This window comes from Phascolarctos cinereus, unplaced genomic scaffold (assembly GCF_003287225.1).
Source record: "Phascolarctos cinereus isolate Bilbo 61053 unplaced genomic scaffold, phaCin_HiC Scaffold_4;HRSCAF=312, whole genome shotgun sequence".
Lineage (NCBI taxonomy): Eukaryota > Metazoa > Chordata > Mammalia > Diprotodontia > Phascolarctidae > Phascolarctos > Phascolarctos cinereus.
In genome coordinates this window covers 81,626,284-81,868,499 of record NW_027555847.1, presented here as the reverse complement: position 1 = coordinate 81,868,499, position 242,216 = coordinate 81,626,284, and the positions used below count along the sequence as shown (strand labels likewise).

General features: G+C 41.2%; 8 protein-coding genes and 3 non-coding genes across 16 annotated transcripts in view; 4 read left to right on the top strand and 7 right to left on the bottom strand.

Annotated features, from left to right (window-relative positions):
* Window positions 1–16,351: 16,351 nt before the first annotated feature.
* Window positions 16,352–141,927, top strand: CCM2 (CCM2 scaffold protein). 4 transcript variants are annotated; one of them, XM_020971530.1, is made up of 10 exons: window positions 16,352–16,372; window positions 99,061–99,234; window positions 113,457–113,540; window positions 115,020–115,203; window positions 121,377–121,513; window positions 123,350–123,485; window positions 128,928–128,985; window positions 131,204–131,333; window positions 133,153–133,291; window positions 137,146–141,927. In XM_020971530.1, exons 1-10 carry the CDS (start codon window positions 16,367–16,369, stop codon window positions 137,424–137,426), a joined length of 1,329 nt encoding a protein of 442 aa, XP_020827189.1. In that variant the 5' UTR covers window positions 16,352–16,366; the 3' UTR covers window positions 137,427–141,927. The 4 variants fall into 4 exon arrangements, with proteins under 4 accessions (XP_020827189.1, XP_020827187.1, XP_020827192.1 ...); XM_020971528.2 differs by lacking the exon at window positions 16,352–16,372 and adding an exon at window positions 16,761–16,868; XM_020971533.2 differs by lacking the exon at window positions 16,352–16,372 and adding an exon at window positions 53,952–53,972.
* LOC110197526 (ATP synthase F(0) complex subunit j, mitochondrial-like) lies at window positions 27,652–28,040 on the top strand. The gene has a single exon (XM_020971534.2). The coding sequence runs from the start codon at window positions 27,694–27,696 to the stop codon at window positions 27,877–27,879; it is 186 nt and encodes a 61-aa protein (XP_020827193.1). The 5' UTR covers window positions 27,652–27,693; the 3' UTR covers window positions 27,880–28,040.
* A 5,506-nt stretch (window positions 141,928–147,433) lies between the features above and the next one.
* NACAD (NAC alpha domain containing) lies at window positions 147,434–165,107 on the bottom strand. Its single transcript, XM_078152288.1, is given in 10 exon segments — window positions 147,434–147,538; window positions 147,974–148,096; window positions 148,290–148,418; window positions 148,621–148,767; window positions 149,231–149,314; window positions 150,284–150,372; window positions 150,966–151,121; window positions 151,311–154,778; window positions 154,781–156,724; window positions 164,879–165,107. Coding segments are annotated over 10 exon segments (6,222 nt in total). The 5' UTR covers window positions 164,946–165,107; the 3' UTR covers window positions 147,434–147,523.
* Window positions 165,108–171,003: 5,896 nt separating this feature from the next.
* On the bottom strand, window positions 171,004–185,771 carry TBRG4 (transforming growth factor beta regulator 4). Of its 3 annotated transcripts, XR_002321501.2 has the most exons (12): window positions 185,665–185,771; window positions 181,797–182,273; window positions 178,926–179,249; window positions 177,468–177,639; window positions 176,927–177,084; window positions 176,264–176,374; window positions 175,575–175,719; window positions 175,010–175,252; window positions 174,376–174,487; window positions 174,033–174,147; window positions 171,736–171,913; window positions 171,313–171,397 (listed from the first exon to the last, which is right to left on the bottom strand). XR_002321501.2 is itself a non-coding variant. In XM_020971495.1 (11 exons), exons 2-11 carry the CDS (start codon window positions 182,190–182,192, stop codon window positions 171,296–171,298), a joined length of 1,878 nt encoding a protein of 625 aa, XP_020827154.1. In that variant the 5' UTR covers window positions 182,193–182,273; window positions 185,665–185,771; the 3' UTR covers window positions 171,004–171,295. The 3 variants fall into 3 exon arrangements, 2 of the variants coding, with proteins under 2 accessions (XP_020827154.1, XP_020827155.1); XM_020971495.1 differs by lacking the exon at window positions 171,736–171,913 and having other exon boundaries at window positions 171,004–171,397; XM_020971496.2 differs by lacking the exon at window positions 171,736–171,913 and having other exon boundaries at window positions 171,004–171,397; window positions 185,620–185,760.
* LOC144457322 (small nucleolar RNA SNORA5) lies at window positions 173,739–173,876 on the bottom strand. Its single transcript, XR_013486634.1, has one exon. It is a non-coding gene; the product is annotated as a small nucleolar RNA SNORA5 (small nucleolar RNA).
* Window positions 174,759–174,896, bottom strand: LOC144457321 (small nucleolar RNA SNORA5). The gene has a single exon (XR_013486633.1). It is a non-coding gene; the product is annotated as a small nucleolar RNA SNORA5 (small nucleolar RNA).
* LOC144457320 (small nucleolar RNA SNORA5) lies at window positions 177,978–178,114 on the bottom strand. Its single transcript, XR_013486632.1, has one exon. It is a non-coding gene; the product is annotated as a small nucleolar RNA SNORA5 (small nucleolar RNA).
* An 11,634-nt stretch (window positions 185,772–197,405) lies between the features above and the next one.
* LOC144456765 (uncharacterized) lies at window positions 197,406–210,360 on the top strand. The gene is made up of 4 exons (XM_078152287.1): window positions 197,406–197,564; window positions 206,285–206,383; window positions 206,663–207,001; window positions 209,791–210,360. The coding sequence occupies exons 1-4, from the start codon at window positions 197,540–197,542 to the stop codon at window positions 209,916–209,918; spliced, it is 591 nt and encodes a 196-aa protein (XP_078008413.1). The 5' UTR covers window positions 197,406–197,539; the 3' UTR covers window positions 209,919–210,360.
* Window positions 210,361–221,521: 11,161 nt separating this feature from the next.
* On the top strand, window positions 221,522–222,149 carry LOC110197514 (histone H2A-like). Its single transcript, XM_020971500.2, has one exon. The coding sequence runs from the start codon at window positions 221,595–221,597 to the stop codon at window positions 222,024–222,026; it is 432 nt and encodes a 143-aa protein (XP_020827159.1). The 5' UTR covers window positions 221,522–221,594; the 3' UTR covers window positions 222,027–222,149.
* Window positions 222,150–239,964: 17,815 nt separating this feature from the next.
* On the bottom strand, window positions 239,965–240,514 carry LOC110197513 (histone H2A-like). Its single transcript, XM_078152286.1, is given in 2 exon segments — window positions 239,965–240,100; window positions 240,103–240,514. Coding segments are annotated over 2 exon segments (444 nt in total). The 3' UTR covers window positions 239,965–240,068.
* Window positions 240,515–241,343: 829 nt separating this feature from the next.
* LOC110197512 (whey acidic protein-like) overlaps window positions 241,344–242,216 on the bottom strand; it is a 6,450-nt gene continuing 5,577 nt past the window's right edge. The window contains 1 exon segment of the mRNA XM_020971499.2: window positions 241,344–241,518. Within this exon segment, the coding sequence (XP_020827158.1) occupies window positions 241,457–241,518 (62 nt within the window). The 3' untranslated portion in view covers window positions 241,344–241,456.

Below are 242,216 nucleotides of genomic sequence, written 5' to 3'. Positions count from 1 at the left end.
TAAATCTATGACTCTAGAATGATTTTGGGGGAAGAAGGGCAGGGATTACTATCTCAACTTTTTTGACTGGGGAAAACAGGCTGAGTCAGAAGAAGTGAATTGCTCAAGGTCACACAACTCTCAAGGGAGAAAAGAGTTGGAGCTGGAAGGAACTTTACTCCCTCTCCCTCATGTTATGAACAATAAGACCCTGCCCCAAGATAAGCCAGATTTACGCCCCAACCTCCATTAACTTTTTTCTTTCCTCCATAGTTCAGGGAAATTAGAGTAACCAGGATAGTGCAGGTAGTGTGATGGCACTGAGTACAGCCCAGAGTAGGGGGTATAGATCCTGGGTGTGTTGGGTACAGAGAGGCCGGTAGCAGCCAGGAGAAACAGCTGCATACAGGAATTGCCAAACCATCACCCCAGGCATTCTGACAAATCACCCACAACTGCCACCAGCCAATTTGGTCTAACCCAACCTCCTCCCCAAGCCACTAAGACCAGAGCTACGCCTGCCACTGCACTGACTTCAGGAAATTCTTCTCATAGCTGGGCTCTAGGCCATGCTTTAATTTGGGGGAATGTAGACATGGAGTGAGCATCCCCAGGAAAGAATGTTATAAAAACAAAATGGGTAAATCAACTTCCATGTCTGTGTTCATGTCTGTTTCCTGGGGGTGGCATAAAAGGCAGACTCCAGGAGGACCTCAGATACTTTCTACCTCAAGGAATTGTCCAGTGATTTCATTAAACGACTCTCCTGTTTACTGAAAAACAGAACTGAAACCTATCCAACTTCCTACAGTCACAGTGTCAGAGGACTCCCAGAAACCATCTAGTTCAACTATATCATTTTACAGAAGGGAAAACAGGCTCAGGAGCAAGGGACTTGCAAAGATGAAGTGCCCTGCCCATGACTATACAATTTATAGATTATAGTTTATAGTTATGTTATTATATTATATTATATTATATTATATTATATTATATTATATTATATTATATTATATTATATTATATTATATTATATTATATTATATTATATTAATTATGTTATGTTATGTTATATTATATTATATTATATTATATTATATTTATATTATTATATATATAGTATATATATATATTATATTATAGTATAGTATAGTATAGTATATTATATATTATATATTATATATTATATATTATATATTATATATTATATATTATAGTTTAGTGCCGAGACTAGAACCTAGGCCTTCTGGCTTTCTGCCTGTGTGGCCAAGGTAACTCATTTTCGATGGCCAGATTGACTTCAGTGTGTGTGTAGCCCAACAATGAGGTCTCTCCCCGTCTCAGAAAGCCACCTAGCTGCTGTTCTGCACCCAAGAGCCATCGCTAAGTGATCAGATGGAACCTCTCTGTGTGCCCAGAATCCTCTGGGGAAGACACCGACATGTTTTTACCAAGCGTCCCTGGCACCTTGTTGCTTCGTTCAGAACCTGACGTTTCCTGAAGGGTTTGTGCTGTTGGACCTTTCTCATTCCCACAAGACTGAAAAGTCACCTACAGACTATCAGTCACAAGCTAGTCTCCTTTGCTATTCTAATACAGCATCTTTCATATCTCTGGCGGGATGTGTTCCGGAAACGCTGACTGGAAAGGGAATTTCTGTAAACCACAACCTACTTCCCCACGGATTTCCATAATGAAATGGAGATGCATTTTCATGAGGAAAAATGACTGCCCATAAAAACACCCACTAAAATAGCATCAATCAAAATAAATTTTAAAAGAGAATCAATAAAACATTTTGAAAATGCTCAGAAAAAGTTTTTTTTTTAATGAAATGGAGTGTGGTATAATTATAATTACCAAGTTTGGCCTTGGAAAAGACTTGAAAAAATGTATTTCCCTCCCTTTTCTGCAGAGGTGGGGAACTGTGGGTTTGTAGTATTGCATATATTGGCAGACATAGTCAATGTATTGGTTTTGGGTTTTTCCTCTTTATTTGTAAATCTCTGTTACAACAATTGTCTTGCTGAATAATGGAAGGGGAAGAGAAATCCTCGGAAGAAACAAGAGACAATAAATATAAGATGAAAATAAAGCAAACCAAATACAAGTTCAAAATAGTTTTCAGCCTCACAGCCCTTTAGAGAAAAAGAGAGGTGTTATGATCCAATAGTAATCATAATATACTTTAATATTTCATCCATGATCTTACTGACAAAGACTGTGAGCTCCTTCAGAGCAGGGACTATCTTTTGCCATCCTTTGTATCCCTAGCACCTAGCACAGTGCCTGACACATAGTAGGTACTTCATAAATGTTTGTTGACTGACTGATATTGACCCTCTCTTCCATAGTGCAGAACTCAAGCCATCCATACCTTTTCATCATGTATAGCCTCGTCCACATTCTTCTTTAGATTCTCTCTAAGCTACTGACCAATGTGCTGAGTGAGGGTCTTCGTTGTCGTCTCTTGACTTGATAGCATGAAGGATGGCTAACGATTATCCCTCACTAGCACTACCTAAATAGCCACCTCTTCTACCTAGTTATTTACAGGGGATCTTCCTCATTAGAATATACATTCCTTGAGGGTAGTGATTGTTTGTCTTTTGGCTTTCTTTGTATCCCTGGAGCTTAACATGCATTAGTCATGTAGTAAGCATTAAATAAATGATAGTTGACCGACTGAAACCCCTGTTTCATCTACTCATATGGTACACCTGCTAATATACTTCTACCTTGTAGCACAACTGAGGCAGGGCCAAAACAGGGAAAAACAACAGTTCCCAAGATGTCTGGGATCAGTGAATGAACATACTTCAGAAGAATTCCAATTGCGCGAGTTTTGGCCACTAGGGCAGATTGTGCCAATGGGATTGAGGAAGATGGAAGATTGATGGAACTCATTGTGAGATTGAGGCCACTTGAAGAGCCAAGCTGAGAGCAGCAAAGAGACCAGGAAGGGCCAGGTGAGGGAGCAGATGCTAACTGGTGAAGTTTTCAAGCAGGAGGGCCACTGCTGTCTACAAACTAAAGGTCCCAATTTCCTCCTTCTGGTTGCAGACCAGAGTAAGGAGGAAACAGTATGGAGGGGTTCGTTTCCCAAATTACCCTGGAGAGAAGGAGGAGGGGGAGATTGGACTTATTAGGGAATGTGGGCTGATATTGGTTCCTATTACTTTACTTTTCATTTCTGTCTCAATGAAATGTTCTGCTATTTCAGAGCCATTCTTTAGCCGAGTCTGTTAGCAGGTTGAGTAATTGAAGACATAGACCTAAATTGCATCACAAGTTTTCAAAGATTTTTTTTCAACTCAGTGAAGGCAAAAGTGAGCCAGAGAGATAGGGTCTCTTGAAGCTAAGTTTATGTCAGTCCACAGATGGTTGAAATACAGAACCCATGAAGGATATGTATGCCTTCCTCTTTCCTGGCACACATGGTAACCCTCTAAAGCATACTTGTAAGTTATAACTCTAAGGTTGTACCCTTGGAAATGACGGTGCAGACCTACCTCCTTCATGGGGTTGGGAAGCATTTTGTCAATTGCAAAGCTCAGCTGTCCCATGGACAGAATGTTGACTGCACTTCCTGCCTGTGTCACCTTCAAGTTACTTCACTTCTCTCACCTAAAAAATGAGGGATTTGGACTGGATGGCCTCTAAGGTTCCTTCTAGCTGAATCTTAGGATCCTAACCCCACTCCTTCACTCTCACTAGACTGTAATCTCCCTGAGGGCAGGGATTGTGGCTCAACAATAGGGCCCTGTGTGTAACAGGCATTCAAAAAATGTTTGATGAATAAGTAACCGAATTTGGCTCTAAACAAGGGGTGAATAAACTATGGCCTTCAACAATATTCACCACGGTGCCTAGTGTAGATTGTTTGGAAGGTAACACATTGACGGAGGAGTGACTATGTTCATTCCTGCCATCAGTCATTTGTAAAACAGAAAGGTAACACAGATATTCTGACTTTTAATCTTTATGATTGGATGATGCTGTGCTACTGAGAAGAATTAGCGGTCACGCTTATTCTCCCCTCTCCTTTCTGGGGAGCTTGGTTACTCTTCCTTATCCACTCTTCCTCAGTTCTTCCCCTCTAGGAGGGAGAGTGGGGGATCACAAGGGCAGAAGTCCAGGTTCCCTACTAGCCCACCAAGTCAGCGTCCCCCCAAACACTGCGGACTTATTCATTGCCTTAATAGATACCAAAATAAGCATTCTCTCTGCCCTAAGTTGTAAAAATGAATAAATCTCTCTTTCAACATCAAACTCTTAATCAGTGAATTGTGGGCATAATATGACTGCTGTTTCAAAATCTCTCTCTCTCCCCCCTCCTAGGCGCTCCCCAAATGTCCCTCTCTTCTCCATTTTTAGCAAAACCACACATAGATTAGCAATGCAGTGGCTAACAGCCTTTATATAATAATTGTCCTCTTTTTTTGTTTGTTTTTTGTTTTTGCTAGGCAATGGGGCTAAGTGACTTGACCAGGGTCACACAGCTAGTAAGTGTTATATGTCTGAGGCCAGATTTGAACTCAGGTCCTCCTGAATCCAGGGCCAGTACTCTATCCACTGTGCCACCTAGCTGCCCCATAATTGTCCTTTTAAGAGACAAAGTAAACTGAAAGGTAAACAGACTTTTAGCAAAAGATAGCAAAAACAAGCAAAAAGAAAAATAAGAAGAGATGGATTGCTGACTGGCCTCAAGAATCCTGACTGGTTCTAGCAACAAAGCTCTTGCCTCATATGCCTGGAATGAATTAATTACATGATACTGGTCTCGGGAGTCTGGTTGCTGTTCCTATATACCACCCTTTCCACCCCTTTTCTTTCTCCCACTCCAAGTAGATTCTCCTCAATTCCTGTCCTCTATCTTCTCTGCTTCTACTCTTTACAATCCCTTATTATGACAGAAGCTAGCTTGTCAAAGTCCACAGCTAATTTCTGGCTCAGGGTAAATTTTCTTGGGATTAAGAAGGGAGGAACCCAGGAGACATTCCCCACTCCCACCCCAGATCAGCAGGTATCCTTCTCTGATGTCCTGATTGCCTTAGCAATACCAATATTAAACTACATTAAACAATCTTTTTGTAAACCTTAGAATGCTATTTAGATGTCAATGATATGGAGACTTTTGGGGGTACAAGGACAGGAGACCTTCTGGTGGGGGCAAAGGAAAGTGGCTGGGGATCCTTCAGGCATGGGCAGGGTAGAGGGCTAAGGGATGGGCCAGCTCCAAGCCTTGTTGTTGTTCAGTCCTGTCTGACTCTTTGTGACCTCATTTGGGGTTTTCTTGGCAAAGACACTGCAGTAGTTTTCCATTTCCTTCTCCAGCTCATTTTACAGATGAGGAAACTGAGGAAAACAGGGTTAAGTGACTTACTCAGGGTCACATAGCTAACAAGTGCCTGAGGCTGGATTGGAACTCAGATATTTCTGACTCCAGGCCCAGAGCTACTAAGACACCAGGCCTTAGCACCTTCCAAAAGTATGTGTATTTAAAAAGAGGCATCCAAAGAGAGTTACAGAAATCACTCTCTAATGGTGGAATTTTAGGTACTGTGGCATCTGGGTGAGAGACAGACTTTTCAGCCAGAGCAGTCTGCCCACAGCTACAGAATCCTGGGCTCTCACCTCTTCTGCCTCCAAAGCTAGCTCTGGTAAAAGGCTTGTTAGGGGGGCAGCTAGGTGGCACAGTGGATAGAGCATTGGCCCTGAAGTCAGGAGGACCTGAGTTCAAATCCAACCTCAGACCAAACACTTGACACTAGCTGTGTGACCCTGGGCAAGTCACCTAACCCCAATTATTTAAAAATTTAAAAAAAAAGTAAAATTAAAAAAAATTATTAAAAAAAAAGGCTTATTAGGGGAAGAGGCAAGGGCTGGGAGAAAAAACTGTTGCTGAAAAGTCCACTCCTCAGAGTCACCTATGACAGTGAGTAATAAATTCCTAAGACCAGACAAAAGGTGCTGGACTCTCCTGGTCTTCTTTGCCCAGATGCTGATGCATGAACAGGAAGAATGGGAGTGGGGCACAGGAAGCCTGAGCTGATTCTAGATTGAAAGGTAGGTAGACAGGGAAGCTGTGTCCCAAAGCTTGGGAGCGGAGGGGAATAAGGACTAGAGCTGTGTTTTTGGTGGGGTGGGAAAGGGACAGATTGGGTCCAAAATCCATTTAGTGGAGAGAACACTATATTTCCTGATATCATACAACCGAGGAAGGCTGTCTAGCACTGGGTTTTACTGATTCTTGAATAAGAGGCAAATTTGTGAATGAAAGTTAATGGGACAGAGGAGACTAGAAAATATAAAAACAAACAACAAAAAAGTTCCCGTGAGATAGACCTTATCTTCCATCCTCAGGATCTGAGAGAGACAGGAGTGGTTTGAAATCTTGATCATTATTCTAGGGCATGGGAGGTTTCCCTGGGACCTTTTCCCTAGCTGTCTGGATTGAATAAAGCCCAAATCATTTCCTGGATTTGTATAGCTTATTATACTTTTCAAAATCCTTTTATGAGCATTGTCTCATCTCAGTCAGCAAGTATTCCCTGTACACCTATTGTGTGCAAGGCTCTGTGTTAAAATTCTGTAAGTGGAAACAGAAAAGTGGATGAAACCCTCAACGAGTTTATAATCTACGTAACAGTGTGAGGTAGGCAAGAAAAGGCTTTATTCTGGTCATTTGAAGATGAAGAACCTGAGACTCAGAGAATTAAAGAATCGTAGAATGCTTAGGGACAAAAAGAGTTCAAAGTTCCCATTTTATGGATGAAGAATCTGAGCACCAAAATGATGAAGTCAGTTATCCAGCTAGTAAGTACCTGAGCTGGGGTTCAGCCCAACTCCTCCAACCCCTAAATCCAGTGTTTTGTTCTGTTTTTGTCCCCCCATTACATCACTGACCTTGGAGAGATTCTAATCCTAGAAATGTAGCCGATTATGCTTAGATCAGATTCAATGCTGTCACTGAAATACTCATTCTTATCTGTCATGCACACAATTCAATACCAAAGGGCACTCTGAGGTAACCACCACCTCCCTCTGATTGTCAGACAACTCATTGCTCCTTTCCCTTTAGCTCCAACCTTTATCGGTTAACCAATCAAATCATGGCTCTAGCCCCGATCCTGCTGGTTCCGCCCTTTTGTTACATCGCTGGCTATGGGCTTTTTTGATTAATTTATAAAACACAGAAAATTTAAAAAGAACATTAAAAATGAAGTAAAAAAACCAAATGCACCCCATCTCATGAAATATGTTTCAAACCAGGCTGCAAACCTTCTGCAGGCAGGCCTAAAATATAGAAGCTAAGTGTCCCCTAGATCCTCGCATGGGGAACCAGCAAAGAATCCACCTGGGGCCTTTTTTTTTTTAAACTCATGGTAAAAACCTAGTAGAAGTGTGCCCAGCCCTTTGATGGGTAACCTCCTCTTGGTCAGGAATGTATTTGTTTTCCTCTTCAATTTCCTCTTATGTCTAGGCATCAAGTATGGAGGTAAAACACTGAGGACATTTCATATAAAAGCAGTTGCCTATGTTTGTTTGTTCTAATATTATGCTACAAGGGGAAACATCTGAAATGTTTTCACTGTGCTATAAGACAAAAAGGATGCAACAGAGACAGAGAAGGCTAGCGAGATCAGGGAGACAGGAAACAGCAGTGTGCCCAGCAGATCCTCCCAGAGGATGTGTGGCAGCAGTCCCTCAGAGATGTTAGAGGAAGATCCTTGAGGAACACTCCAGAGACCTGGAAAAGGAGAAGGCCAGGGCACAAGCCCCTTCGCAGCCTCTTATGAAGTACCCAGCAGAGCTTCATTTGCTTGTTGACTGACTGTATCCATTATCATTAATCAATCAATCAATCAATCAATCAACATTTATGAAGCCAAGGACCGTGCTAAGGGCTGGAGATACAAAAAGAGGCAAAAAAACAGTCGTTGCCCTCAAGGAGCTCACAATATAATAGGGGGAGAGATTTACTGTTATTAACTATATATTAACTGTAGCTATATATCTATTACTATACTATATATTACAATTATTAATTACAATTATCATTACTATTTCCAATAGTAATAATACTTCACATTTAAGTAGCTTTTTACAGTTTGAAACTTTTTTTTTTACAAACACCTATATAAGGCACGTAGGTCAGGTATTATCATACCTCTTTTAAAGAAGAAACTGAGGGTCAGAAAGGTGATGTGTTTTACCTGAAGTTACACAACTACTAGGTGTTGAAGCCCAGGGCTCCTGATTTTGAGTATATTGCGCTTTCCAGGCCGGATGTTGTTTTCACTAACATGATAAATTAGGCTGTCACCTTTGTCTGGGACAGATCAGGAAGTCTGTGCTTCAGTTCTGGCTAAGACTCAAGGTGCATAGGGTCCAGCAAGGCTTGGTCTGCCCTAGTTATGAATTGATAGTAGAGAGGAGAAGGTGAGCAGAGGTATGTAGGCAGTACCAAGATGCTGAGGTGGGAATCCCTAGAGGGAGATTTAAATTGAACCAACCATTCCAGGGACTTCAAAGTCACCCACAAAAGGCCAATAGAGTCAAGCCCTACCGATTTTGAACTTTGGACATACAGTCAAATCACATTTAGGATCACAGACTTCTTAGAACGTCAAATTTAGCTTATTTTGTACATGAGGAGACTGGTATAGATTTGTTCAAGGTCACACAGCAAGTGGTAGAACCAGAGTCAGACCTTGGGCCTCCTGATTCTCATTCATTCTCCCCCTTCACTAAACATGGCCTCAGATACTAGCGACTCTTGCATATCCTGGCCTGTTGAAACTATTCATCCTTCAAATCCCAAATGAAATTCACCCCCTTCATGAAACTTTCTGTGATCCTTCTGGCATAATATTTCTCCAGTCTGATTTTAACTCCCAGATGTAACCTATGTTTGAAATACTGTGGGTTGTTTTTCCCTGCCAGACGACAGAAAATGCAAGGGCTAGGAGCTGAATTGTCTAGGATTTTTAAAGTAAAAGGAATTGCTTAAGGTTGTTTAATGTCATGCAATATAGACCATTTGAATAAGAAAGACTTTACAGAAAACATGCCAAACATACCAGAAATGCAACAGAAACAATGAGCTGGCAATATGCGAGTTGCTATTGTGGCCTCAGGCCCAGAGGTGACAGTGGATGATGCTAGAAATGAAATGCCAGAAAGACCCTTGCGTGACCATCTTGCTAAAGCATCAGGTTCTGGGAGCTAACAAGCTGACTGGGCATGTAATGAATTGGGACAAAGGCTAGTGCATGCCCTTTGAACTTTGTGATCAAATGTTAAGGAGTAGTCCCCATCTAATACAGTCTCTGAGTACCAGGTACAGAAAAGTGGATGAAGGTGAGATTTCTGAAGCCCCCAGGAGGGAGTGGTGCTTTAAAGCTAATATTGTTAAGTTTTCTTCAGCTTTAGAAAATGTATATTTAATACATATGTGGGTGAATAATTTAGGTCTTGTAAAGTATGTAAGGAGATAGTGAGATGTCTCCTATGGGCACAAACCTAAATAGTTTAATAACTTCTGAATTTTATTGGGAATCTAGTCATACCTCCGACAAAATCTGGGCAAGGCTTAGAGCTTGGAGTGCCATCTGGTGTCGTATGCAAAAGTCGCACCCGAGTAGCTATTCCATCTCCTTTCCCACCCTCTAGGAAGCACAGATGCTTTCCCTTGACCTTTCCTTAATTCAATTCAACAAACATTTATTTAGCCGTTACTAGTCTACTGATAGGGAATGCATTGGATGGGGAACTGAGTTGTATTTTCAAAATTATTGTTACCTCCCAAACCCAGATTTCAACATTCGAGTGTACCCTATAGAACTTTGTGTGTATATGTAGGTATACACACATACATGTATACATATAAACACTTATACATGCATGTATATATGGATCATGATAATGATAATGAGGATAATGAGCTTGGTACAGAATTGAAAAGGAGTAAAGGCAGAATTGCTTTTGAGAAATTACAAAGCCTTTTTACTGACGCCAAGTTTCCCATAAAAAGACAGGCCCATCTTTTCAACACTAACATTTTACCACCATTTTCCCATGGTAATGAGATCTGAATGCCTCTGAAGCATTAAAGGTTAGTATCACACAACGGGCAATGGAAAGGCACACAATTGTGAGCAGGCTGCAACAACAAACTGAAGAAATGGAGAGATTGCATGACAAGAAGAGAAGATGGGTCATGTGACAAGAGCAAGGGATCGCAGGTAGTCAGAAATGGTGCTCTACCAGTGCCCCTTCAATATCCAGAAATATTTAGGAAGGGCCCTTTCCTTCAAGACAATGCCAAAGATGAAGACTGAAGTAACTGTTCTCTCCCCACCCCCAACCACATAACAGAAGCCAAGCTGAAGGCTTTGGAGGCCAAGAACGCAGTGTTGAGGGGTGTACATGGCCACAAAAAGGAGAAAATCCTCCCACATTCTGGTGACCCAAAACACTTTGGATTTGAAGACAGCCCAAGTACTTTTCAATAAGTACCACTAAAAGGTAGCTTGATGACTATTCTACCATCAAGTTTCCCTTGACTACTGAGTCAGCTATGAAGAAGAGTAAGGACACTGCCACTCTTGTAGTCCTTGTGAATGTCCAGGCCAACAAACACCAAGAAATTATGATGCTTTGGATATTGCCAACTAAATTGGAATCATCTGCACTATGTTTCAATAGGCTTGTTCTGTATACACAAAAATATCTATTGGATGCGTTGAAAAAATCAAGAAAGTCTCCCAGCACGCTGGCTGAATCTTGCAAATCAAATATTGTGAAGAACGTGTCTCAGAGGATGGGCAGGCATGGATGAGCTCCGATGTGCATTGTTGGAGGAAACTCTTGAATTGATATGGGAGATCTTTGAGTATTTGAGTATGACTTCCCCAAACATCTGACCTTGAACCTGAGGTAGCAAGAGGTTCTAAAAACTTTGGGGAGTTTGCTTGTGAGCTTTAGGATGTTTATGGATTTATTGATCATTAGATCAAGGCTACTTACATCTGCACTGTAGGGATCCAGTGAGGCTTTTTTTAAAAAATTGCTTATATGGTAATATAGAGGATTTCCCCTGCCTTTTTATTTTTCAAAGTTTTAGTGGTTTTCTTTTCTGTTAAGGTGTCATTAGAGATCCAGTTACTTTGATTCATGGAACCAGTGCACAACTCTGTTAAAAATGTTTTTGTATATCTTATTGAAATATCATTGCATGCCTTGTTAAAGTTCCATTTTATACTTTGTTCACGTAACATTATCCAACCTGTGGCTACCCATATATTGGGTAAATGGTGTTCAGTAGTGAGACTAGAACCTCATAAAAAATTATCTGGAACATACACAAAGGCTGTTATGATGAGGATTTTGAAGGGATTTTTTTTTTTAACATGCTGTAGACTGTTTGGGAAGAATGGTACAAACTAAGGTGAAGAAAGAAGACAGCTCAGTCTTTATTTTGTGAGCTTCCTGGAACTATGGGACATTCTCAGAACCTGAAAGACATCAATGACAAAAGCAGAAATTGGAAATTCGTTATTAAGCATAGTGCCTGGCACATAGCAGGTACATATTGCCTATTAAACTTCCCACTGTTGATCAAAAGTCGGTGAGCAAGCTTAGAGCCCTGATGGTGACAGCTGGATAGACTTTAATAAGCCTTCTGAGAACCAATAACTAGCACCCTCCTTTTTGGGCAGCTATCCATTGATGATGGAGGCATTAGTTCAGCACGTGGTTCAGGCTGTCATTCATGCAGTGTAGCCAAAGACAATTAAGGATATTCTCATGGAGAGATGGCGATTATCTGGAGAGGAAGTCTTTGATACCTGATCTGACACCACAAAGCTGTTAGACAAGGTGGCATGGGACTGATGCAGAGTACAGGTGATTATACTAGAGATCCAATGCTCTTGACTTTATATGCACAATGAATTCTTAACAAATAAGGACTCATATCAGACCCCACAGAAAATAAAAATACCAGTAAGGAACTTTAACCCCAAAGTGCCACCTGTGTTACATAAAGATGCATCTTTGCATGACATTTCAGGGGCCACACAGCAAATGGAATGTGACCAGCTGTTGCAGAGATATGTCAGAGTTTTCAGTCATCACTCTTCACGGGTTCCCTGGCCACACATGTTCCCTATTTATCATATGACTTCATATGTGTTAGCCACGTTTCCCTATGAGTGTGTTCTTCAAGGATGATCCCTATACATGTCCATTCTGATGGTGTATTTGTGAGATTTTACACCAGGTTTATCAGGTGAATATTCTATTGCTATTTTTTCCACTGTTATTTTATTAAATGCCTTTGTTTTTAACTAATTAGGTCCTTTGGCTAATAAAAGTAAACACATTGATGGGAGATCATTAGCAATGATTATGAGTGGATGTAGAACCCACCTTCAGAGTACCCTGAAATTTTGACAGCTATTCTGGGGTTCACATGTTGGGGATGGGGATGGACCAGGTAGTGCATTCAAGAAAGGCGTCATATAATCCCACTGGCATTACCTTTAGCAAAAGAGGAAAAGATTTTTGGTCCACTCTACAATGGATAATTTTGAACTGTTGTTTAAAGGGGGTAATGCATCAGTCATTAAGACAAATTGGCTATACCAAATAACTCCTCAAAGGTTCTCCAAGGCCAAGGTTTCACAATACTTTGTTTATATAAGGAGTATAAAGCCCACAGTCTCTTGCCTGAGGGCTACTATAACAATTGGGAGAGATTTATCAACATTGCAGAGTGATTAATTTTTTTTCTTTTGGCTGCAATAATTCTCTAAGACCATCTACTAATTTACCAAAGGTTGTCATTTGCATTGAGTTGAGTACACATACTGAATAAAATAAAGTACTGAAGATATAAAAATAGCCACTAGGTGGAAGTGCTGTACAACGTGGTGATATTCTGGGGCTTATCAGTCTGGGGTCACCCTTCTAAGAGGGCTAGCCTACAATTCTAATCTTAGGATCATACTTTTAGAGCTGGAAGGATATTAGAGGTCCAACCCCTTCGTGATGAAACTGAGGCCCAGAGAAGTGTTCTTTGGCAATAACTTAGAATGGCCAATTACCTGTTCCCAAAACCCCATTAATTTAAATCTTTAGTCACACATGGGTTCTTAACCTTAACCCCTTTGGCAGGCTGTTGAAGCCTATGGACCCTTCTCAGAATGTTTGTAAGTGCATAAAATACAGAAGCTTATAGAGGAAACAAATTATATTAAAATAGCTATCATACTACTTAAAAAACAAATTCACTTAATTAAGGTTAAGAGCCCTTGTCTAGTGGAAAGGCGACTGGAGTTGGAATCAGAAGACCTGGTCTGAGTCCCGCTCTTCCTTTGCCTAGTTGTAACCCTAAGGTCAGGCACTTTTCTGGGCTTCAGGTTCTTCTTCTGGAACATCCCCAGAGGTCAATGAGAGCACAGGACCCAAAAGCTACAAAGGAGCCTCAACTTCCTCTAGTTGTTAGTAACCATTGGTCATAGTCTTATGGGGGTGGGAGAAGAGGGGAGAACACTGCTTCCTTTTTGCTGACCACTGGGAGCCAAAAAGCTGAGGTGGACCACAGTGTGGACCACAATGTGGCTGACCACATTGAATCAGAGACTGTAGCCAAGAACAAAAGGATGGAGCAATAAGGTATGTTGGGGGCAGGGGGAAGCTCTCTTTGTCTTTATTGGGAACTTTACTGACAACTACCACCACTGTTCCCCATTGCTCATCTGACTAGTTCCTTCCCAGTTTTCCCTGTGAGAGCATGAAGAAAGAAAAGAGTGATAGGGTGAAGGCAGGAAGGAAATTGAGACTCCTATCACCCTCCTGGTTATGGTCACTGTATCCTGGAATTGGGAGCCAATGTTTACTTATTAAATGCTTATTTGTGTGTCTATGCTAATTTATTCTACAAGGAAATCATGGCTGTTTGCTAGGCTTTGTGTCCAGTTTATGAATGTGGGGATTGGGAAATGAGATTATTTTTCCCTCTTAACAACCTGAGAGTGGGGGTCAGAGCCAAGAAAGAGGCTGATACCTAATCTTTCAGAGTATCATTATCGTACAATTGACCTATTAGGATAATGGTTCTAGGGGAAGGTTTGGTGCAGCCACTTTGGCCTGAGTGCATCTAGGCTGCCTGGCTTTGACATTTCTTTGGCTGGCCACTAAGCCCAGGTTCTATGAAGTTAAGGTACCTTTAGCTGGGCCTCTGACACAGGACTTTTGGCACCAAACACAGACTTTTAGCACCTCACACATTCACAGGAGCCTGCACATAAAATGAAGGAATTTGTTTGGATGATTTTAAAAGTTTGCTTCCTGCTCTGAAGTTTTATAATTTTTTAATCATTATCTGAGGTTTAGAATAATAATATTATTATAAGTTAATGGACCCCTCAAGGGTACCTAGGTCCTTTCCTACCAGCAGGAACTAATAACACTCACAAAATTAACAAATTAATTAACAAAGTTAGAAGGGATCTCAGATCTCACCTAGAACATATAGTACTCAACAGGAATCCCCTCTACAATACCCCCAATAAATGATCATCCAATAACCCTTCTGAGGCAGCCCATTTCACTAAAACACAGGCCTGACCATTTCACTTACCTGCCCTATCACTTTCAGGACCCTTTAAAATCCTTCACAATCAAGCTTATCATACATTACTCCTCTTCCTGTAGCCAAACTGACCTGTTTTTCACACATGACATTTCATCTCCCAGGACTGGAATGCACTACCTCATCTCCACCTCTAATAATCCCTAACTGCTATCAAAGTTCAACTTAAAAGTTTACTTGAAACCTTTCCTGATTCCTTCCCCACCTCCCCTCTACAGTAATGCCCCATTATCTTGTACTTTTCATATACTGAAAGGTGTATATGTTGTCTGCCTAATAGAAAGTAAAATCATTGAGGGCAGGGTCCCTTTATAGATTGAGGCTTGGAAAGGTTAGTGACTTGCCTGAGGTCACAGCTGTTAGGTGGCTACACAACTCAGGTCCTCAGACAGGATACCCAACCCTCTTTTCACTGCATCAAGCTCCCTCTGGGCCTCAGTTTCCTCACTGCAAATAAGGGGGTTATACCAGATGACCTCTAAGGTCCCTTCTAACTTGAAATATACATTTTGTAAAACTTGATTTAAATTTTTTTTTATGTAGCAAAAATCTATTCTCTCCTTCCCTCATTGGAAAAGAAAAACAAAATCTTTGTATCAAATATACAATAACGAAGTCTCTTCCAATCTTTTTAGTCTTCTTATACCTTACACCCCTCCCCCCTCAAAGGTATTCTATGATCCAGTGAGTTGGTCTCTTTTGTTCCAAGTACAAGGCACTCCATCTCCCTACTTGGCATTTTCTCTGGCTGTCCCTCATACCAGGAATGCCCTCCCTATTCATCACCACCTTCTGGCTTCCTTGAGGTCCCAGCTAAAATCCCACCTTCTTCAGGAAGCCTTTCCAGATCACTTAATGCTAGTGCCTTCCTTCTGTGATTATTTCCAATTTATCCTGTGTGTGCATGAGTATACACACACATACATAGGTTGTTTGTACAGCTGTTTGCATGTTATCTCTCCCACTAGATGAGCACCTTGGGAGCAGGGGCAGCGCCTGGAAGTAGCAGGAGCTTAATAAATACTGACTACGGGCCAAGCATTGGAAAAACAAATAGAAAAGGCAGTCTATACTCTCAAGGAGCTTACATTCTAATATGAGACAACACATTAATAACATGTAGTTTGCAAAGAACTTATCTTGTATACTACGAAGCAATCATAAATACGCACAGTCAAGCAAAATAAATTCTCTGCATTGGCCAATTCCCCCCAAAAAATCATGCACGTAGAGCCTATCGCTCCTGGACTCGAGCCCCCCAGCCGTGAATGAAGGGCCCCACTTGCAGTGGGAGGCCGCGGAGCCAGCCGCAGCCAGTAGGGGGCACCCCCGAGACCGCCCACCCCGCGGCCACCCACACACCCGGTCAACCGACAGCTTCTCCCGAGGAAGGGCGGGGGCCGGACCGGAGTGGGCTTTGCCTCCTCAAACAACCTTGAAGGGAAAGGGAGGGCAGAGGCTGCTTGTGGAGGCCAAGACTAGGAGGGTTTAAATGGGCCGCCAACGTTCCAAGCGTCTCCCTGGGAGTGACAGAGGTGAAAGAGAGCCTGGCGCCCCTCCCGCCCACCCCGGTCTCCTCTCTATTCTGCGCCTGCGTTCTTCTCGTTCTCTCCTCCCCCCCTCTCCCCATTGTACGGCGCCGCCGCAGGCCCCGGCTGCAGGAGGACTGAGGTCAGTCCTCCTGGGCGCGCAGGGCCGGCTGGGAACTTCTACGCCCAAAAGATGGCGGTAGGCTTGAAAAGTTGGTCCTGAGTTCGCCGCCGCCGTCGCCCCTGAGGCACCCTGCGCTCGCGCTGAAGGAAGGACCGCGCGCGCCCGGTTCGGGGCGGGGCGGGGGCACGGGCTGGCGCGCGCCTGGGGGGCGGGGATCGCGGGCCACGAGGAGCCCGATAGGACGGGGCCGTCGGACCCGGAAGTCGGGGGTGGGGTGGAGGGGGCGCGGTTTATCCCATTGCGGACCGGGGCGGGGACTGTCCCCGCTGAGCCCCGGGGGCCGGGCCGGAGAGGGCGGGGCTGGGGGGGTGGGCGGTGACGGGCCGCGAGGACGGCGGCGGCGGCGGCGGGAGCGGAGGCTGTGGCGGGGTCCGTGGGGGCGGGAGGGGGCATGTAGCCGCCGTGGCGGGGGCGGGGGCGCCGAGCCGCGGCCGGGGTGCCCGGGGGTGCCGCGCCGTTGCCAGAGCCACACACATGAGACATGGAGGAGGAGGGCAAGAAAGGGAAGAAGGTAAGAACCTCGAGAGGGTCCTGAGGGGACCCGGAGGCCAGGAGCCTGGAGGGCTAGGGGACCCCCAGGGGACTCTGAGGGAAGGAGGAAAGGGCCGGGGCGGGGGCCAGGGCACTCGGGAGGGGTCCTGGGGCACTAAGGGCAGAGTTCGTTAGGGTCTGAAGGACCTGGGAGACTAATGGTGAGGAATGGGGGGGGCCAAGGAAAGAGATCCTGGGGTCTAAAGGAAGGATCCTGGAGAAGGAAGAAGCGGAGGGGTCCTGGGAGACTAAAGGGAGAGGTCCTGCGAGGCCAAAGGAAGGAAGGGTCTTGGGGGACTAAAGAGAGAGGTCCTGAGGGTCTAAGGGAAGGAAGGGTCCTGGACAAGCTGGGGGGGGCAGGAGGACTTGGATAGTCTCGTTCGTTTTTGGTGGGGTTGGAGGGGGAAATTTGGGGTGGTGGGAGACCTGCAGGGGTGGGTTGCCGTGGGAAGTGTGTCTGTGTGTACACGTTGCGGGGTGGGGGATAAGCGTGGGATCTGTAGAAACCGAGAGTGTTGAGGGATGGGGAGGGGAAGCTGGGACGGACCGCGCACCGGGCATCCAGGACAGTGCAAAGCGCTTAGCCTGTGGGTGGTGTCAGGCTGTTTACTGAGGATGTTCGCTCTTTGAGTACAGAGGAGATGAGTGAATCCCAGTCGCCCAGGAGTGAGCAGAAGTGGGCGCTTTGAAGTGGGGACTGATGGAGAAAAGAATATGTGGGTAGGGACGGTGGGTCTGGCAGAGGAATTTAGGATGGCCCCCAAAAGGAAAGGGGGTGGGAAAAGTGAGACTTGGCACAACTTGCCTGAGGGGAAGGGAAATTCGCCGGGTAGGAGTCTGTAGGCCCCCAAGTTCTGTGACTTAGTTAAAAAGCATTTCCTCGAAACACAGTAAATTCCTTTCTCCGGGGCCCATTGCTCTCTTTTAAAATGCCTTGAAATTAACCCCAAATGTTAGTTGGCTCTTTCCCAGTGTGTGAGTTAGCAATGTGTGCTCATGACCAGGGGAGGCAGAGGAAGTGGTGGTCCTAGGGGTAGCTGATTGTGAGGGGAAAGGGAAAGAGTAGGTGGGATTTATTAAGTTCATGTGAATTATGTGGTTCAGCCAAATGGGTAAAAGGTTAGCAGTGTTTTGCACATTATTCGCTTGACCTTAGTTTGGGATTCAAGCCAAAGCAAAGGATTTGTACTTTATTCTCTGTGATCTAATAACTTGTTAAATGTAACATATCAGGGCAACCAGTTTGATTGAACTTTGTAAGATACTTTGGCAGTTGATTTGGGAATATAACTGATGATCCTAATCGGTTCACCAAGGTACTAGTTTTTGCAGTATTAAAAAATGGCTTTAATTGCAGGCTTGAAACAACAGATAAAATAGCTCACTTTGTCCCTAAAAATAAAGGAGCACCAACTACAGTAGTTTTTGGCTGTAAATGGAAGGTGGGTGTTAATAAAATGCATGCATATTTTAATAAACTATGATACGATCCAAATGTCTGCCTGCAGTTTTCATATGTGTCTTTATACATAGGTGAAGCCACACAGGTTTAAAACAAAAATCATAATCTCACATCCTTGGTTTTAGTGTTTGGTACACATCTTACTGTGGAGTTTATCCTTTTAATTAGTTTTTGCCTCTAGTAGAGGGTGGCCCACATAAGATAGGTCTCACTTGAAGCCATGTGCAATAATGAGTGCTAGGTATAATATAAAATCTGACCTTTTCTTCTGTCTTTTAAATGCCTTTCTCTTTGTAACTAAGAAAATATGTTGCAAATTACAATTGGATTTTTACAAAAAATTATGATTTGGCAGACACCAGCCCCAAAAGACACTTTCAAATCACAGGTTTTCAACTATAGAACTAATTGAAAAACCACAAAAGAGAGATCACTTAGAGGCTGCTATCTAATAATGGAAGATGAACATGAAATGAAGAAGAGAACCAGGTCTGTTTTTTGTCGATTGTTGGAGTAACACCTGTCACATACTGGTTGTTAAAATTGACTTACAAGGGCAGTGTTTTACCTACAGTAGCCGTCATGTAGAAAGGTGGCAGCAAAGAGTGCTAGAAACACTACTGAGAGAGGTTTGGAATTTTTTAAAATATATTTGGTCTGCTGGCCTGCAAATAGGTCAAGGTTAGAACTTGGGGAAAATCTAAATAACAGCTAATGGTAATAGCTGGCATTTAGATATTGTTGTAAGGTTTGCAAAGTACTTTACAAACACTTTACAAATAAATACAAGGGTTGGGGATGCTATTATCTCCATTTTGCAGGTAAGGAAACAGGTTGAAAGGTTAAGTGACTTGCCCAAGATCATCCTGATATCAAGGCTATCATTCTATCCATTTGACCACTTACTTGCCTCAAAATTGGCTGAGACCTCTGAGTATTTACATCCACATAGTAAAGCATTTCTCTTTAGGAAACAAAGACTAGAAGTGTGTAATAGAAGAGTGGAAAGCTGGGCATATACTCCAGACTTTAGTAGAGCAGACTTCAGATGTTATGATCTCATGGACATGGGAATGTCATCTCAGGAGGAATAGGATATTCAAGAAAGGAAAGTGGACACAAAGGGAAATAATTTTCATCAGGAAGAAAAATGGGAGATGTCTGAAGAGACCAATATGGATGTACAGAACTCAGCAGCTCTTTTAGATTTTCAGAAGGTAATGTGCAGAATATGCAAGCAAGGGCAGATACCAGGGTGCTTTTAAAGGTCAGAAGGACCTGAGGCTAGCAAAGTGCTGAAGACAACTAGGGTCTATTAAGGTGTATTGGGGAAAAGAAGGACAAATAAGGAATTGGACCACTGCTCAAGGTGCCTAAGATGAGGATAACTGACTACAGAAAGGTGGCATTAGGGCCCTATTCTCTTTGCTACAGAAAATGACCTTTAGGAGGGAAAGGACAGAATGTTGGGTTGAATTTTAGAAGTTGAAATTTAATAGGGACAAATGTAAAGTCCTGTCCTTCAGTTCAAGAAATAAACTTCACAGAATTTGTGGGGAGGTGTGATTCAACAACAGCTAGAAAAATATCTGAAGATTTTATTAGACTACAAGTTCAACGTGAGTCGCCACTGTGAGATGGCCAATCAAAAAGCTAAGATAATATCTGGCCTCAGGGAGAGAGGCTTCTAGGAATGAGGAGGAAATAGTCCTGTTGTTCCCTACCCTGACCAGACCACATCTACAGTAGTACTGTGTTCAGTTCTGGGTACCACAGTTAGGAAATATATTGGTAGGTTGAAAACTTTCAGAGGAGAGTAACTAACCAGAATGGTGAAGGGCCTCAAGTCCACCCTAGATGAGGATTGGTTGAATCAGATGTTTATTAAGCACATGCTGTATGCCAGGCATTGTGCTAAGTGCTGTAAATAAAAACACTTTTAGCGAAACAGTCTCATAAAGAGTACATTCTAATGAGAAATAACAAGGATATATTAGTATGAACAGAATAAATATGAATAATAAATGTAAATAAATATGAAGGAGTTAAATACCAGGTAATTTTGAGAGGGAGGGCACTAGTAATTGAGGGGATTTGGAAAGGCTTCATGTAGAAGGTAGTGCTTGAGCTAAGTCTTAGTGGTGCCTTTGACAGAAATAGAGAAGCTTGGGAGAGGGCTGGCTGGAGCTAGGGGAAGATAATGAGATATGTTCTGGACATGTTGAGTTAGAGTTCTCTCTCCGTCACCCAGTTTGAAATGTCCAACAAGCAACTGATGATAAAGGATTAAAGCTTGAGGGATCTGAGAGTCATTAGTGTAGAGACAATAATTAAATCCATAGGAATTGATGAAGTCGCTGAGTGTATATAGAGAAAAGAGGACTGAAGTAGGTAGAGGGAGATTGGTTTTATAGCTGTCATCAAGCACTTTAAATGCTGTCATGTGGAAGAGAGATAATAGTAGCATTTTATATAGTGCTTTGAAGCATTTTACATATATTTGATTAAATGAGAAATGAGAGATTAGACTTGTTCTCTTGGGGAGGGCACAAGGGGCAGAACTAGGGTCAATGGGTAGAAGTTTTGAGGAAAGAATTTAAGCTTTATATAAGGAAATGAATGCTTCTTAACCATTAGAATAGCTATCTACAAGTGGAATGGACTACTTTTAGAAATAGTTGGTTACTTATTCTTCCCTGGAAATTGTCAAGCGAAATAATAATAGCTAACATTTACGTAGCACTTACTAAGTGCCAGGTATTATGCTAAGTGCTTTACAATCATTATTTCATTTGATACAACAACCTTGGGAGGCAGGTGTTATTATCCCCATTTTACAGGTGAAGAAACTGAGGCAAACAGGTTAGGTGACTTTCCCAGGGTCACACAGCTTGTGTCTGAGGCCAAATTTGAACTCGGGTCTTCCTAACTCCGATACAGTACTCTATCTACTGTGCAACTTTGTTGCCCCGTGTAAAAAGATTATATAAGCATTGAGGTGCATTTCAACCTTGAAATTTTGTGATTTGAGATTGAGAAATATGGGGACATATATAAATAAGATGTTCTGGAGATTTGAGACTAAATAGTAAAACTTTCAGTAATTTTGAAATGAAGGCAGTGACAAGACATAGTTGAAATACTGATACTATGACTGTTTTTATGTTATATATAGTTAGAAGAAATTCAGTGATCTATCCTGAATTGCACTAAAATTTATTTTCACATACTAGCAAGTTGCCTTGGCTTATTTTTATATATGCCAGATCATTTTGGGGCAGTGATGCATATCTGAACCATGACACAGTGCGCTATACATATTAGCACAGTACAGCATACTAAGGTTATGGTAGCACAGGTTTTGCTCTACAAGTGTCAACTTGAGATTGTCCCAAACTCATGAAATTTGAGACTTAGCCTTTTCTCACAACTTGTCCAACTATAGAGGTATTTAAAGTCTACATATGGAATCACACTTAAGCAAGTGTGTTTAAAAAAATGTAAAAAAAAATTCTTTGTTAAATAGGATATCTCTTTGGGAGAGGGACGGAGAACGTACAGGAGGAAATTTAGCAAATATGAAAACAAGACAATTTATTTTTTCAAAGTAAATGTGATGGTGTCTAGCTTCTGATCTCTGGTACCATGTCTATTTGAAAGTTCTTCAATAGGGGTTCCTAATCTTTTTATGTTGTGGATTCTTTTGGCAGTCTGGTGAATGAACCCCTTCTCCAAATAACGTTTTTAAATGCATAGAATAGGCAGTACTAACTGGTTTTGAATAGAATGGAGCAGGGTCCCACTTGTCAGTACTTTGCTGCCTGTTTTCAGCTACAGCTAGAAACTCAAGTACAAATTTGAGGTTAAATGACTGTGTTTTGGGTTTCTTTTCGTGCCCAGTGAGATGTCTCTTGAGTAAAATGGTTGACTTTAGTTCACTTGTTTAGAAGATAATGTCATCATATGGCCACCTTTTCCAGTATAAGCTCTCCCATGTCTTAAATGATTTTCCTTTTTTTCTTTTAGAGGAAATTCAATGATGTATCCTGAATGGTACAAAAAATTTTTAGTTTTTTTAGTTTAGTTTTAGTATTTTATTTTATTTTAATTTTTAAGGACCTACTTACTTTCTTTGTGGAATTATAGCCATATAAGGTCAGGCATATTCCTTGGGTTATCTGGTTTACCCCTCCGCTAAAGCATTAAAATTAAACTTACATCACTTCAAATGATTGGGAGAGCATGTGTTAGCCTAAGTATAATTTGGAACCCTTGAAATTGTCAGAATTATAGGCTGTTAGCCATGGGTAGAACCAAAGAGTTCACCTACTGAGAGTGGTTGTGATCTGCCCAAAATAATAAAATTAGTGTGACCGTGTTTGGGTTTTTCAAATAGATGCCATGCTGAGACTTAGGTGGTAACAAGGATAGACCAGGAAGGACCAGGACTAGGTGTGCAGCTAGGCTAGAGGTGGGTTAGCAGGTATGGTAAGTAGTTAAATCTTGAGAAATCAGCAAGGTCAAGGAGGAACAGACAGATGATGAAGGTCTAGACACATAAGGGGCCAAGTCTAGAACTATCATTTCATGAGAGCAGATAATGTGTAGCTCAGGCAGTAGGAATTAAACCAAGCTGGAGGAGAAAAAGATACTAAGACTCGGAGCAGAGAGGCTGGATGAGAAGAGGCTAGAATCTAGGCTTAAGCATTCAACAAGCATTTATTCAGCACCTGCTCTGCACCAGGCACTGTTCAAAGCGCTAGGTGTGCAAAGAAAAGGGGGAAAAAAAGACTCAGCCCCTGACTTCAAGGAATTCGAATTCTTGTGAAGGAGACAGCATGCAAACAACCAAGTAAATGAGAGGTAATATATCAGAGGGAAGGGAGTGAGGGAGGAGGCTTGGAAAGGCTTCCTGCAGAAGGTGGAATTTGAGCTGAGTCTTGAAAGCCAGGGGAGCCACGAAGCAGAGGTGAGGACTAAGAGCGTTCCAGGCATAGATAGAAGACAGCCAGTGAAAAAGCTCAGAGTTAGGGGAACAGTGTCCTATTTGAGGAATAGTAAGAGGCCAGTGTGTTAAGGTGGAGAGAAATAAATATATGAGAAAACTGGAAAAGTAGGAAAGGGCCAGGTTATGAAGAATTTTAGAAGCCAAACAGTATTTTATATCTGGGAGGTTTGTAATAGGAAGCCACTGGAATTTATTGAATAAGGGGATGATTTGGTCGGAACTGTGTTTTAAGATCACTGTGGGGAGAAACTTGAGGCAGGGAGACTATCAGAAGACTGTAGGCTTCAGTGTAGGTGTGAGGTGATTAAGGACCTGACCCTGGGCCTCACAGATGGCTCTGTGATTTGAGATAAAGGGAAGTATTCGAGATATCTCCTAAAGATAAAAATGACAAGATTTAGCAAAAGTGGAGTGAGTGAGAATGACAGTTGAAGGCAACAGTGAGGTGGTAATGGTGGTGCTCTTTATAGTAGTCAGGAAATTGAAAACCAGAGGAGGGTTTTAGGGGGAAAGAAAATGAGTTCTGGATTTTGGATAACCAGTCCTGTTTGTTGAGTTTGAGCAAACAGTGTTAGGCACATGGTCATAGCAAGACTAGAACCTAATAGGCAGATGTCTCCATCAGCGGTTTACTTATGTATTTTCTTTCAGTAGGTAGACCCTTTTTTATAGAATAGGTCAAAGACATGGAGATAGGGGAAATTATTTCAGTGTGTGAGAAACAGCAGGTAAGCCAGTATGGTTGTACTGTAGCATACATGGACTGGAACCCTGGAAAGATAAGAAGGAGCCAGGTTGTCAAGAATAAATGCCAATTAGAGGAATTTGTATTTGATCCTAGAAATAAGTAAACTGGAGTTTATTGAGTAGGGAGTAACCTGAAGTTTTAAAAAATCATTTTGGCAGTTGTGTGGAGAATTTGTAGCTAGGAGATTAATTTTGTCACTAACTAGCAAAGTGACATTGGCAGATTACCTTACCTCTTTGGTCCTCTGTTTTCTCATATTTAAACTGAGGGCTTTAAGATCCTTTTCAGCTCTGAAAATTGAGAATTCTATGAGTTGAGGAGTGCTCTAAAGCCTGATACGGGTCATTTAATGTTGGCCCAAGATTTAGGATCAAGACCAAAAGTGATAAGATGTTATTGAACTTACATTCTCATCATCCATCTAAGCATTAAAAATTAGAGAATTGTGAATTGTAGTAATATATTTTTTAAAAAATTGGAATTCAGTGTTTTGGGTAGTGGGCTCACAAGGCAGTATACTGTGTGAGGAGTGAGGAGTGGGTCATTCCTCTTTTGCGTGTTAATGTCTCTGCCTGTTATTTGAAAAGGTCTGTGCCAGCCCTTGGCATATTGCTTTTTTTTGTTGTTGATTTTGCTGGTTTTATTCTTACCTTGGTCACTTTCTGAAATAGCTGACACAGAGACTGTGAGCAACAGCTGTTCTTCAGATAGCAAGGTTGGATTTGTCAGCTTTGTCTTGGATGCTTTTTCTCAGCCCAGGAGGCATTTAAGTAGGGAATAAAAGGGAAGATTCTTTGAGTAACTATATGGACCAATGTCAAAATTGAGGGTTTTCTTCGAAAGTAAACTGGCTTTTAACATTTTTAGTTCATAGTTGTGTTAAGAATTAAGTCATGTATTTGATAGTGAGTATTAAATGTGTGAAATTAAGATAATGTCTTTTAATATGGATTACAGTAAGAATTTGGAGTTAAGGATGGGAGGGTGGGGTGGGGAGTCAATGTGAACTTTGTAACCAAGGGAGGCAAAAGAGATCTATCTGGAAGGATCAGAAAAGAACCTAAGTCTTTCCATATCACCACTGCCATAAAAAATGCAGCAAAATGTTTCACCATTTGTTGGAGGTCACTTTTTACTAATGAATAAAATATCTGCTGTAATTTTTGGAGGGATAATTGAATAACTTTTATTCAATTCACTGTTGATCATCCATGACACTGTTTTGTATCCTGTATCAGCATCTTCTCATTGCTTATCATGCTTCTTGTGTGTTCTATCTAGTATGTTCAGAGATGAGTTGTCATTTTAATTCGCTTTAAACAAAACATAAATATGAAGGTAAATTTGCTGCCAAATATTCATAACGTATTCCCCTATCAAAAAGACTGGAGAGTGTATTGAGAGACCTGCATTCCAGTTCTGGTTTTGCCACAATGTATTTATGTAACCCAGGGCGAATCACTTTACTTTGCTTGGCCTCCATTTGCTCATCTGCTAAATGAGGGACTGGATTAAGTAATTAGTAGGATGTATCCCAGTTTTTAAATGATGTATTCCAGAAAAAAAGTCTTGAGACTCTAGAAATGCTATTTTCTTTTAGATTTTAAAAATCTGTTTAATTATTTTGTGCAGTACAAACTCTTAAAAAATATTATTTCTCTCTAATAAAATAGAAATAAACTTAAAAGCCAGACCAAAAAATGGATACACAATATAACTACCATTTAATTTTAGGTTTCCTTATGGAGATTGAATACAAAGGTGCCGTAGGTGACTACAATAGACTTTAAAAAAAAAATTTAAGTAAAGAAGTTAGCTTAGACAAGTATAGGTAGATTGCTTTGTACTTAGGGAATGATATTCATTTCACTTAAATCAACACTAAAGTTGCACAGCCATAGGTGTTAAGATTCAAAGGCAAAACAAAAGTCTCTGCCTTCAAGGAGCTTCCATTCTACTGGAAGAGCTTATCAAGAAAAGTTTTGAAGAGATTCTTTGTTAAAAATGAATTGCTTATATAAGAATTTCACCTTCAGAGCTCCTAACTAGATCTTTTAAAATTATTTTTTATAATATGAAAATAGTTCATTTTTTTGTCTATATATTCCCAGCACCTACTGCAGTCCCTGGCACATAGTAATAAATGCTTATCAATTTATTAACCAAGGAAAACACTTAACCCAAGATAAAGTACTCAAAAAAGTATTGCCATAGTGTTGCAGTAGGCCTTGGTATTTGGAGTTGATTAGATTTCAAGATCTGAGAAAGAAAAATCATGGTATTGAGATCCCCAAAGGAAAATTCCTAGAAATATTGTAGCCAAATTCCAGAGTTCCCTGGTCAAGGAGAAAATATTACAAGCTGCCAGAAAGAAACAATTCAAGTACTGTGGAAACACAATCAGGATAACACAAGATTTAGCAGCTTCTACATTAAAGGACTGCAGGGCATGGAATATAATATTCCAGAGGCCAAAGGAGATAGGATTACAACCAAGAATCACCTACCCAGCAAAATCCCCTTGGGGAAAAAATGGTCATTCAGTGAAATAGAGGACTTTCAAGCATTCCTGATGAAAAGACCAGAGCTGAATAGAAAATTTGACTTTCAAATACAGGACTCAAGTGGAACATGAAGAGGTAAACAGGAAAGAGAAATCATAAAAGACTTATTAAGATTGAACTGTTTACATTCCTGCATGGAAAGATGATATTTATAACTCATGAGACCTTTGTCAGTATTAGGGTAGTTGGAAGAAAAAAATTATATGTATGTATAGATAGATAGATAGATAGATAGATAGATAGATAGATAGATAGATAGATAGATAGGGGGCACAGGGTGAGCTGAAGATTAAGGGGTCTTATCTGGAGAATAAAATTAAGGGATGAGGGAGGATTATATTCAGAGAAGAAGAAAGGGAGAGGTAGAATGGGGTAAATTATCTAAAAAAAAACAAAGCAGAAAAGAAAAGGCTCTTACAGTGGAGGGGAAATGGGGGCAAGTAAGAGGGAATGAGTGAATCTTATTCTCATAGGATTTGGCTTAAGGAGGGAATAATATACACATTCAGTTGGGTATGGAAATCTGTCTTACCTACAGGGAAATAGGAGAAGGGAACAAGAGAGCAGGGGGATGATAGAGAGGAGGGCAGATTGGGAAAGGGTGTAATCAGAAGTAAATACTTCTGAGGAGGGACAGAGTCAAAAGAAAGAATAGAATAAATGGGAGGGCAGGATAGGATTAAGGGAAATAGAGTTAGTTTTTCACAACATGTCTGCTATGGAAGTGTTTTGCATAACTGTGCATGTACAACCTATATTGAGTTGCTTGCCTTTTCAATGAGGGTGGGTGGGGAGGGAGGAAGAAAGAAAATCTGAAACCTAAAGTTTTAAAAACATATGTTTAAAAAAATGTTTTCACATGCTACTGGGAAGTAAGAAATACAGGAAATGGGGTACAGAAGTCTATCCTAGTCCCCGCAAGGCCCCGGCTTTCGGGGTCACCTTTCCGAGCCTTTGGCCTTCGCTGTTCCCTGCTGCGGGCCCAGGTTCACGCGACGCGGCCCTTTGCGAAAGCCAGCCACTATGTTACAGTACTTTATGAAAAATGTTTGGACTCCACTGAAGCCCTACTATACCAAGGTTTACCAGGAGATCTGGATAGGAATGGGTGTGATGGGGTACATTGTTTACAAAATCAGAAGTGCAGATAAAAAAAGCAAAGCTTTGAAAGGTTCAGATTCAGCTGCTTCTGCTCGTGGACATCATTAACTGTATTTACCTTAGGATTATGCATAATGTGAAACATCAGGCTGGCTGTAAATTTGGGCTTTTGACCATAGAAGAAAGAATGCAAGGATTCCCCATGTTAACTCTTAGGCTTTTGTTCATACAGTGAAATAAAGTCATATATATACAAGGAAAAAAAAAAAGTCTATCCTGCCCTACAGGAAAATAGAAGGGAAAGGGGATAAGAGAAGGGGGGGGGGATGAGATAGAAGAGAAGACAGACTAGGGGAAGGGATATTCAGAATGCATGCCATCTTGGGGTGGGGGGAGGGATGAGATGGGGTGAAAATTTGGAACTCAAAAACTTGTGGAAGTGAATGTTGAATACTAAAAATAAATAAATTTATATTAAAAAAAAAGAAAAATCATGGTGTCAAAGGAAAAAAAATGCGATTTGGAACTAGAAAGAATCCTAGAGATTATCTGGTCCAAGCCCACATTTTTTTAACAGATGAGGAAACTGAGGCCTAGAGAGGTTAAATGACTTGTCCGTAGTTACATAGGTAGCAAGTAGCAGAGCTAGAAGGTAATCCAGTGTCTTTTGACTCCAAATTTATTATACCACTCTGGCTCTTTTGGCTCAATAATAACAGCTGTCCTTAGAGGTAGTGAGCACCCTGTCACTGGAAGTATTCATGACCCCTATCAGAGAGGCTGGGGTAAGGGATCAGATGAGATAATTCCTACTTCTATTACACATGAATGTTTGCTAAGTGTTTTCCTTCCAACAAAACTGTAGTAAGTTGGACAGGTCTTTATTTCATAGAGGAGAAAACTAATGATTTGGAAGTGAAGTGAAGTGGCTTGCCCATAGTCAGAATATAAGAGCGAGAACTCAGACCCTGGTCTCTTGACTCCAAGATACAGACTCTTCTTATCCTGTTTTGATTCTTGTCCGGATTCTTCGATTATCTCCTCCCCCTTTCCACCTTTCCCTTTGCCCTGAGTATCCAGCCATTTTGAGAGCCCCAGTGGAGTGCTGAGGCCATCTTTCTTATCTGTCCTCAGTCATTCTACACAAGCAGCTTTCTTAATGCCATTTCTTGAGCATAGGGGAAAGAGTCTGTAACTTACTTATGCCCACCATGCATCTCTCTCTGTGCCTTTTTGGTCACCCAGTTTTAATTATCTGGAGATGATGGTGTTCCAGTATTCACATCAGGCAAGTATTCCGAGGAGAATATTTCTGTGGCTGCATTTATCAAAGAATATTGTATGACCTTAACATATGTATGAGAGACCGCTTGTTGGAGGAGTGTTCTGAAAAGTGCTCTATCAAGTCAGATGCTATTTTGCAACCAATAGACACACATGCCTGGAACTTTTAGTCAGTTGTGTGACTCTAAAGATGTAGTCTGCAGAAGAGAATTATTTGTGAAAGTCTACCTGTTCCCTTTTTATTTTCATCAAGTATGCCCTTGACATGTTTGTGCATTCTCAAAGATGAAAAAGTAGGGATATGAGTCTGTAGTTATTGATGTTTTCAGTTGCCTTTTGATTATTTTCGTAGTGTGTTTTTCCATTATTTTTATTATCTTCACCCTAAGATCATGTAAAGATTCCTTGGTATAGTATTTTAAAGATTGTCACCTCTATATACTTCCTTAGTATGTATGTATAAGAATGAATTTTGTTGAGCTTCTTTTTTTACTTTTTATTTATTTATTTTTAGTTTTCAACATCCACTTCCGCAAGATTTTGAGTTCCGAATTTTCTCTCCATCTCATCCTTCCCCCCACCCCAAAATGGCATGCATTCTGAATACCCCTTTCCCTAATCTGCCCTCTCTTCTATCTCTGCCCCTACTCCCCCATCTTCTTCCCCTTCAATTTTCTTGAATGGCAGGATAGATTTCTATACTCCATTGCCTGTATACCTTATTTCCCAGTTGCGTGTGAAAACAATTTTTTTTAAACATTTGTTTTTAAAACTTTGGGTTCCAAATTCTCCCTTTTTCCTTCCCCACCTACCCTCATTGAGAAGGCAAGCAATTAGATGCAAGTTATACATGTGTAGTCATGCAAAACACTTTCATAGTAGTCATACTGTGGAAAACTAACTATATTTCCCTTCATCCTATCCCACCCCCTATTAATTCTATTTTCTCTTTTGACCCTACCCTTCCTTAGAAGTGTTTGCTTCTGATTACCCCCTCCCCCAATCTGCCCTCCCCTCTATCATCCCCTTGCTCTCTTGTCCTCTTCCCCCAAGCCCCCATTGTCTTGTAGGGTAAGATAGATTTCCATAGATTCCATGTGTATGTTATTCCCTCCTTAAACCAAATCCGATGAGAATAAGATTCACTCATTCCCTTTCACCTTCCCCCCCTTCCCCTCCACTGTAAAGGCCTTTTCTTGTCTGTTTTATGTGAGATAATTTACCCCATTCTACCTCTCCCTTTCTCTTCCCAGTATAATCCTTTCTACCTCTTAATTTTATTCTTCAAATATCACCCATTTATCTTTAGCTCACCCTGTGCCCTCTATCTATCTGTCTCTATATATACACATACATATAATTTTTTTCCCTCCAACTACCCTAATACTGACAAAGGTCTCATGAGTTACAAATATCATCTTGCCATGCAGGAATGTAAGCAGTTCATCCTTAATAAGTCCCTTATGATTTCTTTTTCCTGTTTACCCCTTCATGTTTCTCTTGAGTCTTGTATTTGAAAGTCATATTTTCTGTTCAGCTCTGGTCTTTTCATCAAGAATGCTTGAAAGTCTTCTATTTCACTGAATGTCTGTTTTTTCCCTTGAAGGATTATACTCAGTTTTGCTGGGTAGGCAATTGTTGGCTGTAATACTGTCTCTTTTGCCCTTTGGAATATCATATTCCATGCCAAGCACTTTGCAAACTTTACAGAACTGTATAAAAGCTATTATTATTATTATTACCACCAGTCATATCATTTACTAAAGAATACTTCATATTATTTACTTTTCTTCATATGTGTCCTACTTCCTCAACTAGATTGTGAGCTTCCTGAGGACAATGATCATGTCAAGTACCTCCTGCTATCTCCACAGGCTTGCAATATCCAAAACACAGTAGGCCCTGGAAAAATTTCAATGTGTTTATACAAATTAGAAAGCTGTGTCAAAATATACTCCTCTTACAGAGCTGCATACATCCTCACTAGACATCTTTTTTAAAAAAGCTCAACAAGATGGTGGAGTAAAAGCAGTGACTTGCTTCAGCTCTCCCCCACGCCCCTCCAAAAACCTGTAAAAAAAAATGGTTCTAAACAAATCTAGAGTAGCAAAACCCACAAAAAGAGTTAAACAAATTTCCAGCCCAAGACAACCTGGATGGGTGATTAGAAAGGTCTATTGTGCCTGGCTGGGAGAAGAATGCAGTCTGGCATAGGCGCGCAGACAGGCCTCAGCAAACCTGGAGCAGGCCTCAGAGACAGAATCACTGGCAGCTGTGGCAGTTTCCAGACTTCTCAAACCACAAACACCAAAGACAACTTAGAAGGTCAGTAGGAAAAGAGCTCGGTCAGACCCCAGTCCTGGTGCAATGGGGCGATGGCTACTTCCGGAGCTTCTGGCCCATAGACTAATGGGGAATCGAGCGGCTGATCAGAGGGGGGATTGCAGGGATCTTTTGCTAGTGCTGAGGTAGGATTCTCTTGCTTTGCCTGTGCTTGGATCTAGGTCATAGTTCTGGATTGGCGATCCTAGGGTGAGGAGGAATACTGGCATGGAGGAGCTTGTAATGGCAGTGAAGAGGGAATCCTCCTCCCAATTCCATGGCAGAAAAGAGTGCTTGTGGTCACTCATAAACCAGAGCAAAGGCCAGGAAAGGAGCAGATGGCTCACCCTTGATCATACCACCTTGGGAGAACTGGTCCCCAGAAGTATCTCTGAAAACAGCTGTACAAAATCCCCGAAGCTTGGGACATTACATTCTCCACATTGGAAGCAGACTCCTACCTTGACAAAGAGTTTAAAACTCAAATAACTGGCTGGGATCGTGAGCAAACAAAGGCACAAAAACAGTCAGACCACAGAATCTTTCTTTGGTAACAAAGAAGATCAAAACATATAACCAGAAGAAGACAACAAAGTCAAAGCTCCTATACCCAAAGCCTCCAAGAAAAATATGAATGAGTCCCAGGCCATGGAAGAGCTCAAAAAGGATTTTGAGAAGCAAGTAGGAGAAGCAGAGGAAAAACTGGGAAAAAAATTAGAGTGATGCAAGAAAATCATGAAAAACTAGTAAACAGCTTGCTAACGGAGACCTTATGAGGAAGGTGTTTTTATTGTCCCTATTTTACAGATGAGGAAAACTGAGGCTCAGAAAAATTGACTTGTCCAGAGTCACATAACTAAATAAGTGTCTAAGATGGGGTACAGACAGAGCTATCAGATTCCAAGCCCTCTAAACACTGTACCACAGGGAATGGTACAGGACTTTAGAAGAAAGAGTGACCAATGATAGTTGAGGCAGTTTAAATACCCAAAAAGATAATCTTAAATTGGGGAAAGGGAGATCAAAGAAAGAATTGGATTGGATGGGAAGACAATAGATGATGGGACTATTCAACATTTATCTTCCTTGCCAAAGGGAATAATCTTTGGAATGGAAAGGACAGAATAAACATGACATACAGGCATTTGGAGAAACAGCCTGGCATACTGGATAAAAAGCTGGCTATTGGAGTTAGGAAGTCCTGAATTCAAGACCCAACCCTGACATTCTGGCTATATGACTCCTGGTAAGTCACCTGACTTCTCAGTTCCCCAAACAATTAAATTGGTAAGCAGTTGCTGATGTCATGGTTCTCTGTATAGGTTCCCAAAGTGGATGATACCACACCCGGGGGGTGCTGGAACTATCCTGGTGGGGCAGTAGTAGACTCAGGGTGTAATTGAGGGGTGTTGAATAAAAATAAGAGGGTGGTGGAAGCATAAGAAGAGAAGAAAATTTTGAAAAATCATTTGTCCATATTTCATCTGTTCTGTAACAGAGCTAAAGTCGTAGTGATTATATTATTTTCCAAATAAACATACAGAATGCAAGTTATAACTTATCAGTAGTCAAGTCCGCTGACAGGTCTTAACAAGCAGGTGTTAGGCACATTGTGAGTGTAATGACTTGTTTATAATACGATACTATAGGATTACACGATGCAAAATTGTGTCATCAAAATTTCAATGCAGGGAAAACCTCACAAATTTATAATAAATTAATAAATTTAAGATGCATCATTTTAAAAATTGTATTTTTAAAAAATCTTACAAATTAAGAAAAACTTAAAGAAAGAAGATTTCTAGGGGGGCACTGAGTAATTTTTTTTCAAGGGGGTGGTAGGCCAGATAAGTTTGAGAACCTCTGCCCTATACCAATGAAATTACAGATCCAAACCAAAAGGAAAAAAAAGGGATTAGAATTTGAGATAAAGGAATAACAAGAGAACACTTAGTTGCCTTTCAGTTTGAGTCCCCAGGCTCAGGGTCCTGATTGAATTGATAAGCAGTGATTGATAAGCCACCCTGTCATCTTCGATGCTTCAATAGGGGAGAGCTATGGCAGTCCTAGAGAAGAATAAATGTTTTGGTTTTCAAAAAAAGAAAGAACGGATTCCGTAAACTCTATCCAAGCCAGTAATTTTGATGTTGATTCCTGGCATAGTCTGAGAACATATGAAAAGAATGGTTGTGAACATCTGGAAAAGGAAAAAAGAATCATAAAGAGTCAATATGACTTCCATTAAAAACAGGTCAAACCAATCTAGAAGCAGGGAGACCTAGTTAGAAAGCTGCTATCATAGTGCAGGTGAAAGGTGATAAGGACCTGAGCTAGGGTGGTGGCTTTGTGAGTAGAGAGAAGGGGACAACATGAGAGACGTTGTGGAAGTCAAACCAACAAGACTCGGCAGCTGATTCAATTTGGGAAGTGAGAGAGAGGTAAAAATAGAAGATAATGGGAAGAATAGTTATGCCCTGGATTGTAAGAGCATTAGATTTAGGGTGAAAGATATTGAGTTCAGTTTTGAACATGTTGGTTTGATATCTCTTCGAGACATTTAGGTGGAGGTATACCACAAACAGTTGGAGATACAGAACTGATTCTCTAAGGTCCCTTTCAGACTCCATTGGGGGAAAATAAAATGTTTCTTATAATAAATATGTATAGTCAAGCAAAGCAAATTTCTTCAGTAACTCTATACAGAAAATATATTATGTCTCATTCTTCACCCTAAATCCATTACCTCTCATGATTAACAGCTTTTATCATTGGTTCTCTGGAATCATAAATGGTTATTGTAGTGATCATAGTTCTTACAGCTTTCAAAGTTGTTTGTTTTTACAGTGTTGTTATTGTATAAATTGTTCTCAGTTCTGCTCATTTCGTTCTTCAGTTTTCAAAAGTTCTCAAAATTGTTCATTTTGATTATATGGATTTTATAGTATAAATTGTTTACCTCACTCTGCATCAGTTCATATGTCTTTGAATGTCTTTTTGAAGTCATCTATTTCTTCATTTCTTAGAGCACAGAAGTATTCCATCACATTCTTGTACCACAGCCTATTCAGACATTTCTCAATTGATGCTTACAGAGGATCCAGAATATTGTATCCACCTTTCCCTCCCACAATAGGTTGTAAATCCTTAGAGGGCAGAGGCTGTCTTAGTTTTGTGTTTGTATTCCCAATGCATAGCACAGTTAGGCACCTACTAAATGCTTTATTGATTTATTTTCTTCTCTTTTTGTTTTTCTTTTAAAATGAAAATATCCTTTCCAGTATACCACAGAAGTACCTTTATGGATTTATCTTACTTTTACATTTGTAATTCCTTCAGGTTTTATAGACTTCAAAGATGTTAGCAAAGCTTTGGTATGAATACCTCCGGCCTGTACATCTTGGTCTGATCACATATGAATAATTTCTTTTCCCGTAAGCTGTGTAGTATAATAGAATAAGCATTGTACTCTTAGAGTCAGACGCGACTTAGTTGTGTGATCTTGAGTAAGTTACATCCCTCCTTGAGCCTGTTTCCTCACTTATAAAATGATAATACTAGGACTTATCCTACATACTTTATAGAATTCTAGTGAAGGAAATGATTTATACACGAGTTATTTATTATCAATTAGCAAGCACTTATTAAGCATATGCTATGTTCCAGGTACTGTTCTAGGCTCTGAGGATACAAATGCAAACAAAATGAATTTGTATTCTCGAGGATCTTACTGGAGAACCTGTGTGTGTGTCTGTGTGTGTGTGTGTCTGTGTAAAATAAATATGAAGGAGGGAGGACACTAGTAGTTTGGGGAGATTAGGAAGTACTTCATGTTGAAGCTAGATCATGAGCTGCATTTATTAAAAAAAACTGGACTCAGTGAGGCAGAGGTAATGAGGGAATGCATTCAGGGTATGGAGGACAGCCAGTGCAAAGGCACAGAGATGAGAGATCCAGAAAGTTGTGTGTGAGGACCAGAGTCAGTTTGACCAGATTGCTGAGTACTGCAGGGGAGTAATGTACATACAATGAGAATGGAAAGACAGTTGGGGTAAGTTTGTGAAAGACTTAAAAAAATCTAAATAGAGCTCATATTTTATCCTAAAGCAGTAGGGAGCTGTTGGAGTTTATTGAGTAGTAAGTACCTTGGTCAGACTTGTGCTTTAGGAAAATCACTTTGTCTCCAGTGTGGAGGATGAATTAGAGTGGAGAAACTTGAGGCAGGCAGATCAATTAGGAGTCTGTTGGAACAATCAATCAAGAGAGAGAGAAGGGCCTAAACTGAAGTAGCATATGCAGCTGTATGTCAGTAGTCCGTACAGCTGTGATTAGTAATCCTACCCTCATTTCTGAAAAGATTGCAAATGATTAATAAATCAGTTTTTTTAATTTAAAAAAACTGCATCTTCCCGCTTGTTAATTTCTGGAATCACTGGCTTACCAGTAATTTGGGAACTCATTCCCAAAGCAAAAACCGGTAAAACTAGATTATTGATTTCTCTCCCTTTTTAAAAAATAAGTTTTTATTAATGCCTTTTGTTTCGTACATCATCATAATTATTCACAGTACCCCTCTACCTCGCAGAGACCCATTCCATATAACAAAACATTATTTTTTAAGGAGAAAAAAAAATCAGCCCAGCTGATAAATACTTTGAAAGAGTATCAAAACATGTGCAATATTTAATACCTGTGGACTTCCCACCTCCATGAAGGGGTAGGTATCTCTTCATTTGAGTCATGTTTGATCTTTATAATTTCGTTATGTTTACTTTTGATTTTTTGTGTATGGCTGTTCCATTTACTTTGTTGTGGTTATTGTGTGTATTGTATATTGTGTATATTGTTTTGTTGGCTCTACTTCATTCTGCATGAATTCATGTAGATCTTTGCATGTTTTTATATATTCATTACATACATAATTTCTTACAGCACAGTAATATTCCATTACATTCTTGTACTACAGTTTGTTTAGCCATTCCTCAGCTAATGGGTAGCCATTGTTTCTAATTCTTTGCTATCATAGAAATTGTTGCTATAAATATTTTGGTGTATATGGGGATTTTCTCATGGATATCTTTCTCAGGGCCTAAGCCTAGTAATGGGGTCTCTATTTCAGAGCGTATGGATATTTTTGTTTCTTTGTTTGCATAATTCCAATTTGCTTTCCAAAAAGGTTGTGCCATTTCACAGCTCCACCAGCAGTCTGTTAGCATACCTATCGTTCTACAACTCTGTCCACATTGACCATTTCTATTTTTTTCTCATCTTTGCCGATTTCCAGGGTGTAAAGTTTTGATTTGCATCAAGGTTGTTTTGATTTGCATTTCTCTTCTTATTAGAGATTCTTATTAGAGATTTGAAGCTTTCTTTCACATGGTTCTAAATATTTTGCAATTCTTTGAAAACTGTTGGTTCATGTCCTTTGGCCACTCTTTTTTTGTAGAATGGCTATTAGTCTTAAATTTATTAATACCAAATCTTTATCAGAGAAATTTGATTTAAAGATTTTTTTCCTCATTCAGCCACTTCCTGTCTTATGCTAGGTTCGTTAATATTGTTAATATTGTCTATGCAGAAGTTTCCTGTAATCAAAGTTATCTATTTTATCTTTTGTAATTGGTTTTATCTGGTTTGGTTAAGAATACGTCTCCTGCCCATAACTGTGAGAGGTATATAATCCACTTCTCTTCTAATTTTTTAATGTATGTTTTTTAGTAAGGTCACGTATCTGTTAAGAATGTGTTGTTGAATATAGTGTAAGGTGTTAGTCTAAGCCTAATTTCTGCCAGACTGCTTTCCAGTTTTCCCAATATTTAATCAAATAGATTTAATCAAACACCCAACATTTAATCAAATGAAGAGTTTAATCCTAGGTAATTTGTTTTCCATTTTATTGAACACTAAGTTACTGAGTTCTATTGTTTCTGATTCTCCCTTATCTAGTGTGTTTCATTAATCTACCTCTGTTTTTTAACCAGTACCAGATAGTTTTGATGACTGCTGCTTTATAATATAGTTTGAAGCTTGGAAGTACCATTCTCCCTTAATCTTTATTTCTTTTCATCATTTCCTTTGATGTTTTAGATCTTTCGTTTTTCCAAATAAATTTTGTTATTTTACCAAGTTCTATAAAGTATCCCCTGGATAATTTGTTATAGCATTAAAAGGGTAAATTAACTTTGGTAGTATTGTCATTTTTATTATATTGGCACAGCCTAGCCATGAGCACTGAATATTCCTCCAGCTATTTAAGTTGCTCTTGGAGCATGTTGTAATTTTATCAATATAAGTCTTTTATGTGCTTTTATAGATGAATCCCAGACAATTTAAACACTTTGTAGTTATTTGGAATGGGATTTCCCTTTCTATTTTTACTTCTTGGATTTTGCTCTTACCATGTAGAAACACAGTTGCTTTTTGATATTTATAAATATCTTGTAGCCTGCAACTTTGCTGAAGCTTTTAATTGTCTCAATTAGTGTCTTTACTGATTCCATAGGATTTTTCCAAATATATCATGATATCATCAGCAAGTGTTATAGCTTTATTTCCTCTTTATCTCTATTCTTTTAATTTCTTTCTCTTATATTGCTGATACATTTGGAAATGAAGATGCAGTAAAAGCTTACTAAAATCATTAAAAATAAGGTTTTTAAAAAGAAATATCTTTTCTTAGCACAGTGCCTCCCACATGCTAGGTGTTACATAAATACTAGTTATTATTATTGATTTTAAAACAACAGAGACAGCATTTTCAAAAACAAGATTCTTTAAATGTTGGCATCCATAGGGCCTTTCCTCAACAGATGGAACCTTTAATCTTTCAATCCCTGACATATGTAAAGTTACACTATTAGACCCTGGGGTTTGATGATTGTGGTTGGATTTGCTTAAAATGTAACTTTAAGCCGTTTTAAGAGCAGCAGGCAGGTAAACATCGAAGGTGGCCTTTTGGGTTTTTTAATTTTATAATAAGTTTTACTGATGCTTTTTGTTTTTATATCATAGTCATTTCTAAATATGCCCCACTTCCAAATGAGCCCTTCTTGAACCAAAGAAAAACAGTTAAATAAAACTAACTGATGAGCCTGATGGGATGTGTAAAATTCCATCCCATAGTTCCTCTCTTTCTCCTTTCTTCTGTACCAGAGGAAGGGAGGTGCATTTCATCATCTATTTTCTAGGACCAAAATTGATCTTTATAATTAGTAGGTTGGATTCCTTATAGTATTCTTGTTTACAATATTGTATTCATCACATATACTGTTCTTCTGGTGCTGCTTACTTCACTCCATATCAGTTTATGTGAATTCTCCCATGTTTCTATGAGTCCCTCATTCGTTATTTCCTACAGCACAGTAACATTTAGTGTGCCAGTTTGTTTTGGCATTCCGCAGTTGATGATTGTCAACTTTGTTTTCATCTTTTGCTATGCAAATAATGCTTCTATGACTATTTTGCTTCATGTGGTTCCTTTTTTTTTTTTAATCTTTGACTTCCTTGGTGTGTTTGCCCAATGTTATTGGTCATTGGGATTAGTGGGTCTAAGGACATGAATAGTTTAGTGACTTTTATCCATGGCTACTCCATTTATCATCATTTATCATCTTTGAGGTAGCTTGTTTTTAATCCTAGTACCTTTCACAAAGCTTTCTAAAATCCTTACACTCAGAGAAGAAGACAGCCAGCTAATTTATGAAAAGATAGTGTGCTGCACCTGTCTCTGGGCTTTTGGAACATGATGTTCTTTGGCCAGAGTTGTGTTCTTTTGTTCTACTCTCTGTTGGTCATCAGTCAGGAATTTCTTGTTTTGCTTTTTCTTCCTTTTTCTTTTCTCCTTTTTCCTAAGAAGCAGTTCAGGATCCTTGCCTGTGAGTGAGTAGAGAGATGTATTTTGACTTTGACAGGCTCCCCAGGCAAAAGAAAACAATTCAAAAGGTATAGTGTTAGTTGTGCCACTCTCAGGAGGCTTAACAGGAGTGCTGTGGCAGAGTTTCACAGGCCAACCATAGCTGTCAAGACAGGGTATAATGCCATTTCTTTCATGATGATTTTCAGCTGGCCTACTGAGAAACCTCAAGATTTATACATGCTTGGTTTCAGAATATTATGGAAAGCATAGAATTAACAGAAGTGTAACTTGCACTTAAAGTTTTCCTAAGTCCTGCTTCATGCTGACATAACCTGACTCTTCAAAAAATCCTTGTTTATTTAGAAATGGTCAGGTCACTCAGAGGAAATCTTCATGAATAACCAGAACCAGGGGAAATCTGAGGACCTCAATTGAGTTCTAGGGAAGTGCTGGCTGGGAGCCTTTTGCGTTGAGGGTTGGGGAGTACTTTTATTTTTTTCTTTTAATGTTTTATTGTATTTTTAGCTTCTGATCCCTTATCACATCCAATATAGCTCCCTGACTCCCGACTCCATAATACCCTCCCATTTAAAAATAAAAACAACACAGTTTAAGTAATGATTTGATGTAACACTAGTGACTGACAAAAGTATGTCATATTTTACGCTTAATGGTTAGGGTTACATTTAGAACAAGTACTTGGTTTTTAATTTGACTCCAAGTTACCTTAAATAGTTGTTTCCAACTGGTTGTTTGCAGCTTACCAGTGAATTGAGAACATTACATGGTTGTTTTCCAAGTTGCATTGTTCTCATAATCATCTTTGTTCACTGATTTTTTTTTAGTCATGCCTAACTCTTTGTGATCCCATTTGATGATTTCCTGGCAAAGATACTGCAGTAGTTTACCATTTCCTTCTATGGCTCATTTTACTGATGAGGAAACTGAGGAGACAGGGTTAAGTGACTTGTCCAGGGTCACAAAACTACTGAGTACCTGAGGCCAGAACTCAGAAAGATGAGTCTTCCTGACTTTAGGCCCAGTGCTCTTATTCACTGTGCCACCTACCTTAATCATCTGGAGGTATCTAAGTCACGTAAGGATTATATTTTGTAAACTAAGATGAATCCCTGAATCAGAATTTTAAATTGGACATATTTTCATTTAATTTCATATATTTCATTTTCATTTAAATTTCAATTTGTCAAAATATTTTTAATGTGTTTCCTGCTTTTAATCTGTTAGTATATTAGGTTTTAATGTCCTTAGCACCATTATTTGTGAAAAGGCAAGAATACATTGCTCATTGTATGTGGCAATATCCATAGATCATGTGGGAAATGAAAAATTCTTAATTCATGTGGGAAAAATTTCCTTTACAAACAAGGAAAAAAATGTCTCCTTAGTATATTCATGCTAAGTCAAAATCAGGTTTTTCAATTTATGCTATGAATGGAACGCTGTCCTTGCACTTGGAGAGATACAAAAAAAGGTATCAAACATACTCCTTGACCTTAACTGGTTTATACTCTGATTGGAAGGACAAGACTAACAACTACGAAAAAATGAGGTAATAATACAAGGCATTTTTTTAGTGGTGAATGGTGTGGTGGAAAATGTAGTAGGAATCCAAATAAGGTACAGGTGTGCCAGTTGGAGAGTACTTGGGAAACATTTCGTGGAGGAGCTGAGACCTAAAATAAAAAGATATAAGAGTTGACATGTACATTAAAGGTCTAACCTTCTACCTCATCCTAACCCAATATAATTTGTCAGTGCCTCTCATGAAGTGTGCATTTCAAACCCAAAACGGTCCTGTTTTGATGAGTAAAGAACACATTCTACTAACATAGCTTGAATACATTAACTTTTTGGCAATCATAGCACACTTTCCACTTATACTGAGCTTTTAGTCCAGCAGGTGAACTGCTAAATCAGTCTTCACCTTCCTTGATTTTTTTTTCTTGATATATGAGTACAGGACTTTACATTTATTGCTGTTAAATCCTATTAGACCTTAATTTCAGTCTTTCTAGATCTTTATGAATCTTGAGTTTGTTAATCAGAATATTAGCTATTTCTTCCAACTTAGTGTCATCTACAGATTTAATAAGCTTGCCTTATGTGTCTTGTATGTTGTGTCATAAAAGTCACTGAAATTTTTTTTTAACAGGTTGGGATTTAGAGGTTTTCTTAATTAACATTCTTGAGTATAATTGTTCAGTCAGCAGTGAAGCTTACTAATGGCACTACCATTTAATTTATACTTCTTCATCTTGTCAGTGAGGATCTTATAAGAAAATTTTATCAGATGCTTTAGTAAAATTCATATAGATTATGTTTGTAGAAGCTCCTTAATCTACCAATTTAATAATAGGAAGAAAACACATATATTTTAGGTTTACAAAGCATTCTCTTCACAATAATGTTATAGGTTAATACAGGTATTATTCTCAGTTTATGATAAAAACAAAGAACCTTAGAAACTTTAAATTACTTGCTTAAGGTCCCACAACTAATAGAACTAGCATCTGAACGCAGATCTTCTGATTCAAACTATTGTTTTCATTACATTGTGCTACCTCTTCCAGAAACTGAAATGAGATTATATTTTCATGACTTGTGTTCAGTGAACCCATATTGTCTCTTTGTTATTGCTGCCTCCTTTTCTGAGTTCTTATAATAATCTGTTTAATCTGTTCTAGAATTTTCCTAGGTGTTAGGCTTCAATTCTTTTATAACCTTGTTCTATTCTTTCTACTTTGAAAATAATTCTTTTCCCTAAAGAAACAAAAATAAAGAGTTGTTTGCTACTTTCTGTATTTTAACATTGTACTGTCTGCCATAAGCAGTTGGGTGTATCTCTTCCATGTGTTCCTGTGGCTCCAGATTTTGGGGAATGTGTCCTTTCCACCTTCTCTACATATCCTTTTAAAATTTGAATTCATCAGAGCACTCTCTTTATGGCTACGTTGGTTTCATTAGATTCTTCTTCCTCATTTCAATGACGATTTCTTTCTCAGTATTTGTTCAGGATTGTATTGTTAAAATTGAATTTTCAGAATCTCTGGTTATGGGATCATACCATTTTTCTGAACTTCTTGATATCACTTTCCCAGATAGTACATGTCCAACTCTGTCCAGGGTTTGTATTTTTGGCTATTAACAATTCTATAATGATACAATCACTTTCTCCTAACTTTGCTCTCACGTTTACTAATTTCTAACTTTATTGTTACCAATTTTTTTTCATGGTTAGAATTAATTCTAGATTTGTCATCCGTTCTGTTTCCACAGTGTTCTGAGGGATGAAATTGTTAACTGAGGCAAATAAAAAATTGTATCAGATTCTCTGCCAAAATTGAGCAGAATGAGATTTTCATTAGTTGTCTGGATACTTGAAATTCACGATTAATGTCATATAATGCCTGGTGTTAGTGTTGTCTATATCAGAAAAGTATATCTATATCCTTCCCCTAGCTAGGATAGTCTGTAATATACTCCCATAATAACCCTTGGATAGTAATTTCATGGAAACCAAGGGAGGAGAGCATTTCAAAGAGGGAGGTTATAAGTAGCATCAAGTGCTGCTGAGAGCTAATGAATAATGGCTATGTAGAAATATTGGTTCTCAGGTAGGTGATGGGCTAAAAGTCAGATTGCAGTGATTTAAGCAGGTAGCAAGAGTGAGAAGGGAGAAAATAGAGGCAGTAGATATGAATTAGCTGGAGGAGTTTAATGGTGAAAGGACAGATGGTAGGTAGAGGGGAGAGCAGGGTCAAGTGAAGATTTTTTTTTTAAATTTTTTTTAGGCAATTGGGGTTAAGTGACTTGCCCAGGGTCACACAGCAAGTGTCAAGTGTTTGGTCTGAGGCCGGATTTGAACTCAGGTCCTCCTGACTTCCGGGCCAGTGCTCTATTCACTGTGCCACCCAGCTGCCCTGACAAGTGAAGATATTTTCAAGCTTGGGGGAGATACCTGTATATATTTAAAAAGAACTAATATAGAATGAAAGACTGAAGAAGCTGGAGATGGATGGAGGTGTGACTGTGGTTACAGGAGTCAGGAAGGGGTGACATCTAAGGGGTAGGAAGAAGAGTTAGTTTTAAGGAAAAGGAGGAATTTTTTCCCCCCTTTAAGATTTGGAAATCAGGACGGGGGATAGATATGAAGACAGAAATGTGTCTAAAGAATAAGGAATTAAGAACAGGAAATTAATTTTCTTATCTGTCCAGTAATTTCAGAAGATCTTTGCTTAGCATGGCAGCGTTGTTTTACAGCTAGGTAAACGAAGTGAAGAAAGGATAGGACTTGTTCAAGGTTACCTAGTATGTGAATGGTAAAACTGAAAATAACAGGCATCTCTTATCCATTGCCTCTCTGGCATAAACAGTATTGCACAGTTTGGTCCGTGTGTATCCTTTTGGCTCAGTGGACAGACCAGCTGCTTCCAGATTTTTTTTTTTAATACAGAATACAGAGGGAGCTGTACAGTCTTTTGATATAAGCCTCTGTATTTTTGGCAGGAATGTAGGTCAGGAAGTGAAGAAAATTAACATGAGTATAGATGCCAAATTTATCTCAGCAGCCTGAACATGTGAGTTACGAAGGTAAAAACCTAGTCATTTTGCCTTTTATAAAGCAAGCTACAGATGGTACATCAAGGGAGATTAGTTCTCTCTCTACTCCTCCTCCCTCAAGTGATGACTGTATCCCAATAGAGCAAAACTGGGAAGTGACACAGGTAATGGTGAGGGGTTTTATTTGTTGGTTTGCTTATTTATATTACAAGCCCAAAACATTTCAGTATTTCAGGGGTTCATAATTTGATCAATGTGGGTGATGCTTTCACCAATGCTTATCGCAAGAAAGGTTTATGGCAGAAATATTCATGGTCTCGTAGCCAGCCTGTTGATGAGTCTTTCCAAAACGTTGTCGTCAGAAAAGAGACAGTCCATCCCTCAAGTTCCTGCTTGGTTGTTTGAACTTGTGCTTCCCTACCAGAGTCTACAGGAACATGAGGTCATCTCTAGTCCATGATGAAGTCTCAGACTAAGACTTTAGTGGAGGCCAGCCCAAGTAATTGCAGTAATCTATAGGTAATCTACCAAAAGTTACAGTCAGGGGTTGTTCCTTTATTCATCCAAAGAGTATTCTGTTAAATGTGAGGAGTTAAAAAAAAAAAAGAGCATAAAACATTGGTCCTGACTTCTTATAATTTCTTACCTAGTGGAAGAAATAGACATATACACAACAAACTATAGCATAAAGCAGTATAGTGACATGCTCAGCCTAATATCATTAATTGGCTGGAATTGTTTTACTCACATATGTTGCATGATGATTACAGAATAAGTTAAAGAATAGAGAGGCTATTATTGGTTGGATGATGAGGGAATAGGCAAGAAGAATAACCGACTTCAGGACTAGTCTTTCTCCATGTCATACCACCAGCAAGATGACTTTGATTATGATGTTGCTACTTCTTTTTAGCATTGAAATGGACCTCTTGTTATTCTATAAGAGACCGTGGTAACTCCAACATTTTGTTTCCTGTAGGAAATTTGGGAGCAGATGTAGCAAATGGTCTAAGATGTGCTACATACAACTGCAGCCTAAAGGTCAAAGGGGTGTTCTTGTACTGTGTTAATCATTGTTACACATGTTGAAATCTGTTTGGGATTTTTTTCCCCCTTAGGATCACAAAACCTTGTTGATATCTAGTTTGGGGTTGTAACAAGAAAAGTTTAGGAGCCATTGCACTAATCCTTTTTATAGGGCTTGAACACTAAAGGAAATGGTTACTCCCTCACAGCTGGTTCCACATGGAAATAGATCCCTGCTTTGTGCCCATGGGATTAAGTGAAAAATCATACCAACCTGACTCAGGCGAAATTGAACTCTTCCAACATGAATCACTCTGGGTTTATGAGTAAGGATTATGTTTCATGCTAACCAGGGATTGTAGCACAGACAAGAGGCCAATCTGTTTCAGTTTCCAACTCTGCCAGAAGGGTAGCATTTTGTTTGGACCCTGCCAAGTAATGTACAAAGCAGGAGAGGAAGTTTTAGAGCATAGTTTCAGGAGACACTTTGTATTTTAATTTGTGGATTAGAAATCTGTGGCTAACTTTAGAACTAGCAGAACACTATATGATTAAGATTAGCCAAAGGTGAAAACTGGAAAGTGTCTCTTGCAGTAAACTGTCTGGTAGTAATTGTATGTGGAAACATTGCTGGATATACTTATTATATGCTCTTCTAGATTGGCAAGTGAGCTTGTGCATTTGCCAGAGAGCTTGTGCTTTTAAATCTGCTCCTAGTACTGTGTAGCCACAAATGACTTCATGGTGTTGAGTCAGGTGTAGAGGTTGGAAAAGACTGAGAAACCCAGGAAGAATAGAAATGAACCACCGGCTGGAGAGAATATGGTTAGAAAAATTGAGATAGGGGAAGCAGGCAGGAGAATGTAAGCTCCTTGAGAGCAAGAATAGCTCATTTTTATATTTGCATCTCATCAGTGCCTGGCACATAGGCATTTAATAAATACTTGTTGATTGAGAACCCTGAAACGAGCCAAGGGAAAGAGGGCAGAAAGGGAAGAGTTCATTTTGCCTCTAATCCTTTTCTGTTGACATTTGACACTATTTTTAAGCTTCCTACACTCAAAGAGCTTATAGTCTAGTAGGAAAAACTAGACAAACACAAGGAAAATTAAATTAACTATTTGAGTTAAATAGTTGTACAGCAATATAAGCTTCCAATATCAACTGAAACTGCTTTCTCCAGTGTTACCAATGATTTCTTAATTGCCACATTTAATGACCTTTCCTCAGTTCTTGTCCTTCTTGACTATTTGCAGACATTGACATTGTCAATCACTGTCTTCTGCTGGACACTCTCTCCTCCATAGGTTTTCATGACACTGTTTCTCCTTCTTCACCTCCTACCTGTGTCATCCATTCCGTCTCAGTCTCCTTTGCTGGATCTTCCAGGTCATACCCACTAACCATGGATTAGACCCTCAAAGATTTGCCCGTGGCTCTCTTTTCTTTTCTGTCAATACTAGTTCACTCGGTGATCTCATCAGTTCCCATGTATTCAATTATCATCTCTATGTAGATGATTCTCAAATATATTTATCCAGCTCTAATGTCTCCTCTCTCATTCTAGTCCATTTTCCACTCATCTCTCAGATTCAATAAACATTTATTAAGCACCTGGTGTGTTTGAGGCACTGTGTTAAGTGCTAGAGATTTTTTAAAAATGGGGGGGTATAGGACAGTTCCTGCCCTAATGGGGGAGGCAACATATAAAAAGAAGCTAAAACCAGGGAGCAGGGCAGGAGGTGAGGTGTGGAGTGGGGGAGATTACCTGGTCTGGGTTTTGGACTTGTCTCATCTTACAGAAAGATGAGTATCTGGAGAAGATGAAGTCCAGGAAAGCAGCTGCGTGAGAAATGATCAGGAGAATTCCCTGGATGTTCCCCTTAAATGCCAAATGATCAGAAAGGAGCTCTCAATCTACCCCACCAAGAAGCAGTGAGTTCTGAAGATGGTGAAGTTCAGGAAAGAAACAATGTGTGAGATGATTACTGTCAAAGTGATCTTCCTGAGGTGCAGGTCTGACCTTGTCACTATCTCTACTCAATAAATTTCAGTGGCTTCCTTTTACTGTCAAGATCCAAATATTCTATTTTATCTTCTAAATCTTTTTACCACCTGGCTCCTTTCTAACCTTTCCAGTCTTCTGACACTTTACTCTCTCCTCCATGTACTCTGTGATTCAGCAACACCCACCTTCTTGCTGTTCCTCACTTACCCAACTTCGTGCCTTTCTGCTGGTTATCCCTCATGCCTGGAATGCTTTTTCTCCTTACTTCTGTCTCTTGGATTCCATAGATACTGTCAATACTTAGCTGAAATTCTACCTTCTGCAAGAGGCCTTTACTAGTTTTTGTCTTACCCTCTACCAAGTGAGTGCCTTCCTTCTGTGATTACCACCTCATGTATATATCTCGAATATACTTGGTTTGTATGTTGTCTCTGCTATTGGAATGTGATCTCCTTGAGAATATTTTTGTCTTTCTTTGTATCCTCAGCTATTAGTACAGTACCTGGTAGAGAAAGGCTAGTGGGGGTATGCTGCAGTTTAAAAGAAGGGTGAAACCAAATCGTGAAGGGCTGTAAGTGCAAAACAGGAGTTTGTATTTAGTTCTAGAGGCTAAAGGGGTCACTGAAACTTCTCGAACAGATAAGCAGATGTACCTTAGGCATGTCAATTAGACAGCTCTTTGGGGGGTTAATCAGAGAAGGGGAAAGAAGGCAGGGAGACCATTTGTGAAGCTATTGGGATAATATGAGTGAGAAGTCGTAGGGGCTGAACTAGGGTAGCTGTGATATGACTAGAGAGGACAGGTGGGTGGAATGTCTTGGAGGTAGAGTCAGCAGGACACGGTAACTAATTGGATATGAGAGGGGAAGGTAAGGGAAGCGTTAAGGATGATCTCTGCGAACTTGAGTGACTAGAAAAATGGTGATGCCCTCAACCAAAATACAGAAGTTAGAAGGAAGCTTAGGTTTCTGGGGGAACATAAGTTCTGCTTTAGACATGATGAGTTTGAGAGGCTTTTGGAATGTCTAGGTGGAAATGTCCAGCAAGCATTTGGAGATATAGGATTCAGAAGAGAAATGAAGTTTGGATATGTAGATTTAAAAATCATACATAGAAATGATAGTTGAATCTGTGGTCACCATCAGAGAGGGTAGAGAGGAGAAAAAAGAGAAGATCTAGAATAGAGCCTTAGGGTGCACCCAGAGTTGGAGGGAGTGGGACCTGGATGAAGATTTTGCAAAAGAATACTGAGAAAGAATGGTCACTACCAGACCAATTCTCAAAACATACAATAAGAAACTATTGTAAGAAACTTCATTCACCACAGAGCTTACAAAAAATCAGCAAGAAGCTCACTGGCAATAGCAAAAGGGGTCTGTTAGAAAAGCCAGTACATGTTCAGCCAAACAAGCCATAGGTCTCCCATTGTGACCAGAAACACTTGTAACTGCAAGGCTTTCAATCCAGAGGCAGCAAGAGTGGAGGGTTCCCTAAAGAAAGCTTTAGGGTTGTGGGAAAATACACATTGTGGACCTTAGAAACCACCAGGAATGACATTGACCAATGGGATGGTAGCAACGTTCAGACTGAAATACCTTAGGCCCAGGAGTTAAAATTTCTTACTAACTGTATCCTAAGATGCCATAAAGTGCCCTGAAGATCCAGTTCTGAACCTCAGAGCCATAGGAGAGCCTAACCTCAGGAAATAGAGGCTAGCTCAGGGATCCAGATAAAACCCCGGTAGGACCAAAAACCCTACCCAATAGCTTAGCAGAGAGAAAAGCACAAAACCCTAATTCAGAGAAATGAAGCAAAAGATAAAGTAAAATAAAAGGACTGGAATAAAGAATTAGAGAAGAAATAACCTAAAATAGAAAGTGGCCAACTTTACCCAAGCCACAGACTCCCTGAAAATTAGAATAGACCAAACAAATTAAATGACTTCCTTAGACAGCAAGAAATATTAGAAAAAAATTAAAATGGAAAAAAAAATAGAAAAAAAAATCATGTGTTATCAGAAACAACTGACCTGGAAAACAGGACAAGGAGAGATATTTTAAGAATTATCAGACCGGGAGCAGCTAGGTGGCTCAGTGGATAGAGTCCCAGCCCTGGAATTGGGGACCTGAGTTCAAATGTGTCCTCAGGCATTTAACACTTACTAGCTATGTGACCCTGAGCAGGTCACTTAACCCCAATTGCCTCACCCCCCCAAAAAAAAAGAATTATCAGACCATCTGAGGAGCATGATTTAAAAGAAAAAAGCCTGAATATTATATATCCAAAAATCATAAATAAAAACTGCTCAGATTTGTTAGAACTGGAGAATAAAGTGTAAATAGAAAGAATCCACCAATCACCCCCTGAAAAAATTCTCAAAAAGAACAGTCCAAAGAATGTCATGGGCAAAATTCTGAAGTTCTAGGTCACAGAAAAAATACTACAAATATTAGTAATAGTGATGCCAAAACAAAAAAATGAGGGCTATTGAAATATTTTTAAAAGTGTGCAAAGGAAGCACAGATAAGCAATATAATTTTGAAAGTAACTGGTTGAATGTATTAAATAATTTTTATTAAAGTAAGCAACACAAAATGTATGTGTGTATACACTTCTATTTTATATATTGAAATGTTTGGGGGTTTTGGTGTTAAAATTTTTTTTAAAAAATCTTACTAAAGTACAAGTAGGTTGGAGAGGAGAAAGAATGGAAGTACGGAGACCAATTAGGAGTCTGGTATAATATAGTCCAGTTGAGACTTGTTGTGGGCTTGAAATAAGATGATGGCTGTGTGAATCAAGGTAAAGGAACATAGGAAAGATATGAATCAGCAAGTCTCAGTGAAGAGCAGCCCTAAGGAAGGGGAATGGAGAACTAATCCATTGTAACTACTACTGACTGTAGGCCTAGCCAGTCCGTTCCATCTAAGACATAGAGTATCACAAAGATCATCCAGACCAGATATTGTATTGAGCAAGTTGGCGTAAAGCCAAAGAGGTTGAGTAGGACAAGTGGGGAAATCTTAGCAAGAGGCAAGCCACAGGGTCATTTATCCCACTGTAGTGGGTGGCTTGGTGCAAGCTGCCTTTGATAAACTAGAATTATTGGGATTAACTTATAGCCTGGAAACTTAATTTGCTGGTAGTGCACATGTGCCTGAATGAAGGTGTTTATGTCAGATATATAGGTGTTGATTCTGCAGATTGAGCAAATAAATGTTTGTGCCAAAGGTTCAGACTGTGGTACGGGTGTGATTGTTGGGAGATCTCAGGAAGTAACCATTTCTGGTGGATTGAACAGGTTGACAAATGTGTGTCAACAAACTGGATGATTTATCTCTTGGGGTCAGGGCTGGTAGCTATAAATTGGCCTAGGGTTCTTAACTCTGTGTGTGTGTGTGTGTGTGTGTGTGTGTGTGTGTGTGTGTGTGTTAGCAGTCTGGTGAAGGCTGTGAATCCCTTTTCAGAATAAGATTTTAAATGCATAAAATAAAATGCACAGTATTACAAAGAAAACAAATTATATTAAGATAGTTGATCAAATCATTTTAAAAAGCAGGTCCACAAATCTAAGGTTAAGAACCTCTGTCTAAGGCTTTGACACTATCTGAACTACTATATTAAACTATTTGCTTTCATTTAGGAGATCTAGAGTGCCTTACATTTGTTAAACCATTTTAGTAGTCACTCCTTGTTTATTAATAAAGAATTGTCATATTCTTTATTATTCTTTTCTTTTTCCTTAGGAAGGGAACAGGTATAATAATTAATCTGCTGGGCTGCTGAGCAGCTAAACCACTTTGCCAAGGAGTTGTGGGATAATAGCTCTGTGGTTTGAAGGGGCTTCAGAGCTCATTTAATCCAAGTGTTTCACCTTTGAGATGAGGAAACTTGAAACTAAGGATCTCACAGGGAGTATCATCAAGAGGGAGAATTTGAACCCCAGGTTCTGTAATTCCTGAGCCAGTGCTCTTTCTACTGAATATGTTGCTTAATCAGAGTATTTAGCAAGTGAGAAGTCTAGGATCAAGGGTGGATCAGTAGACATTTATTGAGAACCTATTATGTGCACGGGAAAGAAGGCTGGATTTGGAGTCAGAGGTCCAGGGATTGGTATCTTGTGTGATCTGGAACAAATCACATTCTCTCAGATTCTTAGTTTCCTCATCTGTAAAATGAAGGGATCAGAGTAGATGACCTCTTTGATTCCTTTCAGCCCATAACCTATGATTCTGTGATTGCAGTAGACACCATGGGGGGAGGAAAGGGGCCCAGCTCTCAAGATGTATATGGAGGAGATGGGCCTTGAAACATGTGTAAGTCTTAGATAAGTAGAGGAATAAGAGTATTTCGTGGAGGTAGAACTGGAGTAATCAAAGGTAGAGAAGTAGTAATGCCTGCTGTGTTTTGGAGGAGAGTGTAGTGGTATCCTATTTCATTCAACCCCACTTTTTTTCCCCTGTCAATATATTGTCTCTTCATACAAGAATATTAACAATACAACCATTTACACAGTAAGGCAATGGTAAAATCAAGAATAGAGTGTACAACACTTAAGTTTCTGCTTTGGACTCTAACCACAGGCTTACATTCCTACCCTGTTTTTCTTAACAGAAAAAGTTTATTTGTTTTGGCATTCTTTAGTTCTGTTTAGTTGTATGTGCAAACTTGGGCCCAAAAAGCCTTTAGACAGCTCCTTTCAATCTCACTCGATATTGTTGGCCAACTGAGTTAAGTTGTGAGTGTTAAAATAAAATCTGACCACCACTGTAGGTGCAGAATACTTTTTATTCCATTGAATAAAACAAATTTCTTTAATGAAGAGGAAAATATATGACAGATTTTAAAAATTATTACAAGTAAAATTATTCTCCTGTAATAATGCAGGTTGAATTATATGATAAAAATCTAAAACTTGGCTTCATCCACTGAGATAGGGAGCATGGTGGTACTGAACAGAGTACCAGACTTAGAGTCAAGAAGACAGCCTGGGTTTGAATTTTGCCTCAGATACTTTTATGTCTGTGTGACTTTAAACAAGCCGCTAAACTTGACTGGTCTTACTTTGCTCTTCTATAAAATGAGGAAATTGGGGACAGCTAGGTGACACAGTGGATAGATAGAGCTCTGGCCCTGGAGTCAGGAGGACCTGAGTTCAAATGCAGCCTTGGACACATAACACTCACTAGCTGTGTGACCTTGGGCAAGACACTTAACCCTAATCGCCTCACCAAAAAAATAAATAAATAAAATGAGGAAATTGACTTGATGTCCTCTGAGGTCCCTTCCATCCTTAGCTCTATGATGTTATAATACTTGCTATTCATAATGAATAGCAGCCCTAATCTGATGATTTTAACCAGATTGCTCTTGACCTCTTTCTCTATGAAGAAAAACTCCCAAGTGTAAAAAACAAGAGATTTGTCTTGATGAAAAATGTTGTAAGATTAAAAATGTTAACTCCAGTGCTGAACTGTATACTTACATAAACAAAGTCAGGCTCAGTATTTGGTGATCCATTTAGGGAAAGAATAGTAAACTACTTTTAGTCAGTCTTCAGACATCAAAAGACCCTCTGGGGTGCCCCCAAATTGTATCATTGAGAATGGGGGTGGAAAAGGTGAGAGTTTGAGAATTCAGAGGAGCTGTCAGATGGTGATGAGTACCACTCATTAATGAAAAATGTTCTAAAAGTTACAATACCTTCATTGAGTATGGCCATTCCTCCATCAAGGTGATGTCCCCAATGCAGTCTTCACCAGGCATTATGATGAATGTCATGGTTTATCCACTCCTTGTTCAGAGCCAGATTCAGTTATTCATTCAACAAGAATGTATTGAGTTCCTCTTATATACAAGGCCTGGTACTGGGGCTAGAATCTCTGCCTTCAGGGAGCTGACAGTCTGGTAAGGGTGAATGGAGTGTTAGATAAGAAGGGCAGCGATTTGTAGTTGTGAAGAACCTCAGAGATCATCTAATCTAACTAGCTCATTTTACAGTTTCAGAAATTGAAGCCCCAGGAGGCCGTTACTTGCCCAAGATCTGTACAGCTAGGAAGTGGCAGATCCAGAATTCTAACCTAGTCTAAATCCAGGGCTCTTTCCACTGTCACATGACCTTCATGAAAGCTAACATGAGACAGCATTTTATAAATGCCATTTGAGGGGCACCAAGTGCTGTTATGCCTCATTGCCAGAGAGGTTTTTTGTTCCTAGTGAGGGAGAGGAAGGAAGCTAGATTGACTTGTCTCTTGAGAGGGCTAGCATAATTTTAAGTCACAAGCATGTGTCAGATTTTTGTGGTCCACATATCATCTTAGATAGAGGTAGGTTGGTCAGAAGCCTCCCCAGGACAAGCTTTTCCTAAGTGGTGACTCCTGAGTGGATCTGCCGGCTTCTGTTAGGGTTAAGTCCAGGCAGACAAGTTGTTGCAGTTAATCATTGTTTTGTCACTCCCCAGTAGCTTCTACCAGGGAGCCTGCTCCGTCTGACCTTCCAAAGAGGCAGATTAGATTCAAACTGTGGAAGTGTCTCCATCTGTTGGCTGAGCCACATGCTCCTTAGGTTGAATGGAGGAAATTATTAGGTGAGAGCAAAAGACTTTTAAAAGCGGATGTGAAGAGAACGTGTTTTATCAGTTTTAGAGCTTGTTAACAGGTTACAGGATGACTGAAAAGGTACTATCTTCTAAAAATGTTTCCTTTTTGCAAGTCTGATGTATTTTTTAAAGGAAAAGTCTGAAATGAGAATCCAGATTGGTTTTGAAGATGAGAATCATGCAGTGCTTTATGTCCCCTACTTGTTGATTTCCTTTCTTAGTTTGTCAGGGTGGAGTTGGAAAGTAGCCTTTTTTTCCTTCTCCTCCAAATCCTGTCAGAGATACATAGGGAGTTTGGAAACCAAGAATAGAGTGGATAGTTCCTGGGAGCGGCTTTTTCCTTTTTCCCTTTTTTTTTTTTAAAAAAATTCCTTTGCAGACAAGTTGTGGGAAGGCTCTAGGCTTTTGGTTGCCTGTGATAGGCTAAGGTATCTCAGATTAATCATAAATGATTAGCGGCAGAGTCTTCCGTTCTTTCCTAACAGTTCTAGCCTGGCAAAGAATTAGCTGCTTTTGGGATTCTTGTCATGGTATGTAGGATTATGGTTTCATTTTTTTGGATTGTGTTCAGCCAGTGGCCTGGGGTTGGAAGTGTACTTTGTGAAATACATATTTATTGTATCTGGGATGTCCACCCCTAAGAATCCCAGATAACTTAAGTAAAATGTGATATTTCAGAAAAGAAGGGCTCCATTGTTTAGCTTGTGGGTTTTAGAGCCCTTCTTTGGGTCAGTTATGTAAGGAAGAACCACAGTACTGGACTAGAAGGCTTGACTATACTAGCTTTATGGCCTTGGGGAAATCACTTAACTCCTGGGCCTAATAAGGTGATCCTGTGTGCTGTTTTTCAGTATTTAAAAATTGCTTTTTTTTTTAAAGATAAGCCAAACTAGTGGCATATAGGACTGTTATAGTAATTTAAAATGAAAAAACAAATTCCAACATAGAATAACATGAAGGTCTAATTTAAGCATGTGATCTAGGATGCTGTCTTGTAGACTCTTTCCAAACTTACTGATTTATGGAGGATCCTGGGAGTCATATAAGGAAGAACTTAACAAAAGCAAGTATTTAGGGAGGTGACTTTGGGCAAGTTACCTAATTTCTCTGGCCTTTAATTTTCTCACTTGGAAAAAGAAGGTATTGATCTAGAACCTCTAAGGTTTCTTCTGCTCTAAACCTATCATCCTATTTTTTTTTTGGCTAGACTTGTGTATATATATGGAAATGAGGGGAAAGGGATAATAGCTGTAATATTTTAATGGTGATTTTGCCAAAATGATAGTGAGTAAATTAAATAACTAGGGTCAAATTCTGTGCCATTTGATTCTAATCTTAGCCTTATCACCTTTTACTTGGTTGAAAAATGTAAATTAAAATAAATTTGGTGTTAAGGAGATGATATAGCTTTTGGATTGTTCTATTCTCTACTGATTAACTCACCACTTATATACAAAACAGAATGTTTATAGCTTATATGTCTTGTTAGCATTTTAAATAATTGGGAAGCCATATGCCTTTCATTGAAATGAAAATTTTAACTAGTGGGGTCCTTTTCTTTTCCATTGTTTCTAGGAAAATTATTCCAGTTTAAGATCTAAATCTCGAAATTTTACTGATACCAGCCAAAGGCATGGACAATTTGTCATTCTGATCTTGCATGGATGAAATATTAGGAAGAACAGAATGTTAGCATGTGTTGTAGCATCCAGCTTATTTTGGGTTTTTCAGTCACATATTCTGAGATTTTAAAATGAAGTAGTCACAGAGGTTGTTTTCATGAACCTTTGCAGTTGGAATTATGTGTTATGTTTGGAAAGCCACAAGGAAATTGCCACACCTCTTCTTCCTGTTCAGTCTTTCCTTATTTCCCTCCCTTTTTCCCTGGTCCTCAAGACACTAGAATATATGTTGCTTTGGCGTTTTTAGTTGATGTCATAATTAGGCTTATATATCTTTAAGCATGTTGGAGTTTTCTATGCAGCTGATATGTTTTGTCAATGAAAGCATCATTTTGGCATCTGTAAACTAATTTTTAAAAAATTTATATAAGTAGATGTTATGAATGTTTTTTGGAATTATAATCTGGAGGTGGTCTGGGGGAACTAGCTTTAATTTATTTGGATCAAAAATAAGTAATTTTTTTAGAAAATATACATTGACTTTTTTTTTCTAGTAAAGCCTAAGACATGCTGAAAAAGTTTTAGTAGACATATTTAGCATCCTTAGATTTTTTAAAATATGCTGTGATAATTATTGACATGCTTATAGAGCTTACTCTCATAATCATGTTCTCTTATCTCTTGTTTTCCTTTCATTTTATACAAATATACTCCACTCTTGATTCCAAAAAACCATGATGGTAGGTGAAACAATGTTACATAGGGTTAGAGCCTAGTGGTGCAATGTGGGACTAGTGGGAGCAGACAACATGGAGTGAATAGGGTGAATTTGGGCAGAGTGGGAGCTGGCAGCTTGGCTCAGCTGATCTGAGGCTGGGTGAACTGCTTAACAACGGAAGTGAGTAATGTTTGCCTATAGTTTGGTTATAATGTCTTAACAAAATTATTATACAACCCCACTGGTTGAAGCAGCTGAGGTGGTATATGCCTTTTAGTTCCTTTCTAGTCCAGTTCAAAGGTGACTAGTCCAAGTTCTTTCACAAACTATGTGGAGTTCACCATAGCTATAGTAATCTCTCTGATTGAGACCTTGATTTCTGCAAGCATTTATAGTCATGAAGTATAAAATGACCTAATATCCCACAAAATATTTCTTATTACCTTTGGGTGCATGAGAAAAATTCACCACCTTCTTTATCTGCCTCTTTAAGAAAAATTTGTGAGTAATCCTTCCATTTAGCTGCACCTTCTGTTTTCTAGTTTCATTCATATTGAGAATGTCAAGGTTGACACAATTCAATTACTCCAGGAAGACACTCAATCATTTGTCAATGGCCAAGGATTTTACAACTTCACAAGAATACTAACAGTTAAGTTACTATCTTGTTGTTTGCCCTTCATTCTTGAAGAGGACCATGATGTTAGGGAGGTGATGCCATGACATACAAAGTGAATTCGATTTAAGTGAGGGAGAGCTTTGCAAAGTCACCAGCCTTAGGATCATGAGCAAACCTTGCAAAAAGAGTCAAACTATATTATCTTACTTTAGTGACAAAGAAGATCAAAACATACAACCAGAAGAAGACAGCAAAGTCAAAGCTCCCACATCCAAAGCCTCCAAGAAAAATATGAATCAGGCCCAGCCTTTGGAAGAGCTCAAAAGGGATTTTGAGAAGCAAGTAAGAGAAGTAGAGGAAAAACTGGGAAGAGAAATGAAAGTGATGCAAGAAAATCATGAAAAACAAGTCAACAGCTTGCTAAAGGAGACCCAAAAAATACTGAAGAAAATAACACTTTAAAAAATAGCCTAACCCAAATGGCAAAAGAGGTCCAAAAAGCCAATGAGGAGAAGAATGCCCTAAAAAGCAAAATTGGCCAAATAGAAAAGGAAGTCCAAAAGATTACTGAAGAAAATACTTCCTTAAAAATTAGGATAGAGCAATTGGAAGATAGTGACTTTATGAGAAATCACGACGCAGTAGAACAAATCCAAAAGAATGAAAAATTAGAAAACTATGTGAAATATCTCATTGGAAAAACAACTGACCTGGAAAATAGATCCAGGAGAGAGAATTTAAAAATTATTGGACTGTCTGAAAGCCATGATCAAAAAAGAGCCTAGACATCATCTTTCAAGAAATTATCAAGGAAAACTGCCCTGATATTTTAGAACCAGAGGGCAAAATAGAAATTGAAAGAATCCACTGATCTCCCCCTGAAAGAGATCCCCAAAGGAAAACTCCTAGGAATATTGTAGCCAAATTCCAGAGTTCCCAGGTCAAGGAGAAAATATTGCAAGCAGCCAGAAAGAAACAATTCAAGTACTGTGGAAACACAATCAGGATAACACAAGATTTAGCAGCTTCTACATTAAGGGACCGCAGGGCATGGAATATAATATTCCAGAGGGCAAAGGAGATAGGATTACAACCAAGAATCACCTACCCAGCAAAACTGAGTATAATCCTTCAGGGGAAAAAATGGTCATTCAGTGAAATAGAGGACTTTCAAGCATTCTTGATGAAAAGACCAGAGCTGAATAGAAAATTTGACTTTCAATTATAAGACTCAAGTGGAACATGAAGAGGTAAACAGGAAAGAGAAATCATAAGAGACTTATTAAGGCTGAACTGTTTACATTCCTGCATGGAAAGATGATATTTATAACTCATGAGACCTTTGTCAGTATTCGGGTAGTGGGAGGGGAAAAATTATATGTATGTATAGATAGATAGGAAGATAGATAGATAGATAGATAGATAGATAGATAGATAGATAGATAGATAGATAGATAGATAGATAGATAGAGGGCACAGGGTGAGTTGAAGATGAAGGGGTGATATTGGAGAATAAAATTAAGGGGTGAGAGAGGATTATACTAGGAGAAGGAGAAAGGGAGCGGTAGAATGGGGTACATTATCTTGCACAGAACAGACAAGAAAAGGTTCTTACAGTGGAGGGGAAACAAGGGAAGGTGAGAGGAAATGAGGGAATCTTATTCTCATAGGATTTGGCTTAAGGAGGGAATAACATACATACTCAATTGGGTGTGGAAATCTGTCTTACCCTACAGGAAAATAGGGGAGGAAGGGGACAAGAGAGCAGGGGGATGATAGAAGGGCAGATTGGGAAAGGGGTAATCAGAAGGAAGTACTTCTGAGGAGGGACAGGGTCAAAAGAAAGAATAGAATAAATGGGGGGGCAAGGTAGGATTAAGGGAAATAGAGTTAATTTTTCATAACATGTCTACTATGGAAGTGTTTTGCATAACTGCACAAGTATGGCCTGTATTGACTTGCTTGCCTTTTCAATGAGGGTGGGTGGGGTGGGAGGAAGGGAGAAAATTTGCAACCCAAAGTTTTAGAAACACATGTTTTAAAAAAATATTTCCACATGCAACTGGGAAATATGAAATACAGGAAATGAGGTACAGAAATCTATCCTGCCCTACAAGAAAATAGAAGGGGAAGGGAATAAGAGAAGGAGGGGGGAGAGATAGAAGGGAGGGCAGACTAGGGGAAGGGGTATTCGGAATGCATGCCATCTTGGGGTGGGGGAGGAGCAAGATGGGGTGAAAATATGGAATTCAAAATCTTGTGGAAGTAAATGTTGAAAACTAAAAATAAATAAATTTATATTTAAAAATAGAAAAACAAAAAACAAAGTCACTAGCCTCACTTTCCCCTTCAGAGTCATCTGGGTCCAGTGGTGAGAGGTCCAGAGGTCAGGAAGACTGAAGATGGCCCTGGATATAGTGGGAGACCTTGGCCTTTTTTAAGCTAAGGTCTTTAATAGGTCTCAGTTTGACCTAGGCAACACCTATTCAGTGATTAAGGCTAGGTAAGAAATGAGGCAGAGAATGACCTCTTTAGCTAGTCCAAAAAAAAAAAATCAGTCTGGGAAGGGAAGACTCTCAGGGTTTCTGGCCAAAACAGAAATAATTGTTGTTTACATTCACTGTGTAAACCAGTGCCCAAATTAAAACCAAGTGGGGCTTGGCCTGGGACCTGTTGTTGGCCAGTCAGTGAGAGCTGGAGTGAATTGGGTTTGAGATATGGACCTTAAGATAAAAAAGGTTTCAGATAAAAATTTTGCACAGCCCTCCCTCACTTAAATCCGATTCACTTGCATGTCATGGCATCACCTGCCTGATGTCATGGTCCTCTTCTAGAAGGAAAAACAAACAGTAACCTCTGAGTAGAAGTAAGTTGGGCAGCACAGTCCTTCCTTCATTCTATCCTTCCTTCCTTCCATCTGTCCACATAAGGTATCATACCCTTACCTGCTGGTGCTCTGCCCAAAAGCTGCTGTCTACACACATCTAAAAGCTGTGTAATTCTTAGCATCCTGTGCTCCCTTTTCTGCTACTCTGCTGCCATCTCTGAAGAAGCAGAAGGGGGCCTCAGAGTACTGAGGACTACTTTGTATTTGCCTTTGCATCATGGATTGCTGTGGCCAGCTGGTGATGAGCCTCTTCATACTTAGCTGAGCTGGTTCTTGGGAAGCAAACACTGTGTTGTCTTGCTGGGGCTGTACGTGAAGCCTCTCTTGCATGGTGGAACCTGCCAGAGCTTGTTCTTTCCTGGCAGAGTTTCTGAGAATCCAGGGTGATCTCCATGCCTCCGTGAGGCACTAGAGTAAGGCCTTGTGGAAGACTACTTTTAAACCTATATATAAATGTATTATTATACTTCTTTTCACACCCTACAGTGCCAAAAATGTCTTATACATGATAGGGGATCAGTACTAGCAGTTGAGGCTGGGAATGGCATTGCATACCTGTAATCCCTGCTACTAGGGAGGCTGAGGTCTATAGATTGCTAGAGCTTTAGAATTTTGAACTAAAGTAGGACTAAAGTTGATTAGGTTCCAAATGAGGTCCAACACTAATACGGTGAATCCCTGGGAGTGGAGGACCACTGAAGTGAACTGGCTTAAGTCAGGAAATAGTAAGTTCAAACATTGACTAGCTGTGTGACCCTGGGCAAGTCATTTAACCCTGTTTGATTCAGTTTCCTCATCTGTACAGTGAGCCAGAAAAGGAAATAGCAAATCACTTCAGTATCTTTGCCAAGAAAACTCCAAATGGGATCATGAAGGGTCGGACATGACTAAAATGACTGAACAACAAAAGTCAGGAAATGGAGCAGGTTCAAGCTTCTGTGTCAGTCATTAGTGGGATCAGGTTGTGAATGGCTTCCAGTCTCGGGCAAAATAAGGAGACTCACAATGGATTTGAACAGGCAGTTTTCAGAGGAAGAAATTAAAGCCATCTGTAGTCATATGAAAAAATGCTCTAAATTACTAGAGAAATGCAAATTAAAACAATTCGGAGGTACTGTATCATACCTATCAGATTGACTAACATGACAAAACAGGAAAATTATAAATGTTGGAGAAGATGTGGGGAAATTAGAACATTGATGCATTGTTGGTGGAGTTATGAATTGATCCAACCATTCTGGAGAAAAATCTGGAACTATGCCAAAAAGGATGTAAAACTGCATACCCTTTGACCCAGCAATACCACTTTTAGGTCAGTATCCCAAAGAGATCATAAAAATGGGAAAAGGACCCACATGTACGAAAATATTTATAGTAGGTCTTTTTGTGGTGGCCAAGAATTGGAAATTGAAGGGATGTCCATCAATTGGGGAATGGCTGAACAAATTGCAGTATATGAATGTAATGGAATACTGTTGTTCCATAAGAAATGATGAGTAGGCGGACTTCAGAAAAACCTAGAAAGACTTATATGAACTGATGCTGAGGAAAATGAGCAGAACCAGGATAACATTGTACACAGTGACAGCAACATTTTGTGATGACCAACTTTAATAGGCTTAGCTCTTCTCAGCAATGCAGTGATCTAGGATAAATTCCAAAAGACTCATGATAGAAAAGGCTGTCCACATCTGGAGAAAGACCTAGGGAGTCAGAATGCGGGTTGAAGCATACTATTTTCTCTCTTTTTTTTTCTTTCTTGCTGTTTTTCCTTTTGGTTCTAATTCTTTTTTACAACATGACTGATGTGAAAATATGTTTAATATGATTGTACATATGAATCCTGTATCAGATTGTCTGCTGTCTTGGGGGGATGGGAAGGAGGGGGAGAAAATTTAAAACTCAAAGTCTTATGGAAGTGAATGTCAAACTAAAAATAAATAAATGGTGAAAAACAGGGAGACAGTCTCAGAAAAAATACTACTAGTGTTTTAATAAATTAATACATAATTATGAATTAATACATAAATTGCTTCTCAGAAGGCTCAGGCTTATATATAATGAAGAACATAGAAAGCACTGGACATAGCAAGCATTGAACAAAAAAAATTGAAACTGTTAATGGATGTAGGATCAATTTCAAAGTCAGCTCTCTATGTTTTAGACTCTGCAGCAGACTGTTTCTTCACCATAACAGAATTGATTGAGAGGTGTAAAGGAGACTACAACAACCAGCTGTGTTTATTGTTTACTGATTACAAAGAGGCATTTGAATCCCTAGAATAAAACTTAGTTGTTAAATGATCTCTTCCAACTAGGTGTTTCCATTTCATATTTTAAGATCATGGTTCCTTGATACTTGCAACCACAAAGATAACTTTGTATAAGGATCCTGTACAATTACCAGTATCAAGAGAAACGTAACAAATGTTCCTTGGCAGGGTAAAAATGGAAGACGGATTCTTTGTAAATGATGAGGTCCTCTCAGTATTTCTGGTTTACCTATGATATTTTGCCGATTTCATCAAGATGCAGAAAACTGTAGGTCAATCATTCTCTTCAGTGATTGCCTACATTCTGTGATGGTATGCAGTACATAAACAGATAGATGTATTTATGATCATTTGAAGAGGAAGGAGAGAACACTAACAGCTGGGGATCGGGGTTAGACAGTATAGATGGACTATGATTTAATCCCAAAATTGAACAAGAGGAAAAATGAGGGCTGTTTTGCATATGGGAAGCCGTGTAACCCTTCCAACCATCACAAACTTCTTCCTGTCAGAAAATTCCAGCTTTTCAGCATTAATATATGTGATAATATATGGTTGTGAATCTCTCATCAAAATCTCTGAAGAACCCAAATTATGAGTTGCATAGGAAGACAGTGAAGAGATACACAATGAATATAAGATGCTGTAGTCTTTTACTGTGACTTGAAGAGATTCTCAAAAAAGAGTTGAGCCTGTAATGTAAAGTAATAGGACTTTATTTGGTGAATTTTAGGGAAAGTTGTATAGTTTAGTGATACCCATAGTTGGTAGCAAATAGGGAAAGACTGAGGTAACAAAGTAAAGGTAAAAGGACACACCCATCTCCCATACTGGGCCAGCAGTGGAAAGGAACCGCATTGGACCGAGGGCCATTTTTGTATTATTATGTATTTCATTGGTTGCTGTGGTCAAACAGTTCTTCATATTGTGGCCAATCTTCAGGTGATGAGCAGTTCCATACTTAAATAAAGACCAGTCTTTAGGCAGCAAATACAGTCCATCATTGGTCTTATACTTGGACTTTTTCCCAGTGTGGTACAATCTGCAGCAGGTTGTGCTTCCCTTTTCATAGCTACATAGAACCTAGGATCATCTCCAGTGAAACACTGAGCTAGGACTTTGGGTGAGGAGGGAGATTATAAAATAGCAATAATGGCTGACATTTTAGTAGCACTTTAAGTCAATTAAATATTTTTCTCACAACTCTTTGAGGTAGGTACAAGTATTATTATCCCCTTTTTAGGGATGAGAAAACTCAGTCTCCAACAGCTTCAGTGACTTGCTGGTCTGTGGTCTTACAGCTTAGTGTTAGAGCCAGATTTTGAACAGAGCTTTCATAATTCCAAGTTAGTTCCCTGAACAGACTTCCGTTGTAGCTGTCTAAAGAATGACCTAGTCTAGGTCATTCCTATTTACAAAAAAAAAAAGTTGTTTTGTTTCTAAAAGTATTCTTGACATTCTTTCCACATCTTTGTATGCCTACAAATATCATAAATGCAAAAGAAAAGGCAGTGAATAAAGTAGATAGGTTACATGAATCTTTTGTTTGTATTAAGAAAGGCCAGAACTATTCTAAAAATAGCTACCAGGGAAAATTCCTTTCCCACTGTTCTTGAGGAAAGCCTGACCTAGTTGAAGGCCAGACCAAATGGTTAAACATTTTTTAGCCCAAATCTTTCATTTTAACAAGCCATTTATTATTTTAAATTTTTATTATCTTTTGTTTTTACATTACCAACATTTTCCAGTATAGTCCTCTGCTACCCCTCCCAGACAGCTATTTTTTTTAAATAATAAAGGATTAAAAAAGGAAGGGAAAATATGTCAACAAAACTAACCAACATATTGAAAGTCTAACATTATCTGCCATAGGCTATACCTATAGTCCCTCACCTCTGTAAAGAAGGAAAGGAGTTGCTTCTCATATCTCTTTGGAGCCAAGCTTGGTTATTATAATTTTGGCCTAATTTAGTGTCACTAGTTTTGTTGTTATTCTTTCTGTTTATATTGTTATGTTGTATATTCCTTACCTGTTTTTTTTTCTGTTCCATTCATCTCTATTTTGTCCTTCTGTATCTTCTCATCTTTTGATATCTTTGGCATTTGTTGAGTGTGAGGTAGAACATCAGAATTGTTTTGATTTGCATTTTATTATTAGTGATTTGGAGCATTTGATTAAATAGAAAATCCTCTGTTAGGCTTTTAAAGCCTAACACAAGCTGGCCTCTTCTACTTTTCCAGTCTTCTTATACTCTACTCCCTCTCCACATACTTTATGATCCTGTCCAGTTTGCCTTTTACCATTTGATTCCCATTCTAAGCTCAGAAACATTCAGTGATTTCCCATGGCCTATCACATAAAATATGAACTCTCAGTCCTGGCATTCAAGGCCCATCACAATCTGCTCGCCCCTTCCTCCCCAGCACAGATTCTCATTCCCCTCCCTCATCTTTTTTTTTTAAGTGAATAAACTTGTGATTTTACTAGTATAAGGAACTTCCAATGAAGAAATTCCCTCTGACATTGTATATTGGAAGCTGCTCAGCCTCTTCTAGAATTGCCTGGAGCCACAGGCACAACTAAGTGACTTGTCCTGAGATTAAACTCTTCTTTCTTGTGGTCTGCCCTATTGTGATACTACGGAGATGTCAAAAACAGTGGTAATAAATTCTACTGAGGCTACTAATTTATGCTTAAGGATCCCTGCAGGGCTGCATATTGACTAGTTTTAAAATGTAATATCACCTATGTTTTATTGCATTTTATTTATTTTCTTAAATATTTACCAGTTATATTTTAATCTGGTTCAAATCACACTTGTGGCCCAAGTATTATGGGCTATGAATTTGATGCCTCTGGTTAAGAAGGATAACTGAGACCACTACATCCATCTAGACCATCTTGGTAACAGGATTTGTAAACGTTTACCTTTGTTCTTTCTTTTTCTTTTTTTTTTTGTCTGTTTTCTTTCACAAGATGCTTAACATGGAAGTATGTTTTGCATGAGTACACATGTAGAACCTATATCAAATTGCTTGCCTTTTCAATTGAGGGGGTGAAAGAAGGAAGGAGAGACTTTGAAACTTAGTTTTTAAAAACAGTTGTTTAAAATTGCTTTTACATATAATTGGGGGAAAATAAAATATTAAATTTAAAATGATCTAGGGAGCTAGGGTCATGGAGGAGATGAGAAGGGATAGCATCAAATGGAACAAGTAGTTAGCTGGTGTTGGCAAGAAGAACCATTTTATTCTAAGGTTGTGGCCAAAAAAAAAAGTCATTTGAAGTATTAAATTGGGGAAGAGAGGGAGTTAATGATGGTGAGTCCAGTTGAGGTTGGATACATGTAAATTTAGCATTCTGTAATACAAATAAAATCCAGATTCCTTATCTAAGACTCTGCATTTTGACTCCAGCCTCATTTCACAGTAGTCTGTCTCGGGTACGCTATACTTAAGTCAAATTGTACTACTACTCATCCTTTGAACATATCTGGCCCTTCTTGCTCTCCTGCTCCCTCACATCTGCTTATGCTATTTTTTGAACTTGAAATACCCTTCTCCTTATTTACCTGTTGATATACTATCTATTCTTCAGAATTCATTTTAAATGGTACCTCCTTTGTCAAACTTCTCATTCCTCAAGATGGGAGTAATCCCTCAGTCATCTGCCTCAACGTTTTTTATTTATGCACTTTACTATATTTTGATTTAGGTTTAATTTATCTTTGCACACGTCATTTCAAGCTTCCTTAGTGTAGGAATATTCATATTTGTCTTCTCCCTACCCCCATCCAGTGCCTTGTAGAGTGTAGAGTTTATTACATGTAGTAGGTGCTTAAAAAATGAATGGTTGAACTGAGGGGTAAGTGAAATTGTTCTAATTGCCATCTCTTGAGTCCTCTCCTAAAGAGTTCTTTTTAAACAGTAGATATTCAGTGATAGTAAAATAAACAGTATTGGTAATATGAGTAAGTAATATTGGTCGATTAGGTGACTTTAATAGGGGTATCTTATAGGTTTAGATCCCTCAAGGACCAGAGTATAGGACGGAGTCATCGGGAATGAATTCACAGACTTGAGCATTCTTTGAGTCAGGGTGGCAAAGATTTATTGTTAATGCTATACAGTGGGCAGAGTTCCTTTAGGAATTCTACCATGGTGGGCAGAGCTCCTTAGGGAACTTGCAACCTAACAGAAATGATGCTAAAGCTTATATAGGAAAAGTAGTGGATTATGTGGCAAGTATGCCAATTAGGTGATAACATACAACTAAGTCATTCACTACTGGAAACTAAGTGGGGGGAGGGTTCCTAAAGGGTATATTTTGGTCTATTATGTCTATAACAAGATAGTTTTGGGAGTTGATGTCTATGACTTGACCTCTGGATCGTATACATAACTGTGGGCATCAGTACTTGATAGTTTTGTTGATACAAGATAGTACAAGGGAAATTCTACAGAGGTCAGCTTGTTTTTGTAACAGGGAGAGATAGTTTGCCCCACTGGGCCCACTCACAGAGCTAGGGTCCTTGGGCCAGAGGGAAGTGTTCAGGGATGGTGCCTTGGGGCATCATCATCACAACAAACCTTTGAGGTGGATAGTGTAAGTATTATCTCTCTCCATTTTATAAAAGAGGAAATTGATGTTTATTTGATCAAATCACTTGACTTAATGTCCCACTGCTAATAGGTGTTGAAGAGAGAATTTAAGTGCAGCTCTCCTGATTCCAAATCCTTTCTATTTCTATTTCATCACTTTTCTTTTCTGTTAAGAAATCTTGTTCCATTGTTATTTCATCATGGATGATCTTTGCCGAGATTTCTGGGATCTTTGTTTGGAAAGCCCTAAACCATTCAAAGCGAACGTGCTTTGTACCATCTTGATTGGATGATCCAGATCTTTCTAAGAGGGGTTGCTGTGTCTACTTTGTTACAGTGAAAAACTAAGAGAAGAAATTCCCAACCTTTCTCCCTTCCCCACTCCATAATTACAGTCTGGGGATTTTGAAGTATCAAAGATCATCATTCACCACACTGATAGATATGATATATTATGTATGTGTCCATTTTTATAGGGATTTTTCTTTAAGGCAGCTTCATTTATGCCGTGAGACTGCAGAGAAATTTTGTTATATCAAACTCTGAAGGGTTGTCCAGATTCTTAGGTTATAACTGGAATTTGGTGGTAGCAAATATGTCTTGAAAAAAGTAGGCTATTGGCTTGCTTAAACTTTATTTTTTTAAATAGTATTCTATTTTTCCACAATTATATGTCAAGACAATTTTTAGTATTCATTTTTACAAGATTTTGAGTTCCAAATTTTTCTCCTTCCCTCTCTCCCCTCCACTCTTCCTAAGATGGTAGGCAATTTGATATAGGCTATATATGTATAGTTATGTAAAATATATTTCCATATTAGTCACAGTTGTGAAAGAAGAAACAGATCAAAAGGAAAAAAAAACCATGAAAAAATAAAGGGAAAAAAGAATGCTACGACCTGCATTCAGAGTCTTTTGGTTCTTTATCTGACTGTGGATAGCATTTCCATCATGAGTCCTTTGTACTGGTCTTGGATCATTGTGTAGCTGAGAAGAGCTAAGTGATTCATAGTTGATCATCACAGTGTTACTGATATTGTGTACAAGGTTTTTCTGGTTCAGCTCATTTCACTTTGCTTCAGTTTGTACAAGTCCTTTCAGGTTTTTCTGAAATCTGCCTGCTCATCATTTCTTACTGCACAATAATATTCCATTACGTTCATATACCACAGCTTATTCAGCCCTTCTTCAATTGATGGGCATCCCCTCAATTTCCAGTATTTTGTCATCACGAAAAGGGCTGCTATAAATATTTTAACATGTAGTTCCTTTCCCCTTTTTTATGATCTCTTTGGAATACAGACCTAGTAGTGGTATGCTAGATCAATGGGCATGTGTAGTTTGGTTGCTCTTTGGGCATTTGCTTGAATTTTAGAAATTTAAAGTAGAAATTTTAAAAAGACCTCAAAAACCGTTTAGTCCAACCCTCTTATTTTACAAATGGAGAAACCAGGGCCTGGAGAGAGGAAAGAATGACTTGCCCAAAGTTAGACTGTTAGGAAGAGATTTTTGTGGTAGGGATTTTTCTTTCTCAGGCTTAAAAGAGAGAGGGGGAGGAGAGAAAATGTTGGGGAAGGGGAGAAAGTGACAGAGAGAGCACACATGCCCTAGCCAGACCATATATCCTGTGTTATATATAGTGTGTCCTTGAAAGTGCTAGTCCTTTCCTCTCTATGCATGTGTCTCTGCTGATTTCTTGTTTCTCTCCCCATCTGCACCATCATTGGGGGCCCTCCCCTCTGGAAGTATTTCCTCTGGAACTTTGTGTTTGAGAAGTAGATGTCATTCTCTTGGATTTGGTCTTTGAGACTGGCAGTCAGCCCTCTCTTTATGAAGCCAATAGATCAACCAGTTCCAGGAAAAAGGGCAGTTCAGTCTAAGGCCATCAAGCTGTTTTCAGCACTTGGTCTGTAACATTTTCAAAATTAGAAAAAGTAATTTGACTTCCATGTTACTTCCTCAGGCTGTTTCTCATCAAGTACTTGCTAAGGGCTGCATGAATGGCTGTATTACTTTATGTAGAAAGAGTATTCCTATAATTTTTATCCCATAGTATTTAAGTAGCAGTTCTTGAAATAAAAACCTCTTTGCACTATTGGTTTATTTCCCCATAAACTTTTTTAAGAAAAGCCTGAATAGGGGCAGCTAGGTGGTGCAGTGTATAGAGCACCAGCCCTGTATTCAGGAGGACCTGAGTTCAAATCCAGCCTCAGACACATAACACTTACTAGCTGTGTGACCCTGGGCAAGTCACTTAACCCCATTGCCTAGTAAAAACAAACCAAAAAAAAGACAAAAAAAAGAAAAGCCTGGATAAATCATCTATTAAGGATGTTCAAAGGGGATTCCTGTATCGGGCAGGAGGTTGGACTACATGACCTCTAAGGTCCCTTTCCAGCCCTTAAGATTTTATGATTTTCTTTTTGCTAATAATGGTATTTATGTCTCATTTTCCTTATCTATAAGATAAGTGGGTTAAATCATTCAGGCATCTCCAAACTTTTCTTAAGTTCTGTAGAACTCCTTTTGATTTTCTTAAAGTCATTGGTGTATATAGAGCAGAGGAGGGAAGGAAGAACACTTAGGGAAAAGAATTGGGGCAGTGACCTTTAAAATCTACCAGTAGATTTCAGTCTTTTGAAGAGCCCTGAATTGGTTTATCTACTAAATTTTTGTAATTTATGATCTACTATATTTGCTTGGTCTCTCCTATCAAGAGGGTAGTTATTAGTATAGTTTCATAGAAGTACATTTTAATTGGCAGTACATTCCAAGAAGAAAGGTGAGCTTTATATATGTCAATTAATAAACATTTGTTAAGAACCTACTGTTTGTCAGGCGTTGTGCTAAGTGCTAGGTATACAGAGAGACAAAAGATGGCCCTTGCCCTCAAGGAGCTTGTGTGTGTGTGTGTGTGTGTGTGTGTGTGTGTGTGTGTGTGTGCGCCGCGCACGGGTGCACACACGTATATGTATGTACGTATATATATACATATGTGTGTACATACATATGCTATATACAGGATTAATAGGAAATAATTAATAGAGGGAAGGTACTAGAATTAAGAAGGGTTGGGAAGGCTTTCTGTAGAAGGTATAATTTTAGTTGGGACTTTAAGGAAGCCAAAAAAGTCAGCCTTGGGGAGGACTAGAGAGAATGCCTGGAGCCAAGAGATAGAGTGTCTTGTTTGTGTAACAACCAGAGTATTTGTGGGGAGTAAGGTATAAGAAGATTGGGAATATGGGAGAGGGCTAGGTTATGAAGAGCTTTGAATGCAAAACACCATTTTGTATTTGATCCTGGAGTTTATTGGGGGGGGGATCACATGATGGGACCTTCTGCTTAGGAAAATCACTCTAGTGGCTGAATGGAGGATGGGCTGGAGTGGGGAGAGACTTGAGTCAGGCAGGCCCACCAGCAGCTATTACAGTAATCGAGGCACGAGGTGATGTGGGCCTGCACTAGAAGGGTGACAGTGTCAGAGGAGAGAAAGGGTATATCTAAGAAATGTTGCAGAGGTGAAATGGACAGTTCTCAGCAGCGGTGAAGGCAGGAGTTCAAGATGACTCCTAAGTTGTGAGCCTGAGGGACTGGAAGGATGATGTTACTGTCTGCAATAACAGAGGGTTATTGGGTTGGGAAAGGTTTAGGGAGAAAGATAACTAGTTCCATTTTGAACATTGGGTTTAAGGTGTCCACTGGACATTTAGTTCAAGATGTCTGAAAGGCAGTTAGAAATGTGAGATTAGAGGGGGGCAGGACAGGTAGATTTGAGAATCATGAGATCACCAAGTAATACAAAAGGAAAAGAGAGGAAGAGGGCCCAGGATGGAACTGTAAGGGACACCTAAGATTAGGGGGTATAATGTGGAGGAAGATCCAGCAAAGAAGACAGAAAAGGAGCAGTTAGGTAGAAAGTGCTGTCCCCAAAAACCTGCGTGTATGTATTTTAAATGAGAGGCATGTAGACAGATTGTTTACAGGCAAAGAACATGCAGATGTAATGGAATACATTACAGTGCTAAACTCTGAAAAACAGCAAATATGAAAAATGTAGAGAAGCTTGAATAGACATATATGAACATGATGCAAAGTGAAGACAACCTACATAAAACTATGATGATATAAATGAAAAGAACAAAGAAAGAAATAAAAACTGGACACTGAATAATTATAATGAGAGTGCTTCTTCCTGAAGAAGAGATATGAAAATTTACATTACCTCCTTCCTTTGTTTGCTGATTTGGGGAATTGTGGTTTTAGAACAGGTGATCTGCTTATAATGCTTGGGATCTCCTAGGTTTTCATAAAGAAAAGCTAGATTTTACCTTACTGGCAATTTCTGCATGTTGAGTGAAGCTGTAGGAGGTAGCTTGGGAAGTTTCAGAGATTTCTAAACTGCTAAAGGATAGAGAACAGACCCCAATGACCCTTTGGTTTTACAAACTACCACAAGAGACAAGTTCCCAACATTGGGACCAGGTACTGTCAGGAGAAATGAATCCTGCCAACAGATTCTGAACAGGTATACATGATAGAGATCAGCACTTTTATTCACAGTCTCCTTCTGCTATTCTACTATGTAGATAGAAATACTTCTTTTTAAATTTTAAGTTCAGAATAAAAATAAATTTTTAAAAAATAAAGAAAAGGCCTCCCAGAGTTTCCTGGTTTATATGGCCCTCCACTGCTACTGAGGAAATGGAGGAATCAAGTGATGATGTCCTGTAAATATTCCTTTCCACATCTTTAGGGTCTGTTTACAAGTTCTACTCTCTCTATAATTGAGGCTTAAATTAAGTCAGGTGTTATAGGCCCTTACATGAAGAGATATGCAGATCAGTGATTTTGTTGTATAGTTGGTATACTAGATTCAGAATGGTTATTGCTGTTCATATTGTAAAGATTTGGGAACAGTCCGCTCAGATTGGCAAGATTAATTGAAGAGATAATGGTGTAATCTAATAAGTGCACAGGTAATCTTAAAATACTAGCTTCTGTTTTTGGTATGTTTATGCAGCTGTATAGCAACCAGCAGGGGATGGGACTGTAATAAATATGAACAGGAAAGAAAAACCAAAGTTTGTTCCTGTCTCCTTTTCTCTTTGCCTGTTCTCTTATCCCCATCTGCCCCAGCCCTAGAATCTTGTAGGATTCCAGAGTGCCCAGAGTAAGAAAGGCTAAAAAACTTAGTACACTACTGTGTCCTCATGAATTTGGCAGAGAACTAGCTTAGTGAGCTAAGTATGAGATTGGATTCCTTGGAGTCACAGGCTCCTTTCCTGCTAGTTCACAAATTCATCTGAATACAGTGCCATTCTGTTACTGGGGTGGGTGTCTCTTAGCTTGACCTTTTAAAAATGTCTCCCTTGCTCTTTGTTGACTTTGAATGCAGACCTCTTAAGGCACTATCCTTGGGAAAAGGTTTTCTTTTCATATAGAATTGCCTTAAGTAACATCTTTCCCTCCCCCCTTAGAGTGTTGTTCTTGACTCCAAATAAAGCTAGATGGAAGGGGTCACACATACTGTTCAGAATCTGGATAGAGAAAAGGATGGCAATATTTGTTCTGTAGTTGGTTACACTGAATGAAATTTGATTTTGTAATCTAAGCTTTGTTTCTTCTGGCCTTTTCTAATAGGTTGGACAATGAAGTTTTCATGTAGTTGGAGGACATTCTATATATTAATTTGTTCAGCTACTAGTACTGATCCCCTACCATATGTAAGATATTGTTTGGCATTGTAGGGTGTGAAATGTGATGATAGGTGTGAGGCAGTACCTCAGAGTTGTTTTGATTTTTATTTCTCTAATCAGTAATGATTTAGAGCATTTTTCCTATAACTATACATAGCTTTAATTTCTTCATCTGAAAAACTTCTTGTTCATATCCTTTGACCATCTATCAATTGGGGAATGACTTGTATTCTTATAAATTTGACTCAGTTTTCTGTATATTTGAGAAATGAGGTCTTTATCAGAAACACTTGCTGTAAAAATTGTTTCCCAGCTTTCTGCTTTCCTTCTAATCTTGGTTGCATTTGTGTGGGACAGCGACCCCAACCCAAATTAAACTCAGAGACTTCTCAAGGTGGAAAGCAAAGGTTAGCTTTATTACAATCTCGCGAGATGGCTGTCTGCTCCTTCGATACATGTGGGGAGAGAGAGAGACCGAGTAACAGGGGCTGCCTTATGAAAGCAAATCTCTGCCCACCACGCAAACAAGCCTCCACCCACCACTATCCCTTACCCCCTTAACTGGGAGGTGAGGCTTACATTCCAGGCACGAAATTCAAAGACAAGGAAAGAGGCTGGAAGCCAAGGGCAAACGGCTCAGGTTGGTGGTGGGGCAGGGCTTATTCTTTCTGTTAAGTGCTTAAAAACAGGGTCTGAGTGGGGGAGGATTTTGAAAGTAATAATCAAGAATTATTTGACCCTTTGAGGAGCCTTCACTTCTGAGAGTTCATTTTTCACACTACCTTCTGAACTCATTACCTTAATTACACTGAGAAGTCTTCACTGGGACATCCCATTCACATTGGTTTTGTTTGTGCAAAATTTTTTTGATTTAATGTAATCAAAATTATCATTTTTGGTAAGTGAAAGCTCTGAAATTATCCATTTTGGTCAGAGAGGGGTGTTCCTGAGGGTGGCAATCAATTCTGATTGGATACTAATTAATGAAAAGAAGGAATGTTACAATGAGAGGTGGAACCCTTCTAAATGAAGGGCTGGGGATGTAACTTTTTGTCATTTACTTCTAAATTGCTCAGCCTTGGGGCAATCTAATTCAAGAATTTATCCCTACTCAAACCTGTAGAACATAATGAGCAGGAATTCACCTAGAGAAGATGGTCTAGGTGGGGTAAATTTTTGGCAGAGATTAGTTATGTCCTTCAAAGGTGGAGCTTTGAACAAGGAAATAGGACAGGGAAAAAGCCTGGATGCCCTCCAGAATTGGTTATTAATAACCATTTCTCTCAGAAAAGATGTATAATAACACAAGCAGTCCTCCAAAAGGCCTTACTCTAGTGCTTCATGGAGGCATGGAGATCACCCTGGATTCTCAGAAACTGCCAGGAAAGAACAAGCTCTGGCAGGTTTTACCATGCAAGAGAGGCTTCAAGTACAGCCCCAGCAAGACAGCACAGTGTTTGCTTTCCAAGCACTAGCTTAGCTAACTGTGAAGAGGCTCATTACCAGCTGGCCACAGCAATCCGTGATGCAAAGGCTAATACAAAGTAGTCCTCAGTACTCTGAGGCCCCCTTCTGCTTCTTCATATGGGGCAGCTAGGTGGGCACAGTGGATAGAGCACTAGCCCTAAAGTCAGGAGGACCTGAGTCCAAATCTGGCCCTCAGATACTACAAGCTGTGTGACCATGGGCAAGTCACTTAACCCCAATTGCCTTAACAACAACAACAAAAAAGATGGCAGCAGAGTAGCAGAAAAAGGAGCACAGGGTACTAAGAATCACACAGCTTTTAAACTGCCTCTAGATAGTACCTTAGCTGCTGGTATTCTCGTAAAGTTGTGAAATCCTTGGTCATTGACAAATGAATGAACATAATTGAAGCTTATATCATATTCGTTGCAGAGGATTACCATGTAGAGAAATTTGATGAAGAACTCAAGATTTCAACTTAAAGTGACGTATACTTTGATAACTGTGGAAGTAGGAGGAAATTACGGTCAGCGAAAAAATGTGTTGGAGACTATGGTTCAAAAGTAACGCATGAGAGAAGCCAAGGACTTGTGTAGCCTACACAGAATTCTTATAACTATGCATCCTTAATGTTTTCTTTGAAAAAAGAATTTGAAGGCATTAACTTTGGGGAACACCTAAATAATATCAGAAAAAATGAAATTAATTACAATTTAACAAATAGGAAATGATTCATTACTGGTCGTGAGACTCATGCTCATATCAGCTGTTCTAACAAGTTGTGGCTTGTCTGTATACAAAGAAAAAAAATTGATACAAAGCTTGAAAAAAGACTAAAAATGAAAGCTAAGGCTTGTAATTAAAATTCCATCCTGACCTCTTTAAACAGATTATTGACTCAAAAAATCAGGAATGGAGAAAAGAACATCTGTAATAATGATCTCCCATTATAGTAATTGACTTAACAAGAGCTTGAAATCAACTTAGCAAACTCTTAACTTACTTGTTAAGCAGACAGATATGTTGGCATTTAGGATACAGAATCATTTATAAATCCTACTGAGAAGGATGTTGGAAGATTGAGTGGCATTACTTAGCGTAACCAACAAGAAGCAGTGGAAGGGGAAAAAGACAGTTTAAAGAAAGCTTTGCAGGAGACTCAATTAAGTAAAGTTCATTCAAGGGCATGTAAGGATGAAATTAGAAGGAAGACAACAAATGGACAAAAGATGGAAAAGATTTTCAAAGATTTGTATAGCAAACTCTTTTGACAGTTGAAGGCAGTGGAGCCACCACTTTTGGCCTTTAACAACACAGTTGCTGATGTGCTCATAGCGGAAGTAGAAATGGTACTGAAGGAAACAAAGATGGGAAAAGCAGCTGGATTAGATTAAGTGTACACAGAGGAGGACGCTGGAGGCATCAGTTTTGAGGGTATTGAAGAATAGATTCTCAAGAATGTCTGAAGAAGGGGAAGATACCAAAAAGAAAGAAAAACCTTGGACCTTAATTTATTACCAAAAAAAGGCAACAGAAAAAAAACCCAAACAAATCTATAACTACAGACTCGTAATTCCTGCATTCCCATCTGCATAAAAATTTTATGAATATAATGCACACATACCTTGAGGGCATTGTAACCATTGTTAATAAGGGTATTAGAAGAGACTAGGCAGGCTTTTACTAAAGATATTGCCTAATAGACAACCTCTCTTATATTCACATAATCAACTAAAAGATGTGGAAACTGTAGGGTCCCGTTGAGCTTATTACTTTTTTAGGTTTTTTTACAAATTAATTTGACAAAGCAGAATAACCACCTTAAATGTTTTGTTTGTTTGTTTTGTAATGACAAGTTATCTCCCATGAATGTGTCCAGATTATTCCAGATTTCTTGAAAGATAAAGATAGAAACAGAGAACATTGTTCTGGGCTCTGATCAATATCAAGAAAGGCATAAAATGGGGATATATATATATGTGTATATATATATATATCTTCCAATGATGTTTCCACTGTCACGGAAGAAGTCTAACATAGAGTCCAAATTGAAGAGAAATTCCCTATAAATTGGAAGAGTTCCTTTGAATGTACCTGTTTGTATACAACAATTGTTCCAGTCAACAGAATTACTTGTTAACATTAGAGCATCTGAATTGTTTCTCAGTGCATTGTGAACTTTTAAGTGTTATGTAAAGGTCAGCTATTATTGGTGCATTTTTTAGTCCTTTCTCTGTTAAGATGTTACTAAAGTATGGCTTTACAGAAGGATGTAAAACTGTGGTCCATTTTTATTAGCTTGTTTTAATTCATTATCTGGTACTGCTCTGGTGATTGTGATGATCTACTTTAATTTGCAATTTATGTCATTAGATTTTTATAAAATGATTGTTTATTATACTACTCATAACAAAATTGTTAGAGCCTATTTTTAAATACATTGTTGGCAGTTTCAGCAGACTAAACCAGTATTGGTTTAATTGCACTGATACATGAGTCAGTTTTAATTAAGATTCTCTTGATGTTGGATGAAATAGGCAACGGAAAGCCTACATTGTGATTCCTGAAGTGCCCTGATGTGAAATATTAATAATTGTTAATGACACATGATTATAATAAATATATATATTTTAAAAAACATTGTTCCAATCATTGCAAAGCCTCCTAAATGAGATTTTTAAAAAAACCTAGACTTATGATTTCATTGATTTAGGGAATACCTGATGAAGAAATTGTAATTTCCTTGTACTGATGCAGATCAGTAATAACTCTTTAAAAGTTTTTTAACTATACCAAACGAAGAATGCCAGACTATGGTATTTAGTTGAATAGATAACCTATGTAGCTTGACTGTGAGTCTATATACCTTGAACAGATGTAGAAAATAGTCAACAATTTGGGACCACAATTGAATAGGATAGTCTTTCAAGCTGAAAGGAACCTTTGTCATTCAGACGATGGAGAAGTAAAGTGACTTTCTTGAGGTCACAGAGCTACTGGCAAAGCAATTAGAACCCTGTTCTCTAGATTGAAGAGTGTAAAACACCTTTTTCTTCCAGTAGTTGCGGATTTTTCCTAGGCTAAACACATTTATTTAAGAAATTAATTTGAAGGAATAAATGTGATATATCTTAATATCAGAAGAACATAGCACAATACAAAGTTTTAGTAGGATGAGAGAAGCTACTTTGATAGGCTAGGTAAAATAGGTTATCACAAACAACCTTTGCTCTTTTTAATAAACTTCAGTTAATAATTTTACTCTATACCAGGTGGCAAAGCCTGTGGTATGTAGCTGAACTCTTCAAGTGATACGATTTCCAGAGGAAGGCAAACAAACCACATTTGGGTTGGGTTGTTGGTGTTTTTTTTTTGGCAGAAATTTTGCCTAGTTGCATGTGCACCCTCTAAATGTTGTCTGTATGTGCTAAGTGGTGATGAAAATAACCTGTTTCCTAAATCTAAATGATACTCTTCTTTTGGGAAACATTTATCATGGGAAACAAAATGCAGATTGCCACAGGTCTCAGCCCTATGCACATGCAAAGGAATGACTCTTCAAGTTTGAAAATTAGGAGACTACACATACAAACTTTTGAGTGAGTTTCTTAAGGACAAGAGTTGCATCTCTTGCTATTATAAGACACTGTCTTGTGCTCATAGCTACTTAAGTATTTGCTGAATGAATGAAATAGAAGTGTAGATAGTTTCCTTTGTTTCCTTTGGTACTTTGGCTTCATACCTAAATAAGAAGAAACTCCAAACTTGTCAGCAATACATAATGGAAAAGAACTATGCCTGTATTTTCCCTTCTGTCTTTCTGTTATCCTGCTATCATCTCTGTTTCATTTAGACAGTGCTGTTTTTCAATCTGTCCCTAAAAATGACCCTTTAAGTAAATCAGACAGTTAAAATAATCCTTGCTGATTTCTGAAGTGATGAATATTCTTTGTGATGTCATTTAACCTCTGAGGCCTCAAATAAGGATAATGGCTTTGGAGGCATGTTAAGCTCTCTACTGACTGTGAGATCCCACGTTCTGTGAGAAGCGGCATGAAGTACTAGATAGATGCCTGCACTTAGAATCAAGTAGTCTCAGATTCAAATCTTGCCTACAATTACAATTACAATTGCTATGTAATTGTAGGCAGAACTTCTCTGAGCCACATCTGTAAAATGGGGAAGAATAATGGTGTGTTGTTATTCAGTCATTTTTCATTTGTGTCCAACTCTTTGTGACCCCATTTGGGGTTTTCCTGGCAAAGATACTGGATATAGATAGATAGATAGGTAGATAGATAGATAGATAGATAGCTATATATATATATATATATATATATATATATATATATATATATATATATATATATATATATATATATTATGGCAAAGATAAACTGCGGTTTTCTTCTCCAGCTCATTTTACAGATGAGAAAATTGAGACAGATAGGGCTAAATGACTTGCCCAGGGTCACACAGCTAGTGAGTGTCTCAGGTCAGATTTGAACTCAGGAAGATGAGACTTACTGACTCCAGGCTCAGTGCTGTATTGACTGTGCCATCTAGCTGCTCCTGGTAGGCAGTAGGGAGCCACACAATCCAATCTATGCATTAAGAATGATTATTCCAGCATCCATATAAAGAACACACTGAAGGGGAGAAGAATGTGGAGGTAGAAAGACCTATCAAGAAGTTATTTCCAGCAAGATCCAATCTCTAATGAGAGTTTAAAGGCTAGAAACAGAAATTGCAAGCCACAAACAACCACATTAAAACATGCTCCAAATCACTAATAATAAGAGAAATGCAAATTACCTCCCACATGCAAACTGACAAAGATGACAAAAATTGAGAATACTGGAGGAACTCTAGGCAGACAAGAACAAGAAGATACTGTTGATGAAGTTGTGAAATGATTTGACTGTTCTAGATTTTAATTTAGAATTACGTAAGGAAAATCACCAAACTGTCTTTATCCTAGCAATTCTACTTCTGAGTATATACGCCAAAGAAATCTTCAAAGATAGAAGCAAAAGACTAATATATACCAATATTCATAGCTGGAACCATCATTTCATGATAGGCCCAGGCCATCCATGCTCACTTCTCTCCTGGCTCTCCAGGCTTTCTCTCTCTTCATCAGCATCCTGCTCATCCTGTAGATGCTTCCACTCCTGAACTCTCACCTCTAGTTGGTGAGCCCATAGATAGAATCACTCTTTCATGAAGTGTCTAGTAGGCCATCCATGCTCATTTTTTCCTGGATCCACTCCTGACTGGACAAATTTAAGTCTCTCACTGCTGCAAGACAATCCTTATACCTCCTTCCAGTTTCCTTTTATGCTTTGTCTTCCTCTGTTAGAATATAAGTCCTTTGAGGGTAGGGACTGTATTTTTGTCTGTATTTGTATTCCCAGAACTTAAGTGACTGGAACATACTAAGTACTTAATAAACATTCTATTATCAACTTATAATAGCACTTTCTAGCAAATAACTGGGGGTGTGGTGTATGAGGGGAGAAAAGTGAGTGCCCTGGACAGAGGGCCAGATTGAAAGAATAGTTAATGGTTCAGTGTCAGTGTGAAAAGAGGTTTTGCTTTGCCTTGTGCTGTTGGACATTTTTATCAATAATCTGGATAACGGAATAGATGGCATTCTTATCATATATGCAGATGACAAATCTAGAGGGACCTCTAACATTGAAAGACAAGAATCAGGATTCACGAGGATCTTGATAGGCTAGAGTTACTAGGCTGAATGTACTAAGATAAAATGGAATAGGGATGCTTAAGTACAAAAAGATCAGCTTGACGAGTACAGGGTGGGGAAGGTGTGGTTAGACAGCAGCCGGGACAACAACCTTAATGAGCCAGCAGTTTGATGTGGCAGACCAAAAACCCTCAAAAACAGACTGTAATACCTACCTGAAAGGATCATAAATATTGAGCTAGAGGGATTGGCTAGTTAAACCCCTTCAAATGAGGAAATTGAGGCCACAAAAGGTCAAATGAGACTTGAACCTAGGTCCTCTGTCACCAGATTCCACATTTCTAAACTGTGGGACCAAGCATAACAAATCCAAGGCCTCTTTCCTTTGCCCTCTGGAAGTTTTAGTTACTGACATAGTCTCCTCATCTGTTTCTCATGTCTAGTCTCCTGTCTCCTGTCTCCAGCGCGTCCTCCACAGAGCTATCAAACTGAAATTCCTAAAGCCTAAGTCCAACCATGTATCACAAATGTCCCTTGCCTGCCTCTTCTCTGTAACAAAATATAAACTACTGTTTGACCTTTAAGGCTTTTTACTGTCATCTCATCCTACTCTTCCAGGCTTAGTGTCCATCTCCAGGTGACCAGTGTTTAGCCAAACTGACCTACTCACCCTTCCCTCTGCACTGTATTTCTGTTTCCCATCTCCATGCCTGCGCATAGGCTCTGTCATGTCTGGGGGCGCTCCCTTCTCACCTTTGTCCCTTAGAGTTCCTAGCTTACTTTGAAGCATTTAGCTCAAGTGCCACCTACTCTACGGGGCCTGTTGGCATTCCCCTCATTATTAGAACCTCTTCTCTTACCCCCAAGTGACTTAGTACTTTCTGTGAATATATTGTATTTACATATCTTTGTTCACAATCTCCCTCCAATAAAAGGCAGCCCAGGTACTGTTTCAGTTTGTCTTTATTTCTCTAGCACTTAACACATTGTCTCAATGCTTGTTGAATTAATATGCCTTTTCAGACATATCTATGATCCCTAGTACTGAGATGTTATCTATTATTATATCTAATTCCCTCAGCTAATAAAGCTTGGAATTATAGTCATAAAAACTTCAGAATTGGAAGGGATCTCAGAGACAATTTGATTTAACCCCCACAACCCCAACTCAAAGCAGCTGCCATCAAAAACATCTTGGATTAAAGATAAACTTATGATCATTATTGTCAAACCACTTCTCCTATGTACCAGATGTTGGAAACATCTGCTGTCATACCATAAGCCCACACCTGTTCTAGCCAAGTTGACATTCCAGTACACTAAAACTTTCACATTTTTTTGACTACACAATTTATTAATTCAGTAATATCTGCGTGTTTCCATACTTATGAAATGTACACATCTTTGCATGCAAATTATCCCATGTAATAAAATATAAAAGATGCAAATATGTCATATTTACATTATCTAAGAAAAATGATAGTTCAAGTTTCTGGGCTTTTTTTTTTTTGCTTATTTAGCATTTTATTTTTCCCCAGTTACATGTAAAAACAATTTTTACCATTCATTTTTAAAACTTTGAGTTCCAAATTCTCTCCCTTCCTCCCTCCATATACCCCCTCATTGAAAAGACAAGCAATTTGATATAGATTATACATGTGTAGTCATGCAAAACTATCCATAATAGTCATGTGTGAAAGAAAACATAGATAAAAAAACTCAAAAAATGAAGAAAGTAAAAAAAATATGCTTTAATCTGTATTCAGATACCATCAGTTCTTTCTCTGGGGATACTGTTTCACATTTGTAAGCCTAGCTAAACCTAGTTTTCTGCTTTAAAAAAAATGCATATCATGTATATAGTTTCCTTGATTCTTCTTTGTTTTGTATCAAACTCCCTTGTACTCTTGTTCTCACTTTTCCCCCAAACTAAGTTCAAAGGAACCTAATCACTGGTTACAGATGAACAAGGGCCTCCACATTGTTGGGTCAAGGGAAGACTCTTGTAGGACAATAAATTAGTAAACAAATATTTATTAAGCATAACATATGCCATGGACTGTGCTAGGAAGTGCTTAATAAATAAGAAATAAAAACAAAACTAATCAGTTGTGAAGCTCAGAAAAGTTCAAGCGTGCAAAATCTATATAGCAAATCTGTGTAAATGTCAGCAAGGAATGATATGACTCATAGACTTATCATCAGATGTGAACCTATTGGCTATCAAAATGTTGACTGATTACTTCCTAGTGTTACTACTGATTAATAATATTAGTAACAAGTATCTGTAATAATAGCTCACATTTGTATGATTCTTTAAGGTTTGCAAAGGACTTATTAACATATAGTACTTCATTTGATCTTATAACAATCCTGTGAAGTAGGTGCTATTATCTCCATTTTATAAATGAGGAAACTGAGACTGAGATTAAATGACTTCTTGAGAGTCACACAGCTAGTAAGTATTAGAGGCAAGAGTTTGACCCCCATAGCCCTGTTTACAATGAGCCAGGCTTATTGGTTACAGATCACCCCTAGATATGTACCTCAAAATAGAGGAGGCCTTTTTAGGGGGGAGGGATGGTACTTCCAAGCATAGTAAGGAATAGTTAGCTTATGATTTCATTTCTCTTGTAAATCTGGTACTGATAAATCTCTTAGAATTGTGGGAGTTGGGAGAAACTTGATAAAAGCTCTTTTTCAAGGATTGTATTTAACATTGGGTCTCTATAATTTTATTAGAGATTATTTTGGGGGGATATTAATACCAGACCTTTTGGTGCCCTTATAGTGATCTTGAAGTAGAAATAAGGCTACTAGATTAGGTCACCAATGTCTTATCTTGGCCTTATTTCTTTCTCTTGTCTACCGCAGTTGGTCCTTCTTTCATTACTCTCCTTTTTGTTCTCTCTAGGGTAAACAGTAGCACTTGATGGATCTGCATCTTGGTAAGGGTTGCTGATTAAATGTAGTTGTAGTCATTAACTTCTTAATTATAAGTGCTCTTTAACAAGTATCACATTTTTCATTCATTGGGAATGACTTAATATTAAAGGAAAGTTTTCCTAACATGCCTTTAAGCTTCCTTCTATAATGTAACTATAATTCAGTCAAGTCACTTAATCTCTCTAAGCCTCAGTTACTTCTGTGAAATGGGATAATAATGCTTGTAATACCCACCTTAGAGGATTTTTATGAGTATCAAATAAGGAATATATTAAGTACTCTACTGATCTTAAAAGTTCTATTTAAATGTCAGCTATTATCATCAAAAAATTATTTCTCCTGTGAGCACTGTTCCAGACATTCCCATCAGTGAACAACAATTATTGAATGCCTGCTTCGTGAAGAACCTTGTGGGCAGGGAACGTCAAACATTCGTGGCACTTCCTAAGACTTATAGTGATAGGGTAGTACTGGGTATTCAAGAAAGACTTGTTTATTATTCCAAGTATAATCTAATTTCCTATCAACATCCCCCAGACTTCTGTCCAGAGAAACCAAATTTTTATGAACATTGGGACTTAATTGTTTCGAAGCTGAGTGAGTAAAAGAACATATATTTAGTGATCTTTAAATATAAAACTAAAATTAGAATTTGATCTCCTAATTTCTCTTCCTTTTTTTCCGCCAAAGGGTTGGGGTTTTTTTACTTTCATTCCGCCAAGTTGAGGAATAAAGGATACCTTTCTACTCCTTAAGGTAGCTCAAAACCCTTTTATATTTGGAGGAATCTATTCATGATGCTTCCAGAAGCAAGACATTAATTTCTTGCCTTCCTTCCAATTAAATGAGAGAAGAAAGGAGGCTGAAAAAGGTGACCAAAGGAGAGGCAGTTGGGAAAATTCCTTCAGAAGCAGGCTGCAAAAGGTGACCTCACGGAAAAGACTTACTGAGCTGATTATCCACAGCCAAACAGAAGAAAAACCAGAGAAGATGTTTTAAGACTAAGTAGCTAAACACAACTATCAGGAGGCTTCTGAGTCCAAGTCAAGATTCAGGATGAGTTACTTAGGTCAGCTTTCTAGTCAAATTCTTTTTTTTTTTTAATAAGATCAAGATTTGCTAGAGCTCAGAAACAGAATAGTGTAGCAGATAATATGCTAGACTAGGAATCGGGAAGACCTGAATTCAAATCCCTCTGCTGTGTTCATAGAGAAGCAAGGCACATAATCTCCCTAAGTTTTCTGTTCTAGGCTGGGTCTGACTCAAGCCATTCATTTCCTTGGTGTTTATATTTGATATTGGACACTTGCAGGTCATTCAACAGTTAACAAAAGATTTACTTAGTCATGGCAGGTGAAAATTAAATTCAGTTAAATAATGATAGGCTTTACTGTTAGCAAGCATGATGTGGAGGAAGGGTCAGGAAAAGAGAATAGAGTAGAGTAGTTCAGGCAGGTGTTGTTTGTCCTTCATTCTGGAAGAGGACTATGGCATCAGGAACGAAATGCCGTGACTTGGAAGTAAATTGGATTTAAGTCAGGGAGGGCTGTGCAAAGTCACCAACTTCACTTTCTCCTCCAGAGCCATCTGGGTTCAGTGGCGAGATAAATCAGGAGGACTGGAGGCTGCCCCCCAGTTCAGACAGGTAGGAGAATCAAGAAACTAATGTCACAGAAGCCTAGAGAGAAGAGAGTATCAGAGAGGAGCACGTAATCAACAGTGTCAGAGGCTATAGAGAGATCAAGAAAGATTAATAAGCTGCCACTTTGCTTAAAACTTTGCAGTACCTCTTTGTTGCCTTCCAAATAAAATTTCCCAACTCTGGCATTCAAGGTCTTCCACCATCTAGAATAATACAACCTTACCACTCTTTTACCACCTAGTGGTGATACAGCATTACCACCCTCTTCGAGTCCTGCTTTGCCCTACTTTTGTGTCTCTGTGCCCTACCTGTCCGAATGTCTGACCCTTCTCCACCCACATCCGTTCTCTCCCTGTGGGGAAGTCCTTCCTATCCTCTAAGGACAAACAAAAACCCTTTTCTGATTCCCCTCACACCTATAGCCACTATTGGGGGAGGTTTGAGTTAAGATGAACTTTTATTGAATTCTATCTGCTAGCATTTATTTTTTTTTAAGGCAGTTGGGGTTAAGTGACTTGCCCAGGGTCACACAGCTAGTAAGTGTCAAGTGTTGGGTCTGAGGCTGGATTTGAACTCAGGTCCTCCTGACTTCAGGGCTGGTGCTCTATCCACTGCGCCACCTAGCTGCCCCATCTGCTAGCATTTATTAAGCACCTGTTGTGTGCCAGGCATTGCCAAATTGTGGAGATACAAAGACAAAAGTAAGGAAATGTCTACCCTCAAGGAGTTTACAATCTACTAAGGGTATGATAATGATCTTATTCCCCAACTGTAACTGTCTTCATAAGTAAAGTAGGCTAGGAAAGAAAATGGAACAATCTCTATACTTGTCGCAGTGAATATTGTAAAATCCAGCATACAGTATTAACCAGCCAATAGTGCACAATGTTAACTTGTTAAAACCTAGTTAAAGAATGCAGTTTAGTATGAATGAGGTTTTTGACAGCACATTTTTAGTGTTGATCTATAGAAGTTCCTGCATGTAAGTACGTGAAAAATACAAGCCTACAAAATAAGTCAGTAATAGTACTAGTGATAGATGAGGGAAGGCTATTTACAAAGCTACATGTATTGGAGGCGATGATGAAAATATGCCTACATTTATACACTTTGGTGTACACTTAGGCCTCTTTGGTTCCTGGCAGTATGGGATTGCCCGACTATGCTTTTCTATTTTGTATGTGGACAAACGTCAGGGGGTTTTGTAGGAGGAAACTGTGGTTATTCTTCTTCCTGTTCGTTTACATGTTTTTGTCTGAGGGAAGGTTAAAATCTAGCCATATTTTTTTCAACGAGATCAGGCATGAGAATAGAGGAAAACACGTAACTGTTGGTAGAGTGTGAAGAACAGGAATTTTTCCAAAGAAGTTACTTTCTCTCTGATCAGACTTTTTGAGACCCAATGGGGAGTGAGGTAGGTGCAAACAAGGAACATTAAATGGCCTTTTGAAGTGTTTGGTTTTATGGGATTGCTTTTATATTCTCTAACCGAAAGCCAGCATTTAAATTGCAGTGATCTGGGTTGTCACAGCTTATGTTGGCAAAGTTGGGCTAATTTCAAAGTCTCCATTGCTTTGAAAAGATTTGATGAGAGTATTAAGTGAATCTGCTAAGTTCTCTGCACTAAACAGTTTAAGTAGAACCTCATCACTTCTCACTTGGCTGCTTACCTGGTCTTCATTGTTGCCTCCAAAAATTCATCTTCCTGCAAGATGAAATCAGTTTTGAAATTCATACTTCTCAGTACTTCTGCCCAGCAGGCCCCTCTCTCCTGCTTTTTGGAGAAAGGGTTCCAGAGCAGACACTTTATAATTTCCCACATGGTTGCTGGGCTTCGTAATGTCCCTGAGCCAGGTACCCTCCTTCCCTTCCTTTACCCCCGACCCTTTTCATCTCCTTTTTTGTGTTGTCTTCCTCCATTAGACTGTGGATTCCTTGAGGTTGAAGACAGTCTTGCCTTTCTTTGTATCCACAGTGCTTAACATGGCACAGAGTAGGTACTTAACGAATGTTTATTGACATTGACCTGCCACACAAGACTCTTGCAGTGACCAGTAGAGATAATATTTGCAAAGCTCTTTGTAAACTTTACTTAAAGCATAAGATGAATGGCTGCTGCTGTTGTTTTCTTTTTAGCAACCTAATTATTATTTCTGGAAATTTTAGCTAACTTCTTATTAATTTTTTATCCTGGAAAATCTAACAGATGTTTCTTCCTTTCTTGAGTTGTAGGCTCCCCCTATACCCTGCCCCCTTTTTATTCTGTTTCCTTGAACCCAGGCTATAAAGATTTGATTAAAATGGCGTTGTGTTAGAAGTGCATGCTTTTGCACCTTGATTCATTGGTTCTCTGAGATTGCTCAGGATTTCTCTTTCCCCAGGGCCTTTTGTAGTATAGTCCTAATTGGTGCTCCCTGCCTCTACAGTCTTTTCACTTTCCAATTCACCTTCCATTAAGTTGCCAAAATAAACTTTCTAAGGGACAGATTTCAACCAAGTCACTTTTCTGCTCAGAAACTCTCATTAGTTCCACAGATACAGACTCTTCAGCCTGGCATTGAGAGACCTTTATAATCTGTCACCCCATTTGAACTAACTGCATTAGGAATAGTTTTAAAAGAAAAAATAAGTGATCTCTGATGAAGTTTCTAGCCCAGAATCACAGATGGAGGAAATGCAAGTTTGACAGGCTCCTTTTTCTGTGTTGTGGATGTTTATGAATGGATCCTTGGACAGTTTTGTCACTGTACTGTAGTCCTCCCCCATTGGGAGCTGTCTCATACCAAGCACCACATCTAGGCCTGGATCTAGTCATGCTACATGGAATAGTATTGTGCTAAAAGAAACAGTGATTAGCAATTCAGACAAACATTAAAAAATTAAATGTACTCTTGTCATTGCTTCTTCTGGAAAGAGAGTGTCAGCCTCTTCCTATATGACCCCACTCCCCAATTTATAACTTTCCAAACCAAAATATTCCTCCGAGAACATCACTTCCCTGGATTTGTTGTCTCCCCCTATTAGACAGGCAGTCAGTTAAAAAGCATTTATTAAGCACTTTCTGTGTGTCAGGCATATGTGCTAAGTACTGGAGATAAAGGCAAAAGACAGACCCTGGCCTAGAGGAGCTCACAATCTAATGGGGAGAGACAACATGCAATCGTCGGTATAAATAAACTACATACAGGTTAAATAGTAAACAATCAACAGTGGTAAGGCACAAGAATTAAGAGGTATTGTAGAAGGTGAGATTTTAGCTGAAATTTGAAGAAATCCAGGGAAGCTAGAAGATGGAAATGAGGAAGAAAAGTATTCAAGGCATGGGGAAAACAGCCAGTGAAAAATTCCTGGAGCTGAGAGGAATTCTTGTTCAAGGAATAGCAGAAGTCAGCGTCACAGGTAGTTGGTTATATACTCTGAGCTTAGATTTACTATATACAAAAATCAGTGAGCCCTGAGCAGCAGTTTCAGCAATCTTATATAGGTTGTAGTTCATAAGTTGAACGAATCAAGGGAACTTGCAGAAAGGGAAGGCGATTATTTACACATCGAAGAACAAATGGCAGAAGGGGAAAGATCTTTATCAGGTAAAATAAGATATGAGCCTGTGTGAGCTGTAGCTTTATATCCCAAGCTACAATTTGCAAACTAATGAGTTAACACTAGGAGTAGAATTGGATGTCTCCACTGATTTTGCTGGCTATAGTTAGTAATGTGACCTGCTTATCCTAAGTAAATGGTGGTAAGAAAATTAAGCTAGATATTCTTTTATCACAGTACCTTATATTCTGTAGCTCTGTTTTTCAAGGACTTATGAATGTAAAAAGACCCTTGTGGTTCTTTTAAAGGAAGCTAGCTTGGTCTATCACTGTCAGTGGATTAATTGCATTGCTATTATTATCAACAAGAATTTTTTAAAATTTATTTTTCAAAGTTTTATTGGTAGTTTCTGTTTTCACAAGTCATTTCATCTTACTCTGCCCTCAATAGACTCTTCCTTATAGCAAAGAGTAACATATTAAGTGAAACCTACTGACAGCACATCTGTACATTCATATAATATATACTGCATTCCATATTCATAGCCTAGTCTCTTCACTGAGAGTATTTCTTTCTCATTTCTCCAGAGCTGAGAATATTCATTTCATCATAATTTGACTTGGAGACATGCTGGAGCTAGCTCGTACCAGCTTAGAATTACTGATTGTTAAATTTTCGTTAGAGCACTTACCACTGGGGAAGTTGACAAATGCTAAATAAATCAGGCTTGAATTATTGTTTTCTCAATTGTCTAGACCAGTGGTGTCAAACTCAAATAGAACCCAGATCCCTACAGGCCACATATTGACTTAGAAATTAATGCTGTCTCTGTAAAACCAACAACAATACATTTTTAATTTTTTTGTTAAACATTATCTAATTACATTCAAATAGTGGACAGAGTTTAACACCTCTGGTCTAGACTTAAGAAAGTGATAAAGAAAATGTTAATAATGTAGGTTAAACTTAAGTGTTATTTGGTTGTTCAACATTTACTAGTACATCCCTGGTTTGACTGGCAGCTTTTTAGTATTGTTGCCAGTCACTGTATTGTAGTCATTGTGTATGTTATTCTTTTAGTTAAGCTGTCTTCATTATAAGTCTTCTCATGTTTGTCTGAAATTGTAATCATTGTTTATTGTTAGCACAATATCATTCATATACCTCAATTAGTTCAGCCACTTTCCTATTGATAGGTACTCATTTGGCTTCCTGGTTTTTGCTACCACAAAGGGTGTTATTGTGAATATTTTGTTATGTATAGATCTTCTATGTCACTGACTTTCTTAAGGAATACATGCCCTACCTATTCCTTGGTTTCTGGAGGGATCTCACATTTAGAGTACTAATAAGCATGTACATAACCAGTACTATGACCCTGGACAAAGGGTTAACCTCTCAGTACTCTAAGTAACTCTCTTAAATCTTAAGTTGCCCAGGAAGTGCTGACCTGCATTGATAGAGGGAGTTTACCCATCTTTACTAATGAAATCACAGTTCTAGTTTGTCCTGCTTATATCGTTGTAGAAGTAGGAGAGCACCCACTGTATGGGACCGGGGGCCATTTGGTATTTTTCTTTTTTTTTACTGGTTGCCTTGGCCAAGTAATTCATCACCAAGTGGCCAGTCTGCTGTTGAAGATCCTCTCTGTGCTTTGCTAGGCTTATCCTCAGAAAGCAGGCACAGTTTATTGCTAGGACTGTACTTTCTAAGCCTTTCTAATATGGTGAAACCTGCCAGAACTTGTACTCTGGGGAAGGAAAAGGGAACAAGCATTTACTAAGCATGTATTATGTGCCAGGCACTGTGCTAACAACTTATCTCATTTAAACCTCATAGTAATCCTAGGAGATAGGTGCTATGATTGTCCTCGTTTTACAGTTAAGGGAACTGAGGCAGAATTAGGCAACTTGCTCAATCAAGGTCACACAGCTAGTGTGTGAGGCTAAATTTGAACTCAAGTCTTCTTAATTCCAGGCCCAATGCTCTTTCTACCGTACCACCTAGCTACCACTCTGTTTATTTAAAAACACAGGATTACCTCCATGCCAATATGAGGCATTAGAACATTCTGGAAGAGTTTTTTCTATTGTTCACCTTCCCACAGGACTTTGTATTCTCCAGTTGGACCTCCAGAGACCATGCTGTCTCGCCCTGGCCCATTGAGAGGGAAAGGGATAGATTGAAAAATATAAATAATATAAAAGAAAAGGACAAATATAAATAATATAAAAGAAAAGGACATCAATAAAAATAAGAATGTAAGCTCCTTGAGGACAGGTGCTGCCTCACTTTTGTATTTGTATCCCCAATACTTAGCATAATCCCAGGCACATATTAAGTGCTTAATTGGTGGTTTTTCATTTATTCATTTATCATATATCCAAGAACAAATTTCATGGAACATTTAATCATCTTACTATTCTATAGTAAGCATGTGCAAAAAGGCCACTATGAAAATAATTGCAGATAATGTACTCTCTGTTGTTTTTTTTTTTGGTTACATTTTAACTTTCAAATTGTCTCCTTCCCCACCCCTCACTGGAAAAGGCCACCATTTGACTCACATTTATAAATATATGCCAAACTATACTATGCATACTTCTGTTTGTCAATTCTTTCTCTGGAGGTAGATAGCATTTTCCTTTATAGGTCCTTTATAGTTGATCTGAGTATAGCACTCAGAATAACTTGGTTATTCACAATTATTCTTTGAACAATGTTGCTGCTACTGTATACAATGTTCTCTTGTTCTGTTCACTTGACTTTTCATTATTTCATATAAATCTTTCTATATTTTTCTAAAATCAACCATCTCATCATTTCTTATAGCACAGTAGTATTACATCACAGTGATATACCACAACTTGTTCAGCCATTCCCCAATTAATGGGCATCCCCTAAATTTCCAGTTCTTTACCACCACAAAGAGAGCTGCTATATATATTTAGAACATAGAAGTTCTTGTCCTTTTTCTTGATCACTTTGAGAAACAGACCTAACAGTAGTATTGCTGGGTCAAAATTTTATAACTCTTTGGGCGTAATTCTAGATTGTTCTACAGAATGGTTGAATCAGTTCACAGTTCCACTAACAATGCATTAATGTCCCAGTTTTTCCCTATTCCCTCCAACATTTGTCATTTTCCCCTTCTATCATTTTAGCTAATTTGATAGGTGTGAGGTGATACCTCCAAGTTCTTTTAATTGAATTTCCTCTCTCTCTCTTCTCTCTCTCTCTCTCTCTCTCTCTCTCTCTCTCTCTCTCTCGGTGAGGCAGTTGGGGTTAAGTAACTTGCCCAGAGTCACACAGCTAGTGAGTGTTAAGGTCCTCCTGCCTCTAGGGCCAGTGCTCTATCCACTGCACTACCCAGCTGCTCAATTTGCATTTCTCTAATCAATAATGATTTATAGCATTTTTTCTTATGACTGTGTATAGCTTTGATTTCTTCTTTGAAAAACTGCCTGTTCATATCCTTTGACCATTTGTCAATTGGGGAATGACTCATATTCTTATAAATTTGACTCTTTTTTTAATATATTCAAATATGAGACCTCTACTCAAAAAATGTCTATAATTCCCCCCCCCAATTTTCTGCTTTCTTTCTAATCTTGGCTATGTTGGTTTTATTTGTACAAAAACTTTTTAATTGAATGTAATCAAAATTATCCATTTTATATCCCACGATGCTCTCTTGTTTGTTCCTAAATTCTCCTATCCATAAATCTGATAGGTAATATGTTCCATGCTCTTCTAATTTACTTATGTTATCTCCCTTTATGTGTAGGTCATGTATCCATTTTGACATCTTGGTAAATGGTGTTAAGATATTGATCTATACCTAGTTTCTATGAGACTGCTTTCTATTTTCCTAAGAATTTTTATCAAGTGGTGAGTTTTTATCCCACTGGTCTCTGTTAAAAATGAAAAATGGATAAAAGAAAGGACGCTGATATAAACTACTGTCATTTCCTTAAAAAGTTTTAATGATATAAATCAAACAACATAGTGAATCCAAAAGAACCAACATGCTCTTTCAGCCAGAGAACATTTAGCCTCTTTGCCCATTAGAGAGATAGGGAAACCAAAGGCAAACACTGAGTTAGAATAAACTTGATTGTAATATTTATCCAAAGGATGGTGAAAGATTATGAACAATATTATTTCTTTAAAATAGTTGAGGAAAAAACAAATTTCCAGAAAACTTAGAGACTCAACTAAGCAAAGTCATCTAATGGTTATTTAGGAGTGAAACTGGAAGGACAACAGAGGAAAAGTGGACAAGATCCCCATGTGGACTCTAAAGATAGCTAAGGATGTACTTTATGAGGAAGTGCAAACAGCCCCTGAAAGAAAAGCTGGGAAGAGCAGAGCAGCTGAACTAGACCAAAGATACTCAAGGAAAGATGGGTCATACTTGAAACAGTACAGTTTTGAGGATGTGAGGGAAACCAAGTAACCAAGTCCAACAGCCCTTTATTTACCTCTCCAAAGAATACCTTTGAACCATCCTTTAATTTAGCTGTAACTTTCTTTTATCTTCTGGTTTCATTTCTAGCAAGAATGTAAATATTGTTCAGTTCCCTAGTATTGTGCTGAGTCATTGGTCGTAGGACAGGGCTCTCACATTTAGAGGACCAGTAATTGAATTAATGCTTATTGGTGTCTAAAAATCATGTGATTCTTGACACTCTATCCCTTTTTCCACTCCACCCTACCTCCTACTACTGCCACTGCTAATGTGTAAGGGACTGCTTAGGATTCAGGCCCATTTTATATTCTTCTTTATTTAGTGGATTGCTGTGCTTAAAAAATTCATTGCCTAATAGTAAGCCTCCTAATGATGAGTCACAGAATGTAGCCAGGTCCTCAGAAATACTCAAAGCCTTTCCATCATGACTGCCAGAAATTTGTGCTCTCCTGGCATAGCCTTTGAGAATTCAAAAGTCATTTGGTCTTCCTGCCTCAAATCTCTTCTTCACTCCAAGCCATCCTCTCCATTCAGCTCCCAAAGTGATTTCTTTAAAGCACAGGTCTGACTACATTCCCCTACTCCATAATCTCCAGTTGTTCCTGTTACCTCCAGGATCAACTGTAAATTCCTCTGACACTTCAAGCCCTTTGCAACCTGAGTTCTTTATGTCTTTCCGATCTTTTTATACTTTCTCCCTTCCATGTGATCAGAGTTCTTGCTGTTCCTTGCATATAACACTATATCTCTCAACTCCATGCATTTTCACTGGCTGCCCCCCATGCTTGAAATGGTCATCCTCCTCATCTCCTGGTTTCCCTTGATTCCTTCAAGACGCAGCTAAAATCCTGCATTCTGCAGGAGCCCTTTCCCAACCCTTCCCACTGCTGTCCATTCTGTCTGAAAAGACTTTCCATTTACACTCCATATATCTTGTATGTACATAAAAATTTGTCTCCCTTATTTGAATATGAGATCTTTGCGGACAGGCAGGGGCCACCTTTCTTTGTATCCATAGCACTCAGAGAGTACCTGGCACATGTTTGGTTGTTTCTCAGTCATGTCCAACTTTTTATGACTCCATTTGGGGTTTTCTTGGCGAAGTACTGGAGTGGTTTGCCATTTTCTTCTCTAGCTCATTTTACAGATGAGGAACTGAGGCAGACAGAGTTAAATGACTTGCCCAGGGTCACACAACTAGTAAATATCTGAGGCCAAATTTAAACTCAGGAGGATGAGCCTTCCTGACTCCAGGCCCAGCACTCTATTCACTGTACCACCTAGCTGTCCTTCAAACATGGTATGCAGTTAACAAATGCTTGTTGATTGTGTAGTAATTGACCAGCTAAGGACTGTCTAATAGGGAACAAATTATAATTTCCTTGGGAGCAGTATTGAATGAATAAATGACTGAATAAGGATATCTTGTATGAAGAATTGAGTTACTCAGAATAACCTGCTCTTCTCTAACAGAATGACAGTCCTGATAGGAAGAAGGGAAATTATTTTATTAAAGCTTTATAAAAAATATTATGGCGGTCTAAGAAATTGGGTAAGTGTAGTTTAAGCATTATAACATTTAAATGATTATATAACTTATGGATGAGGGGGGCAGCTCATTCACATTTATGTTTTACAGATATGTATAAGGTGGCTTGAAGCATTTTATAAATATTAGTCATTATGATTCTCATCATTTTGCAGTTAAATATGTACCTATGACACATATTAATTGCTTCAGGGAAGCTTACTCAGGTAGAAGGGACCTTATCTTACTTTTCTTTGAATCTCCTCATTTGCCTTAGGAGTTTCACTAATGTCTGAACATTGAGGAAAGCAAGAGCAGATTATGCAAGCTTTGTCAGATTTCACCCTTTAGCAAGCTGTTACAATAAGCTATTTCCAGAAATGCCCCCTATCCAGTATTGGGAATACCTTACAGAGACATAGTCCCTGTATAAATTTGTCCTCACCAAATAATTTCAATGACATCTTAGCCAAGCCCTAGTAGAGATTACCCTTATGAAACATTGTTCAACTTGCCACTCATTTGGCACATGTATAACATTGTTTCTATGGAATTTCTTTCTATATTTCTTCTAAAACTTTTTTTCTTCTAAAACTGTTTTCTTAGAATTAACCCATAATGTTAGGCAGAAAGAATATGCCTGTTAAAAGCTGCAGTTCTGTGAACATGAAAAATTCCCCTCTGAAATGAAGAAGTCAGATCCATCATTGAGAGAGATTCTATTGGAGTAATAGAGCTATTCAAGGATGTTTATGATGGAGGAAGAGGGCCACCCCACCAACAGTCTAGGCCAGGAGGGGTTGGAGGGATGGGGGAGAAAAGTACATTTGCTACTCAAAACAGAAAGACCAAATCACAGGGCTGTAGTTTCCATATACAAACTCTATAAACCTTTCTAGCTTTCTCCTTACGGTTTTAGTATCACCATGACCCTCATAGATTACAGCCATTGGTATGCTGGTAAATGTTTAACAACTAGCTCTTCAGAAACAACAACAAAAAAATATGCCCCATGACACACTTTTAAGTGTAAATGTATGTAAACATTTTCTCCATAGGTTCTTTACGTCTAGACAATCAACAAAACAATAAATCATACCCTGGCTTGTAGTGTTTTGACAAGTTTCTTGGTTGTAAATGGCAGTTAGTTCTGGCTCCAGCACACCCTTGTAATACATCCCACTACTAAATGCTGCTCCCTTCTAAAATAATTATCTTAAAATTCAAATCATTTGCCATGAGATGATGCAATTAGGAGCTTGGTTTTAATGAAAGCCTCTGTATCCCAAATGCATGACGACTCTCAGTTTAAAATCAAAAACTCAAGTACCAAACTGTTTGTACCGTACAATTGGCTATGGCCAAGCAGATACATACTAGCCAGTTTAAGGCCACTCTGTCTTTGTTGGCATGTAAATAAAACCCTGTGTTTACCATTTAAAGCCCCTTCAGACTTATCTTCCAGGCAAAATGACCTATTTGCCATCCCCTTTGCACAAGGTTGCCCCCTATGCCCCCAGTCACTGTGCTGGGGAAACAAAGAAAGGCAACCAGTCTCTGTCCTCAAGAGTTGCAAGTCTAACGGAGGAGACAACATGCAAACAACTCCCCTCCCCTGCCTTTCCCCACCACCTCTTGGCATCCCAAACTCATGTCAAAACTCAGTTCAATTACTACCTCTTCTACAAAGTACACTAAATCTTTCCTAAATCCCCCAGTTGTTAGCAACTCCTCCTCCCCAAATTACTTTGTAAATATTTTATATTGACTTGTGTGTTTCTTCACAGTAAAATATAAACTTCTTAAGGAGTGGGATTATGTTCATTATTGTCTTTATGCCCCTGGTGCCTAGCACCTAGTACATTGTTTGTGTGTAATAAATGTTAACTGAGTAGAACTCTCTGGAAATGAATAGGTCTCAGGGACAACTTCCATCTCCAGTAGAACAACCTGATTAAGACATTTGGTCCTGTTAATACCAGCAACACAAACCTGTAATTTTGGATAAAAAATTAAACAATGTCTTCTCTTTATTTCCACATGAAATCAGTTCTGTAGCCAAGAATCTGGGGAAGGCTAATAGAGGTTCACTTGAAGGTAGACACATGCTTTTAAGGCCTAGCTGTGATAATAATAGTCGCAAGCCTTAAGATCACAGTGAATGTCTTCATGAGAAGGCTAGATACTCTAGTACCTTTTTTTTTTTGGTGAGGCAGTTGGGGTTAAGTGAGTTGCCCAGAGTCACACAGCTATTGAGTTTTATGTGTCCGAGGACAGATTTGAACTCAGGGGTCCTCCTGATTCCAGGGCTGGTGCTCTATTCACTGAGCCACCTAGGTGCCCCCCGGTACCATTTTTGTAGTCAAAGATGGAGAACTCCAGGTAAATCTCAAAGGAGGTGACAGGATTTCTAACTGGAAGCTTTTTGCTCATGGGTCAATCATCGCGAAATGTTTGAAGAAGTCCCTACATATGCCTATTGGGTATTTTGTATCTTCTCTGAGCTTAGCAATAATACTGCCTGATTTTGAGAGATGACCTTAGTGGCTAAATGAGACAATCTTCACTATTCTGATATTGGTGTAGGGTGTCTGCACTGCTAATGAACTCTCCATAATAATGCTTTAAAAGCTCTCACTATGTAGCTATAGTATACTATAGCATAGTATATATAGATACTGCTATAGCTATAGGACTGAGTCTCTCTTAAGCACTGACCGTCACAGGAGAAAGAGTCCTCTAGATTGTGAGCTCCTGGAGGACAGGAGCCTCTTTTTGTGTTCCTAATGCTTAGCACAGTGCGTGACACATAGTAGGTGCTTAATAAATTGCTTAAATCAACGTTAATAAATGTTGATTCACTGGTTGATTGAGTGGAGGAATTGTAGGTAAGAGAATCTGCTTTTACCTGACCATCACCATTTAACATGGTTCTCTGAGTACCATTTATAAGAATCACCATGTAGGGGCAGCTAGGTGGCACAGTGAATAGAGCACCAGCCTTTGAGTCAGGAGGACCTGAGTTCAAATGTGGCCTCAGACACTTGACACTTACTAGCTCTGTGACCCTGGGCAAGTCACTTTACCCTGATTGCCTCAACCCCCCCCAAAAAAAAAGACTCACCATGTGTGATGACTTATCTCCAGTGTATCTGTGTCTGGATGGGGACCCCAGATATATAATATCTCTGTTCCTAAACACCTGAGAAATTGAGGCCAGGGTGAAGAGAAGGGAATAGCACACAATAGATGTCTTGTTCTTAATAAAGTAGGAGACAATTCTGTCTTTTGAGCAAGGGAGAACTTAATGACTTTAGAGTGGGAAAAGTAGGAATCCTCATGGGGATTCATCTGGAGATGAGTAGAAGTTTGGCTTCCTGGATGAAGAATTCAAAGAGTTATGGGGATATGTGTATAATAGGAGCCAAGGTGTCTCAGTAAAATATTGATTCTTCTGTTATATCAACACTCAAGGAATGCTTGTTAATTTGTTGATTCATAATTTGTTTTGTGCAAAATTATTGGAGATGATTATTCAATTGGTCATCCAATAAAGTGTTTATTAAGCATCTACTGTATGCCAGGCAACAGGAATACAAAGACAAAAACAAAATTGCCCTTGCCCTCAAATTTAAATTCTACAGTAATAGAAACATGTACAAAATAATCAAAAAGCATTTATTAAGCACTTAGAGTGTGCCAGGAATACAGTGAAAGATAACAGTGCCTACTCTAAGGATATAGATAGGAAGTGATCTGAGAGGGGAAGGTACTAGCAGCTGGGGGAGGGACCAGAAAAGGCCTCTTGTAAAAGTTAGGATTTGAGCTGAGACTTGAAGGAAGCCAGGAAAGAGATGAAGGTGAGGAAGACAAGCATTCAGGTATGAGGAATGGCCAGTTAAAAGGCATAGAGCCAGCTAGATGGCACAGTGGATAGAGCACCAGCTGTGGAGTCAGGAGGACCTGAATTCAAATGTGGTCTCAGACCAAACACTTGACGCTCACTAGCTGTGTGACCCAGGGCAAGTCACTTAACCCCAATTGCCTCAGGGTGGGGAGACAAATAAGGGTCTAGAGCCTAAAGGTAGTGTTGTATTCACAGAACAACACATAGGCCGGTGTAACTGGATCATACAGTATTTGTAGGGGAGTAAGTATAAAGAAGACTGGAAAAGTAGGAAGAGCCCAGGGGTCAAAAAAGAAAACTTTTTACTTTCTCTTGGAGGTTACAAGTTAACCTTAGAGGGGGGAGCTGCGCTAGTGTCTGGGGGCCAGGAAGAAGTTTTGTCCAAGAGAACCTAGTCCTGAGTATGAAGGGAAACCAGGGTCCAACAGTTTAGGTAAGGAGGAAGAGCATTGCGCAGGCATGGGGGACACCTGGTGCAGAAGCACAGAGATGGAAGATGTAGAGTGGTGTATGAGGAACAGCAGGAAAGCCATTATGGCTAGAAGGTAGACTGCATGGAGGAGAGCAGCATGTCAAACGACTGGAATGGTAGGTTTGAGTCAGATTGTGGTGAACTTTAATTTGCCAAAAGAGGAGTTTATATTCTAGAATAAGACTAGAAATAGTAAGGTGCCACTGGAGTTCATTATAAAGTACACAGGGTGATGTGTGCATGAGACCCACATTTTAGGAAAATTACTTGACTTGTTGTTTGGAAGATGGATTAGAGTAGTGAATTAAGGAAAGAAGAGAGAGGGTATGAAGGCCTAAACTAGAGTGATGTGTGTGTGAATGAAGACAGGGAGACATATGTGAGAGATAAGGAGATTAAAACAAGGTGAGGCAACTGATTGGATATTTGGGGGGTGAATGAGGAATTGAGGATTACACCAAAGTTGAGAAGCAGGGTGACTTGAATAGTGGTGTTTTCAACAGTAATGAGGAGGTTCAGAGAAAAGGTAGTTTTGGTGGAAAAGATAATAAGTTCTGTTTTAGACTTAGTAAGTTTGAAATACCCATGGAGTATCCAGTTTGAAGTATTCAGTAGGCAGTTAGTGATGTGGGAGTGGAGCTCAGGAGAGAAACCTAGGTTGGAGATATATGTAGATATGTAGCTATATATCCCACTTGTATGTATAGTATATATAATATGCATAGGGATGGTAATTGAACTGGAGTTGGTGAGATCTGCAGGAGAGAGCATATAGATGGAAAAGAAGTGCTTTCTGAGATCCTTTCTTTGCCAGGTTGATTCAAATATCTTGTGGTTTTCTAATGGTAAAATGCTCTATTTGATGAGCTTTTTTTCCCTTTGTAGTGCCATTGAAAATTAAATACCATGCCCTGTTCTGCAATGTTGTGTTTATTTTTTTTTTATTCCCTTAGGCAGTATTCACAGTTACATTTAGAGAGCTAAATGCTTATTTAAGTAATGAATATGGAGTGAGAATTAAGTCTTATCCTTGATACATTCTGTTAATTTTCAAATAGTTGCTGTAGTTGGTCTATACTTCACAGTCTGCTTTACCAGCATCACCTAAATGAAATCTGTGAGAAGTGGATAGAGTAAGGGATACCACATTCGTGATCTTCCAGGAAAAAACCAAACTTTTCTGTCTTCTTGCCAGCTAATATTTCTCATACCTTAAAAAATAACTGGTCGTTGATTTATGAACATGTGAACAGACAACTGAATGATGAGGCCTTTTTATTAACCCAAAAGGCGACCCTGACAGCCCCGCATTTAATCTTAGCACTCTGTATTCTGAGGACCAAAAGTCAGTTGGCTATGAATTCAACATTTTTTTCCAATAGCCTAGTGATTGCCTGTTCATAGTTGACTAGGGAACCCCTTAGGGATGGTTTGGGTTATTGATTCATTAATCTTATTTGTAACAAAATAATCTTTAAGTGTCAAAAAGCCAAACATTCTCATCTTTTTTCCCAACAGCCTGGAATTGTGTCGCCATTTAAGCGAGTTTTTCTAAAAGGAGAAAAAGGTCGGGATAAGAAGGCCCATGAGAAGGTCACAGAAAGACGCCCTCTTCATACTGTGGTGCTATCTCTGCCTGATCGAGTTGAACCAGATATACTGTTGAATGACTATATTGAAAAGGAAGTGAAGGTAAGTGGTCATGGAAACAGGAAATAATTGCCCTTTTAATTCTTCACCCAAACTAATTTATTATGTGTGCAAATGGACTTTCAAGACAAGAACAGACCTTTTTTTTTTTAAAACCTCAGTTGATCCTGTAATTTCATAGTCATATTTTAACAGCAAAGCCATCCCTCAAAAAAACAATTGCAAATTATGTAAAGTGATTACTGTCCCCCTGCCCATCCTTACTCTGCTCAAAGGCCAGGTATGTTACATTTCCCACTTTCCTCACAGTTCTTTGATACCTTCAAGGGGGTTTAGTGATGTCCGATATCTGCCATCGGCTCACCACCAATAATATTCCCTCAGTTTTGGGAGGGGTCCCCAGTATCCTTGTTCCATTTAATTACTTAATAGTCAAATTACCTTTCACAAAGGAATATTTACTTTAAAAGTATAGCAACTATAGGGGCAGCTAGGTGGTACAGTGGATAGAACACCAACCCTGAGGTCAGGAGGACCTGAGTTCAAATCCGGCCTTCGACCAAACACTTGACACTTACTAGCTGTGTGACCCTGGGCAAGTCACTTAACCCCAACTGCCTAAAAAAAAAAAGTATAGCATCTACATGGGGCATAGTCCTCACCCCAACTCACTCTCTGGGGAGGGGAAAGGAATTAGTTTAACAGTTGAATTTAATTCTTATTTGGCGTGGTCTCACCAGGTTCCCAGTTGAAAGTCCGGCATGTCTGGCAACAACATCCAGACTGGGATCCTGCCTCTGAGGTCGCCATGGCTTGAACTCCCAGGTCCTGGGACTCCTCTGACTGCCCCCAGAACTGAACAGGACAGTTGAAACAGACCAAAACACAAAGCTTATTTCCCAGGGTCTAAAGGAGGAGGTATGGAGAGAAGGTCGTCTTTTCCCCACACCCAGGTCAAAGAGTAGTCAACTAGATAAAAGAAAAATACTATTGCTAAGAAATTTATGCTTAAAAGGAAATTAGGCCCTTCTTAATAACTGTAGCTATTAAACTTAGAAAAGAAGCTTGATCTGTTCCCTTTCCCCTGTCCTACTTAGATCATATTTTTTAAATCTATGTTCATATTTCTAGAATTCATATCATTTAGTCAGTCATTTATCCAACAAATATTTATTAATCACCTACTAGCCACAGCTGTTTAGCTTGACTTGCATAGCCTTCTGAATTGATCATTTCTGTTGAATTTTATCACTGGTAGAGATAATGGCTGGTAACTCACATTTGTGGATCTAAATTCAGGATGCTCCTTGATAGACTTCAACCTCATCCTGTTTGTGTTTTGCTTTTACTTCATCTTCAGTTGCCTATTAGACATTTTAAACTGGATGACCTAGAAATGTCTTAAACTCACAAAGTCTAAAACTTGACTCATCATATTTTCCTCCCTAAACTCTTTCCTCTCCCAAACTTCCCTGTTTCTGTCAAGATACCACCATCTTTCCATTCTCTCAGGATTGTAATCTTGACATCATTCTCAACCCCTCATTCTCTCTCACCCCACATATCCAGTCAGTTGCCAGATCCTCCCATTTTTACTTTCACGCTATCTCCATCCAACCCATTTGTTCCACTCCCACAGCTACCACAACTCTTGGCTTCCCAGCTTTCCCGGTGCTTGGAAAAAAACTGAGGGGTGGAGGGTTGGAGGTCATGGTGAGGATGAAGAACAGGATTTGGAGTCACAAGGCAGAGGGAGAGATGGAAAGACATCAGATTATGATCAGATAAAGGAATTTCAGAGTTAATGAACATGATGAAAGTGGTGTTATATCTATGAAAGAAAGAGTAATAGAAGTTACATCATAAATCCTTAGAGAACTTAGGAAAAGCTTTTGCTGATTTATTCCATTCTGTTTTTAAAAAGCCACCTGCTATGAACATTATTTCTCATAGGAAGACTCACCATTGTACTCTTTGGATTTCTCATTGCCACTGGTACCATACTTATTTTTGGGTGTTTCATACCCAGATCCAGGCAGCTTTCCAGGAGCCTCTTGGTGGTTCTTGAACTCGGGGTTGATCATTAGCCTTTAGTAGAAGCATCACATGTTGACCTCCCAACTACCAAACTGTGTAACACAGACACTGTGATATGTGAACCTTGCTATTTCATGCAACAACAAAGTAGCCTAGTGGGTCTCATGTGGTAGATACTTAGAAAGTCCTGCATGTACATGGCACCATTATCAAGATCACCTGATCTTTAATTGTCTGGGATCCAGAGGAGATTGAAAAGGAGGAATAGGCAGCAGTGGCGGAGGTAGAATTTCAGGGTGAATGAATGGTCCCAAAGAAGTCTGACATCTGAGCAGTGCATTCAGCCATTCCCTACTCATTGTAGCCTTTATTCTGCTACTGAAGGCTGGTCTTCAGCTTCAGGGGCTCAGGCCAGCAAGTGGATAGGAACCACTGTAAAGTAATTTCCAAGGAACCAGGAGTCACAGGAGATAGAACACAAGACTTCTAAGACCCAATTTCAAATCATCCATCAGACTCTTACTAACTGTATGACCCTAGGCAAGTCACTTAACCCTCTTTCAACCTGTTTCCTCATCTGTAAGATTAGTCAATAAGCACTTATTAAGTGTTTTATTATTATTAAGTTTTTAAGTGTTACTGTGTGCCAAGCACTGTGCTAAGGGCTGGGGTTACAAAGAAAGATTTTTTTTAAAATGCTGCCTGCCCTCAAAGAGTATACATTTGAATGGAGGAAAAAGCATGCAGATAACTAGGTACAGATGTAATATATACAGAGTAGATGGAAGTTAATCTGAGAAGGGAAGGTGCTAGCACTTGAGAGGGACCAGGAAAGGCCCACTGCAGAGGGTGGGATTTGAACTTAGTGTTAAAGGAAACCCTAACCTTGTTCTTTATTGTCATCATGCCCTTCAAGACACAGTGCCACCCTCAAAGGTGGTGTGTGAGGTTTAGCAAACGCAATAAAGTGAATGATCATTTTCTGCTGAAGAGGTATGGAAGAAGTCAAATAGAGACCTAACCGAACTAATGAGAAAGTTAGATGGGCTGTCTTTTCTTGGAGGATGCATATGACGGAATCTGCCAGAGTTAATCAGATCTACCCCAGCCACTGCCCATTTCTGCTGGTTGTCTTGGGAATGAATGACATAGCACGAAGGCAGGAAAAAATTTTAAATGTAACTCCAGTGAATTTGAAATCCTGGGTTAGGAAATTTAAGGACTTGGGGCAAAGTAGAGAATGGCAGAAATAAGTAATGGGTTCATCTTCCAATCAAAGATTGTGGCCTTAGAAGGTAAAGGGTATATATGAGCAGTGAAAAACTGGCTACTTAGCATCAAAGAGCAGGATTGGGAAAATGACAGTCTTCTAGTGAAGGGTAAAGTTCATAATAATGATGACAACTTAGTTGTGTACAGAACTTTGTAATTACAAAGTCCTTTATTTCATGCAAGCCCCCCAGTGGACCTGTAAGATGGGTGGTGTAGGTATTATCCCCATTTTATAGATGAGGAAACTGAAACTCAAGAGAGTTAAATGGGTAGCCCAGGATCATGGAACTAGTTAGTGATAGAGATCAGAGTTGAAGCCCAATCTTGTGACTCTTCTATCCAGTGCATTTTCTTCTCTGCTATACTTTTCCCCTAGTGCATCCTCTGAAGACTGGGAAGAACATGTTTGGCAGGTATGACTATAAGGTTATAATCAGCTGTAGAGAATTATATTTGAAAGTCCACCTATTTCCCCTCTTATTTTTAGCAAGACTATCTTCAATATGTGTGTAATCATTTTTATAACATTATAACATCTTCTCAGAGAGGTTAGTGATTACTAAAGAAATAACCATTGGAGAGGCAGCTAGGTGGCACAATAGATAGAGCACCGGCCCTAGAGTCAGGAGAACCTGAGTTCAAACTTGGCCTCAGACACTTGACACTAACTGTGTGACCCTGGACAAATCACTTAACCCCAATTGCCTCACATCCCAGATAAATAAATAAACAAACAAACAAATAAATAACAATTGGTATACATACTGATGACAGTTGGCGCGTAGAGATGAAAAAATGCCTTTTGTAAGACTGTGACATGCATTAGGAGTGCCAATATGCCAAGTTATTCCTCAGTATATAAAATCTGACAGACGTACTTCAGATGGACAGTGAATTGGATCCAGAATTGAACAGGAGAAGGAGAGCAGGCTGGCTTGCATTTGGAAAATTGTAATGTGTTTGTAACAGGCCCAAGCTACTCTCTGGCACAAAGACCCCATTTTTATGTCCTCCCGTTGATATTTTGTGGTTATAAATCCTATAACATTACACGCAGGTTCTGAAGAATCAGAAATGTAAGTAACCCATAAAGTGATGGTGAATGTTCGGCATAAGTAGGCTACAAATGATTTCCAGTGACTACATATGTGCAAGAAATAACATAAGGACTATCATTGAGGAAATATATGTTTGGGACAATCGTGTCAAGAGTTGGGGATACCAGTTGATAAATGGTCAAATGATATGAACAGGCAGTTCTCAGATGAAGAAATTAAAGCCACCTATAGTCATATGAAAAAATGCTCTAAATCATTATTGATTAGAGAAATGCAAATCAAAACAACTCTGAGGTACCACATAACACCTATCAGATTGGCCAACATGACAAAACAGGAAAATGATACATGTTGGAGAAGATGTGGGAAAATTGGAACACTAATGCATTGTTGGTGGAGTTGTGAAATGATTCAACCATTTTGGAGAACAATTTGGAACTATGCCCAAAGGGCTATAAAAAAATGTGCATACCCTTTGACCCAGCAATATCACTTCTAGGGCTGCATCCCAAAGAGATCATACAAATGGGAAAAGGACCCACATGTACAAAAGTATTCATAGCAGCTCTTTCTGTGGTGGCAAAAAATTGGAAATTGAGAAGATGCCCCATCAATTGGGGAATGGCTGAACAAGTTGTGGTATATGAATGTAATGGAATACTATTGTGCTGTAAGAAATGATGAACAGGCTGACTTCAGAAAAACCTGGAAAGACTTGTATGGTCTGATGTTGAGTGAAGTGAGCAGAACCAAGAAAACGTTGTACATAATAACAGCCACATTGTGCAATGACTAATATTGATAAACTTAACTCTTCCCAGTAATACAAGCATCTAAGACATCTCCAGAGGCCTCGTGATGGAAAATGCTGTCCACATCCAAAGAAAGAACTATGAAAGTTGAATTTCTACTCTTTTTTCTCTTCTACTGAGTTTTGTTTCCTCTTTATGATGGTTCCTCCTGTTGGTTTTAATTTTTACTTACAACACCACTAATGTGAAAATATGTTTAATAGGAATGTAAATGTATAGCCTATATCAGATTGTGTGCCGTCTTGGGGAGGGTGGTAGGGAGGAAGAGGGAGAAAAATTTTAAACTCAAAAGCATATGGAAGTGATTATTGATAAATCAAAATAAATTAATAAAAAATTTTTTAAAAGTTGAGGATGACATAAACAGTCTGATTGTTTTACTGCTATCCATAAAATGTAAAAAGACCTAGAGGAAGATCTCCAGCCTGTTGAGATGGTCTCTGGAAGAATACAGACAAGCCAAGAGGCATGGATGAATTGTGATGGGCTCCATTGGAGGGAATATCAACATGTTCAAGTTCATATTGAAGTAAAGGATTTTCTGATGAACGTTGTGTTAGCTGCATACTGTCACAGGTATACTCTTGTGTATGGGATTCATGGCATAGATAGTTGAGAGTGAAAAGGAAAATAATAAAATTGCTTTCCTATGGCAAGACTTTTAGTTTGCTTACAAGTGATCCCTGTGATGGGTCTAGCTCCTAATTTTGTAATATCTCAGCTAGGAGTCTGGCTTTTTATCTCCCACTTACTGATTGTTGATTAGGACAAAAGCATTTGATTTATTCAAACAAAACACCACCTTACAGGCTATCTTCCAACAAAGTATATATCCCATGTGTGAATCTCTTGAAAATTATAACAGAAAAAATCTTGTTTAGTCATCTGATCATTAATTAATATACTCACTAAAGGTGGTCGTCACCTGCATGAATGAGGCCCAGTCCAGAAACTGAGTTAAAGGAAGAGAGGGATCCTCCAGATGCTTCTGTTTGTAGATGACCTGATGCTGGGAGGCCATGGACAAGAGCTACAGAGGATGGGCATGTCCACATCAATAGATTTACATCAATTGATCCACAGTATTATTCCTCATTGTAACTGTACTTTTCCAATTCTCAGAAGATGAACTTGACTACAGCTAAAGATTATGTTGTTGTCTCAATGCCTTCGTCTTCTCTCTCTTCCTCAAAATTTCCCAGAATCCTAGAATCAGCAATGTTAGAACTGGGAAGGATAGGCCAACCCCTCATCTTACAAATGAGGAAACTGAGATCCAGAGACACAGTAATTTTTCCAGGGTCCCACAGCAAGACTGGTGCTAGAGCACAGGCCTCCAGGCTAGGCACCTCAGGCTTTCCTCAGCTTCAGTCCACAGCATCTCTGCCTCCCCTGCTCTTCTCTCCTGTGTCAAAGTTAGAAATGTGTGAGTAGCAATGTGACATAGTGGGCAAAGCTCAAGACTTGGGACCCAACCATCTGGCTTAGACTCTGCCTCTCAGAGCCTCAGTTTTCCAGTCTATGAAATGATATTTGCATTAGCTTCTTCACCCCGTTACTGTGGGCAATGTGCTTGGCAAACCTAAAAACACTCTATAAAGGTAGGTTGCTATTAGAAGTGTTCCCCTCTGAATGCTTTCTAAACCTTACCTGTCAGTTATCTTGGATCTCTTATATCCTTAAACTCTTTCTGACAATTGACTTTTCCTTTGCCTGTGAATGTTATTGTCCTCTTTATCCTAACCCCTGCTCCCCAAAAAAGCTCTTCCTTTGTCTCTGATCTCCCCCCTGACACACACAAGTAGTAGTCTAATCTGCTTCCTTTCACTGCCAGACTTCTCCAGTGTTGTCTGTATTCATTGTTTCTACTTTCTCTCCCACGGCTTACTTCTTAACCCTTTGTGATCTGACTTCCAACTCCACTATTTTACATAAACTGTTGTTAAAGGTCACTAGTGATCCCAGTCAGCGTTTCAGATGGTAGAAGTGGGGCAAGGGTTGGAAGAAGGGAAAGAGAACAATCATTCATCAGTTGCCTACTCTATGGTAGGCACTGTGTGCTTATTATCTCATCGATCCTCACCTTGTGAGGTAGGTAAAAGTATGATCCCCAGTTTTGCAGATGAGGAAATTGAGGTAGACAGAGGTTAAATGACTTGTCTAGGGTCACTCAACTAGTAAGTATCTGAGGCTGGATTTTAACTCAGGTGTCGACTCCTAGCCCTGTGTTCTTTCCTCTGGGCCATGTAGCTGCTCTGGTTCGTGGGGGCCTATCATTTACTTAGGCCCAGTCTTCTATTTTCCACAGTCATTTGCCAAATTTTGTTGAGCCTACCTCCCTGTGATAGCTTTTGAATCTGTTTACTTCTTTTGCCATCACCATCATGTCAGACCCTCATTACCTCTCTCACCTGAACTGCTGCAATATTTTTGTAACTAGCTTCCTTCCCTTCAGTCTCCCTCCTGCATATAGCTGAGATCATGTCAGAAACCTTCAGTGGAAAGGCAGGCACATGAATATTCTGTTGGTGTAACAAGTTGGCTCTAGCCATCTTAAGAAATAATTTAGAATTATATGATAAAAGCCATCCATTAATCCCGTTCCTGGGCATATACAACAAGGAGGTAAAAAACAGAAGTACCTTCACATATACCAAAATATTTCTAACAATACAGTTTGTGTTAGCAAAAAAGGGGGGAAACAAATTAGGCATTGTGTGAACATACAGGAACTACAGAACCATAGATTTAGAGGCTGGGAAGGGCCTTAGACATCATTTAGTCCAACTCATTCAACTGAAGCCCAAGGCAGACAAGTGACTTGCCTGAAGCTCACACAGGTACTAAGTGGCAAAGCTGAACCCCAAGCCCAGACCTTCTGACTTTCCAGTGCTTTCTTCAACACCTCCTTGGGATTGAGAGAAACTTGGGCAGCTGCTCTGAATGAATTCAGAGTTTAAAAGAATCAGGCGAGTGATATATGTGACTGATCATGGAAATGCAGACAGCAAGAGGTGGCCAGATTGATTGTTTGTACTGCTCAGTTTTAGGCCCTACCTAGAACAGAGGCAGGAGTCCACAGCTGGGAAAATTTGTCAGAATGTAGCTGCTGTACTGGACACCTGTGTAGAGGTGTTTCTTATACATGAGGGCTTGACATGGGGAGACACTGGAAAGCTGTAGTGGTATCAATAAAACTTCTTAAAACCTTGAGGAGCACCCTATTGTTTACTGAACCACATTTTTTAGTATATCATAGTACTTATAGGTCCTCTGGTACAACCCCTTCATTTTGTAGACCAGGGCTTCTTAAACTTTTTCCATTTGCTACCCCTTAAGGGCTTCTTAAACTGCAGGTCGAGATATAGGGTTGTGATTTGCAGATTAAGAAGCGCTGTATAGATCATGGGCACTTTTCAACTTGGCCTTAATGTTCTTTCTTTTTTAAAAAATTAAATAGAAGTTTTTTCAGTCAGTGAAAATCCACCTTCTCTCCTTCCCATTTCTTTCCCCCTCCACTGAAAAAGAAAGAAAAACAATAGCCCTGTTACAAATGTAGGTGGACAGATAGCTATAAATATATGTTTGTGTGTATGTAAACATACATATATACATATGTACATTTATCCACATATGTATATTCAAGCAAAATAAATTTCTGAACTGGCCATGTCCAAAAAAATGCCTCAATCTGTGCTCATGAGAGGATGAGGAGTATGGCCACATGGCTACAACTTTCCATATATACACCTCATTACTTTTCCATCATTCAGTCCAACCAAACTGAACTATTCATTCATTATTTCTCACCTTCATCCTGTACTTGCTCGCCTCAAGGCCTATGCCTATATTATTTCAGCTATTTCCAATTTCTTAACACTCATTACTGAATGTCTACCAATCCTTTAAAGCTTAGCTAAAATTTTACTTCCTCCATGTCTTCTTTTCTGATCCCCCAGCCGGAAGAAGTCGTTTTCTTTGTATTTTTCTTACGGCACCCATTTCTGAAATTCTCCTGGTCATTTAAGGCTTAGATCTCTTTTATGGCAGTCTGAAGGCAGTCTTCCTTGTTTTATAGTTACACTAATATTTCCCCAATAAAGTCTTTTTTAGTTACTTGAAAAGATATCCATATCTTTTGTTTTTATATCACTTTAACTTCTAAAGTAGTCCTCTTCTCTCCCCCCAACTTAATGAGTCATCCCCTCTACAGAAGATAAAAAGAAAAACAGTTTACTTAAACTAACCAAGTCTGATAGTAAATGAAATGTCCAACTAGGTTTAATTAAAGCTCCTTAGGAACAAAGACTGTCTTATTTATCTTTGTGTCCCCTTTCTCTAGAAAGGATTTTCAAACAGAGGGCAGTGTTGAGGCACATGATATAACTTATAAACCTTGAGGACCTTCAAAGAAGAACAAGAGTAAAAGATATCATCAAGGAAGATAAGATGGGTTGGCCATGTGGCAAGACAAGGAATAGCAAGTGGACAACCACATTGCTCCTCAGGTATCCTTTCAATGCTGGGAGAAAGCAAAGAAAGGTCTCCAGTGTGTTAGACTTAGCACAATGGCACATAGTAGGTACTTAATAAATATTTATTGACTGACCAACCGACAGGTGGAGGACCGAGGCAAGAGTTGCATAGGATGGGCAAACATGAATGGATTATGATCTGCATTACTGGAAGAGACTACCAAATTAATGAAATCTCAGATCCATTACAGTATTTTATGAATGTCTGTCAAGCCCATTTGATTTTAACTCACAACAACTTAGTGTTTTCTGTAAACTTATTAACATTTCATTTCATTGATTTAGTCAATTAAAATTTGAGTGCCCTCTTTATAAAAGAGACTGTCTTTAGTATTATGGGGAATGTAAAAATGAATGACTGCTCATTCAGAGCTAAAGATAATAGAAGAGATAAGGTAAATGAGACTATAGCCAAGAAACAATAAAGGGGCTCTTTTAGCTATGTTTAGTACAAAACATGCAAAGAAATTCTTGAAGTAGATATTGTATTCTTTTTATTTTATGTTATTCTGAACTTGACAGACATCAACAAGTATGACTGTTATATACTTTTTTTTTATCGTATTAAACAGAAAAAGAGTAATGTGTATGAAGCCACAGATCTCTATGTACAGCTTGGGTTTTTCAAAATATAAAAAAATCCAACATATTAGCTCCCAGATTATCCTGCTTGTCTCCCTCTGGACCCTTCTGAGCCTTTTTCAAAATACTGGATATTCTTTCCTTTCTTTTATTTATTTATTTTTTGCGCAGGGAGATACATCATTATCAACCCCCTCCCTCCATAATTCCTCTCACACAAATTTTTTTTTAAACTATTCGTTGTAAGCATAGTTCAGCAAAACAGATCCATGAAAGGAGTATATTTAAAATATAGGTCTCGTCCTATACCTCTGGTCTATCATCTCTCTGTCAAGAAGTGAGAAGCATACTTCCTCATTTTCCTCACCAAGCTTCTGAAGTAATAGTTAGTCACTTCATTGATCAGAATTCTTGACTCTTTCAGAGCTATTTTTCTTTCATTATTTAGAGTGTTTGCCTACTTCTGCTCTCTTCGTTCTGCTTCCATCCATAGATGTATTTGAAAGTTTCTGTGAATTTATCTTTTTTGTCATTTCTGATTGCCCAGTGATATTTCATCACTTCTCTATGCCATAATTTGTTCAGCCAAAGCCAATTGATAGGTACCCCCTAATTTCCAATTATTTGCTACAATAAAAAGTGCTGCTGTGAATATTTTTTTACATGTAGGTCCTTCTATTCTTTGATTTCTTTAGGTTATTTCCCAGCTTAGTGACTTTTGGGGTATAGTTCCAAATTGCTTTCCAGAATTTTTTCCTCAGTTAACTTTCCCTTATTTTAGCCACATTAATTTTGTTTGTGCAAATGCTTTTTCATTTTATGTAATCACAGAATTTGAGTTAAAGGGGACCTCAGCAACATCTAATCCTACTCATATACAAAAGGAATTCCCACTATAACAAACCAAACAAGTGATCCTCTAGCCACTGCTCAAAGACCTCTAAGAAGGGGGGAGGGAATAAGGATTGATTAAGCATCTGTTGTATGCCAGGTACTGTGCTAATAAGCGCTTTACCAGTATTATCTCATTTGATCCTCACAACCCCATAAAGTAGGTGCTATTATGATCCTCCTTTACAAAGGAAAAAACTGAGGCAGACAGAGGTGAAGTGGCTAGTATGTGTTTAGGGTCAAATTTGAACCTGTCTTCCTGACTCCTCAGCCAAGTACTTTATCCTTTGTACCCCCTGAGCACAGCACCCCCAGAACCATCCGTTTCTCTCTTTTGGTAGTGCTGATTGTTAGAAAATTTTTCCTAACATCAAACCTAAATTTGCCTCTTTGCAGCTCACACCCATTATTCCTATTCATTTCCCTGAGGCCTAACAAAATAAGTCTTCATTCCTCTCCCATGTGATAGCCCTTCAAAGTCAAATACCTCCCCTAAAGTCTTCTTTTCTCAAGACTAAATGTGCCCGGTTCCTTCACCATATCCTCATACACGTATGTCATGGGCTGGAGGCCGTTCACCATTCTGCACATTCTTCAGTTTACCAATATCTTTTAAAAATTGTGGTGCCCAAAACAAAATACAGTACTTGAGATGAGGCCTGATGAGAGTAGAGGACTGTGTGGGATTATCACCTGCCTATCCCAGGGTGCTATGAGTGAATCAAAGAACAGATAGTGTAGTAGTTGAAACTGACTGAAGTTAGAGAAGGCATTTCAAGCCCTTCTCAAACTAACCTTCCCAACCTTTTGTCAGATGAATCTTTCACATGTTTAGAACCTCACTCCCTCCTCATCTCTGCCAATCAGAATCTTGATTTCGTTCAAGGCTAAGCTCTGGTCCCAATTTCTCTGTGAAGCCTTCCCTATCTTCTTGTTAGTACTTTGCCTCCAATTACCTTCCATGTCCTTGAAAGCATATATGGGGTGAGAAGATTTAGAACCGACAAAGTCACCTGCCCAAAATCACAAAGGCATCTTGTATCCCCCAAGTAGGCAGATACTCTTGAGGCTGATGGCTATTTCATTTGTGCTATGGCATGCCCATAATCTACACAGGGCTTTGCCCTTAGTAAGTACTTAATATGTATTTGCTGAAATGAATAAAACTGCTCTGGAAACTCCACAATAGGGCTATTGCTATAATCTCTAAGACAGAAAAGCAGTGAAAACCATGAAGAACAGCAAACTACTAGGACCTAACCCTAGCATAACTGCTAGTGTGTTTGAGGGCAGGAGGTGTGAGCATCTACTTTGGTTTTGGTTTGTTTGGTGTTTTGGTTTTTTTTTTTAACTTTGGTTTTTGAATGGACTTTAACATGTAGATTTTGGGGGGGAAGTGAGGCAGTTGGGGTTAAATGACTTGCCCAGAGTGATGTGTCTGAGGCGAAATTTGAGCTCAGGTCCTCTTGACTCCAGGGGTGGTGCTCTATCCACTGCTTCACCTAGCTACCCCTAACGCATAGATTTTAAGGAAATGTCACTAACTTCGGTGTCTGATAGTGACAGCTTTCAAAATCCACCCCTTCCCATACATCATCAAATAATATAATGCATATAAGGTGCTTTGCAAATGTTGAAGTGCTACATAAATGCCAGCTCCTTGGCCAGATCATTCTGGACCAACATCTGTATAAATATTGTCAAAACTATAGAGATATAGGACTGAAACATGGCAGTATGCTTGAATGTTAGGTATACAGTACATATAATAAAAATTGTTAATGGAAGATTGATGGGTGCTTGACCCAGGAAATCTTTTTTGTACGAGAAAAGCATGGTAGTCTAGAATCTGGTAGTAATTACTAAATTCTGTTTATGAACTTGAAATCCATTAAGACTAATAAAAAAAAACAATGAATTCCTTAATGTTTGCCACATGCCAAATAAGTGCTTAATAACCATTACATTAAAATTGCTGTGTGTCTTTGGTAGTTTGCCAAGCTTATATTGGACATTATATTTTAATTATCAGAAGAGAAGAAAGGGAACAAGCATGTATTAGGCACCTACTATATGCCAGGCATTATGCCAGGCACTTTCTTTTCTTCTTTTGGGGGGGCACCTAGGCAGTGGGGTTAAGTGACTTGCCCAAGGTCACATAGCTAGTAATTGTTAAGTGTCTGAGGTTAGATTTGAACTCAGATCCTCCTGACTCCATGGCTGGTGCTCTATCCACTGTGCCACCTAGCTGCTCCACCAAGCACTTTAAAGATATCACATTTGATCCTCACAACAACCCTAGAAGGTAGGTGATATTGTTCTCTCCATTTTACAGATAAAGAAACTGAGGTAGACAGAAGTTAAGTGACTCGCCCAGGGTCACACAGCTAGTGTCTAGCTTTGAACTTAGATTTGAACAGATTTGAACTCAGATCTTTCTGACTCCAGATCCAGCTTCTGTACACTGTACGCCTATCAGGTTCTCTTATAATGACCTAGGGGCTCGATTATAGGAAGGCTATTTTTGTTTATCTTTTTTAAGAAATCTACAGTACAACTAATTCTGTTAAACTTGTGAAGTTTTGAGAGGTATGTTGCCTTAGCATTTGATGTCATTGCATATTGAGATATAGTTTTATTTTTTTCCTTTTCTTTTTTTTCCTTTTTAAGGCAGTTAAGTGACTTGCCCAGGGTCACACAGATAGCAGGTTTCTGAGGTCGAATTTGAACTCAGGTCCTCCTGACTGCAGGGCCAGTACTCTATCCACTGCACCACGTACCTGCCCCAAGACAGAGTTTCAAATGTAAGGGAAACAGTCACTGTTCACACTGAATTTTGGTAGGTGTAGTAAGTGCCACCATTCCTGGCACTGGGAATGTTTTGTTAATTCATTGAATGAAAAAATTCTCCTCCTTTCCCCTTTCATCCATTACCAAATTCTACTATTGTTTTGCCACTAAATTGTACTTTTGTTGCCATTAAAAGAAGCTCTGTTTTTAGTTACTTGTAGAAGGAGACTCTTTATATGTGTTCTTAATATAGTAAGGAGTAAAAGAAGTTCCTTTTTCTGTTTCAGTATTTAGGCCAATTAACATCAGTCCCAGGATACCTGAATCCCTCCAGTCGGACTGAAATTCTGCATTTCATAGATAATGCAAAGGTGAGTACATCTTACTATAATCTTAAAGCCTATATTATAGTCCTTTGATTCTCCCCACACAAGGAAGATAGATAACCTAATTTAGAATCATTGAGAATAAACCATCATTAATTGCTAAAATGTAGACTTTGATAAGAAGGGGTTTTAAAAGATTTAGGCATATTTTCCATAATGGATGTACTAGTTAACTGTGGTCAAGTTGAAGATATGCGATGATGCCAAAGGTCATCATAGTTGTCACCAAATAGAACAGCCCTCCAAGATCTGAATAAACTCTTTCTCATTCTTTTTTTTTAATTGATGTACTGTACTGCCTCTTCCTTCCCACCTTAGGCAGAAGAGGACTTGGGGTGAGAATAGTCCTTTGATGGCCATTGGCCACAATAGGAATGGTTATAATTTAGCTTATTTCATCTTAGAGCAGAAGCTCAAAGTGTATATAGCTAGTGACTTATGCCTAATCTAACTAGGTCCTTTTCCTTATGGGGATTTTAGGCTTAAAGAAATGGGTTGGCCACATGCAACATTGTAGGTGTTCCCCATTTCCCCTCCCCCTATATAATGCATTGGGAAGAAATCCTCAGTAGTTTTTATGTCATCATCATTATATGTTATATTATATGTTATATCTGATGTGCACCTAAGGGAAAAAAAACCCACATACACTAGAACTTACATACACAGATGAATTTTATGCTTCAAAATATCCACTTTGGGAGGCTGATTACTTATTGCTCTCAGTGCTAGTTTAGTAAGCACACAAGAAAATTAGTTTCTTTTCTTTGTGGTCATATAATGATTTGACAGTTCAACCATTCTAGTATCTGCCATATGTGGGGCACTGTGCTAGGAACTGATGATACAAAGATAGATACATTGCAAGGCCTGTTATCAAAGGCCTCAATCTAATGGAGGGAATCTCACTCACATACACACACACACACACACACACACACACACACACATATATGTATGTATGTATAAACTATTATAAAGAATAGACTGTTATAAGTTCAAGGGAGAGATCCAGGGAAAAGGCCACAAGAAATTTGAGAACAATAACTATCTATCCCTGTTTTCCTCTTATTCATTAGACTTGGTCCCAAATTACTTGTCTATTTAAAAAAATCAAATCTGCCTTTAATGGATGATATTCCATCCATTAATATTATTAAAAGCAAATGGCCACAGGCTCTCAAGATAATAAGTTCAAAAGGAAGAAGTGAAAAAAAGTTTTTTGACAAGGGGCACTATTGTTAGATTTAAGGCATTTTTTCCCTTGGGGGAATACTTTGAAAAGAATGCAACTCATTTGGATGTAGAATTCTCATATGCTTGTTTAAAAAGATCAAGTTACATGAATGTATAGTGTCACCTCTTACATATAGAGTTCTTCTTCAGAGAAAAGGTTCAGACTTTTTGGCCTATACCCAAGGCAGAAGAACCTCCATTTTCTGATGGCCCATGGTTTTCTTTCAGAGGGCTCATCAGCTCCCTGGGCACTTGACCCAGGAACACGATGCTGTGATCAGTCTCTCTGCCTACAACATAAAGCTGGTGTGGAGAGATGGAGAAGACATCATACTCAGGGTTCCCATCCATGACATTGCAGCAGTTTCCTACATCCGGGATGATTCATCGCACCTAGTGGTGCTGAAAACAGGTACTTTCAGAACCAGGTTTAAATGGTGATCCTTGAGCACAAGCCTTCTGTTTCATCCACTGTTCTTTATTCTCTCAAATGCATATGAAACCTTAACACATGTTAAAACTGTATTGACAGCTTTCTTGGCATTATTTTGAAGGTTTGTTAGAACTGTGAAATCTTAGACTGCTACCAAGATAGGAACCTTATTAGTCTATACTGGGACACTGACTAATCTTATCCTGTCCTAACAGCATAGTTAACTTAAGCACTGCATTTCAGCTGTCTGCCTTCTGCAGACCCCAGCCACTGTTTTGAATACAATTGGAATTAAAGATGAAAGAAACCTTATTAAATAACACTTAATCAAGGTTAATGTGATACTTTGCTCATCCAGAGTTCTCAATTTATGTTGCTGGAAGTAACTAGACCCTGCTTCTGGACCAGTTAACTCCTTTTAGGCTAAGATTGACCCTGAAGCCTATTTCCTTCCAAAGGGTTATTATCAGAGTGGCTTTAGACCAGTCAATTCAAGCCTCTTAAGCCATAAGAGTGCCAGTGTGCACTGCAGAAGGAAGATTATCTTATAGGTTTAGGGTGACATATAGTTCTGTCCCTGAGTTATTTTCTTTAAAATTTGAGATTTACTATGCATTTGGGACACATGGGCTTTTGTTACAAGTCATCCCATGACATACGATTTGAGCTGTAAGGTCACTCACTGTCTTATATGGTCACAGGAGAATAATCTGGCCTGATGTATTGGTCTATCTATGGGTGAAGGTTATTGTGGTCTTAAACCATAAGGATAAAGTTGGGATGGTTTATGGAGTAAGGCACTAGAAATTTCAACCTTGTGATTTGGCCTTTCTGTTCTGTGCATCAAATGCACTTTTTGTTCTTAGCCTTTGTTTATCATATCTTCTGCAGTGGAGCATGGCCCACTTTCTCCTTCATTAACTTGCCCCAAAAGCTCCCTCCTCATTCTATCCTTTTCTGCAAGAATAGACCCCAGGGAATGCTTTTCATTTAACAGTGAGGGAATTTCTTTTATTCCATTTTATCATCCTCTCTCAATAGAGGCATTCCACATTTTTAAACCCTATATATTCTTGGAGACCACATCTTAAAACAAATTACCAAATTATGAAATCCTGGCCATACATGTTCAGTTATCAGTGGAAACTGCCTGAAGAATAAAGGTAGCAAAAAAAAAAGTGGAAGTGAGGTATAGGTCTTCATTAGACAATATCAGATGAACAAGAGACAATAAAAACAGAGGTTATGATCGGGTTTAAGCTCCTTCTCTAGTTTTGGTTAATGTACTAAACATGTACCTTATTATTATACTTTGTGATTATATGTATATGACAAAACACCACAATTGTTTGGCTCTGCCAAGGCTAGAGACTGTCTCCCTTGTAATAAGTTATTGATAGGAACACATTCTTGAATTCTCCAAAGACTATTTTATTAAGGCATGAGGATTTATGAGGCTAACAGAGCTACAACAGAATTTCTGCATTGCAAGCTGTAGAACCCGATCCATCAATCAACAAGACTATTAAATGCTAGCTATTTCTCTAGGTGCTATGAATACGTAGAACAGCCCCTGCCCTCCAAAGACTTGTCCCCTATCTAATGGGAGAGATAATGTGCATATATAGATATGTACAAAGCATATTCATGGTAACCTTTTGGAAGGTGAGACACAAGTCCTGGGAGGACCAGGAAAAATTTTATGTAGAAAGTGGCCCAGGAGCTGAGTCTTAAAAGAAACCAGGGCTCCTAAAAGGCAGTGAGGAGGAAGTGTATCCCAGGCGTGGAGGACACTGATTGCAAACGTAGTGACTAAAAGGGTAGCAGTAAACTCAGCCTCTCAGGAAGTTCTGGAGGGAGTAGGTATGGAGAAAAGTCATGAGTTCTGTTTTGAACTGTTTGAGATGATGAGAGGATATCCATTTCAGGGTGTCCAGTGGGTAGTTGACAATGTGGAACTGAAACTCGGCAGACTGAGGCTAGCTATCTCAATCTGGGAGTCCTGCTAGGGCTATAGACTAGACCTTGACTTAACTGGTGGGGAGTACTCTTGATTGAGGAAAGTTCCTCTTCCCAGTGCTGGTCTGCAACTTCTCTGTAACCTGTTGTCTTAGAGAGTTGCCAAGAGTATTGAGGGGAGGTTAAGTGACTTGCCCAAGGTCACACAGACAGCTTGTAGAAAGAGTAGAAGGTCCAGGACAGAGACAGATGATCCAGCAAAAGACTGAGAAAGAGTAGAATCTCAGAATTGGGAGAGGCCTCAGAGACCTTCTAGAGCAACCAGGATCTCTTCTAAAACATTCTACAAGGAATCATCCAATCTTTATTTGAAGTCTGTAATGGAAAAATGGCTATCTATTGATATAGCTCATTCCACTTTTGGATAACTTGGAAGTGTAGGGAAGGTTTTTTTTTTAACATCCATTTTAAATCTACCTTTAAAATGTTGATCCTTTGTTCTTAGTTGTGCCTCTGAGGCCAGGTATTGTAAGTCTAGTCCACGTTGCATATGATAGTCTTTCATATACTTAAAGCCAGCCATCATATCACCCCTTATTCTTTTTGTTTGTTTGTTTGTTTTGTTTTGGGGGGGTTTTTTTGGCTAGGCAGTGGGGTTAAGTGACTTGACCAGGGTCACATAGCTAGTTAGTGTTAAGTGGCTGAGGCCGGATTTGAACTCAGGTCCTCCTGACTCCAGGGCCAGTGCTCTATCCACTGTGCCACCTAGTTGCCCCATCAACCCTTATTCTTGTCCAGGCTACACATTCCCAGTTCCTTAAACCATTCCTCCTCACACGGCATGATCTTAAGACCCTTCACTGTCCAAATTTCTCTCATCTGGACACTCTCTTCCTCATCATCAGTGTCCTTCCTAAAAGGTGACACCCACAACTAAACACAGTACTCTAGATGTCATACAACCAGGGCTGCGCACAGTGTGACTGCCACTTCTCAAATCTGTGGCTCTTTTAATGTTGCCTAAGATTGCATTAGCTTTTTTTGGCTGCCATGTCACACTGTTGACTTTTATTGAATTTGCAGTCCACTAAAATCCTAAGATTCTTCTTCAGATGAACTATTATATACCCTCATTATACATGAGAAAAAAAAACTTTTTGAGCCCAGATGTAAATTTTATATTTATCCTTATTAAATTTCATCTCACTAGATTTGACCCAGTATTAAATCCTGTTGAGATACTTTTGCATCCTGACTTTGCCATCCAGTATGTGAACTGTCCCTCCCAGAATTGTTCTTTGTGAATATTTGATAAGCATGCCGTCTGTGCCCTTATTCAGGTGATGGATAAAAATGCTAAACAACACTGGGTCAAGCACAGATCCCTGGAGTACTTCTTCCAAATTGATATCAAATGATTAAAGACTGTTCTTTGAGTTCAGCCATTCTTTTTCTTGTTCAGTCGTTTTAGTTGCATCCGACTCTTCATGACCCCATTTGGGGTTTTCTTGGCAAAGATACTGGAGTGGTTTGCCATATCTGTCTCCAGCTCATTTTTACAGATGAAGAAACAAACAGAGTTAAGGGACTTGCCCATGGTCACACAGCTAGTAAATATCTCAGGCTGGATTTGAACTTGGGTCTTCCTGACTCCAGGCCTGGCACTCTATATACTTCACCACCTACCTTCCATTCAACCAGTTCCAAATCTACTTATTATACCTTTGTCTAGACCACACCTGTTCATCTTTTCCTCAGCATGTGAAACTTTGTCAAATTATTTACTGAAGTCTAAGTAAACTCTTTCTACAGCATTCCCCTAATCTTCCTAGTGGAGTAACTCTATCAAAAAGGAAATGAAGTTAGTCTTTCATGACCTGTCTTCGAGGAACCTTTTGCAAGCTAACTTTTTCTGATTCCCTCTTCTATTTCTAAATGTTCAATTGCCATCTCTTATTTTTCAGAATTTTCCAGGAATCTAAGTAAAGATATTGTTGTTTATTTTGCAGGCTCTCTTTCTTGAAAATTAAGAAAACGTTTGCCCTTCTCCAGTCCTGCAGTACCTCTCTCTGGGTTCTTTCAGAGGTCATTGACCCTGCCTGACTCTGAGTACCCTGGAGTGAAGTTTGTCTGGGCCTTTGCTGTGAAATCATCCGAGGTAGCTAGGTGCTCCCTTCCTTTCTCTTGATTTACCTTTAGGTGCAGATACCTTATTGACCCTTTATATTCTGTTCCTTTATAAAATAATACTTGGGTACTTTTGCCATTTAAAAAACTTTGTTATTACATGATTCATCCCAAGCATGGGACCAACTCCTTCCTTGAGTCTCTTCTTTTACCCGGTATGGGTCTTTTAAATCCTTTGTTTTGTTGTCCTTAGCATTTCTGGACAGCCTCAGTTCATGCTGAGCGTTAGCATTCCTCTCACAAATCTTACAGGATTGGGCCACAATTCTATGTGGATTCTCTACAACCTGGCCTTGCTTCCATCTTCTGTTTGTCTTTTTAACTGGTCTCTTTAGACTGCTCTTCCTTTTCTTCTTCATTTGGAATAATTCTTTTAGTGTCTTCAGAGTTTCATTTTCCAGAGCTTCCTATCTCTTCTGGGCTAACTTCCTTGTAGAATTTGAATCCATAGGACCTTACCTACCCATCTTCTGAATTCTTTGAAATTTCTTCTCCCAGCATCCAGGGTACCTTTTGTTTTGTAGTCAGACTTGTCCCCTGCTTTCTTTTCCTTCATTATCAGCCCTTCTGGGATGGAGAAAGAGCTAGCCTCCAAGGTTATCAATTTAGCACCAAGATCCTTCTTGTCAGTATGAATCAGATCCACAATAGCAATTCACTTTCCTTGCTGCTTCTACCTTTTGTTCCAGGTTGGCAACATAGAGGTTTGGGGTTTTGGGGTTGGTTTGTTTGTTTTTAAGGTGAGGGAATGACCCAGCTTTGTCTGTATCTAGGCGGCTTAGAACTTAGGAACCTTTGGTTCTGGCTAGTTTCATCCCTGCTTCTGCTGTTGGTTCTACCTGAGCTTCTAAGAATAATAAACTCTTTTCTGGTATCTAGTTCCTGCTCTTGGTTCAGGTTGACAGCATCATTGGTCTTGTTTCTGATAAAATGCAAGCTCCTCAAGGGCAAGGACTGTTTCATTTTTGCTTTTGTGTCTGTAGCATCTAGCATAGTTCCTTGTACAGAAGGTACATAATAAGTGATTGTTGAATTTAATTGAATTTCTCCCCTTTTTCCACGGATCATCAATAATGATAACTACTAATAATTATGTAATGGTACAAAGTTTGCAGTGCACTTTACAAACATCTCATTTGAGCCTCTCAAAAACCTCTGGAAAAAATGAGGTAGTTACTATTATTATCCCCATTTTATAGATGAGAAATCACTCCCCTTTTCAGGAAACTTCCCTGAATTTCCCACCGCCTACAAAATAAAATGCAAATTCTGTTGTCATATAAAGTCCTTCACAATTTAGCTCTATACCAAAGGTGTTAGACATGCAGCCTGCCTGTGCTTGTAGCCCAAACCAGATTAAAATGTAACTGAGTAATATTTAACAAAATAAATAAAAATACAGTAGAAGGTGGATTGTGTTAATATATCGTTTTCTAAGTCAGTTTGTAGCCCATGGGATCCTTATGTACAGTTGGTTCAGTGCTCCACCCCCACCCCATTTCTATTTGAGTTGGTCTTTTTCATCACAGCTCAAGGCTGTCCTTCAGGTGGATGACAAGTTATTCCTAATCACTGTATGCAACTTCATCTGGTTTTTTGTCCTTCTTAATACAACTTTTTTTAATACAGCCTCCATGACTGGAGTATTCTCTCTCCTCTCTTCTACCTCTTGGAGTTTCTAGCTCCCTTGAGAACTTAGCTTACCTCCTTCAAGAAGTGTTTATTGATTCTCTTTATTGTTAGTACTCTCCCATCTCCTTGTCTTTATTTTGTATATATCATGTACTCACTTTTTGTTCCATGAATATGTGGTATCTTCCCATTAGAATGTAAGCTCCTTGAAGGCAGGCAGATTTTGTATTGGCTTTGTAGTGAGTGATGTCAAGGCCTCAGAGCCTAGTTCTGGATATGAGTTCCAGCCTGCTCTTCTTTCTCAGGAATAGTGCTTATGTCTTTTTCCTCCCCCTTTTGGCTGCATTAATAATGGATTATTTGTGTGTCCTCAGCTCAGGACCCTGGAATCTCCCCCAGCCAGAGCCTGTGTGCAGAAGGCTCCAAAACCCTCACCTCGGGCTCCCTGTCTGAAAGCGGAGTGGTACCCGTTGAAGCATGCTGCTTGGTCATCCTGGCTACAGAGAACAAAGTAAGATAGGAGGGAGCTAGAAGCTCACTTGGTCTCTTTCCCCTTTGGCATGGACAGCTCATCATTAGAAAAGTCTATCACAGCTCAATAGGATAGTGTCAACATGGTACCATGTTTAGTTTTCCAGTTCTCCGGGTACTTTACTGTACTTTTTATTCCTCTCTCAGACCAGTGCCATTTGTATGACCATCTGATCACATCACACATTCACTTCAGGCTGTAGTTTTTGATTACTTCATTAAAAGGGATGAATATATAAAATAATGACTTGTCTTGGGAGAAGGAGCTTTATTTAGGAAGGTATGCATTTAGACAGTGACTTTCCTGGCAGGCTGTGGGATAAGGGAGATGCCATATCATTAATTTTTCTGAAAACCTAAATCCATTTTGTCCCCTTGTGAGTTTAATGCATTCTCCCATTTTTTCTTGTTTTTATTTTCTTAATCCTCTTTCCCTTCTCTTCCCCATGGTGTAGTAGGAAAAGGCTGGAAATCTAGAAATCTGAATTCTGATCCCTACACCTAGCTGACCATAAGCAAGTCACTAAACCACTCTATTTTTCCATTTCCATATCCATAAAAGAGTGGGAGAGGATGAGGAAGAGGTGGGAAGAGGGAGAAGGAGAATGACTACCCTCTGTCTCTGAAACTGGGCTGTTGCAAAGAACAAATGAGAGAATATTAAGGTGCTTTGCAAATGTCAAAATTACTACATCAATAAGGTGGTGATGTGATGCATAGTTGACCATTAGGGTTGCTGTTTTGAGGAGAGGATAGTTCTTAACCAAACCAACCCCTTACGTTAAGCTTCATGACTTGGGGGTATGCAGGGGGAAATTCAGCCTCAATTTTAAGTCTAAGATGAAGTGTGACTGGCTCCTACTCTCAATGGCCCCTGCTGGTAGCCAAAGCCTGAATAATTTAACAGAGCATCTAAAAGCTAGGGTGGGCTGCAGAACCTATGGCCTTCCAGGTGCTTGGGTACAGCCTTTTGACTGAGTCCAAGTTTTACAGAATCCTTTTCATTAAGGGGATTTGTTCTGTGAAGTTTGTATTCAGTCAAAGGGCTGCACCAGAGGACCTAGAGGGCCACATGTGGCCTTGAGATTGCAGGTTCCACACCCCTAAGCTAGGGTTTTTAATGAAGAATAAAATCAAATTAGTGCGTATTTATTAACAAGTCCTGGGCACTGTGGAAAATACAAAGAAGTATAAAGCATGATCCTAAGCCTAACGGAGTTAGCAATCTAGCAGAGTCAATAAAAATGTGAATTCACATACAAATGTGAAGAGTATGAAATGGCGATAAAAGATTCGAACAGTTTAAGATGCTAGTAGATGAGCTGTCACAAAACATTAATCAGAGAATTATTGTATAGACAGTAATCGATGTGAACATAGACCCCACTTTAGGAAGGCTTCATCCAGGAGGTAACTGGAGCTGCACCATAGTTGTGGGCAAGATGTGAAGAAGAGGGAGGGCATCCGGGGACTCATGAACAAAAAGTGTGAAGGTAAGAAAAGTAAGGTGTGTTCAGAGGACAGTAGGTATAACAGTTTGGCTGGAACAGAGAGATGGTACTGGAAAGGTGTGTTAGGGCCAGACTAGAGAAGGCTTTGATTGTCAGACCTGAAGGCATGTGGGAAGAAGCCCTGGGGTTGTTGAGCAAGGCCTCGATAGAATCAAAATGGTGTTTGGATTAGTCCGGTATTTCATCCTGGAAGCAGAACAGATATCACCCCCCACATTGTCTGCATGTGGTATTGCCCATGTCCCACATAGAGGTCAGTTTGGGGAAGAAGCCAATTGAAGTAACTGTCTCTGCCCTGTTTCCAGGTGGCTGCAGAAGAACTCTGCTCTCTGCTCAGCCAAGTCTTCCAGATTGTTTACACAGAGTCCACCATAGACTTCTTGGATCGAGCAATATTTGATGGGGCCTCTACACCCACTCGCCAACTGTCCCTGCACAGCGGTAGGTAGCTGAATGAGGAGGAAAATCTGTGGGGGACTGAGAACTGCCCATTGGATTCTTTGCAGGCTGGGTGGGACCTTAAGGAGTTTTCATTGCGGCTGGGAGTTTACTGTTCTTAATGAGTCTTCCCTCTTCCCATTCAGACCCTCATAAAGAAGTCCCCGGTTTTAGCACTTAATTAGATTAACCCTCTATTATTGGTCTCTAGTTTGGGGAGTAGAAGACACTAGCAAAAGAGAAGCAGAACCATTTTATCAGCATTCTTAAGGGAACACTCTTAGCCTGTTGGGTTTCATCTGGCCAAGGCAGAATGAATGAATGAATGAATGAATGAATGAATGAATGAGTGATGAATGAATGAATGAATGAATGAATGAATGAATGAATGAATGAATGAATGAATAGCACTAATATGTGCTGGGCAGTGGAGATGCAGATACAAATGTTACACAGTTCTTCCTCTTGAACAGCTTACATTCTAATGGCAGGAAATAGTAAGAGTCTTACCTGGAGAGTCACAGGGTTTGTGAAGAAAGCCAGGAGGCAGTTGATTATCACCTCCATTCCAACAGTGGTAGTATTGTTTTGATTCTTGCTTCTAGAGGGTTGGGATGTAAAGTGAAGAAGATTTGCCTACCAGGAGCAAAAAGATTACAGAGTTGTCTGGACAGCCCTGCTCTCCTGTGTAGGAATGAGGGGGGTGGTGAGTGTGGGAGACTGGGACAGAAGTGGAGATAAAAGGGGAGATAGATATATATGCTTTGTAGGCTGGAAAATTACTAAGATGGCTTCATTCACCCCAGGAAAGGCATTCAGACCATAATAGCACGCTTTTACATAGTGCTTTAAAGTTTCCAAAGCACTTTACAATTATAATTTCATTTTATATTCACTGCAACCTGGGAAGTAGATAAGGGACTGAGAGGTGAGGGGCCCAGGAGCGCAGAGTTAGAAAGTATCTGAGGCTGGATTTGAGCTCAGGTCTTCCTGACTCCAGGCCTGGGGTCTGTCCACGATGGTGCCACCAGCTGTCATTGTTTTCCAGAATAGTTGGATAGTCATTTTTGCTAATTTGGTGAGACGTGAAACCTCAGAGTTGTTTTAATTTGCGTTTCCTTCTTATTAATGACTGGGGATATCTTTTCATATGGTCACAGGTGGCTTATAATTCTTCTTTTGAAAACTTCCATATCCTTTGATGACTTATGTACTGGGGAAATGACTCAAGTGATATTATTAAAATTTTGGACCAGGTGCAGTGCTTTCCCTTTGGGACAATCAGGATCTAAGGTTTTTCTAGAGTCAGGGAAAACTGAGTTCAAATCCTGCCTCAGACAGTTACTAGCTATATGTAACTGGACAAATCACTTAATCTCTTTCAGCCTCAGTTTCCTCAACTGGAAAAAAGGTGATAATAATAGCACGTGCCTCACTTTGCTGTTACTGAGAATCAAAGGTGATAACAAGCAAAGGGCTTTGCTAACCTTCAATTGCTCTATAAATCTTGGCTGTTTGTTTTTGTTTTTAAAACCAAATCCAGTTCACAGTAGCCCTCATGTCCAAGCACATGAGAATACAAACTCACATGCCTCTAGACACAGCCACTTCTTACAGGGCACTAAAAGACCAAGCCAGACATCAGAGAATCTCAGGTATGCTAATTTATCACCTACTTAAAGATTACCAGACATTACTAAAGTTGTTTAAAATCTATTATTTATTGTTTTTCTTTATTAAAGGAAAGGCTTAGAGATGGAAATAGCTAAGGGGAAATGTCCATGGTGTAAAAAACAAAAAGGCAACAATAAATCTTTGAAAAATCAATAAATAACAAACATTTTTAATTCAAAAGATAAGTGCCATGCACTGTGCTAGGAGCTGGGGATTTGTATTTGTATACAAAGAATGAGACAATCCCTACTCTTGCTTTCTAATGAGAAAACAAGTCATATGGATATAGATAGATATTTATATCTATATGATTTGTTTCCTCATTAGAGTATATTGGAAACTGAGAATTTTCCTATACACATACACACAAAATAAATACAAGATTGTTAGGGAGGGAAATAAATTTATTTATATGCCAAAAACATTTCAACTAAATTTTCTAAAAACATTATCTACTTACCCTCAGACCATTCTCCTCCTTTCTCAAGGTGTTCATTATCTGTCTCATAGTCTTAGCCTTGCCAGTAGATGTCTGTGTCAGGGGATTGGACAGGGTGATAAAAATGAAGTACAACTTCAGCTTGGTGGACATTCACTTTGTTTCCACTTTTTTGCTATCACAAAAAGTTCTAGGTGGCACAGTGGATAGAGCACCTGCCCTGGAGTCAGGAGGACCTGAGTTCAAATCCAGCTTCAGACACATAACACTTATTAGCTGTGTGACCCTGGGCAAGTCACTTAATCACACTGCCTAGCCAGGGGGGAAAAAAAGTTCTACGTGGAATATTTCATTATACATGAAATATTTCTATCCTTGAACTCACTGGGGATGCCACCAAGGAGGAAGATCACTGGGTCAAAAGATGTGAACAGTTTAGTGAGTTTTCCGGCATCATACTAAATTGTTTTCCAGAGTGCTTGGAGTGTCAACTCCATCAGGCATCATCTTTGCCAGCTTTTTAGGGGTGAAGTGAAATCTCAGTTGCTTTAATTTACATTTCTCTTATTATTAGTGATTTGGAACATTTTTTCATATCATGAATAGTTTCCAATTCTTCTTTTGAAAATTCCATATCTTTTGACAGCCAATCTATTGGGGAATGATTCAGTCTCATATTTATGTGAACTGCTTATGTAGCTTGAATATCAGACTTTTTTCCCAAGACCTTTAATGCAAAGATTTTTTTTCCCACTCAATTTTATCTTTTTACTCTGTGTATTCTGGTTGTATTGATTTTGTTTATACAAAGGATTTTTAAAAAATTCTACAGTAAAAGTTGGGTGTCTTGTTTTGTGTTCCCTGGTTTGGTTATCAAATCTCTAATTTGTTTCTTAGGATGTGATGTTTTATAGTCAGATCACTTAATCATTTAGAACTTGTTATGGCATATGGCATAAACCATGCCATTTTTCACATCAGTTCTTATTGAATAGTACCACAGTAGTTCATTTTCTTGGGTTTATTAAATACTGTGGTATTGGGGTCATTTGCTTCTGGATCTGTCTAGTCTATTGAATTAATTACTTACAGAACTCTCATCTAGAGGGGAAAATATAGAAGGAAGTGTAGTCACAAGACAGACATCCCCTATCTTTTGTTGACTTAGATAAAAACAAAGGGCTCTTTTGAAACTTGTTCTAAGAAGCCCAAGATTTCTGACCTATTTCCTTCTTCAAATGCCAGGACTCTATAAAAACTGGAATGTTGTTTTCATTTTACCTTTTCCCATAAAATGGTAATATCAAAAGGACTTAGTACTTGTAAATTCTAAATTGTGTTTGAGTTTTTGTTTGTTCTTTAAATACTGAAATTCCTAATAGGATATTTTTAGTGAGCTTCTTCCCTTTGTCCAAATTCTTGTATAACTGTATCCTAGCCTTTCCCTTCAAATCCACTCATGTTCTCACACATACATTGTTCATGCTGTTTCTCCTGCCCATACTGTACATCCCTTTACTGGACTTCTCTGACACTTTCTCAAAGGCTCCAATCAAGACATGGCTCCTCCTTGAATGTTCTTTTACTTCTCTGAATTTCTCTGACCAACACTTAGGGTTGATTGTGTTCAGTTTGGCACTAAACTGTATTCCCTTGTTGATGGATGTGAGTCCTATCTCAGTCATCACTAAGCATTTGTTAAGAGCCTTCTGTGTGCCCAGCATGGGACACTATGCTGAGGATACAAATACAAACGTGAAATAGCCCCTGCCCTCAAGCAGCTTGTATTTTGTCAGGTGGTACAACATGTTCACATAAAAATACATTTGAAATAGATGGAAGGTGATTTTGAAAGAGAGGACACTGGAAGCTGTGGGGGACTTAGTAAAGACTTTTTGTAGAAAGTGGCACTTCAGCGAAGTCTTAAGGGAAACTAGAGATTCTAAGAGGTAGAAGTAAAGAAGGAACACGTTCTAGGCGTGGAAGGTAGGAAATAAAGAGCCAGGTATGAAGAACGGTAAGAAGTATATGAAGAAGAGTGGTTTATAAGACTCGAAGTGTAGCTAATGCACTGTTGGTGGAGTTGTGAACTGGTCCAACCAATCTGGAGAATAATTTGAAACTACTCTCAAAGGGCTATAAAACTCTGTATACCCTTCAACCCAGCAATGCTGTTATTTCTTGGTCTGTATCTCAAAGAGATCAAAGGAAAAGGGAAAAGACCTATAAGTGCAAAAATATTTATAGCTGCTTCTTTTGTGGTGGCAAAGAATTGGAGATTGGTGCCCATTAATTGGAGAATGGCTAAATAAGTTGTGGTATATAATTGTGATGGAATACTGTTGTGCTATAAGAAATGGTGAGGGTAATGATTTCAGAAAAACCCGAGAAGACTTACTTGAATTGATGGAAAGTGAAGTGAGCAAAACCAGGAAAACATTGTACATAATAACAGCAGTATTATAACCATGATCAGCTGTGAAAGACTTAGCTACTCTAATCAATACAGTGATCCAAGACAATTCCAAAGGACCCATGATGAAAAATGCAGTCCATCTCAGGAGAGAGAACTGATTAACTCTTGAGTGCAGATTGAAACACGCTTTTTTCACTTTCTTTATTTTTCCTGCCCCCCACTTTTTTTCCCACCACATGGCTAATATGAAAATATGTTTTGCATGACTTCATGTGTAATTGATGTATTGCTTGCCTTATCAGTGAGTGGGGGAGGGGCTGGAGGGAAGGTTTTTTGAAAAAACTGCTTAAAAATAAATAAATGATTGGAGCTGAAATTGTGGATTTGGGCCAGGTTGTGAAGTATCTTGAACTTTGAAAAAAAGGAGAATTATATTTGATCCTAGAGGCTATTGAGTAAGGCAGTGATGTGGTCGGACCTAGTCATCTCCCTATCTAGACGCCTTTGTGTCCTTCACAGAGCCTGGTAGAGTGTTTCATACATAATAGACATGCAATAAATATTTGTTGAAATCAGATCAGCAGAAGTTTGTTAGCTATGTGCAAGGCACTGTGCTAGACCCAGGAGCTACAAAGCCAAAAATCAAACAGCCCCTTCCATCAAGGAGCTTATTGCTTATAGTCTGTTGAGTGAGACAGACATACCATGAGTGCAGGTCAGTAAAGTCAAAGTAATGTGAGGAGGGAGAGTCAGGAGAGGCACCCCAAAGATGTGGCAGTGAAGTTTCCTTTATCTTTCCTGTTGTACCTCCTTAGCATAAGGCTAAGCACCCCAGCACTAATCTGGGACTTATTGACAACTTGAAAAATAGGTACTCACACCTATCTTTAAAAGTTTATCCCCACCTTCCTTGCAGATGACTCTTCAACGAAAGTGGACATGAAAGAAGCCTATGAAAGTGAAACAAGCCATTTGTGAGTAGATACTTTGCCCTGAATCCTATAGTAGATGTGGGTGAACTAGCTCTTTGAAGTGACAGGCCAAGGCCATCTCACAATGATGACCATCTCCCCATTTCCTTTCAGTTCAGGAAAACCTTCTTCCTTTTCCAAGCTTTCTCCTGATACATTGTTGGATGAATAAGTGTAGGGGAGAATTTAACTAACAGCCAATCTCATGTGCCATCTTTCATGTTCAAAGATGACATTGCTGATCTGGTGTCATTAGGATATATATTCTTAACTGTTTCCAAGAGCAAGATTACCTTCTCCCCAATCTGTCTCCACTCTTATGTTCAGACTCTTTTATCAGAGATACATAGAGAAATGCCATCCTGGATCAGCACTATGGGTTGTTCAGCTAAGAATGTTCCTAATTGAAGATAGCATAGTTGTCTTCCCTATTACCATTCTTAAAAGTTGAGCATATCACAAAGCCAAGTATGTCTCTGGTTCATAAATTTATTCAAACACTTTTCTGAATCCAAGGAAGCAATTTACGAGTAGCAGTTTTACCCTGAATGAGATACCCTATGGGTTGACACAAATAACCAATGTGCCATGGAATTAAGCAGACTGGTTTGTGGTATGACAGTCAGCCTCGTTCACTCCCTTGAGCTTCATGTTCACATTTCCACCTGCCTGCTGCACATATCTATTTAGATGCCCCACCAGCACCTCAGGCTCCATACATGCCCAAAACTGAGCTTGTTATCTTATGTTCAAAACCTGCCCCTGCTCCCAGCTTCCCTATGCATTTAATAACACCTTTCACCTAGTCACCCAGGTGCAAAATCTGTCATCTTTGACTCTTTCCTCTTGTTCCCCACATCCAGTCTGTTACCAAGACCCATTCATTTTATGTGCACAGAATCTCACATTCACCCCCACTTCTCCACTCACACTGCCACAACCCTGACTCAGGCCTTCAGTACCTCTCCTAACCGGTCGTATCTCCAGTCTTTCCCCATTCCAATCCATTCTTCAGTTTAATTCAGCAAACATTTATTGGCCACTCACTGTATGCAAGGCACTGGTGACAAAAAGAAAACAGGCCTTTCAGCTTCAGGAAGTTTGCAGACTGCTGGGGGAAGAAGGAGGGGGTGCAGTGCGTACAAAGATGATTATAATTCAAGGTAAATCGAGAAGACAGAGAACACTTAACAACTAGGACAGTAAAGGAAAGCTTCATGGAGGAGGTGATGCCTGAGCTTCCCCCTGAAAGAAGACAAGAATTCTGGGAGGCAGAGACAAGGAGGGGCTGTATTCCAGGTGTGGGGAATAGCTTAAGTAGAGAGGCAGAAGAGGGAGGGTAGAGTTGGGGAAATAGCTAATTGTCTGTTTTAATTGAAACACAAAGAGTTTATGAAAGATAGTAGGATGAAATAAATCTAGAAAGGTAAGTGGAGCCAGATTGTGGAGGGGCATCAAGTGCCAGGCAAAGGAGTTTGTATTTTGTCTCTTAGACAGTGGGGAGGTACTGGATGATTTTGAGCAAGGACTGGCATGGTCAGACCTGTCTTGGCTTTAGGAAGTTTGGGCAGCTGTTTGAAGGGTGAGTTAGAGGCAGGAGGCGCTGAGGACCTGAACGGGGTGGTTTGCTACAACCCTATGGAAGAAAGGAGGGCATGGGTGCCAAAATGTGAACATAGAGTGAAGAAGACTTGGCTTCCAAAATAGTCCTCTTAATACACAAGTATGGACATTCAGTGGTTCCACATTGCCTCCCAGATAAGAGACAGACTCTTTTCTTGTAGTTTAAACTGTCCCAGGACGACTCCCATCTTATTTTCACTCTACTCTCCTTCACACATCCTATGTTCCAACCTTACTGGATAGCCTGCTCTCTCTCAGCCTCACCTTTGCCCTCTTCGGCCTCATTGTATTCACATAGGCCATCCTCCCATGCTGGCAATGAACTCTTGCATCTCTGCCTGGTTGAGACCCATTCTTCCTTCAAGGTCCAAAGCGACTGCTTACTTCTTTGTGCATTCATACACAGGGATATACGTAGTTTATCTTTCCTTACCTAACTGTAAGCTCCTCCAGGGCATAAACTTTTCATGTTTCTGTCTGAAATACCTGGCACGGTATTTCAAAGGACCTTACAAAGAACCTTAATAAATGTTTGCTGAGTTTAATCAGCTCATTAAACACCAGAAATAAAGGAATATTTATATTCTTACTGTTTCAGCTTGTTGTTGCCGGATACAGGTGGCACCTCATCCTCTTCCTTCACACAACCGTCTCCTCACATCAAAACAGTCAGCGAGAGTGAGCTGAGCACCACAGCCTCCGAACTCCTGCAGGATTACATGATGACGGTGTGCCTGTCCTCCTTCTTTGTCACCCTGGGGTTCATGTAGAAGATGTAGTCAAAGTAAACATTGGGGGTGTTTAAAGGAAACTGAACCTGGCTCTCATCAGCCTTGTCTGCCAAGGTTTAGGGTGGAGGGTGCTCCAAGCTTGGATATTATTGGCCCAAGAACTATGGCTGGCCTCCTTCAGGAGGCAGAGCTTCCTGACGGAGGAATATTGTGGCTGATTGGCATTGCTGGGCAGCAGAACATTGCCTCCTGGAGGAGCAGACCATTCACAGCTGGGTTCAGGGAGTAGAAGATAGAAAAGAAGAGAGATAACTTGAAGTATAGGGAAACAGTTAATGAAAAATAGAATAAATTAGCTAGAAAGAACACTGCACAACCTGAAGTAGGGTCCTTGTCCCTGTTTGACGTAGGGGTAAAAATAATTACCGACTTAGAGCATATACCAAGTCATACCCCAAATTTCTCAGTTCATTCATTTTACTATTAGACTAATGAGAAATGGTATGTTATTGGGGCAGGGGGGACTGTTGGGACTGGTTGCATTTTGACATTTCGGTATTTGTAAGGCTGGTCTAGCAAATCATCAGTCTGTATTTGACCAGGGAAGTCTGAGGCCTTGTGGTAGATATTGAGTCTTATCTGGGGATTCAAAGAAGCTGGCCTCCAAGGGCTTGGTGGATGGCTTGTTGCACCCCCACTATTACTTTACTTCTCAGTTCTTTCAGCACTCTCTAAGAAAAGCTGACCTTGAAGGATTTCTTCTTTCAAAGACATGTAGTGCAGACATCGAAAGCAGGAGCTAAGGGTGTAAAATCATGTTTGTTTTGATTTAAGATTAAGGGGACACTGCAGTGAATAGAGAAACACTATGTTGGGAATTTAGTAATGATACCCAGCTTACCCATTAATTTTTCCTCCTTGTTCCCTGTGTGACTTTGGGCAGCATTCTCCCTGGATCTCAGCTTCCTCATCTGTAAAATGGAGAGCTTCCCCTCCTGATCTATATCTATGTTCCTATGATTCTGTGAACTAGGTTCTGTTAGCAGATACCCCAAACTCATTTCATCTGACCTGTGTGCTCTCACCATTTTTCTGATGAAATAACTGGTCATTCTCATTGTTCCTGAAAAAAGCTCCTAGTACCTCCTACAAAATGATTCACTCAAATGCGAAGCCAAGCCCCTGTTGTTCTCCTTCAGCTCCCCTGGGAAGCAAGCAAGATCCTCTTCTTAAGGGTCCTACTTGCTTAGCCAGGGAAGCTTTGAGGGGCTAGAGAGATTGGCACCATCCCCTGCCAGAAAAAGTAGAGATCCTTTAGGAACAGCATAGGTAATTAATGCTCAAGTTACATGAATGGATGGAAAAAGCATGTGTTTAACACTTGGGCCAAGTGCTAGCAGCAGAAGATTTTGCCTCCTTATCCCCATATTTTATCCTGCTCTGATAGTGACACAGATTTTCCTGTGGTCCCTTTTTGGGTGCAGTTTCCAAATAGTACAGTTATGAGGTGAGAAAAAAGGGACAGGGAAATTGGGGTCATTCCTGACAACATTCTGAGGCCCTGGACCACAGGCTCAGTACTTCCTCAGACATAAAAAGTAATTAGGGCCTGAATTATGTCAAATTTAAATGTGCCTTTTTTCTGCTACATGATCCTCCTTCCTTTCCAGACTTTCTGACTTAGCCCTAATTGTCAGGGTTGGCAAGGTGTTCCGGGGCATGTAATTGGGTGATCATGTGTGTGGGTGTAAGGGACTTGGTGCTTCTCTGTAGTAATGACTAATGGCACTGGTCTTTGGTTGGGCTCTCTTGGCAGCTGAGAACCAAGTTGTCGTCCCAGGAGATCCAGCAGTTTGCCATGCTGCTGCATGAGTACCGAAACGGCTCCTCCATTCATGAGTTTTGCATTAACCTGCGGCAACTTTATGGAGACAGCAGAAAGTTCCTATTGCTAGGTGAGCTGGAAAGGCTTTGCATATACATGTAGCAATAGTGGGGGGGGGGGTGTCCCGGGGGCGGGGGGGTCCCATGGGCCTGCCTAGCGCTTTTCAAAGAAGCAAGAAGTTTGGCCATTGAGTGATGAATTTTTTTAGCCTCAGCAATTCATGAAAGAGTCTTCAGAGGTTGGAAAGAAAAAGTTGTTCAAGGGGCAGGGAGATTGTGATCCTGATCCCATAGATGTCTTGCCAGCCAGTCTTGGCTGATGGGGTCAAATCACTCCTACAGGACAAGGATCCCTGTAGGTAGGCCTGGGAAATGTTTCGAACCTCCTTTGTGGGGCAGTCAGTTCTCCAGGGATTTTCCAGTATATCCTCCTCCCAAACTTAGCTGCCCATTAAAAAAAAAAAGATGCTAACACTTTTAACTTTCCAAAGTTCTTTCACACATATTCTTTCATTCAGTCTGTAAACACTGCTAGGCGGGATTCAGGGCAAACATTTAATAATATAGATGAGGAAACTGAGGCTCAGAGAATGGGAGTGATTTGCCGAAGTTCACAGAGCTCATATTTTTCTGTGTCAGGTTTGGAATCTGCATCCTAGAATTCTGCCTGCTCTGTCTACTGATTTGGCTCAATTAATATTATCAAGAAATAGTGCTTGGCTTCAGATGTGATTGCCTCCCCAATAATACCATTATGGAATTAAGTAACAGTTAGATTGGTCCTGTTATTTGTTGATATTTTTCAGCATTAATGTGTTTCAGTGGGAATAAGAAGCATGGCTCCAGATGTGGAATCTTAGGCTTGAGTCCCAGGCCTACCACTTGCTCAGTAACCTTGTGCAAGTCACTTAATCTCTCAGTTTCTTAACCTGGGAAGTGAAGATAAGCTGGAACCTCTTTGCAGAGGAACCCAGTGGCTGACCGAGCATCTAGCCCCAAGAACCCAAGAATCTGCCTCGCTAAGCTAAGCAAGCTGTGCCACCGGAAGTTAGCCTCTGGTGATCATTGCATCTCACAAAACAGGCCACACACTCTTGGAGGGGCTGTTGTCTGCAGCAGTGTAAAGCACACACCACCACCACTCCCCTGGCTCTGTGGAGCGTGGGAGCATTACTGACACATCTGCCTGCATCCATGCAGAGACCTGCACCTCTGGGGTCCCAGAGTCTGCAGAGTGAGGCAGCAGCTAGTCATTAGGCTGAGGGCTATCAAACGAGGGGAAAGAAGCCTGGACACCAGGCCACATGAGTGGCCAGAAATCCTCAGGGCCAGGATACTCTAGCAGCCAACTGTAGACAAGCTTCAGGGATCTCCCCAAAACAGAGGGTGGCTCTAGTCAGCAAAGCAGTCCACATGAGTTCTCTTATGCTTTGTGCTTTCAATCAGTTTTCTGCCAGATGTCAGGGGGAGGGGGAAAGGAGATCTCTTCTTCCCTCACCCCTGGTCTCAGCAATGCCTGGTCCTACATTTTTATTGGTACCCAAAGCTACCCAGACCATATCCTGTCAGACATTTTCAATGATATGTACCAGTAGGGTTGGATCTCCATGCTTTAAGCCTTTTGCTTTTTATCAAGATCAAGTCACTACTCCTCCAGGAAGCCATCTCCAACTATTCTGGCCCATGTTAAGGACTTCTTTCCTGGAAATCTCATGGCATTTGTAATTTGTACCATCAAGATTATGCGTTTTGTATTGTTCTCTATTTCAGGTATTCTGTTTCCTCTTATGAGTCACTAAGATTCTGAGCTTCTTGAGGTCACCTCCCTTCTCCCCAAATACTTAACACTTGGCTGAACACATAGTAGGCATAATAAATAGCTCTTGAATTAAATTCGAAGGAGTGTCCAGGAAGGCCAAAGAGATACACCTAAACTAATTTCTATGGAAAGGGAAAAATAGACCCTACCAGGGAAGTCAGCCTTCAGAAGTGAGTTGGTAATGAAAAAGGTCTCATAGGAACAGACCTTGGCTAATAAATCTGAGCCACCTGGATAAGGTTAGGAGGCACTTTGACCTAACACATAAGTGGTTTAAAATAGGCTTTGCTAGTCTTTTCAAATGTTAAATGACCCATTTATGAAGTATTCGTACTTAATTCAGTCTTCCCTGGTACGTTTCAATTTTATTCACTTTTCAAATTTTGATTTTTACTCAACTGCTTGGGAACTATCTGCTGTTTAAGTTAAGTTATACCTGTAATCATTTCAGTGGTATCCCTAATTGATTAGATTCTGCTTAGCTTAGTAAATGTACTATTTTAACCATCAGAGGGAGCTCTTGTTCCTTTAATGCAATAGAAACACTGTAGAAATGCAACTTGAGCCCTAAAAGTAAAGTAATCAGGCCAGAACTTCACCTTTGCAGATTTCATGCCATCTTGCAAATTGATAGAACACTTCACCAGTGTTAATACATGGTAGCAGAGCGCTGTGGAAAAGGGGTGATTGTCTCTGAGAATCTGTCTGTGTCCTTGCGCAATGAATTGTGGAATAGAGGAGGCCCACAAGTCTTGCAGCCGTGGGCGTATGTAGTTCACTCCCTGCCTTATTTCTGAGCAGCACAGCACAAACCCCACATCAAGGCTGGGGCTGTGGGGCAGTGACAGGGCTAGGGTGTTTTACCAGGATGTTGCTATGAAGCTACTACTAGTTTTGTATAAACTTAACTTCTTCCTGGATGTTACCTCAGCAGATGGGGATTGGTAGAATGTGGTAGGAGACTCTTTGTCCACCAAAGCAGCCGGCTCCCTTCCTCACCGCCTTCTCCCCCTGCCCCCCCGGTTTGGTATCTTTGATAGAGACCACCACAACCTAGGCTAGTCTGGGAGAGGGCGTAGTGGAGGGAATACAGAGCAGTCCCAGGGAGGTGGAAGGACTCAGAGTGACTGACTAAGTCGCTAAGGCTAAGCACAGGCCAGAGTGATCCCTTCTCTGGGCCTTTATTTCCTAGTTCATAGAATGAGGATCAACTTTATCAAGATGCTGGGAATTATTAGTAATATATTGCCCAGAAACCCAAAGTAAAAGAGCCCATCTTCAATAGCCAGGTTTGAGTTTTGGGTTCATTTTTTTTTTTGTTTTGGGTTTTTTGGGTTTTTTTGGGTTTTTTTGGCTGTAATGGAAGGGTTTGCACTACAAACCCAGATCCTCTACCCAACGGTCCCTGCCTCCATAGGCAAGTACGCTAATCTGGACAAAGCATGGTGTACTGGAAAGTACTGGGCTGAGTCAAGAGACCTGGGTTACATGCCAGCTCCAGTACCTACGAGCTGTGTGACTGGGCAAGGCACTGCCTTTGTCTGAGCCTCAGTTGCCTTGTCTATAAAATGAGGATAGTAACCCTTGGACCACCTACCTCACTGGACTATTATAAGGAAAACTTTTTGTAAATCATGAAGGGTTACATAGAAGTAGCAGTTATTGAGATCTTTGGAGGGAAAGCTGTTTGTGACTGCACAAATACCCTTAGATGTTGCTAAATTAAAAGAGACTGGCCTCTGCCTTGGGCCTTTGTGGCCTGACTTTCCTCTCTCTGGGCCTTAGTTTCATCATCTATAAAATGAGTTTGTAGGACTTCCAACTCTAAATCCTATAAAATCTGCATTCCTGCAGAAGCCCTGATATCTCATCTCTGTTCCTTTTCTCCCCCTAAGCCGCAAGCCCTCAGTAATAGAGTTCTGTTTATTTTCCATTCCTATTCTAATGCCTGCATTCCTGTCCCAGCATTTATCCCTCCCTGAGTGCATCTTTCTCTTACAGTGCAAGATATGGAATGGTTGCTCCGGGGTAGAAGTTCTGTAGTACCAGTGATTGTGGTCCTTCCTTTCCATCTCCCCCCACTTCATTCTGTTCGTTTTTTGCCAGGTCTGAGGCCTTTCATCCCAGAAAAAGACAACCAACATTTTGAGAACTTTCTGGAGACAATTGGAGTAAAGGATGGCCGGGGCATCATCACTGACAGTTTTGGAAGGTACCGGCGGGCAATGAGCACCACGTCCAACTCGACCACCAATGGGAATGGGGCCGCAGGCAGCTCAGATGACCAGTCTGCACCGTCAGAAGGGGATGAATGGGACCGCATGATCTCTGATATCAGCAATGACATTGAGGCGCTTGGCTGCAGCATGGACCAGGACTCTTCATGAGGAAAAAGCTTGGAGGAGGGGAGGAAACAGCTCTCAGGCCTGAAAGGGGCCTTCCCCTCCTTCTGGCTCACTTTCTCCTGTAGCTGTCGTCCCAGTCCTTCCTCAGAAAAGGTTCTAGGGGACCAGCCTTCATGCTGAACCCCTTGTTTCCTTCCTTAGAGGTGGGAAGCAGGAGGTGTCATTAGATAGCATGGGACCCTTCTACTGTGAAGAAATGAATGTGTTGTAAGAGGAGGAGTGGTATAGGGTGCCAGGAATACAGGAGAGCCTTGCAGTCGTCCAGACTGTCCATGTTCGTTGCTCCTGGCCACTATCCAGAAGGTTCCTGGGTAGGAGCGTGTCCACTGAAGTGTGGCAGAAGGCTGGGGAAAGGAGCCAGCTTTGTGAAGGAATCTCGGCTCACTTATTCCCCTGGACAGTTTACAGTTTTGCACATGATGTTCCTGTTGTAACTCTCAGAGACCTTTTTTGAAAAATGAAGTTTATCACAATGTGAATAATTTAAATCTCTTTGTTGTCAGACACATTTCTAGTCTAAATGGGGAGGTTGTGTGTGCCAAGAAAAGTACATTTTAGGTGGTAGGCATTTCCCATTTTAAATGGTTGCCCAGGGATGCTGGAGAAGTCAACTGAGCTGTCTGGAGTATGGCACTGGGGAGTTTTCACTGACTTCTGCCCCCATCAGTCCACAGCCCTAATAAGATCTTATGGGCCAAAAAGGGGAGAGTGCTGTTACCTCTGTTCACTGAGACTGGCCTGACCCCATTTATGTATGCCTAGGAGAAACCTGTTCCTGGAGAATAGGGCCTTGGTCGGGTATGACAGGCCAGAGTGGGGCCAGGAGTGGGCTAATTTGGCTTTGTTGGGTAGTCTCCATCGCCTTCTCTAGCATAGCAGTTCCCTGGACACCCTGCTGCTTCCTGAAGTGGGTTGGGGGGGAGGGGCTCTCCTCTAAAGGAAGTTATGCATTTCAGTGCAAGGAGCTCCTCATGTCTGGCTTGTTGGTTTTTCCTTCTTAGAACTGAGGGTGAGACAGCTGCAGTCCCATAGGATCAGGTGGTCAGAATCATCGGAGGGACAAGAGATAGTAATAAGTGGAAGACCAACTCATGTTCAGTTAGCTGGGAGGCTTTACCTTTGCATGAGGTATATAACGTAATGTACATGTAGTGTAAATACGCTCTTCTAAATACACTTATTTTTTTAATCCATATGCCATACTGATACTGGCTTGGGAAGCCAGCCTTCCCAGGGTGGTAGGACTTGCTGTCCTGTTGGTGTAATAGCCTATTCCTTAATTTATACTAGGGTTATATTTTTGACTCCTTTTTAGATCAAGCTCCCCGAGACTTTGCTAAGGGACAGTCACAACTCTCTTTTCATTCTGGGGTAAAACTGTTAGTGTGTAGCAATCCTCTCTGATGCTTTCCCACAAAGGTTCAATCTAGAGTCTCATTCTCAGTCTCTCTTGCTTTCTTCCATGTTTCCTCGATATAACCTCACCACATTCCTTCATCTGTCTCATTCTGCTTTTGTTTTCATCTGTGCTTGCTCTTGCCCTGGCCTTTTCCTATCTCTACCTCCCCTCCCCCCTCTTTCACATATGCAAATGTTCCCGTGTGTTATTGAGCACCAGAGAGGGGGGTCACATTACACTGACTTGGCCAGCCATCTGTGTGACCTTTGTGTGTGTAAGTTAGCTATGAAAGAGGGTCACAGTTTCTACCACTGTGCCTCACTGCTATCTCTGCCTAGATGGGAAATTTCTTTGTCCTCCTGAACTTAGCAAAGGCTAACCCCCAAACCCTAGCCCAACCTTTACCTTTTGAATTAGCATTCTTGGACATAGGATCATAGATTTAAAGGTCACCTAATCCAGTCTTCTCATTTGTAAAATGAGGTACTTGAGGACCAGAGAAGTGAAATGACTTGTCCAAAGTTACCTTGTCAGTAAGTAGCTAGAGACTGAGTTCAAGCTCAGGACTGCAGGCTCTAGATCCAGCATGATTTCTACTTTATCACACCACTTCCCTGCATGTACTTCAGTGGTTCCTGGGTTCTCAGATAAACCAAAGGAAAACTGGTCCGAGACGAAGTTCATTCTTGGAGGGCATCATGCCAGGGACTGAGTCTCAAAAGCTCAGCTAAGGTAGGGCTGTAGGCGAGGTGGTTGTATTTTATTTCTACTCCTTCCTCTTCCTTTGGTTTGGAAGTCAGGGAGGACTAATGAGAACTCTCTATCATGGATATGTGCTGTAACTCAGTCTCCCTATTGTGTACCTCCTCTCATAGACCTTCCTTCCTTCCCAACTTGATTTTTCTGGGCCCTCTCAATGGTAGCAGCAGTCTCAACCACTTCCTGTTCAACCATGAGCTTCAGCTTTCCTCAAGATGGAAAGCATCTCTGCCTAGCATCTCAGTCCCTGTGGTAGTTCTCAGGTAAATTTCACCTAGAAGGTAGATAAATATGAAATCTTAAATTTAAATTGAGACCTCTGCCTTGGTGTGGGCTGGACATTTCAACCCTGGTTCATCTATGCATCCCCAGTGACTTTCCATCTCTGGAGCTATGGCTGGCTAGTTATTAGGTCAGTGGTACCTGTGGCACTGACCCTGGAACTCCACCTCCACCAGGAAAGGTGGTAATGGTGCCCAGAGTTGAGGAGGGAGGTGTCAGGTCTGGAGGAGTGGGAGAAGTGAGAGGGAGGAGAGAGGAGGAAATCATGATCCATTGAACTCCTTAATCTTTCTGGAAATATCTTGGACTCAGCCCTCTCTAGGCCAGATAGGAACACCCTAACTTCACCCTTACTCAGGTTCATCCTTGCCCGAGCTACAGAGTTTTAAAATCCCAAAGCGCTTCCTCTGGTTGGGGAGGAAGAATACAGAGTAGCAACAAACACCCCAGAAAGCTCCCTCTAGACTTGTGCTCTTCAGAGATTCCAACGTGGCTGCCCTAGGGGTGCAATTGCATTGTGCTATCTGTCCCTTTCTGCATTACACACCTCCAGGCTTTGGGGGTGGGGGGCAGTGGCAAGTGTTCTTCACAGTGAATTGGGCATTTAATTCTGTTCTCTACAATTGCCAGCAAGAAGGCACCAGTGCCATGAGCTCCACCCTAGCTACTAGCTAAGATCCTCTAGCCAGACTAGAGCCCCTGGTTGACTGATAGGGATCAATTGTTTCTGTCATACAGAATAATGGGCAAGGAAACAGTCCCTTCCTTCTGCCCAGAACAACAAGGCTAACATCTCTTATGACCGAGGTGAGCTTAACTTTAATTGACCATGGATATGCAATGCCCTCCTAGGGCACTGAAATGCAAAGGGAATGGGGAGGGGGGTGGGAATGAAAGCAAGAAGAAAGGTGGGGACAGAGAATCAAGACCTTATGGAGATTCTGTTCCCCCTAAAGGCTTGAGGTAAAGCTGGACTAGTCTCTCCTGCTTTAAGCAAAATATGAAAAACCAGCTTGACATAATGAATAAGTTAGAGCGTGGCTGTTCACTTTAGAGAGGATTCCTCCACTAGCAAGCTTCCCTGGTGCATTTAAGACAGGATGTAATTCACAGAAATTGGATCAACACATGAAGTTTATAGCACCTAGCGTAGTGCTGGTCACATGGTAGATGCTGGATTTATACTTGTGGGTTAGTTGATTGCTTGGAGGGATCAACTCATTGATGGTGTAAATGAGGGCACCTGTATCCCTGGTGGGTCCTCACCAAAACCGCAGCTTGCTAGGGGCTTCCCCACAACTTTGGCCATTAGAATTGTTAGTGCCTTTGCTGTCACCGCACTGGAATTAGTGTACACTCAGCTGACAAAGCTCAGGCCATGACAGGTTGGGGATGATTTTCCAGAATCGACTTCAGGGACTTGCCTGTTAGACCTGTAGCAATTTTCCTATGTGCCGAGCGACGTGACTCAAGAAGAGCTGCAGGATTTTTGTATCAATGGCCACGGATTGTTGGGTCACCGAGAACAAAGTTCTCTGGGTACTGGGCTATTTGAGTAATTGTCTTCCTCTCTCCCCACCACCATGTCCTTCCCTGGCCCAGTCTTGTCTAGGACTTGGTCAGTTTTTGAAACTGAAATTTGTCCCCAGTGCTATGCCTGGGGAGTGAAGGGGGTGGGGGTGGGGGTGGGGAGGGATTGGATGGGAGAGATACCTTTATTTTTTATATGGCCTCTAGATTTATATACAAAGGTAATTTGCCCTATGGGCTTCCGGGGACAGGGACACATCAGGTCCCTAGAGTTTGAAAGCACTTCAGTTTCCCCAGGTGAGCTTCATGCTGGTGGGGCTGAGAGGACTCTGGCCCCTGACACAGTCACCTGAGCCATTCAAAATGTCCTCAAGCTTTTGTGTGGGGTTGTGGGAGGTGGGGGGCAGCTGTATGTATGACACGGCATTCCTCGCCTCATTGTACGCGGTTTTGTATGTATGCTTTCTGTATGGAGTATTTGTTACAGGTAAATATATTCCAGCACCCAACCTAGCCCTGCTTCTTTTCCTGAAGTCCTATACCGCCATTGTCTTCCAAGAAGCAGCCCCCGGGTCCTTGCACATAGGTCATCAGCCTGGCGCTGGAGTGGTCCTCAGGAGCCTTCCAGTCCAACCCCCTCATTTGTAAAGTGAGGCAACCTAGTGCCTAAGGGCACACCAGGAAGTAAGCCGAAGAGTCGGAATTGGGGCCCAGGTCATCTTGTCTCCAAAGCTGGCATTCTTTTTACTATACTGTACTTTCCCAACCTGTTGCTAAGAAGGAATTAAAAGAGGTAGCTGCTTTAGATACCTATGAAGAAGATCATGTTGGTAAAGCTCTTACCATAGTTCTGGCCCAGAAGGATCCTTGCATGGCTTATTGATACAGGCTAGCAACAGACAAGCCAAAATGCTCGCTTAGACTTGTGCTCTTCAGAGATGGCAACGTGGCCACGCTGGAAGTGCCTAATAAATGCTAGTTCCTTTCCCCTTTCCCCTGCCCTGTCCTGCCCTAGCCAGCTTCCAAGGCTTAGGTAGACCTCAAGTCCAGTAGGTCCAGTTAGGCTCCTGATCTGGACTTTGGTCAAAGGGAACTGAAAGGCTTAGCAGAGGCTAAGGGGCCAAGGGACCTTAAGTTAGTTCTCTGAGGGGACACCTGGGAAAACACTCTTGGTTTTGAAGAGAGGCCTCAGAAATCTTGTAGTCCAACCAATATATTAACATGAAAGAACCCCTTCTAGAACATGCCCCCAAAACATGTTTTCCAGCCTTTATTTCAAGACTTCCCATAATGGAAACCTGCCCTTTCCCAAGGCAGCCTATTCTCCTCTTGGATAGCTGTTAGGAAAGTTTTCCTTTCACCTAGTTTAAGCTTACCTCTTTTGCCATCCCACCCACGTCAAAGAGGGTCAAGAAGAACAGGACTAATTAGATGACAGACCTTCAGGTATTTGAACATAACTGCTGTGTCCTCGAATGACTCCTCCAAGGTAAACATCTCTAGTTCTTTCCACAGAAAATCACGCAGCAAGAAGCACAGGCTCCCCTCGACTCTCCTGGGTGCTCTCTATTTTATCACTCTTGCTTCTTAAAGCACAGCGCCTAAAACTGAACACTGCCCTCCTGATGTGGTCTGATCAGAGCAGGGTACAATGGCCCTTGTTAAGGCAGCCAGAAATAGCATTCACTGTCTTGGCTGCAACACCATGTTGCTGATTCTTGTGAAGTTTGCAGTCCACTCAGACTCCCAGGTCTTTTTCAGATGAACTATTATCTAGACACAACCTCCCTCATCTTGTACTTTTGAGGTTGACTTTCTTAGCTGAAGTGTTCACCTTTACATGTATTTTATCATATTTGATTCAGCTCGGAGTTCTAGCCTAGCAAGATCTTTTTGGACCCTGACTCTCATCCTATGAGTCAGCCAACCTTCCTAGCTCTGATTGGATAGGGATGCCATCTATGTCTTTAACCAAGACATTAGGAAATAAAATCGTTTAAAAGCACAGGGCCAACCACAAATTGTCTGGGGCACTCCCCTGGAAACCTCCTTCCAAACTGACATGCAGCCAGCCATTCAAATAGTTTCAAATAACACCATACATATGCTCACGTGGCCCACAATTTTTCTGTCTTTTCAACAGAAATAGCATGTGAGTCTGTCTCATTAATATCTAGGTAGATAATATCTAGAACACTCCCCTGGTCCATCAGCCTGATAACACTGTCAGAAAAAAGGAAATGACATTAGATAGACACATGTGGCATGTTCTTTTTAAAGAACTGATGTTTTTCTTTTGTATCACCTTCCTTTCTGAATTTGTTCTTCCACCCTCCCTTTCCAGTGAGCCATCCCTTTGTCATAAACAATTAAAATGAAAGGGGGATGGGGAGAGGTGATAAAGGCAACAGTATGGTAAACTAACCCTGTCAACCGAGTGTGACAATTTACACAGTGTTCCAAACCCATCCTCCCTCAAGCTCTTCAAAGAAGGGAAGGAGGTACGTTTCTCAACACTTCTTCAGGGCCAAGACTGAGAGTGGCTTGTTCTTGATGAAGCTATATACAGTTTTGTTTTGGTTATTTTGTGATCACAGCTTCTTTGCCTAGATGTTTGGAATACGTTCTAGAATTTTCCTAGCAATCAGTCACTAGGTTACTTATAGGTTGAAGGATCCTGTTTTTGAAAATCAGGAAAACATTTGCCCTTTTCCAGTCTAACCCTAACTCTCCTATTGTCTAAGATCTTTCAAAGTCACTGATTGTATCTTAGCAGTCACATCTTTCAGTACCCTAGATGTAGCTAGGTAGGGGATAGAGCTCTGGGCCTGTAGTCAGGCAGACCCCAATTCACATCTAGCCTCAGACACCTAGTGGCTGTGGGACCCAGATTTAACCTCTGTCTGCCTTTTTCCTCATCTATAAAATGGAGACAATAGTACTCATCTTCCAGGGTTGTGAGTATAAAAGTGATATTTGTAAAATACTTTGCAAACCTTAAAGTGCTATATAAATGCTAGCTGTGATTAATGTTATATAGTTCATCTGGGCCTGAAGAGCTTGTTAAAGACAGCTGCTATCTCCCTACTTAATCTTGGTTATTAACTTCCTGTTCACTGTTTGATCATTCTCTTTGGCATAGAAAACAGAAGTAAAGTAAGAGTTTGGTGTAGCTTCTGTGTTGTCTGCTATACCATCCACTCTGGGCAACAAGCTCATCTCTTCTTTGCTCCTCTTTTCCCCAGGATAGCTTTTTACCACCCCAACCCCCCCACACCTTGTAAATCATCTTTAGCATTCCATATCAGCCTCAGCCTATCCTGAGCTTTAGCACTCCTGATGGTGTGCTTCACAGGGCTGTGTCATAGTTTAGTATTCATTTTCCTTTATGTATTCTGGCTTCACTCTACCATACATGCCTTTGTGAACTCTCAGTTGAGTCCACTGTGCATCCACATCTCTGTAGATCCCCACATCACAATTGTTTCTCTGTGTCTTCACATTTTCATTCTTCAAAGCATCCTATTCTTTCTGGACTGACTTTCCCTATAGAATTTTAATCCATGAAGTCTTGCCTATCCTTTCTCTGCATCCTTTGAATCTGCTTACCCAAAAGCTGGGATGCATGTTAGGTTTTGCCCCACTTTCTTCTCCAGAATTCTAGAGTGTTGGTCAGATTTTTGCCCAGCATCTCCTCTATCAGAAATCCTAAGGGGGAGTAGTCAGTTGCCTATGAGGCTCCCAGGAACCAATTCCTCCTTGTTGACAAGGATCAGTTCCAGAATAGATTTTCTCTTGTTCAGTCCTCTACGCACTGATGGATTAAATTATCATAAATACAAGTCAAGAAATTATCGGTTGTTCTACTTTTTGGCAGAGAGAGCTCCAGCAGATGTCTAGATAATTGAAGTCCCTCATTACAATAGCAAGCCCCTGTGCCAGGCTTGTGGTCCTTTTCTAGAACTCATCTATTTCTTCTGACTCCAAATCAAGTGCTTTTTCCTCTCTTCCCAAAAAGTTTACCTGTCTCTGGAGTGAGCCAATAACATATTATTCCCAGATTTCTTGGGTGGAGAGAGGACAAACAGCTGACGGCCCTCAGACCTCACAACTTCCACTCCGTTTTCTTGCCTTCCCCCATCCCCTAAAAAGGGGAGAAAAAAATTCTTCCCTAGCTCTGAAGTTGATCTGTCATGATAGTCACCCCCCTCTGACTTGAAAGGGTCCCCACACCATGCACCTAAACTCTAGTGAGTAAACAGCTATCACCATGAGCTAAATGTCCCCTCTGGGGGGCCATCTGGTAGATTAGCCCTGCAGCTGCTGCCGGCCAGTTTAACTAGGCATGACTGGCCATGTTTTCAAGTTTTCCTGGGCCTTGGTTTCCTCCTCAGCAAGATAAGGGGGTTGAACTCTCTGTCTGCTGATCTTTTTGACTCTGCCTTCTGAACCAGGGATTGAACTAGGTTACAAGTTATAAAAACCTTCCCCATCAGTTTGTGGGAAGAAACAGAAACCCTGGGAGGGGAGGGGAGGGGAGGCAGCAGATAATTCCAGCCCTGCCTGGGTCCTGAGATCCAGGTTCCAGCAAGACTGCACTGCACCAGAACACACCTGCCTTCTCTCCCCACCCCAGCCTTTCAGAAGCCTCAATGCAGGCTGAACTTAAGGGCTAAAATATTACATTGACTGGAAATATAGGCTACATTTCCCCCTCCGCCCTCATCTAACTTTTATAAAACCTGACTGTAATTGGTGTTAATTTTCAGTATATAGATCAAGAGAAGGATTTTTTTCAAATGAGAATTTGAGTCGTGTAGTCTACCGTGGGTCAGTACAGTGAGCGCATAGCGTCTCTCCCTAGGCGGGCCCCTCCTTGTCCTATCCAGACGGAAGCTCTAGGATGCCCTCCCCACTTGGAAGTGAATCCACAAAGCCAGAAGGCTGTCTTCCTGCTCAGCACTAAAGGAAATGACCTTTGAGTCTGCATTAGCTGGAGAGCATTAGCAACTGCTGAGGCAGGGTGGGGCGGGGGAGGGGGAGATACCTCCTCCACCTCCTCTCTGCTGGAGCTCTCTTCTTAAAAGCCTGCTTCAGGAAGCTCAGTCCCAGGAGATTCCAGTTATTCCCATTACCAGCCCCACTCAGACCCAAGTCTCCTAGCCATGAAAAGCCTTTTTGCTCCTTGGCAGGGAAGATGTTGAGAAAGAGACATTTAAACTATTTCTGTGAAGCCAGACCAGAAGCCATTGCTAGCCTTGCCAGTGGGGAAACAGAACTAGATTCCCATTTCTGTTCTGAGGAGGGGGTCAAGGCATGGTGGGTGCTTCAAGAGGAGACTTAGGATGGAGGGGGAATAATTTGGGGCTAGTTGGGGATAGTTGCCTGGATAGCCTTGGGAGGAAATGAGTTTCTCCTAGGAACTGTCAGTTGTCCTGTGGGATTAGAGTTGGAGGGGACTTCGGATATTATCTACCCCAGCTCCCTCTTTTTACAGAGGAGGAAACAGCTAGGGCAAATTCAGGGAGGGAGATCTGAGGGGAAAGATCTCAGTCCTCAGGACACAAAACCCCCTAGTAGGACATGCCACAACAGTGTTCGCCCTCTGAGATAGGCATCTTCATCTTCCCAAAGAAGACCAGTCCCACATTCTCGTACCCCACTCCCACTAGTCACCTCTCCAGGGCTCAACTTCCCCCCACTTTCTTCAGTAAGTCCTCAGCGGGCACGGTCTCCAGTTCCTTCACCATCCTAAAGTCAGTGCAGAGGATGGTGACCAGAGTCAGAGGACCTGGGTTTGAATCTAAGCTTTGCTACTTACTAGGTCTCCTTGAGCAAGCCACAGCTTCTCAAGGACCCAGCTCCTCTTCTATAAAGTAAGGGGTGGGACTAGGTAGTCTCTAAGGTCCCTTCCCAGACTTAAATTCTCGGGGAGAGGCTGCTGGGGTGAAGGTCTAGTCTCTTCCTCCCTGTCTCCTCCATCTGGGAGTAGTGAAGTAAAAGGCATTCTACAGCAACGGGGAGTGAATACAGGTTTATTGAGCAGCATTAAGTTGAGGGATGCAGGGGCAAAGGGGAGTGGGGTGGAGCTGGCCGGGCAGGGCAGTGGCTACATGGTCAGCTCCTACAAGAAAGGGACAAAAAAGAGACATCAGGGCTGGGAGCTAGAAGGTTCATGAAGCAATGGTCCCTCCTTTCTCCCCCACCCCACCCCAGAACAACCCTAAAGGGGGAAGCAGCTGGCTCCTAGACAAGGTATTACTCGCTGTCTTCAGTTCTGCTGAGCAGGCAGGGGACCAAGGCGAAGGAGACAGCTGACTGGGGTTAAGTGAGCAAAAAATCCTCCAAAAGGACACACTAGGACCTTCAACTAAGGCCCTTGACATGCTGCCTCTGGAAATGACTTGGCAGGGGAGGAAGGAGGGGAACAGTGTGGTCTAATGAAAGGTGAGAGGCCTGGTATGAGGAAGAGAGAAAAGGAAGAAGAAAAGGGCAGAAGCTTTTGGTGCTACCCCATGGCATGAGCTCTGTACTCAGCCTCGCCTGGATCCATGCTCACCATAATGGCATTGACGATGTCATTATTGTTGTGTCTCAGAGCCCGGACAGCCTTCGCTCGAGACACATTGGCCTGAGCCATCACCAGCTCAATGTCACGTACCTCCAGGCCCGTCTCATCCACCTGGCAAGAAGCAGGAATCGGGAGATGGCACATGGCTAGGAGAGGCTGGGCCCCATGTCCAGTGGGGCTGCCTTGACCTGTTCAAAATCACCCCCGGGACCCCATGTGCCTCCCTCCCCCATGACTTTGGGAACAGAGAGACCCTATAAATGGCTCTGTGGAATTTTGAGCCCCGGGGCCCACCCAACCTCACCTCCTCATCTTCACTCTCCTCCTTGACACTGAGGCCTGGTGCTGTCTCTGTGATGATGGGTGAGGGTTCGGCCGGTACCTTAAACTTCTCTGCTGCTGCCTTGTGCACTTGCTGGGACAGGTCCTCAATCTACAGGGAATGATGGGGTGGAAGGTGTGCAAGGAAGAAGATGAGGCAGACAATCCCCGTTCTCCCTCAGGTAGAATATACTGCCTTTCTCAGCTCGGGGACCATGTTCCATGGCTCCCAAACTGACCCCCTTCCCCCAGTTCTGCATGAGGGTGATTCTCCACCCCATTCCTGCCAGTATGAGTGACCCAAGCAGACTGACCTTAGCTTCCCCAAAGACTATGTAGATGTCTGAAGCTGGACTTTTGAAGACATCAGGCTTGGAGATGACAAAGAGAATGTTCTTAGACTTCCGAATGGTGATTCGGGTGACCCCGTGGATCTGCCTCAGGCCCAGCTTTGACATGGCCTGTGAGGGGGAGGACAAGAAGGGCAAGTATATGACCTCAGACCCAGTCTGACAGCCTGTCCGTGTTTAGGGTGAATCAACCCCAACTTTCTCTGCCCCTGAGGGAGGGGAAGGAAATCACACTTTGTTGGGGCCAAGAAGAATGTGTGACTTGGTCATTAACCAGGAAAGAGAAGGAATTTTCATTCCACTTTGGGGTTCTAGTTTGATTTCTATGGAATATCAAGTAAATGTTGACTACTATCCATAAAGGAGACACCTGCTTGGACAAAAGCCCTAAGCCAGGAGGCAACTGAACTAGCTTGAGACTCTCCAGTTACCAATTTCCCCATTTGGCAGAAGAGGTTTCCATGTTCTGTGGTCCTAGGGTTTAAGGGAATGCCCAGCCTGGTGGGTGAAGCCAGCCCTCCCCAGGATGGCCTCCAGAGCCCACCCGTACCCTCTGTGCTTGGAGGCAACTCACCTTTCGGGCCTTCTTCTCGCTACGGCTCTGCTTGGCTTTATTGACGGTCTCTTCACCACTTCCCACGGAGTGGGCCAGCTGGGCCTGTGGATGGTACAGAGCCTGAACTGGACTGATCATGCCAGGCAAACACACTGCCTGTCTTCCTGAAATCTAGGCTTTCCAGAGAGCTAGACAAAATGTCAAGGAGTGGCTGGAGGCAGGGCCATTGGAGGGTCAAGGAGTCCAGAGGCCGATTCCTTGTCAAGTAAGGGAAGCCCCCAGGGAGTAAAATAAAAGAAACTTACCTGGATAGTGCCTGACTTTTACCAGACCTACTGCCTGAATTGCTTCAGGCCTCAGACAGAAGGGTCAAATTAAGTAATAATGTATTTTCTAGGCTGGTGGTTTTGTTCTTGTTTTTCTGTGGGGAGGTTAGAGGAGAGTCAGTCGCTGCCCAGAAGGAGCCTGTAGTCAGAGGCTGCAAAGAGTTCTTGACTTACAAGTCAGAAAGCCTGGGTGTGAAGCTTGCTTCTTCTGTTTACTAGCAAGATGCTCCAATCTATAGAGTACTGGACCGGGAGGCTAGAAGACCCGAGTTCAAATCCTGCCTTAGACACTAGCTGTGTGACTTTGGGCAACTCACTTGCCTTCTGTCTGCCTCAGTTTTCTCAACTGTAAAAAGGGAATCATGAAAGCACCTACCTCAAAGGGTTGTTGTGAGGATCCAATGAGATAATAATAACATATATTAAGCCTTTCTAAGCTGCAATTCATGACAATGACTTTAGGCAAATATCACAACCCCTCCAAACTGAAGTTTTCCTCTTCAGTAAAATGAGGCTGATGCCAGAATTATGTACTTTGTAAACTTTAAAAAGCAATAAAAAAAAGAATTTAAGTTGTTATAGTTGCTCTATCTACCTAAAAAGAGAAGTCTCAGAGGGACCACCCAGAGGAATGTTTCTCTAGGGTCTCACCCCAGCCCAAGTCATGGACAGAGAATGAGCCCATTCTCAAGGTTAGCAAACCCTTCTCCAGAGAGTGGTTAGGATGGAAGGGGGGAGGGGGTACCTGAGGTGGTGCAGTCTGTGGTTCAGTACTGTCTGGCTCCTCCAACTCGGGGAGAGACTCGCCATTACTCTCAGAATCATTGCGGGATGCTGCAGGTGGGGAAGGGTTCAGAAAGATTTTTTAAAAAATGAATCACTGCTTAGACCTAGTCTGGACAAGCCCCCCCACCCCTGCTCTGAGGAAGGAGGTCACCTCTTCAACCTCAATGTCCTCCTCCAACTTCAGTCCCCCAGACAGGCACTGGAAGTTCAGGCACAAACAGCAGGGAGACTGCCAGTGACCCTGGAGGCCCCCGCCCTCATAGCTGGTAGGAAGGGGGGGGGTCCCTCCTCAAGCCACAGAAAGAAACTAGGGCTCCTTTGGGGCAGGCTGAGGCTGGGTACAGGATCACAAGATAGCCAGAGAAAGCCCTGGTCAGCTGGGAGACCTGTGGCCTAGTGCTAGCCCTGCTCCTGACTCACTCAGGTAAGCTGCTTTACCGGCCTGTGCCTCAGTTTGCTCATTTGTTAAAGCATTAACCACCTCTTGCCCTTTTTACCTAACATAAAGAGTTGGGAGGCTCACAATGGATTTGAAAGCCCTTTGAAGAATGTGGTGAGGGGATAGTGATTGAAGCCCACCCTACCCCCTGCCCTGCGTGGGACTGTGGGGCACTTGAGGCTGCAGTCCAAAGGCCACTCACCCCTGTGATTGGGGAGAGCCCCAGGGGCCGGGCGCAGGGCCATGCTAGCTGCTTGACGTAGCTCTTCCAGTTCTGTACATCGTGAAAGGGGGTCTGCCTCGCTCGAGGAGCTTGACTGTGATTGCACCGAGCCCTGGAGAGGTGGTCGATCAGTACCTGGGAGGTTGGCAGTGATGGATGGAAAGGCAGGAGAGGGAATCTGGCATAAGCCTCTCTCTCCAGAAGACGGCCCAACCTCAGCCTCCCTTCCCCCTTCCACGTCTTCCATCCATACCATCCCCAGCACACCCCCGCCCCAGCCGCATTCCCATCACACCTGCCCCAGCACACCCCCAGCCCTATTACCTTCTCTGCTCAGCCGGGGTCCTGGTGGAGGGGTTACATCTCTGGGGCTGCACTCCTCTTGCCGAACAGCGGCAGGCCCCCCTCTAGAGTGAGTTAGGGTCCAGAGCCCTGGGCCAGGAGCAGGGCCTGGAGGCACTTGGCTGGGAATGGGGGGCTTGGGAACCGCCTGAGGTACAGACCCCCCCAGGGGAGCCTGCCCTGCCCAGAGTCCCCTGGAGCATGGGTTTGAGATCACCTCAGGAGACCCTGCTGGGGCCTGGTCTTTGGCATAGGGGACCGCTTTTGAGGTTGGTGTTCTAGGGGACACTAGGACTTGACCCCTTGGAGAACGGTGCCGGGGAGATCCTGCTTTCCGCGTTGCTACTGTTGTGCCCAGGTCTGATGGGCACAAGGCCGATGGGGGCATGTTCCCTGAGACAGCCCGGGCTGAGGAAGAGACTGCTCCCTCCACCCTACCCCCCTCTTGCTTCTGGGTCAAGGGAAGTGGGGGGCCCTTATTGCTTGAGGCCTCTGGGCTAGAAGAGGACTGGGGAGCCACTGTGCTGGGCATTGGGATTACAGGGGCAGAAGAGCTCTGGGCCTCCTTGAAGGTAGGCACAGGAGCGGCAGAATGGGGCTGTGATTTCCCTAACTTTGTGTGTGGGCCACCTGCTGGATTTGGTGGCTTCTCCCTGCCCAGGGAGCTCTGAGGCGAGGGCCTCTTCTCTTCAGATGGGCCTCTCAGTTCTTCAAGGGAACAGTCATTTGAGGACAAAACAGAGGAAGGAACTCTCTCCACCAAAAGTTTGGGGCCATCAGTGCCCACAAGGGGTATAGGAGCAACCACCAAAGTCTCTTGGTGCTTGAGCATGAAGGGGACGTCAGACAGCTCCTCTGGGGAGGAGGAACTAGGCACCTCTCCCTCTGGCCTGAGGAAGGATACCTGTTCAGTGTCCCACCTCAAGTCAGTCTTTAGCTGGGGGCCCTCAGATAACACTGGGGAACCTGGGGAACCTTCCCTTGAGGTACCATGGGACTCCTTTGCTCTAAGCACAGGCTCAAGGGCTTCACTGGGTTCTAGGATTTCACCACTGGGTAGAGACTTCTGAGATGGCTCCTCTGGGCAGTTTTCCTCCAGATTAAATTCGATCTCTCTCAGTAACTCCTTCCTCAGGACATCTGTTTCTTCCAGGCCAGGTCCAGAACTGGGCCCTGGAGCTCTGATCTCCTTAGAGGATTGGATAGCATCCAGTGACCCTGGCACAAGATCCATCTTTGTGGGAGACACTAAGTGCTGTTCTGAACTCTCATTCTCACCAACAGAGCCCTCATTTTCCAAATCTGATTCCTCTTCCAGATGGCGTGGAGGCCACTGAAGGGAACACTCCAGGGAGACAGGGGGACACCCTTCTCCACTGACATCCCTTGATGAGGCATCCTCAGAGCCTTTGGAAATGACTACATAACCTTGCTCAGCCAGAGGGTTCAAGCCTTCATCCTCACCAGCTAGCGCCTCCTGCCCCTCAACACCTTGGTCTTGGCCATCTGCCAGCTCCCAAGCCTCTGGCAGAGTTTCTCTCTGGGGGGACAATGGTTCAGCTTCCTCATCTATATTGAAACAGGCAACAAGGCCCTCCCTTGGCTCTTCTTCATCCTGGAGGCATTCTTGTTTCTCTCCCTCTCCCTCCTCCTGCCCCATGGCAGGGAGGGTCTCTGGTGTTACCTGCGTCCTGTCAGCCTGAAATATCTCCATAGCAATAGGCTCCAGGCCTAATGTGAAGCCCGTTTCTTCTTGCAGAGTCTGAGGGGTCACTGCTGCAGCAATTGGTTCTAGGCTTACTTCTTGTAATGGTTGAGATGTCACAGTACTGGGTTCTAGATCTTCTTGTAGGATCTGAGGGGTCACTGCCATAGCAATAGGGCCTAGGCCTACTGTTTCTTGTACTGTCTGAGATGTCAGGGCAATGGGTTCTAGGCCTACTGCTTCTTGTGTGGTCTGAGATGTCATCATGGCAATAGGTTCTAAGCCTCCCATTTCTTTTAGGGTGTGAGATGTGTCCATAGCAATGGGTTCCAGGTCTGTTGTTTCTTGTGGGGCCTGAGATGTCTTCATGGTAATGAGTTCTAGGTCTACTGTTTCTTGTAGGGTCTGGGATGTCATGATGGCAATGGGTTCTAGATCTGCTTCTCGTATGGTCTGGGATGTCATGATGGCAATGGGTTCTATCTCTGCTGCTTCTTGTATAGGCTGGGATGTCATGATGGCAGTGGGTTCTGGATCTGCTTCTTGTAGGGTCTGGGATATGATGGCAATGGGTTCTAGATCTGCTTCTTCTTGTATAGGCTGGGATGTCTTCGTGGCAACAGGTTCTAGATCTGCTTCTTTTATAGGCCTTGATGTCTTCATGGCAGTGGGTTCTATATCTGCTTCTTCTTGTATAGGCTGGGATATCATGATGGCAATGGGTTCTAGATCTGTTTCTTCTTGTATAGGCTGGGATGTCATCATGGCAGTGGGCTCTAGATCCACTTCTTCTTGTACAGGCTGGGATGTCTTCATGGCAATGGGTTCTAGGCCTACTGTTTCTTGTAGGGTCTGCGATGTCTTCATGGCAATGGGCTCTAGATCTGCTTCTTCTTGTACAGTCTGGGATGTCTTCGTGGCAATGGACTCTAGATCTGCTCCTTCTTGTATAGTCTGGGATGTCATCATGGCAATGGGCTCTAGATCTTCTTCTTGTATAGGCTGGGATGTCTTCATGGCAATGGGTTCTAGGCCTACTGTTTCTTGTAGGGTCTGTGATGTCTTCATGGCAATGGGCTCTAGATCTGCTTCCTCTTGTACAGTCTGGGATGTCTTCGTGGCAATGGACTCTAGATCTGCTCCTTCTTGTATAGTCTGGGATGTCATCATGGCAATGGGCTCTAGATCTTCTTCTTGTATAGGCTGGGATGTCTTCATGGCAATGGGTTCTAGGCCTACTGTTTCTTCTAGGGTCTGCAATGTTTTCATGGCAATGGACTCTAGATCTACTGCTTCTTGTATAGTCTGGGATGTCTTCATGGCAATGGGTTCTAGATCTTCTTCTCGTATGGTCTGGGATGTCTTCATGGCAATGGGTTCTAGATCTTCTTGTATAGGCTGGGATGTCTTCATGGTAATGGGTTCTAGGCCTGTTTCTTGTAGGGTCTGCGATGTCTTCATGGCAATGGGCTCTAGATCTGCTCCTTCTTGTATAGTCTGGGATGTCTTCATGGCAATGGGTTCTAGGCCTACTGTTTCTTGTAGGGTCTGCGATGTCTTCATGGCAATGGGCTCTAGATCTGCTTCTTCTTGTATAGTCTGGGATGCCTTCATGGCAATGGGTTCTAGGCCTGTTTCTTGTAGGGTCTGCGATGTTTTCATGGCAATGGACTCTAGAGCTGCTGCTTCTTGTAGGGTCTGCGATGTCTTCATGGCAATGGGCTCTAGATCTGCTCCTTCTTGTTAGTCTGGGATGTCTTCATGGCAATGGACTCTAGAGCTGCTGCTTCTTGTAGGGTCTGTGATGTCTTCATGGCAATGGGCTCTAGATCTGCTCCTTCTTGTATAGTCTGGGATGTCTTCATGGCAATGGGTTCTAGGCCTACTGTTTCTTGTAGGGTCTGTGATGTCTTCATGGCAATGGGCTCTAGATCTGCTTCTTCTTGTATAGTCTGGGATGTCTTCATGGCAATGGACTCTAGATCTGCTCCTTCTTGTATAGTCTGGGATGTCTTCATGGTAATTGGTTCTAGGCCTGTTTCTTGTAGGGTCTGCGATGTTTTCATGGCAATGGACTCTAGAGCTGCTGCTTCTTGTATAGTCTGGGATGTCTTCATGGCAATGGGTTCTAGGCCTGCTGTTTCTTGTAGGGTCAGCGATGTCTTCTTGGCAATGGGTTCTAGGCCTGCTGTTTCTTGTAGGGTCTGAGGAGCCACTGACATAGCAATGGGTTCCAGGTCTGCTACTTTTTGTATGGTCTGGGATGTTGTCACTGCGATGGGATCTAGACCCGTTTCTTGTAGGGACTGAAAGGTCGATGCCATGGCAGCAGACTCCACACCTAAGCCAAGCCCTGTGCACTGGGCTGGGAGCTGTGCAGCTACTACTTCCTCCTCCTTCTCAGCTAAGCTATCCCCAGACTCTGGGGAGCTAGGCCGGAGAGGGAGCGGAGGCTGGGCATGGGGCTCTTCACTATAGAGCCTCTCATCCTCCTCCCCAGCATAGGAAACCGAGTCAGAGTCTGAAGAGGCAGCTGAAGTGTCATCTCGGAAGGCAAAGGCCTCATCCACACCCTCATTGATGGACATCTCTGACAGGGACTGTAGGAAGGAGGCTGAAGTGCTGTCATCCTCACCTTCACTATCTCTGCTCGGAGTTTCCTCCTGGGGCAACAGCATGATCTCCACAGCATCGGCCTCAAAGATCAGACTGCCTCGGAAAGGTAGCAAGGTGGCCGGGATCATAGTATCACTGCCAGGAATGCTGATGTCCGGGAAGGAATCCCCTCTCCTTCCTGGGCTCCAGGAGGAGCCGCTGTCCCCAGAGAGGCTCGATTCTGAGGAGGGGAGGTCCCGAGGCCCTACAGGCAGGAGCTCCGTGTCATCCGAGTCAGAGGCCCCGCCAAGGGGACTCTCTTGGCCACCTTCCTCATTGGAGCAGAGGAGGGAGAAGTCCCCGTTCTCAGGAGAGTCCAGCCCCTCAGTCTCCATTAGCAGGTTGGGGGAACAGGACGGGGATGTGCTAAAGCTGCTAGAAGAGGCCCAGCTGCCCCCCTCTGCGGTGATGTAGGAGCCAGAGGGGGATGTGGGTGGTGAGCCGAGGATATCGACCTCAGTGTCACTGGGTTCCTCACTCAGGCAGAGAGAGTGGGTGAACAGATAGGAACAGGCCACCTTGGTGGGGGTGGAAGGAGCTGTGAAGTAAGGGTCTGGGTCCAGGCGGGGGGAAGGCACAGGGAGGTCACCCTGAGAGAGCAGCTCGGGGGGCGGGCTGGGGCCAGCCCGCCTACCCTCCAAGTCCCTGAGCTCTGAATCTGTCACTGTCAGGGGTTCAGCTGCCTGGGGCTCCTTGGGCAGCTCTGTGGTGGCCTGCTGGGACCCGCCACTGCTTGTCTCTTCACCCATCACAACCCGAGGCTCCAGACTCTCCAGGATGAGGGGTTCCTCAGGGAGTCCTTTTGGGGGTCCTACCACGGGGCTGCACTCTCCCAAGGCAGTTCGACCAGAACTGGTGCTGCCCACTCCAGCATCCGAGCTGGCCCCCTCTGGCTGCGGCCGGTCACCGTGCTTGGCGGGTAGGAAGGCTAAGGGGATAGAGGCTGGCCCTGGCGTCAGGTCCCCCTGCATGGACAAGTCCTCAGGCATGGGCAGGTCCCCACTGGGTGTAGAGGCAGCAGCATCATGGGGTTCAACTGTGGAAAAGAGAAAGAAGGCATGAAGGTCCTGGGGAAGGAAGAACAAGAAGAAGGCCTCACTTAGTGATTTCTCAGAAAGTGGAGACCAGGCCCAAGACCTGGGCTATCAACTGACTAATACAACCGGGTGTAGGACCTTAGACAAATCCCTTCATCGACCGAAACCTCACTCTTCTCCTGGGTAAGATGACAACAACATTTCTAGAATGATCAACAGTAACTCTTGTTCTGTAGTCCCTTACATGTGCATCCCTTAGCACAGCAAACATTTACATAGCATTGTAAGGTTTGTAAAGTGCTTTACATAGGTTCTCCCATTTGATTCTCAGCCTTGGCAGGTAGGTGTTTTATCCCCATTTTACAGATGAGGAAACTGTAGAAAGCAGAGAGGTTATATAACTTACCTAGAATCACACAGATAGTGTCTGAGGCTAGATTTGAACTCAAGTCTTTCTGATTCCAACTCTAGCATTGTATTCGTTTTATGGATGAAGAAACCTAGTGTCAGCGAGTTAAGCTATTGCCCATAGAAACAGCTGCCTGAGTCAGGGCTCAAACACAGGTTTTCCAAGGTATTGTGGACGGACTCCAAGGTTATTTCCGATAACCCTGTTATATATTCCAATAATCCTGTTATTTCCTGGTTATATCTATCAACTTGGATACAGAAAAGTGTTCTGAAATGGATTTTGAATGCATCACACCAATGCCAGGTCTTATGGAACTAACAAAACGCCAGGCCATAGTCCCAAGGTAAGGAATCAGATTGTTAAGGTTCTTTCTGGTCCTTCTCTCCCTGGCAGTGCCTCAGCCTTAGCAGGCCAGAGGGCCAGCCATGAGGAAAGCCTGCCAGGGGAGTAGAGAAAGAAAAGAGGGAAAGTAGATCTGTTGGCCTGACAGTTAGATTTGCTTCAGGCATGAGACGCTAGAAAGAACACCAGCTTGTTGATGGAGAGACCTGGATTCTAATCCTGGTTCTGCCACCTAACTAGCTATGTGACCTTTAGTGAGTCCATTACCATCTCTGGGTCTCAGACTTGTCTTTTTTAAAACAAGGCATTTGTTACTGGATGTTCTCAAATGCGCCTTTACTGTTTTTGTTTTTCCGCTATTTCCTAAGATCCCATCTGAATGTGTGATCTGACCTAAACAGAGGAGATCTGTGCTCTGACCCCTGAAGACCTAACCCTGAGGCCAGAAGGGAGGCCTTCATTCTAGACCAGAGCTGCCACTGTGGCTCCATCCATCCCTTTAAAAAAAAATGCCCAAGCTCCCATCTCAAATTACAGCCGCAATCTCTCAGCGCTTCCCCTCCCCCCACACCCAAGTCCCTATTTCTCCAAGCCAGGCTAGGAAAGGGGGCAGGGGTACACAACCTTATTGGGCTTCATAAGCCGGCCCTCACATTCCACCCCTCTGTCTCCCTCCCGCTTTCCCAGCCTCCAGAGCCCTGGATGAGGATCTGGGGGGAAGGGGAGGAAAGGGTGGCCAGATCTTGGAATCTCCCTCTACCCTTAGGAGAGGTCATGATCAGTAAGACGCTTCCCCATTGGTCAGACACCAATGGAGAGTGGAGGGAAGAGGCCCAGGGCCCCCTCTTCTCCCCCCCCCCATTAAGCATCTGCTTATTGTAACCTCACTAGTGGGCAAAGAACAGAGGCTAGAATCTTAGAGTCTCAGAGCTGGAAGAGGGAGGGAGCTTAGAGATCATTTAGGCTCACTGGATCCTAAGTGAAGAACTTTTGGAAAGGGATCTTAGGGGTCGTGTAGCCCAAAGCCCTCATTTTACAAGATGAGGAAACTGAGATCCGCCAAGTCAAAGTGACCTGCCTGGATCACCCCAGTTTAGTAAGAATCAGGATTTGAACTCGGCTCTTTCCACTACACTACATGCCTCCCATCTAAAAGGGTTGTGTATTAGCTATGCGTATTTTAAAGATGGGGAAATGGAGGCCTAGGGAGAGCAAGGGAGGAGAGAAGAAGCTGGAGACACAGCTCCCTTGCCATTGCCCTAGAATCCAGAATATCCTGATGACTTTACCTAGCCCATCCCTACCTCTGGGACAGTGGAGATTTGGTACAGAAAGGACCAAGAAGGGGAAAAGGTCTTCTACCTCCCTGGTGTCTTCTACTCCAGCTCCCACATTAAATCTGAATGGAACTTCAATCCTGTAAGCTCCTTGAGGGCCAGAACAATTTCTATTGTTTGTCTTTCTCCTCAGCACTTTCTACACAGTGGGTACTTTAACAAATGTTTGTTGAATTGAAGTGAACTGACCAGATTACCGCCTGGTCAGGAAGTTACTCTCTGCTGGGGAGGAGGAGTATCTCACCCCAGGGACCAGGCTGCAATTGGAAGATGGAGGGAAGCCAGATGCATCCCAGCACGAGACAGCCAGCCCAGGGCCCTGACTCAGCATTTTGCTTCCACTGAAGGCTGGAAGGCCAGCTCGAATTCTAAGTATAGGCCCCAAGAGTGATGCCTCACCTTCCCTAGGGTCAGCCTAGATCCTAGCTGGAAGAGGAATCAATCAGAGAAAGACAAGCTCCCCAGAGCAGAAGGGGGATTGGGAGACCCCTGCCAAAGCATCCCCAAGGATGCCCTGGCCACAAGGTGTTAGCTTCCTATTAAGGGTGTCCTGAGGCGTGAGTGTTTGCCACTAGCCCTAGATTCTGAGGCCAGAAGACCAGCAACCAGCACTAGAATCTCAGGATTCTATTCTTCTTCCCTTTGTTTCCTAGAGTAGTTCCAAGAATGGGAACTGGGAAGGCCCTTTGATATACAAAGAAGCACAAGATCAAATCTCCAGGTCACTCCCCTACAGGCCTTTGGCTAAGTAAATCCCAGGGTGAGCACAGTGAGGTAAGGAAGGCCTTTCAGAATCACTGAAATGCATATAAATACCACAGGATGTGGTGGAATGAGCTGGACCAGGAGTTTGGAAAGGTCTAGGTTTGACTACCACCTCAAGCACTTACTGGCTGGGTAGGACATCATCCCATTCAACCTCTGAGCCTCAGTTTCTTTATCTGTAAAAAAAACCAAAAACAAAAACAAAATCCCAAAAGGAGCCAGCCTCTGAAGTTCCCTTCAGCTCTAGTCCTATTATCCTAAGTCATTCAACCTCCCTGTATCTCAGTTTCTTCATCCGTAAAATGGAGATAATAACACCTTCGGTACTTAAGCCTCATGCTTGTTCCAACTCTACAAACTCTAAGGAGCATAAATGTGTCTGTTATCATGGTAACCTGTGTGCACTCTGACCCTACTGCTAAGATCCCGGGGATTGATCAGAAGGGTCAAAACTCATGCTCTCAATCCAATAGTTTATTTCATTCTCCCTTGTTGGAGCTTGGCAAATTTTTTTTTAATCAATGGAATAGAAAATACAAGTATAAACAAGCCCTTCTTCAATTCTAAATAATGCCATTTTGGGGGTGCTAACAGTCCCTAATGAAAATAGGAACCATTAATTGAAGGAACCACTGGATCGAAAACAAATGATTGCAGATTGCTTTAGCCATGCCTTTTAAGGTGCCCTGAGAGGAGAAAACTAGCTAATGTTTCTACAGCAGGTGCTTTATATCTATTATTTCCCAACAACCCTGGGCCATAGGTTAAGCAGCATGATCTCCCATTTGAGGGTTAAGGAAACAGGGCTCAAAGACCAGCAAGTTAGAAAGTAGCCAGCCTCTCCACTCAAACCCATCATTTTCCACTAACCAGGCTGAATCAGGAGCCTTCTGCAAAGAATTGTGGACCATCTAGTATGTATGTGCCCAGGAAATAAGGCACATCAAATCAGACAGAATTCAGGAGAGCCTGCTCCGAGTGGAAGATGGGCAATGTTTGGGGCGCCTTTTCCCAGCCTGTTTTGGGAGTCTAGTTGTTTTTCTCTGTCCTGACTTTAAGACCACAGGGCCATCCTATCACCATTGTCCTAATAGTCTCTTTTACCACATGGGACACTTCAGCCCCTGTCTATTGCCCCGCCCAAGATGGAAGAAGCAGGGTCCTGATATCTACTTGCAAGAGCTCAGAGTTCCATGGCACTCTACATCTCAACTCCTATCTCCTATCTCCGGTCACATCTGAGGAAAGAGGGTAGGTCCACAAACAGTGCCAGGCAAGGGAAGTAGGGAGGAAACAAAAACTCAGGTCCTTTTGGGCCAAGGCAGGGTAAAACTCTTTAGTAGCCTCGTTTACTCCTTTATAAAAATGAGTAGGTATGACTGGATGCTCTCTAAGTTTCCCTTCAGCTTTGACAGCTTGACAGCCACAAGAAAAACTCCCACTAAATTTGGCCTAAGACACCCAGAGTTCAAATCCCAACAGTACAACCAATAATCTCACGTGACTTGGGATTCACTAGTTGTAAGATGGCATTAGTAGTACTTATATTACTGATCTCACAACCAATACTGTGATAAAATAAAGGCTCAACACATATCACCTGTGATTATTTTGAGATACCATAGGCTTCCCCCACCACCTCCACCCCCAATCTATAATCTCCATCTCTGTGCTGTTCTTGGGGGAGGGTCAGCTCAAAGCAAAGGCCCCATTGGTGGGGTAGGAGAGAGGGAGATATCTAAGAACTTGAGGGTCTCCCAAATAAACTGGGTATCCCCACTCTCCCTGGGAACAAGGTCACAAGCAGACACCCTAGAGGTGGGGGAAAATTCTCTTCGGGAGGAAGAGGCATCCTTCAGAAAACAAACTCCTTCACCACCAAGATAGTGGGAATGTCACCTCCATAAACCCTTCCATCCAGTTCTAGGCTCTGGGGTGATTCCACCCTTAGCTACCTAGAAGGCTGCCCCACCCTCAGCCCAGGCTGGGAAACTCACCAGTCAGCTGCATCTGGTACTGGGGAGTAATCATCCTGAAAGGAGGTTAATGGGGGGGGTCCTCACCTTGGGACTAGCCTTAGCTTCCACTGAGAAGAGAAGCAGCTGAGGGGGACCAGAGAGGAATGGAAAGCTTTAGGTTTCTTACTGTGACTGAGAAAACTGCTGATACAGAGCTTGAGGCAGAGCCGGGAGAGATAGATAGCTAGGTCGACAGCGACCTAGGGGTGGGACTAACTCCAAGCACCTGGAAGCCTCCAGCCTTGCCCCAAAGGATCTTGGGAGTGGGTGTGGCTGATGGATGAACTTTATATAAGGAAGGATGGAGGGTCCCTGCCCTAAGGGGACCTAGGTCTCCCTTCTCTTTGGAGACAGGAAGGTCATTATCCAATTATGTAGGGGAAACCACCAGTCTTAGTTCACTCCCAAATAGCTGGTCCCTTTGCCCAGAGATCGTTGGCTGGTTTTCTCTCCGTCCCCTGGAGTTGGGCTGGCTGGTTGGGGTTAAGAAGATGCTTTGAGGTCTTCCTTCTCCTTTGGGTGAAATCCTCTGCCCATGGCTTTGTGCCCTAAGAAGTCGTTATGTGTATGGGGAGGGATCTCATCCCCTGGGAGAGGGGGAGAGTACTGTAATAGAGCAGAAGACTCAAAGTTAAACCCTAATTCTGGCACTTGTTACTTGTGGGACCTGAGCAACTCATCCCCTCCGATCCTAAAATGGTGGTAATATCGACATGACTTCTCTCATGGGGATGATGTAAGGTTCAAGCAAGACAAGGGATTGAAAGCATTTTGTAAATGATGTGAATGCCAGCTGTTATTATGATGGATTTTGGGAGGCTGGTGTGGGGACATAGCCTGAAGGCATGAGGGTCCCATATAGTGAGGCAGGGAAATGGGGAAACTAGAGGGGTCTCAGAAAGCATGAGGCCTAATTGTTGGGTAGGGGAGGTAGAAATCAGAATTGTTGGTCTCTTGAAACCCTGGATAGGGGCTGGAGGTAGGCTGTAGAATCTCCTGACCCAGCTGCCATCTGCCATTTCAATCTCTCTTTTCTATGGGATTTGAGAAAACAAGGTGGTGTATTGATAGAGCATTGGATTTGGAATCAGACCTGAGTTCAAATCCTCCCTCAGACTGTAGACCTTTGAGCAAATCACTTAAGCTTTCTCAGCCTCAGTTTTCTCATCATTTAAGTAGATATAATGAGCACTTAACTCACAGGGTTGTAGAGAGGATGAAATGAGATAATATATGTAAAGTGCTAATATAAATGCTCTTTCTGAGCTAATAGAGTAACCATTTCCTAAATTGGGAGAAATTACCCTCTTCCTTACAAAGTGTATGGTTTTGTGGGGATCCCCCCCTTATTGGGAGCTGAGGGCTCCATTAACCAGGTATGAGTTTTAAGCTGGCTATACCTATCTAAAAGGGGTCACAAGAGTGGGAAAGAGGACCTCCCAAGGCCAGTCTGTTTCTTACTGAATCAGCTTCCATTTGAGTTAGGGGAGGAAGGGATTTGAGTCTGTTGAGGTGAGATTTCCCAGGGTGTCCATATGCACTTTCCAGTATCTCTCTCTGTTCCTCCCTTGCCTCCCTCCTCTCCCATCAGCTATGAGCACTTTGAGGAAAAATCCAATTGTTGCCAGTTGGCCCAGTGAGCCCAAGGGGGAAGTATTTCAGTGGGGTGGGGCTAGTCCTGGAGGGTCTGGGATGGGCAACCATTGGGCATGTGGGCAAGCTCCCGTTCCTAGCTACCCTCATCAATTTCTGCACCCCCCCACACCAGTTCATTAAAAGCACTGTAGCTTGGCCCCCTAGGCAGACCTTCTTCTGCTCCCCAGACAGTCATTCTTGACTAAGAACAGATACTCCAAAAGCTTCCTTAGGTCTATCTCTTTCTTCCTTCAGGTGGGTTTCCTTTGCATGCCCACATGCCTTCAAGGCCTACTTTTCCTTCTCTCCATCTCTCCTGTGTCTATCCCCTCAAGCTCAGTCCTTTCTCTAGTACTCTTTGTGCCCTCCAACTTTGTCCCCATACTCAGGACCTTCATGGTTGTCTTTACCCCAGCCTCTCTGTTCCTGAGGCCATGGGTACCTCCCTCCTAACCCCAGGGGAGCAGCTTCATGTGTTTAGGTCATCTGAACACATTCATAGGGAGCTCTGGGAATGCCTGTCCTTAAACTGGCAGAGTAATTCCTTCCCATTTGTGATATTCTTCTCCCTTTATCAAAACAAAACAAAACAAAGCAAAGCCAGGAGCCAATGAGCCGGGAAACTACAAACCGGGCTGGGGCCTAGGACTCATAAGGTTCAAGTGGGCCATTTTGGGAAACAGTTACTCCTTTGGCTCAAGATAAGAGGGATAGGTAAGCTATGATTTTGCTCAAAGCATGCTCCACGGAATGGGAGATCATGGGATCAGACCCCTGGGAAATACACAAGTTCTTTCCCTAATCTGTAACCCCTCTTAAGGGGCTGGGTAGAAATCTGAAGGTGGCAGTCTGTAGGAAACTGTACCCTGGGTAGTGCTTAGCTCAAGCACTGGGATAGTGCCCTTAAGCTCAAGGGCAGAGAGGGCAAGGGCAGGGCCAAGGGGATAGGAAAGAGATGCAAATCTTCATAGCTCCACAGACAACCTCCCTTCCAGTCCACCACCTCCCCCCGCCCCCCCCAAGCCAGACCCGAGGCCTAATCTATTCCTCCTCCTGGTGTACAATTCCACTCTCCAGTCACCTCTTTACTCATCCCTGAGAGATTCCCACCCATTTCCAAACTTCCCTTCCTTCCCAACCGTGTAGGTGTCATTATCCCCCCACGACCCGCAACCCCCCCCGCCCCTCCCCACACACCTTCTAGCCCAGAAGGGACCAACGAGGATGACAGGAGTAAAGGAGGAACGATGTGGGCTAGGATAGAAGATGGGGTAGGGGAAGGAGGCTTAGCCTGGAAATTAAGCATAAGACAGTCAGAGACCAGAAGGGACTGAAGGAAAGAGTGTAATGCAGGGAGGGGGCAGAGTGGGCTGAGACGGGGAGCAGAGACAGAGAGGGTAAAGAGCTGGAGGAGAAAGGAGAAGGAGCAGTGAAGCAGAGAGCTAGGCGCTGGGGGATGAGGAGGGCCACAGGGATGGAGGGAAGGATGCCAGAAGGGCAAAGGCGGCGGACGGCAGGGACGGCTCGGGGCCGCGCTGTCATTGACCCCTCCCTCTTGGCTCCTCGGACCCCAGCCCGGCCGCCTGACCCTCCCTTCCTCCCCTACCCTTCTCAGGTGCGGGCCCCGCTCTCTCGAGTTCTCACCTGTGCGAGGGCCCGGGCCACCCCCCGCGGGCAGCAGCAGCTCGGCGCGGGCCGCCTCCCCGGGCATGCTGGCTGGCTGGGGGCCTGGCGGGGCGGACTGGGGGACCTGGCGGATCCGCGGTGCGGCCCCTCCCTCCTCCCCGCCCTCCCCGCCGCTGCCTCCTCGCTGCCAGCAGGGTGGGAGTGAGTGAGTGAGTGAGTGTGTGTGTGTGTGTGTGTGTGTGTGTGTGTGTGTGTGTGTGTGTGCGCGCGCGCGCGCGCGTGTGTGTGTGTGTGTATGGGGGGGGTCAGGCCAATGATGTCACCGCTTACTCCGTCCCCTCAGCCCCGCCCTCCACGGTCCCCCTCCACCTCCCCCCGCCGAGTGTGTGCCAGGCACTGCAGAGCCCGCGGTGGCGGGGGAAGGGACGGGATGGGACCAGGATCGGGGGTGGAGGGAGACGTAGAGAACCAGGACAAGGAGATGGAGGAAGGATGGGGAGGCATCAAAGGGAAGAGGTGAGGGAGGCCAAGGCTGCCAGAGGGCCCCCCTCCCCCCATCGCCCCCGATGCTCCACTTTGGTGTTCCCTGTCTTAGGTTTCCGTCTGCCTCCTGCGTGCATGGGTGGGGTGCTTTGCACAGTCCCGGGGTCCTCCTGTCCCAGGCAGCCTGCAAGCATCGAACAAGGACATAAACGAGCCCGGGCACCCGAACTGACGGGGGGCGCCATGTCGCGACTGACAAGCTCTAGCCTGCAGGCAATGGGGCTCAGTCATCCCAGGGGCAGCTTGGCAGTATTGAGAGAGGGCTGGTCTTCGGAGTCCAACAGAGCAGAGCTCAAATCTAGCCTCTGACACCCGTTGTATGATCACCGGCAAGTCACTCAATCTCCATATGTCTAGTTTTCTCTTCCCTAAAAGGGAGGCAACAATGTGCACAGGTGGTAGTGCCAGTAAAAATAGGTCCAGTCCAATGACCCTATTTACCATGTATTTTTACTAGACCTATAGGATATATATATATTCATACATATATATATATACACACAATATATATATATATATATATATATATATATATATATATATATACACACACACACATACATATAAATATATACGAAAGAGCCCTTCTCTGAGCCTCTGTTTCCTCATGTGGCTATTATGAGAAAAATTCTTTTTCAACCTAATAGCTCAATTTGAATGTGAGGTATTATTAACACAAAAATAAAGCTTCTCCCCCTCCAAAAAGAAAAAAGCAAAACAAACAAAACTCCCTGCTTCTTTTGTTGTTAACCTGCCGCAGCTCCTATGCTTAACCACCCATCAGATCACAGAGGTGCGCAGTGCAACGTCCTCCCCCCCCATTATAAAACTTCCCTCTCCCCAGGATGACAGCTACTCTTCCCTCTCCGGACTCCGGATTGGCCAGTTCCAGACCATATCATCAACATCTCTAGAACCATTTAGCATTTCAAAAAGATTTACAAAGTACTCTTTTCTCGGACTATTTTATTTGAGCCTCACAACTCTATGAAGTAACCGTGACAGGAATTATCTCCATTGTACAGATGAGGAAATAAATTCAGACTAAGTGACTTGTCCTTTCTCACAGTGTCAACTGACCAATTCAAACCCAGTTCTTTCTGACTCAAAATTTAAAGTGCTTACCAAGGCACGATCAGCTCAGAAGGGACACGCCCCTCTCAGAACTTGTATGCAAAGCTTACCATATGCAAAATGGGGAGGTTGGACAAGCTGAGGGGTGTCTAGGTGGTGCAGTGGTTAGAGCATCCTGCCTGGAGTCAGGAAGTTTGGGTTGTTGAGTTGTGACCTACTCTTTTTGACCCCAGCTGGGGTTTTCTTGGCAGAGATACTGGAGTGATTTGCCATTTCCTTCTCCAGCTCATCTTACAGATGAGAAACTGAGGCAAACAGTATTTAGTGATTTGCTCAGGGTACCACAGGAAGTGTCTGGGGCCAGATCTGAACTCAGGAGGATGAATCTTCCTGACTTCAGGACTGCCACTGCCACCTAGCTGCCCCTCAGGAAGACCTGAGTTCAAATGTGACCTCAGATACTACACTTAACCCATTCGCAGCAGTTTCTTCATCCATAAAATGGAGATTATAATAGCATCTACCTCCCGGAGTTGTTATGAGGATGAAATAACTGTGAAGTGCTTAGTTCAGAGCTAGGGGTGGCAGAGACTTTAGAAATCATGTGGTCCAGCCCTTCATTTTATAGATAAGAATACTGGGCCCCACTGAGGGAAGCAAATTTCCCCAAAGCCTGGTCCTCTGATTGCAGACTAATGGCTCTTTCCACTACCTTATGTTGACTCCTCTTTCTGAAATGCCATGCTGAGGGGAAAGGGAACCAAAAATAGATTATTAGTCCTTTTCCCCGTCATGTAGCTGGGGCTAGGGAGGAGGTGTGGTATAGTGGAAAACAACTCTATATAACAATTAGCTCCTCTCATCCAAGAGTCAAAGCTAGATTATAAAGGGGTGGAACTCAGAAAAGATTGGTCCTCCCAGTTATCCAGTAGTGGTCACCATGGAAACCACTTCCCAGTTGCCTGGTAACCACAGGGCCCAGCTGCATCAGCAGCCATTTCCAGAGCAATAAGGGAAGAAAGGAGGTAGGGCTCACTGGGATCAGGTGAGGGAGGAGGGCTCTTGGGCAGAGATCAATGATTTAAAAGACTGTAATTAGGTAATTTTTTCTACCTCCCCCCCCCAATTGAATAACAGAACTCTCAGCTGGTACTGAAAAATAGCACTGTATTTAGAGTTGGAGATCTGGTCTGGTCTGTTATTTTTGTTGCATGACCTTAGGTAGATCACTTTACCTTTTTTGTTGGGGGGGGAAGGCTCAGTTTCCCAATCTGTGAAATTATATTTTTCAGCTCTAAATTCTACCATTTTATAGATATTTCTAGTTGTCTCTTCCACCCAGAAATCCATACATATTCAGAACTGAACTCTTTCAAATTTTTGTACTTCTGTATGTCTCCCAGGTAGAAAACTTATAATCATTATTGTTTCTTCCTTCTCTTCACTGGGGGCAGTGTGGTGTAATGAAAAGAATATTGGACATCAGGAGTCAGGACTGCATTGAGTCCAGTCTCTGATGCCTGACATCTGGTGAAACCTATGGATCCTTCCTTTCTCAGAATTAAAGTAATTGTTCTTAAATGCATGAATATTCTCAGAATGTTCTAAAATGCATAAAAAATACATAGGAAACTAATTACATCGAAAGGTACCAAAATATCTTACAAAAACATTTACAGACTAATTTGAATATCTCTGCTCTAGTCCAATTAGATGATTTCACAGATTAAGAATTTAGCCCAGAGCAAGGTCATACCAGTAGTCATGCCAGAGGTAGGTTTTTGTGGTGCTAAATACAAAAGCAGCCTTCTTCCCATTCTAGTTGATCAGCCCACTCGTCTTTCCCCTTGCAATCCATTCCAGATTTGCCCCAGTAACATTCCTAAAACACAGCCACTGGAATTCACCTTTATCATCAAGTGAAGGCCTTAACTTCTTTCCCTGGCATTCAAGGTCTTCTATGTGTTTGGACCACCTTTGCAACCTTATCCTACTGTACAAATTAAAACATACAGGGATGCGCAATTATGCAAGAGAACATCAACATTCAGTCTCCAAACGAGGTCAGAATTAAGATCAATGGGTAGTGTTTCTGTGTGTGCGTGTGTGTGTGTGTGTGTGTGTGTGTGTGTGTGTGTGTGTGTGTGTGAGAGAGAGAGAGAGAGAGAGAAGAAGGGAGGAGGCTCTGGGAAGGGTGAGCAGGTGCTCATTGCAGCCAACGTTAACGATTAACAAAGTTAGAAAACAGACTGGCCTCCCTTTGAGACTTTCTTCTTCAGAGGGAATCTGATTTTCAAAAGATAACCACTTGTCTGGGACATTGTAAAGGTGATTGTTGCTTCCAAGCTTAAGGTTGGAGTAAGAGGCCTCTGAGGTCTCTCTTAACTGAAAACCTGATTCATATTCTTATTAGTCTTACAGAATAAATTATTACCCCCTATGTGGAATGCCCTTCCTCCTCCAAAGCTCAGTCTGAGTGCCACACAAGCAACCACCCAAGACAAAATCCCAGCCCTGGGTGATGCCTCTTCCAAATCTTTAATAGCTATATATCCTTCACCTGACACATGCCTTTGACAGTATGACTTTAAGCACCATAAGGATAAAGACCATGGCTTACTCCTTTGAGTTTTATTTGGTGCCTGGTTTATGTTTAGTTTAAAGGATCTGGTGCCTGCAGCATTCACTTGGAGTTCAAAGTTCAGACCAGAACTAGGGATTTAGGAGTCACTTGCATGTTTTCATGAGTAAGATTACCAAGTCATAGGACTAAGTACATGTACATATATGTGCATGTGTGTTTTAAGGTTAGGGTTAATGCAATGGGAGAAACTTATATCCAGAAGGCAATAGCCCAGCAAGAACAGAAAAAACAACCCTGCCCCAAAACCCAAGTCAAATCCCAGGTCCTTCACAATGTTTCTACCTTCTCTGAATTCACCCTAGTCAGTAAGCAGTGGACTTCGACGCCAGTACAAGTCTCAGCTTTTCCATTCATTAGCTGTGAGCTTGTGCAAATAACTGGTGAGCTGTAGTTCGCAAACCTTTAACCATGTTGTTATGTGGCACAAAAAAATATAGTTTTATAATAAAGGGCCATTTAAACACATACATTACAGGTCAGTTTTTTTTGCATTCAGCTGAACTTGCGTTTCCTGAAGGGAAGTAGCTTCACTCACTCCTGCCCCACCCAACCATACCTAAACACAAATTTTTTTCATGAATCTTGCTAATAGGTCAGAAATTGACTCCCATGTTTAAGCTGCCTCGGGGTACCTATGCAGGGAGGTAGGCTAGACTAATTATAGGGAAACCTTCCATACTGTGGGAAGCATTCTTTTAAACCTTTTTAATAAAACTGAAAATATTTCAGTAACCTAAAATCCTTTGACAGTCAGTGAGCCTTCCCTGGGGAATGAGAATAAATGTAATAATTGGGCTATGGACTCATGAAAATGCAGCCTCCTCCTTGTCTATCTCCTGAACTATGAGCCACCCGTCTCCATTGAGAAAAGATTCAAGGAATTCCCTTTGTTTACTCCACCACAACACTTGGAATGGTCCAGGGAAGAAATGAGTATTGACCACTTTGGAATGTTAATCTTAAATTCTAGTTTAACAAGTTATGGCGTTTTTCTCGAGATGCCCATCTTTCATATTCTTGAGACAGTCCTATCCAAGGGCACAGAGGTGAGATGGGTGAAGTATCCCAAATTGGACACATCTCTCCAGGCAAGAAATGCTTGCATAGATTAAGCCAATGAATTATTTCGGGTAGATGTCTGGCTACAATATCTTCATTAGTAAGCACTAATATTTTTTCTTTGACAAGACCAGGAAACGTAAAGACTATCCAATTCATAGGGTCTCAGATCTAGAAGGGACCTCAGAGCTTTCCTAGTACAATCTCCTCACTTTACAGATGAAAGGAAGTTATTATTTTGGGCCTGTTAACTCATCTTCTATGTGCTTGCCCTGTGTTGGAGTTTTCCTCCATGCTGGAGCCTGACCTGAAGCTGACCTCCATTCTACCCTTAGGAGCATCTTAGTCCTAGCCTCAGGTCCCCACAGTCTCTATTGTGGGTCTGAGCACACACAGTGAAGTGCCCCTCAGAAGGCTGAGAGTGGGAAGCTACTACTTACTGCATTGTGTGGAAGGGGAGAGAAGAAACATTTATTAAGTGTGCCTACTATGTGTGAAGACAATACCAAGTGCTTCACAAAAGCTCATTTGATCCTCACAAACAACCTTGGGATGTAGGGCTATTATCCTTATTTTACAGATGAGAAAACTGAGGCAGCACTTACATGACCTGTGCCCAAGGTCCCACAGCTAGGAAGTGTCTAAGGCTTCCTGACTCCAGGCCCAGTGCACTCTACCTACTACTGCATCACCTAGCTGCATCTCAGAGAGTTCCCTCTGCCTTTTCAACTGCACGGAAGATGTCAGTGGGTAACAACCCTAAATTAAAGACTGCGTAACGGCAGCCTTCCTTCCTCAAGCCCCTACAACTCATGGGCCCAGATTCACAGCTCAGAGGAAAACCTTTATTGGGGGAATGAAGATTAGTCCTCCCTGGCCCCCCACAGGACTGGATTATCCAATATCCCCAATTCAGTAGCAGCAGGAGTCAGGTCATTGAGGAGAAAGACTCCAACACAACCAGCATCTAGTGCCCAGGCATGTCCTTGTCAGGCAGAGGTCTCTGGGAGTAAGCTTGGGCTGCCTGGGAGGACTCTGGATCCAGAAGTTCTTCCTTTCCACACAAACTGTTCCATTGCAGGGTTGGAGCTAACATAAGGCTAGAAGAGGGAAGGTCACTTGGCCAGGTCCTCGGCCACAGTCTTCCCCATCTTGTCCTTGAGGTAGGCACCCTTCTGCCATTCAGACTTCAGCTCCAGCCACTCGAAGTATGGAACCTAGGGAGGTCAAAGAGAGGTTAGGATGGCCCAATGGGGCTGAGGGAAGAGCAGGTACCTCCTCTCCACAAGCCCCACCAAGGGAAGAATGGGTGTTGAATGTAAAGTGACAGCATGAGGATTCCAGGTCTTTCCAGTCAACAGTAGCACTTCAAAGCCCCCTTGTCCAATCTAAGGATGACCCTATGCTCTAGGCAGAGGACACATTCAAATGCAAGCTGGGGAACAGAATCAGACTGTCAAAGCAAGGGTTCTGAGAACTCCAACATCCTCCTTTTGGAAAGCCTGCTGGGCCTTTCAACTTTTCCTTTTGCTAGTTCAAACCCTTTTTTTCTCACCTGTTCTTTCTCTGGCTTCAGAGGATGAAGTGGTTTTCCTTTCCAGTGTTAGCTACTTGATTTGTGCTCTTACTTTGTGATTCTTCCCCTTTCTTGGCCTTAGCAATTATCCTCCCACACACCTTTAACACCACCCTCTCCACAGAGGTCTACAAACACACTCAGGCATCCGGTTTTCCTAAAAATATGCAAACAAACAAAAAACCTTCCCTGGATCAAAGCAGTCGTCATTTAGATCAAACCTGTCCAGGACTTTATTCCCAGATACTGATCAGTATTATAAGTCCAGTATCTCCACTGACTCCCAAATTTCTAGGGAAAAGGAGCCTTTATTACCAGCTACAATAAAGAGGTGGTGAAATGGATAGAGTGCCAGGCCTGAAGTCAGGAAGAACTAAGTTCAGATCTGCTTTCAGACACTTACTAGCTTTGCGACCCTGGCAAATCACTTAACCCTGTTTGCCCAAGTTTCTTCATCTGTAAAATGAGCTTGAGAAGGAAACAGAAAATCACTCCAATATCTTTGCCAAGAAAACCCTAAATGGGGTCATGGAGAGTCAGACATAACTGAAAATGACTTAACAAAATCACCAACTACCTCCACTTCCTCTCTGCTATTCAATTTTCCTCAAATGTCATCTATAGCATGTTTTATTGCAAAGCTCAAGGGGTGTGTGTGTGTGTGCGTGCTTATCTTTCTCGAGGCCCAACATTTAATTCTGTAGACTACCTCCTCCCTTCCTTGTCTTCTAAGACACTCTTAGCATCCAGTAAAGTCACTCCGTCCTTGGCAGGCTTTTTTTCTTTCTTGTCAACCTCATGGACTCCAAAGGCTTCACTCATGATATCTGTGCTGGTGATCTACAAATCTATTACCTCCAGCCCCAAACTCTTCCCAGAACTCCAGTTCTATATATTGACATCCATACTTACACATATAACTATGACCTCAAACTCAATATACACAACACTAAACCCATCCTCTCTCCAAAACCACTTGCTCCTAAATTCTTTATATTTATGGCCCCATCACTCTGAGTCACTGAGACTTAAAACCCCACCCCAATCGTCTTTGACTTTCTTGCCGAATTCCCACATCACCCCATTCAAACCTGGTGGTGAGTCTCACTGACCATTTCTGAAACACCTCTTGAAACCTGCCCCTCCTCCTCTTCACTCTCACCACCCTCAAGGGTCTTGAGCAACAGCAAGCAACTGGGTCTCCTAATGGCCTCCCTGCCTCTAGTTTCTTTTTTTCCCCCTACCACTGCCCAAGTAATCTTCCTAATGTGAAGCTGTGAACCAACATTTTCCGACCTTAGTCAACTTCTGATGCCAAAGCAATCACAGCCAGGTGAAGGAACGTCTGAAGGGGGGACAAGGAGTGTAGAAAGGTGGGTATAGTTCCATGTGTGAACCCCAGCACATTAATGAACATATAGCACAGCCTTTGGTGGACTGAAATGAGTGTTCAAACCCCACCTTCCCTTAGGATCCATAGGAGGATCTAGGGAAAAGAACAACAGCTGAACCTTAGTCAAGAGCATCTGATAATGCTACTCACTAATGCTTCCCCCCATAACTAATGGTTGGTATTCTTCAAGCGCCAACCTTACCCTTCTATAAGACTTTCCCTGATTCCCCTAAGCTAGTGGAAATCTCTTCCACTTTTAAGTTTTCAAAGGACCTTGTATGGATCTCACAACACAAGAACTGAATGAAGCTGTTTTTCTCTCCATCTACTAGCTGATGCCTAGTCCCACGTTTGTTCTTTTTGATTATAGCGGACTAAGTGAAGGCCCCTGCAAGTCAGGGTACAGTGAATGACAGTTCCATCAGATGTACTTGTATCTATAGAAACAACACTACTGGAAGAGTAAGGTAGGGTAAAACAGTTAAGAAGTAGGTGAAACAGTCAGCTGATAAAAGCAGAGCTGAATGGGACAAACATAAAGGAAGTGGAAAATGGCTGGAGAGGAGGAATGCCCTAACCTAGCCCAGCCCACTGTCTGCAGCAAGATTTTATCCCCCAGCCCCAGGAAAAGGCACTTGGGGCCCATGAGCTACCGTGTTACTGTGACAGCTGTTTGGGCCAGTTCCTGCCATGAAATGGGGCAGATGCTGAATTTGACACAGCTGCAGGTCTGAAAGGTTAAAAACAGCTACAACTAAGTTCAAGGCCATGTGTACACACATGGAACCCTCCCATCCCTTTGGTCCTCCTCTGCCAGCCCACAGAGATGTAGGAAACATGGGGGCTAGGATTCTGAATGACCACACCCACACTTGGTACTCACATCCACCACCAGGAAGCCTGCAGCCCGAAGGTGGCGCCTGGCCATAACAAATCGACCCAGCAGATCCTTGCTGCGGCTGTTGAAATTTGGGAACTCCCAACGCAGAAAAACTAACCTAGAGAACAGGCAAGGGCAGGAAGCTGGGCATTACTCCACGGAAAGAGATTCATTCATCCTTCTTCCTCAAAAACAAAGGAATGGGAAGATCAAAAGGAAAAACAGAAGAGAGGCCCAGAAGGAAGAAGACAGAACTATCCCTTGCTCATGTTGTATACCAAGGCCAACGCCTACATCATGACCCACCCCCCATGTAGGACAGGTTTTGGAACAACAAGCACACTACCTCTTGGCACCAGGGGGCAAAGGCTGAGTCCCAGTTGGCTGAGCCAGGTGAGGTGCCAAAAATTTCTTCAAGGGTAGAGGCTGATTGTCCGTGTCAAGTACCAATTCAGCATCTGGATAATAGGAAAGCAGGAGAGATGAAGATGGCAATATAAGGGTTAAGGAGCAACAGATAGTCAGTGAGTTGGAACTTCACCTGAGATAAAAATCCAGAGAAAGGCTGTCCTGAATAGACTCAGGAACACTGAAGATGGCAGCCAGGATAGGCCTGTGCCTTAATGATTTGACCAAACTACAGGTTAATTAAGTAGAGGCAGAGCCGTACAGGTAAGGCAAATAGAAAGAGGAAAATGCCTGGAGACTATTAATACCCTTGGCCCAGTCCAGTGTCTGCAGCAAGACTTTATCCCCAAGTCCCAGGGAGAGGGACTTGGGGCCCATGAGCTACAGTGTTGATGTGGCAGCTGTTTGGGCCAGCTCCTGCCATGAAAGGGGGCAGATGCTGAATTTGACACAGCTGCAGAACTGAGTCCTCTGGGGAGGTTTCGATTTGACGTGGTAAAAATAGAGGAAGGGTATTTGTGGAACCAACATCATCAGCCCAGGTACAGGGTGGGGAAGATGGGCAGGCTTACCCAGCTCCCAGCCATACTGAGTGGTCTCTCCAAAACGGGCCTTGTCGTCACTTCCTAGCCACCCTTTCAATATGTCCTGCAGATCTTTCTGCATGGGTGTCATCTTCCTGGATGTGAGGAGTTTGGGGTGGACAGCCGTTGCTGGCAGGAATGGTCCAGTGTACTCAGGATGTTCCAGGCGAGCAGTGGCATTGATGTGGATCAGCTTCTGGCAGGTGTTTTGGTTCTGAGGGAACTTGCTGTCTGCAAACAGAACACAGCCATGTTCTAGGGAAGTACTGGAAATGCTCAGACACCGCAGACGTCAGTCAGAGGGAAGCCAACCTTGGAGGAAGAGCAAGACTACAAGCCTGGAGCCTATCTCGTACAGGGGTCATGTGAAGACAGACACATGGCGCAGGAGCAATCCCACCACTGTGGGAACCACGTAGGTAATTCCCCACTGAAGGGAGGAGGTATCTGTCAGGGCTGAATCTGACCCTGGCCCGTGGTAGATCAAGAGGGAAAATGAAAAGAGACAGAGCTGATGCCAGGCTCTATTTTCCCCAACCCTTCAACCCCTCACCTAGAAACTGGCTGTGAAAGTCCTGGCAAAGAACCTCTTGAAGCTGTGTCTTCTGTACTTGCTGTAGTATACACAGGGACCACACCACATCAACATGCAGGGTGGGGTTCCACTTGGCCAGTTCTGGTTCCAGTTTCCTGTGCACCTGGGGAATGGAACAGGTGTGAAGCTCCTTCTCTCAGGAGCTGGGCATCCCAGGGCGTAACACTCCCTGATATGACCAATGACTTAGTCACACAACCCAAGGATGAAGGCAGCCTGCCAAAAATATGAGATCTATGTCATATCCCCTGTCATCTTTCTAGGATAACAATTCTTCCTTTCCAAGTCACATTTTAAGGAGCCTTAACCGAAGTTAAGAGACCTATAGCACTTGAACCCCTATTACTTGCCCCTCCTTTCTTGGGCACTGCCATTTTCTCAGAGTATTTTTTCCCAGCACCCACTTTTCCTCTTCTATTGCCATTTCTATATGTCTGCAAGACTGTATTTTTTAGGGTTTATTTAGGAGGGAAATTAAGACAATGGAAGCCTTTCTTCCTTTGAACTCTTCTCCCTCTTATCCAACTGCCCTAGCCAAATTAGTTCTTCACTGGTCCCTAGCACAAAACCACACGCATGCCCATCACCCTGACCCTACTTCTAGTGTTCCCTCCAGGAAGGGGAAATGGGGATAGAAAAAAACACACCAAACTGAAGAACTGCTCTTCTTGCTCAGGATGGAAGTTCAAGCGAGCAAATGCCAGGACAATGTTGCTCAGCTGGACCGGGCTGAAGCTGTCTCCCTTGCTCAGGACGTGCTGGGGACCAGAAGAGGTAGGGTAAGATAGAGAAGAGCCTACTCATTTGTTTCTTAGTCTAGCTCAAGCCTCTTAGCCCTTACCCCACATGCCAACAACCAATGTACCTGGCAAGACATGCATCTAATCTATTCTCCTGAGGACATAGGTCACTCCCCAAACACCTAAGTCCTATGGCTATTCCAGAAGTGTCATCTTCCTAGTGGCAGAAGAATACATATACACCACAGTCATTGGACCTGGGCTCCCAAGCCTTGCAAGCACCTGTGTGGATAAGATAGTGGCCTGGGACTGTTAATGGTTAAAGTTCTCAAGAAAATGGCTAAACTAGTAATAATCTGTGGCTACTGGCTTTGTATCTCTCTAGGAGATACCTCATATACCTGTAGTGAAGGCATATGGAGAAATCTTTAAAGGACACTTCCTAGTCAGTCTCTAAACCAAGCCTGGCCCATAAATCAAACTTCTTCCAAGTTTCATATAAATGGCAGTCACTTTTTTAATCCAAAATGTACCTTCTAGGACTCTCTAGTCCATCTGACCTCTGCTTACCTGGGCAAAGGCTTCAAAAAGAGGCAAGTTGAGCCACTTGAGGAAGGCAAAGGACTTGGAACACTGAGTTATTTCACTGGGCGTCATGCTGGACACCTGGGGCAGCATTTCAGCTGCAAGCTTCTGGAATATCTGGGTTTGGTGGAAGTTTAGTTTTCCTTTAGGACAAAGGAGACTATGGTGAGCTTAATGGCAGGGCCCCTGAGGGAACAGGAGAGAAGGAGCTGCTGAATACTTAGCAGGAGTTAACAAAGCCACTCTGCCCTCAGAAACCTTGGCACTTACCTGCCACCCCCCACCTCCCCAACCAGAACTGTCAGCGTCTATAAGAGTTTATCCTGGGCCAAAGGGACAGGGACATGTGGGATCCAAGTGCTACCGTGTTTCTGTAGTAGCCTTTTAGGTCAACTGATGCCAGAGGGGTGGGGCAGATACTTATGTGACAAGGAGAAAGGAAAAATAAGACCCAGCAAGAGAGTTAGTGATAGAAATAAGACCCCTAAATTCCTTGCCCTCCTCACAGCTAATTCCATCGCCTTACCATAAGCATATGCAAAGTCAATAAGCATTCCTCTTGTCAGGTTAAAAGGTTTCTGAGCCAGGTGGTAGGAGATGGCCCGGAGTAGGGGCACTGACCGCCGGTTCTGAGAAGCCAGGGTCAGCATCACTTTCCGCAGGTCTTCAGGGCCAAACTGCTCTGCCAGCTCCAGGAACTGTCAACCACAGCCACCCAAGGAGGTCAGCTAGCTGGGCAGCTGCCATTCTCTGCTGCACCAAAATTGGGGGAGGGGGGAGGAGCTAGAGAGTTGGTCTCAATCCAGCACCCAAAACATTGATCCCCCCTCCCCCCAATCCCAAGGGAAATGCCCCATGAGATGTTCTAATCCCTACAGGACATCTCCTGGACCCAAACAAGTCAGATTCTCATATGCAAGACCTTTCTGTCATGAACCCCCAAGGACAGTGAAAAACTTTCTAAGTCTCAGGGACCCTGTGGCAACTTAGGACCCTGAAACCCAGACACTTGTGGGGAAGTCTGCTGGTAGAAATTCAGTGTCTGTAGCCAAACTTATCCCCAGGTCCCAGAAAGCAGGACATAGGGCCCATGAGCCACAGTGTTTCTGTGGCAGCCTTTTGGGCCAGCCCTTGCCACGGACAGAGGCAGGTGCTGAATTTGACAAGGCTGCAAGGGTTGAGGTTGCAAAGCACAGATCAAGTACAATGGACTAGGAGTTAGGCAGCTGAGCACTGCCACCAACTTTCTGTGTGACCTTGGGTAAGCTACTATTTCTTTAAACTTGTTTCCTTATATGTCAGCTAAGGGTAGCTTCTATTCCACCTACCTCATTATTAGTGAGATTATATTAGATACTGGATGGGAAATTGCTTCGGAAAAAATAAAAGCCCTCTAAAAACATGGAAGCTCCTCTCTATCATATTCTGTCAGGCCATAAGCTTCTATCTATCCATTCATCAACCAACTAGTATTTATTAAGCTCCTTTTGTATGCCAGACTTTATGTTAGGTGCTGTGGATACAAGAACATATATGTGCTAATGGCAAAAAAGAAAAAAAGAAACATGGAAGCGTATGATGTGGAAAAACTCTGGCCAAGAGTTGGGCTGACTTTCCTCTAGTAAGTCAGGTTCTTAACCTCCATTTTGCCATAGTTGGCGGAAACTCAAACCCAAGTCTGACCCCTGAAAACAGAGCAGAAAATAGATCCACAGGGTAGAGGTAGAAGGGATCACAGAAGTAATTTAGTCCAAACCACTATTCCCAGAAAGCCATGCTTCTTGTACCATAGACTGGCACCTGGGACCATGTGCTGAGACACTAAGAGAATAATACTATGGCTTTTGCCCTAGAGGGCGTGCTCCTGGAGCAGGGAGGGAAGCTCTGAATTGTATCTACTTTCCCTAAAATCTTCTATATGAGTGAAGGCTGACAAACTCTCAGAGGAAAGGAATTATGTACATCAGTCCTCATTCCCCAATACCTTGTCCTCTAGATGGTTCATTAGTGCCTCTGAGAGGTGCCCGGCTTTGGCCATGAGGACCACCACGGTGCGGCAGTCCTCGATCTCTGCCCAGCGCCGCTCCAAGTACATCAAGAGTTCTGCCAGGAGCTCCTTTGAGGCTTGCTCCTGCATGTAGGGGATGCTCGTCTCTGCCAGAAAAACCAGGTTCTTATATTTAACTCGGCGAAGCCTCCAGCGAACCTCTTGCTCCACAGATCTCAGGGGCTTGAAATTCTCTGGAAGTTGTAATTTGTAGAGGCTCCGGAGCAAGTTCATAAGAGTTCCATGCCAGACTGAGGATACCTGGGTCAAGGACAGAAGAAAATAACTTTCTAGTCTAAAGTGTAATTAAAAAGCAACTGTAGAGTGAAATAGTAAGAAGAACCTATAACTGTATTTCTTGAAATCAAATACAACTCCTGTCTGGCTTTTAAAGTCCTTCACAAGCTGGTCCTAACTTACCTTTCCAGTCTTATAATACCCATTCCCTCTACAACCCTCAATCCTGGAATGCACTTCAAGGCCCAGCCAAGACGGCCTTCCAGCTGGTCCTCACACATGACACATTCCACCTGCCATCTTGGTGCCTTTGCATTGGCCAAGGGATGCACTCCCTCTTCCTTAGAATCCAAGGCTTTTTCCAAAACTCCTGGAGCACTTAAGTTCTGCACACACAATTCAGCACTCATTATACCATGACTTTTGTGGCTATGAAATGTTTCACATCTGTGGCTAGACTGAAAGCTTATTCCATAGCAACAATTGCCAACCTTTCCTATCAATGCAGTATTTGACAGTCTCCTATTTTGTCAGTAGTACTGAGGCCATCTCAAAACTCTGCCTTTCTCGTCCACTGTCTCTTTCCCCGTGGTCAAGAAGATGGTATCTCTATCCTTCACAAAGGCTAATCCCACTAACTGCACCCTTGCACTCACCCTAACATACTCTAGCAGGCATTTCATCCTTTCCATCTACCTAGAAATATGCTGAGTCTCTTCCAACACTCTTTAAAAGAGACTTCTTTACCCTGTCCAGCTTGTGTTCGTTCATCACTTCTGATGCTCACAACCCATTCTTTTTTCTAAACCTCTAGCAACCCAGCTTCCGATCTTCAGCCTACTAAAACTGATTCTAAATTTACTCATGACTTATGGATCACTAAATTAAATGGCTTTTTTCATGATGCAGAAGAAACAGGGTTGTATTTAGAATTGACCTTAGTTCAAATCTTGGCTCTGCTACTTCCCCAAGACGGTCATCTAACTTCTCTGAGCCTTTATCCTCATCTGTAAAGTTGTAAGATTGACTAGATGACCTTTAAGGTCCCTGTTAGCCCACAATTTGTGATTTCATGTCCTCCTTGAACTGCAGCATCTGATACTGCTACCCTACAGGATACTCTTTCCTTTCTTGGCTTCACAGACACCACACTCTCTTGGTTTGACTCTCTCTCTAACCCAGGAGTTCTTAACCTGATTTTTTTTCTTTTTAAATATTTTGATAATTGAATTTTAATTGATTTAATCTTATTTTATGCATTTAAAAATATGATTGTGAGGAGTCCATAAGCTTCATCAGACTGTCAAAAAGATCTGACAGAAATGTCTCAAACCAAGCTCACCATCCTTTCTCCTAAACTTTACTACTTCCATCTATGACACCAAGTTCTCCTTGAGTCTTACTTTCTCCCTTCCTCTTTTATAACCAGTTACCAAATCATGTTGATTCTATGTTCATATCTTACATCCTTTTCTTCTCAATTCTCACTATCATCACCCCAATATAGGTTCTTATCACCACCTGCCTGGACTCTACAATAAATCTTAATGGGTCTCCCTTTTTCCCCACTCTTATGCCCTTACAAATCTATCCTTCACTATCAGAATAATCTTGTGCAAAGACTTGGTTATGTCAATGCTCAAAAATATTTAGTGGTTCCTCACTGCTTACTGAATTAGGCCTAAATTTCTTTGCCTAACAGTCAAGGCCCTTCACAAACTTGTACCACTCTAAACTTTCCAGCTTTGTTTCCCATCTCCCCATAAGCACTCTTAAGCAGTACACCTTGAATTTTCCTACCTCCATATCTTTGTTCACACTATTTCCCCATGCCTAAAAATCCTTCTCCACCTTCTGCTGAATTCCAAGTGATCTTTTAAAGTTCAATTCAAAGACTACTTTCTTTTTTTAAAATTTTTAAAATTATTTTTAGGCAGTTGGGGTTAAGTGACTTGCCCAGGGTCACACAGCTAGTAAGTGTTGAGTGTTTGGTCTGAGGGTGGATTTGAACTCAGGTCCTCCTGACTTCAGGGCTGGTGCTCTATCCACTGCGCCACCTAGCTGCCCCTCAAAGACTACTTTCTTGATGAAGGTTTCTCTAACCCCCACATGTCCTGACCTGCCCAACTCCTATGGAAGTCCCATGCTTTAAATCCCAACTCAAATGCCACATCATAGCTGTCCAGCTCCAGATCTCATATAGCACATTTTGTTGTATGTCTTGATATGCTTCTCATACAACATTGTAGAATATATTTATTAGACTGTAAACTCCACAAGGGCAGGATATTATCCATCTCCCCCAATGCTCAGCACAGTGTTCTGCACAATGTAAGAACTTGGTAAGCATATCCTCGAGAAATTATTCAATTCAGCATCTAGCAGAGTTTTGGCACTGTGGAAAACAAAGAAGTATCCACAGTTCTTGCCCTACTCTCAGACTGACTGACCACGTTTGTACTTGAAGATGCAATCCCAAATGCCTGGTAAAGTATTAGGCCACATAAACAAAACAAATGCTTTTGTCTGTCTCATCTTTTCTAAAGGTCTAAAAAATGCCCTGTAACCCACCTGGTTGTCCACAGTGTGGAAAAGCTTCTGAACTCGGGCATCCTTAATGAGTGAGTCTCTGTCCTGGTGCTTATCAGCCAAGAGGCGAGAAAGCTTAATTACCATAAGGGCAGAGTGGTTATGGTATAGCTTGTGCCTACCATCAAGCAATTCTAGTACTTCCTCAGGGGTGGTAGCCTTTTCAATCTTCTGGTCGATGTCGTGAGGCCATGGGTAGGGGGGGGATACCGGCTCCTTATTTATGAGACTATCCAAAGTGGAGACAGTGGATCCATGTGTGGTGGTCATCATCTTGCAGGGGGCCCTGGCCAGCCTTAGGCTGCCAATTACAGTTAAGGGTGAGGCCTGACGGGCAGCCAAGAGGCAGATGCAGCGTTGCATCAGGTGAGATGCCATGATGCCTTCTAGGCCTAAACAGGGACACTGAAGCTGAAGGAAAGGTGCAGCACTTTCAATTCAACTCAAGCCACTTAATACCTGTTAAAGCAAGAGAAGAGAATTTGCAAACCTTAAAGCACTGTACAAACAAGATGTTATTATAATAGACATTTCTAAAATATAAGCATTAAGACCAAGGTGGGTTTCAAGGTCATTTTCTCCATGTCTCCTTTTTCCCATGAAACTTTTCCTATTACCACTACCAAACAGTATCAAGCACACAGAATACTTACTGCCTTTATAAATATTTCAGCACTTGACTATATTCAATTCAGTCATTTAATACTCTCAATAACTGCCTGGTTCCTGAAAGTTTTATACCCCACAGTAGATTGTAAACTCCTTATGGGAAGAAACTGTGTTATGTTTTCTGTTCTCTAGTACTGAACTTGCAGCAGGAGACAGGAGCTACTTGCTTGATCTCAATAGGTTAACTACTTATCTAATAGAAATCTTGAGTCAGCTCTTGTTGCAGAAAAGGCAACTGCTTCCAATGGTAATTTACCAGGTTCTTCTGCTAAAGCTATGCTCCTCTGGGTAGTGGGAGAAGCAGTGTGGTATAGCAAGAACGAGCATTGGACTTAAGACGTAAGAGACTGTCATTTATTTAAGTCTATGCCTGCCTACTATGTGGCCACAGGAAAACCGTGGCTGTTTTCTCATTTCAAATAGGGAGGGTCAGACTAGACTCCTTGTAGCTAGGGTTCCTATTATCTCCATGACATTATATGTATTAATTCAAACTATTTACCTCAAAGGATTTGATTCAACTCTACTAAGAGCCATCTCTATATGAGGCCCCGAGGATACTGACAAAAAACCAAACAGCCAAGACACCCATCTTTCAGAGGATTTTAAAAGGTGTGCAAACTACAGATAGTCTATGTGGGGACTGTGAGTAGACTAGTTTGGAGTGTGGGCTTCATGGATGATAGTAATGAGACAGAAGCTGAAAAAGGTTGAAGCCAGGTTGTAAAGAATAAGGGAGCCTTGGAAAATTTGTGCAGGAGTTATGTTTTGGTAAGCTCAGTCTGGTGCTATAGGACACAATGGGAGGCAGAGAATCCACTAAAAGTCTATTTTCTCCATCTAAATGTGAGATAATCAATGTGAAACTATGGTATTAGATTTTTTTTTTAAAAAAAGGACAGAATAAAAGAAGCTGTGAAATAATCAATGTGGCTTAGGACCACAGGATGACAGCTTATGATCTGGGACTTTCACTTAAACCTCTTTAGGCCTTAGATCATTTCTGTAAGAGAGGGCTGGCTTAAACAATCTATACAACTTTTCTAGCAAAAAGAACCTTGGGGAAGAATTGACCATTTCATCTCAAACAAGTGCTGCGACAAGAGATCAAAGCACAAAGATATCACATGGAAGACTAATCAGACTTGTTCTTCTTGGCTACATAGGACAGAACTAGGTGCTAAAAGGTATGCAAACATATCATAAAGTGAATCTTCCTAGCAACAAAAGTCAAAAAATGGAAAGCGCAGCCTCGTGAGAAGTTCGAAAAATCATGAAAGGTTTTCCAGCAAAGGCTGAAGGATCACTCATTATCTATGCTGTGGAAATGATTCTTTTTTATCAGGTATGGGTTGAACTAAACAGAGATTCCTTCCAATTCCAAAATTCTATTACTCTGAAGGAAAAAAATGGCTTAAATATGTAACTGTGTACTTTTGTGCAGGGTACTTTTTGGGCCATATGCAGGCTTGGTGGAAATCCAGTAAGTCAACAGCCACTTCTTTTTCACCTTTCTACTTAATTTCCACTTCCACTCAGTCACTTATTGGAACTGAAACTCATATAAGAATAGACAGTAGATGCTGTGGCCAGTTCTGGCTTAAGAAGCCCACAAGCAGATCCCCATACTTGGCCACCATCACTCTAGATAGGAATAGTCCTATCCCAGACTATTTCCCAGTTTTTCCCACTAACAAAAAGTCCAAGGGCAAGCAACATATAACTAAAATGTTTTTTAAAAAAAGTCTTGAAAACCATTACGTTGATCTGAATACAGGTTTTACTCCAGAAATGAGTGGTTTGAAGTAAGAAACAGAGGGGCAGCTAGGTGGCACAGTGGATAGAGCACCAGCTCTGGCATCTGGAAGAAGTAAGTTCAAATGTGGGCTCAGACACAACACTAGCTGTGCGACTCAAGGCAAGTCACTTAACTCAACTGCCTCACCAAAAAACAAAAAACAAAACAGAAGCATATAATGAAAAATAATTTCCCATTATAGACATATAAACACTATGAATTCGGGTTTTAAAGCTCCTTGAGGGTAAAGACCATGTTTTTTATATGCTCTCAGCCTAGTTCTGGGGGAAAAAACGGGGAGTGCTTACCTTTGACACTAAGAGCACGATACAGGCAAATCTCTTTATAAAAGCCAAGTTTCTGGGTAATTTTACAGACTATTTTCAGATTACTATACAATTAAGAGAGGCAGCACAACACAGCAGGAAGAGCATTAGATTTGGATTCAGTTAAGACCGGGGTTTGAATTTCTGCACTGCCACTAACTATTAGAGAATTTAGGCAGGTGCTTTAAACCATTTCCAAGCCTTTCCTTTCCATAAAATGAGGTTCGACTAAACGACCTTTAATGTCCTCTGAACCGCAGGAACCCCTGTATTCCACCTGTCAATTCTGCTTAAGACCCCAGCTATGTAACTTCTTTCCTCTGGCCTCCAGTAAGGGCAAAGAATTGGAAGCCATGAGACCTGGGTTTTTCCTACCTATGTAACCTTGGGAAAATCACTTCCTTGTCCGGTGCCTTTTCTTTTCTCGAGCGAAACAAAGGGTTGAACCCTGACGTTTCTTTGTAAAGTTCTAAAGCATTCCACGGGATGAGAGAGAATATTCATTTTCTAACATACCGCCAGACCTTTTGGAGACTCAATGAACTTAGTGTTGTAAGTGACCTTAGAGGTCACGGGGTCCAATTCACTCATTCAGGTCCATGGAGGAACCAGCTCAAGGTCACACGTTCACGCGGGGGGCGAAGCAGTAGTGGGTCTCGATTCCACGTGGCCTAAAAAGCCGGCCCCCTCCCCCGCACCACGCGGCACCGCATTCCGAAGCCGGAAGCCGGAGACGCGGAGGCACATGCGGGGTAAGAGCACCGGCTGGGCAGAAAAGCAGCCGGTGCGGAGCATCGGCGGGGAGGACCGAGCCGGCGCTCAAGAACGTCTCAGAGGCCCGGCGTCGGGGAAGCGGTCTCTCGCTCCAGGAATCCCCATGAGCTCGGCCTTCCCCTTTTCTGGCCATTCGCCCCCGCCGCCTCTGGGCCTTCCCGCGGCCTCCTCCCCCTCCTCCCGCCGCTTCCTGGCTCCATTTCCCCAACCCCTTTTGCCTCCCCCGGACTGTACCCACCCAGCTCTCCAGGGGCAGCGCCCCTAGGCCTTCACTGCCTCTCACCTCCATACGCGACGCACGCCGACCAAACGAAAGAGGGAACAGCCGGCTCCAAACGAGGCCGCTTGAGCTAGCGTCGCGCACGCTCATGACGTCCCCGGGCGCGCGATGGCCGGAAGAGAGGCCCTGCCGCTTCCCGGCGGAACTATCGGTGGGGCCGTCCGGCTAGAGGGAAGGTGGAAACTCCAACCGGTTCTGGGAGAAATGAAAGCTTTGTGGGGGGGGGGGGGGGGGCAGGTTATGTTAGGCAAATACTGAAGCCAGAGGAGTAATAATAGTAATAACTCACATCTCAAGAGGCTTATGAATCGCTTTTCTTAAAATAACCCTGTGAGGTAGGCCACGATATTTTTTAAAAGGAAATGATATTGGAAATTTCTCCGTTTTACAGGTATGGAAATTGAGGCTCAGGGAAGTTAAAATGACTTGCCCATCATCACATGGCTAGTAAGTGTCAGCTTGAGTTAGATCTCAGCGCCCTTTCACCAGAGAGAGAAATCCTGGCCTTAAAAATCCCGCATCTAGTTTGTCATCGTTTCCTTCCCCAGCTTTCTTATGTCTGTGAACAGTGTAGACCCTTGTGGTTTAGAGTTAGAAACTTGGAAACTGACCTCACTCCCTCAGGAAGTTTAGTCTTCTGAAACAGTGTCAGTGCACTGCACTCCTGCTTTAAAAATAAATAAATAAATAAAACTTAGAAACACCTTTTTTGCCAACCTCAGGTCTTGGCTGCTTTTCATTGGTTAACAACATTCTAAGGAGTGGTGAGAGGAAGGCCTGCTGCCAAAGTAGTTAAGACCCTGCAGCTCTATTTTTAAAGTGTCCCTGAATCCATTCGTTAAGATCATTTATTAATAAGTTCTTTTTAAAGTATAAATACCTTTAGCTTAAAGCTGTCAGTCAACCTGGGAGTTTTTCCTTAGTGTAAGAGAGGGAATAGGAGTTTTAACTTGGGATTGAGAGGGAAGTAGATGAGTTTCAGAACAAAGGGAAGCAAGTCAGCTAGCATTATTGTGCACCTATTATATGTCAGGCACTGTGCTAAATGCTGGGGATAGGAAGAAAGGCAAGATTAGTTCCCTCTTCTCTAAAGTTCACAATCTATTGGGGAAGACAATATGCAACAACACATGAGATAGATACAGAATAAATTAGAGATAATCTCAGTGGTACTGCACTAGCATGCCAATAATAGCTCAAGTTTATGTAGCACTTTAGGGCTTAAAGTTTAACACCTTTGTGACAGAGGCAATAAAAGTATTTTTTACTTATTTTACAATAAGGAAACACGGTTGTAGAGGTGACAGTAACTGACTCAAGGTCATATGGCTAGTAAATGTCTGAGCCAACTATTTGAATCCAGGTTTCCTGAATCCAACTCCTCAATCCTCATTCTGCTAAACCCTTCTACAGTAAGAAGCAGCTGTGTTTAATTTGTAAATAAATAGCTAATTAGTTGGGGCAGCTAGGGGTGAAGTGGATAGAGTCAGGAAGATCTGAGTTGAAATGCGGCCTCAGGACACATAACACTAGATGTGTGAGACCCTGAGCAAGTCACTTAACCCCAATTGCCTCACCAAAATAAATAAATAAAAATTAAAAATAGCTAATTAGTTGATGGGTGTTTTGGAAAGTTTTGGATCTTGTTTCAGAGGACCTGAAATTGTGGCTTTATTAACTTGGAGCAAGTCACTTCACCTATTTGGGTGTCAGTTTACTTAGCTATAAAATGAAGGAGTTGGGCCCAGTGACCTCTAAAGTGACTTTCAGCTAAATATATATGTATGTATACATATATGTATATATATACATATATATGTATATATACATATATATATATGTATATATGTATCCAGTCATCCTATTTTTTTAGTTGAGAGGGAAGGAGGCAGGGTGTAAGTTGACAAGGAATGATAATTATGTAGTGCAGGTTGTAAAAGAAGGTGTTTTGAGGAAAGCTACTAGCTCTAAATAGGATCTCTCCCAGATGTGAAGAACAAAGTCACTCAATGAAATTGAAGCTACTAAGACAACCTCAAATGAATAAAATCAACCCTCTGTAGAAATCTTTCCTGAAGTAACTACTGTGAACATAGAATCAGGGATGCTGAGGATCGCTGGGATGGGGAACCTTTGGCCTCAAGGCCACATGTGGCCTAGGTCCTCTAGTGCAGCCTTTTGATTGAATCCAAACTTCACAGAACAAGTCCCCCTAATAAAAGGATTTGTTCTGTAAAACCTGGACTTGGTCAAAAGGCTGCACCTAAGGACCTGGAAAGCCGCATGTGGCCTGAGGCTGCAGGTTCCCCACCCCTGGAATTCTAAACCAAGTATTCTTAACCTTTTTTGTGCCTTGAGCTTCTTTAGCTTCCTGGTGATACCTATGGACACCTTTTTAGAACACTTTTTAAATATATAAAATGAAATAGTTAAAAAATTTAATTTTTTAAAAAAGTCCTCAGTTTAAGAATTCCTAATTTAAACCAGCCTGTTTTAACAGCATAGGAAACTGAGGGCCAGAGAGGAGAGGTGATTTGCTGATCTGATTTATAATCAGATGTCAGAGTTGGCCCTTAAATCCACATCAACAAATTCAAATCAAGTGCTCTTGCTATTAAACTGTGGCTACTAAAATTTTTAAAATGTAGTCTATAAAAGTGATAATCCTGGAAATTGTAACAAGAGCTAACGTTTTAATGATTAATGAAGAATATTGAAAAGGACAGAGTATAAACATTTTGCTGATGCCATGAATTGCACCGAGCTGAGTTGGCATAGTGGTAGAGCTATGCAGGAGCAAGGTGTTGTCCTGAGTCACTGGGGCATGGGGCAAAGTCATGGTGTATTTTGCCAGAAGAAATAAACCAGTGTCCAGGAGATCCTAGGAAACGAGAGGTGAATGAGACAGAACTCCAGCAGAGTTTGCAATAGTGGCGAAGGGAAGCCATATGTATGTATGTATGTGCATGTGTACATATATATATTTAATACTATGTACCAGGTACATACTAAGTGCTTTTAAACATTATTATCTCATTTGATCTTCACAACAAGCTTCCAAGGTAGGTGCTGTTATTATCTCCATTTTATAGTTGAAACTGAGGGAAATGGGTTAAGTGACTTGTGCAAGGTTGTATAGCTAGTGAGTGTCAGAGGCTGAATTTGAACTCGTGGCTTCTGATTCCAGGCCCAGTACTCTAGTGTGGTACATAGCAGCACTTAGAAAGTGGTTTTTGTATTGAAAGACAGAATTTATATAGCCAGTCATCTCATAGACATACACGGAAGCCTACACAAGACCTTCTCCCTGGGATTTTCAAGTGGCAGCCTCTGAGAAGTCAAAGAAAGTCCCTTTTCAGCCTATAATATAAGTTCTGTATTCTGGTCTGATTGAAAGGCAGCTAACATTTATTAAGCTCCTGCTATATGCCAGACCCTGTGCTAAACATTGGAGACACAAAGAGAGGCCAACTCTCCCTAATTTCAAGGAACTCATAGTCAAATGGAGACAACATGAAAACAACTATGTACAAGTTGTATACAGAATAACCTGGAGATAATTGACAGAGGATAGCATTAAGGGAGATTAGGAAAGGTTTTTTGCAGAAGATAAGACTTTAGCTAAAGAATCTAGGGGAGCCAAGAGGCAGGGATGAAGAAGAGAGAGTTCCAGGTATGGAGCTGGGATATGGGAGTGTCACGTGTAAGTAACAACTAGGAGGCCAGTGTCACTGGATTGCCTTATCCATGGTAGGATTTAAGGTGTAATAACCTTGAAAAAGAAGGGAGGGGATAGATTGTGAAGGCTTTATAAGCCAAATGGGATTTTATATTTGATCCAACTGAAGGAAAAGGAGACACTGGAGTTGATTGAATGGGGGTATGGGAGGGTGGGGTGACAAGGTTAGACTTGGCTCTTTAGGAAAACCAGACATCTGAGTGAAGAATGGATTGTAGTGGGGAGAGACTTGATACGGAGAGGACAACTAGCAGCCTTGATGGACTTAAAATAGGGAAGGGTAGATGAAGGCTGTTATAAATTGATGGTAGTTACTGAAGTTTTTTAATTCTGTATGAGTGTTCTCTTCACTGAAGCAGATTTCAATGTTTCAATGGTACTTACAGGTTGGATCCCCAGTAGGGAAGCTGTTAAGGGTTCTAGGAGTAGTTCTGCGGGCGATTCTAACATTAACTTAGGAACATCCATCCACGTGATTCTCCTTAACAGTCAGCCATTAGACTTAGTTTTTAGCAAAGATAATTACTAAAATAACATGATGAGTAGTAGCTATAAAGCATTTCATCTCCAAACTGTATTATCTCCCTTAAATGCACTCAAAGTCTATGAGGGGAAGAGTGGGCACAAACTAAAAATACAATCATAATGAGGTGTGTGTAAAGAGTGTGACCAAGGCAACTCATAACTCTAAGCTATAAGGCTTTGATATCCTTTCTCTAGAGAGTATTGTCTTACACCTGGCTGTGGAACATAGTGTTAGTAATGGCTGAGTTGCTCTGATGCTCGGCTGGTCTGGATCCTTTCAGTCTCAGCTGGATAAATCCACTACTGGACTGGCTTCTCACTAGGCTTCCAGACCACTGAGCCTCTGAGTTCTTCTCAGGGCCTGTTGGTTGTTCTGGATAGGGCAACTCCTAGACTTACTCAGATCACTTTTTGATGGGCAGCTGCAATCTTCTACTACATTGACCCCAGTGGTACTGTTCTCTCTTCAATTGGAGTGTTACAGTGTTGTTTTAGCTAGGGCAACATTCCTTAGCCTGGGCCTGGCAGAGAAGCCTTTCCTGCTGGACACTCTCATGAGGTTCAGCATCTTCGTAGAAGAGGTGGGAGAGATCTAACCTCCCGTTCAACAGTTCTTTGTGGTTCAAAGCTAATTCTCTCATTCTAGTATTCCACCTTGGTTTATGATGATCAGTCCCAATTCAATCAGTTATGCTTCTTTTGGGGTCTTATGCAGATGAGTAGCTAAGAACAAAGATAGGATGCAGCTTGTGCCCTAAAACTAAGTTCATTGCCTTTGCTGGCCCCTTCATGTGCAATTGGGCTATTCAAGATTCACTCTGCTTCAGGTGTGGAATGTTGACTTATGTTTCAGTGTTTGTCTTTTCCTTACCCTACAACTTTTAACTTTTGCTGAAGTCTTACCAGTCCCTTGTATGTGGAATACATGTGGTGTCAGAGTTTGTTCTCTACAGGCATTGACTTTGAGAAGTCAATCTTCTGAATCAACTGTGATGAGGTATTAAAGAGAGACTTTAAGCTTGCTCCTGTTTTAAAGGATTCCACTCTCATTTGCTCAAATTCTGTACTGATTAAACAGCCTTCTGACACTAATTTGGTTTCCTGTGTGTACTTCTACCTGGAAAGAACTTTTACCAGCCAACCTAGGTATTCCACTCTGTTTGGTATGTGCACATACATACATACATACTCCTGAAAGTGTATACATATATATATGTGTGTATATATACACACACACACACACACACACACACACCACACACACACACACACAAACACACTCCCTGAACTCTACTCTTTCTGCTTCTTCTATGCATTTCCCAATTAGAATGTCAGTTTCCCTTTTGTTTCAATCACTATAACCACCTTTGTTCAGGCGTTTATCATCTCTTGCCTGGACTATTGTCGTTGCCTGGAATGCACTTTTTTCTCATCTCTTGATTTATTAGAAGTCTTTGTTTTTTTTCCAAGGCTTAGCTCAAGTAACACATACTTCGAGTGTATCCTTCCTTCCCTGCCCTTGTCACTTTTTTTTTGTTTGTATATATCCTGTATTTATCCCCCATCACACCCTATAAAATGTAAGCTTCTAGAGGGTGGAGGCCATCTCACTTTTGTATTTGTATCCTTAGAGCATGGCCTGGTACATAGCAGATCCTTAATAAATGTGTGATGATTTAAGTGATTTGATTGGTCTTTTGATCTTCAGCTGCTCTTTGCTGCCCTCTGCTGGGTTGTAGCTGCAATGTGGCTTCTTTCTCTATAGTCTTAGGGCTCTCTTTACTCTTTTGTAATATAATACCCCAGCCAGCAACACAGAAGCCACTGGGTGGTTTTTTTTTTAAATTAATTTATTTTGATTTATCAACAATCACTTCCACATGCTTTTGAGTTAAAATTTTTCTCTCCCCCGTCCTCCCCACCACCCTCCCCAAGACACCTCACAATCTGATATAGGCTGTACATATACATTCCTATTAAACATATTTTTACATTAATGATGTTGTAAGTAAGAATTAGAACCAATAGGAGGAACCACCAGAAAGAGGAAACAAAACTCAACAGAAGAAAAAAAAAAGCAAATAGTATGCTTTGATCTGCATTCAAACTCCATAGTTCTTTCTTTGGATGTGGATAGCATTTTCCATCATGAGGCCTTTGGAGATTGTTAGATCCTTGTATTGCTGGGAAAGGTTAAGTTTATCAATATTAGTCATTGCATAACATGGCTGTTATTGTGTACAACGTTCTCTTGGTTCTGCTGACTTCACTCAGCATCAGACCATACAAGTCTTTCCAGGTTTTTCTGAAGTCAGCCTGTTCATTACAATAGTATTCCATTACATTCATATACCACAACTTGTTCAGCCATTCCCCAATTGATGAGCATCCTCTCAATTTCCAATTCTTTGCCACGCTGCTATAAATATTCTTGTACATGTGGGTCCTTTTCCCATTTTTTTATGATCTCTTTGGGATGTAGCCCTAGAAGTGCTATTGCTGGGTCAAAGGGTATGCACATTTTTATAGGCCTTTGGGCATAGTTCCAAATTGCTCTCCAAAATGGTTGGATCATTTCACAACTCCACCAACAATGCAATAGTGTTCCAATTTTAACCACATCTTCTCCAACATTTATCATTTTCTTGTTTTGTCATGTTGGCCAATCTGCTAGGAGTGATGTGGTACCTCGGAGTTGTTTTGATGTGCATTCCTCTAATCAATAGTGATTTAGAGCATTTTTTCATGTGACTATAGATGGCTTTAATTTCTTCATCTGAGAACTGCCTGTTCATATCCTTTGACCATTTATCAATTGGGGAATGACTTTTATTCTTATAAATTTGACTTAATTCTGTATGTATTTTAGAAATGAGGCTCATGTCAGAGAGACTAGTTGTAAAAATTCTTTTTCAATTTTCTGCCTTCTAATCTTAGTTGCATTGACTTTGTGCAAAAACTTTTCAATTTAGTGTAATCAAAGTTATCTATTTTGCTTTTTGTAATGTTCTTTATCTTCTGTTTGGTCATGAATTCTTCTGTTCTTCATAAATCTGATAGGTAAACTATTCCTTGTTTTCCCAACCACTGGGTGTTTTTAAGGCTGCCCTTTGACCTCCTTTTCTCCTGCTACTGCTGTTCTTCCTTAAGTCTAAACACTTATCTGACTTATGGTCCAAAATTTCTCTTAATTCTTGTTATGTCTTTGAGTCAGGAACCTAAGTTCAAATCATCCGGTCACCCCTTGTACACCACTCCCCAAACTGCCAAGTATCTGGCTAGAGCTGGGGTGAAGATCCCCAGCCCTTTCATGCCCCTGGTTGCCTTGCTGATCAAACTGAACGTCGATGTGGCTGGTGGAGCTGGCAGTGCAGAGCTGGTTTAAGGAGCACTAAGTAGGGAATAATGCAAGGTTTTGGTAAATCGCAGTTGGCTTCACATAAGGCCTCTTCCTGGAACAGTGTTCTATTGCAGGCGCAGGTGCTGGCTGTCCTCTGGAGATGCTTTGGTTTGTTGATGTTCCTTCTGGTAGCAAGCGCTAGCTATGCTTTCTCCTCATAGGCCTGCATACTAGCATCTTAATTGCTGTCCTCCAGAGACGCTCTAATAATGTTGCTTAAGATGTGATAATGCCTTTGTATCAAATATTACCAGTGAAGAATGAATGAATTAAAAAGCATTTGCAAAGCACTAGGGATGCACTGCTTTTCCAGGGGCTCTTGAGCACCGTTCTGTAGTTGGTGGTGGTGGTGGTTGATGGGAGGGTGAGCCTCTCTCTTGAACGATCAAAGGCGAAGACTTGGTCCAGTTTGAGTCACATGACCAGCAAGTTGATGGACTAGACAGTTCCCCTGATCTTCACAACCTCTTGAACATCACTGAAGTAAGAATTAGGTACAAGAAGTAAAAAGCAGTTGCAGCCTTCTTCACAAGCTAAGACACCAAGAATCTTAAGGAAGTACAACAGGAGCCACAGGCTTGTACTCTAGGATCACTCAACAATTCCTTTGCTGCCTCTGTAGTTTCTGCTAGCATGTCTCACCTTGCCTCAACATTCTGTAGCAACAAACAATAGAACTTGACTCTGTCCTCTTCCCCTGTGAAAAGAAGGTGGAGTATAGGAAAATGGAATCTTATTTCCTTGTGGTAGCAACATGCATGCTGCTCTGTAATAACACTTACCTAGAGAACAAAGAAACGTAGGGAACTGGGGCAAAGTACCAGCTTTCATATGAGGTTCTACCAGGCCTCGAGGAAAGGGGGCTGGAAGCCAGCTGATACCAGTTCTGGCCCTCTAGAAGTCACTTGGGACAAAGACTAAGGCCAGTGAAATGTGAATTCTCTAGTATGAGACAAAGCTAAGGCAACTTTGAACTCCAGTCCTCTGGTAAACTGACATCGAAGCGGAATGATTCAGACAGTGAGCTGAGGGGAATATAAGGGAAAAGAAAATCAAAATGACCAAAGAACTCAGAAGGAAGAAAACTCAGTTAAAAACCTTGAGCACAAGCAGATAAACAACAGAAAGATAATAACAGAACGGAAGATGGCCTCCAAGATATCTAAATGAGTCCAAACATCTTTGAATAAATATTTTAAGACAAGGGAAAAACAAATCAATACCTGATGAAGCAGAGAACCCTGTGGATTCCCAAGAGATCATGGAACTACAACAGGATGTCTCCAAATGATTCTAAAGGGAAGTAGGAACCCCAAAAGCAGAATTTGTGGCAGAAGTAGTTGGCAGAATGGAAAAACTTGAATCCAAGGTGAAGAGTTTTACTAAAGAAACAAAAGAGAGCAACTGATTGGGAATGCAAATAGACATAAGTGGAGGATAATCTGGAATAAAATCAAGAAGCAATAACATTAAAAAGAAAACATGATCTCTATGCAAGCTAAACATTGATCTTGAAGATAGAATATATAGAGACAACTTAAAGATTATGGGTTTCCAGGGTAGCTAGGTGGCACAATGGATAGAGCACTGGCCCTGGATTCAGGAGGACTTGAGTTCAGATGTGGCCTCAGGCACATAACACTTACCACCTGTGTGACCCTTGGCAAGTCACTTAATCCCATTGCCTAGCCAAAAAAAAAAAAAAGAAAAGAAAAGATTATGGGTTTTCCCATAAGGACACAAGTCAAAAAATCTAAACACCACAATGCTAGAAATAATACCAAAAAACTTCTCAGAACTCAATACAGAAAACAAATTACTACTCAAAACAGCCCACAGATCATTTCCAGACAAAAACCCTATGCTACAAACTCTAAGACACACAGGGTTAAATTTAATCAGTCCAGTCACAAACAATAAATTCTGTAAGCAACCAGGAGAAAGACTGTCAAATATAAAGGAAAAGAAAATTGAATAATGCAAGACGTTCTTCAACAACTAGAAACCAAAGTAGAGAATGGAATAATGTATACAAAAGATGAAACAGCTCAAGATGCAACCCAAGGTGACTTACCCAGCTCAGCCTAATCATCAGTGAAAAAAGATAGATTTTCAAAAAAAGAGACACTTGAAGTATCCTGCCCACCTCCCCCTCCCAAACTCCAAAACATGAGCAGAGTTTTTGCTTTGCAAGCTCCTTAGACGAAAGAAACATAAAGAAGGGAAACAAGTAGTAGCCAAGGAAAGCAAACAAGTAGCAACCAAAGAAAGCACAAATAATAAAATAAAGGCAAACTTGCTATAAGCAAAAGCTTGATATGCAAAATATATAGAGAACTGATCCCCAAAAATAACACCAAGAACCATTCCCCAGTAAATAAATAATTGTAGTTTAGGAACAGATAGAAGTCTTAAGGAGAGTAATAGCCAGGAGGCTATTATAATAGTCTAAGCTGATGGTGATGATGGCCTATACCAAGATTGTGGCCATGGGAATAGAAGAGAAGCCTGATGTGAGAAGGTTAGAATCAGAACTTTATAACTAATAGAACATGAAAAACAATTGGAATGATATGAATAAAAAACAACCTTAATGTTAGAAATGTGGGATACTAGGTAAATGATGGTGCCACAAAAAAAAAAAAGTCAACCTTTGGGTTTTCTTCCAACTCTTCAGTTCTGTGGTTCAAGTTAGAAGCTAACATGATGTAGAGCAGAGGTGTTAAACATGTCGCCACAGGCTGCAGGATCGCACAGCATTCCTGAGTGCCAAACCAGATTAAAATGTAATTGGGAAATATTTACAAAATAAATAAAAGTACAGTAAAGCTTAGATAATGCTAATATGTAGCGTTCTAAATGAAGATATGCCTATAGAGATCCTTATGATAGTTTAATGGCCCTTGTTTCAGTTTGAGTTTGACATCATCAGTGTTTCTAGAGGTTACTAGATAATGTAGTGGATGGAGTGTGGGCCTGGAATCAGGAAAACCTGAGTTCAGATCTGGCCTCAGACACTTACAGATGTATGACTGCAAGTCACTTGACCTTTGTCTGCCTCAGTTTTCTCAACTGTAAAATGGGGATGATAATAGCATCTACCTCATAGTGTTGTGTGGAATAAATGGAACATTTACAAAGTGCTTAGCACGGTGCCTGGCACATAGTAGGTGCTTTAAAAAATGCTTATTTCGGGACAGGTAGGTGACTCAATAGATAGAGCACCAGCCCTGGAGTCAGGAGGACCTGAGTTCAAATCCAGCCTCAGAAATATAATACTTCCTAGCTTGTGACTCTGGGCAAGTCACTTAACCCCAATTGCCTCACTAAAAACAAACAAACAAACAAAAATGCTAGTTTCCCTTCTAGTGGAATTAAACTAACTGAACAGGAGATTTGGATACTAGATCCAGCTAACTCACTAGGCAAAAATCAGATAACTTTTCTTAGCCTCAGTTTCCTCATTTGTCAAATGAGATAACCATATCTGCTTAGCCTAACTCCCAGCAAGTAAAGAACAAATGTGCTCAGTATAGTGCCTGGCACAAAGTGGGCCATTAACAAATGTTTATTGACTGACTGAAATAACAGATGGAAAAGTGCTTTGAAAAAATTAAAAGTTCTATGGAAATACTAGATTTTATGTTTATTTTGATTACACAGCTTTCCAAAAACATTATTATATGTCAATCAATAAATATGTATTAAGCACCTACTGTATGCCATGTACTGTGTTAATCACTGGTATAAAAAGAAGCAAAAGACAGTCTGCCCTCAAGGAGCTTATAGCTACTGACATCCTAGACACAAAAGCAAGTTAAGGGGAGGAGTGAAATTTGTTTAATTTATCTTTACATATTCCTTTATATTTTATTCCTACTAATTCCCTTTCAGTCCAGTAAACTCATTGCCCTTCAACCATAAAATGTGGCTGGGGAGCCATCTGCCTTTCTAGAGAAATGCTGCTTAATGAACCGGTCTCAGGAATAGGTATTGGTTCTTCAGTCTTATCAAGTCTCACCACTGATGAGTCAGCAGTTACTTCCCCCTTCTCCCCCCTCCACCCTCAGAAATTTTGGATTCCTCGGGTGAGCTGGAACACTGGTCTTGCCTTAGAGGTGTAACTCAGAAAAGTACATGGTTAAGAGCATCGGACAGATTGGGAGGCACTGGGAACCTGGTCCAGCTGCAAGAGTGTCACGCTGGAAGGGAATATGCCATCCAGATGGTCCCAGAGAAGTGAGTTTGCTTCTGTCTTTTTGGGGGTGTTTATGATAAATGAGGCCTGGATGAACTATATATAAAAGAGAAGGAAGGAGAAACCAGATACTTGGAATATCATTGTAGTGGAAGGGGCTGGGCAGGATAAAGGGATGGAGTGACTAGCAAAGGACTGATGTAGGAATCAGGAGACATAGACTTTACTATCTAACCGTGTGACCTTGACCAGTCCCTAGAAAATCTCTTTGGGCTTCAGTCCCCTCACCTGCTACATACATATGAACAGTAATATCTAAATTACTTATCTCACAGGGTTATTTTGATCAAATTAGATGATGTTTTGGAGAGCACTTTGAAAAGTATAAAGTGCTTTAAGTACAAGGTTATGTTATGCAGGTGTCAGAGCTTAATATGCTAGGGTACAAGGGACTGTCCCAGACACGGTATTTTCCTGCCGATGTGGCAGGATTGAGCATCAATCCACAAATACTGAACAATGATCATAGCGTAGTCATTACATTAAATGCTGTGGAAAAAACAGTGAGAATGTAAGGCACATTCCCTGCCCAGTCCAGGAACTTATTCTGGCTGGGAAGGGAACAGCTCATTTGAAAAACTAAAGGACAAAATTTAAGTAAGAGTTCAAGATAACTGTTGCACACATTTCTATAGCATTCTAAGTTCATGGTATCTCTGAGAGCAGAGACTTTGGCTTCTCATTCTTTGTCTCCCCTCTTACCCCCTTCCTCCCACCCTACCCTTTCCAGAAAGTGGGACTATGTATTATTCACACAGCACCCAAGCAGATTGAGCAATGGTAGCCTTTTCACTTTTTGCAGCTGTCCCTTCAAGGTGGCCTCTGGAATCCAGGGGCTGAGCCTGGATTCTGTGTTCTTGGAATCAAGGACAACAAAGATGATGATGAAATTCTTCCTTTCTCTCACTTAGATAACTCACATTTTGGTGGCACTTTACAATTCACAAGTTTCCTGCAACAGTCTGATAAGGTTGGCAGTGCACACTTGTCCTCATTTGACAGATGACAATTAAAACTAAAAGAGGTTAAATATTTTCCCCAAGTTCACATTTGTAATAAATATCAGTCAGGATTGAAGACCAGGTCATCTGGCTCCAAGTCTAGTGTTCTTGCCATCTCTGCCTCACCCTTATCAGAATGGGAGTTTCCCGAGGGTTGGGACCCAGACCTCCACTTTTTGTGGTTTGGTCCCACATACTTTCTTGCTAGATAGATTTGTTAGCAGCACCAGAGCAAAGGGAGGGACCAGCTGTTTGGGAGCTACTTGACAAGAGCTTTCCAACTCCATTACTTTGCTTGCCCCGTTAGACCCCTCTGCTATGCTACTGGTACCTCCCTTGCTCAAACAAACTTAAGTTGTTGCTTTCTTATTCCTCTTCCTCCTCACACTTTACCCCTAAACTTACCCATAATAAAATCACAGAACCAGAGGATGTTAGAGCTGGAAAGTACCTTACAAAACATCTGCTGTAATATGTATAAGTGTGGGAAACAGAGCCCAAAGTAGGGAAATGATTTGTCCGAAGACATGCAGACCTGGGACTAGAGCTCTGATTATCTGACTCCTAGTCCAGTGTTCTTTCCTCTGTCCTATGCTGCCTCCCCAATTATATTAAATCCACTAATTCCATGTGACTTTGGACATTGGAACAAGAGCAATAAAAAGCTAAGCAACACTCTAAGGGCTTAATTACAAAACAAAGATATAAGAGGCTAGGACATTACTGTCAAATGAGCAGCTCAGGCAGTAAGTGGTAGGTATTAACTGTGAGCTTCATGGAAGGCTAGCCTTTGGAAACACCGTAACAGATAGGTAAGGTTTGGATTGGTGTGCATGCATTGGGCTGGGGGTGGGGGAAGAGTAGGGAAAGGGGCTTCAAGATAGGGGGAACTTTGTGAACAAGGGTTTAGAGGTAGGAATGAGCATGGCGCATTAGAGAGACAGCAGGTAGAATAGTTGAAGTGGACAGTTTTGTGTGGAACAGTATTGTAAAATAGGGCCTGGAAGGCAAGCTTAGGACAGATCATAGAGGACTTTGAACGTCAGGCTGAGGTGTTTGGACTTTAATTTGTAAGCCAGTGATTCCCAGCCTTTTTCAGTAAAAGAGCCCTTTTTAATTTCAAAAATTTTGAGCATAGAAAGACCTGTGTGAACTGATGCCAAGTGCAGTGAGAAGAGCTGGGAGATTGTTGTACATAGTAGCAACGATGTAATGAGAATCAGCTGTGAAAGAAGTGGCTTCACTGATCAGTACAGTGATCCCAGCCAAAGGGCCCGTGATGAAAAATGCTCTCCACCTCCAGAGAGAGAACTAATGAACTCAGAGCAAACGCAATTATAATGTTCTCGCTTTTCTTATTTTTTTTATTGCTTTTTTTGGTGATATGGCTAATATGGAAATATGTCTTGCATCATTTCACATGTATATATTGTTTGCCTTCACAGTGGGTGGGGGAAGTGTAGGATCGAGGGAGGGAATCTGGAACTCAAAATTTAAAAATAAAAAAAGTTTTGAATAAATAATAAATATTTTTTAAATGTTCAGCACTCATAAGATAGTCATGATATTATCTTATAATAATAAAATGCCTAGCATTTACTTAGCAACTCCTATGGACCAGCCACTGTGCTAAGCACTTAACAGTCATTATCTCATTTGATCTTCACAACAACACTGGGAGGTAGGTGCTGTTATCATCCCCATTTTATGGATAGGGAAACTGAGGTTCAGAGAGATTAAGTGACTTGCCCAGAGTCACACAGGCAAAATTGAAAGTCAGGTCTTCCTGACTTCAAATTCAGTACTTTATAAACTGTAATACTTAGCTGTATATATTAATTGAGAAAATTCATGTTTCCAAAAAACTCTGAATATTAATGATGCTTTTAAGTAAATACCTTATTAAACACAAACATTTACATATGGGGCATTAGAAAAATAGTAATACATAGATTCATGGACAGTAATTCAGTTTATAGAAGGTATGTTTTTTCCTTAATAAATCCTTACTGACTGCAACTTTTGCTAAAACTAAAGGTGAAAAATGACAGTGTTAGTCTGTGTGTGAATCCTTTGTAGAAATTTTGCCGACTTCTAGGGTTCCTTACCCAACAGCTTGAAAACTACTTCTGTAAGGCAATAAGGAGCTGTTGAAATCTTTTTCGGTGGCAGTAAAGGCTTTTTATGGCATTGTTGGGTAGGATGGGTTGGTGGGGAGTGATAACTGAAGGGAGGAACTGCTTCAGTCTCCTCACCCATGAAATAATAATTATGATTATTGCACCAGTTAGGAAGCTGCAACAATAGTCCAAAAGCATAGTCATTTTTGAAAGAAACTTTTTCCTTGTCCTCTAAGGGGGAAATCATCATCTTCATCATTATCATGGCTAGTATTTATATAGTGTTTGCAAAGCACTTTACAAATATTATAGCATTTGGTCCTCACAACAACTTTGGGAAGTAGGTGCTATTAATATCCTCATTTTGTAGATGGGGAAGCGGAGGCACAGAGGTTAAGTGACTTGCCCAGGGCTATACAGCTAGTAAGCATCTGAGGGTGTATTTGAACTTCAGGTCTTCCTGACTCCAAGTCTAGCACTCTATTCAGTGTGCAGTTTAACTAGTGCAGTTAAATTGAATGCTGAGAGCAGCTTTGAAGGAGAGAGTAGGCCATTGCACTAATTAAATTGCACAGTGGGTAGAGCACTACACCTAGATATCCTGATTCCTGGTCAAATCTCTTTCCATATGTTAGTTTTTGAGTTTCCTCCCTTACTGACAAATCTTGCAAAATGTTTGGTGGGCAAGGAATTTGAATTGCATGAAATAAATATTAGTGGTGTATCCATTCTAATCCCTTTATCCACAATTACTATACAACCAGAGTTGGCTCTACATTGATTATAGTATGTAGTGCATGTGTGCCGCTCAAAATCTTTTTAGTTTTCCCTCCACATCATCCCTCTTTTTCCTGAAACTTTAGAGGATGAATTCTAGGATAGTCTTCATCAGCCCTTTGGAAACATTCTTCCCACCCCTGTTATTACATTATCATAACAAATCTGAATAGTATAGAGTATCTGTAGATGCATAGCAACACTTCATCATATTCATTTTACGTAGATTTACATTAGGAAGTTAAGCTTTAAGACCAATAATTCCACTGCAACCCTTGTGTCATGGCACTCTCCTGACTTGTGTAAGGGTGACCTTTCATTTCTCTTGCTTAACCCACTCAGCTGGCACCTGGGAAAATCAATCTGTCACTGTTTCCAAGGATGGACATCAACTCCCCTTGTAAGCACTCAAACTCATATAACAAGTTTTAATTACTGAGCAAAGAATACAGAAGGACCCTTCTCTTCCCTAGCACCTTAGGCAAGATAGAATTAAGAGTCTCAGGATAATCTCCTCCCCTTAACCTTCCCTGTGACTCCATCTTCTAGGTGGGTTCCAGTGGTAGAAAAAGTTCATGAGTTCATTAATGAGACTCCATCTCGAATCATTCACCACAGTGGTTCCTCTTTCCTGCTTGCTTGCTGCTATTTACTTTTTTCTAAAGATGCAATTGCTTTTTTTTTCTCAAGAGATGGATGATGCTTAATCTGGAGCAGGTGAACCAGGAGATGCAAACAATATTATATAGCCCTTTTGTCCCCTGGATCAGAATGTCTCTGGCCTATTTACTTACTTCCACTGATGCTCTCTATCAGTAAATTCTTCTTTCTGTAAGATGGTATCATTTCCCCAAAAGCCAACCCAAGGCAGAGGCTGATTAGAGTCATTGTTTTTCAATTCCAGGTCCAAAATTTTCTGTCTCTGTAATTTTCTGTCTTATCACACCAGGTCCCGTAACCCAATGCTGCAAATGAAAATCCTCTTCAGTTGTCATGGAATCATGTTTACTTACCCTGCCCAAACAAAAGTCTTGATTTCCCTCTCCATGAATCATTCATCTCATTTTCCTCACTAGAGCAGTGTGCTTCTGATGAGGTCACCTTTTCTCAGTTTGTGGGATGATTCTCACATTCCGTTTCCTTTTGCCATTCCATTACCCACCTCCCTCTGGGGCAAAAATTACCTTGAGGCTCTTACCTGAGAAAGCCTGTAAATAGAGACAGATGCTTCCAGCCCAGGTACCTATGATACAAGGAAAATGGGGTAAAATCTTTGTGATGGTAAAGATTCATGTCTTTGCTATAACATTATTGGAAATATACCCAATAATATTATCCTGTCTACCACTGCTCCCTTCCTCCCTACCATGTTCTTGGTTCCAAGATACTCATTTTTGTTGTTGAGTCATTTCAGTTGTGTCTGACTCTCCATGACCCCATTTGGGGTTTACTTGGCGAAGATACTGGAGTGGTTTGCCATTTCCTTCTCCAGCTCATTTTACAGATGAGGAAATGAGGCAAACAGGGTGAAATGACTTGCTCAATGTCACACAGCTAGTAAGTGTCTGAGGCTGGATTTGAACTCAGGTCCTCCTAACCCCAGGACCAGCACTCTATCCGTTGTGCTGCCTAACTGTCCAAAGATGTTCATAGCTATGTTATTTGTAAGCTCAAAAAACTGGAAACAAGGTACATGATTAACAACTGGATACTATATATATATATATATATATATATATATATATATATATATATACATATATATATATATATACATACATATATATATACATATATACATATATATATATACATACATATATATATAATATCAATGTAATAGGAGATTATAATGCAATTAAAATGAATATAGTAATATAAAGAAATTTCAAAGACATGAAATAATAGAAAATAAAATCAGAAGAATAATACATGCACTAAATGCAATTACCTAAAAATCAAAATGTACAACACCTTGATACAGGGGTGATCTTAGGCTAATTAAAGGAAGTCTAGTATGAAGGACTAGGGAGGTAACAGTCCAGCTGTACTCTGCCCTGGTCAGACCACATTTACAATATTGTGTACAGTTCTGGAAAACACATTTTAGGAAAGACAAGCTGGAGACTGTCCAGAGGAAGTTTATATGGATAAAGAAGGACCTGGAGACCATGTTATTTTATTTAGGAGGTTTGGTTGAAGAAACTGGGAATGGTTAGCGTGGAGAATAGAGGAGCTAGGGGAGCTAGGATAGCTGACTTCAGGCACTTGAACTGGTTGTCATTTGGAAAAGCATTGGAGCTGTAGTGTTTTATCCTAGGGGGCAGGGGAGAATGAGTTGGAGGCGTATCTGGGTTATTGTAAGGAAAACCTTCCTAAGGACTTCAGATATCCAAAAGTGCTTCTGAAAACAATGGGTTCCTCGTTAGAGGTCTGGATGACCACCTGGATGTTGCACAGTGTAGGTGGAACATAGATGATCTCTGAGGTCCCTTGTCACTCAGATCCTGTGACTTTGTAAACAGAATAGAAAAGGACAGCTGTTATGTTAGCTGTTATGGACATTTTATATGTTAAATTTAAAAAAAAAGAAATGCTTATAAATATGCTTAATTTTTTTGTTGATTATAAGTGCATATTAAGTTTTTTTTTTAATAGAAAAAGAAGAAACCGAGTAACATGGAAGCCATCTCTTTCACCGACCTGAAAAATGTCCAGGTGTTTCCCATTGTAGGAATCCTGGTTACTCACTGTTTCGTCTATCTCTGACTTGCAGAATAGTTCGTTTTCACCATTAAACTCTCTAGGTTCCTATTCTTGCTTTTGTCCCCCCTCTCCTGGGCTAGTCTGTCCTTTACCTTTGCACTTTGGATCTCCCATCCCGCCTACTTCCCAGGCTTTGAGGGAATAACTTACATAATACACTTGGTAACTCATAAGTATTCTATAATATAAAATTCTATACTAATGAGGCAGTGAGCTGGTGCGGTGGATCAAGTGCTGGACTTGGAATGAGAAAGATCGAAATTCAAAAGTGATCTCAGACGCTTACTGTATGCCCCAGGGCACACCACTTACTATGTGCCTCAGCTCATTTGTAAAATGGGGTAACAAAGCACCTATCTCCCAGGGTTGTTGTGAGGATGAATTGAAATAACATATGGAAAGCATTTTGCAAATCTTTAGGTATTATATAAATGTTGGCTATTAGTAATTATTTGCCTACTCTTGACATTTTATCTGTGTAGGGAACTTCATGCTGCCTCTGTTATTAATGATTATTTTCATTCTCACTGAGCTGTCATCCCTTCTCTCTGCCATTAGTTGCTCTGTGCTCTACTCCATATTTTTTCTCCCAACAATCACCCTTTACTAGCCACCTGTTCTAGCACTAAGTTCCTTTCTCCTCTCAGCCAAGTTATCCCTTCCCTTTATGGTATTCCCATTAAGGGATACAGAACGCACATTTTCAAACATAGTTTGATTTTAAGTAAATATTTCAAAATACTTAGGGCCCTACATTTACATTTTAATGCAGACCCCTACCTACCTGTCCTCCATGAGCCCTGGTGAGAAAGTAACCACACAATTCTCCCTCCTCTTTTGGGAAGGGGCAGTTGTATTACCCACAGCCTGTAAATAAGATTTGTTATGAGGATCAGTTAAGGAACTAGAGATATGTTGGGGTCTGGAGAAAGGAAGACAGTCAGAAACTTCAAGTATGTGAATCTTTAGCCTGTGGAAGAATAATTAGATTTATTCTGCTTGGTTGCAGGGGGGAAAGATGGAAGGCAGGGAGGCAGATTGGTTCAATTTAAGGAGGTACTTCCTAAAAATATGCAGAATGAGGGGAAGAACACTGGATTTAGAAATGAGGACTTGGGGGGTTGCATCTTGGCTTTGCTGTTTCTATGTATGACAAACTACTGTCTCCTGGGTTTGAGTGTTTGGGAGGGGTGTTAGACTATGTTTCTATCCTTTCCGAGCAGGAGGATTTCTTTTTAATATTAAAAAAATGTTCAGACCCCTATATAACTAGTTGTATTATTAGTATCTACTGATTAAGAAATTATGACAAAAACCTGCTGTGAATGCAGCATTGCTTTAAATGAATTTGTATTTCATTATTTACTTCAACATTTATGTACATTTGAAAACTATTAATATATCATAGTGTTTGTTACTCAATATTTTAATATTATTCAATATAATTAGGAAACATTCTTAGTATACATTTCCTTATTATACTGTCATGCTGAATATTTTGTTGGAACTTAATAAAGACCAACATGATAATGCTTGGTTTACAAATGCATTTAGGGACCTCTTGCAATAACTCTATGATGCATATACTTCTGTGAGTTTTCAGCTCTAACATGAGCTCTAACTAGATTAGATGAGCTCCAAAGGGTCTTCCAGCTCTAACCCTCTGGAACCTAAGAATTAGAATTGTCCTAAAATACAGTAGGCTGACTTAGAAGTGCCTGACACGTAGGAGACGGTTGATAAAATTCTTGTAGAATTAAAGGTCAGCAGTTCCCTGTCAGTGAAGTTGTTTAAATGGAGTCTTTGATGACCTCTTCTTGGGGATATTTTGGAGGTGCCTCCTCCTTCAAGGATGGGTTGGATTAAATGACATCTAAGATGCTCTGATTATATGAAACAAGGACAAATTAAGTTGATACAAACTGAGTGTGATTTTGACTCTGGGGATTTGCCCTGAATTAGCCATTTCTAAAGTAATAAAATAAATTTCATGGATTTTTCTGGTTTTTTTATTCATGACTTTCTTCTCTGAACCAGGAGGGCAACATTCTTGTAGATGGTCCTTGCTCTTGCTTTTGGGATTGCTGAAGCTGTTTGGGATTGCTGAAGTTCTTACCCTGGCAGAAATGACTACAGGTGAGTTGGTGGTGAGATTTCATGGAAGAAGCAGGGTTAGAAGTGACCAGAGAGCAAGCTTTTGTATTTGCATGGTGGCCTGAATGAGTATCTGAGCTCTGGGAGCAACAAAGGCATAAGTCTTTGGAAGGTTCTCCCCAGTAGCCTGTCCTCCTCCCTTCCTAGGACCTGTCTAGTTTGCTTAGGAAGGGAGACAGAGTGTGTCACCAGGGACTGGGTAGCTAGGACTCTGGTCCTCAGAGCCCTAGCCCTAAGCTTGGTTATCTCCTTCCTCCCCAGATATTTCTTCTCTACTCGTGAACGGGACAAAAGTGACCTCGAGGATGGGGGAGAATGTCCCCCTTTATTGTAAGGCAGACTTCCTGTTACCAGGTCTCAGTTACCAGGTCTCTTGGTACCACATCAGCCAGCATGGGCGGTATACCCTGGTACGGAATTATCCTTTTGAAGTTGAGGGCAAGCCTGTGGAGTTCCAGAGACATACCTTACTCTCCAGCAGGCATGGGGTAGTGGTGCTGCTTTTGAAGGATGTGAGGCTGCAAGACAGTGGGACCTACAAATGTGTCGTGAAGAATAATCAGCATTCAGTAGAGAGATATGTGATTCTCCAGGTGACAGGTAAATTGGCTGACTTCCTTCCTTCTCTTTCCTGAGAAGTCTTCCTCAGACAGTGTTTAAAACACAGCACCCTTCTCCAAAACCTTCAAAATCTCCCCATTACCCTAATTACTTTGGCATTCAATGTCCTTTCCAGTGTGGTCCTAACCTTTCAGAATTCCAGCCTCATTTCCAGTTTCTCGTCTTCCTGAACCCTTCCTCTCTGAATTTTCTTATTGCCTCCTGAAAATGTCATGAATTCCTGCTGCCACACTTTTGCTTACACCCATCAGTACCTTCTTTCTCCTCCTGTCCACAGACCCAGCTTGAATCCTTCTTACTCCCCCTTAAGAGATGCTGTAACCATTGGTGCTCATGCTTCCCCCTGAACTCTTAAAGCACGTATTGTCTATGATGCCCCCATTTGGTATGAAATACCTAGTGATATCTTGTATGGAATTCTTTCTCAACCATTAATTGATCTTACATTTTTAATTAATGTTTCCTTTGTGTGTAGTATTTCTCCCTAGAAAGCAGGGACTGTTTTTTTTTTGTTTTGTTTTGTTTTGTTTAAGTCTAGGCAATGGGATTAAGTGTCTTGCCCAGGGTCACACAGCTAGTAAATGTTAAGTGTCTGAGGTCAGATTTGAACTCAGGCTCTCCTGACTCCAAGGCTGGAGCTCTAGCCACTGTACCATCTAGCTGGCCCACAAGAGAGATTTATTTCTCATACTTGTTTTTTTTTGGCTAGACGATGGGGTTAAGTAACTTGCCCAGGGTCACATAGCTAGTAAGTGCCTAGTGTCTAAGACCAGATTTGAACTCAGGTCCTCCTGACTCCAGGGCCGGTGCTCTATCCACTGTGCCACCCAGCCTCCTGTGACTATGTTTTAAAACACTCAATATCTCTGGCAGTGCTTAGAGACCAATAGAGGGCAGATAGTAGGCACCTAATAAATATTTGTTGATTGATACTTCTCTTTCAAGAACAGACATGACCCTTGATCTTAGGGAGCTTAGAATCTAACAGAGGAGACATAACAGATAGCAGCATTAATGGTGGACATATACATTCAATTCATTTCAACAGATTTTTTTGGTGTAATCAAAAGTAAGAGTTGAAGAGAGAGTGACCATCTCTTTTGGAGACCATCTTTTCCAACTTATACCTGACCAAAAATCCCCTCTATCATATCCCAGACAAGTAGTCATTCAGACTTTGCTTGAAGACCTTCAGTGGGAGGGAACCAACTGCTTTCTAGAGCAGTCCATTCCACCTTTGGACAGCTGTAATTGTTAAGAAGTTTCTCATGTCAATTCTAAATGGATTTGCAGCAATTTCGAGTTATTTGCTCCTCATTCAGTCTTCTGGGGCCAAATGGAACAAGTTTAATCCTTCTTCCATGTGACAACCTTTGATAAACTTGAAGACTGCTATCATGTCCCTGCCTAAGTCTTGTCTTATCTAGACCAAATATTTTGAGTTTCTTTCGGAGCCCTTCCTTTGGTAGTTTTCTCTCATTTTCTCACACTATCCTACTCATCTTCTTCTCAACACATTTACTAAACTCTGCCCTGCTGTGGGAACGCTAAGATATAACATAGGTCCTATTTTCAAGAAGCTAACAATCTAATGGGGGAAATGGGCAAGGACAGAGTCCATTTATACGTTATGATACAGTGGAAGTCTATTAAAGGTTAAAGATTCACTGATTTTGGTTAATATCTGTGATTATAAAAAAATTCATTAGCTAAATTTATTGAGCCTCCTAGTCCCAAGATTAACTGTCCATTTAACTAAGGTTTTCTGTTTTAATCAGGCTTTCTAAAATGAAAATATATACTAATTTCACAAGTATTTTTTGAGCTTTCCCAAATATTTCATTTCATATTAGGAAACAGCTCAGCAAATTCAATTTGCTAACATTGATCCCTTGCTTAAACAATTAGCCTTACCGATAACAGAGTAAATAAAAAAAAGAACTCTGAGTCCAGTGTTGCTGTGAGGAAAGTGAAGGGTCAATGTGAGTTATTATTATTACTTGTAAGGTCAGTTGCATGTTCTGTTTTTGGCAAGGAAGATGAAGTCCCCTTCTCATTATTGTATTCTGATCTGAAAGTCCAAGGAGGAGAGAAAATGAAGGAAAGAGAGAAAGGGAGTGAGTCTCTGAGGGTGAGCCAGTCATTAGGAGGCAGCCCCAGTCTCTGCCCCAGAGATCAGTGAGGGGTCATCAGTCTGGCACAACCTTCAGATGCCCGTGTCAAGTTTACACTGTAATCTCATCAAGATGATGGGGTAAAACTCATCAAATGGATGCCCTTGCATATTATTGTTATTCCTAAAAGATAAGGGAGATACCAAAAGCTGGTATCTTCATTTTTTTCTGGGAATATTAGTAATCCCAGTGTACATCATAGATTAGACTGGACCTCAGGGGCCATCTTATAGTTCAACTCCCTAATTTACAGAAGATGAAGCTGACTCTGGCAGGTTAAGTAACTTGCCCAAGGTGGCATTGGTAGTAAAGTTTAACTTTTCAGAGTCATTTCACATCTAAGATTTCAAAAATCCTATGTAAATAGGTCAGGTGTTATCCACATTGACAGATGAGGAAGTGAAAATCCAAGAGAGGTCAAGGTCATAATGCTACCTGCTGATGGCAAGCTACCTTGTTAGTTTGTGGCAGAGCCTCAGGTCTTCTGATGGCCCAGGCCCATGCTCTCTCTACTGCTTCTTCACTGTGCTTCTGCATCAAGGGTGGTGGTGCAGGAGGGAACAGTGGTAATGACTGTATGTCTTCCCTCCGCAGCCCCAAAAGAAGCCTCGCAAGAGAATGAGGACTCAGTGGTAATTTATGCAGTGGTGGGGTTCCTCTCTGTAGCTCTGGTGGTGTGGATGATTTCCCTCTGCGTTTTATGTAAGAGGGGAGAACTGTAGTGCCCCTGGAACTGGTGCCGAGAAATATGATACGAATACGAGGCCACTGACAACTGGACCTGTTTGTGACTTGATGATCTGATAACCTTAACCTTTCACTGCACAGACAATGGGGTATCAGAGCTAAGGTCAAATTGTGAAATGAATGGTTTGTCTTAAGTGGTACCAACTGTCTGTTTTGGTATTGGCTGCCCCTTCCCTTCCCTTGTGCCTAGTACCTTATTTCATTGCAAAACATACTCTAAAGAAAAAAAAATCTGATATTAATCATTTACATTCTAGTGTTAGTATTTAGTTACCTCTCCTGGGTTTTTTTTTTCTTTTTTGGTAAGGCAGTTGGGCTTAAGTTACTTGCCCGGTGTCACACGGCTAGTAAGCGTCAAGTGTCTGAGGTCGGATTTGAACTCAGATTCTCCTGACTCCAAGGCCAGAGCTCTATCCACTTTGCCACCTCGCTGTCCCTCATCTTTTTTTTCCTTCCAATTACATGTAAAAACAATTTTTAACATTTATTTTTTAAAATTTTCAGTTCTAAATTCTCTCCCCTCTTCCCCTCACTCCCCACTCCTTGAAAAGGCAAGCAATTTGATATTAACTATACATGTATAGTCATGCAAAACATATTTCCATATTAGCCATGTTGCAAAAGAAAGCAAAAAAAAACCCCAAGAAAAATAAAGTAAAAGAAAGCATGCTTCATTCTGTATTCAGACTCCATCAGTTCTTTCTCTGGAGGTGGATAGCATTTTTCATTATAAGTCCTTTGGAATTTTCGTGAGTCATTGTATTCCTGAGAATAGTGAAGTCATTCATCGTTGTTCATAGTACATTATTGCTGTTACTGTGAACGATGTTCTCGTAGTTCTGCTTATTTCACTTTGTATCAGTTGATGTGAAGCCATCCTGTTCGCCATTTCTTATAGCACAATAATATTCCGTCACAATCACATACCATGATTTGTCCAGTTATTCCCCAGTTGATGAGTATCCCCTCAATTTCTAGTTCTTGGCTAGCACAATAAGAGCTGCTATAAATATTTTTGTACATATAGGTGCTTTTCCTTTTTTCATCCCTGGGATATAGATCTAATAGTGGTATTGTTGGGTCGAAGGGTATACACAGATTTTTAGTCCTTTGGGCATAGTTCCAGATTACTCTCCAGAAAGGCTGAATCAGTTCACAACTCCACCAACAATGCATTAGTGTCCCAATTTTCCACACCCCCCTCTAACATTTGTCATTTTCCTTTTCTGTCATATTAGCCATATGCTAGCTGTGAGGTGGTGCCTCAGAGCTGTTTTAATTTGCATTTTTCTTTTTTCATTTTTAATGTAGTATTTTATTTTTTCTAATTATATGTAAAGACAAATTTTAACATTCATTTTAACATTTCCAGTTCCAAATTTGCTCTCTTACTCCTTTATCTCTCCCCTCCCTGAGATGGTAAGCAATTTCATATAGATTATATGTGTGTAATCATGTAAAACATATTTCCATATTAGTCATGTTGTAAAAGAAGAAACAGACCAAAAGAGAAAACCATGAAAAAAATAAAGTGAAAATAGCATGCTTTGATCTGCATTCAGACTGCATCAGTTCTTTCTCTGGATGTGAGTCCTTTGGAATTATTTTGGATCATTATGTTTTGGGGAATAGCTAAGCCATTCAGAGTTGATCATCATTACAATATTGCTGTTACTGTATACAATGCTCTCGTGGTTCTATTCACTTCATTTTGCATCAGTTCGTGTAAATCTTTCCAGGTTTTTCTGAAAGCATCCTGTTCATCATTTCTTACAGCACAGTAGTGTTCTATCACAATCATATACCACAACTTGTTTGGCCATTCCCTAATTGTTGGGAATCTTCTCAATTTCCAATTATTTGTCACCACAAAAGAACTGCTATAAATATTTTTGTACAAGTGGGTACAAAAGGCTTCCCCCCCCCTTTTTTTAAATCTCTAGTAGTGGTATTGCAGAGTCAAAGGGTATGCACAGTTTTATAGCCCTTTGAATGTAGTTCCAGAATGATTGAACCTGTTCACAACTCCACCAACAGTGCATTTGTGTCTCAATTTCCCCACATCCCCTCCAACATTAATCATTTTCCTTTTCTGTCATATTAGCCAATCTGATAGATGTAAGGTGGTACCTCAGAGTTGTTTTCATTTGTCTAATCAAAAGTGATTTAAAGCATTTTTTCATATTACTATAGGTAGCTTTGATTGAGTCTTCTAAAAACTGTCTTTTCGTATCCTTTGACCATGTAACAATTGAGGAATGACTCATTCTTATAAATTTGACTCCACTCTCTATTTTTTGAGAAGTGAGGCCTTTATCAGAGAAGCTTGCTGTAAAAATTTTTCCCAGTTTTCTGCTTTCCTTTTTGTTTGTGCAAAATTTTTAAAAATTCAACGTAATCATAATTATCCATTTTATATCCTATAATGTTCTCTGTCTTTTTTTGGTCATAAATTCTTCCCTTATCCATAGATCTGACAGGTAAAATATTTCATGTTCCCCAGGGGATTATTTGTGTGGTAAACCCCATGCAATTAAAAGGCTTTGACCCCTTCTGAAGGAATTTTAGATCTGAGGAAAGAAGTGAGGGAGGCACTTAGAGATGAGGTAAGGTTTTTTTTGGTACTCCTTAAAAATCATACCACTGACAGCTTTAAGATGTCCTCAGAATCCTAGAGTTTAAAAGGATCTTAAAGGCTATCAGGGGCCTGATGTATGAATCTTCTCTAAGATAGTTGGTTCATCTAGTCTTAAACATATTTGGTGGTGGGGATCTCACGATTTCATAAGGTTGAATTTTGGATAGTTCTGTTGGTTATACTTTCTTACACTGAGCCAAAATCTAGTTCCCTGTAACTTCTACCAATGGATCCTAGTTTGACCATATGGAACTACAAAGAATAGTCCTAATCATAATTGTAGATGACAGGCCTCCAAATATTTGAAGACAGATATAACTCCCTCAAGGCTTTTCTTCTCCAAGCTAAATTTGCTCTACTCCTTCAACTGATTCTTATATAACACAGTTTCCAGACCATTCATCATCCTGGTCGCCTTCCAGTTTGCCATCAGCTCTTTTAAAATATGGTACCCCACCCCGACAAAACAAAACAAAACAAAACAGCACTACTCATAAATGGCCATAATATCTATTTGTCTGACCAAGTCACATTGCAAAGGGACTATCACTTTCTTAGATCTGGATACTGTACTGTCAAGGTAGCCTAAATTCCATTAGGTATTTTTGGTAGCGATGGTTTAGAAGATTAAGATCAATTCTGTGTCATTTTTTTTTATTGATCCTATTTACAAATAATTGATTTTTGTCCTGTAACTGCTTTTGTCTTGTAATTGCTTAAGCCATGGGTCTTTGTCTCTGAACTTAGTTCAGAATTCAGCTGGCTTATAATGGGTTAATTTTAGAAATCTAAATCAGTTCTCCTGCTAATCATGATGTGTTCTTGCCTCAAGGAATTTAGCTGACCTTGGGGGATATGTGTGAACACAAAGGGAGTTGGACCTAACATCTTTATACCACCAAGCTATCCTTCAAAGATGTCTGGTTTGCTGCCCAAAAGTCTGGGTGATATCTTCACATCTGCACTCAAATAATGAGCACTTCTTAGTCTCATGAGAGAAGAAGAGGGGTTGTTGCTAGCTCCCATTACCAAACTTCCAACCAATCATGTTGTTCCCTGGGCCTCAGCTTTTGTTCCCAATCATGTTGTCCTTAATCCTGTGATGTCATGTACCCAGTTCTGTTCTTTGTTCTGTACTCCCCAAAACGTATAAAAGAGAAACAGTCCTTTTGCTCGGGGTCTTGGGCATAAGGGAAGCAATCCATCGACCTATTTATTGATAGGAAGCATGCTCCTGCTAATAAATGTTATCTTGTGTGGAAATTTGCATCAGTTTACCCTTTTGTTAAATTTCACTCTCGACACCAATGTGAATTAGGTAAATTTCAAAGTCTTATAAGTTGCATAGAAGGTCCTGACTCTCATTGGTACAGGGAGTTTCCTCATCTGGGAGTTCCTTATAACAATAAAATTAAGTTGAACTTCAGATTGAATAAAATCACTATGTGTTTTTCCCCATAAACTGCTATTAAAACCACATGTTCTTTCAACCCTCTTTACCTCCTTGCCATTTTGGTCTATACTTACATATTTGATTTTTTAAAATCTCTGCAAGAGTTTTTTTTTTAAGATATCACCCTGAAACTAAAGCATTACTAAAATACATATTAGTGATGCCTTTTGTTTTTATGTGTCAATCATTTCTCAACTCTCTCCAGATTGGATCCTCTAAATAACTAAGCAAAAATATCCAATATAGGAACCTTGTCTGATAATGTATACACTATTTTGTCCTGGTAGTCCCACATACACAGCAGATTTTGTAAAAAATTAAGAATTTAAGAAACTTTACTGAAAAATAACCTAATGAATTTTAATCTTGAAATAAACCACCCCATTCCTCAAAAATCTTAAAAAAAATTTTTGTTAAAGTATCTGGATCTGTGGATTTCTTCAGTATGATAACACTAAGTGCCTGGCACTTAGTAGGTGCTTAATAAATGTTTATTGAACTGAATTGGCTTAATAGATAAATTCTAGGGAGTTACCAGAGGCAGATGGCTCTTAAGTGACTTGCTCAGAGTCACAGAATTGTTAATGTATATATACACCTTTTGGTGTCATCATAATCTGTGACTGTGATGTTGTGATCAGTTTACCCATTGTTCAAAGGCTTCTCTAGCTGGCTTTCAGGCTGAGCATCTTCTGTAATTGAACCCAGCTTCAATGATTCCAGTACAATTAATTGTATCAGGTTCTAAGGAACTGATTTATGCTAATGAAACTCACAAGATTAAATGATGAACCACACTGCTGGTTCATGAGAAATGGAGTGGGACAGCTTGGTGGCTCAGTAGATAGAACATTTGGGCCTGGAGTCAGGAAGACCTGAGTTCAAATCTGGCCTCAGATACTTACTAGCTATGTAGTATCTGGGCAAGTCACTTAACCCCATTTGCTTTAGTTTCCTCATCTGTAAAATGAGCTGGAGAAGGAAATGGCAATCCACTCCAGTATCTTTGCCAAGAAAATCCCGTAGACAGTATGAACCACAGGGTCAAAAAGAATTGGACACGACTGACCAACAACAACAGCAATGGTGTTCAGCATTAGCCTTTGATTGCGCAGTCCAGGGTGGTGGGAAGAGCTCTGGATTTTGGAGCCTGAAGATTTTTGTTTGAATCCTGCTCTGATACTTTATCTCTGTGACCTTTAACACAAGTCATTTGAACCTCTTCGGGTCTCAATCTTCTCATTTGCCAAATGAGGCATTTTTTGGTTTTGTTTTGTTTTTTAACTTTGAAAGTAGATCTATTTTTGAAGTTGTACAAACAGTATGATTCAGTGGAAAACACGCTGGATTTAAAACCAAGAGGGCCTAGATTGGAGCTTTGCTTTCGCTGAATACCTGATCTTGAGTTTTAAGCTCTCTGGGCCCAAATGAGGCATCTGTGCTAGACAGTTTCTACACTCTCTCCATTCTAGGATTGCAGGCGCTAATATGAAGGGTCTGAGAGGTGGATAGACTCTCCTGCCCATTCTCCAATGTTTAACAGCTAATTCTAAAATTTTTTAAATGTTTTTCCTTTCTTTGTATGTCCTGTGCTTAGCACAGTGTCTGGAATATAGTTGGTGTTTAATACATATTTATTAATTAGTTGTATAAATGAATAAATCATATGGCAAACATTAATCCTGCGCCCCCCAAAGGCGAAACCCAAATTCTGGTGAGATTCATTGAAGAATATATGTTATTTCATAAAATTACTGTAGGCTGGATCTTGGATCATTTGCAAGTGCTTAGAGTGTGAAGGCTTCTTTCAACACCCTTGGATCCATCCAGATGACATGAGCATTTCTCTAGACTTGTGAAGTTTCTTCTAGGCCTAGACCAACTTTCTCTCTGTTAATACAAGTACCCCTATTTGTGTTGAGGTTGTAGTTTAAATCTTTAGCAGCAATGCGATTTGAGGCTGGAAGACTCTTAATGTGGAAAAGCACCACCTCGGACAACAATTCAAATCAGTGAAACCCCTTCCTCTTCAAGGGTACCTGAAGACTTAGGAGCACTAGCTGGCCACAACGTCCATCTGTATCTGAGCTTGGGGATAATCTTTTCTGAGTTTAAGTTGGCCAGAGCACAGAAGCCTAGCTTGTGTATAGTCCTTTCTGTCCTTATTGGGCCCAGAACTTTATCAGCATCATATGTCTGTTGTCTGGGAGGAAACCTATGGTGGACTGGTTCCCAAAACTAACCTAAGTATGGTGATATATATATATATATATTAGATATAGATATAGATATAGATATAGATATAGATATAGATATAGATATAGATAGATAGATAGATATAGATATAGATATAGATATAGATATAGATATAGATATAGATATAGATATAGACATCCGTTACATCGAGGGGTGGAAGTTATCTCAGAATTCTGCTCTACTTGGATACAAATAAATATCCTGAGAATGACCTTGACAAAAGCTTATTGTTATATTGGTGAAAGGAGAGGGGAGGACACAAAATCTTTTGTAAAAGTTAAATGAAAAAAAACCCATTATATTTTTGACAACCAGATTTAGAAGGCTATCTACAAGAATCTGTGCTTCTAAAAAAACTGTTACCTTTTAGTGTGCAAGAAAAAATGATTAAAATAAATCATATTTAATAAAAATGTTTTTTAGTCTTTCCTGAAGGAAAGAAATCTCAATGCAGTTTGTCCTTAATAGACAATAAGTAATAGCAGTAATAACATAGGCTTGATCCATCACTTAGCCTTACTTCTGCAGATAGAAATTCAAATATCAATAACATCTGGAACCTTGAGATGTGTCACAACAGCCAAGAAATAGCACTGGCCGGAGGAGTGGAGTTCTTGCTTTTAGTTAACCAGATACTCATCCTACAGTCACAACAAATTATTTCGTACATGTTATAATACGATTGAGTAGGTTACAAACTTTGTTTGCCATCAGTTATATTCCAGCTATGTTGTTCTGAGGAGAAAAGGTAACCAAACAGGCTTTGCTTGAGAAGGTTGGGGTAGGGAAAGGTGTCCCTAAAATTGTAGTGTACTTTTAAGCTTTAATAGGGTAAAACTGCATTCTGATTTTGAAGACACATTGTATAAAGAAATGATTGTGATGTAAAAACATAAAACTTTTTTTTAAGAAGAGAAAATATACCTTTATAGAGGCTGGTCTTTTTGATTAATGTGGCCTGTGATTTATTAGTCCACCCTGACTCTCTCGCCAGCCAGTGCTGCAGTATGGCTGAGTAGATTATAGTCTGTTTTGACTTACTTAGTCATACTTTAGATTGGGGTTGCCTGTTTTGGAGTACTGTAACTCACTATGCGCTCACTTGCTTACCTAGTCTACTTTTTTCACTAAATACTATTTCATATGAACATTTCCCGTGTGTTATCATAGTTCGCCGAGCTTCCTTACCATTAGGATAGCAGTTTTTTGACATAGCTAAGCAAAGCATTCCATAGTGTTATAACCCACATTGGAAGCACCATAGTATATATAGTGAGGAAAGGTCAGAATTTGGAGTCCGAGAACTTACTGTCTGTGTAATCTTGTGCAGGTCACTTAACCTTGCTGGGCGTTAGTTTCCTCAACTGTAAAATGAAGTAGTTGGATTAAATGACCTCTGAGATCCCTTCTAGTTTTAAATCTATGATCTGTATTTAGTCCTTTTCTTTTCTTTACTTTCCTTTTTCTATCTTCCTTTTTTATTTTGGCTGCTGTGGACATCTTTCTAAGTAAAACTTTTGTTCTGTCAAAATCAGGACCTTGTTCCTCTATGAGAGACAGGATCAGGTCCCCTGGGTCTGAAAAAAAAAAGGTCTAAAACAACAACTACTACTTCAAGTGGAGGTGCATGTCCTTAGGGAAAGCCCTAATTCCAAGAGTTCCCAAACTCCTTCCATGTTGCCTCACCACAGATTCAATCACTTTTCAGAAAAAGCAAGCCCTTCATAAACGGTCGCTTGGTTGTTAGAATGCTCCACTGAGATGTAGACTTAATTTTATTTATGCAGGTCAGGCCAAAAAGGTAACTTGGTTTTCACCTTTATCTATGGCAGTCAGGGGAGGCTTTCCTCCTACCCTGTGTACCTTCCTGGAGTCCTAATTCACATCATGTTACAGCATCCTATACTGCTCCTTAATCCTGTGGATGCCATGAGATGGTCATGATCTTCCCTCCCAAGCATTCCCAATCTAAAAAATAAAAAAAGAAGTCATGGAAGAATGCACAATATTTAAATACTTTCATAGTCTGACTCATACATCATCATTCACAAATCTGATGAATGTATCTGACTTCAAGCAGCCCTTTAAAATGTTCTACTATGTATCAGATGCAGAGGATACAAAGATTAAACCAGAGCAGCTCTGCACTCTATGAGCGTTCTTTCTACTGGGAGGAAGAGGAACGACGGGTACATACAAGTGTATGGCTTTTTTGGTGGTCTTTTTAATTTTATTAATTAATTTTGATTTATCAATAATCACTTCCATATGCTTTTGAGTTTAAAATTTTTCTCCCCCTTCCTCCCCACCACCCTCCCTAAGATGGCGCACAATCTGATATAGGCTATACATTTACATTCCTATTAAACGTATTTTCACATTGGTGAAGTTGTAAGTAAAAATTAAAACCAATAGGAGGAACCATCAGAAAGAGGAAACAAAACTCAACAGAAGAGAAAAAAATAGCAATTCAACTTCCATAGTTCTTTCTTTGGATGTGGATAGCATTTTCCATCATGAGGCCTTTGGAGATGTCCTAGATCCTGGTATTGCTTGGAAGGGTTAAGTTTATCAATATTAGTCATTGTATAACATGGCTGTTATTGTGTACAATGTTCTCTTGGTTCTGCTCACTTCACTCAGCATCAGAGCATACAAGTCTTTCCAGGTTTTTCTGAAGTCAGCCTGTTTATTATTTCTTATAGCACAATAGTATTCTATTACATTCATATACCACAACTTGCTCAGCCATTCCCCAACTGATGGACATCATCTCAGTTTCCAATTCTTTGCCACAACAAAAAGAGCTGCTATGAATATTTTTGTACATGTGGGTCCTTTTCCCATTTGTATGATCTCTTTGGGATGTAGCCCCAGAAGTGGTATTGCTGGGTCAACGGGTATGCACATTTTTATAGGCCTTTGGGCATAGTTCCAAATTGTTCTCCAAAATGGTTGAATCATTTCACAACTCCACCAACAATGCATTAGTGTTCCAATTTTCCCAAATCTTCTCCAACATTTATCATTTTCTTGTTTTGTCATGTTGGCCAATCTGATAGGTGTGATGTGGTACCTCAGAGTTGTTTTGATTTGCATTTCTCTAGTCAATAATGATTTAGAGCATTTTTTCATATGAGTATAGATGGCTTTAATTTCTTCATCTGAGAACTGCCTGTTCATATCCTTTGACCATCTATCAATTGGGGAATGGCTTGTATTCTTATAAATTTGACTTAATTCTCTATATATTTTAGAAATGAAGCCCTTATCAGAGAGACTGGTTGTAAAAATTCTTTCCCAATTTTCTACCTTCCTTTTAATCTTAGTTGCATTGGCTTTGTTTGTGCAAAAACTTTTCAATTTAATGTAATCAAAATTATCCATTTTGCTTTTTGTAATGTTCTCTGTCTCTTGTTTGGTCATGAATTCTTCTGTTCTCCATAAATCTGACAGGTGAACTATTCCTCGCCCTCCCAGTCTGCTTATAGTATCAGCCTTTATATCTAAATCATGAACCCATTTTGACTTTATTTTGGTATATGGTGTGAGATTTTGGTCTATGCCTGGTTTATGCCGTACTCTTTTCCAGTTTTCCCAGCAGTTTTTTTAAAGAGTGGGTTCTTCTCCCAGAAGCTGGCATCTTTGGGTTTATCAAATAATAGATTACTATAGTCATTGACTACTGTGTCTTGCAACATGTATGGGAAGTAATGTTGATGACAATGTTGGCCATCTGTGCCAGGCAGCTAGAGATCATCCACTTGTCACCACTATCAGCATGGTTATTCAATGAATGAAAAGAATAAATCATTTATTAAGTTAAGTGCTTATATGCCAGGCATCATGCTAAGCATTGGAGATACAAATTCAAAAGACAGTCTGTCCTCAGTGAGCTTACATTCTAACAGGGGAAGACATTTGGGGAGTGGTAATCATGGAAAGATGAAGTCATTGGGATGGTGAGTGGAGCCATAGGGCAATCAGATGACATGGCCTTTCAGAAGTAATGGTAGTTTGAGTTCATAACTATTCTGAAGGCAAGAGATGGAAAGGAGTGGTGGGGGGGGTGGCTGTATGGCAGGAAGATGATTAGCTCAGGTGGGTGGGGGTGGCTAGATGGAGTCATTTTTCACCAGTCAGCAAGGGTGATGACTCTACTTAACTGTTCCAGCATTGGCCCAAAACTATCAGCCTGCCACAAGAATATCATGAGGGACTCTAATATATGTCTTGCTGAAAACACATATACCATACTTATGTCATTCTTAGCAGTCTTATGAAAAAAAGAAATGAGGTTAGTTGGGCATTACTTTTTTTTGAGAGTCAGTCAAAAATTTTACTATGTTTCCCGACACTACGAATTGCTGAGAATATAGGAAAGGGCAAAAACATTGTCCTCACCCTTAAGGACCTCACATTCTGATGGGGAAGACAACACGCAACCAACAAACAAAAACCCATATGTATAAGACATATGAGTGTGAGGAGAAAAGATGATCTTTTTTTTTGAAACAGCCACTGTGGGGAATACAAGAGATTTACCATGTGACTCCTATATAGACCAAGTTTAATATGTCCTAGTCCTGAATGATATATTTACCTCCTTCCCCATCAGGATGTATTCCCCAGAACTCTAACATAACTTAATGGACCCATACTGGCTCATAGTGTCCTGCTTCTTTTTGTTAGCACTCATCTATGTCATTTAAAAACTGATTTATATGTAGAATTGAGTAGATGTGAACCCTCTTAAAAGTTTCACGTAGGTGTCACTAATATTTCAGAAATGTGTCTTAGTGTCTGGCCAAAGTATTCATTTTGCCTGAAAACTTGTCCAAGCACCCCTGTGTTTTATGTGGAAAACCAGATTTTCAGTGGGACCTGAGAACTTCTGGCAGTTCTTAGACATTAAGGGGACTTAAAAATCAAATAATTTCCTGAAGCATTTTGTATATGGATTTGCTCACAAATATGGAAATGAATTTTTAAAAATACTTGTTTTGTTTCTAGTTCATTCAAAGATAAGTTAGGTAAAAACTAATTAATGGGTTTCATAAGCAGTGCCCATACAAAATTCCAGGCACGGGTCCTAGTAGGAAGGGTTGACAGAAAAGGAAAAAGTGATGACATCATAACCAGCTAGGGTGGGTATTTCACCTCACAAAGGACCCAAGCTCCTGATTGGCCCCCCTCTGACCAATTGAAATAAGGAGTCTAGGTGTATAAAGGACTCACCTAGCATGAGGAGTTTCACAGGCGCTTGGACCAGTTGGGGATGCTAGCAGGGCTCAGGATAGCACCATGTCTGAGAAACGGAGCCACCCAGGACCCTCGCATCCCCGTGCCCGAACCCGATCACGCTCCTCAAGGGCCCAACTACAGTTCCCTGTGAGCCGCGTGGAGCGCTTTCTGCGCCAGGGCCACTATGCCCAGCGGTTGGCTTCTGGTGCCCCTGTTTTCCTGGCTGCTGTGCTGGAGTACCTGACTGCTGAGATCCTGGAGCTGGCAGGCAATGCCGCCCGTGACAACCAGAAGAGCCGAATCGCTCCCCGCCACGTGCAGCTGGCTGTGCGCAACGATGCTGAGCTCAACCAGCTCTTTGGGGACGTCACCATCTCACAGGGTGGAGTCTTGCCCCGCATCCATTCGGAGCTCCTGCAGTCGGTGAACAAGGCTCAAAGTGGCCGAAACCGTGGAGGAAATTCTTATATCCAGTCAGTGAAGACCAAGTGAGCCCCAGCTCATCGACCCATCATGAGAGCCCAGCAAGGGTGGCCACTTCCTTTATTCTGGGTCTTCCATCTTTTCCACCCCTATCCCACAAACTCTATTAAAAGAGATTAAAACTCAGAATAACATTGCCCAGTTTCCTCATTCACTCCCCTTGCGTCACACCTGCCTTACCTCAAGAACAAATTTGGTCACTGATATGACATTATTTCTTGGCTCTTCATTACTAATCAGTGAAGAGGATAAAGATTGTCACTGCTGCCATATTTATTTCCCTCACTTTCTAACATGTTTCAAACCAGTTCCTCTTCTGTCTTTCAAGATATACTGGGTAGTCAGTCTTCCTTCCCTTAAAAATCTTTTAATAATCTATCTCCATTCCTTTCAGTTCTATTTTTTTCTTTAAAATGTGTCTCTACCTGCCGAGTTTATAACTAGTGAAGAGTGATTGAGACTGTCCAAACGGTGGAGCCACTGGGGGAATGGAGTTGGGAAGGGGGAAGGCAATGAGGATAGATTACCTGAGTCCCTGACTACAGGTTCAGGGACCCAGTTATCTCTATATGAGACATCCAGAATTAAGTGGCAGTATGAGGGTTATGGCAATTATTCACCGCCTTTTCTACTAGCATGGTCTAATTCCTAGTTATGACTCAGTATTATCCTTTCTATATTCCCACTGCCCATTATTCAAGTTCAAACCCTTATGCTAGACCAATTTGCAAGAAGCTTGTGTGGCCTCCAAACTTGCATTATTGCCTGTTTGTAAGACCCTACATAATATGTGTGTCAGAAAAGGAAACACCAAGGCTGGGAGGCCAGCTAAAATCTTCCTAAATTATTGCTTTCATTATAAGTAGTTAGCATGGATGGAGAACTAATAACTGAATTATTAAGCAAGGTAAGTATATGGTTCACTGTTATTGCTCAGCTCACTATTATTGCCTAAATCTTGCTTTTATAAACTTTGAAGATACTTATCCCAGTTCCCATTGGCACTGATGAATTGGGTCGCCCCATGCATCTGGACCTTGAGAGGATATATCTTCCCTCTCAAAGTTCTAGGAATGTTCCTGAGGAGGGTCTCTAATGCCATTCTCTAATACCATTGCAGTATGTTCTTCTAACATCAATCATGAGTTACAGTTAGTGTGTTCCTTATTTATATCATTGCACTGTCTTCTGGTGCTCCAGTCATACTTAGCCAGCTAACCAGTGAAAATAAATTAGATTTTTACAAAGGGATATTTGTTGTTGTTTTTGTTTTTTATTTTCAAAAAGTGACAATGATTTAAGTGAGGCAGAGTTGCAAAAAGTCATTCAGCCTCACTTACCCAGAGATGTACAGTAGACAATGAGAACAAAGCTCCCTCCTTAGAATACCTTGCCTCCTTCAAGGCCAAGCTCTTCAAGGTTCATCTCCTAGAAAAGGCCTTTTCTAATTCCCCCAAATGTTAGCATCCCCCCATATCCAAGTAATACTTAGCCTTTGTTTTGTACATGTTTTGCATTTACCCATCTGTATACATGTTGGTTCCCCCTCCCTCAGTAGAATATAAGCTTCTGAGGGCAGAGACTTAATTGGTTTTTGTCTCTGTATCTCCACTGTTTGGGGTATAGTAGACAATTATATTAAATTAAATTGAATTTAGGCAGGTCTGGATTGGAAATGTAGATTCTGAAATTGTCTGCAAGTAGAAATGATAATGGAAACCACAGAAGTGGATGAGATCATTGAGGGAAAGGGTATAGAGAGAGAAGAGAAGAAATGCAAGGGCAGAATCAGGGAGGAGGAGAGCCAAGAGTTTCAGTGTCATGGGAGCTAAGGAACTATAAAATATCTGGGACAGAGACAGTGGTTAATTGCATCAAATGCAACTAGGAAGTAAAGGACAATTAGGACTGAACCTCAGGTCTTTGGATTTAACAACTAAGGTCATTGGTGTGACCTTTTGGAGGGAAGGTTCAGTAAACTAGTAGAGATTGAAGGCAGATTACAAAGAGTTGAATTGTGGGTAGGAGTCATAGGATTATAGAATCCTAGCACAGGTTCTTACGGTTTCTTATGAAATTGTTTTTAAAAACATTTTAATAACTATTTCAATGTAACCTGGACGTTATATATTTTATTTTAATCATTTAGAAACATTTTTCTGGGAAGAGGTGCAGAAGTTTCACTAGGCACAACAAAACAAAGGTTAAAAACTCCTCTAGGGCTAGAAGGGATCTCAGACATCATCTAGTCTAACCCTCTCATTGTACACACAGGCTTATTGAGGTTAAGTGAACTTGCCCAGGGTCACAGAGGTACTAAGCTGCAGAACTAGATTTCAGGACTTCCAAGTTTAACATTCCTTTCACTACATCATACTCTCTTTATCTGTAAAAGGAAAGAGTAGAATGGATGCCCTTTAATGGTGCTTTCACCTCTAAATTGATGATCTGTAATCGGGATAATAAGTGCAGCCTGCTCATTTCAGAAGCAAAAGGGATGAGAGGTGGGCCTTGCATGTCATGGCATCACCTCGCTGATGTCATGGTCCTCTTCAGGAATGAAGGACAAACAACAAGAGAGAGAAAGGATAAGGTTCACAGGCATGCATTTGAAGGGAAAGAAGAGAGAGTCAGAGGAGGGTAGACATATAGATAAAAGAGAAAGAAGGGATAATTGAATGGGAGAGATCCTGGAGGAAATAGAAACAAAAAAGAATTCAAGAATGCATGAACAAAGACTTACTCGTTGACTAAAACTTCCGGGGAAATGGGTCAACAGTCTGACAGAAATTAAGTTTGGACCAATATCTTACACTGTATACCAAGAGAAGCTCCAAAAAGATGCATGACCTAAATATAAAAGGTTATATCATGAGACAATGAGGCAGATGGTGGCACAGTGGATAGAACACTGGGCCTGGAGTTGGGAAGACCTGAATTCACATGTGGCCTGACACTCAATAGCTGTGCGACCCTGACAGGTCACCCAACTTCTGTTTGCCTCTGCCTCTTCAACTGCAAAATGGGGATAATAATAGTATCTATCTCCTAAAGTTGTTGTGAGGATAAAATGAGCTAATATTTGTAAAAAGTACTTAGCACAGTGCTGGCACATAGTAGGTGCTATATAAATGCTTATTCTCTTTCCTTCCTCATTTAATAAATGAATTAGAGGAACAAGGAAGAAATTACCTTTCAGATCCATTGATAGAAGAATTCATGACTGAACAAGCATGAGAGACGATCACACGAGATAAAACGGACAATTTAGGTTAGGTAAAATAACATTTTTTTACATGGGCAATTCTGTTTTTGCGAGTTGGAGTTTTGAGAAATGGATTTTGTTAAAGCTTTGGCTGACCCACCTCTGGAGATTTCCTGGACCAGAGTAATTTCATCATGAAGTCAGCTTTCCATATAAAAAAGGAGGAATGGAAAAGAAATAAGAGAATGAAGGTTACTTTGCTTTATGGATGAATTCACTGCAGGATTCTTTTAAATAGGCACCAACTAAGAACAGAAATAAAAACATCCAAACCTCTCCCCCCCCCCATCTTGATAGCTTCTTGGTCACTGAGGAGAGTGGGTATAAACTTAAAGCAATTTCCACAAAAGCATATGTGTTCACATGTTCCTTCCCTTGCTTGTACGACCCAATTGACTTTGGAGTCAAAGTCATTCTTAAGGGTCGTGCTGATGGGCCAGGTTCAGCTATCCAAAAACAACAGCTAGTATGGAATCCAATCCCTGGATCTCTGGCAAATAACCTGACTGTTTTTTTTTTTTGATAGATGATCTCAACTTTAAAATGGTCGTAATAATAGTACCTACTTCACAGGATTGTTGTGAGGACCAAATGAGATATTTGTATTTGTAAAGTGCTTTTGTAAAGTTGGTGCTTAATAGATGCTTATTTCCTTCCTCTATCCCTCCCTTTTGCATGCTCTCTCAGTTTTGGTACAATTTGTTTCTTCATCATGTGGTTAGTGCTCTAAAATGGAATGCTAGACCCTTCATTCTGCCTCAGTGGTCACTTCCAAAATTAGGCTCATGAAATGCCCCTGCTTCCCAGGACTCATTGGCTAGGATCCTGAAGACCCTGTATATATGTATGTATATATATTAGGCAATTGGGGTTAAATGACTTGCTCAGGGTCACACAGCTAGTGTCAAGTGTTTGGTCTGAGGCCGGATTTGAACTCAGGTCCTCCTGACTTTAGGGCTGGTGCTTTATCCACTGCGCCACCTAGCTGCTCCACCCTGTTATATTCTTTAAATAACTTTTATCACAAGTCTGCAATAAGCCCAAATGGCATAGGGCAAACTATTGCTCGCTATTATTGCTCAGGTCTCTACCTTGCATCCTTCCTGTGATCAAGTCCACACCTCACCATCTGATTTTAAAGTCTCTCTACCCTCCTGTCCTATTTCTATCCCTGTGTGTACACTCTTCTCAGGTGAGTCAGGAGATTCTGCCCTCACACTGCCCTCCACTGGCTGTGCTTATAAATAGAATTTCTCTACATTATTTCAAATTCCACCTATCCTTCAAGGACCAGCTCAAAGTTCTATTTTCTCAGTAAGAATCTTGCTTTGACCTATCCTTTGAACTATGTCATATTCCACTGGGAGGAGAAAGGATAAAGATTCAGGATCTTCTCCACTGTGGAGAATGTGATGGAGAATCAATGGGGAAGATAGCACGATTGCCATGCAGCATTGACAGCCCATTGTACATCAAATAAATTTATAGTGAATGCAGTTGGCGTGGTTGCATGACATCCTCTAAGAGTGTTTCATTTCTCCAGACCACTAAGTATCCCACAGCTTCAACCTAAGGGGTGTGTGTGTGTGTGTGTGTGTGTGTGTGTGTGTGTGTGTGTGTGTGTCTGTGTGTGTGTGTGTTAGTATCCCTTTGTGATCTCCTTCCACATACCACAATGTGACAACATTGCCACTCACAGCGTAACCAGAAGTACTGGTTTTTAAGCTATACCCTAATAACTATCCACCCCAAAGTTAGTTGATTGGAATTAGACTTTTGTCAGTCATTTAAATACCTCAGAGATACATGAGTAACATTCTCCGTAAATATGGCACAGAATTATAGTCGATCACTCCTCACAGCTACTCTTGGTGAGAAAGAACTCTAGAGGGAATTTTCCCCAAATTATAACACCTGTGGTCCCTTTTTCTCTCTAGCCTCACAGTGTCCTGATTTTCTCCTTAATGTGGTTCCTTTATTGGGTAGTAGAGGAAAGGGTGACCCTGCCTGAGCCTCATGTTAGAGAGATGTCACCTAGCAGTTGCAAGGATCCCTCCTTGCTTAAGGAATCCCCTCTACCCCAATCTCCCAACTTCAGACACATAAGGATTTATCACATGGGGAGAAAAAGCAAAGAGACTGAGCTAGAAGCTATCTCTTCTTTAGAAAAAGTCCACTGAGGGGCAGCTAGGTGGCGCAGTGGATAGAGCACCAGCCCTAAAGTCAGGAGGACCTGAGTTCAAATCCAGTCTCAGACTAAACACTTGACACTTACTAGCTGTGTGACCCTGGGCAAGTCACTTAACCCCAACTGCCTTACAGAAAAAAGAAAAAGAAAAAGTCCACTGTATCATCAATTCCCCTGGCTTAGTTGCTTCATTACTTTCAAAGTTCCCATGTGCCTTTCTGTACTAAGGGCATTGAAAAGTAGCCAAGGAGTTTGACATCTTGGACATGTTTCTAAAGTCTCCCAAATTTTCCTAGTTACAGGCTCCCTGAGATAGCCCCTTTGGGCCAATTCATCCTCTGCTGGTCCACTCTATACTTATGGAAGACCTTAAATACCACTTCAAAACATTTAGACTTAATCCTATAGTCTATTGAAAATACTTGTGTTAGGGGATATGTGTATGAAGTTTGCAAAATTATATTTTAGGAAGACTAATTAAATGATGTGCTTGGAGAGAGGGAGTGCTGGGTATCACAAACATAGTATAGTGTAAGAAAGACAGGCAGGATTGGAACTCCAGTCCTCTAACACTATCAGTGATATTAGAAAGATCTTGGAAAACAGTAAAGATGACAGAAAGGCAAATGTCCAGAAAAGAGAACAAAGTCTGCAAACTGTAGGCTGGTGAGCTTGACTTTGATTCCTGAGAAAAGTCTAGAATGGATTATTAAAGTGAATGATTGCTGGCAAACATGCAGAAAGGAAAGCAGTGATTGCAAAGAGCCACTATGACATCACCAGAATGAGCCATGGCAGACTAACCCTCATTTCTTTTTTTTTTTTGACAGGATTACTAACGTAGTGGATGAGGGGAATGCTGTGCAAATAGCTTGCCTACATTTTAGCAATGCTTTTGATATAGTATGTCCTACTATTCTTGTGGAGAAGCTAAAGAGAGATATGGGTTATACACTAATACAATCAGATAGATTCAGAACTACCTAAATGGATGGACTCAAAGAATAGTTAATTATCATAATTCAACATCAGCATGGCAGGAGGTCTCCAGTGGAGTGCCCTAGAGGTCTGTGCTTAGCCTTGTGCTGTTGAGCACTTTTATCAGAGACTTGGATAACTGCATAGATGGTTAGGTTCATCAGATTTATAGATTACATACACAAAGTTTGGATACCTTGGATGAAAAGCCAGCATCTGGGAGGATCTCAACAGGATAGAGCATTAGCTGAATCTAATCAGATGAAATTCGGTAGGGATAAATGTGAAGTTTTGTACTTGGGTACAAAAAAAAATCACCTCTCAGAAGAATAAGATGGGGGAGGCATGGGTAGATAACAATTGTTCTGAAAAATGTCTGGGAGTTATTGGATTTTGAGTTCAATATGGATCAATGGTATGATGTGGCAGCCAAAAAAACCAATTTGATCTTGGGCTGCAATAAGAGGGGCATAGCTTCCAATAATAGGGAGGTGATAGTTAAGCTCACTGGCTTATATTTTTAGGCTTTCATTCTCTTTTCTTTCTGAAAATCAGGACTTTTGCCCTTCTCCATTCTTGTGGTGCCTGTCATGTTTTCCATGAGTTTTCAAATGTCATTGATGATCTTTCTCATTTTACCCTATGCAAGAACATTTGTTGTGCTCGGTCAGTAAAAAACAGGTGAGGGATAGCAACAATAATAATAATCATTCAGTCATTTTGTTTGCTTGTTTTCAGTCGTGTCTGACTCTTTGTGACCCCATTTGGGGTTTTCTTGACAAAGGTATTAGAGTGGTTTGCCACTTTCCTCTCCAGCTCATTTTACAGATGAGGAACTCAGGCAAAAAAGGTGAAGTGCCTTGCCTAGGGTCACACAGGTAGTGAACACCTGAGGCCGTATTTGAACTCAGGAAGATGAGTCTTTACTGACTCTAGGCCCAGCGCTCCATCCACTATGCCACCTAAGCTGCCCAGTGAAAGGTGGCAACATTTATTTAAAACAATGGTAGAGACTCCTTTGACACTGGTGATTTGTTGAAGCTGTCCGTGTATTCTGGGGTGACATGCCAAAGAAGGCAATCAGCAGTGTCATTATAGACCCACAGTCTGTTCTGTTATAGTGCTTGTTTTGAAAATATGAGTTTGTGCCAGCATGATTGACATAGTAGGGAACAATTTGAGCATAATACGAATTTTGATTTGCTTGTGTGTGACTGTCCATGAGAAACAGTGAGAATGCAGAACATTGCACCCAGCTGGAATGAAATGTAGAAATAGACAAAAGGTGCACAAGGCTATGTCTCAAACATGTACCAGCTACTCCAGTTCTCCAAGTGTATAATTCTACCAAGTTTTGTTTTGCTGTGCTTTCATGTTTGTTAACTTTTCTATTCAAACAAAAAACCCAGGGGCAGCTAAGTGGTGCAGTGTTTAGAGCTCCAGCCTTGGAGTCAAGAGGACCTGAGTTCAAATCTGACCTCAGACATATGATACTCACTAGCTGTGTGACCTTGGACAAGTCATTTAACCCCAATTGCCTCGCAAGAAAAAACCAAACCCAACAACTATTCAACATTCCAAGTTGAAAGAATCATCTGTGACCATAGATTTTGGCAGGCAAAACCAATAGCTTACATAAAACTGTGCTACAGTTTTTACTGGGTTCCTATCTTTTTAATGTGTCACTGATGAAGTTTTTGAGTATTATGCCACAATCCCATTTTCCCCATAAATCCTGTGGCTTTTTATTTGCAATTTTCACATAGCATGGTGATTCTTAGGAATGCATATATTGCTTTATAGCGTAACTGCCTGTACCTCTGAGATGGGCAAAATGTGAGGTGGGAATTTCTCAGTTTCTGAATCTACTTCAGCTCTCCAGAAGAATTGGTCTGTCTTGATTTTTATTCCTAGTGAGCAGATATTTAGTGAAGAGATTTTATTTGGTCTTTGGGTAGCAGAAAGGAACCAGGGAAACAGCTTAGGCTGGTCAGATTGTGTCAACCCTTGGCCTCTGATGATGCTGTCCGAGTATGTCTTTGAAAATCTTTTTTGGGGCAGCTAGGTGGCACAGTGTATAGAGCATCGGCCCAGGAGGACCTGAGTTCAAATCCAGCCTCAGACACTTGACACTACTAGCTGTGTGACCCTGAGCAAGTCACTTAACCCCATTGCCTAGTCAAAGAAAATCTTTTCTTTTCCAGACTTCCCCTATATACATACTCGTAAGAGACTACTCCAAGAAGCATCCTTTTATCTGACATAATGAATGACTGAGAGTTTAAAAATTCACCTAAGCTATTGCAAGCAAAGGTGCAAGTGAACACAGTTTTTCTTAGCTTTCTCTTCTAAAGACATTCTGTGTGGACATCCTATCTCCAAGGTCCGTGGGTTGAAGAATCCCCAGTTCCATGTATAGGATGGATCTTATATAATTTCCATTAACATACAACTTGCCTGAAAGGCACACACCTGAGTTCCAGGTCAGTCTACCTTGGGAGAGTTAATAAAGCTCCAGTCTATCATGGTACCTTGGATTCCTGACCTGGCACAGTCATTGGAGTAGAGGAAGGGGAGAAAGCAAGCAGTGTCCTGATGACCCTACAGCAACATACTGCCACAGGAATTTCAAAGCAAAAAAGATGATCTGAATTTCAAAAAAAAAGAACAGCACTAATATTGTATCACAATGCCATCTGTTAGCCTCTGTTAGCAACTTTAAAACTGGACCAAGGTGGGTTGTTGCCATCATAATTGAAGTCATGGTCCTGTGTCCAAAAAAGGTGTCATATTGAAAAACTAGGTTGTGTTGCTGCAGAGCAGTCAAGATTAATTACCCTACGGGGCAGCTAAGTGGGGCAGTGGATAGAGTACCAGTCCTGGATTCAGGAGGACCTGAGTTCAAATCTGGCCTCAGACATGTAACACTTACTAGCTGTGTGACCCTGGGCAAGTCACTTAACCCCATTGCCTAACCCCCCCCCAAAAAAAATTAATTACCCTATATCTCCCTAAGTTTTCTCTTATCCAGGATAAACACCCTCTAGTTATTTCAACCAAACTGTTTTTTTTATTAATTTATTTTGATTTATCAACAATCACTTCCGTAAGCTTTTGAGTTTTAAATTTTGCTTTCCCTCTCTCCCTGCCTCCCTCCACAAACAGTGCACAATCTGATATAGACTATACATATACATTCCTATTAAACATATTTTCACGTTAGTCATGTTGTGAGGAAGAATTAGAACCAATAGGAGGAACCGCCAGAAAGAGGAAGCAAAACAAAACAGTAGAAAAAATAGCAAATAGTATGCTTCGATCTGCATTCAAACTCCATAGTTCTTTCTTTGGATGTGGACAGCATTTTCCATCACGAGGCCTTTGGAGATGTCTTAGATCCTTGCATTGCTGAGAAGGCTAAGTCTATCAACGTTAGTCATTGCACAATGTGGCTATTTTTGTGTACAACATTCTCCTGGTTCTGCTCACTTCATTCCGCAGCAGTCCATCCAAGTCTTTCCAAGTTTTTCTGAAGTCCACCTGCTCATCATTTCTTATAGCACAACAGTGTCCCATTACATTCATATACCACACCTTGTGCAGCCAATCCTCAATTAGTGGGCATCCCCTCAATTTCCAATTCTTTGCCATGCTATAAATATTTTTGTACATATGGGTCCTTTTCCCATTTTTATGATTTCTTTGGGATACAGCCCTAGAAGAGCTATTGCTAGGTCAAAGGGTATGCACATTTTTATAACTCTTTGGGCATAGTTCCAAATTGCTCTCCAGAATGGTTGGATCATTTCACAATTCCACCAACAATGCATTAGTATTCCAATTTTCCCACATCCTCTCCAACATTTATCATTTTTCTGTTTTGTCATGTTGTCCAATCTGATACAACCAAGCTCTTAATAACATGGTCTTCAATGTTCTCACTATCATCACCTTTCTGTGGACATGCTCCATATTGTCAATGTTCTTCCTAAAATATGGAAGCTAGATTTGAAGACAGTACCCTATGCATGTAGTTTGACCAGAGTACAATGAAACTGTCACTTCTCTACCCCTGAACATTTTACATCTCTTAATATAGTCTGGATTAACATTGCATTTTTACTGCCATGGCACAATGTTGACATATACATTGAACTCATGGTCCCCTCTAAAAAAGCCTGGATTTTTTTCATATGAATTATATTTTATCTGTAGCCCTCTTGTATTTATGAAGCTGATTTCTTGGACCAAAATATATATGTTTATACATTTATAGGCAGTGTGGTATAGCGGATAGAGCCTTGGACTTTGACCTAGGAAGACCAACTTGTTTTGAATCCTTCCTCAAATACTATGGCCATGGGTGAATTATTTAATCTGTATGTCTCTCATTTTCCCATCTGTAAAGTGAGGATGATGATAGCACCTGAGGTCAAATGAGATAATGTATGTAAGGTATTTTACAAACATTAATGGGTGCTATGTAACATGATCTATTATTATTTATTCTTATTAAATTTCAACTTAGGTTTGGTTTTTCAAGATCTTTTTGAGTGCCTTCCCTGTCATCCATTGGAATGGCGGGAATGAGAACTAGGTTGAGGAGTGAATCGCTAGTGAGGAAGTAAAGACATCAAGTATAGACCAGTCTTTCTAGATGTTCCTTAATGAAAAGGAGGAAAACTGTAGGACAACAGCTTGAAGGGTAACAGGATTAAGAGAAAGCATCCTTTTAAGATAGGAAAGACTTGTAAGTTGGGAGGAAAGACATAGTAGAGAGGAGAAGACTGAAGACACATGAAAGAGAGAGGAGAATAAATGGGATAAGATCAAGGGGTACAAGTTGGAGAGTTTAGCTTTGTCAAAGAGAAGGGTGACCCCTCTTGGGTACTTGGAGGAGGGACAAGATAGGTGAAGAAACTGAGACTCCTGGTTGCCCCAGTTCCTTCATTTGTAAAATGGAAGTACCGACCTCCTAGAGTTCTTGTGAGAATGAATGAGGTAATAATTGTGAAGTGATTAGCACAGTGCCCAGCACATAGTAAAAGCTATATAAATGTTAGCTATTATTATTGTTTCTGGAGAAGGAAATGGCAAACCACTCCATGATCTTTGCCAAGAAAACCCCAAATAGGATTACAGAGAGTCGGACAAGACTGAAAATGACCCAACAACAACAACATTCTAGTTGAGGAAATTCATGTCAAATAGCCTCAGCCTTCTCAGTAAAGAATGAGAATTGGGGAGGAAATAGGTTCAAGCTGGTGGCAGAGATGAATAATTGGATTGTCCTAGAGTCTTGGGCTTGTACTACTGGAAGGAGAAAAGGGAGGAAGAAGAAGAGGTAAAAAAAAGACATGGAAGGAAGAAAGGAAGAGGGAGGAGGAGGTTTGAGATTTTGAAAAGGCTGCCATGACAATCCTAAAGTACAAAAGAATTTATGCATTGGGAGATATTGGCCCAATACAAGTGTACTTGTACATTATTGTAACAGAGCAGTAATTACCAATGTCTATTTACTCCTTTAAGGTAGTTGATCTACTAACATTGGGGAATTTCTGTTCACCCACAGATATAGATAAAATGTCTACATGCTCAAGAACATTCGTCCAGCGTCCTGTTACTTATCAAAGCCAACAGTGATTTAATTTGGAGCCCTGAAGCTCTGTGACGGGTCAGCAGCTCTGCTGATAACAAGAGCTATGTTTTTTTAATAGCATTTTTAAGGTTCACAAAGCAATTGCTTCCCTCTCAATAAAGTGTATAGTGTGAGTATTGTCATCTACATCTTACAGACAAGGGAACTGAGGCTTAGGGAGGTGACTTCACCATACTTATATTGTAGTTAGAAAGCTTGAGTTAGTAGAGGACCCAGTCAAGATGGTTTTGAGATATCTCCCATCAGCTTTTAGTCACTTGAAAGTAGAGGCAGATGGCAGGAGATATCCAGGCGTGAAGGACTGACAGGGTAGGGAGGCTGAAATTGGAGGAGGTAAGAGGGCCAAGACTGGAGAAGATGACTGAACATCTAAGTGTTTTTTTCACTCACCTACAAATTCCCACAGTGGGCAGGGTGAGACATGAACCCAGGACAAATTAGGGAGAATAAGGAGCAATCAAGGGACTGTCTGTCATGAGTTCAACAAACATATGGAAAGAATAAGAAAGTGGGAATGGTAGAAAAAGGATAGAGGGTTGTGATCAGAGAGGAGAATATAAGATAATAGAGTTGGATTACATTTCAAGTGATGGCTAAAGTCTGACCACCGTGGCTGAGATAAGAGTGGAAATGGATAGGTCATAAAAATTGGAAAGTTCAAGGAACTGTGAGATCAAGGGATTAGAAGGGTCATCGATGTGAATAGACACACACATATTTTGCTTTTATTATGGAACCCAAAATAATAGAAATCAGTTTCACAAAGCTTCAATTTAGTTTTATATCACTAAAACGGTCCATTTTCATATAATTCTAGTTACAGTCATTGCAGCATTATCTAATTAACAACTTTCATCTTGACTTGCTTACTTCCTTCCCTCTAAGAATATTTCACCATCAGTGTCTACCTTATTTCTCTAATTACCTCAAGGCATCCCTAGAACATGTATACCAAGAAAGCAGTATAGTCTTTAAAGCTACATTCAGTTAATAGATTTAATTCATATAACTGAAATTCTGTCCTATTGGCTGCTCATTTCATAGGGGAAAATGTACAATATTACTATGAGTCTTTTATCTTCCAACCTTACCATTCATTCTTCCACAAGCCACCTTAGGGTAATGCAACTTGGCTAGTGTGAAAAAAATTCAACATTATTTTAGCTTAATTTGACTAAAATTATATCTACTGTGTCCCATACTTCTAGCTTCATTACCAAGTTGTAACCACTCATCTAACAGTAGTACAAAGTTTTAAACCTGTGCATACAGATTAAACAATTTTACATTGTGAAATATAATCCATAAATGAATTTGAAATGGTAAAATCAATGAACATTTTAAGCACTTGCTACTGGAATCTACTGAGTAGGGAGGGGTAATATGACTGGACCCGATTCCTTTAGGAAATTCAGTTTAGTGGCTGAATGGAGGATGGACTGGAGTGGGGAGAGACTTGGGGCAGGCAGACTCACCAGCACCTATTGCAATAGTCTAGGTGTGAAGTGACTAGGTCCCACAACAGCGTGGTGGCAGTGTCAGAGGAGAGAAGGGGACATATTTGAGAGTCATTGCAAAGGCAAAATCCACAGACCTTGGCAACAGCTTGGATGGGGGATGAGGTAGTGAGGAATCCAGGATGACTCCTAGGTTATAAGCCTGAGGGACTGGGAGGATGGTGTTGCCCTCTATAGTAACAAGAAGGTAGGAGTGGGAAAAAATAATAAGTTCTGTCTTGGACATGTTTAGTTTAAGATGTTTACTGGATATCATCCAGTTTGAGATGTCTGAAAGGCAGTTGGAGATTCAAGATTGGGAGTCAAAAGAGAGTTTCAGGCAAGATAGATAGATTTGAAAAACATCAGCATAGAAATGGTAATTAAATCTATGGGAGCTTACAAGGTCACCAAATGAAGTACTGTAGAGGGAGAAGAGAAGAGGGCCCAGGATAGAACCCTGTGGGACACCTACAGTTAAAGGGTGTGATTTGAATGAGGATCCAGCAAAGGAGACAGGGAAGGAGTGATCAGATAGGTAAGAGGAGAACTAGAAGAGAATGTTGTTCCAAAAACCTAGAGAGAAGAGGAGGAGAGGGCAGTCACCACTGTCAAAGGCTGCAGAGAGGTCAAGGAGAATGAGGATTGAGAAAAGGCCTTTGGTTTGGGCAATTAAGAAACCACTGGTAACTTTGGAGAGAACAGTTCTGATGGAATGATGAGGTCAGAAGCTGAAAAGGTAAGGGCTTAAGAAGAGAGTTAGAGGAGAGAGTGGAGGCAACTATTATAGATGGCCTTTAACAAGTTTAGCCATAAAGGGTAGAAGAGATATAGGGTGACAGTGGGGTACAAATGATTAAGTAAAGGTTTTTTGAGGATGGTGGAGGAGACATGAGTATGTTTGGAGATAGTAAGGAATGAACCAGTAGAAAGGGAGAGACTGAAAATAGTCAACAGAAAAGGGATAACAGAGGGGATGACAACTTGTTAGAGGAACAGGATGGAATAGGATTATGTGAGCAGGTAGGCCAGCTATTAGACTTAATAAGAAGGCTATTTCATCGTATGAGAGAGGTGAAGGAAGAGATAGCAACAGAAGGTATATGAGAGATATAAGAGGAGATGAAGGAGTTGGCCTCAATTTCTTTTGTAAAATTTGAGGCAAGGCTCTCTGCCGAGAAGGTGAGGGGAGCAGGAGCCATAGGAAAATTTGAAGAAGGATAAAAAGGGTGGAATAGTGGGTTTATGAGGGAGGTCTAGTAGGATTGCCTAGCTGCAGTGAGGGCAGTTGAGGTTGTGTAACATAAATTTGTAGTGGACCTAGTCCGAGTGGTCATGTAATTTTCTTTACCTTCATTCAGCAGCATTTGTATAGGAGGGAAAGGAAGGGATGGTAAGTAATCCAAGACTGAAGCTTAGCAGGATGCAATCAGTGAAATGATAAAGAGGTGAGGTATACAACAGAAGGTGACAGTGTAGAGTCAAATTGGTTCACCAAGGGGTCAAAATCGGGCAAAGGGGAGAGAGTAGCTGATACAGGGAAGATGGCTTGGGGGAGAATTGAGGAGTCAAGGGACTGGCAGTCACAGTGTGGATAAAGAGTAGGGTCTGGCAAGGGAAGGCAGAGGGAGAGGTGGAAAGTCAATAGATTATGGTTGGATAAGAGGATTTCAGAATTCCTGAACACAGAGGTGGTACATTTCGGAGTGATGGCAAGATTAAGGGTAGGGCACCATCTTTGTGTATGGCTGAGATGGAATAGAGGAGTAGGTCATGGAAAGTGAGTAGGTTGAGGAACTGAGTAGTTAGGGTGTTTGAGAATCAATGTATATGGTGAAGATCCCTCGTATGAGGGTAGGAGTTGGTCAGGAGAGAAAAAAATGTGAGCTCTGCATTGAACTTACTATATAGAGTTAAGAAGTGGAGTATTATATGTGATTTGATGGTGATATTGTTTTCGATACTTTTAAAAATATAATTTTGTCATAAAAATGTGAAGACCATCAAAACAGCAATATACAAAGCAGCTTTTCAAATACTTACTGTAAACAAGGGATAAGATCTCACTTGCTTAGACATTTGAAATAGTCTTATTATGATCTAAACAAAAAGAGATGAGAATGGCAGTAACGAACAAGATTCAGTGCTGAATATGGTAATAGGATTGTAGCAGTTACTCATGTCTGAAACTTAAGGTGTGGGTGGGGATACAATTTTAGTTCAAAACAGCTAAGTACCCAGGTTCAAAATATAAATTAGAATTTTTTTAAACAGTTGACTGCAATTCACTCTGAAGTCTATTCATTTCCTCTAGCAACCCAATGATTAAGCACATGTTTTGTTCATCTTGAAAGTACCAGATTTTCTGCATCACTGACATCATAGAACAGTTGCTTATAAGTAGACCTCTGATGTTGGGCTCTAACTTCCATCTCCTACAAGCCATCGCCATCTTCATCAGAAGTACAGTTGTCTGAGCGATTTGTAAGTTCTACTCATACCATGTTTGCCAGTATTGAGAACATGACCCTCTCTAGAGAGATGCAAGAGTAGATATGGGGGTAACAAGCTCCAAATTAGGGTTTCTAATAAGTTTTCTAGTAAGCCAAAAGAAGGGCATCTCAGAGTTGCGGGTACTTTTGGCTGAAGTAGGGTTTTTTTTTGTTTCCAATGGAAGACAATGGATTTCTCCTTGACTTTTCTGTTCTTCATATCCACTTTATTGCCATTCAACACTTAGGTATAAATTGACATGCTCTCATATCTGATCTCTATGACAGGTAGGTTCATTCTTGTAAGTAGCTCTCCATGTTTCATTAAAAAGTATAATGGTACACTGAGCTTCAATGTAATAACCATCTCTCAGACTACCAAATTCCTCTCATGGCCAGATGTATAACATATGCTGAATTTGATAGAACCTCTGTTAGTAAGGAACATGAAGGGATGGACCTCAACACCCAAGATGGCTCCATCCTTCTCACATTTATCAGTGAAGTGGTGTTTACCAATGTGATTTTTCTAGTACCACTATTTAATACAAGTTTGATCTAAACTCAGGGTTCTTCTTTGGTGGCCATATCATGCTGTTTCTTCCAGAACCGAACAATGGAAAGATGGTAAAAGCACAATTCCCATCAATATTGATTTTAAAGTCACTAAGAAGAGGAGGGAGAAAGACTATCAAAATCAAGGGGGAAAAAAATGAGAAAATGCCAAAGGTTTGGTTGATCAGGAGAGGGCGTACAGTTGAATTACATTACTAAAAAGAGGAGAGATCATTAGTGACGCAGAAGTAGAAAGAGCAGAATCTATCTTGGCTCCTTACAGTTCTGTGAAATAAGAATGGGAAAATGTGTGACCAGTATCAGCTTGCAGGCTGCTAGGGATGCAGCATCACTGAGATAAAGAAAAAGCCAAGTTTCAGGTAATGAAGGAGATGGAAGGAAATTTTCAATTTTTCAATTTTGTAGCAGTTTTCTACATTTAACAGGATTCTAGCTCCTGTTGACAGAAACCTTGTGTTGCCTAGCAGTAAAAACAGGGAAGGATAAATTAAACATTTGTATTAGGACAAATTTGAAAAGGCACAAATTTCTCTATGCTATATTTAAAAGACTATAGAATTCAACAGTCGCAATGTAATTGGAAATAAGTAGAATAGAAGATGGGGCAGCTAGGTGACATAGTGGTTAGAATGCAGGCCCTGAAGTCAGGAAGATTCATCATCCTGAGTTCAAGTCTGGCCTGACACTTCCTAGCTATGGTGACCTCTGGGCAAGTCATTTAACCCTGTTTGCCTCAGTTCCTCATCTGTAAAATGAACCAGAGAAGGAAATGGCAAACCACTCTAGTAACTGGGTCGCGAAGAGTCAGACATGCCTGAAATGACTGAACACCTACTGCATCAACAGAAGATGTAAAGGATCGTGAAAGCAGGGTCTAGATCTTTTAGGGATCAGGAGGGAATGATATTAAGAGATCTGGACTCTGCTCCCATACTCATCCTTCTGAATTAGCCCCTCTTCTGCATTTAAAGATGCATAGGTCTCCCCCACCTTAAAATATGACAATCACTTCTCAACTTGATTTTATTCAAAGTAGGGCCAAGGCTTCCTGTGGGTGTGTGGTAAGAGATGAAATTAAGGAAGATAGGTTGGGCCCAAAGAGTGAAAGGCTTTGAAAGCCAGGTAAATGCAATTTGTGCTGTAGAAAATCCATGCTTATCCTTATAAAGAACCAAGAGGCCAGCTCATAAGCCATGACATAGGGCCACAGTGTGGTCCCTAAGACACATGGCACATGACCACACCTCTAGAAGTGGGATTTACAAAGAGAACGATGAGTCTGAACAAAGCAGCTTTGGATTTAATCTCTTTTAATAGGTTTGCGGAGTGATGAAATTGGAGGACCCAGAGAACAGAAGTGGCTACTACATAAGACTCTGGGCTCTTTTTAAGCTGCCTTACTTGGTCTTCACTGAAGGGATATGGGAGGTCCAACATGGCTCTGGCGGCTACGGGCCTTGCTTGTTGACTGCAGCAGCGCTGAGTGGATGCTAGGCAAGACTCCGCCCTGTGAGATGGTGACATCCCCAAAGAGCTGGTTGAGCTCAGCATCGTTGCGCACAGCCAGCTGCACGTGGCGGGGAGCGATTCGGCTCTTCTGGTTGTCACGGGCGGCATTGCCTGCCAGCTCCAGGATCTCAGCAGTCAGGTACTCCAGCACAGCAGCCAGGAAAACAGGGGCACCAGAAGCCAACCGCTGGGCATAGTGGCCCTGGCGCAGAAAGCGCTCCACGCGGCTCACGGGGAACTGCAGCTGGGCCCTTGAGGACCGTGATCGGATTCGGCCACGGAGATTCCGGCCACGGAGATTCCAGGGTTCTTGGTGACTCTGCTTCTCAGGCATGATGTTATCCTGAGGTCTCCTGACATCTCCAACTGATCAGGCACCTGTGTTAGTTCCCCTAACAGGGACCCTTTTATACAGACAGACACTATTTCAATTATCCAGTGGATAGCCAATGGGGATCCAGGGACCCATTGTGACTCATCCTGGCTGGTTGTGATGTCATTACCTTCCACTTCCCTAACAACTCTTCCCACCTGGGCCCCTTTCCTTAACTTCTCATTTTCCCATGATGGGACCACAATTTCCTATGTGGAGGCAGAACAAATAAGTCCTCCATCCTTCACAAAAACTAACCTTTTCAGAAATCTAGATGCCAGCCCATAACTAGTTATTTAGAGACTATGTTAAGTCTTATTGCTAGCAATCTCTTTCCCAAATATTACCTTCTAACCAAAATGCTGTAGTCAATGGCCACAGAATACGTGTTTTGTTGTATCTCCTCCCCAGGCATGTCCTCTTCCATTTTCTTCCAAATCATTGGTTGGTTGTTGTCCTTCATACCCACCCGTCAGCGCCCAGCTTAATTCTCATCTCATTGAAGCAAGTCTTCCTTGAGCAACATGGCCTATAGTGATGTCTCTCACCTCACTTATTATTGGTATCTGTCATTTATACATTATTCCATACTCTTGGTTTGATATATTGAACACTTTATCTTTTATATTCATATTTAACTTTACACATTATTGTCTTCTTTTCTCAAGGGCAGGGCAGGTCAATAAGAAGCTAGACTCCAAAACCCTATGATTATATGGTTATATGACTCTAGAAGCTGGACCAGGAAAGAAAAGAGAAAGGAGGCAGAGCAAAGAGGCATAATCCACCATTCAGAGTCAATGCCTTTATTAATACTTGCAGGGGTTGGAGCCCCAAGGAAAAAAAGATATCTGGACTTCCAGGAGCAGACCAATGGGGCTGTCTGCTGTCTTGGTTTAGTCCTTAGAGGGCTAGTACGGTGCTTTCCTCTCGGCGAAAGCTTCTGGTTACTGCTTTGTGCTCCTCTGGAAAGGAAACAGAGGGACCACTCAGACTGCTGAAAGGGACTAGCCACAGATTTGGAGTCAGGAGCTGAATGGCAAGGGAGGAAGCTTGAGGTGGGATGAAGTTATGAAACCAACCAGGGAGACTCAAGCAAGAGGATCCACTCCAGCTAGACAGATGGGGTCAGGATGGGAGGAGAGCTTTCAAGGCTAGGGGCTGCACAGGTCCCAGAAAAAAGTGCCACGGTGGGGCCAGGGGAGGTAAGAGGCAGATGGTGGAGTAGAAAACACACTGGCTTGAAAGTCAGAGCATCCTAGCTCTGTTCCTTACTGCTACCATGTACTGCACTGGGCAAGTCCCTTGACTTCTGTGGAGCTTGATAATTTCAGGTCTAACTCCTATGGTACTATAACCTGGATTTGTGGCCCCGTCTGCCACTAACTTGTGTGGCCTTGAGCAAATTACCCAGTGTAATTCTCCAGTTTCCTCACTTGAGAAATGGTCATAGTTGTCTTTTCTCTATCTACTTCCCAGTGTTATAGTAGGGATCAGGAGAAAGAATGTGACGTGCTTCATGAATATAAAGTAGTGTTACTGATGGTGATGATGAAAAGGAAAGGCAGTGTTACCATGATAGTCAGCCCTGGCCAGGACTGGAAGACAGGAAGGGGGAAGATGTTGTCTTTGATAGTTTTAGTCCAGGGAACATCACAGCCCA

What these genes read in the sequence shown, in the direction of transcription:
- CCM2 (XM_020971528.2), top strand. Translation starts at nt 16,839, where the DNA reads ATGGAGGAGGAGGGCAAGAAAGGGAAGAAG. An exon ending in GAAAGTGAAACAAGCCATTT is followed by an intron (nt 128,986 to 131,203) that starts GTGAGTAGATAC and finishes TTACTGTTTCAG; the next exon opens with CTTGTTGTTGCCGGATACAG. An exon ending in TGCAGGATTACATGATGACG is followed by an intron (nt 131,334 to 133,152) that starts GTGTGCCTGTCC and finishes CTCTCTTGGCAG; the next exon opens with CTGAGAACCAAGTTGTCGTC.
- LOC110197526 (XM_020971534.2), top strand. Translation starts at nt 27,694, where the DNA reads ATGTTACAGTACTTTATGAAAAATGTTTGGACTCCACTGAAGCCCTAC.
- TBRG4 (XM_020971495.1), bottom strand. Translation starts at nt 182,192, where the DNA reads ATGGCATCTCACCTGATGCAACGCTGCATCTGCCTCTTGGCTGCCCGT. An exon ending in TCAGTATGGCTGGGAGCTGG is followed by an intron (nt 174,488 to 175,009) that starts GTAAGCCTGCCC and finishes CCTATTATCCAG; the next exon opens with ATGCTGAATTGGTACTTGAC. An exon ending in CAGGCTTCCTGGTGGTGGAT is followed by an intron (nt 171,398 to 174,032) that starts GTGAGTACCAAG and finishes TGACCTCCCTAG; the next exon opens with GTTCCATACTTCGAGTGGCT.
- LOC144456765 (XM_078152287.1), top strand. Translation starts at nt 197,540, where the DNA reads ATGCCATCCAGATGGTCCCAGAGAA. An exon ending in ATCCAGATGGTCCCAGAGAA is followed by an intron (nt 197,565 to 206,284) that starts GTGAGTTTGCTT and finishes TCTCTGAACCAG; the next exon opens with GAGGGCAACATTCTTGTAGA. An exon ending in TGTGATTCTCCAGGTGACAG is followed by an intron (nt 207,002 to 209,790) that starts GTAAATTGGCTG and finishes TTCCCTCCGCAG; the next exon opens with CCCCAAAAGAAGCCTCGCAA.
- LOC110197514 (XM_020971500.2), top strand. Translation starts at nt 221,595, where the DNA reads ATGTCTGAGAAACGGAGCCACCCAGGACCCTCGCATCCCCGTGCCCGA.